Source organism: Siphateles boraxobius, unplaced genomic scaffold (genome assembly GCF_051911475.1).
Source record: "Siphateles boraxobius isolate OS27281-9 unplaced genomic scaffold, OSU_SipBor_1 29, whole genome shotgun sequence".
NCBI lineage: Eukaryota > Metazoa > Chordata > Actinopteri > Cypriniformes > Leuciscidae > Siphateles > Siphateles boraxobius.
This window is the reverse complement of record NW_027508908.1, coordinates 3,903,023-4,190,777: the sequence shown is the minus strand read 5'-3', so window position 1 is coordinate 4,190,777 and position 287,755 is coordinate 3,903,023. Positions and strand designations below refer to the sequence as shown.

At 37.3% G+C, this 287,755-nt stretch overlaps 18 protein-coding genes and 1 long non-coding RNA gene across 25 annotated transcripts; 10 read left to right on the top strand and 9 right to left on the bottom strand.

Annotated features, from left to right (window-relative positions):
- Window positions 1-8,257: 8,257 nt before the first annotated feature.
- Window positions 8,258-18,056, top strand: caly (calcyon neuron-specific vesicular protein). Its single transcript, XM_077246187.1, has 5 exons — window positions 8,258-8,382; window positions 11,942-12,072; window positions 14,441-14,557; window positions 14,681-14,794; window positions 16,623-18,056. Exons 2-5 carry the CDS (start codon window positions 11,944-11,946, stop codon window positions 16,791-16,793), a joined length of 531 nt encoding a protein of 176 aa, XP_077102302.1. The 5' UTR covers window positions 8,258-8,382; window positions 11,942-11,943; the 3' UTR covers window positions 16,794-18,056.
- A 34,427-nt stretch (window positions 18,057-52,483) lies between these two features.
- msx1b (muscle segment homeobox 1b) lies at window positions 52,484-54,766 on the top strand. The gene is made up of 2 exons (XM_077246185.1): window positions 52,484-52,899; window positions 53,864-54,766. The coding sequence occupies exons 1-2, from the start codon at window positions 52,548-52,550 to the stop codon at window positions 54,265-54,267; spliced, it is 756 nt and encodes a 251-aa protein (XP_077102300.1). The 5' UTR covers window positions 52,484-52,547; the 3' UTR covers window positions 54,268-54,766.
- A 1,642-nt stretch (window positions 54,767-56,408) lies between these two features.
- On the bottom strand, window positions 56,409-57,711 carry LOC143753982 (uncharacterized). The gene is made up of 4 exons (XM_077246922.1): window positions 57,665-57,711; window positions 57,497-57,563; window positions 56,776-56,925; window positions 56,409-56,677 (listed from the first exon to the last, which is right to left on the bottom strand). Exons 2-4 carry the CDS (start codon window positions 57,540-57,542, stop codon window positions 56,574-56,576), a joined length of 300 nt encoding a protein of 99 aa, XP_077103037.1. The 5' UTR covers window positions 57,543-57,563; window positions 57,665-57,711; the 3' UTR covers window positions 56,409-56,573.
- Window positions 57,712-62,780: 5,069 nt separating this feature from the next.
- On the bottom strand, window positions 62,781-85,478 carry gsk3bb (glycogen synthase kinase 3 beta, genome duplicate b). The gene is made up of 12 exons (XM_077246193.1): window positions 85,249-85,478; window positions 84,771-85,044; window positions 77,668-77,861; window positions 77,374-77,457; window positions 69,864-69,974; window positions 68,722-68,852; window positions 67,473-67,579; window positions 66,509-66,606; window positions 65,536-65,631; window positions 65,071-65,257; window positions 63,055-63,150; window positions 62,781-62,972 (listed from the first exon to the last, which is right to left on the bottom strand). The coding sequence occupies exons 2-12, from the start codon at window positions 84,856-84,858 to the stop codon at window positions 62,914-62,916; spliced, it is 1,251 nt and encodes a 416-aa protein (XP_077102308.1). The 5' UTR covers window positions 84,859-85,044; window positions 85,249-85,478; the 3' UTR covers window positions 62,781-62,913.
- Window positions 85,479-87,978: 2,500 nt separating this feature from the next.
- taf5 (TAF5 RNA polymerase II, TATA box binding protein (TBP)-associated factor) lies at window positions 87,979-97,231 on the top strand. Of its 2 annotated transcripts, XM_077246191.1 has the most exons (11): window positions 87,980-88,413; window positions 90,738-90,963; window positions 91,097-91,412; window positions 92,056-92,219; window positions 93,195-93,330; window positions 93,405-93,525; window positions 94,181-94,310; window positions 94,510-94,674; window positions 95,081-95,258; window positions 95,786-95,963; window positions 96,576-97,231. In XM_077246191.1, exons 1-11 carry the CDS (start codon window positions 88,008-88,010, stop codon window positions 96,791-96,793), a joined length of 2,238 nt encoding a protein of 745 aa, XP_077102306.1. In that variant the 5' UTR covers window positions 87,980-88,007; the 3' UTR covers window positions 96,794-97,231. The 2 variants fall into 2 exon arrangements, with proteins under 2 accessions (XP_077102307.1, XP_077102306.1); XM_077246192.1 differs by lacking the exon at window positions 96,576-97,231 and having other exon boundaries at window positions 87,979-88,413; window positions 95,081-95,277; window positions 95,786-95,957.
- An 18-nt stretch (window positions 97,232-97,249) lies between these two features.
- On the bottom strand, window positions 97,250-98,340 carry atp5md (ATP synthase membrane subunit k). The gene is made up of 4 exons (XM_077246196.1): window positions 98,259-98,340; window positions 97,773-97,875; window positions 97,425-97,520; window positions 97,250-97,340 (listed from the first exon to the last, which is right to left on the bottom strand). Exons 2-3 carry the CDS (start codon window positions 97,857-97,859, stop codon window positions 97,431-97,433), a joined length of 177 nt encoding a protein of 58 aa, XP_077102311.1. The 5' UTR covers window positions 97,860-97,875; window positions 98,259-98,340; the 3' UTR covers window positions 97,250-97,340; window positions 97,425-97,430.
- Window positions 98,341-98,477: 137 nt separating this feature from the next.
- pdcd11 (programmed cell death 11) lies at window positions 98,478-127,170 on the top strand. 3 transcript variants are annotated; one of them, XM_077246188.1, is made up of 36 exons: window positions 98,478-98,585; window positions 98,878-98,990; window positions 99,111-99,254; window positions 99,830-99,997; window positions 100,102-100,263; window positions 100,386-100,494; window positions 100,959-101,134; window positions 102,095-102,202; window positions 105,065-105,274; window positions 106,193-106,317; window positions 106,397-106,457; window positions 106,549-106,695; window positions 107,741-107,992; window positions 108,306-108,431; window positions 108,534-108,731; window positions 109,698-109,868; window positions 112,749-112,962; window positions 113,080-113,232; window positions 115,189-115,301; window positions 115,390-115,877; window positions 117,479-117,541; window positions 117,679-117,757; window positions 117,840-117,929; window positions 118,548-118,656; window positions 118,846-119,023; window positions 119,142-119,201; window positions 120,636-120,755; window positions 120,841-120,963; window positions 121,051-121,219; window positions 121,389-121,598; window positions 121,694-121,837; window positions 123,422-123,672; window positions 124,539-124,707; window positions 125,441-125,594; window positions 125,725-125,890; window positions 126,723-127,170. In XM_077246188.1, exons 2-36 carry the CDS (start codon window positions 98,892-98,894, stop codon window positions 126,892-126,894), a joined length of 5,481 nt encoding a protein of 1,826 aa, XP_077102303.1. In that variant the 5' UTR covers window positions 98,478-98,585; window positions 98,878-98,891; the 3' UTR covers window positions 126,895-127,170. The 3 variants fall into 3 exon arrangements, with proteins under 3 accessions (XP_077102303.1, XP_077102305.1, XP_077102304.1); XM_077246190.1 differs by having other exon boundaries at window positions 98,498-98,585; window positions 98,863-98,990; XM_077246189.1 differs by lacking the exon at window positions 98,478-98,585 and adding an exon at window positions 98,631-98,649.
- A 23-nt stretch (window positions 127,171-127,193) lies between these two features.
- Window positions 127,194-134,614, bottom strand: LOC143753641 (RING finger protein 122). Its single transcript, XM_077246195.1, has 6 exons — window positions 133,196-134,614; window positions 131,466-131,616; window positions 130,586-130,628; window positions 129,653-129,694; window positions 128,650-128,732; window positions 127,194-127,931 (listed from the first exon to the last, which is right to left on the bottom strand). Exons 1-6 carry the CDS (start codon window positions 133,218-133,220, stop codon window positions 127,808-127,810), a joined length of 468 nt encoding a protein of 155 aa, XP_077102310.1. The 5' UTR covers window positions 133,221-134,614; the 3' UTR covers window positions 127,194-127,807.
- Window positions 134,615-135,686: 1,072 nt separating this feature from the next.
- Window positions 135,687-139,665, bottom strand: calhm1b (calcium homeostasis modulator 1b). The gene is made up of 3 exons (XM_077246194.1): window positions 139,524-139,665; window positions 137,956-138,539; window positions 135,687-136,953 (listed from the first exon to the last, which is right to left on the bottom strand). The coding sequence occupies exons 2-3, from the start codon at window positions 138,505-138,507 to the stop codon at window positions 136,258-136,260; spliced, it is 1,248 nt and encodes a 415-aa protein (XP_077102309.1). The 5' UTR covers window positions 138,508-138,539; window positions 139,524-139,665; the 3' UTR covers window positions 135,687-136,257.
- A 5,117-nt stretch (window positions 139,666-144,782) lies between these two features.
- On the top strand, window positions 144,783-148,282 carry LOC143753632 (inositol 1,4,5-trisphosphate receptor-interacting protein). The gene is made up of 2 exons (XM_077246183.1): window positions 144,783-144,915; window positions 145,176-148,282. Exon 2 carries the CDS (start codon window positions 145,177-145,179, stop codon window positions 147,136-147,138), a length of 1,962 nt encoding a protein of 653 aa, XP_077102298.1. The 5' UTR covers window positions 144,783-144,915; window position 145,176; the 3' UTR covers window positions 147,139-148,282.
- Window positions 147,228-151,562, bottom strand: zp3c (zona pellucida glycoprotein 3c). The gene is made up of 8 exons (XM_077246184.1): window positions 150,703-151,562; window positions 149,893-150,005; window positions 149,702-149,805; window positions 148,893-149,067; window positions 148,123-148,249; window positions 147,954-148,042; window positions 147,543-147,619; window positions 147,228-147,472 (listed from the first exon to the last, which is right to left on the bottom strand). Exons 1-8 carry the CDS (start codon window positions 151,495-151,497, stop codon window positions 147,339-147,341), a joined length of 1,614 nt encoding a protein of 537 aa, XP_077102299.1. The 5' UTR covers window positions 151,498-151,562; the 3' UTR covers window positions 147,228-147,338.
- Window positions 151,563-153,769: 2,207 nt separating this feature from the next.
- herc56.4 (HECT and RLD domain containing E3 ubiquitin protein ligase 56.4) lies at window positions 153,770-162,724 on the bottom strand. 2 transcript variants are annotated; one of them, XM_077246179.1, is made up of 24 exons: window positions 161,536-162,724; window positions 161,247-161,364; window positions 161,079-161,155; window positions 160,745-160,966; window positions 160,160-160,251; window positions 159,933-160,063; window positions 159,669-159,796; window positions 159,501-159,580; window positions 159,306-159,412; window positions 158,923-158,982; window positions 158,732-158,837; window positions 158,451-158,640; window positions 158,206-158,369; window positions 158,045-158,119; window positions 157,866-157,955; window positions 157,668-157,736; window positions 156,085-156,234; window positions 155,858-155,998; window positions 155,598-155,764; window positions 155,444-155,507; window positions 155,304-155,362; window positions 154,872-155,055; window positions 154,696-154,795; window positions 153,770-154,602 (listed from the first exon to the last, which is right to left on the bottom strand). In XM_077246179.1, the coding sequence occupies exons 1-24, from the start codon at window positions 161,780-161,782 to the stop codon at window positions 154,394-154,396; spliced, it is 3,030 nt and encodes a 1,009-aa protein (XP_077102294.1). In that variant the 5' UTR covers window positions 161,783-162,724; the 3' UTR covers window positions 153,770-154,393. The 2 variants fall into 2 exon arrangements, with proteins under 2 accessions (XP_077102294.1, XP_077102295.1); XM_077246180.1 differs by having other exon boundaries at window positions 159,510-159,580; window positions 161,536-162,491.
- Window positions 162,725-169,628: 6,904 nt separating this feature from the next.
- LOC143753630 (putative E3 ubiquitin-protein ligase HERC4) lies at window positions 169,629-185,525 on the bottom strand. Of its 2 annotated transcripts, XM_077246181.1 has the most exons (23): window positions 185,438-185,525; window positions 185,281-185,357; window positions 184,952-185,173; window positions 184,724-184,815; window positions 184,492-184,622; window positions 184,197-184,324; window positions 184,024-184,094; window positions 183,834-183,940; window positions 179,586-179,645; window positions 179,395-179,500; window positions 179,119-179,305; window positions 178,874-179,037; window positions 178,713-178,787; window positions 178,524-178,619; window positions 178,332-178,400; window positions 174,908-175,057; window positions 174,681-174,821; window positions 174,421-174,587; window positions 174,267-174,330; window positions 174,127-174,185; window positions 170,785-170,968; window positions 170,608-170,707; window positions 169,629-170,500 (listed from the first exon to the last, which is right to left on the bottom strand). In XM_077246181.1, exons 1-23 carry the CDS (start codon window positions 185,515-185,517, stop codon window positions 170,286-170,288), a joined length of 2,745 nt encoding a protein of 914 aa, XP_077102296.1. In that variant the 5' UTR covers window positions 185,518-185,525; the 3' UTR covers window positions 169,629-170,285. The 2 variants fall into 2 exon arrangements, with proteins under 2 accessions (XP_077102296.1, XP_077102297.1); XM_077246182.1 differs by lacking the exon at window positions 185,438-185,525 and having other exon boundaries at window positions 185,281-185,365.
- A 622-nt stretch (window positions 185,526-186,147) lies between these two features.
- On the top strand, window positions 186,148-193,023 carry ppm1kb (protein phosphatase, Mg2+/Mn2+ dependent 1Kb). The gene is made up of 7 exons (XM_077246178.1): window positions 186,148-186,327; window positions 187,023-187,593; window positions 187,840-187,940; window positions 189,986-190,151; window positions 190,240-190,384; window positions 190,559-190,693; window positions 191,293-193,023. Exons 2-7 carry the CDS (start codon window positions 187,154-187,156, stop codon window positions 191,422-191,424), a joined length of 1,119 nt encoding a protein of 372 aa, XP_077102293.1. The 5' UTR covers window positions 186,148-186,327; window positions 187,023-187,153; the 3' UTR covers window positions 191,425-193,023.
- Window positions 193,024-195,263: 2,240 nt separating this feature from the next.
- Window positions 195,264-205,778, top strand: abcg2d (ATP binding cassette subfamily G member 2 (JR blood group)). The gene is made up of 14 exons (XM_077246177.1): window positions 195,264-195,323; window positions 195,522-195,636; window positions 195,805-195,957; window positions 196,976-197,133; window positions 198,183-198,334; window positions 198,516-198,617; window positions 198,845-199,095; window positions 201,281-201,363; window positions 202,708-202,797; window positions 203,218-203,342; window positions 203,508-203,662; window positions 203,741-203,830; window positions 203,921-204,006; window positions 204,576-205,778. Exons 1-14 carry the CDS (start codon window positions 195,271-195,273, stop codon window positions 204,721-204,723), a joined length of 1,761 nt encoding a protein of 586 aa, XP_077102292.1. The 5' UTR covers window positions 195,264-195,270; the 3' UTR covers window positions 204,724-205,778.
- pkd2 (polycystic kidney disease 2) lies at window positions 205,648-217,886 on the bottom strand. Of its 2 annotated transcripts, none has more exons than XM_077246163.1 (14): window positions 217,006-217,886; window positions 214,807-214,920; window positions 213,978-214,111; window positions 213,631-213,881; window positions 213,320-213,544; window positions 212,281-212,509; window positions 212,004-212,174; window positions 211,733-211,914; window positions 211,012-211,132; window positions 210,382-210,602; window positions 210,176-210,293; window positions 208,994-209,157; window positions 208,753-208,900; window positions 205,648-207,638 (listed from the first exon to the last, which is right to left on the bottom strand). In XM_077246163.1, the coding sequence occupies exons 1-14, from the start codon at window positions 217,397-217,399 to the stop codon at window positions 207,411-207,413; spliced, it is 2,700 nt and encodes an 899-aa protein (XP_077102278.1). In that variant the 5' UTR covers window positions 217,400-217,886; the 3' UTR covers window positions 205,648-207,410. The 2 variants fall into 2 exon arrangements, with proteins under 2 accessions (XP_077102278.1, XP_077102279.1); XM_077246164.1 differs by having other exon boundaries at window positions 208,994-209,154; window positions 217,006-217,862.
- Window positions 217,887-223,957: 6,071 nt separating this feature from the next.
- On the top strand, window positions 223,958-243,819 carry papss1 (3'-phosphoadenosine 5'-phosphosulfate synthase 1). The gene is made up of 12 exons (XM_077246161.1): window positions 223,958-224,192; window positions 224,686-224,800; window positions 224,892-225,127; window positions 225,932-226,070; window positions 227,144-227,262; window positions 228,755-228,868; window positions 229,058-229,169; window positions 231,740-231,945; window positions 235,928-236,063; window positions 236,312-236,580; window positions 238,975-239,204; window positions 242,438-243,819. The coding sequence occupies exons 1-12, from the start codon at window positions 224,133-224,135 to the stop codon at window positions 242,574-242,576; spliced, it is 1,875 nt and encodes a 624-aa protein (XP_077102276.1). The 5' UTR covers window positions 223,958-224,132; the 3' UTR covers window positions 242,577-243,819.
- A 9,686-nt stretch (window positions 243,820-253,505) lies between these two features.
- Window positions 253,506-265,752, top strand: LOC143753627 (uncharacterized). Its single transcript, XR_013207784.1, has 3 exons — window positions 253,506-253,712; window positions 255,290-255,453; window positions 265,645-265,752. It is a non-coding gene; the product is annotated as an uncharacterized LOC143753627 (long non-coding RNA).
- A 6,812-nt stretch (window positions 265,753-272,564) lies between these two features.
- dkk2 (dickkopf WNT signaling pathway inhibitor 2) lies at window positions 272,565-286,887 on the top strand. The gene is made up of 4 exons (XM_077246176.1): window positions 272,565-273,075; window positions 282,628-282,778; window positions 282,859-282,981; window positions 285,404-286,887. Exons 1-4 carry the CDS (start codon window positions 272,878-272,880, stop codon window positions 285,652-285,654), a joined length of 723 nt encoding a protein of 240 aa, XP_077102291.1. The 5' UTR covers window positions 272,565-272,877; the 3' UTR covers window positions 285,655-286,887.
- Window positions 286,888-287,755: the final 868 nt, after the last annotated feature.

Here is a 287,755-nt window from a genome sequence, read left to right as displayed (position 1 = left end):
GATCTCTGTATTTCGCCTGTCTGACTACTCTTCAATAAATACTGCAAATGGATTCGAACGTCTCTGACTATGCATCACAACTATAGGGTTGTCATTTGATTAAAAAATTTTTTTGAATTAATTAAATTATTATTTTTGTTTTTAAAAACATTTCACCACTCTTGAAACACATCTATATTGTTTTTCATTTTTAAATGCCAGAATGCATTTTGGTTGGATGTATTTATTTATTTTTATATGATTAATTGTACTAAATTAACACTTTGTACCATGAGTGTTAATTTAATATAATTATATTCATATTTATTGTTTCTATTATATTTATTTATTATTTGAATAATTATTACTTATTTGCAAGCTTTTTTAATGCATTCTATTGAGCTAGAAGTTATTCAACTGGATAATTCAATACTGACTACATGTGTTGTCAAATTACAGATCTATGTACAGGAATAAACTCAATAGTCCTGAGTCATTACAAACATATTATGACAGGCACTTCTGTCCTTATCTTTGAGTCAGATATGAGGCCGGAAAAGGAAACAAGTTCTTGATTAGAACATTCATGAAGAAAACTCTCAAAGTACTTTGGTGATCATATGGAGAAATATTACGCAACAGGAAAGGAAGCAGCCCAATGAATAATATGACATATCATTAATATGACTCAAGACATGACGTCACTAGACATGCTTAGACCATATTAAGACCTTTTACTATCACTGTGTCTTGACTCTGGTAGAGGATCACGAGACATGAGGAATTATTATTCCTGATTTTCTGTGGAAATGCACTGACCTCAAGTCTCTGGACACTATACTTATGAAGATGCAGTCAGCGGGATTCGCAGACATTCCCGGACTGAATACTTCTGGTGATTTACAGCTGACCATGGAGCTCATATTGCTTCTCTTTATTATAATTACGCACAAAGGAAGTGTAAAAATGTTTTGAAGTAAGCATACACACAAGGAAAGTTTTACTCAGGCTTTACTTTTCACAGTTATAGTATGCTCAGATTTGGTTTCGTTTTCTGTAAGTCTGCTTAGTCACCTGTTTTCTTGTTTTCCTTAGTTCTCATTTTCCCACCGCTAATCAGTTTCCATAGATATTCATTTGTTAATCTTAGCTGTTCATAATTGAGTTAAATCACCATGTGTGTAAATCACCTTGTTATTTGTACACACTGACTATACAAACCACACCATATAAATAGGAAAATGTTGGCGTTATTTTGTCACTTATTGGGAGCAGTATGCTAGCTGGAGCCATTTACTTCCAGTCTTAGTGCTAAGCTAGGCTAGCGGTGGGTCCGTCAGACAGAGTTACAGCACGCACGGAGATGAAAAGGGTATGTATGGACTTATATAACTCTGGGGGATACGGTGAATAAGCTAAAGTCCCAAAAAGGCTGACATGTTCTTTTAAACATGTTCTGAATCACTAAAACGTCACTCTCAGGCCGCTATTCAACTATTAAATCCAGACGATTCAAGGCTAAGAGTTGAAATTAAACATCCTGATATATTTTTTTTTCATACTGACACCTATAGAATATAAAATAACATAATATGACCAATTTTTGAACTAATTGCTTGAATGAATGATTGCCTATGACAGTCCCTCACTGCTACTTACTGGCTTAAAGTCGGCATGAAACAGAAGTTGTGATAGTGTTTTCTTCGCTATTGTGACGTATATCCAAATGAAACGGCTTCTCAAGCAAAAAAAAAATGTGATAAGGAAATTGATTTTGCACTTTGGGAATTGATTGGATGGTTGTTGTTTGCTATTGCTGTGATGTCATGTGAGTGACAGGTTGATCCCGCCCTCGTGCCAGCAAACACATCATCAGAGAAGAGAAGAGATCTCGTTGCAAAAGGGGAAGCTACGGGGAGGAGAACAAAATGGAGGAATTGGAGGGAAAGCCTTTTATCTCCACCATGTGGAATTGTATAAACCTGGAACATTCAAATGGACAAATCAGTAGAGCAGAGAATACATATACCAATGTAGAATATAAATATTACATGAAGCAGCCAGCAACATACGAACACGTCAATCCACAGGCTTTGATCTCCATCTGCAGCTTTGTAGAAACAGAGATACAGAACGCTTTTGCTTAGACAGATTAATCTGTAACCAAAGGAAGGAAGACTTCTGATTTTATTCCAATCACCACGGTCCAGACTCCAACTGCGCAGAAAGAGATTTGGTTTCTGAGACACCATTAGACATGAAACAACTGCTGCTGTAATTGCGTGTTTATGTGTTTCCTCCACAGGCGTTTGATGCGCAGATGAGATGAACTTGTTCTTTACCTAAACAACATTAATCACAGACAGACAACATAAACTGGCTGCTACTGCAATGGACACTTTCACGTCTACAGCTGGATTTATTTGGGCAGGGTTGTTTAGCCTAATGAGCAAGAGTAAAAAGTTCAACCTAACTTAATAACAATGATACTGTACTTAAAGATAAAAACGTTAGGGAGTTATCAAACACTGGTGTAAAATCCATGCTGAGATGTAGACCGGATATACAGTATACACCTCATTTTTCAACGCAGAAACTGTTTTCTGTAAATGTGCGACACTAGCTCATTTGCAATAGAAACGAGTGTGTTATTAAGACAATAGCCTACATTACAATAATTTGGTAAGAAATACCAGTTTGCAATATCAAGAAGCATATCGACCTGTTATGTACAGCAAAAAGAACTGAAAGCGGTATGGTTGGTTGGTGTGATTTTTTGACGATTTTTTCTTATGCTCACCCAGGCTGCATTTATTTGATCCAAAATACATTAAAAACAGAAATATTGTGAAATATGTTCGCTGTTTCAAATAACTGTTTTCTATTTCAATACATTTTAAAATGAAATTTATTCCTGTGATGCAAAGCTGGATTTTCAGCATCATTACTCCAGCCTTCAGTGTCACATGATCCTTCAGAAATCAATTTAATATTCTGTTTTTCTGCTCGAGAAACATTTTTGATTATTAATGTTAAAAACTGTTGTTCTGATTAATATTTTTATGGAAACCTTGTTTTTATCAGGATTCTTAAACACAATGTTCAAAAGAATAGCATTCATCTGAAATATAAATATTTTGTAACAGGTAGGCCTAAGACTTTACAATAAAGTTTCTATTTGTTAAATCAGTAAACTACTTTATTAACATGAACTAGCAATTAAATACTTCTACAGCATTTATTAAGCTTAATTAATAGTTCAAACATTTGCTAATACATTATTAAACCAGTCTGTTATTATACTAGTTCATGGAACTGAGCTAACATGAGCAGTAAGATAAATAAATACAGTAACAAATGTATTGCTTATTATTTGGTAAAGTTAGTTGATGCATTAACTAATGATACCTATTAGGACCTTATTGTAGAGTGTCACCTTGTCTCATAACTATACACTTTTTATAATTAGTAATATTTATACTATTATATAAATTATTCATTTTTTATTCTCTTTGACTTGAGAAAGATGACTATCATAAAGACATTACGAACAAATAAAGTGATAATGATTTGGTGTGGTGAAGAGCATATATCCCCCCTCATCCAGATGTTCACGGTCTCTTCCATGGAAGTGTGCTTGGACTGGACAGCTTTGGAGGAGGCGGATTCTAATATGATTCATAAAACTCATCTCCCCAAGAGAAACATTATTTGGTCAGCTGTCAGGCGTGTCGGAAATAAGCAAATTTAGGCTGTCACATGATTTCTTGGATCAAGTTCAGGGTACATCTTTCCATTACATCCACTAGGGTTTTGTTTAATCCTAAAACTTTGAATAGACAGTTTTATAACAGTCAAAATCCTTTACTAACTCAGTTATGAACGTTTAGCAACTGTATACGTTTCAGGCCTGTGTGAAGATATGTAAAAATTTAGTTTAGCCTAAGCCTATAAAATATCTCGTGACTGGCATTTCCCGTCGTTCCCAGATTAGGTTATTTGTGGAAATAAAGCAGTCACCAGAAAAACTATCTGGGTTATGTCTAATTTAGGAGTCCTAGTTACTGTAAATAAGGCCTGGAAGGTTATCCAGGGCTGACCTGGGATTATCCTCAGCTTCTGTGATAAATCTGGAAAGTGCAGTTCAAAAGATTGGCATGTGACCTTTCACTTTGCTTGCAATCGGATGTTGTGTAAATGATTACAAAGGGTTTTTACTCTTCACACCTCAGTCAAGTTGGAAAGTCCCATTTAAAAGACAAATAATTATTTTAAATGCCACACTGCCATCTAGTGACAACAGGGAAGTCCTGAACACATCAAATGCCTTTTTGTTCAGACTATTAAACACCTTGTTCAACTATCTTAAAATCAAGACAAATATGGTCAGTTGACCTTTGACATCTATTGGAATTTAGAACTGATGTAGAACGTTAGAACTCAGAATGTATTACAGGTCTAGTTCACTGTAAGGGCTTTATTAACACCCTGGAGTCGTATGCAGGGCCGGATTAACCATCAGGGCAACTGGGCACTTGCTGAGGGGCCCACGACATCTAAGGGAAAGTCGGGAGTTTCCCCGGTGGGCCGGTAGTGTTTCGAGGCCGCGAGGGCCGGTCTGATAAAATGTATTCATTGCAAGTTCGCCATGCGCACTTGTGGCCCAAGCGAGGGGAAGAAAACGAATATTTTAGATAACGGAGCGTATATTTGCACTAAGTGCCTGTCTTTTTGGCAAAAAGACGCAGTTAACGGAATAGCTACAGTGGCGCAGGTCGTAACGCGTGAAGTGCTAGAAAGCAGCTTTTGATGCGCTCGACCCGAGTTCGAATCCGCCTTTTGCCGAACTCTCTCTTCTCCCTTTTCCCAACACATATGAGATGTAAAATGTATAACCTTACTGTGATAAAGACGAGCCCACCAGCTCGCCTTCGGGGAGAAATGTGAGTCGGTGAACGGATGTAAAGGATGGCGCACTCGCAGCAACACTTCGTGCAAGGTGGAATTTATTTACAGGGCCAAAGAAGACCGTCCACAGTGAAGTATATTTACAGGTGCCCACAAAAGAAAATAAACAAAAAAAAACCTAAAAAGTATAACAACAGAAAAACAAAGACGACAAACTCTTTGTTAAAAAAAAAAACGTATCTACAGCACACAAAGGTTTTTCTTGCTTGAGGCACCACAGTTGCACTCTCGCTTCCGACTTGGTTAACAAGTCCTGACTTTAGGTTTGGCCTTGGCTTAAATAGGCCAAACCCCGCCCCTTTTTGGGCCACACCAATTCCCGGAACATATAACAGTTAATACATATACAAATACTTCATCTATTTGATTATCCATAATAATTAATCCCAATATATATATATATATATATATATATATATATATATATATATATATATATATATATATATATATATATATATTATAATAAACACATAAACCATTCACACATAATCCACTTAACACATAATTTTTCCATTCAAATACCCACAGGAACACCTATTCACACTAGACAATGGTTTCGTCAGCTTCCGGTTTCGATTCGCCGGCGCGACCCGGCCATGACGTCATAAATGGCCGCCACTCGATCGTTCGGTTCGGCCGGCTAAACTTTCCCGCCGGAGGACTGACTACGCCCACACAGACAAACAACACGAGGCGAAACAACAAGACAGTGCAGAAGAGTTTGAACTCTTCTCCACTTTATTATACCACACATCAAATCACTAACTCCAAAAACCTGCGACACTCCAGTACCAAGTGCGCACGACCCATTCCTATCTACGGCAAGCCCCGAGGGGAAAATTAGATTGCATACACACATACAACGAGTGCCAGTACATCATTACCGGTATTATTATAACAGACTTTGTTGGATTCTGTCATCTACAATCCAACAAAGTCTGTTACAATAATAATAATAATAAAGATTTTGAGGAGAGTTACACTGTATTGAGACAGTTGAGAAATAATAATATTTTTACAGTTTTCAACAATAATTGTCATTGTTGAACCCTTGCTCTTATTATGTTTCTGATTTATCAGTTTTGTCATTATTTTTTGCAAATAATTTATTTTACATGTTTTGATACAGTTTGTTTTAAGAAGTTTCAAAGAGTTAGTAAAAGAGTAAAGTAAAAGTTAAAACCTTTTTATTTAAGTAGGCATCTATTTTAGTTTGTGTTGCTTTTAAATTTCAACTTTTAGATATTTTTTCCAAACATGTTCTAATGTCAAATTTAAATGAAAAAAAATTGGGCATTTGTTCCTATTTATTTTGTATTAATACATATCCTCACTGTATTAATGTATAATGTATCATTATTGCGTGATATTTGTGTCAATAATCGTCAAGCACAGGTGACTCCGCGTAGTGGGAGGGGGCCCCCAAATCAAATTCTGCTTAGGGCCCCCAAAAGGCTCGGGCCGGCTCTATCCACCCAACATAGTTTTACAAATTCCTATGGGAAAGAACAACCATTTATGAACTTTACTCCAGCATAGTACAACAAGGTTCCTTTTAAGTCAGTAAAACTGTAAATGCCATATTAAAATGTCCTTGGACAAAATATACATTTGGCCTGCATAAGGGGGGCCTACAAGACATTGTGCCCAGGGGCCTCTGAACTCTTAATCCGGCCCTGGTCGTATGGATTACTTTTAGGATGGATGGATCCGCTTTTTGGGGCTTCAAAATCCAGGGTATATCATTCACTAACGTTATAAAGCTTGGAAAAGGATATTTTACATATAACTCCAATTGTGTTCATTTGAAAGAAGAAAGTCATATACACCTAGGATGGCTTGAGAGTGAGTAAATTATGGGATTTTTGGGTGGACTAACCCTTTAAATAGAGCAGTGGTTCTTCTCAACTTTTTTGACTAAGATCAGAGGGAGAGAACGAGAGAGAGAGATAGAGTTCATGTATTACGATTATTAAATTTCGGTATAGGTACATTAATTAACCACAATTTATTTTATGATTCCAGAAGTTACCAGAAATGTAATTATCATTAAAAAATAAAATAAAAAGCTTAAAGTAAAGTTTAAAATGCTGTTTGAGCCATTTTTAAGATTTTAAAAATACTGACACTAGGTGGCAATGTTGCTTATTACTGCAAATGATTTTGGTCTCGAATCTGAGTCTATGTTTTTGATGCATAAAGTACAGAAAAAATATAGTCTTCGTTGGGAACGATTTAATAAAGTATGCCCACTGCAATATAATTGACTCAAAATTATGACTAAGCAACAAAACAAAAAAAAAGACTAACTCAATTTCGAAGATTCCAGTTAACTGAAGGTGAGAAAAAGAAATGTAAACTGACACGATGGACTAGATGAGAGAGCTGGCATGATAAATTCATAACGTTTGGTAAATCCACAGCATACTCGAGATAATGAAATGTCCATAACCTGAGACAGGGTGATACTATTCAGTCTTTCTGTTCAGTGTGTTAGGCTACTTGGGCTCACTACGCAATCACAATTGCCAAATTTCCAATAATGAAAAATGTCTCCGGATAAAAATCAATTCTCAGCTAAATTCTATGCAGGACAAGGATTGAAAGTTGCCTATAGGCTATTCTTGTCACGATTTTATTCTTCTTATTATGTCTAGATCTTCACATTCATATGATCACGTAGCCTACAGTATTACTTTGGCCAACACATATTGTAATGTAAAATACAAAATAAAACTTTTGTCCTGAGAATACAGTAGCCTACGTCATTTTGTTTAAAGCTTGATTATTTAGTGAATTTATGTAAATGTTTATGTCTCTGTAAAACTTTTGACTCAAAAAGAACACATTTGAAAACTTTCCGAACTAGCCTTCATATGTATGGTTAACTAATTTGCCTAGTTTAACAAAGAACAAATAAGAGATTAGCCTTCATTTAAAATATTGAATATAATGAAAAAAAAATTATGACGTTCTAGATGAGACTAATAATAATACAATTGTAAATGATACTTGACAAATAATTGTAGTCTACGAAACGATTCCATATTTCGAGTCAAACGTATTATTACAATACATATTGGTATATTTAATAATTTAATTAACATGTCACTTGCTTTAAAACCACCTTTTTTATCCGCGTAAAGCGCAATGACTCTTTTTTCAACACATCTAAAAATATCAGGCTACTGCCATTTTCATTAACATAGATCACCCCCACAGATGCTCAACGTAATTGTGAATATCATGTGTAATAGGAATTTTTCACATTGATCAGCCAGTTATCTGCTGCGATGGAGCTGACATCATACAGCGGCGACGGCCGCGGGCGCGCTTCAGTGATTCACACGCGCGCGCGCACCCACACACACTAATAACAGCAGCTAAAGCTCCGTCAGCATCAGCACCATCAAGACAACCGCAGGGAAACCAGTGAGTAACTGTATTTCATTTCATTTCATTTCATAATTCATTTCCGACGAAAGACAAATGGTAGGCTGTACTATTCGATGTCCATTTCGCCATTGTCGTTTCTAAACGGCTGATATTAGAAAACATAGAATTGATTCCGTTAATTAAAATTTCACAGTGCATCGTAAGAATCCAAAACATGCATCATTATCCTGAGGAATAATATCTTAATGAACGCCCAGCTGTTGCGTATGGTTGTGAGCGCATAATGCGTGTGATGAATTAGGCCTACAAATCGCGTTTTAAGCTTCCGTTTGTCCTGAATGTATATGAGATCGTCGATTATAACGTTGTTTATGATTTTACGAGCTTTATGTGTTGTTGGTCTGTGCCCCCAAACACACACACACACGTATGCTGAGATGTGTGTTACATTTGGGCATCTCGGATAACCTTGATAGAGCGTAAGGTGCTCGTGTGGGAGAGCCAATCAAATCGGCCTATTCCGTGGCCTGCTTCACGTGCAGTGTTTGTCAGAACAGCAAACATCAGTTTACTTTTTTGAATACAGTTCAGTGGCGGTTCTAGAGGGGGGGCCGGGGGGGCCCGTGCCCCTGTGACAACAAGCTTGGCCCCCCTTGTGGCCCCCCTAAATGTGGAGTGTGAAATAATTTTTACAAAACTGTTTTTTTGCTATCGTTGTTATCGTTGTATGCGTATTATTATTTTTTTATTATTCTATCTTTGTGGATTTGCTTGTTCACGTGACAATTTGCATCACATTCGCGGGAATCGCGGCAGAATAACGTCTGTCTCCTGCACGCGAGAGAGGAGAGAAGGAGAAAGCTGGTAAATGTCAGTTCAGTTGCAAGTTCATTCTTTATGTGCATATCGGGTGTGCGATGTGTATTGTCTATTATGATATTGTAATCAATGTTTTAACTGTATACGAGGCACTGTGAGCTGACATCGCATTTGTCTCTCGTTCTTTCACTGCTGTGTGCGGTTCATAGATAGGCTATGTCCCCAAATTAGTTTATGTCTTATATTTATATCATATTATGTTCTTATATTAGAATATCACATCAGCAAGAGTGCCGTTTTCCCGTGCACAATTGCAACTGTGATATTGATGTTATACAACAGCTAAATTAACAATAAGTGAACATTGGGAGTTACCTTTTAGACACAATATTGTCAATATTGTTTGTTTTCCCTTTATTTCGCCGACTAGAATTTCAAAATGAAACCGTAGCAGAGTCTCAATGCAACAGACAGCGATGATTTATTGACTGAAATCCGCGTTTTGAAGGAATCACTTGCTCCTTTCCCGAATGAATCAGCCGTTTGAACAAATCCGTTGAATGAATGAATCCCTCAACTCACTTATTAAGACCGTGACCTTTTAAGATTAAGACCTTTTAGTTTCATATTTAAAGTAGCCTTTAATTAGAACATTACAATTAGAAATCATTTCATATTTAAATATTGATTTTTAAAAAAATCTCATAGCTTTATTTATGCAATTATAAATGGAATGTAAATATATTAATGCCACTTCTGTGCCACCTCTGCACTGCAAAGATGGATTTTGATTAAATTATTTCATTTGACAGGTAACAGTGGTACTGTATAATTATTGTATAATTAAGTATTATTGTATAAATACGTATAATTACTGTATAATTTGTATGTTAGTATTTGACATAAAAGGTGATTCATAACTCTAAATAAGTTTAGAAAGAATGTCCATATATAGGTGAAAATGCCCCTGGAAATCGATTTAAGCTGGCAAATTAAATTAATAAAAAATTAATGAAAAAATTAATTTCGGTCCCTGCTGTTAACTGACCACTGCATAGAATATTAAAAAATATGAATATCTTTGTGAGTCTGCTGTCAACAACAGGCCTAAACCAGCCATGGCACCAGCACAAAAACACAATCAGTAAAATATCATCTAATTATCAACAAAACATTGAAAATATTGTGATATATTTTGTCAATATTGCACACCCCTAATGTACGGTATGAATTTTGATTTCTTCAGGTCTTAAAAAGGCTTAAATTTGACTTTAAAAAGTGTGCAGGAACCCTGTAAACGGTTAGACATAGTTACCTAGCATGTCAGTTATTTTCAGTAAATGAATTAATACGCTTCTTGGTCCCCATTGCTTTTGCTCTATAGTTCTCACCAAAATGAAGAGAAAGAAGGACATCATGTCAATTACAGTTACTCTGACTAATACTGAATATGTAATGCAAATGTAAAAATATAATGGAAATGCAAATACATTGTTGAATGATTATAAACATGGTATTTTGCCTGTTAATGCCTGCAGTGCAGTGCAGAAAATTATATGACAACAATAAGGTCTAAATGTAACTGGCCCCTCTAACAGTACAACTGGCCCCAGCTTGGCCCCCCCAGTTGAAATGGTCTAGAACCGCCACTGATACAGTTTCAAATGTAGTGCGTTGTCTAAAGGACATTATTGGGTGTTAACAATGATGAAAACCCACGGATGTTTTTTCAGCAATCCATACTTATATTTTATATAAATTATACCTTTAAAATGCATTATAACATAATGTAGGCTACTACGGGAAAACACGTTAATTGATTGATCTATGGAATATGTTTGGTCCCCATTTGCAAAGTATGGTTTACATAAACAGGGTAGCCTATATTTGATGCACTGTCTATTCTTCCCCGCTAAATGTCACATAAAAAAAGTGAATCGTGATTGGGTTTTTTAACATGTCAGTCATATGGCCGTTTCATATCAACATTTTGGCTTAATTAATCTTTAATATGAACCACATTAAAGTGCTAAATCTGAGATAATATACAATCTTTACTTAATTCACTCCAAAATATTTTTAAATGAATAATTTAAATTATGTGAATGGCATATAGGGGCTACCATGCCTGATCACAGCTATCTCTTTATTGGGCAATGCGGAAAATCGCAAAATGGCTTAATATGGACTGACATTTCCATCTATCACTAGTGGTTATTGTGTTTATGTGTTTTGTATTCTGCAGAGAGCTCTATAATAGCCTATTAGAATGGAAGAAGATAATGAGAGAGAGGTAGTTTTCCTCAGTCAGCTAATGAGTAGTGTGTGTGAGTGGGTGAATTAGCACAGTCGTAAGTGTGTGTGCATGCGCACTGAGTCATAATGAGATGAAGAGAGATTCACAGTAACTGAGTAACAGCATCACAGAGCTCCAACAGCAGAGCCCTCAGACACAGACTTAATGGAGAGATATCATTTACTCACTAACTAGTGCTAAATGGAGAACGTCAACCAACAACAGAAGAAAAAATGGTGCAGTAGCATCAATTAGTTATTGCATCCTAACTCTTAATATATATTAATATACACTACTGAGTGTCCAAAACCAGATGCAAAGTAATGTAATGGGAAAAAATGACACTAATGTCAACAAACTAGTGTGCTTTAACCGAAAGGAAATTGTGTAAGTATTCGGTGGGATATTTTACTGTAAATACTGGGTTCTTTTGCATTTTTTTTCTCAAATATAATATCGAATTGTGTGTGTTTGTCTCAGATATGGTAAAACTAGGCAGTAACCTGGCGGAAAAGGTGACGAGACAGCCGTCGGTTGAGGACGGTTTCGACAACATCCCCCTCATCACTCCACTGGAGGTCGGACAGTTACAGCAGCCGTTCCCTGATAAGGTAATTTCCATTCATGCATTAGAGAGCAGAACCCACACATAGAGCCATATGAAAGACAGCAACACACCTCTGTTATTCATTACTCCGCGTAGAACTTCATTAAGAGGAAGAATGTCATAGGAAGCCGGGGGTGGACCGGCAGACATCCACTATCGCTGATACCATCAAAGACAAGCTAGAAACCACCCTGTTAGATCCTAGCCGGCATGAAAGAAAGAATTCATGTGGCACCATCAAGATTCATTGTCACCGAGTATGATACACTTTGTCACTGAAAGGCTTTGCAAACCATCTGATCTTGCAAACGCACACACGCTCATGTCAGGACTCTCATAGATGGCCTGTATCTATTCTTAGCTCTCTAGGAGGCTAGTGCAACGGGTGGAAACGCACAGCAGAGTTTGGAATTAACTTTGCAGTGACTCATCTAAAAGATGACAAATGATATAGTAGCAGGAGCTCTCTGCATTTGTAATGTGCTGAAGTAACATCCTGTGCATCCTACAACACAGGCTCACTGGGAAAATGTGCCTCTGCCTAGATTTTTGATAGAAACATAGATACTATGTTAAGACCTCAAAACACTTAATTCCGTAGTGCATGATTTGAAAATGAATGCATTATGATGCTTGAATCACATAACCATCTCCATATTAATGGCCTTTCTAATGTAGTAAATTTGCTCGGTAGCTCATCTGGTACAGCATGGCACTTGTGACGGTGGAGAACGAACCACTTGTAGAATCAAGCTATAATGGCAAGGTAGCTTCAGCAAATGCGCTTTATCTCACATTTGTTTTTGTTAAAGTCCCCATGTATTCAATACTTTTATCCCCTAAAACTCATCTTTGATCACCAAAATGACATTTAAATGTTTTTTCCTTGAAAAAAAAAAAAATTCTTCATGCCTTAAAATAGCTTGAATGTAACTCTACACTTGTGCCTCATTTAGGCCCTGTCCGCACGGAGACGCGTTTAGCTGTATACGTACAAATCTTGTATCTTATTGGCATTTCGTCCAGACGGATCCGGCGTTTTGGGACACTTGAACCGCTATTTTTTGAAACCGGGTCCCAGATTGGCTAAATCTGAAACAGACACCCATGCGTTTTCGTGTGTACGGCCAATCCGTACATTTTGTGAAACGATGATGTCATCACGCCACGTGTCAGCATTAGTCACACACCGCTACGTCACACGTGACCGCAACAACAATGGCGAACTATATGCTTGTGATCGTGCTGCAGAAGCTACTGAGCCTATTAGCTTTACTAAAGCAAAATCTTCTGCTCCTATGCTACTACGTGAGCAATCTTCACATTGCTGTCGTGTTGGGTTCGTATAGAGCGCGCAAGGTTATGCGCATGCTCCAAATCTTCTTCTCCTTGTTTATTGTATCTCTGTGGCAGAATTACAGCGCCACATACTGGTCTGGCATGTATATCACATTGTTTTCAGTCAGTTTCAGTAGTTTTGTGTGTACGCATGTATTTCTTGAGACAACGCCGTGTTTACAAAATAAAATTTAGAACGAGGAAAAAAAAAGATCGGATAGAGAAAGCTCAGGCTTCGTGTGGATGTGGCCTTAGTATACGCGGTTCTATGAATATGCAAATGAGCCCCGCCTCCACTCACTCACATCAGCTCAGAGATCCACTCGTTGACGATCACACGTTGTCGTGATTGGTTACAAGGTAGCTTGTGACGTCAGAAACACCAGCGATTTCAAACCGTGTTTTTGAGTGTCTTTGGTTCATTGCAGCTTTAAGGAGAAAATACTGTAAAATAATGTAGGATAACCTGAATCTCTAATCCTCGTGGTTTACACTGATGTTAAAATAACACTTCTTATGCTACAGTAAAACACTCCTGTGGGATGTTTTCTTGTCACAAAAAGAATGTGAAACGCGTATGTAGGTTCTATAATTTTAAAAATATTTTAAAGATAATTTAAGTTTATTTTACACACTTGAAGCATTATCGTATCGAATATCGCATTATTTAATGAGTTACCGCATATCGTATTTTTCTTCAATATCATGCAGCCCTAATTTGGAGCACATAAGGCTTGGTTGGGATGTAATGTTGACTCAATTTTGGCTTTTCAATATTTTTTTTTTCGACTCCTTGTGTGCCGGTCACAAGCTCAATCCAACTTAACACAGTCAAGAACATGACAAGTTGACAAGCTAGAAACCAGCGATGACATTCGAAAACACTGCTACTCGCTTCAGCTGGTTTTCCATTAGGGTTTCTAAGGCTTACTATGAAAGCAGCGAACCCATTCTTGTGGTTTCTGCCCAGCCCCCTCTCGTTTTGTTCATTACGTGGACTTTTAATAGTTCATTCTTTCTCTATGACTCTATAGGTGATTGTGAAAACCACAACAGAGTATCAGCTGAAGGAGAAGAAGAGGAAGATGTATGTGCCCAGCATCAAGAAGCTAAACATAAACCTTTATGATGAGATGTCAGAGAAGCTCAAGGTAAAGCAGTTTCAAACCTTCATTCTACACATCTCTCTCTCTTTGTTTGTGAGGGTAATACAAAAATGTGAATATAAATAAAAATAGAAGGCATGATTTCATGTGCGAGTGTCTGTTTTCCAGCTGACTGGGTTGATCATTATCACCTTGGCGTTCCTAGCGTGTCTTCTGCTGTTGGTCATGTATAAAGCGCTGTGGTACGATCAGCTCGGCTGCCCCGAGGGCTTCGTTCTCCAGGTAAACGCACTAGCTCTGTCCCTGCTGATAGAGATCATCTGCGCTCTACTTTAGAAACCATTTTTGGCCTGAAATCACACACTAACGTCTGCACTTGTGGCTTTAGTGAAAACTAGCCTGCGGTCATCTCAACATGATTTTTTTTTAACCTTAGATACTGAACGCATCCTACTTTTTCACTCTCAGGGAAGCGTCTCAGAATGGTAGTATCCTATAGCTGGAGCAGAGCGATTAAGTATTAACTTCGTTCGTGTGATATTCGTTTAACATATTATTTTGTTCACAGCTCAGCAAAGCTTAGTCTTCTTCAGACAGCATCTAAAGCTTTGTCGGAGTGTGAGAATGTCTTTAATTAGTCTGAAGCATGACTAAACTGTGATTAAGGCCTGCAGGGGTTTCCACCTCTCCGCCTTTGATGCAGATACCACTGCTGTAATTAGCGTGCCACACTAATGTAGCGTTGCTAACTTGAAGAGCGGGAAAATTGCCTCTTGTTAAGATGGAATGAGGTTTATGGAAGCTTTGGCATGTTGACGTCTCTTGATTGACGCCTTTCAGTCACAAAACGCCTTATTTTCTATTATTTTGCTGTGGGATGGATGAGTAACTGTGAGCACTCGTTGCTCAATTGTCACTTTATGCTTTTAAGCATCTGTTTTACAAATTGGAAATGTAATTAACCTTTCATAGTTCGCATTCCATAGAAATAGTCAGTCAGAGCCACATTTAGAGTTTTTTAATAATTTAAGATTAGAACAATTCTGTCTATGTTCTGTAAGCTCTTTAGTTTTGGTATTAGTATTTACTTTAAGAATGTTTCTTTCTTTTTCTTTAAATTTAAATAGTTGTTTTTTTAACATTGGCAAAAAAATAAGGTAGGTTAAAGACATACTCTGTTCAAAATATTATGCAGCCAAACTTCTCTTTAATTTTATACAATGTACATTTTGCACTTGCCTGCACATTTTTGGTATTACTGAAAGCCCAGATGATCTACTAGTTTCTCAAATGCGTATTTTACACCAGACAGTATCCCATAATGCAATGTACATTTTTGAGGTAATAGATGAAAATAGTTTGTAATTTTAACTGCAGTTCTTAAAATATTTTTACTCAAGATACTACAAGAAACCAAAAATTAGATAATAAATTGGATTAAAAATGCACAGTATGCACAAATGCTAACGTTTTTATTCCTGAGATGATAATTGGCCACTCATTGAATTAAACATGCGCTATAATGAGATTGCATACTACTATTTGAAATGCTTGTATAATAATGTTTTACTTGCTATTTTTACATGCAATATAATATATAAATTATGAGTGTACACATACACACACACGTATAATTTATTTATATATATATATATACATATATAATATTAACAAACTTTCGTGTTAGATGCGAGGTTAGACACGCACACACAATACGGTATATACTATGCAGTATTCAGTATGCTGAAAGCTAGTATTCCATTAAGAACAATATTTTTGTAGCATTAGAGATAGCACATTATCCAACAACAAAAAAACTACATTTCTGTACATTAACTAAGTTGTATGTTCAGGGCTTCTCGTCAATTCGGCGCTCTTGGAAAAGATGGAGATAGAAAGACTTTGTCCTCTTATACAACATCGATTTCCCTAAATGTATTCATGCGTGTAAATGGAAATGTTTCAGCGTTTAGTCCGCTTCCCCGATGCTACATCAAACAGGAATGCAGAGCTCCGTGACATTCACATTTATGTTTGATTTATTAGAGAACCTGCCTGACCTTCTCCATACTAGTTAACGTTTTCTAACATTTTATTTGCAAACATCCAGCACAGACACTGCACCCCGGCGGCTCTGGAGATGTACTACCCTGAGCAGAGCTCCAGGGGCAGCTTGTACACCGCCATCACCCACCTCAACCAGGCCAAGAAGAACATCCCAGAGCTGTCCCCTCCCTGGCTCCCGGTCATGAAGGACGACGTCAGCCACCCCGAGAAGTAACTGTCTTTCATTCGTCTGAAAGGGTTTGTGAGGACACAATCCAGAAAGGTTAATGGTGAAGTCAATCGGAAAGGGGTTCATGTGTGTGTTTTGTGTTTAATATGGGGAATGTGATGCGAATAACTATTTAGATTAACTGTGACGCACACAAATGTCTGAAGTGAAGCCTGTGGGGGGAGGGGGTTCCCAGGTTTCTACTTTCTCAGTCTTCTGCAATACAAATGCTTTCAGCCACTCAGAACTCTACTCCCGATGCTCCATACCTGTTTAGAAGAAATCTAGGACGATCCGTTTTAAATGTCACTACGCCACTTTTTTTGATGGCACGTCTCATTGTAGGTTTAGTCGTGCTGCTTGTAATTCTGCGTCGTTTGTTAGGCGTTAGTTCTCGCTTATGGTTTCATTTGGAGTCATTTAGCTTAGTGTAATGAACTGTGCATTGGCTGTGAATCGTGCTCTAATGAACTGCAGTGCAACTGAGAAACAAGTGCATTGGCAAGAAAAACATTCCAAAAACTCTGATCTTTTTCCCTAAAATCAACTCGTACTACTGATTGTTGTCTTCAAGCAATGTGTCTTTGATTTAAAAGAGAAAAGTGACTTACACTGGAGCTTTGGTTTCTTTTTTGTACATTTTACTAAATGCGATCTGACTTTTGATCGTAAGGACGAAATGATTGGTGCAAACGGTAGATTTTATACACATTTGCATGCTTGCCTTGTTCCATCCTAGAATTTGAAAAAGAATGTAAACTGGAATAACGGTAAACAACCATTTTTAGGTCTTTTCAAAAATGTAACATTTTTCTGTTTTGTTTGTTTGTGTGCTGAAACACTTACACACTAAGCACCAGCAGCTATTTAAATGTTTAATTACTGTTATACATTTTCAAGAGAAAGTTTAAGAATGTGATGACGCCTCATGAAGATGAGTGACCTTTGAATTGTTTTTGTGTACTAAAAGCAAATGAATCCCAGCTGAATGTATAAACTTACGATATGTTTCCCCCTCCTTTGTTCATTTATTATGCTTTATATTCATCTATGGTGATCTGTATTATTTTTTCAATTGCTATATACGTGTAAGGTTCTAATGTGTATTTATTTATGTATTTATCTTAGTCATTTGCAGGAGAGATGAAAGGTTTTGTAAGGGTTCGCAGGTGAAATCATAAACCCTGCAGTATTACTCGTTTCTGTGTGCGACACAAATTCCTCCATCCTCAATGGATAATAACAGAATAAAGGTTTCAGTATTCACCAGCGCTGTGTTCTGTCATTGCATACGAGTTTCTGTGCAGTTGTACTTCTAATGCTGTATAGGTTGCTATTAAGAAAATCCAGACCCTTGATTCTAAAACAATGGTGCTGTAAATTAACAGGAAGGCATAACGCATAATTTATTAGTAGTGGTCAGAGGTGGACAAAGTACACAACTTCCTTACTTCAGTTAAAGTACAGGTACTACTGGTCAAATATTACTCCGTTACAAGTAAAAGTTGTAAAGACTGATTTTTACTTAAGTACTTTTAAAAACGAGTACTTTTACTTAAGTATCAAAAGTAAATGTCAATGCAATGTTTTATTATTGTTGTATGTTATACTTACAGGGGCTCATGCCTCTGAAGCAACCTAGTGAATACACCTACTACCAGTTAGTTGTACCTGTGGAATTATGAGCTTTTCGAATGTTATAAAACCTATAGAAATTGAATAACTGCATTGACAAAAAAGAAAAGACAGCCGTAATCATCTTCTTTATTTATTTAACCCTCCTACCACCCCAACAAATGAAGTACACATCTATGTGAAGTAAAAAGTCCAATATTTGCCTTTCAAATGTAGTGAAGTTAAAGTAAATAGTTTCCAGAAAAAAATAATACTCAGGTAAAGCACAGATACTCAAAAAGTGTAGGGGTTTTATTTTTCACTTTTTTATTATTTTTTTACTATCCAACGAACTTTAGTAGTATAAAATATAGCATATAGAATGTATGTCTTAAATCCATCCAAAAACATGCCAGAGTGTACTAATTGATTAATTAATCAAAAAAATTTACATTCATTCATTATGACAAGGCTTTCTTGTTGACAATGTTCTCCAGACTGGTGAAATAATCCTTGGTCTCCTGAATAAAATGCATAAAATTTGGCTTTGATCTTCACCATTTCTACTTCTATTTCTACCCAAAATAATAAAAAGTTGAATTATTATTAATATTATTACTTTCATTGGAATAATGCATACATACTATATCAAAATTATTTAATTTAATTAAAACATTTGTTTTCTTTCTAATGAAATTTTCCACATTCAACCAAAAAAACCTTGTATATACAATCACAAAACAGATGGATAATAGATTATTTTTCTATTGAACAAAATCACATGAATAATCAATATCTAAATTAAGTCGCTCTAATACCCTTTTATATGTCATGTAAAATTGTAAATGTAACATCTTTTACTTTATTATTTAAAAAGTATGCTCCACAAATACACCAGGTTTTATTCCAGTTTATATTTCTAAATTCACTTGTCCACAATGAGCTTTTATGAGTAGCTTTTTCGCCTGTTAAAATATTCCTAATATGTTTATTAGTACAACTATTATAAAAAAAAGTGTACTTAAGTAAATGTACTTTGTTACTATCCACCTATGGTAGTAGTATATTTACATTAAGATTTAATTTGTTAACATTAGCTAAAAGCATTCATTAATTCTCATTCTCAGTCCATTTCTTAATCTCAATTAATAATTTCAACATTTACTAATACATTTTACTAATACATGTTATCTGTTAACATTAGTTAATGCAATGTCAAGTCACCTTCATTTATATAGCGCTTTTAACAATATAGATTGTTTCAAAGCTGCTTTACATGATAATAGGAAATTACAGTAACAGAGATTGCACAAAACAGTGCCTGGTGGCTCGACAACGCAAACCCTGAAATAGATTTCAAGGTGCGACGGTTCACGCGTAGCCACGTGAACCGTCGGAGTGTGACGTTTTCCCGACAACGTTTAATCTGTACAGAGATATTAGGCTTGTTCGACTTGAACCAGCGTTGCACAGACCGATCGGTTGATGACATCAAAGTACCGCGAGAGCGATTAGAGAGCAGACGGCTCCTTATGCTTTTGAATCGCTCTCGCGGTACTTTGATGTCATCAACCGATCGGTCTGTGCAGCGCCAGTTCAAGTCGAACAAGCCTAAAGAGAAGGGTAGGAGGCCTTCACAGGGGAGAGAGTTGACACTTCAGGACTGCGTTGTCGTCGTGTCGCAGGTCCTTCATCAGACCCGGATACAGCCTGGATCCGGCGGACTGTGGTAAACCTCGGGAGGGATTAATATTAGCGTAGACGCCATCCTTCTTATAATGTAACAAGTACATCAGGATTTATGGGAAGTGTTCCCGGTTCCGGCTGACCTAATCTATGCAGCCTAACATTGAATTATAGACGTCTATAATGTGTTGTGTATACTAGGTCAAAGAAATGTGTTTTTAGTCTAGATTTGAACTGCAGGGTGTGTCTGCTTCCAGGACAATGTTTGGAAGACTGTTCCAAAGTTTTGTTGCTAAATAGGAAAAGGATCTACCGCCAGCAGTCGATTTTGATATTCTAGGTATTATCAACTGGCCAGAATTTTGAGATCGCAATAGACGTGAAGGACTATAATGCGTTAAGAGCTCATGCTCAAGTACTCAGCTATGAATTCTGTTAATTTTGTGAATTGGTAAGTTTTGTCAGGGCGTAAAGAAATATAGAGCTGAGTATCATCAGCATAACAGTGAAAACTAATGACATGCTTCCTAATATATCTTCCAATGGTAGCATGTACAGAGTGAACAGCAATGGTCCTAGTACTGAGCCTTGTGGTACACCATACTGAACTTGTGAGCGATAAGACATCTCTTCATTTACTGCTACAAAATGATTGCGATCAGATAAGTATAATTTAAACCATTCTATTCAACTAATGCCAAAATAATTTTGGCAAAGTGAATTGACATGAACAGAACATTTTTATTAACTAAAGTAACACCAGGTAACTTTTGCTCTCGGGGTCCCCCTACAGTTGGGAAACAGTATTGTCCTCTACTACTGTCGTAAACTCTGTCATCGTGCATTTGTTGACAACCATGATAGCCCTGAACACTGTATGAGGAGGTCACATGCAGGTGTTCTGCTTGCGTCGCGTGTGAAATGTCTTCATCCCAGGTACAGTGGCATATATTTCAGCATGTCATATGAATATAATTTCTTGGGTTTTATTTTTTTTCTAACGACAAATGATCACGATGATCATCTTTACAAGCCAGTGTCATTATAGTAGCCTAGTCTATTGGTTACCGTTTTACTGAATCTATATGATACTTCAATGCAATGTTTGAGTGGTAGATAATAACCATATATCGTCAGTATTATAATATCAAGCTACCATAAATAAATCTGCAAATTTTACAAATCGATTTGCATTATAGCTTGAGGCAAGACAAATAATCATTACCTGATTCATGAAGATAAACGGAGGATAAGATAGCTTCCGTAACATAGTCAGGCAGACAAAAAAACACCCCAGACTACGGGGTGTCATTGGTTGTTGCGTTAAATGTTACCCAGATACAATAGTATGGAGACGCGCTTGAATTCATGCCTGTTCCACAGTGAGTGCGGCGCGGCCAGAGTTTTGGGCGCTGCGGCATTTTAGATATACTACAAATAGTTTTCCAGCGTGAGAAATACAATGTGTGGCGGGAGAGCGTGACAAGACCGAAATGAGTGACTGTCACGCTCAATGCGTGACACTTGACAGCCCTGCGATTTTAAGGAAGTGGGGGTGGTGGTGGAAGTGACGTATATGCCGTAAAGCAGTCGAGTTTTGTAGTTCTCTTTGTTCGCCGGTTACTACCCGAAACCCGAAGTTTAAAAGTAAGATTAAAAACGCTACAGACCCCGTCAGGCTATGGCAGACGTGTCATTCAACCTATTGTAAGTCGATGTACCATCACAAGAGACTTGGAAATATATTATGAAGGTTGAAAAGTTACCTGGTGTTACTTTAACTAACATTAACAATTAAATGTTAATAAATGCTGTAAGAATGTTTTGCTCATTGTTAGTTCATGAATTTACTAATATTAACAAGTTAGATCTTATTGTAAAGTGCCAGTAGTATTTTGCAATGGTGATGGTAAAAATAATAAACTAAATAAAGTTAAATAGTTAACTAAAAAGGATTGAAGTTAAAGAAAATTTAATTAAATTGATTTAACAAATTATATCAAAGGGAAAAACAAAAGTCAAACCTTAAATTATGCTTACTACATTTGTCAAAATATAAAAGAGTGACTTATTCATGTTTTCATTTTAAAAAGTTTTTACATTTTTATATTTGATGTAACTTATATATAAACATTTTAAAGTCACCATGAAATTTCAACATTTACTAATACATTTAAAATCAAAAGTTATATTTGTTAACATTAGTTAATCATGCAATGTGAACTAACATGAACAAACAATGACCAGCTGTATTTTTTATTAACTAATGTTAACAAAAATGAATAAATACTGTAAAATTATTGTAACAATGTATTGCTCATTGTTAGTTCATGTTAATTAATGTTAATAAATTAATTTAATTATAAATTCATGTGACCTCATAATCTATAATTAAAATACCTTCCCCTCCCTCTTGCAGCTCATCTCTTCTGTGATGATGTGTGTACTGGCGAGAGGGCGGGATCAACCTGTCACTCACATGAGATCAACCAATAGCAAACCACAACCATCCAATCTATTCCCTATGGACAGAATCAAGACCTGCTCTACATTTTTTTCTTTCCGTTACACTCTAAAGACTATCACAACTTCCGTTTCAAGCCGGCTTTTAAATGTGAAAATAATGCATTTAAAAAGGTTCCCATGCACACACAACTTTCCATATATAAGACTCAAATATCATAAAACCAAAAGAACACAGGATTTCAAACCATGTTCCTTACAGTCCCCAGTGTAATTTACATTTTCTTTTCTTTTGCTGTACTGTTGTGCAGCCGCTGAACCCAATAAATTGTTAAAAAGTAATTATATGAGAATTGCATAGTCAGCACACAGCTGGTGTTGCCAGGGGAAAGGGCGTTCATTTGAGTGAGGGTGTAAAGTGGTTGTGGGTCAAGCCCTGTTTGAGGAGTGTGTGTGTGTGTTTCTCAGTAGGATCTCCCGAACACTGGCGCCAGGAGAGAATGTATTTCTTTCTCTCTCTCTCTCTCTCTCTCTCTCTCTCTCTCTCTCTCTCTCTCTCTCTCTCTCTCTCTCTCTCTCTCTCTCTCTCTCTCCCTCTCTCCCTCTCTCTCTCTCTCTCTCTCTCTCTTTCTTTCTTTCTTTAACTCCTCTCTCACGCACACACTTGCAGATTAAATGAAGTGTCAAAATACTCAACTCAGAATGACAGCCGATCCAGTGAACTGTCCATACTCATTTTCTGCTGGATCCTCCACAAATACCTCACGATGAGAATAAGACAAATACACTACCAGTAAAACATTTTTCTTTTCCTATTTCCTTATGTTGCATTGTGGAGTAATTATTCAGAACTATATTTATTTGACAACGAAAAGAATGACTTGTATTTGATTTGACTATCTTCTATGTTACACAGCTCAGAAAGATTCTCACTGTGAAAACTCAGTGCCACCTACAGGACTTTTTTTTACAGTCACTTAATGTAGCACTGTAGCCTATTAGCAAACTTGTTTTTTGTTTTTGCTTGCTTGTTTTGCTTTGTTATTTATTTTATTTTTTTTTGCTTTATTTTTTATTTATTTATGCTTTGTTTTGTTGTTTTGTTTTGCTTTGTTTTTTGCTATGTTTTTTGCTTTGTTTTGCTTTGTTTTGTTGTTTTGTTTTGCTTTGTTTTGTTGTTTTGTTTTTCTTTGTTTTGTTTTTCTTTGTTTTGCTTTGTTGTTTTTGGGGTTTTGTTTTATTTTTTTTTACTTTGTTCTATTTTGACCACGACAGTTTTTTCAAGTAAATTTTTCTTACCTCAATAGTTCTTTTTCATTTAGTTAGATGTATGCTTAAAACAAGAAACTAAATGCAGGTACACTGATATAATATATACTTATAATATATAATTATGTACTTATATAATACATACTAAGTATAATAAATATACTTAATTCTAAATATCATCTTAAGTCACCATGGAATCAAAGTTGGCACTTCTTATTTTAATATAAAGCTATAAAATTCTTAGTTTTATGAAATATTGAAATATTATATTATATTCATGTTCTGGAAAAGAAGACAAAAAAAATGTCTGCACTGCACATAAATTCTTCAGAAGCGGTATAGTCCATTGATGTATGATAATCATGTGGAAGAGTTATTCAAATGAACCATTTACATTACTTTTAGTTTCTAAGTAGTGTATAAATGTGCCCGTACTGTGTGTACCATCTGTGATTTACTCAGATTTACTGAGGCTGTAAAACTACCTTAAATTGAGAAGTGTTGACAGCCTCTGGTTTTTCCGTTGACTTTCTGTTTCTATAAATGTTCAAACTGCGTAAAAAGTGTGTTCTTGTTTTAGCACTATGACAGGGAGTTTATTGCCGTAACAAGAGAACCTCTTGACCCTTACAGGCCGAGCAAAAAAGCCCTTTCATACGTCATTCACAAACCGAGTCTCTCCGTTTGATCGTTTGCCCTTCAAGTAAAGGCCATATTGCAGTCATAAAGGGATCAATGAGAAATCAAGTGACTTACAACTGTCAAAGCATAATAACAGCTGGCAGGCCTGGCGTGACACTGGGCAACTGCCAGTGTACAGTGTGTGCGCTCTGTGTTTTTATTGAATGTGGGATCTGTTTTGAATGACTGTCTGAATTAATGTCTTTAAGCTGCTTAAGGGCAGCATTTAGTCCTTGATTTATTCGTTTAGGAACGGCTTGGCGTGGAATCCTTTCCCAAACTCTGCAGTTTGCAGCAATTTATGCTTCAATGAGGGAGAAACCCACAGAAACAAATATTTGGGTGTGCTCCATAATGAAATGGCCATATATTTGTTCTGATTCAATTGAGTCATAAGCCTGTTTAAACAAAGCCTGGCAACACAGGCAACCATTTAAGATCCTTATATTAAAAAGCAGACTAGGACTGTCCTAAGGCCATGAAGAGTAGGGGAAGTATGCAGTAATTGTGCCGGCCGTCCAACCTGCGTTCAATGATCTTTGTTTGATCTTTACTTTGTGATGCTTATATTCAATGTAATAAATGTATGATTTATAATTTAGTATAAAGAGGCAGAGACGCTTTGGGCACTGTGGCTTTTTGCTATATTTTCATATTCAAGCTTATTATTTATTTATTTTATATTATTTTGTAGTATTTAATTTATTTAATTGAATTTCATTCAGTTCCTAAACCAGTTAAAGGCACAATTATAGTGTCGCCCAGAATCGCTGGAGCCATAACGTAATTTTCCTGTTGAAAAAATGCAGAATTCGATGGCAAAATTAGAGGGTAAAATTGTTAATGACTTACAAATGGGTATGCATCAGGACTTCACATCCACTTACAACCTGTCCCCGATCTCTAATCCAAATTTATGGCAATTACACACGGGGAGCAAATTCTTAGACAAGTAAATTAGAGGCAGTCTGAGGTCCGGGAATCGTGTGTAGTTACCGCATTCACTCTTTTTACGTTGTGAGTAATAGATGCCAATTTACAGTCTCACAGACAGAGGAAGTTGTTTTTATTTTATCAACGTCTTAATTGTATGAACATGGACCATGTGCCTCAGCATGGACAGAATCATTATTTGAACAAAACTGTGTATGCGATATGAGTCAGAAGACTTTTAAGGTACTTTTATGGTACCATTATGACCTTTTTCATCTCGCAAAATTAATGTTGCCCTTTTTAAAAACAAAGGCAGTCAGAGTGAAAGCAGTACACTGCAACTTAGACATTATGAAATTATGGTATAACTCTGAGAAAGATATGGTATACTCAAGGTATTTGCTTGTTAAATGATCACTGCTCAAACAGAAAAGACACTGCGGCTAGTTGTCAAATGTGATCAGTTGACTTAACTTAAAGTCGCCCTGTGGTGAAACTCCAGCATTCAGTGTTGTTTATATGGTTATGTGGTGTTTTTTAATATGCTTTAAGACAAACCATGTGCAAATTCATCAGTCAGCACCTTTGCTGAGCATTTTCTCCGTAAAACTGCAGTGAGCCAAAGACACGGTTTGAAATCGCTGGTGTTTCTGACGTCACAAACTACCTTGTAACCAATCAGGTCAACGTGTGATCGTCAACGAGTGGATCTCTGAGCTGGTGTTAGTCCGTGGAGGCAGGGCTAATTTGCGTATTCATAGAATCACGTATACTAAATGAGGCACATTCAAGCTATTTTAGAAAAAGCTATTAAGAAAAAACGTTTAAATATGTCATTTTGGTGATCAAAGATGAGTTTTAAGGGATAAAATGATTGACTACAGGGGGATTTTTTTTTTTTAAGTGAGGAAACCCATTGCCTTAAAATGATAAAGTAAATAAACTTCATGCATAATTGAACAAATTGTTGAATTGTCAGCTTCACATAACTTAATTTTTTTCAATTACATGGTTTATTTACATAATCATTTTAAGACAAGGAGTTTCCTCACTTTAGGTTAAGTCCACTGATCACTTTTTACTGCATGGTGGTTTTTTTTTAATCATTTTATGCCTAAAATGGGTCATTTTCAGTTTGTTTAACATACATTTCTGGTCAAAAGATTTTTTAATGCTTTTAAAAGAAGTCTCATGCACATTAAAGCTGCATTTATTTGATTAACATGTAAAAAGTAAAAAGAGCAAACATTGTAAAAAGTGATCAGTTGATTTAACTTAGAAAAGTAGGGAAACCTGTTGCTTTAAAATGATAAAGTAAATAAATGTAATGTGTAATTGAAAAAAAATGTATGTGAACTTGACAATTCCACATAACTTAATTTTTTCAATTATACACGGTTTATTTACTTAATCATTTTAAGGCAACAGTCAACTGATCAATTGTGAAATATATTAGAAATTAAAATAACTGTTTTCTAATGTAACACATTTTCAAATGTAATTTATTACTGTAATGCAAAGCTAAATTCTCATCACATGCATCATTACTCCAGTCTTTAGTGTCACGTGCTCATACCGAAATCGTTCATATATGATGATTTGCTGCACGAGAAACATTTCTGATTATTATCAATGTTGAAAACAGTAGTGCTGCTAATATTTGTGGAAACCGTGATACAAAGTAGCATCAAACTTTTACATGTTGTCCAATAGGTAGCTCATATTTAGACCTGCAATTTCATAACTAGCCCAGAGATTAAGGTTACAAAGGCTCATATAACTCTCTCGATACCTTGCTTGGCCTCCGTCATATCACTTCCCAGACTCTTGCTCTTTCTCCTCCTCATATCATCACACACACGGTCCTTCTCTCTCACTCTCTCTATTATGTCAGTGTCGCCGCGGTCATTGTGGAAGCTGAAGAAAGCTTGGGTGAGTGTTTCTGATGTTGGCACCAGCTCTTGCCTACTCTGCGAGTTTGTGTGTATGTGTGATCTGCCTCTCCCGCTAAGAAACGCTGAGTACTCACTGACAGCTCTATCACTCGTCTTCAATGGGGTGTAATTTGTGAGTGCCTGGTGTGCAGGGGATGATGGGTAATTAAGAAGGTGAGTCAGGCCACTGAGTCCGAGCGTTGAAAGCATTTAGCCCACTGCTGTATAGTCCACTGTGTTCAGAGGGTCTCCAAGGGTCTGGCATACACAGATCGCTCTAACTGTCCCAAAACAAGACGCAAAAGAGATCAGGAGGTCAGAAGAGAGTAACATGAATAACAATCTCAGCATTATTTGGCTTATGCAGCCTGGGAAGTAACTATACGACTATTCAGATATTGCAATGATGATATGATGTGCACTCAAGCGATTTTGATTGTATGTGTGTGTGAGATATATATATATAAGCTTGGCACAGATTCAACAAGGTGCTGGAAACAGTCCTCTTTGATTTTGGTCCATATTGACATTATATCATCATGATAATGTCTACATGTGTGAACGCACTGAGTAGCTGTCATGTTATTGGCTGATTACTAAGCTTTTAATATTCTTAACCACAAATTATTGGTCAGGATAATGCACTGCTTAAAAAGCCATTGCTGTCTCATTGCTGCTGCGGTCAGTGTCCAGATTTGAAGCTTATAGTTAATATTTGGTCTTGCTCAAACAAACTGGGAGACATTTTTCAACTACTCATGAACTCTTTGAAGCCTTTAACATTGAGTGGAACAACACTGACTCTTCTTCCTGTAAAAAGCTGTCTGCAAATTTGGAAAGATTATTTCATGCTGAGCAACTGAGTTGCTAATTTCCTGACCAGTGATTTGTGATTAAAATGGTTAAGACAGTTGGTGATGGTTAAAAGATGGTTAAATATTTTGCCATTTTAGCTTGGCCCAAATATATGCCATATATGCCTGTTTTACACAGCTAATATCTCAATGAAGAAGAATTTGGTTCTAGCGGTGTGGTTACAATATCTACCAGCAAAAGATAAGGAGACATGTTAACTTGCATTACCAGTTTAAATTGAGTACTAATTTCTATGAAGTTTTGTCATAATCAACAGTAAAGTCAATAATCAATAGTTTTTTTGCTATGACTTTCATTGACACTTCAAACTCAGAACATCTGGATTTAAAGAAAACCTTGAGTTTCTCTACTAATTATTCTCTACTAATGTTTCTCTCTGAGTCTTTTAACTTTCTCTTCAATGGGCTCACAATTTCATTTCATCTTTTGATTATGACATCTGGTTGTCACTTTGAAAGTGTCAGATTTGTTTGTTAAACAAACCAGTGTCAAGTTATATTTTGAATGCTTGAGATGTCTTGTAAATGAAGTGCACATATGATTCCAATAAAATACAACTTATTTTCAAAAGTCATTTATAAGCAACTTTCGCGTTCGTCCTCCTGCCAACAGACATTAAATTTAGTAAATGTATGCAAGGTTTACCACCTCTTATCTCATAAGTCAGATGCAAGAACATCTTCATGCAAAACATCTGTTTTATATTCACTCATTTACAAGACAATTTTGATTAAATCGGGGAGATTCTGGTAGATTAAGGACTTCTTTGGATGTAAGCCTTTATTTTTTTCTTAGCATGACCTCATGTTTTATTGTTGGCTAGTAGGCTATCCTACTGAAGCGACTGTCACTCTGCCATCTAACCAAGTGAACCAACAATAGACTGGGCCTACTGTATATTGTGTATTAGAAAAAAAATTAATTTAGGCTACTCTTTGATTCAGAGACTTGTCACGGTGTCATTGTCAGGTTTTCTCATAGTTGACGTCGATTCATGAATCTAAGCGAGTTAATCCGTGGAAGTGATTTTAAAAAGCCCACCAAAGGTAACGGTTGCGCGATATAAACACTGCTTTAAATGCAAACGCGTCGGTCACATTCTCAATGCCAAGTTCACTTATTTGAATCATTTCCCTTGGAGGGTTTTTTTTTGGGGGGGGGGGGGGGGGGGGTATATGGATAGTTTTAAAGGAGCAGTAAGTTTTGAGTAGTTTGCGAGTTAATTCGTTAAATTTGAAATAACAGTCAGCGACTTAAACTGGAAACCGCGCAGAACAGAGAATTGGCGGGAGCAGCTCCGAAGACGCTGACTGGATCTAAAACCTTCAGATGACACGAGACGTGCGATCCTGAATTATATAACGTGGCAAACAACTTGCTCAGTACAGTCTCGTTCACATAGCAGAGGTAAGAGTTTCGTCAAAAAGGATGTGATATAGCCCAGCAATTCCCAAACTGTGGTCCGTGGAAAGGCAAATTAAAATATAAAATAATATTTTTTCCAGGAAATTCCCATAAAAATTTAAAAAGAAAATGTTGGCCTATATTCATATACAATTTAAATTAAATTGTCAAGTTATTGTGTGATTGCTAAAATAAGCTAGTGGCGCTCGGCCGTGACTTTCAAAGATGCAGAGGTTACCAATAACGAAGAGATTGACTGTGAGTCGGAGGCATCTACGAGCCAGATTCCTCATAAAAAAAACAAAGAAAAGGAGGGTGAAGAGAAAATACTACGAAAGCTACTTAGCATTAAGTTTCAGCTACACCGGGCCCGAAGACGTTTGAGTAAATAAATAAATGAAATATGTGGCAGCCTGGTGAGCAGTAAACTTTCTTTTACAAGCCTTTTGTAGCCTACTGATGTCATGACCAGTTATAGTTTTAGAGCTAGTAAGCCTATTTAGAGGTGAGGATTAATTCAGGTAGGACTGTGTGTGTAGACATATTTTATTATGTGTATTATGATGAGGTGGTCTGCGAAAATTCTTGATTACAAATAGTGGTCCACACACAAAAAAAGTTTGAAAACCCCTGATATAGGCCTACCCTAAGTTAAAATATAGGCTATTTTTCACTCTCGTTCATATAGGCTGTGTGTGAATGTAAAAAACTAGGCCTATTAATCCCCCAAAACATGACCAACAACCTTATTCTGATGCTGTGTGAACATGGCTTTATTTTATTTTAGAGCTGCAGTGAAATAGAATTTTTTACATTTATATAAACATGACTAAGTTTGTTCCTCACACAAAGTTATTGTATGGCTTGACAGACAGGGTCATTCATGTTGTTGTAAGATAAAGAGCTGAATGAAATGTGTCTTTTTGAGTTCCAAAAAAAAAAAAACTGAACAGCTATGGGTTGAAATGTGAGTAAATAATGATAGAAATTTAATTTTTGGCTGAACTCTCCCCACATAAGATAATCTTTTATTGCATGTGCCATTGACATCTGTAGATTGAAAAGCACCAGGAAAAAAATAAGAAAACGTAGCCTACCTCGTTCATGGTGAACTAATTTATTTGCAATCTGAAGCAGCAGTTCTCTTCTAATATGCCTTTCCTTCTCTCAGTTCATCTATCTATGCCACGCTCATGGGCCGACAGCAAGAGAAAGAGAGCGAGAGAGAGATATGAATGTCTCTCTCTAATTGATAAAGCCATAATAGGAGCCATTTCTCCACCATCTGCTAATTAGAACCATGAAGGGGACGAGATTGGATGTCTGGAGAAGGGGTCTGCCGTCTGAGGGGGTCTTTGATCTTCTGACTTGTCTGCCATGCTGTTTTCCTTCAAGCTTTCCTGCGCGGCTTGAGCAGACCACGGCCTCCACTCTTGGGGATAGGAACACTAATGGATCGCTTGAAGAGACCTTTTGCTTTATGACTGGGGCTAAGCAGTATCAGCTGGTCTGAGGCCAGTGGCTGCACAGTTCATGAAGTGCTTTGTCAGATAACCCCATCGGGAATAACAATTGGCCTTCTCCAGGACCAGGCATGCCAGGGTAGATGTCTGAAAAAAAATAGACCATCAAGCTTTGAGGTCTGAAATTCCAGAGCACACCATGGAATTCCAGAAGTCAGGGAGAATGTATCCAGAAATCACAATTTTGAAGCAAATCAAATGACTGAAATGCTAATTAATTCCCGTTACCGGGTCTCTTTGCATTACATTCTCATGATCAAGTGTGATTGTTGATGACGTGTGACCGAAGCAGCGTTCCGTCGGATCATTCTGATGAGGATAATGAAAGATTAACAGCCCAGCTGTTTTTAATAGAAAGCCTAATCCTCTCGTCCTCAACGATCTAATGCAATCATGTTGCGTCGAATGAGCCTAATAATAAAAATTGATTTGAAAGTTGTTTAGACACAAGTCATGTAAATTATGAAGCATTATCTTTAAGTGGCATTTCGAGAAGGAAATACAATGAGCCATTTGTCTTCAAAGAAGAAACGGTGGAGGTCATCAGCGCACTCTTTTGACTGAGTTGTAAATATATCCAATAGCATGTGTTTCAAATTGCCCATTGGTTATGGATTGCTTTACGAGCTGCTTGTTAGTGGCCCAATGGCTTTAGCCTCTGTTGATTTACCCCCAGGGAACCAGGGGTCAATTAGTCGGACACACAGAGGATCCTGTTCTTCAGATGCTTGCTTTTACACTCTGATCTGAGAGCAGTTTTGTAGGAGGACAGCAGGGTTTGTGCTGGAGATACTGGTTGCAGAGCAGCTCTTAGAGATGGCATTGCTGATAAGAATCCATTAACTTTCTTGAATTGTGCTGCTGTTTTAAGTGAGAGTGAGTTTGTCATGATTTTCTTTATGGAAGCCATTAAAGTTGGATTTTTGGACAACATCGCAGAAACAGTTCTAGAAGAGAGACTGGGGTTATAGTTGTCTGCGGACTATCAAACTCAATAATTGTAGGGTTAAAAAGTCCAGTTAGTTCTATGGAAAAATCTCACATGAGTAAATGATGACTGAATCTTTATTTTTGAGCAAACTATCCCTTGCTGGAGAAGCCTGTTTCTGCCCCTGTAGAAAATAAATAAATACATATATATATATATATATATATATATATATATATATATATATATATATATATATATATATAAGAAAAAAGAGATACAAAATGAAATTTCCCAATTGCGAATTATAAAGTCACAAATTCACAACAGGGAGAAAGAAAAAAAGGTAATTGCAAGATAAAGTTAAAAATAAAGTCACTTTGTGATAAAATCCCAATAATGAAAAAACTAAGGGGCCATTTAGACAACACCGTTTTCAACTAAAAACGGAAAAATGTTCATGTGTTTTGGCAGTTCATTTACACGACAACGGCATTTTGGGGGTCTGAAAATGCAAACTTTTGAAAGCGTGTTTCAAAGTACATGTTATTGAAAACGATAATGTCATTGCCTTTGTGTAAACTACAAAAACACGAAGTTGTGAAACCGGTGATGTCATGTGTATTATGTGTTCAGTTTATAGGCGCTTAGTGTTTATTTACAAAGTGACATCGCCAACTACTGGCCCGGCATGAATAATACAGCGTTTCTAGCCGTTTACACAGATCCGAGTGAATGTGGATTGTTTTGTCTATGTTGTCGTCTGTAAGCAAAAAAAGCAAAGGAAAAACTTTTTCCATCGTACAAAAGTCACACTGTGAGATATAAAGGTAAGAGTTTAAAATAAGAACACTGACAAAATAAATCATATTGTGAGATATAAAGTCACAATTAAAACAGCAAGTGCAATTATGAGAAATAGTCACAATTGTAATTACCTTTTGTTTTGTTTAACTCTGGGACAGAAACGGCACCCATAACAAGCTGATTTAAAACGCTTTGTACTTTTTTGACGTTCGAGCACTCCAAAGTTCCCTCGATGGCTCCTCTGCAGACCCAGCTAGAGCCTCAGAGGGAAATCTTGTTTTGATTTGGCTCACAAAAAGTGTGTTTATCTGGCTGTGCATTGTGTTATTTATGCCTTTACAACCTCATCAGTGCTCATTGCACTCACATCTGGCAGTTCATTTTACTTTTACACCTCTGTTTACACGTCATTACTGTCTAACGCAGCCATGGGGGACATTAAAAACTTGTGATGAACGGGAAAAAAATGTACCCCTACTGTCTAAGCTGCTTCTATACTTGTCTGAATGGGTATTCACATATCAAGTACGGATCTGTGGTCTTGTTTAATGCTATTATTATTTTCTGCTCTTGTAATTGCATGCTCTGTCTACTGCAAAAAAACTGTTTAACCAGGAAATGAATGCTGTAATATGATAGAATTAATTTAACTTAATTAAATTACAGTTGTACTCGCATATATAATCACATTAGAAACAAAAACCTATAGCTCAAATTGTTTCTTTGTTGTTGAATCCATGTTTGATTTCCACAGAGCGTTTTTGCAGCAAATACCATTGGCAAAAGTTATTGTGTTAAACTACTGTGGCAATCTACAGAGAAATTCCATAATAGCATGTTTATACTGAAAATAATTGATGTTTTTCAGTTTGCTAACCACACTGAAAACGTAATTTCCTATATTGATCAGGAATATCTGGCAGAAAATTTAAGATTTGCCGATTTATACATGCAATGCAATTCTATGAAGAATAATTGATATTTCAAAACAAACAAAAATAGCAGAACTGACTGCATATGCAGTATTATTGAACTATATTTCCGAGCCATATCACTGTGTTTGAGACACATTTCGAGAGAATGAAAGTAGGATGAGCTCCGTAAAACCTCAAACATGATTATGGGCCTTCAGAAGCCACAGACAATAGAATAGACCAAACATCCCAACTCCTATTGTTCTGTGTGTTTATATTGTTTTCAGGCCCAAGAGAAGCAATTACTTCAACTAAAGAGAAACTGTGTTCTTTGGAGAAACAGGGAATGAGAGAAAGTATTTTAAACGTCTCAGGAAATCCCCAACTGGAGAGAATAACGAACATTTCAAGCGTTTCTCAAGTAGTTTACATGAATATGACAATTCTGTAATTTTTTTTACAGAAATAAAAATATAACTTTCTTTCATGGAACGGGTCATGTTTAAACTTGGTGCATTATTATAATGGCATCACTAGCTGCGTTTACATGGACACTTATAATCGGATTGACGGCTCAATCGGACTAAAAAACCTTCATGTAAACACCTTAATTGATCCGATTGAGCTCGATCCGATTGAAATTTCGATCGGATTGAAAGGGGTGGTTTACTCCTTTTGTAATCCGATCGGGAGAACATGTAAACATTGAGAACATTGATCGGATTGAAAACCGAAACTTAAAGGACTGCGCATGTGCAATGACGTTGAAATAGCGTAATGACGTATGACGCGTGGAACAAGCTGTTCTTCCTGTTGAATAAAGTGAATATAAATGAGTGTTCCGTCATTAAAAAATTCTCATTTCACTCAGCGTCTGTGAAGTGGAGCAGGACAACGTCCCACCAGTGCTTGTTTCAGATTATCATCCATGGACGACAGGTTTTGGGCGCGTGGTTTTACTGCGTGATCAATAGCAGCACGGCAAAACGGTTCATGCTCATCGTCTCCAAATCATGACCAGAGACGGATAAATATTAAGTCTGCTGTTTAAAAAAAATAAAGAACCAATAAAGGAGAATAGTTATGCGCGAACAGCGGCATATTCGTGCAGTGTGCGCATGCCAAAAAATCAATTCCGATTTGAATCTTGTGACATATAAACGCGCACATCAACCCGATTACTTTATTTATAGTTCATGTAACCACCGTGTTCGGATTCATCAATCGTATTGATTTCATTCCGATTGTGTCCATGTAAACGTAGCTACTGATGTAAAATCTGAAGTCAGAATAAGATCAAATGATATTTTCATAGCCTTGGCGTACTGAATTTCATTTAATCCCCTGAATTGTAAGAAAAGCTTTACGTATATATTCAGCTTAGCATCTCTTTTGTTTTCCTGGGAAAAAAGAAAGTCATACATGTCTGGAACTACATGAGGATAACCACATGATAACAGAATTTTTTTTTTTTTTTGGTGAACTGTCCCTTTAAGACCTTTGATGTCCTCTGACATCAAGAATTGAATTTACTTGCCTCATTATTGCAAAGCTTTTCGGGCTCTTATTTCAGTCATAAATCATTATCAGGCTTTCCCAAATATCATCATGTCCACTTCATTGTTCTTCTCCCAGGGATTTTTTCAGTTTTCTTCAGGGTAAATCCTATGGACTTAAAAGCCTCTCCAGTGAATTACAAAGACATACCACCAAAAAAAGCACTGAGAGGGTCAAAGGAGGAGGCATGTTCCTGTATTTTGCCCTACTGCATCCAGGATTTTGAGGGATGAGGAGTGTTTGGTTAACTTAAGTCTAATGCACACAGTCAGAAAAAAGAAGAAAGATTGGCTTCATAAACCCCATGAAAACAGAACCAGACACGACTCTGAGTTTGTGTGTGCTGAAATGCTTTCTATTTCCTGTTGTACCATCATGTTATAGTTTGTTTGTCATCTGTGAAACGTCTGTAATAAGAATCAGCATGATGAAGAAGAGCAATGGATGCACATCTAAATTACTTTTATTACAACATCCTGTAGTCCTTTGAGAGATGTACCATAATCAGACTTAAAACATTGTTTGTTTACTATATAGTACTTGCAGTATCTGTGAACTGAAAGTCAGATCAATTGCATACGAACTAAATACGTTTGTTGACATATATACACACACACACACACAAATTGTAGTCTTGATCTTGTGGTCTTAGGTTGTTCTGTGTTGAATAATGTTTTCAAGCTTCAAAAAAAGACACAAAGGGACTATGAAAGTATCATATTCCACATCTTCTGAAGTCACACAATATTGTGTGAGAAATTCATTCATGGAGCAGATGCTTTTCTTCAAAGCAACTTACAAATGAGGATCATCATATTGTTAGCATTTCTCATAAAATGTACGCAATTATTCACTTTTGAATGTCCAAGTTAACCACTGCAAACGAACCACTGGGTCAGTGAGTCGTTTGAAAATCAGATCTGAATGAACTGATTCATTAAAAAGATCCGAATGAAAATACGACTTTTATTTTGAGATTATCAATCATGAGGTTAAACATTTTATGGTGCATTTAAAAAGAGTGAACGGTGTTCTCTTCAACAAATTTTTTTTTTTCCAACAGATCAATTTCGATGTATGTTTCTTGATTTCTGTTCACTTGAACCTACAAGTCTTGGTCTGATGCACATTTAAACAGATTGCATGCACAAATTACTCCTATCAAATGGCTTGTTTAGCAGCACACCTTACACATAAAAATAGTCCTCCTCAGCACTGCAACAGTTTCATTAGGGTCGCTAGGCTCTTTCATTTACAATAATTGGGGCTCTGAGGGTATTTTGAGTTTATATTTGTAGGGATAATAGCAACGAGTCAACTGCTCGAGGGGAGTCTGTTGTTTTATTGAACGAGGACTAGTTTCCAAATCCCATTCCTAATCATCAAAACTCAAACAGCAACAGTGGTGAGCTTTAAACAGCAACTTCTTCAACAAGTTTACCCATTTCCATTTAATTGTGCAATTACTTTTCAGTACAATCATTTGGCTCATATCAGGAGTATTTGTTTCCAAGTTCTGCGGTTGCTCTTGTTAATGTTTGCGACTGGGAGTCGAGCGGGAGAATCCGGTTCCAAATCAGCGTGGAAGAGCAACTTCTCCTGGAGCTAATTACGCAGGGGGAGGAGGCCGTTTTCTCATTTATTTGACCCAACATCATGATGCAATTTGGTTTTATCACCGACGGAATACTTATAGAGCGGCTGTGCGATTTCCTGTAACAAACACGTCTGTTGTGCCATTAGAGTGAGTGATTTCACACAGCAGGTTGCCAGTCGTGCACAAGTTCCCTCATCACTTGGGAAAACAACGACCGCTAATGGAAATGTTGAGCTGAAAATGCTCAGTCATTCAGCCTTGTTGTGGGTTTATTACTTTTCCATCGCGTACTTAAATTACAAATAGGAAGGATGACACGTAACGCAGATGATTTGTAGAAAGTAAAAGAAAGCTTTGTTTACTTAACCCAGGCATATATACATGAAGCAGCCTGAACTGATGACTGATAACAGGCTGTTTACATTCATAGACATTCACATGGACAGATAACGATTGCTCAAGTCAAAACTGAGCCACCACAACATATCCAAAAGGAGCCAAATTAGTCATATACACTCTTAAAAAATATTGGTATTTATGGTCCTATGAAGAATCTTTAAGGGGGTGTTTGCACGTATTGGCGTTTTGGCCATTAATTTACACGACAACAGCATTTTGGGGGCCTGAAAACGCAAACTTTTTAAAAAACGATACCGCTATCGTCTCGGTGTAACGTACAAAACATGAAATCGGTGACGTCATGCACATGTGTATTACGTGCTCAGTCTATAGGCGCATAGTGTTTCTTTACACAATGACATCGCCAACTACTGGCCTGGCAGCAGAATACAGCATCTTAAGTCGTTTTCACGGATCCGTGTGAACGGAGATCGTTTTGACAACATTGTCGTCTGTACTCAAATAACACAAAGGAAAAACTTTTCCATTTTTAGTACATTGTTGTCGTGTAAACGTACAATAACGGTTCTTTATTGACATCGACGGTTCCAAGAAGAACCATTAACATCCATAGAACCTTTTCATTCCACAAAAGTTCTTTATAGTGGAAAAAGGTTGTCTGGATTATTAAAATGTTCTTCACACTAAGAAGAAAAATGGTTGTTTTAAGTACTGTTCACTGAAAGGTTCTTTGGGGAATCAAATGTGGTTCTTTGATGTATCGCTATGAAACCGACTTTTGGAACGTTCTTTTTTAAGAGTGTGGAATCTTTTGATTGCACAAAAGGTGGAAAAAGCCTCATCAGATCATTAAAATGTTATTTAATGAACTGTTCACTGAAAATTCTTTGGGGAACCAAAAATTGTTCTTCGATGGGCGAAGGCATCACTACAAAAACTCACTTTTGGAACCTTTATTTTTAAGAGTGCAGAATCTTTCATTGCTCAAAATGTTCTTTATATTGGAATACGGTTCATTAGAAATTAAAGTTTTTCACTCTAGGAAAACCATGGGTCTTTTATTCACTGTTCACTGAGAGGTTCTTTGGGGAACCAAAAATGCCTCTTTTGTGGCATCGCGGCGAAATTCCCCATTTGGAACCTTTATTTTTAAGAGTGTAGTCTTTCTTGTAACGTTCAAGTAAGTCCACCGAGTTCTTCGGGCTTCACTACTAGGCACGCAAGCATAGAAGTCTACCTCTGTGGAGAAGCATATTATTGTAAAATCCCAAGTGCCCAGGGACATCCATTAAGTAAATTCAAAGCTAACCCACCACGACTCCAGCCAGCTTGACCCTCTTTGGATCCTCCGAGTTAAATAATACAAGCTATTTCAACACAGGAGATCAAGAAGATATGTGCCCAGCGAGAAGCCGAGTTGCACGTAAAGTACCCTGTGCTGGAGTGATATTAGATAAATGAGATCAAAATTACATTACTGAGCTCTTTATGGAGCTGTGAAAAAAACATCGCCCACAGGTATGTTGCCTGGCCTCGTAATTCGCTCCAGAATCGTTACCATCTGGACTGACATTGGGGAATGCTTCTCTCTTAAAAACCTCAAAGCAAATGATACAAGGAAAATGCCATGTTCATAACCTAGGTTTGGTGTTGCTGGACGCTTACGCACACACACACAAACGCTCACAGGCTCTCAGGAATAGCGAGGCTGAGATAATGCCGCTTTCTGGCATCTGGGTCGTAGGGATCTTTGTGGAGCCAGGACTCTTTTCTGCATTAGATGTTGCTACTCATAATTAGGTAAAAACATAAGCAGAGGCTGCTCTACTGTCAGCCTGTATGAGTGAGCTTGTAATTACAGTAAATCCTCTTGAAATCTTCAAGATACCCACAGACCCAAAGTATGGCTATAAAGTGAATAAAGGTTAATAATAAAAGAGTTAATGAATGAATCCTAAAATGAATCAATCAACGAGCAAAACACCTAAAAATGCAAAAATAAATAATTAAATAATACATATTTTTTTAAATCTCCCGTAATGCATTGCAATGAGCACCAAGATGGTGACCAAAGTGAGAAAAACATTGTTTATAATTGTATTTCATTTAATAAAGAAAATTATAGATAAAAAAACAATATGTATATATTTATGTAAATATATATATGTATACATTGTCTTAACTGATACCGCCAAAAATGATATAAATACATGACCTTGCGGATCAAACTTATTATTAATTGTTATTCAATTATCACTTTTTACAATACAAATTGTTCAAAGTATATTTATAGAAATATTAAAATAGTTCCTTATAACCGCCTAGTGAAACATTTTCACGTTTTTGATTAAAAGTTAACATTTAATATCATTTAGAAAATGTATTAATAATTAAATTAATGGTTTGGCAAAACGTTCTTGATAGCAGTTGTTGTTGTAGTCATATCTCAAAAATAATGGCTGAATTACGCGCATTCCTGAACACGGGGTTTTCACTAAAGAGCATCGCTGACCTGTCAGCACACATGAGGAGCCATTGAGGGACCAGAGAGAGCACCTGAGGGTTCGGCAGGAGCCGCCCGCCGTCCCGTCGCCCCCGCTCCCCGCCACCGTACGAGAAAAAGCTGTTGTTAATAAAACTTTAAAAGAAGAGGATGAAAAGGAGGAGAAATTGAGCAGCCCGGGCTGTATTATTTCTTCTCAGTGAGGGAGCTGCCCTCTCGCTGGGCAGGCCGGCAATGTCAACCCTTCGGGGAGGGAGGCGTGAGGACGGGACAGGGATGGGATGGGTATTTGACCATGGACGCCCCCGGGGCAAAGCAAATCATTTGCTTCTCAGAGGCTTCAAAGAGAGGCAATTACACTTAAGTAACCGTATGAATAGATTGTCTTGCCGGGGAGCATTCTGGGAGGAAAAACAGAATTGCTTTGAGGGAGATATACCACACCTCATCCAAACATCTTCCACCAAACCAGCCCAGCAACTGTCTGTAATTTCCCAGCCAATGGAATAATGATTACGCCATTTATTCTATTCTTAAATATTATGCCTTTATTAAGCCAGGCACTTTTAAATATTAACTGTTTTAAGAAAAAAGGTTTCAGTGGGGTTCTAGACTTAATTTTAAAGACCGCTTTATGCCACACAGGTTCTAGATAAGGAGAAATGTCTTGCAAAATATTTTCAAGTTTAACTGGTTATTTAAATTTTTCTAGTGATAAGGTATATTAACGAGCTACTTCATTCATAAAATTCAATTAAAATTAAAATATTTACTCAAACAAAATTAATTGCCGTAAATTTTTAAGTACAATCAACTTGGATGTTTAAGTCATTTTAACTTAAATTAGATTAAACTTACGTTAAACAATGAGTTGAATCTTGTATAACTTGAAGTAAAAAGTTGAAAATTGCTTAACTTATTTTGATAAGTTAAAGGCAAAGTAAAAACATATGTTGTCATAACTTTTTGATTATATCATTTTTTTACACATCGCATTAAACACTCTCAAATGTTTGACTCTCAAGAGTTTAAAAAACGTGTCCAAACAGTAATTCAGTAATAAAATCACAGATTCTGAAGGTGACGGAATAGCTTAGTAGGCCTATATACAATTTTGATTTGTATTTATTTGTTTGTTTATTTGATTTAAAAATATCATCCAAGTTCATGCAAATATATAGGTTCGCTGATAATTTGAGCTTTATGTTAAAAAAGAAAAAACACATTTGCTTGAAATAGCATTTTCAGAAATTTGATTTCTTTAAACTCAATTTTTTTAAGATGAGCAAAAGTAATCCGATTACTTGTAACAAGTCGAAGTGATTTTTTACTTTGATCCAACGACACATTTTTTCGGCTATTGAGAGAGAACGGTACCCACAAAGTCAGCAACCGTTGAGTTTGAGAGAGAGAGAGATTATTAGAGAGTCCTTTGAGTCCAACCTCACCTGTGGAGTGAGGACTATAGGGCTCAGTGGGCAAATAGAGATCACAGCAGCTGCCAGAGCTGTTAGCCAAAGCGCCCTACGGAGAAGAAGAAAAGAGGATGCGAGGCCTTTCAGTTCACCGCCACTTAGTAACAGCAGCCTTGTGGAAAAGCTTGCGGAATGGGAAAGACAAATCCCCGTGCAACTAAATATTAGAGGTCTCTTTCTTACTGCGTTATATATGGGTCTAATAGCAAACGTCAAACGGGACAAAACAAGCGCACCGACTAAAATATAGCCGTAGAGAGACGTGCAGACGGACGTGTGGACAGACAGGACACAGGCATGAATGTCTCAGCAGGGTGAAATCTATTAGAATGCAGATATCAGCATAAAGGGTCATACATGGCAGATGCTGAGTGGAAAAACTTTAGAAATGCTTGCGGACAAAGGAAATTTGTAGTGTGAGAACAGTCCGACAAACCACTCCGGCATAATGAGCTAATTATGTTTGTTTGGAATCTGAAGGTGAATGGTAGGTTTGTTATGAATAATAATAACCTAATAAAATAGAAAAACAACATAAGAACATGGCAGAACAAATCACTGTGTGTCATTGGATGTACTCGTTGGCTCTGGTTCAAAACTTTTTTCTGTTCCTTTTTTTGTTAAAGAAATTAAAAACTCAGCAAAGACACATGATCAAAAGTGACGGTAAAGACATGTTACAAAAGATTCCATTTTTGTTTCAAATAAATGCTGTTCTTTTGAACATTCTATTCATCAAAGAATTCAGAAAAATATACATTAAGCAGCACAACTGTTTTCAACATTGATAATAATAATCAGAAATGTTTCTCGAGCAGCAAAGCAACATATTAGAATGATTTCTGAAGGATCGTGTGAGATTGGAGCAATGATGCTGAAAATTCAGCTGTGATCACAGGGGACTAAATGACATTCTAAAATATATTCACATAAAACAAAACAAAAAAAATCAATATTATTGTTTTTACTGCCTTAAAATGTAGCCAAAAAGTATCTTTTGTGTCATATATGTAGAAACGGCAGAATCATGATTAATCGCATCCAAAATAAAAGTTTGTGTTGTTTACATAATATGTGTATGTATATTTATATACATGCATAATACATGCATGTATATATTTAAGAAAAGTGTGTTATTTATATATAAATATTATATTTACATGCAAATATTTCTTAAATATGTACATGCATGTGTGTGTATTTATATATACAAAATCATTATACTCAGTACACACACATGTATTATGTAAACACAAACTTTTATTTTGGATCTTCACTCCCCTACTATGATGCCTCGCATAACTATACAGCTCAGTATTGGAACACAGCCTTTATCCTGCAAGGGAGCGCTCTTGTTTTATAAGAAAATATCATCCTCTTTGTTTTGTTTCGTTTTTTTTTCCTCACACAGTAGCACAACTTCAGCCACTGTGCCGCTTCTTGGTGGTGTGAAAGCAGTCATAATCTCTTCATCAATTCCTCATAGCCACTGCTAATTACCCAACTCTTGATAACAGGCCTCAGAAGAGCCTTTGAAATGCAACAAGTCAATTACCTGTAAGGTGGATTAATGTAAGCTTACTGGGTCTGTGATCTTCCTCTCGACCCTCCCCTCCCTCTCCGCCTCATTCTCCTCACACAGCAAGACTCACATCCCTTTAAGGCATTACCCACGCATCTCATTTGCATCGCCCTGCAGACAATTATCACACTCAGAAAAGTGCAATTGTGTTTTCTACCTCATTAAGCAATAGAACAACAAAGCCCTAGTTCCCTCTCCCCTTCGTTCGGCTTTTCCTTCCCTTTTTCCCGCACACCTTCTGTCCAAGAGAGGTGGAATGGAAAAGCAGAACTGGGAAAGTAAGGGTGTTTTGAAGCTCTAAAGGTCTTTTGAAAACAAGTGCATATACTTACGCTATCGCTTAAACGTTTGTGGTCTGGTAAGATTTTTTTAATGTTTTCTTCTTACCACGGCTGCATTTATTTGATTAAAATTACAGTAAAAACGGTAATATTGTGAAATATTATTACTATTTAAAATAACTGTTTTCTATTTCTGTATATTTTAAAACGTAATTTATTCCTGTTATGGCAAAGCTGAATTTTCAGCATCATTACTCCAGTATCACGTGATCCTTCAGAAATCATTCTAATATGATGATTTGCTGCTCAAGAAACATTTCTGATTATTATTATCAATGTTGAAAACAGTTGTGCTGCAGCTACATTTAAAAACAAAAAAATCCTACTGACCTCAACCTTTATGATGATAGAAAAATTGCACCAGAATTTTTTTATGTATGTATGTATGTATGATCTATGCATTCATGTATTTATTTATTCCCCAAGAGCTTTTTAATTATTAAATTAAAATAAATTAAATTTTAATTTGTATTTACTATTTTTTTTTAAAATTTAAAAATGAAATTATTCATTATTTTTATTTCTAAATTATAATTCACAGAGTTTTCTTTAGATAGGCCTACTAAATATTAAATGTAAACGTTATTTAAAATATGAACATTTATTCTATTTAGTTTTAATTATTAATTAGTTGTATTATTTATAACTGATTTATCTCATCTTAAATGAGAAAATAAATTCTTTTTCTAAAATATATTTCATTTCGTTTTTATGATTCTATTTACTTATCGTTACATACTACTTATATATATATATATATATATATATATATATATATATATATATCGTTTGTTTACCTGTAATTGAGAAAACCCGAATATAAACATTGTTTAAAAATGAGTGGATTGGATACAGTTCCCTCGCTCAAGCTAAATCCCAGAGAAACTTTGTCTTCTCTGTCCGAATCCAAAAAAACAACAAAAAAAAGACAGAGAACGTTTCCCTGGGCCTTTGGTTTCAGTAACTAATGAAATAAGCTTGGCTCTGGAAGGAGGCTGATCTTTTATACTCCTCCAGAAGCGACTTCTGTCTCACCTGATCCAGAAATCAAACTGTAGACCGGACAGAAACCGCAGAACTGGTCTGGGATCAGCGTGGCCACTGTGAAACAGACATCTGCCCAGAGACAGCGGCTCCGACCTCCTGCCTCGTGTCCTGTGAACATTGTTAAAAGCTCAGCGCTCCCTCTCTATTCTCATTGAGAGAGACCAAAGAGTGTTTATTCAAAGAGTCATTTCAACCCACCGGCCCCCTGGTGCCTGGCTTTTTCATGGTAAAACTTTCAAATTGTAATCTCAGGAGAACCAAGCACACATATTTGTTCATGCCTGATCTCCCACATAATCGAATGACACCAGATGGCAAGCCCGAAGGACGTGCCATTGGACCTATAAAAGAGGAAAATAAAATGCCATCATAAGAATACCCAAGAATATAAAAGTAATTTTATGAGCCTCTAAAAATACTTAACCCTCAGAAGGTTTCAGATTTTCAGGCCCAAAGCAATTCATCCAGCCTCTACCGAAACGTTTAAATCAGTAACAAAGCTTTTCTTTGTTGGTGTAAAACATTTAAAAACGTAACGCCTCTTCTCATATTGCACCAAAGAGGTTATTGTCAAATCAGGGCCAGAAAAAAACTCAAATTACCTTTTCTACGACACCTTCAGATCCCCAAATACTCACTTGTGACAACTTGAAATGAAAATCCAAAATGACATTATTTGACTGGAAGGACAAAAACGAAGGAGCAGATATGATTTTTGATATAAGTTTTGAGGCCGCATAGGCTAATAAGGTCAATTTGTATACATAACTGCATGTGCCACAAATAAGCATGGTTTCATATCGCAATATCTTTCTCAAATCCAAAGCCGAAGGAAAAATCCCCACTCTGAGTCCTTCCAAGTGCTGGAATTCATGCACTAGCTGGCGGTTGAGACGTGACCCCAGCAGTTAAAGCGTAATTCAGGCACCCGTGGGAGTCTTCATAAGAAATAACACTGCGTCTTTGGCCACTAACTACCTATGAAAGTGTGGAGACATTCCTGGTTAGAATGAGTGACCATGGAGTCGCCACAGTGGCGTGTATGCACGCACACACACACACACACACACACACACACACAGTTCCATTCATGATTGATTGCTGTAAATATAGAATGGCCATAGTATAGCACTGACAAACAGACACATACAGGCTCTGTTCCAAACCCCCGTTGAGCTGCCTTTGCTGGCCACTGCCTACATAGACGGCATCCTAACTGAAATGGAACCTCATAAGTGATTGATTCGGAATGCTCTACTTAGGCAACGTAAAACAACGTGGATGAGAGACGGGATTACAATTTGAAATGTTGATGTGCTGACACCACAACTCTGCATACACAAATATTGAGAATAAATGTAGAATTGTTTATTATAAGATTTTTGCAATGCATTATGGGATTGTCTTCTGTGTGAAGACATTTATTTTAACTGTTAAAATATATAAGAGACATGTGGTACATCTGTGATGACTTAAAATACTCCCTCTGCTTACAGTTTTTATTTAACTAAAATTATGAAATATTGAAGCTATTGTTTATTTGTATTAAATTAGCTGGTATTACATTTATTTGTATTAAAACTATTAAATGTAAAATACAGTTTTATATAATAAATTTTTAGAATATTAAATAGTCTCAATGAAACTAAAATACTTGATAAATTAATAAATAGGCCTTTTTAATGAATTAAATTTAAGAATATAGAAATATCTGTTGCATACCTTTGATGACTTAAAATACTCCCTCTGTAGACAGCTTACAAAGTTTATTAAATTAAAATTAGAGCTGATAAGTTATTATTACGTTTATTTGTGTTAAATGTATTAAATTATAAATTATTTTCTAATTAATTCAGTTCAAGAATATAAAAAAGACCATAGCAAATGATGACATAAAATATTCCCTCTGTAGGCAGCTTACAAAATTGATTAAATTACAATGACATTTATTAAATGTATTAAATTGTTATTATTACATTTATTTGAATTAAATGTATTAAACACAACAATAATCAACAATTATTTTAATTAACTAAATTTAAGAAATATGAAAAGACCTGTAACACATCTATGATGACTTAAAATACTCCCTCTGCAGCCTACTAAAATTATATAATAGCCTAATTTGAATTATTACATTTATTTGTATCAAATGAGTTATTATTGCATTTATTTGTATTAAATTAAAGAAAGGAAAAATATATTTTATGTGAATTAAATTTAAGAATATTAAACAGCTTGTCTAGTGTAGTCAATGGACAAACCCGCCTGTATTTACACCAGGGCACTTTTATCACTCACTGCACACAATGAGTTTTGTTGCAAAAATATAATAGATCTGTCTATTAGTGGGTTTAAGCCTTTGTTGCTGAGACATTACTGTAATGAGAAGAATACGCCCAGTGTATTCATGCTGGACAAATATAAACCCCCTCATCTGTCATGTGTTTCAGAACCATGTCAGCTCTATTTTCAAGCATTCGTCACTGTCTCGGTCTCAACCTGTAGTGTAGCAGTCTGTCTCTATGTGTCTATGTGTGTGTTACTCGATGGATGAGAATCTAAAATGTCACTTTGCTAAGATTGCATCATTGAGGAACATAAACGCATGCATTAGTGACAACGAAGAGAAGGACATTCTGTTGAATAGATTTATATATATTTGGTTTATACTATATGAACCAAATATGATTAAATAATTTCATTATTATTATTATTTACATTTTTAATAAATAGGATATATTTTTTATAAATAGGCCTATCATATATTTTATATTTAAATAAATGTAATGAAAGAAAAAAAAACGTATAAAATACTTTTTTCTTATTTATCAACTAAGGCTCGCACATTATAAGATGCCCTGAAGAAGGTCATGCAAGAACAAAATGTTTTTTTTGTTGTTGTTTTTTTTGTTGCATTTTTCTTTATTTTGAATTACACGCCTCCTATAGGCTATTTTAATACTATTAAAAGCTTTAAATTTAAAGATCAAACAAAAAGGGAAGCACAGAAAAAGAAAAAAAAGAACAGTCTAATTAGCTGAAATCTAGTAAGATGAATGCATGCATGAACGCATACATACTCAAATAGACAGAGAATTCCTGGAATGTCAAGCACACAATGACCAACATTTAAAGTGTGTGTAGTGTGTAGTGTGTATGTGCTGCTCTGCTGAATTTGACTTGGCCTCTGGTTTTATGAACTGACTGAGTGGTTTCAACCAAGCTTTAAAATGATTGGAAGTGACTCCATGTGAAAAGAGCTGTTATTGGCTATATAAATGATGTCGCCTGTAAAAGCCCAACCCTGAGAGGGCAGATCTGAGGAGACTCTGAAACAAACCACATCCTTCTGTCATAATCACCCTGATCATGTATTTCTATGTTGATGTGAGTGTAGGATGGAACTGGAATATATAAACAGTCATTACTGAATCTATCTATCTATCTATCTATCTATCTATCTATCTATCTATCTATCTATCTATCTATCTATCTATCTACCCATCCATCCATCCATCTATCTCTATCTATTTATCTATCATCTATCTACCCATCTATCTATCTATCTATCTATCTATCTATCTATCTATCTATCTATCTATCTATCTATCTATATATCCATCTATCTATCTATATATCTATCTATCTATCTATCTATCTATATATCTATCTATCTATCTATCTATCTATCTATCTATCTATTTATCTACCCATCCATCCATCCATCCATCTATCTCTATCTATTTAATTATCATCTATCTACCCATCTATCTATCTATCTATCTATCTATCTATCTATCTATCTATCTATCTATCTATCTATCTATCTATCTATCTATCTATCTATCTATCAATAAATACATGTCTATCCATCCATCCATCCATCCATATATATCTACCTATCTATCCATAAATCTACTATCCAACCATCTATCCATCCATCTATCCATCTATCCATCCATCATCTATTTATCCATCCATCATCTATTTATCTATCTATCTATATCTACCTATCTCTATCTATCTATCTATCTAAATATCTATCTAAATATCTATTTATCCATCCATCCATCCATATCTATCTATCTTTCTATCTATCAATAAATACACATCTATCTATCATCCATCCATTAATCTATCTATCTCTATTTATCTATCTATCTATCTATCTATCATATATCTATCTATCTATCTATCCATCCACCTATCTATCTATTTATCAATAAATACACATCTATCATCCATCCATCCATCATCTATCTATCTATCCATTTATCTATCTATCCATCCATCCATCTATATCTATCTATCTATATATCCATCTATCTATCTATATATCTATCTATCTATCTATCTATCTATATATCTATCTATCTATCTATCTATCTATTTATCTACCCATCCATCCATCCATCCATCTATCTCTATCTATTTAATTATCATCTATCTACCCATCTATCTATCTATCTATCTATCTATCTATCTATCTATCTATCTATCTATCTATCTATCTATCTATCTATCTATCTATCAATAAATACATGTCTATCCATCCATCCATCCATCCATATATATCTACCTATCTATCCATAAATCTACTATCCAACCATCTATCCATCCATCTATCCATCTATCCATCCATCATCTATTTATCCATCCATCATCTATTTATCTATCTATCTATATCTACCTATCTCTATCTATCTATCTATCTATCTATCTATCTATCTAAATATCTATTTATCCATCCATCCATCCATATCTATCTATCTTTCTATCTATCAATAAATACACATCTATCTATCATCCATCCATTAATCTATCTATCTCTATTTATTTATCTATCTATCTATCTATCTATCATATATCTATCTATCTATCTATCCATCCACCTATCTATCTATTTATCAATAAATACACATCTATCATCCATCCATCCATCATCTATCTATCTATCCATTTATCTATCTATCCATCCATCCATCTATATCTACCTATCCATAAATCCATCCATCCATCCATCATCTATCTATATATCTATATATCCATCCATTCATACATACATATCTATCTATCTATCAATACACCTGTCTATCCATCCATTCACCTGTCTATCCATCCATCCATCATCTATCTATCCATCCATCCATCCATCCCATTCATCATCTATCTATCAATACACCTGTCTATCCATCCATCCACCTGTCTATCCATCCATCCATCATCTATCTATCTATCTATCTATCTATCTATCCATCTATCCATCTATCCATCTATCTATCTATCTATCTATCTATCCATCTATCCATCTATCCATCTATCTATCTATCTATCTATCTATCTATCTATCTATCTATCTATCTATCTCCTGCCAGCATCTCTCCTGTAGCCTATCCAATTAGATTAAGTTTAAGGTTTCAGTTTTGTCCAAATATCTCAGTTGTCTTCATCTGATCGTTCCAAACGAGCTTTAAATTACAAAAGAGAGTCGACTCAATCAGGTACACATAAACTATCGTCATTACAGCTATTAAAACGTGCTAGTCAGTGCTTGAAGTGGGGGGGGGGATTTGGAGATATTGCTGGTAGAACAACTATTTATTGTTATTTATTAACAACATAAATGTATTTAAACAAGTCGTGTGTGTGTGTGTGTGTGTGTGTGTGTGTGTGTGTGTGTGTGTGTGTGTGTGTGTGTGTGTGTGTGTGTGTGTGTGTGTGTGTGAGAGAGAGAGAAAACGGAACTCCTCCAAGTCTGCAAGTCCAAAAATACATTTATGGTGAGATACTATACATTTTATTTAATTAAATGCATTTATGGTAAAATTATTATATTTTCATGTCAATCTGTGTTCATTTTGACCACGAACCATGCGCTGTAACTTTAATTCAGCACGTGCAGCCCAGCAGAAATAGACTCGGTGTGTAAACGATCTCTGCACTGCTGTATAGGCTACACACCGCTCCTGGAACGGATCGGCGGCGCGCATCCGCGTGCAGTGTGAACGCTCTAACCTGTTAATACGGTTGCGGGAAAAATATGCACCACATACGCACTGCAAACGGAGTATATGTGAAACGGACTTGACATTGACGCTTTTTCTGTCAGTGGTAGAGTACCGGGTACATGCGAGAAGTAGCGGTACGCAAGAAAAAGTGCAGGTACGCTTAAGAGTAAAGTGTAGAAGTGCCGGTACTGCGTACCGGTGAGTACCGCCCCACTTCGAGCACTGGTGCTAGTAATGGATCTCCCGTGATCATTTAAATTATTTAGCGTTTAGATTGGTGGAGTTTAATGCAGGGGGACTTTCTAAGAGAGAACAGCGCGTTTGATTTGATACCCACCCTGACAGATATATCACTCGTAAGAGGAACAGCCTTTCGCTTTTAGGGAATATTAGAGCAAATCTGAGACCGTATGCCAAATCGGTGCAAGGTGCCGGGAAGAATGCCCAATATAAACTGTTGGCTGGAATAAGCGAAATGAAATTACCTAGTCTATATTACGCAATAATACAACTACTAATAATACTAATAATAACAATAATGCATTATTGTTATACTGGTGTGTTTACACATGGTGTCCGTGTATATGTTTTGGAAAGAGGAGTGAGTCTCTAACTTATTATATGAACACTAAAGAGAGTTTGTTCACCCTGCCAATGTTTTTTTTTCGGTTTGGGAAAGTACTGGTTCATTTTCTTGACGTCACCGTTTGGCCTTGCAGCTATGCTCAGGACTACATATTTTGAAGACAATTGGTTAAGTGGAGTTAAACTGTTGCCTTTTCCTCCTCGAGGTACCTTCTCTTTTGATCCCACCGTCTCTGGCGCCTTCCAAAACGCAGCTCGTCTGGCTCTCTAAATGAGAGAGAAGAAAACTCTGCTCGCTTCTCAGCTGAGTCTTTTGTAACCTTAAAAGCCCGTGACATGCCTTAAATTGCCTAAGTATTGTGTAACTTACAGCCCTTTCGAATCAATTTCTGCCTTGACAAAAGCTTTTCTCAATAAAGCAACCATGAAAAGTTTCCATATAGGCCTACTTTATATGCTTTTTCAAGAATAAAACTTTACAGCCTTTTTTTTATATATAAAACAAACTACTAGCCTATTGCTTTTCTGATTTTAGCCAAGTAGCCTTTAAAAAAAAAAAAAAAAAAAAAAAAGGCCTAACTCTAAAAATGATGGGTTGTTTCAACCAATGTTTGGGTCACATATTGCCAAACCCCCAAAAAATTATTTAAAAAAATAAATAAATAATTAAACTAACCGTTGGGTTAAAATCAACGGTTGGGTTTGTGACCCAAACATGGGTTGAAAAAACATTAAAAGATTAGCTTGCCAAATTGGTAAATGTTCCACTTTGCCTTTAAATGATCCTCATAATTAAATGTTATAGCCTAGATGCTTTTGAATTTAGGCTATCACACACACACACAAACAAGTCTAAATGAAAACGGTAAAACAATAAAATAAAATAAAAATTGAATAAATGTGTGTGTGTGTGTGTGTCCTGGGTTTTTTTTTAAAACTATGTTTGGGTAAAAAATTGACAAAACATATATAAATACATATTTAATTTGTTTTATTACATTTTAAACCCAACGGTTGGGTTTGTCCATATGACCAAACATGGGTTAAAACAACCCAGTATTTTTAAGAGTTCCACATGTCATTTAATTATTTAGCCAGGTTTTTTTTTTTACCTGTCAATACTCTATTAAAAACAACATTTAGGCAGCTATTTTTCCGAGTGACTTTACAAACAGGACAGTCCGGTTTTCTTGTTTACCGTGTATTCCTTTTGACCACAGTTTTGGTGTGGAGTAATTCCATTGTCCCTTTTCAATGACTTCTCAACAGTCGGATACAGATACTTTGAGAGCTTCCCCACTGTTTAATTGGGCTAAAATTGGTCTACTTTGTGCTCCAAAGAGTCAAGAGCCTCGAGGCCATCTATACATCATCTCAGCAAGACATCCGCGATTAAGTACTCATTTTTCTCAATATCCCCTTGATGTCTTGGTGTCAACTTGACCACATGACTTCTAAGGGTTTTATTTTGATTGGTCCGAGCGAGCCCCAGGGGACCGTTCTGACCAATCAAATCGAGGCGTTTGTAAGTCAGCTGGTCGAGCGCACACGCTGATTGGCTGCCCGCAGTTTGCGAGCTATTATAAGTATACAGAAGCAGCGCGAGACAGACTGTTGGAAGTTGTTGAGACGAGACTGTATATGAAACAACTTGCGGTGGATGGTTTACGATGAGTTCTCCTAAGGGGCCCGTTGAAGCGACAGCTCAGGAAAAATCGGACTCGGACAGCGAGGAAAGTCAAAAACCGAAAGATATGACCACTGACACGGGACATAAAGTGAAGAAGACTTACCTCCCGTTCAGTGTTGAATCCCTGATGGCCAAATCAAGCTGCCCAGTCGCGTGTTCTCCGGCTGTCCAGCACCAGAGACTGGGATTGGGACAGGACTTAGTGCGGACTTATTTTGTAGAGAAAACCAAAGTTTCTGTGGACACTTTGTCAAGCGTTTCGGACAGTGAAGATTTAAGCGATAAGGAACAGAGCACTTGGCCAAACTCTTCGTCTTTCACTTCTCCTCCTCGTAAGTATTTCAAGCATACAGTCATTATTGAGTTTGTTCATTCTAATTTGTTTTCGTTCAAAACAATGTAAATAGCTAACATTTTGATGCAAGATTTTAATTCTATATTTAATCAATAATAGGCCTACATAAACGATCATTAGAATGTATGTATTTTTACCTTCACCTTTCTTATTATTGACAGCTACATTTACTTTTAATATAAACTATTTAGGCTATAATAATCGTTTAAAAGTAAAACATTTTATTATAAATAGCCTAATCATTTATTTTGTGAAAATATTAAATAGGCTAATATTATTGTTATAAACGTTGAACAAAATGACTAAAAAGCAGGCTATTTTACAGTAGGCAAAAGACCAGTGCTTGCAACTGCAAGGCAGCGAAAGAAGGATAAAGTTTGGATTATTCAGATGTTTTGTAGTTTTCCAAGAAAGAAAGAAAGAAAGAACAATAAATGTTTAAAAATAAAATTAACCCATAGGCTATTTAGACATTTTAAACATATTTTTCATTATAGGCCTACGATATAGGCCCTATATTGGTAATAATAGCCTATACAAACAACAACCATATTTATCTATTAGATTTTAGAGGTTTGTAATAATAAATAGTAGCCTAATTAATTAGTAAAATTTAATCATTTTAAAAATGATAATTGTTGTTGTGAAATAACAGTTAAGAAATTATAGGCTATTGGCGTTCAATACCATTCTGTTTGTCATCAAAATAAAAAATAATGTTAAAATGTAACAAAAGAAAAAGGGGAAAAAGAATATTAGAAAAGTTCACAAACACACAAAAAGGAGATATCAGTGAATTCTGAAAGAAATTGGTATTCAAAAAAGAAAAAGAAAGAAAGAACGGTAGGCCTATAGTCAAAATTCACGATGAAGGCATTTGGAGATCTGACCTTTTTTCCTAACTTCTAAAGAAGTAACGGTTTGTTCCCGGTGTCCCGCAGGTCTCCCGAGCCCGCCGCCGTGCCCGTTACGCAAGCACAAGACGAACCGGAAGCCGCGCACACCCTTCAGCACCGCACAGCTGCTCTCCCTCGAGCGCAAGTTCAGGCAGAAACAGTACCTCTCCATAGCCGAACGGGCCGAGTTCTCCAACTCCCTCAACCTCACCGAGACTCAGGTCAAGATCTGGTTCCAGAACCGGAGGGCGAAGGCCAAGAGACTCCAGGAGGCCGAGCTGGAAAAGTTCAAATGCGCCTCGAAACCGCTCCTGTCCCCGTTCGCGCTGCCCTTTCCTCTGGGATCTCCATCATCTCTGTACGGACCTCCAGCCTCCTTTCCACGGCCTGTCCCGATGCCAGGACTATTTAACGGACCCGTGTCCTATGGGATGTATTATTTGTCATAAAAAAAACTTTTTACCTGACGGCTTCTTCCACTCTGAGAGACTTTGCGCAAATATTAAAGTTTACACATGCCGAATCACAGGGACAATTACAGTAACAGCTTTGGTCACATTTACATGATTGTTCTTGTTAATTGCACAACTAAGTGCTAAATAATACTCAAGAACAACATGCAATTAGGCTATATTTTCAGAGGAACCGCATCTAATTGCTCATGGTTATTAAGTAGGCCTAATTATAGTACCGGTAATGTCACATTTTAACCCAGTCCCCTAAAGCCAGATGAGATGATGGAAGTATAAGCTGCTGTATATGCTTTATTCTTTGTGTTGTATTCTGACGTGCTCTTGTAGAGCAGCTTTAGATGTGTAACTCTTTTAAGATCATCTGACACGGATGTTATCCGTCAGAAGAAGTACTTATTGGCCTTATGTTGGGAAGTGCCTTGAAAGACCAAATATTTATTAGTCTAAAATAAAAAATATTCTTTCTTAAATTTAACCGTTTCCCTTCTGTTTTGTCGTATTATTTCTGAACGTCATTATTAATAATAGACCTAACTGGCACTGATAACATCATTTTCTTACATTTATTTATCCTATTTCGTGTCCGTTTAAAATAGGCTACTTAATTAAATTGTCGTATTTTTGGCATAGCCTATTTATGATACATAATCAAACGTTGGTGTAAAACAACCATCAACAGGCCCGAACCCAACTTTCTTCTCATTTTCGGGTATATATATATATATATATATATATATATATATATATATATATATATATGCTATTATATATTACAAATTTTACACTTACAGAAATACAAATGAAAGAGACAAATTTGCCTGTCTATCTGTCGGTCTATAAACATTTTTAAAAAACTTTTTTTCTTTTTTTTCTTAAAATTTCACAAAAACAAGTTTGTATCGACAAACTTTGCTTTTGGTATAATAATAATAATAATAATAATAATGAATTTCCATTTCAATTCATCTCTATTCTTCTGCATCCACGTTGCTATATTCCTCAATTCCAATGTAATTTAAATTCAGCAAATTCTCTCCATTTAGTCAGTCAAACGATTTTTCATCTGTTGTTGATATAGAAAACCAGAGTTGATCCACTCAAGTTAATCATTGACCTAAATGTAATCCTTAACTGATTAAATTAAGTTATTTTTCTATTAAAATTAACTTATTTTTATTAAAATTACGTGTCACGTTTGAGTGTTCCTACCACAATTATTTGGTGAATAATAACCTAACGAACTAACAAGTAAATTTGCATTATTCTGTGGAAATTTTGCAGAACCTTTCATTTAATTTTTTATCGAATTAATTTTTATTTTTGAGGACCATTTGCGGAAAATCTCCATCCTCTGACACGTGTGCTTTGGCTAGTGTCCAGTAGATGGCGCCATCGGAAACAGTCATTACAATCTGGTTGAACAATAGCAATATAGACACGTTATTATCAGTTTACAGGTTATTCACATAGACTGTATAAAACTGGTAATCCACTGTTAAAAAAAAAAAGTTGCTACCTTAAATTTTTAAGTACAATCAACTTGGTTGTTTAAGTCATTTCAACTTAAATTACATTCAACTGACTTAAAACCTAAACCATGAGTTAAATCTCTTTGTATAATATAAAAAGTTGAAAATTGCTTAACCTACTGTGATGAGGTAAAGCAATGTAAAAACATGTCATAACATATTGATCATATAATGTTTTACAGTGTAGCAGTCGCTCAGTTCTTAACACAAAACGAAAGAAAAGTAGCTATCCCTTTCTTTTTTATCGAGTAACAAAAACAGAAAAAGTCCTCATGATAACCTAACAAGATTTTTCACTAAGTGGAGTATGTGCATTTGCAGTGCAATATTTCTCAATCACACAAACTTTTGACTCCAGTTAAAAGGAACCCTGTTCAACACCTGCTGCGCCGTCAATGAAAAGCATTAAAGATCAGATTTCAATTTTCTATCCTCAAATGGCCCAGATTTTTCATTATTGCAACAAACTTTATTCTAAGGTGATGTTCTTCAGTTGTTTGTTCATTTTGTGTCCTCTGTATACAGATTGTTCCTCATGGGAAGATACACAGATTACAGCTTGACTGATTTTATCCTTGCTTGCAAAAAAAGTTATTAATCATTGCTTTTTGTTATATATTTTTGTTACGATTATCAATTGTTTGTTACATTTGACTTTTTAGCTTTAGTATTTAGTACAATTTAATACAATCACACACCGCCAATGTTACAGAAAGGCAGAATTCGACTGAATATGATTAGGTGTGTGTTTGCTCAGTTGCAGAGGTCAGTGTCACAGCACTTAGCCTCCACAGCTTCAGAATACATGTAGTTCCAGCAGCTCGCCATGCTGATACAGGAACGGATGAAGGGAGTACCTGCGGAAAGAACGTTTAATGTAACTAACTAAAAAAAAACTGATTTGAATAGGTTATAGTATCGGTTTTCGAGGGTTGCGATGATTGGCTGAACTCACCCATTAAACCAGGCTTGAATTTGATGTGCCCACAGTTGGTGACATGTGGCAGACATGTCTGCACTGATGGAGTGCAGGGATTCTCAAGCCCTTTGGAAATACACAGGTTACAACGCAACGCCGTTGCCCTGAAAGAAATGCGAGCAAGATCTGGGACAGGAAAAAGGGAGGAGAAACATTTTCATTATTTCCTGGCAATGCGAATAGATTTTTTTTTTTACATTGCTTATTGAAACACACTGATATGCAGTAATCGGGAAAGTTACTTTGAAAAGTAATGCTTTAGAATATTACGTTACTCATTAAAAAGTAATTGGATTACTAGTTATTACTCTTTATGGAAAGTATTGTGTTGCGTTACTTTCACCCACCTGCGGGCTGGGCTTGATGGTTTGTATTTTAATAACAAAAAAACAACAAAAAAGTTCAATTTTTCTCAACAAAGAGAGCGGTCAGTCAATGAATTAGAAAAAGTAACTTGTGTTACTTATTTGAAAAAGTAACTCAGATATTTTGTTGTAAAATTAAAAGTAATTGATTACTTTACTAGTTACTTGAAAAAAGTAATCTGATTACGTAACTCACGTTACTTGTAATGCGTTACCACCAAGACTGCCGAGATGTGAACAACCTACATTGTGATTGCCGTATTTTTTTAATGTGTGAAAGACATGTGAACAGTCAGACCAGATATAACAATTTGAAAAACAAACAGGCTTACCATGAGTAAGAATCATTAGGATGCAAACAGCACAAAACTGCTTCATTTCTCACTGCAACCTGGGTATCTGGTTGCGAAATGTAAAAGATAATAACAGAATAAATATGAAACTGGTTAAAATTTGAAAACATACTATAAGGAAAATAAGCTGATAAATATCAGTCTTACCAGTTAGACTTCTGCTGAGAGATGTTTCTCACTCTGTAGATGACACAAGCGGACTGATACACTTTTCAACAAAAGTGGGAGGTTTTTCCTATTCTGAAGAGTGCGTCATTCTAAAATTTGCTACTGCTTGTTAAATTGGTAAAAAAACGCTCTGTAATAACACACACACACACACACACACACACACACACACGGAAATTCTCAAGGAACAACTAGTAACAGTAACAACAACATTAGCAATAGAAAATAAATATTTCTTATTCATGAATTACATTTTATTTAAAGTAATCAAATACATTATCTAATGTTTTTGCCTTAAAATGTGTATTTTCTTTTCAATATATTAGTAAAATCAGGCAGTTTATTGTTTTATGCTCTGGCATGCATGATCTGAACACTGTGGAACATTTTTTTTTACATTGTTACATTTTCTTTTTTAAATTAATAATGATTTGTTACATTTGTGCAGCCGCAGTGTGAGTTTTTTTTTTTCATTATTTGTGAAAAATCACAAAGGCATCATTATTTGATGACTTCAAAGTCTGGTGTGATTCATGTTTATCAGCATAATTTACACCGCCAAGGTCATTCAGAGGCAGTCCTGCAACATTTGTACTGTTTTCATCATTTGGTAAACATAACTGACAAGTTGTTATAAAGTAACAAACAAAAGAATGAGCTGAGAGATGAATACATCATTAGCTATGTTTAGCTGCAATTAAAATTCTGAATACATTAGTTAAAATATGCCATATAACAATATATCAGATACTTTAAGAAAACATGATTCACTAATTAGTACATTATCAAGAATTAGTATTGAAATCACTTTATTTTAAAGGGGTCATTGGATGGTAAATTCACTTATACATGGTGTTTGCATATAAATGTGTCTTTGCAGTGTGTGGACAAAACCACCCTACAATGAAAAAAATCCATTCACTCCTTTTTTTTAATCCTCAAAAAGCCTAAACACTCTCAATCAAGCAATTTACTGAGGAATATGGCATATTATTGGCCATGCTCCGCCCACGACCACTGACGGACTGTCCCGTATTAGCATGTTTCCCCCTCAGCCATTTGTATACTGTCCACCAAGGCAGCACTTTAAGTGTCTTGTTGGACACCCCCGATGGAAGAGAGGGGTGGGGTCAGCAGTTGCTCATTATCATTTAAAGAGACATGCACTGAAACGGGTCGCTGTGAACAGAGCTGTTTTTGAGGAGGTAAAAAGGGTGTTGTTTTACACAACCCTTGAGGAATTTAAACCAAAGTATTTAACAAACTTTGGATGAAGACCCTAAAGAATCATACCAACTTGTGGAAAATGGGCATCCGATGACCCCTTTAAAGGGATAGTTCACCCAAAAGGAAAATTCTGTTTTATACTCACCCCTGTGTTGTTCCGAATCTTAATGATTTTATGTTTGTCTATAAATTAGGAGTCAAGGGTCACCAAAACAGTTTGGTCACCAATATTCTTCAAAATATCTTTTGAGTTCTACAGAAGAAATTAAGACTTTGGAACAACATGAGAGTGCAAGCTTTCACTAATACTGACATGCTGTCATTTGGTGTCCCTATCGTTCAGATATCACCCTATCCTGAGTGGGATAAGGTGTTTAAGTAAAGAAAAAAAGATATTTAGCAATTTAGAGAGAAGAAGCAGTGTGATGAGTGAGGGTAACCTACACTTTATTCAATACGGTACAGTAGCAGGTGACTTCTCTGAACCAGAACACACAAGCGACAGAACGGACATCAGTATGAACAAGAAGAGACGTCAGAATACTGGCACGGGAGAAGAAAAACAAAAACAAAACAGAACAGAAAAAAAACACAGAACAGAACCAAACAAAACAAGACAACAGAATCAAATAAAACCCATAACAAAACAAGACAAAACAGAACCAAAAAACTAAAACAGAAAAAAACAACCAAACAAAACCCATAACATAAGACAGAACAAAAACAAAACCATATAACAAAACAATACAAAACCGAGACAAAAAAGAACAAAAAAAACCCAAATTGAAACAGAAACAAATAAAACCCATAACAAAACAAGACAAAACAACACAAAAACTAAAACAGAAAAAAACAGAACCAAATAAAACATAAGACAGAACAAAAACAAAACAGAACCAAACAAAACCGTAACAAAACAATACAAAACCGAGACAAAACCGAACAAAAATAACCCCAAAACAGAACCAAACAAAACCCATAACAAAACAAGATAAAACTGAACTAAACAAAACCCATAAAAAAGACCAAACAGAACCAAACAAAACCCATAACAAAACGGGAAAAAACAAGACAAAGCAGAACCCCCCAAGAAACAAAACAGAACAAAAAAACAAACAAAAAAACCCTCCCCCAAATAAAACATAACCCAAAACAAAACAAAAGCTATGTTTCATGTGTCCGGTGGCTGTTGATTGACTCTTATGGCTACTAACAGTTCACATTTGTTATTTCTCCTTTTTCCCTTTCATCTCATATTCACTCACGTATGAGTCACTGAGAAAGGTGTTTCTACATGCTGAGGAAATCCTTGAAGCAACATGACTGCTAACAGCAATGGATAAATATGCAAGGATGTACATAAAACATATTCAAATAAAGCTTATGAACATTTGAAAAAAGTTGTAGTACTATATGACATCAATCTCTTTAAGTGCTGCTGAAAGTATGCACAAATCAAAAATATATTATTGCAAATAATTAGTTAATACTAGATACGTGACACTATATTCCCACATATCATTGATAATCATAAAAAAGTGAAATAAAAAAAACTGTAAATGTAAGAGTTTCCCTCACAATTAAAAGAACATACAATAAATTCCTGCATGATTAAGAAAAAGTATTTCAGAAACTAAAATAAAAGTATAAAAAGGGGGAAGAAGAAAATGAAAATTATATTTATTTTCCCTGCTGTGAAAAAGAACTGACCTGAACAAGAGCTCAGCATGAAATTCAATTCAATTTCACTTTGCCAACCATACACTATTCAAACATATGATTGTTTTTAATACATGAGTAATGGAGCACCTTCATACTTTATAATATCATATTTTTCTAATAGCTGGCAATTAACCAGTTCCAAAACTGGCAAAAACCAGTTCAAAAGAACAACAAAAGTTTACAGGAAGTACTGGGTCAGTTTAAGGGATAGTTCACCCAAAAACTAAAATTATGTCATAATTTACTCACCTTCATAAAATAATATTTTTTGTGATATGCTGAATCATGTCCATACAATGAAAGTGGTTGGAGATCAGGATCGTTCAAGCTTCAAAAATTACAAAAACACCTTAAAAGTGAGAAAATAACACATTTGAATATGCGCATATTCAGATTGAAACACAATACTTGTGATATATGGCAGAAAGGAATTATTAGTGGTTAACAACTAAAAAAAACTGTCATCACAAAGCAACTGTACGACTTCAGAAGACTTGAAATATTGCACAAGTCATATGGATTATTGTTATGATACCCTTTTTTGTCATTTTTGTAGCTTGACGACCCTTGGTCGCCATCAAATTTCATTGTATGGAAAAGATCAGCTTGACTGTGAACGTAAAATTTCCTTTTGGGGTCGATGGAAGAAAGCATTTAATTTGGGTTTGAAACAGTTTGGAAGCCCATTTCTGCCACATTAAAAAAAAGAAATCATGCTTTTGTAAATCATAATTATAACAAAGCTATTACAAGCCAAGTCATATTTATTAAGTCAAAATTATAATTTTAAGATTTATGTCAATTATGATTTTGATAAAGTTGAAACTGACTACAGATTATAATAATGATTTTATTTTTATATATCGTGTCAATTTTAACAACAAGTTATCGATTTTCTATCGCAGAATTTCGACTTTTGTGTCATAATTTTGATTTACACAAGCATGCTTGTTTTCTTACGTGGCGGAAATAGGCTTCCATGTGAGAGTGAGTAAACGATGGATGATTTTCATATTTGGGTGAACATCATTTTAAGTGGGCAACAGAACGTATGGATGTTCTTTCAACAGCACTTTTTGGGAGGTACATAAACAGGCTATTCTGTGCAGATTCACAGCGTATTTAGATGAACAAAACACAACAGCCTCAGTTGTACACTTCCACTAACACTAGGGGACACTAAAGAGGACACAAGGAAGAAAAACAACAAGAAATGGAAGCAAAGGTTCAGTAGAGATCCTCATCATTAGTGTCGATTTCCTGATGGAGCAGTCCGGATGGTTTAAGGTTTCATACTGTTTCCAGCCACACGTTCCCGCTAAATTCTAACACAATTGACACAGAAGAGACGATTTCGAGAACCAAACAACGGTATCTTTCTTTCGGCGCAGAAACCTGTTCACATGTTCAGTATTAAGGTCCTGATTATCAGATTCGTGCTAGTTTCTTTTAGCTCACTAGAAGTTCAAGAATGAGCATACAGTATTTATAGACATAAGACACATAACATGCACTCACATACACACTCTCGCTCGCAGAAAATGATCCGATATCATGTGTGTGTCAACATCTGTAGAGTTCAGTAAAGTACTATACAACAGGAAGGAGGAAGACAAGCAGGAAACAAATGGATCGAAAAGAGTGGTCAAAAAGAAAGAGGGACACAGCAGCAAACAGCGTAAGCATACAACATATCCGCCCAATACTGAGGTAAAAGGCAAAAGTCATTAGCATAGATTTCACGTAGTCTACAGAATGTACACAAGCCCTGGAAATCGGTCCATGGCTCGGTCGTATTGGGCCAATCAGAAACCACCTGCACCGTCGGTGTCAGCTGACGATTATAAAAGAAGCCGTGGCTACAGCATACAGATTCCCCTTTAAAAATGTCAAAGTAGACATGTGAAAACACATTTGTAGTGTAACTGTTTATATTAGTGTGTGAATATCTATCTATCTATCTATCTATCTATCTATCTATATATATATATATATATATATATATATATAGAGAGAGAGAGAGAGAGAGAGAGAGAGAAATCATTTTCAAACACGACCGCAGGCAGTCCTGAGGCGTGCTTGTGAGCCCTCGTTGTGTCCTTCAGAGCGAATAAATTAAAACACTGATAATAAAAACAAAGACGATGGCTGGGGGAAGATTTGGTTGGCGCATCCATCATACCATGAGCTTTTCGTTTCGTTTTAGCCACGCCCTTGATTCCCGGGAGTGGGCGTGGCTAATAAGCAGCAGCGTTGGCCCATCGACAGATGGATGGGGTTCAAGTTGAAGGATTGGGGGCGGCAGAGGCAGCATTGGCGTTCGGTCCACTGATGGCACCTAGAACAATTACAGATGATTACTAAACGTGTTTGTGAGAACAGTCTTGGGGTTTCTGAGAGGCTGAAAGCGAAACGTTCACCTGTTGCAGCCGTGGCAGATTGGGCGGAGTTATCCACCTGGTTCTGAGCATGTGCAGGGATGAGTACGGAGGCCAGCGAGGGGTTACTGGACAACTCTGATCATTGGATAAAAAAGATATTACTGTAACACTTATCAATAAGGCTCCAGTTGTTAACATTAGTGAACTGCATTAGTTAATATGAACTAACAGTCAAAAAAATAAAATCCAAAGCATTCGATGATTTATTAAAATCAAAATTTGTACTGGTTAATAATATTTAATGGACCTGACCTAACATGAACTAACAAAGTTGTATTTTAACATTAACAAATACTGTAACAAATGTATTGTTAGCTAATGTTAGTTAATGCCTTAACTAAAGTTAACTAATGGGACCCTGTTGTAAAGTGTTAGCGATATTAGTGTTAAAAAGATAGAATTATGAAAGTACAAGCACATTTAAACTACCGTTTTAAAGTTTGGGGTCTTTTTAAAAAAGAAAAAAAGAATAGTTATTCATCAAGGATGCATTCAATTGATTTGAAAAGTGTCATTAAAGACCGTTATAATGTTATAAAAGACTTCGTTTTTAAATAAATGCTGATCTTTTGATGTTTATATTCATCAAAGAAACGGAACTTTCCACTCCCATCTGCACTTTTTTGGAATTGAGCTCTCATGCCAATTTTGTAGGGCTGGGACGATACACCTATCTCCCGACTCGATCCTATCATGATACTTGGGTGGCGATATCATAGGTATTGCGATTTTTGTTAAGAATTGCGATTCTACAAGTATTGCGATTCGATGTTGCAATTTCTTTTTAACACTAGACCATCGGGAAAAGTTAAATCATAGGCTACACTTATACAGACTGTACATGATGTATAAGAGGAGTCATATTTACAAAAACAAATCATCACATCTTTCTGACTTTTATTTCAGAAGCATCATACAATACTACATTCTTGAATAAATTATTCAATAACAAATACATTTTTTAACAGTCACTTGTCACAATGTAATCGATAAATGCGTTATTTTAAGCACCAAGTTTGTATCAAAAGCTGATTTTGATCGCTATTGTAGACATCCCGGTTCATATTTTAGCTTTAAACTTTTATCCAAGTACTTCTATGATAATTTTAACTATTGCATCACAGAAATTATGATACTATGAGGTTGAAAAGCTGTTTCATGACAACTCTCTCTGGGTCAAGGGGCAGCGCCAACACAGCTTTGAATGTTGCGATATGATTTTGTCAAAGTTTAATAGACAGGACGAATTGAAAGATCACGTGGGTGTTTGAATCGAGATCACAGAATTCAGTTTAAAGATGAATCGTGCAGCTCTATTGTCTTATCTCTCTCTCAGGATATGAGTAGCGCGAGGACTTTCCAGTGCTTTCAGTCTCACTTCTCTTCCACGCGGATATTACGTCACTCAACACTCATAGATAACGACACATTTCATCCTCTGTTGAAACGAAAGTGGCTAACTTCTGTCAACCTCATCTACAAGCAAAGACAAAAAAATAAAGCAATTGAATTTGAATTAATATCGATTCTGGAATAAAAAAAAAACGATTTTAGAATCGTAAAAAATAAATAAATTCGCGATAGCTAGGTGAATTGATTTTTTTCTCCCAGCCCTACTAATTTGCCTTGTTTAGTAAATCTGGCCCTTAATGCGGTGCAGTAATTGCTCATTGCGGCCTCGGGAGACAAGCCAAAAGCCCCCCCACTAACTGAAATTATACCTTTTAAATATATTTATATAGCCAATATATATAATTCGAATATTAGTAAGTATAAAAATAGAATTTTGTTTTTCAGCCATTTTGACAGCCCTAATGCCTATTATTAACAAGTTTTGCTCAATTTATAAATGGATATTGTTAAAGAGAACCGAACCAAGAAGAAAATGCTACATTTTAACAATTTGTAACAAATTCAGTCCCTGTTTCGGAATAAAGCAAACGATCTACAGGACTGAAAAGAAACATGAACCTGCTGTGCATGTGTGCCACATACCCTGTGTGGTGAAATTAAACAACACGGGCCGCTCTCGTCCATTCGGGAGCTTGAGGATGGGCTCACGGAGCTCGTCGAAGAAAGTGTGAGCGCAGGCCTCGAGAGGAGTGAATCGGGCCGTAGGCGTGTACTCCAACAATCGGGAACACAAGGCTATTGCCTCTGGAGGGGTCCGAGGCCGGAAAACCTAACATACGGACAAAAACAGGTTTTTTAGTGCTATATACAAACCTTTGTACAGTAATATAAACTTCTGACTGTCAAAAGTACTATTTTTGATATAAATCTAGGTTTAAATAAGTCACAAGAGAGCAATTAAAAGTGTGTCGGCAATAGTAATTTTATAAGGCATCATAAGAAGGGTGTAAATACAGCTGTATAGAAGATAGAATTAAAGCCTAGAATTAAACCAAAGAGAAAAGAGAAGGATAAAAGCATGAAGCACATGGAAACACTCATGCTAACCTTAGTCCACGGGTGCGCCTTTATCTGTGGAAACTTGAATTCAGTGTAATTTGGGTTCATCTCTCGAATCTGTTCTCGTGTTGGAGTTCCCAGCACCTGGAGGAAACAAGTTTTCTTATTCTGTCCAAATCAACACTGGACTGACTTCAGCTGAAAAATTACACTATTTTCTCTTCCCTATTTCTTCCTGTTATCACTGTGAAGCTGCTTTGAAACAATCTGTATTGTATAAAGCGCTATGAAAATAAAGGTGATGTGACTTGAGGGTTCACACTACAACAACTATTATATAAGATGCAGAGGAACGAAATCATTCGAATCACTTTCAGAGCAATTTATTTCCAGCTGATGAATATGTGTGGATGCTATCATTATCTTTATAGCAATGTTATTTTACTATTAATAAAACAATAATATAGTGACTATTAATATTTAAAAATAAAATTTTATTTTAGTCAAAGTTTAAGCAATTTTGTTGTTTTGCTGTTTTTTTAATAGATTTCTATTTATTCATTTTTATTTCAGTTTATGTTTAGTCATTTTAGTCCTTTAACTTATTTTATTTCAGTTAGTTGCTGAAGAGGCAGCTCTAATTTTCTTTAAGCTTAGGATTTCTCATATACTATTTATTTTATTTAAGTTTTATTTCAATTATTGAAAAAGTTTTAAAAATAGATTTAAATGTAGTTTTTGTTAAGGATAACAACACTTATATAGATAAGCAATCATTCAGGCCTTTACCTGCAGGAAATAAGTCTTTTAAAACAGTACACTGAGGATTCTGCAGTAAATTAGGAGAAAGTTCCCTAAAAAAAGAAACGTAACTTCACTTTGCGTTACTCAAACACTAAGAACCTCTAAGAGAAGTGAATGATGTGATTTAATAGACTCTTCAGTTCAGCAATAACAAAAGTTGAAGCAATCAAAATGTTATTTATGAAAACTCCAGTGCAACACACACACACTTCCACACCTTGATAATTTCAACGAGCTGATCGACACCGCTGTCACCAGGAAAAATCGGCTGTCCAAGAAGCAGCTCGGCCAGTACGCAACCAGCCGACCAAATGTCTGTATAGAAAAATAAAAGGTAAACACTGAATATTACAGCAAAGACTCTCGTTACATAACAGACATTTGATCCCATTTCTTTAGCATGTCTCAAGTGTGTTTTTGAGCTTTTTAAACACTACGCAAAACTATGTTGGAGGTGTGATTTAACCGATACAATATCACTTGTCGACGCATGTAATTTTAATCATGCAAATATCTAAATTAATCTCTGAATTATCACTGTATATATCTGAAGAAATAAATGGTCAAATTTTTGAAAGAAATTACTTTTATTCAGCAATATGCATTAAATTGCCAAAAGGAACAGTAAATACATTTATAATGTAACAAACATTTACATTTTTAAAAACTGCTGTTATTTTAAAATTTCTATTCATCAAATAATCCTGAAAAAAAAACATGTTTTTTTCAAAGTTTCCACAAAAATATTAATCAGCACAACTGTTTTCAACAATAATAAGAAACGTATTGTGAGCATCAAATCATCATATTAGAAAGATTTCTGAAGGATCATGTGACACTGAAGACTAATGATGCTGAAAATTCAGCTTTGACATCACAGGAATAAACAACATTTTAAAATTTAAATAGTTATAATAATATTTCACAATATTACTGTTTTACTGTATTTTTTATCAAATAAAGGTTTTTTTTTTAAATCCGAAATATAATTATTTTTGACATCACAAAGACACTATGATTTACTCAATGTAACACTCGTTGCTGCTTTAATGTGATATATAACAGTGCAGGATTGTGTGTGATACTGAATCTCTTTGTTTTAAAATTTCTTTTCGTACACCTATGCCGATGGTGTAGTTTAAAAAGAGTTTCAGGATACAGAGAGCAGTCGAATACCTTACCTATGCTGGAAGTGTAGTCTGTGGCTCCGAAAATGAGCTCAGGGGCCCTGTAGTACCGCGAGCAGATGTAGGAAACATTAGGCTCACCACGCACCAGCTGCTTTGCACTGCAGGAGACGGACCAAACGCGAGAATCAGACCAGAAATTACACCAACAACGGTGTACATCAAAATCATCATAAGAACAATAATCAGAATCATTATTTATCACCATACACTAATTAACTAGAGCCTAATTTAGTTCACTACAGAGGATCTTTGAGCAGTTTATTCAAATAAAGTCAGACAGATTCAGATCAGGGTGCTCAAATTTAAATGTGTCGGATGGTCGGATTTAATCCGTGAAATAGTCACATTCGCACATGAGACTTGTTCAGTTGCCGTGAAATTGCCAGATGAAGTTTTCATGAAAGGTTCCACATCTGTTATTCACACAAGCAAAGTTTTTCTGTTTTATACGGCTGCCGTTCACACTCCGACACCAAAATGCCCTCATTCCCTCAGCCAACCTCATGAGGTGCATCCTGGGATGCTTTTAAATAGTATTGACAGAGTTGACAGTGTATAAGATGAACACGTGTTGCATGATTTTCCTGCACTAACATCTCCATATAATCAATTTGTAAAGAAATATATATGTACATCATCGTTAAAAACTTTGGGATCAGTAAGATTTTTTTAATGTTTTGGAAAGGCATCTCTTATGTTCACCAGGGCTGCAATTATTTGATCAAAAATACAGTTTAAACAGTAATATTGTGAAATATTATAAAAAAAATTCAATTTGAATATGTTTTAAAATGGGATCAAAGCTGAATTTTCAGCATCATTACTCCAGTCACGTGATCCTTCAGAAATCATTCTATGAATTTGCTGCTCACGAAACATTTCTAATTATTATCAGTGTTGAAAACAGTTAATATTTTTGTTTAATATTATTCAAGATTCTTTGATGAACAGAAAGTTTATAAGTAGACAGTATTTATTTGAAATAGAAACCTCTTGTAACATTATAAATGTCTTTACTGTGACTTTTGATCAATTTAATGCACCCTTGCTGAATAAAAGTATTTTTTTTTTTTATTACTGACCCCAGACTTTTGAACAGTAATGTAAGCACAATTTGCATTTCATTTCAATCACCAAAAGGTTTTTAAGATCATGGGCATCAATACAGAACTTCAGAAACTATCTTTCACTCAAGATCTCGGTATCAATAAGTGCTGTTAACTTTACAGCATCGTCTCACCTTCCAAAGTCACAGAGTTTGAGTACAGCTGTCTCTGGGTCGAGCAGGAGGTTCTGCGGCTTGATGTCTCGATGACAGATCCCATACGAGTGGATGTACGCCAAGCTGCGGAACAGCTGGTACATATATAGCTGAAAACACACATAATCAGTGACTTTAATACGGCAGAATTTATAAGCCGAGTCAAATCTACAAATTAATCCACTGAAAGCTCAGAAATGAACTAATATATGGCACAGAACCCCATGAAAACAGGAGAATCCAGCTCATAAGATCTCTAAAACAGCAAGAGCATCATGGTTGACCAAGCTACATCAGAAAGCCCATAGTTGACTGGATTCACAAACTACGTTTTACACCAAACCAACTTAGAAAATCACACATCTTTAGATTAGTGAATAATGTCACACTCTGTTAACCCTTTGGTGCGTGGCGGTCAAAAATGACGACTTCTTTTTTTATATCAATGAAATGAATGTACTATATTTTAGTTATTTTTATTGGGGTACTTTATAGTACTAAATTATATTTATGCTGTGGTCACTTTAGTAGTCACTTTTAGAGCATAGAGCTGAAAATTAAATTCTTGAAAATAGTAAATTCTAAAAACTTGAATGCTTTAGACTAAGAGCACAGACTTAAGTGTGATTTCTTTTCAAAGAAAAGTTGCTGAAGTGAAAAAAGTTTTAAAAATGTAACTTTTTACGTTTAATATGAAAAATGCACAAAAAAAATATTATTTTTGATTTAATTTATATGAAATATATATTATTTCAAAAACACGTTTTTACTCTAAAACTGCATGAAAATCATAGCCGTAAATCTAAACAAGTTGTGCTCCAAATTTGAGCTTGATCTCAAAAAATGAGCTATCAGTAAGATTTTGTTTGAAAACCAAAAGTTTTCACCAATGAAATTAGTCTCCGTCATTTCCAATGCGCTAATTTTTGACCGCAAGGGGTACAAGCGTGACTATTTTTTTCAGGACTATTTAACCTTTTTGACTCATGTCCATTATTTTTTTTTGTGTTCACATAGCAAGTGCCAAAACCTTTACCAAGTTTTGTACCATTTCGAAGAATTAAAAAATTCTAAACACAGAAAACGTAAAATTTTTCGGTCAAAAATGAGAGAGATGTTACCTTCACGTAGACCATGGGCAGATTCTGCTTGGCTCTGCTGTAGTGTCTGGACACTCGGTACACGTTTTCAGGCACGTAGTCCATCACCAAATTCAGATACACCTCATCCTTCTGTGGATGTGAAGAAAAAGAGTGTTTGCTATCTAGAAAAAAACATCTTTATAGGTTGGTTATGGGTTACAAGCAGGGTTTGAAATTAACACCCGCCAAATGTGGGTAAAAATGAACTGTGGTGGTTAACGCTGTAAAATCACTAGCCAATTTGGCGTGTTACTTAATGTTTACTTTGCTGGGGGAGTTTGTGTAAGCCAAATCTGTGCAAATTTAGCACAAATACTCAAATTTAGCACAAAAACTAATTTAGTCAACTCGTGTATTTTGTGATAAATACAGCCTGTTGCGAAGAATCTGCACATATCTGGCTTATTTGAACATGCAAGTCCTACGCAACAAATAACGGTGCGCTTGTGTTCACTTGCATTAAAGAAATAGAGAAGATTAAAAAGCATTTGGTTAAAAGAAAAGACATTGTTATTTTCCAACATCCTAGATTTTTTGATGTTCTGTGTACTGCATTGATCTGTCCACATAAAATACATTTTTGGCGATGAGGATGAAAGTGGAGGGAAGGAGACCGCTGGATGACAGGATTTTGTTTGAATAAGAAATGAACGTATGAAATCCAAATTGTATTATATATATATATATATATATATATATATATATATATATATATATATATATATATATATATATATATATATATATATATTAATTTTTCAAACATCCTAGATTTTTTGATTTTCTTTGTACTGTATTGATCTGTTTACAGGCCATTCAGAACTTCTGAAGGGGTGAATTCAGAACTTCTACTAGCCAAAAGAAAAGAAAAAAAATTAACCAGATTAACTATGTTACAGCTTATATATATAAACTGTGACGTAGTTAATCTGGTTCATTTTTCTTTTCTTTTCTTTTGGCTAGTAGAAGTTCCGAATGGCCTGTAACTAATTTAGTAGCCAAATTGGCTGGTGAGTGAAAGTTAATTTCAAACCCTGGTTACAACCAATGATCAAAATAGATCTACAGTCTCAGGTTTGTTTACTTGCTTGTGTTTATATATATAACAGCAGCAAAAACGGTTCACTAGATAGTTCCTTTGATATACACTACCGTTCAAAAGATTAGAGTAATGATTTACCATCACAGGAATAAATTACATTTTAAATTGGTTGATGGTCTTGATTGTTCACAGGTGTTTCTTGTTAGTCATTAATCTTGGTGTTTAAATAGTCCTCATGTTTCCATTGTATCTCGTCTAGATTTGTTTGAGTAACAGCTGTTGGTGATTCTCATGTAACCAAGTCAAATTCACCTTTTTTTGTCGTGTCGTGTCCGTGTCGGTATAGTGTTTTATTTTTATATTTGTTCATTTAAATTCTTTATTGAATGCTTCTGTTAAATACACCTACTGTAGCTGAAAAAATAAAGCACTGTTTATTTATTTATTTATTATTTATTTGTATATTATATGTTTTGTATATGTAATGTGTATCTTTGTTCTTATCTTTTTAATAACGAAGAAAACAATGACAAAGATTTTCATCTTCGCTACTTTGGCCTAAATGTCTGCCTTTTTTTTTTTTTTTGATATTTTACCTTGTAAGGCTGTTTTTAAAATAGGGACATTAGTTTGGATGTAATGCTCAGTCACTTGCAAAATAGTAAAACCAAAATCGTGAATCTTGATTTTCCTGAAAAATATCGTGATATGATATTTTTGCCATATCGCCCACCCTCAAATTAAAACCAGTTATTTTGAATTGTAATAATATTTCACAATATTACAGTTTTCCTGTATTTTTGATCAAATAAATGCTGCCTTGGTGAGCAGAAGAGACTTTTTAAAAAATAAAAATATTACAGACCCCAAACTTTTGACCGGTGGTGTAATATTTCTCAACTTGGGGGACTTTCAAGGGAAAAAAGGGGGTCTGAGACTCATCACACATGGGACACATTGACTATTTAAACAGTCATGATTCTCTTTCCCCCCAGAGACAAGAACTCCTTAATTGTTGCTGGAAAATGAACCAGCCAAAGGCACTGAGCCATTTCCTACATCGCAACAGTGAGATCAGCTCTGCAATTGTCCTGTGATTGGCCAAGTGTTTTCTGAGATGTGCTGTGGTTGGTTGTTCATGCACACATACAAATTCTTAGATAAAAGAGGCTGCTAAATCACAAATATTGATATCAAGGCTCCATGCTGGTGCTTTCATACAGGTGATAACTAAAGACAAGCGTTTTACACATTTTAAAATACAGGGATAATTTTAGAATTTATAAAACGAGATATGCTATTGCTGCTGATTTGTCAATAGTAACAAAACCTCTGTAATACTAGCATACGGCATAATGTGTAGTATGTACTATATACTAGTGCATATTATTTTTTAAATGTTTGTGAAACTGCAAAATATGCAATGATAAACTTTTCAAATGTTATTATGCAACTTTGTTGACACAACTTTAAGATGTAGCATGTTTGCACATATACACATGAAAACAATTAGCTAGAATATGCATAAAGAAAATAGTTATAGCCCCATTAAGCCCCATGATAGATTGATTGATTGATTGGATTGATTGACTGAACTATGTTCTAAAAAAAGAAATTACACATTCTACGGAGCCCCTAAAGGGACATGAGAAAAAAATTTATTTCAATGCTTTTGCGTTCTCTCGCAATTATATAGTTGGGTAATTATATTGTATATAATTTGCAGGCATCATGAAGCCGCAATCAATATGCGAGGTATTGAAATCGCTTTTGAATGCCCACTTGCTTTTTACTTTCACTTTCTAATTTGATATCTCGTGTACTCAGTGTATAGCAGCGTTAGTGAACACACATTTCACAAGATAAGACGTCAACGTCATCACTCCTTTCTATCTTCATGTGATAACTGAAATCTGATGTAAATGTAATGTAATGACTACCACAGCAAGCCTGACCATGTCCCTTTAGGGCCTCCATAGAATGTGTTATTCATTTTCCTGCCTTTCTGAATTCGGAATAAGGCTTCGGCCACGTCCCTAGTCCAATCAAATATTAAATCAAGACATAGTTAGCGCTTGGAAATTCAAGACAGGTGAATTGCATTGTGGAATGCAATAGCCGGTTGTAGACTGCACATATTAGTTGCGCACTACTGAGTTTAGGTTGCACTGCTGTTCTTGACTCTAAGCTGGTGTGATAGTCAATATCCATGAACTTTGATTGAACCGCACCATTGCCAATAGAGTAAAGAGGTATTCTGTCTGGACAGGGTTACATAACTGAACTGATCCTGATCCCGCACCAAAACCCACAATTCAGTTCGGCAACACATCACCCATTCAAAGTAAATGAGAAGTGGTAACGCCGACGCCCCATGTGAATTCACTGTTACGGCATCAGCTAATCAGATTGCCTTTATGCAAATACCCTAGCACAGACGCTAGCCAATCGCTAGCCGGCTTTTTTGTGTTGTGTTGTGGTCCTAGCTTGAAGAGATGTGATTGGCTGTTGTCACTATGACGGTCACGTCAGCACCAAGCTTCAGACACGCCCTCCGTCAACCGTCGACACCGAGGTTGTTGACAACCGTCAAACGTTACTTTAGCCGTCTGCGTTCCAAGGCCTGCACACTGTCTGTGCGACGTCATTTTCGTCTTCAGGAGGGTCTGTGGACGTTCCCACACCCTGTACAACGCATGTTTCTATGGTTACGGCCAAAGCTGCTTCCCAATTCAGAGGCTGCATCATTTAAAGGACACGGACTTTAAAGGAAACCCCTACGAAGGTCATGATGTCGGAACGAGCGTTGTTAAATGGGACAGCCTAGCTTACGGAGGACTGTTTCTTGTCGCCTAGGAGCTGTGGCAGCTGCCATTGACGAGTGGCAGAAAGTTATATTAAACAGTCTGAAAACAAAACAGTGTTCACAAACTGTCTAAACATGTTTACCACGGTCCATTTCTGTATATAATAAAGAGTTTACACTACACTAAGATAGAATTCCATCTTATTAAGATATAAGTCTTATTAAGATATAAGATATAAGAGGTGTTAGTGAGGCCAGCAGGGGGTGCTCACCCTGTGGTATGTGTGGGTCCTAACGCCCCAGTATAGTGATGGGGACACTATACCGTCAAAAAAAAGCATGGTCCTTCGCATGAGACGTTAAACCGAGGTCCTGACTCTCTGTGGTCATAAAAAATCCCAGGATGTCCTTCGATAAAGAGTAGGGGAGTAACCCCGGAATCCTGGCCAAATTTGCCCCTGGGCCTCTGTCCATCATGGCCTCCTAATCATCTCCATATACTGATTGGCTTCATCACCGTCTCCTTTCCACCAGTAAGCTGGTGTGTGGTGGGCGTTCTGGCGCAATATGGCTGCCGTCGCATCATCCAGGTCGATGCTGCACATTGGTGGTGGTTGAGGAGATTCCCCCTTCTATGTAAAGCGCTTTGAGGTCCCAGAAAAAGTGCTATATGAATGTAACTATTTATTATTAAGTAAACATTTGTATCATATTTGAGTTAGTTGAAATCTTATACCAATACGTTTAAGTTAAGTTTACGTTTAAAAGGGCAATGTAGTCAATTTCTCTCAAAAAAAAAATCCTATCATCACTGGCGCACAATGAATTCTGGGCTAGGCAAGGCCGTGAAGGATCCATCTGTTGCCTCCTTCATTTCACGGGAAACGAAGGACGCATTTGGAGGAGCCTTTGAATTGGGACAGCCTTCATCGAGCAGCAGTGAGGCAATTGGCCTTCGAACTCAGCCATCGAAGAATGCAGCCTCTGTATTGGAACGGAGCATTCGAAAGGCTCGCGTGCTCAACTGTTTGCGAGACAGACAGGAACGTGGAAAATAAAGTATACCCAGGCCTTCATTTCTGGGACCGTACAGTCACAAAAATTGGGCTGAAGTATACTTTGAGCTTTACAGTATTAGTTTATCAGCTAACGAATATGTTTGCAATGTTTTTATTGCCAGGGCTTTAAATCGGGTAGAATTTGCGGCCCAGTTTGTTTGCAGGCTTCCATTGCTGTTTTCTGCCAATTGGCAACCCTCGTTCTTGAAATACTATTGGTAAATTGGACCAAAATCACACAGACCAAAACAAGCAACAGACATTCCGACACAGAACGCACATTTCAAAGCAGAATAACTGCTGCAGCATTGTTTTTCAGAGAAACAAGTCTTTGCAAACATAAGGTATTTTTATGCTTTAGTACAGTCAAAAAAATTACACAGAACACCTTTAAAAGAGCAAGTGAAAATCTAAACTTCTGGCGAAGGCCAGCAGAGAGAAAAGACATATATTCAGTTAAACACTGCTTTAGTCACGGAAAGGCCCTTGATTGCTTTTCTGACTGATGTGACACTTCAATTGAATTCACTCAATCTAAAATGTGAAGCAAAACAAAAGTGTACGCGGATCAAAAGGACTCTCTTTACTCAGTGAAATCCTCATGTTTCACAACCACAATCATTTCCCAAACCACAAGCAATGCATGAGGCTGCAATCTATATTTATACATGAATGTGGCCCTCCTGACTGAAGTGGACGACCTCTGACATAAACTATGCATATATGAACGTGGTTAGGGTTAGGTTACATTGTGTGGTACCTTGATCTTCTTTCTCAGAAAAGAAAAGAAAAAAGAAGTGGTTGATTTTGGATGTCTGCAGCTTGTATAAATTTACTCTGTAAAAACGTACTCTCAGGTATGTAATGCTATAGTATTCCCGTTATACGATCTCTGATCCTATTTGTGTGATCTGTGTATAGATTATACATTAAAAGGGAAGTCTGAACTCTGTGAACTCTCTTCGACACACACACACACACACACACACACACACACACACACACACACACACACACACACACACACACACACACACACACACACACACACACACACACACACACACACACACACACACACACACACACACACACACAGTTCCTTTGGTTGGCTGCACAGGAGCCAGAACTTGTCATACAGTAAAAATAGGGCTGGTTTAACAGTTTATCTTCCCATCAATCAAAAGTTTCCATCAAAAGTTCCCATCCACAGGTCAACACTGCAGAGCCTGAGCAACAAGTGCTGTAAATCTAAACAAAAATACCACCCTGCTGGCATAGAAGGTGTCCTCTGGTAAATATACTGAAAGATTGTGCATTTTATTTATAGTTCTATTCATAAAATAATTTGAAGATGAATGACAACGTTTTGTATATGTGCACCGTACCATGAGAGGGACATTTCATTCAATTTGTTCATTACATAGTGGAGAATCTCATCAAACAAAAAAAAAGGATTTAAAAATATTTGTTTCTATGTTTAATAAAGAAAAAAAATGGCATATTAGAATGATTTCTGAAGGATCATGTGACACTGAAGACTGGAGTAATGATGCTGAAAATTCACATTTAGCATCACAGGAATAAATTACATTAAGTTATAAAATATATTAAAAAAGGAAACCAGTCATTTTTTAAACTGTAATAAAATTACACAATATGACTGTTTTTACTGTATTTTTGATCAAATAAATACATTATTGGAAAGCATAAGAGACTTCTATAAAAACTCTTTTAAAAAGTCCAAAATTTTGACCAGTAGTGTATATATATATTATTATTATTACTATTATTTATTTGATTGCATTTATTTTCAGGGTTAAGTAATCTTACTGCAATTAAAGATGTATATTTATAAAAATATAAACATAGAAAATATGTGTATAAAATGTGACATTTTATTACAAATAAATTACCACCATGATATTACCATGATATAGAAAATACTTTACCAATGTCATAATATATATAACTATGATATTACATTAATATTGCAATGATATACACATAATGTCATAATATATAATATTTTCTTTACATTACATTAATGAAAATTAGATTTTTTTCTGCATTACACTAATAATTGAGGGAGAAGTCTCGATCTAAAAAATCTTAGTGGAACTAAAATAGGCTTAGTTTTCTTTATGTAAAATATAATTTCATATTTATTTTTTATACTTTTGTGTAGTGGTCCAAGCTGGAAGTAATGTGATTGGCTGTTGTCACTACGACGGTTGCATCAGCACCAATCTTCAGACACGTCCTCGGTCAACCATCGATGTTTACATACTTTTTTTTAAGTCATTATTAGCAACTAAGAGTAAAAACTAAGTAAGAGAGTGTGAGTTTGCTGGTGTCCAGAGTGTATTTTAGTGTGCAAGAGCCAAACCAGTGGGGCTCTGCTGCAGTCCCTCATTATAAAGTCAGGTATCAGACTGCTATTCACTTATGTTTGCACCATAGGCATATATATCCCATGACCCAGAGCATTTGCTGGGAAACTACTGGGCCAGCATGTTTGTGGTATAAAGCACTTGATGGTGCTTAGAAAAATGGAGGGAAGAAAAGAAAAGTGGCACTCACTTTGTCTCCGCTGGAGTAGAAGAAGTACCGCAGACGTACGATGTTACAGTGATCCAACTTCCTCATGATCTGTAACTCGCGATTCTGATCAAAAAAATGTTAAGACAGAAAAAAGAAAAGAGTCATGAGAACTGACATCAATACAAGGCTAAATGGTAAGCAAATGTCAACCATATGACCACAAGGGTAAACGTTAAACTTATTTTGACCTCACAAATCTGATGCACTTGGGCTCATCAGCTTGTCTTTCTTAGAAAATCTGACACACACAACCAACGATACACACATTCATACCTTAAACCTTTTATCCTGCAGCACCTTCTTTATGGCCACCAGCTCACCGGTGTTGCAAAGCTTCGCTTGATATACGACCCCAAACGAGCCGTTCCCGATGACCTTTGTGTCCGTGTAGCTGACCTCCTGAGGTCTGTCGGGACCCTGACCGGGGGTCGCGGCCACCGTTGTGACTTTACTGCCATCTTTATCTCCTAAGGAGAGAGAGAGAAAGTACAATGTACCATGAATATTCCTTTGTAATTCACTGGTCTGTTTAACAGTCACATGAGCTCTAGGTGTTAATATCCTCATTAATGCGTGTTCCTGCATGTGTCAAAATACACATGAGCTCAATTTCGACTTAAACACATCCGCTTCACACCTCACCATGTTTCACACCCCTGAGCAAGTGCTTGAGAACATGAAAATGAGGAATATGAGCTTAAAATGGGGAAGTGCCATCAATTATACAGTAGAAAGATATTTTGAAACTCACCACTGAATTTCCATTTCTATTAAGAGTATTTTTATCTGGATTAAACAAGCTTTTTTAAATGACTCTCCAATGTATCAAAGGTCTGGTTTCTGGGTGTAAGCGTCTGCAGTCCAGTCATGGAAAACTGACTAAATAAAGTTTCATGAGTTTTAATTATGGGTAATTACTTTGCATAGCTAGCAAATGAGATCATTAATCAGCACAATGAGAATTTTAATTGGAAATTAAACCCAGATCATTGTTTAGAAAGTGATCTAGTCCAGGCCAAAGCTGAGGTCATGGAAAGTAAATGTCCACTAGGAAATAACATCAGTGACCTTCCTTCACTTTTTAATCACCATAAACTCAAGATATTTTACATAAACCAGTCACATTCTCATTGGCTACAATACCGTTCAAAAGTTAGGGGTTGGTTTAAAAAAAGTATCTAATGCTCACCAAGACATTTATTTAATCAAAACATTGTAAGAAATATTATTACAATTTAAAATAACTGTTAATAATATTTAGCAACATTATAAACATGCTTACTGTCACTTTTGATCCATTTAATGCATCCTTGATTAATAAAAGTAGCCTACTAATTCTTTTTTTTTTATATACTTAACCCCAAACTTTTGAATGGTACAGTGAACATTTACAAAGCAGCAGAATATGATTACATTTTAATTATGCATGAGAATGATTCATTTTATGACCAAACAAACAAAGTTTATGTTTCTGAAAGGTGAGAATCACATTATGCTGTGTTTGAGTTTAGAGCAGACTAGTTTCTGGAAAAAGTATGGTAAGAGAAGCAATTTTGAATCCGTTCTTCAGTTTTTGATAAACACACTCCCTACAGAAGGAAAGTACAAGGTTTTCCAAACAGGTTTCAAAGTATAGACAGTATCATGATTCACTGCAGATCTTCTAGGTCAGGAATGCACTGATGTTACAAAAATACTCTTTCAAAATAAAAGAAATAATTAACAGTTTGGCTTATGTTTGCTTTCTAAGTGGTAGTACAAAGGTGTTTAGCAGTCGGAGCGAACTTTTCCGGAAAGTTAGCTTTGGCAAGCTGTTTCGAACTCCCAAAACGAACTCCAAATGAAATTGGATTCGGCCTGATTTTGTTTGAAATGACGTCACATGACTTTGTTCTTTAATTTCGCTTGAAGTATATCTGAGCCTTAAAGCATTATTCAATTTAAAGCAAAACATCTAAGTTACTTTCCCAAAATAAATAACACAAGAGTCCCTTGGTTTCCCATGTATTGAGTGACAGCTCTCATGTACCCATGTTGAGAGAAATCTCAAAGTGCAGAGGTGTTGTGTGCGCTGTGTAAACATGATGTTTATTGTAATTTTAGACTACATGTAAGCATTACTCATCTCACCAACACAAAAACAGATTCAGTATTCCTTAAAATGAATAAAAACAGTGAAATGCAAACTTAGAATACTGTATTATGCAATGATGCAAGGATTAAATATGTAAAATAATACAGATATACTTTATGCATTTATTCTCACTTTATTAAACAGTGTCTTTGCTGGTCCAATTCAACCATACCAATAAGCAAAAATGACTTTAGTTAAACATCACATTTGTGGTTTATTTTCATGTGAAAGGGCCTTTAATTTGCCAAAAATAGAACTTTTTGGGTTATTAAAAAAAACACACGAGCAAGCACAGCCCAGGTTAGAAAATGTAACACAAAAGTAACCCACTTTACATAAAGAGTAACTAAGTAACATATTAAGTTACTTTTTAGGGAGTAACGCAGTATTGTAACGCATTACTTTTAAAAGTAACTTTCCCCAACACTGCTGACTAGATCTGAAATGAACCACTGTGAACGAATCATTGAGGCCCTATGTGAGCTAAACAGATTCGTGAACAAATCATTTCGTTCAGACTAGGTACAAAAAAAAAGAGAAGAATTATTTGTTCATGCTCAGGTAATAATGACTTCAATTTCAGTCTGTTCCTCACGCAAAGCAACATACAGCTCCAGGACACTTGAAATGTAGTGCACTAATTACATGGGCTACTTTTATGGTGCTTTTTGGAGCTTGGCAGATGTGCTGTGTGAGAAAATCTGCATTTTTGCAGTAAACAGGAAACAAATATGCTGCATGTTTGCCAGTGATCTGAGCCAATTTAAGCGAAACACTATAACCATATGCGTGTGTTTGGCAGGTCAGGTGAACCGTGGAGTAAAGTGCAGACCGAGCGCGCGTTCAGCACGGGGAAATGTGATGAGTCAGAGGGTGTGAGCGTGAACACACTCGCACGATGAGCTAAAAAAGATCTGGGCTCCAAAACTTACGCAGCATGGAATTTTAATTGAGTCACGGCCCATTACTTACCCAGATCATCTTCCCATCCTGCTCCTCTGACACCATCCAGCTCAGGAACTGACTAGTCATTTAGCGATTCAGATAAACCGAGGCATTTAATATAAGACACAGCTTAGCTTAATCCTCTCCAGTCCAAGAGACTTTTCACCATTAGCATTAACCACATTATCTCACATACAAAATGACTATTCCTCACCATCCGCAATGATAAGAACAAATGAAAATGAATTGATCATGAATAAACATGAACTGATTATGAATATCTAATGATTAGCTCTGCAGAATTGAAACACGGAAGTTTTACACATCAACGCTTGCTTCTTATTTTTGTTAATATTGTAATGAACGTCAGGTTGGCCGTCATAATTAACTTAATAAACATTAAAACAGGCACATTTGTTAAATGCATTCAATGGCTTGTGCTAAGGGATGCGCTGATATATTAAAATCCTGCCTGATACCGATAAGCCTATATTTATTTTATTTATGTTATGTTATGTTTATATGATTTTAAATTAAAAATAATACTAAAAACTAAAACAATTCATTGCACAATTAGTTTTTCAATATCTCATACCAATATGTAAATCTATTCTTTAGATTATTTTTTAAAGTACTTATTTTAATGTTAATAATAGCCTATATTAATGATCAACACCACTACAATTGCCTCATCGAACAGACTTCCGTCCCCCACAGGCTCATTTTCATACACATTAAATAGACATCTATCCTAAGTAGGTCTATAATGGCTCTAAATAGGATTAAAGGCCTAATTTGCTTTGACAGGTTCACAGTATTTTCTTTAATATGAGCTATGAAATGCAATGTCACGGCTATAATGAAAGGCCTGCTGCTGTTCTCTGACATGCATGTCTAGACAGACTGTTTGCCACATGACAGTAATGAGGATGTCACATGGTCAGGTGTAGCCCCTCTTTAGGACACACCCTGTGGAGGAAGGCATGCTGCCTCAGGCCTGGGCGTTGCTAATGGTAGCAGGATGAGTCAGCTGGTAAAACTGACGCTGCGAGTCATTTGCTGTCAGCTGATTAGATCAATGCCAGCACCACCGGTACATACTCTCACGTACATGCACAATATTCAAAATGCAACGCCCCAAATATCAAAAGCAAAAAATAAATTATATTTTGCATACAGAAAATGAAGACTATTTCATTATTTGGCTTTTTTAATATTCACATTTAAATAAAAACTTTTGAAATGAATTATATTAAATTATATTTAAGCCCATTTACCAACCATTTATAAATATATACTTATATTTATATTATATATCTTATGCTAAGCAACTTTAAATTTATTTGATCAAAAATACAATAGCATTTTCATGCATCCAAGGTCAAAAATGCTCATAACTTTCTCATAATGTATTGCAGCATCACCTAATTTCTCAAAGAGTCTGAAAACGATCGTCCAAAGATCCGGTCTCTCTAAACCCCTCCTTTCACCGCCTACTCTGCTCTGATTGGTCAGATGGCCCAGTCTGTTGTGATTGGTCTACTCTGCTGATTGGTCAGACAGACCAGTCTGTTGTGATTGGTCTACTCTGCTCTGATTGGACAGATGGCCCGGTCTGTTGTGATTGGTCTACTCGGCTCTGATTGGTCAGACGGCCCAGTCTGTTGTGATTGGTCTACTCTGCTCTGATTGGTCAGACGGACCAGTCTGTTGTGATTGGTCTACTCTGCTCTGATTGGTCAGACGGCCCAGTCTGTTGTGATTGGTCTACTCTGCTCTGATTGGTCAGACGGACCAGTCTGTTGTGATTGATCTACTCTGCTCTGATTGGTCAGATGGCCCAGTCTTTTGTGATTAGTCTATCGCTTACAGCACGTGTTGGAAATGAAATGCCTATTACCGTATCTGAATTTCAGCTCTGGCAGTGATATGAACACTTCATACACAGTGATATGAACAGTAACGATGGCGTCACTTTTTCAGTATCAATTCTAGCCCGAGTCCTCATGCTTTTGAAGTGCATGCAAAGTGGATTCGCAGCGCTGAAAACAGTGTCTTCTCAACATGTCGACAATATCAACCAAACTCTTACAGGCCTCAGCTGCAACTACAGAGTTTGAGGGCGGGGCAAAATAGACGTCGTTCGCGGGCAGACAATGAAGATGGAATTATGCAAATTTGTTACAATGTTACATAGGTATGTAACAGAAAGAAATGCTGATGACTCATATCAGCAGGTCAGAATCTATAATATCTTTTAGGAGACAATAACTTTATGTTGTACACTTTGATCTTTAAAATTTTGCAGACCTTTTACATTCACAAATAGCTATATTACACACTGCATGAAAGGTAATATTTGAAAAAAGCTTAAAGGACAATTCCAGCCAAAAATGAACCTAGGGCCTAAATAACACATGGGTACCGAGTCAACCGTTCTCTGGGATGCATTTTCATGATAATCGAATGTACCCAGTTTTAACGTTATTTTTAGTTTAACCACAGATTAGCTTATAACGCTAGTGTATGGGGCATTGAATAAGTAAAAATAAAAATCGCTAGTTAATACCACTAACAAGGCTCAAACTAGCCCGACACTAACACGGTAGCATAATTAGGGTCTTTACCTGCAAACCGAAGCATTGTGAACTTTGTAAGTGTACAGACAGTTTAATAAGGAGATATTTTATAAAGACAGTACACTTGGCGGATATAGGCAGGAGCCATCTTTTGGAAAACAGTCTCCGAACACCGTTCACGTTCGTGGTTTGACTGATCGAGACTGTTTTCCAAAGATGGCTCCTGCCTATATCCGCCAAGTGTACTGTCTTTTTTATTTTTACTTATTCGATGCCCCATACACTAGCGTTATGAGCTAATCTGTGGTTAAACTAAAAGTAATGTTAAAACTGGGTACATTCGATTATCATGAACACGCATCCCAGAGAACGGTCGACTCTGTACCCATGTGTTATTTAGCCCTAAGTTCATTTTTGGCTGAAATTGTCCTTTAATAGGAGTACTTTAAAAATAAAGGTTCTAAAAAAATGGTTTTCACAGCAATGCCATAGAGGCATAGTTTTTGGTCCCCCAAAAGAACCAGTGAACAATTCTTAAAAGAATACATTTTTCTTGATGTGAAGAACATTTTAATAATCTAAAGATTTTTTCCAACATAAAGAACCTTTAGTGGAATGGAAATGTTCCATGAATGTTAAATGTTCTTTATTGATCCATTGATGCCAATAAAGTTTTTTTTTTTTTTTTACGAGCGTATAGTGTGTTAAGAAAAATACAAGCTGCACTGAGTTTCCAATGCGCACCATTACACCGACAGGGATGTGTTAAGTGCTGGACAAAGTGTCAATCCACGTGTCCTCCCCTATTGTTAAATTGACTGTGACACTACTGTAGGTAGGCTGTGGAGACATTTGGAAAAGGGATAGAGTCAGAGGTGAGTCACACACATCTCTCTGATCCTCCTTTCCTGAGAAGCACAGTGGTGAGATACACATCATTAGTGCAGGAAATGAGTGATCCAGCAGGGATGAGGCTCAGGAGACAGGCCTGTCAATCAAACCACGGGGGCACGGGTTCAAAGAGTGGAAATGGACATTTTTACAGCTCGTAAGTGAGATTTTAAGCTATATAATAGTAAGCTATGCCTCAAGACATTCATGGTCTTATAAATCAATACCTATTCAAGGATTTTAGGCCACTAAAACAAACCATGAGCTCATCAAGAAACATCTTCCTTGTTAAAACAATGAATAAAACCAGCTAATGACAATCCTCAAATGACAGATCTGGTCACAGGAATGGGAGATTATGTATGCGTCATGTAATTGTGCCAACCAAAACCGCCCAGTATAAAACACAACAGTAGAACAACAACTACTATAAAAACCCTGAATCAGTGCTGGCATATGACAAAATTTTGATTAATATCTAATAATTCTTGTGCATGTAAACAGTCATTGTCTATGCAGAAAAAAGGTCTGGGCACTGCAATCTCCCTGCTATAAAACCACTGAGCTGTGCAATGATGCCCAGGCAGGGTGCTTCCTTAATGCACAATGCAGCAAATGTATTTCCATTGAGTAGATCTGATAATAAGAGACAGGACCTGACCCATCCCTTGAGATCCAGACAGCACTACATTGGGGGATAGATTACATGACATATGCTCACAAACTGTATATCATATACATCCCCAACTGAGCATTTCTTGTGTTTCTAATGGTGTTTGGCTGAGAAAGATTATGATATGAGATACAGAGGAAATGATAATACTTACTGCTGACTTTCATGTTGCCAAAGGCTGAAGGCTGCGGCACTGGCTTGCAGCTCTCCGCAAATGAGGTGGTCCTAGGCCGGCCTGACATCTCCAAGATCCCGTTACTCTTTAACCACGATCCTTATAGAGTAAATGACTGGATCCCCCCCCAAAAAAGCTTCTGTTTGCGCAAATGAAGGAAAACTCCAGTGTAGCTCTTCTAAAGCAATGAATTCAGGGGTGGTCAGCTGATGAGAGATGAAGATATCCGTTCTTTAATACGCCGTTTAAAACACTGCACAAAACAAATGTTACAAATTAGTCCCCGTCTTAGAGTTGACGATGATAAAGTCACAGGAAAATGTCTATGGAAAGCCAAAATCACATTGTCTTGAACACACATTCAGCCTATCTCAGTTCATATATCGGCATATCCAGAGCGCAGAACTGTTATCTCGCATGCGCATAGATTAAATCTACCGTGATCAGATAAACTTACTCGATTATAGTTTATCTTTCACTTTATATCCTGCAGATGTTGCCGGCGTGTATCGGATAAAGCTGACACCGAGACTTGCCATGACCGCATCAGTCCTTGAATAATGATCTAGATCGGATAAAATGCAAATTATTCAGGCGTATTTCTTCTAAATGATCGGACGAGTGTCGCTAGCTTTTTCTTGAGCCCTCAAAGAAAAGAGAAAATCCCTGATGAAGACGTTCCGTTTCGACTAACACAGCCGCGGATGCCTCTTGTTACCGAAGAGATTCGTGAAGGAATCATTCATGTGAGTCGGATCTTTTACAATGAATCGAGTCGGACTGGTCGGAGTCGTTTTCGAGTAAACTTTTCGAAGATTTGACTAAAGTCATTTTAGGTCACTAGCCTCATGTCGACAAATAAAACGTACTGCAAATACGTTTATGATGGGCTGTTTCAGCTAAACTGTAAATAAATGTTCAGGATTTGTAATGTAAAAGCAAATTATATATAGTCTAACCTAAATAATAATGTTTTATGAGTTGGATAATTGCTGCAAACGGACTGAACTGCGATTAAAACTTAAACCTTAATCAAAAAACAAGTGTCTTATGTGCGTTTAAATGTGGCTTACACGAATGTCAAGGACCACGTGGTGGCGTAATTTCGTCATGATGTAAAAGAATCCCTGAATTCGTCTTTGAAAATAAACTGTTCAAAAGAACCGATTCTCTGAAATGAATCGGACTTGACTTCCCACCACTACCTCCTAGCGGAAAGTAAAGGATAGCGCAGTTCTCTCTCTCTTGCCGAATTCGGAACCGCATACTACTAGTAGGCTATACTACTCATACTACTTTTACCACATTTTTCTATGGCAGCAAGAAATAGTAAGAGTAGTATGTTAGTATGCTTTTCTGAATTCAGCCTCTCTCTCTCTCTCTCTCTCTCTCTCTCTCTCTCTCTCTCTCTCTCTCTCTCTCTCTCTCTCTCTCTCTCTCTCTCTCTCTCCCCTCTCTCTCTCTCAAATTCAGAAAGCTTTATTGGCATGACAAAAAAAAAATATTGTATTGCCAAAGCATTAAAACAACATAGAAAAATGATTTAGAACATCTGAACATTAGGTAAAGCATTTGTAGAAAATAATAATAATAATAAAACTAAATAAAAAAGACAATATAATATACACATGGCTAGATAGGAAATAATAATAATAACAACGAATATAATAAAATACAATTAATAATAATAACAATAATAATAAAAGATTATAATACAGAAGTCATGTAGCAACTTAGAATTCAAAATTGGCCTAATGGGGGGTTGGTTTTGGGCTGTGAGAGTGTTTATTGGTCGTTTGTTTCATGGTTGTCCCTCGGGAGAAGGCAAGATGCTACAAATCCTGCGGCTATATTTGTGCATTTGGCTTTTCTTTCTTTCTTTTTTTTTTGCCAAGAATGAAACAAAGTTTTTCGGTTGATAGATGTTAAATTGGGAAAATATTTGATTCATTTTGGGGTTATAGGGGTCTCTGATGTTTGGATATTTTGGGCATTCTGTGAGGAAGTGCAGCTCAGTTTGCGTCTCTCCCAGGATGCAGTGCGAGCAGAGTCTGTCCTCACGGGAGATCCATGTCTGTGTGCGCCGCCCCGTCTCTACGGCCAGACTGTGCTCGCAGAGTCAATATTTTCCTGAGTTTCACTGCTCAGGTAGCTAGCAACACTGTATTCTCAATTTAAGGCCGAATAACATTCCAGTTTGTGTTGGGTTTTAAAAGTGTTTGTCCAATAGGTGATGTACTTGTCTTTTTGTTCATAATTTGTGTAGGCCGAACGTATGTGAGTGTGTGTCTGTCCTGAGGTCAGTCAGTCTCAGCACCAGCTGGCACAGGGGACTCTTCGTTAGGTTCAGCTCTTGGTGTTTTAGAGCTTTGTAATGGTATGTGTTGGGGTCACTTGTTTTAAGAAGTTTCCAGAATTTGATGGCTCTTTTTTTTGTAGGCTGTTTAGAAGGTGAGGGTATTGGCCTAATTCTAACCTGCATCCGTTGTTTGGTGTTTTTCTTTGGACTTTTGAGTATTCTTTTACAGAATTCTAAATGTAGAGTTTCAATCTGACGTTTTTCCTAATTAAAGAAATCAAATTTGAAATCAAAATTATAGTAGGACCCCACACTTCACTGCCATATAAAATTGCTTCAATTATTGTTATGAAGCCAGATTTGGAATTTTAGTGTGTGTTTTTGTGGTTTCAATGGTTCTGTAAGATAGTGTGAGTGTGTGTGTGTGTGTGTGTGTGTGTGTGTGTGTGTGTGTGTGTGTGTGTGTGTGTGTGTGTGTGTGTGTGTGTGTGGGTCCCTAAGATCTGGAGCGTTTCTGGAATATCATTACCCTAGTTTTGGAGGTTGGCTGTAAGGGCCCAGGACTGACAGTAATCCTCCAGCAGATTCAGGCTGTCCTGAAGCCCGTCTTTGGGTGACACCAGTGCCATAACAATTGTTATCTCTAACGTTATATGGTTCTGGCCTGGGTGACAGGGGAACCAGGCCGTCTGTGAAGTTCCAAAAGTAAATATACCTCAGAAATACTGCCCCCTTTAAAAAAAGAAATGCTAATTACTGGTTCCTTCCTAATATCTATCAAATTCATAACAAATTTTCCTCCGTTGACTTTTTTTTTCTCTCCGTCGACTCACTGAACAAAACGCCACGCGCGTACGTCACGGCGTACTTCACGCTGCATGCGTCGTGACGTCATTGCATTCAGCGCCGGGGGAAAAATGGCGGCTTTGCAAGATGGACCGATGGAGCTGGACGCAGAGAAAGAGACAAAGCCTGAAATACTTAGCGATGGGACGTTAAACCTCTCGGGGAACACTGGGAACGGGGCGCTCTCCTCATCGCCCCTCACCGCTGCCCCCGCCGGCGGAGCCCCGAAGCAGGAGGACCAACAAACTTTGATCGCAGTGCTGCAGTTTCTAAAGCGGAATAAACTGTCAGAGTCGGTCGAGATCCTGAGGCGAGAAGCGGGTCTCGCAGAAGACCAGGTGGACTCTCTGGCAGCCGATGGCAGTGGAGGAGGGAAAGGAGACGGAGATGGAGGGGATGAGAACTCTCTGCTCAGCCGGGTGTCCATCACAGCAGCAGCCGCCCCCCAGAGCACGATGACCCCCGTGCCAGTCAAGAGTGAGTGGCACCTACAGCTTCTCACTGATCATATATACACCATGCATCGTTTAAATTATTAAAGCATCAGTACAAAATCTGCTTTATCTCTTGCTTATTATCATGCATTGCTCGACTTAGTTCACGTTAGTTGTTTCAATAACATCATTCTTCAGTCCTCCCTTCATAGTCTTGCTTATTTATGAGTACTTGCACACCATATTTTGTTGGCATTTTACTTTAAATAACTAATCACTACTACTATATATACAATGTTTTTTTGATCCACGTGATCCTTCAGAAATCATTCTAATATGATGATTTGCTGCTCAACAAATTTTTTATTATTATTATCAATGTTGAAAACAGTTGTGTACAAAAAAAATTCCAGGATGTTTTGATAAAAGAAAGTTGAAAAGAACAGCATTTATTTTAGATAGATTATTTTGTAACATTACAAATGTCTTTACTGTCTCTTTTGACCAATTCAATACATCCTTGCTGAATAAAAGTATTAAATAAAAAATCTTACAAGACCCAAACTTTTGAACGGTAGTGTACTGTATAATGTTAGAAAAGCTTTCTATTTCAGATAAATACTGTTCTTTTTAACTTTCTATTATTCAAAGAATCCTGAAAAAAAAATTTAGCCTACATAACTGTTTTCAACATTGATAATAATAAGAAATGTTTCTTAAGCATCAAATCATATTAGAATGATTTCTGAAGGATCATGTGACATTGAAGACTGGAGTAATGATGCTGAAAATTCAGCTTTACCACAGGAATAAATTACATTCTAGAATATATTAAAATAGAAAATGGTTATTTTAAATTGTAATAATATTTAACAATAATAAAAAAGTATTTTTAATCAAATAAATGCAGCCTTGGTGAGCAGAAGAGACTTCTTTTAAAAAATCTTACCGATCCCCAACTTTTGATACATGTATATAAAAATATAAATATATATACATTAGTCAACATTTGAAGTGGATCAAAACCTTTCATCGTCGTTATACATGAATTTTGAACAATACTTAGGACAACTTTGATGAACTTTTTTGATCCACTTCAAATGTTGACTACTGTATATTACATTAATGTGTGACATTGATGTAAACATTAGGGCTGCAACTAACGATTATTTTGATAATCGATTAATCGGACGATTATTTTTTCGATTAATCGATTAATCGGATAGAAATTAAATTAGATTTTTTTTTATTATAACTAAATAAACCCGTAAATCAGGGTATTTATGTGTAAAAGTGTACTTTAAAAAGTGCAAAAGCCACACATTGAGTTTTACTAATATCAATATTTGCATTGTTTTTAATGATAATTGCTGATGGCAAGTTGACAAACATGATTATTGTTAAAAAAATGATATCCAACATATTATGTTTTAACAAAATTTTTGTTAAAACAAATTTACACAGACATGTTGTTCAGATGTGAATATCTGAACTAAAAACAAACTAAAAACATCTAAAATATATAATTCATTTAATTTTTATTTAAAATTAATTATATATAAGGAATATAAGGATAAAGAATATAATATATATTATATTAATATAATATATAAAAGAATAATATAAGGATAAATTGATTAAATAAATATAGAAAGACTGAAAACAATTGTGTGAATGTAGAGCCGCAGTAGATCGCGTTTGAAAAACAATTAAAACTTAGTAGACAAATGCTATAAAAAGAGAACGGAATGGAGGTAACGTTACCCAGCAAGCTAACAGGCTTGAGTAAAGGACAGGAGAAATTATGCATTAGTGCACAAGCATTCGCTGAAAACCACTGAGTACAGTGACTAAAAAACAATATTTTACTGCTGCTGTTATTAACTGCCTTTATATTTAGTGCTTCGCTTTGTAAAGACCGTTTTAATTTAACCTATTTCTGCGGTAGCGCTATTTTAATCCATCACTTACGTTGCGAGCGAACTGATTGCACAACCTGATGCTCGAGACAAAATACAGACATCCCAAGATCCCGGAAGTCCCGGGAGTCTCCCGCATATTGATTGCGGCTCCCTGATGTCCGCGAATTAGTTCAAACTCCCGAAATCTAGAGCGCGCAAGCAAGAGCGCGCATGCGAGACAGAAGAGACTGCTCCAAACCGTGTAGCGCGCGCGCTCGGCAGAGCGCCTGAGGGAGAGAGACCTTGCGTGTGTGTGCGTACCAGTAAACGCTCCCCGTGACGTAAGCAGACCAACTAATCGATAATGACATTCGTTGACAACGATTTTCTTAATCGATTATAATCGATTTTATCGATTAGTTGTTGCAGCCCTAGTTAACATTGATGTTAATGTTGTATGCTGCAGGGGCAGAAGACCATCCAGATGTCCGTGTGGTGCTGTCAGCGTACAGTCAGCAGGGGGATCCATCTCTGTATCAAGTGTACTACAGCGACCTGAAGAACTTCATAGAGTCAGTGCTGGACTGCCACCGAGCCGAACTGTCCCAGCTCTTCTATCCTCTGTTCGTACACATGTACCTGGAGCTGGTCTACAACAACAACGAGGCCAAAGCCAAGGCTTTCTTTGACAAGTAAGCGTCAGAAAATCCGACCTGGTGGAGTTAATCAGGGATGATATCAATATCATCATGTGACTTTTTTATTCCGTTATTCAGTCTTAACGTTGTGGCTTAACCAGTTCACTTTTTTCCTTTTTGCCGATAGGTTTAGCGGTGATCAGGAGTGTTACTATCTGGATGACCTGCGTGTTCTTTGCGGCCTCAGTAAGAAAGAGCACATGAAGGGGAACGAGGCCCTGCTTGATTTCCGCACCAGCCGTTTCGTGTTGCGCATCTCCAGAGACTCGTACCAGCTTCTGAAGAGACACTTGCAGGAAAGACATAATAACCAGATATGGAACATCATTCAAGAGCACTTGTACATCGACATCTTTGACGGCATGCCCCGCAGCAAGGGTCAGATCGACAGCATGTCCGGCAGCCTTGGGGGAGAGGCCAAACGAGAAGTCAATAAAGCCAAGGTTAGATATGTAATAAGAGCATGTATTTCCTTATGGAAACTGTACCAATCAAAAGGTTGAGTTTTGAAAGAATAAGAAAACAGTACCGTAATATTGTGAAATATTTTTACAGTTTAAAATATCTGTTTTCTGTTTGAATATATTTTTAATTGTAATTTATTCCTGCGGAAAAGCTGGATTTTCAGCATCATTACTCCAGAATTCAGTGTCGCATGATCCTTCAGAAATCATTCTGATTTTATGAATATGCTGATTTGCATTTCTTCTTATCATCAATGTTGAAAACATCTTCATATTGTTTGATTGTGATACATTTTTTTAGGATTCTTTGATGAAATTTATAACAATGTACAAGTCTTTACTTTCACTTTAGATCAGTTTAATAAAAGTATTAATTTTCTTTAAAATAAAATCTTACTAACCCCAAACTTTTGAAAGGTGGTATTGTATATAAGGGATGGGAAGGAGGAAACAACAACAGGAAAGTTTCCTCTTTTACATTTTGTTCATGAATTATGATAAAAGACTAAAAGAGACTGTAAATCATCTCATAATTGAATATCACTCTTGAATTGAAATCCTCTTGTATTTGAATATTATTGTATGTTTTAATAATGTGCCGTCTTTCTTCTTATGGTACCAGGTGTTCTACGGGCTGCTGAAGGAGCCAGAGATTGAAGTCCCGCTAGATGATGAAGATGATGAAGCCGAGAATGAGGAAGGGAAGCCCAAGAAGAAGAAAACTAAAAAGGACAGTATAGGCTCTAAGAGTAAGAAACAAGACCCAAACGCCCCTCAACAGAACAGGTTCGACAGAAGCTCATCATTCAGCTTGAGATTACTTGTACACTACTGTTCTAAAGTTTGGGGTTAAGTTTTTTTGTTTGTTTGTTTAAATAAATTATTTCTTTTATTCAGCAAAGATGTCTTAAATTGATCAAAAGTGACAGTATAGACATTTATAATGTCACAAAAACTATTCTGTTTGAAATAAATGTTGTTCTATTTAACTTTCTATTCATCAAAGAAACCTGAAAAAAGTATAATGATTTCCACAAATATATTAAGCAGCACAACTGTTTTCAACATTGATAATGATAATAAATGTTTCTTGAGCAGCAAATCATATTAGAATGATTTCTGAAGGATCATGTGACACTAAAGACTGGAATAATGATGCTGAAAATTCAGCTTTGCATCACAGGAATAAATTACATTGTAAAATATATTCAAATAGAAAACGGTTGTTTTAAATAGTAAAAATATTTAACAATATTAAAACAACTTACCAACCCCAAACTTTTGAATGCTAGTGTATATTGAACTTTTACAGATAAAATAAAATGCGAATTTATGAGAACTTATTGATTATGCTTAAAGTGATAGTTCACCCAAAAATTAAAATTCTGTCATCGTTTACTCACCCTGGAGTTGTTTCAAACCTGTATGAATTTCTCTCTTCTTCTGAACATAAAATAAGATATTTTGAAGAATATCGGTAACCAGACAGTTGATGGCCCCCATTGACTTAAATAGTATTTTTTTCCCGTACTATGGAAGTCAATTGGGTCCATCAACGTTTTGATCACTCATATTCTTCAAAATATCATATTTTGTGTTCAGCAGAAGAAAGAAATTCATACAGATTTTAAACAACTTGAGGGCCAGTAAATGATGACCGAATGAAACATTTTTGGTTGAACTCTCAACTTTAAAATGATTTGAAACGGTATGTATAGTTTCATAATCTGTTATTCTTTTGGGCTGATGTCTGATTGACAGGATCCCTCTGCCAGAGCTGAAGGACTCGGACAAACTGGATAAGATCATGTACATGAAGGAGAGCACCAAAAGAATCCGGCTCAGCCCGGAGAACCTGCCTTCCATTTGCTTCTATACGTTCCTCAACGCCTACCAGGTTGGCGTTGTATATGTTGATGATCGAGTTTGGTGTTTCTTAACTCGGCCCGTGCTGATTGTGTTGTCGCTCAGGGTTTGACGGCGGTAGACTTCACTGACGACTCCAGTCTGTTAGCGGGAGGATTTGCAGACTCCACAGTCCGCGTTTGGACCGTCACACCCAAAAAATTACGCAAAGTCAAATCTGCAGCAGGTACACGTACCTTCTTATTACTCTAGTTTTAACAATCCTATGAGTTTTTTTCCAGTTTTAAACACTAAAAGGGGATAGTTCACCCAAAAAATGAAAATTCTGTCATAATGTACTCAACCTCATGTCGTTCCTTGAGACACCGTGCAAACCCATAAGACTTGGAAACCCAAATAAAGATATTTTTAATGAAATCTGAAATTTCTGTCACCCCATTGAAAGTCTATTCACCCAAAAATCTGACATTAATAAAGAGATCATGGGGTGATTTTTCCCTATTTATACAAATGTCCGTCTTTTTCTACCTGAGACCCACGTGAACTGCGTTAGTCTGACTGTATGGATACTGAAATGCTGTAAGAATTTTCAAAACAAACTGCAAATAGTGCTTTTCTAATACATTTATTTCATGCATGGCTTGCTTCTGACGGCTCTGCGTCTGTATGCTCTTAGTATCTCAACCAGGGTTTAAAATGATCGCTCGTTTCCTTTCCTTTTGGTCTTTACCTTATCACATTCCTGCAATCGTAAAACAAATCCCTAAGAATCAAGCGGTTTAATCTTCTGATCGCTTTATGTGATCAACAGATCTCTTTAAAGATTTTTGATTTATAGACCCCAGTGTAAGCAATTTTAATCATGCTGTCCTATTCTCTAGACCTGAATCTGATTGATAAAGAGTCTGATGACGTTCTGGAGAGGATTATGGATGAGAAGACGGCCAGTGAGTCTAAAATCCTCCACGGTCACAGCGGGCCGGTGTATGGCGTCAGCTTCAGTCCAGACAGGTATCAAACATGTCCTCAAAAGTAACTTCTATCTCCATGAAATGCTCCTTTAAGTAATGCAGGACAACGGGACTAACCAAACTATTATTTTGCTATCGACGAAACATTTTTTGCATGATTTGTTATTGTTCTGCAGTTTTGAAGCGTTCTCAAACAGCTGAGCTGACAGTGTGGTTTAATATCTTCATCTGTCTCTTAGGAACTATTTGTTGTCCAGTTCTGAGGACAGTACAGTCAGACTGTGGAGCCTGCAGACGTTTACATGTCTCGTGGGGTATAAAGGACACAACTATCCAGTGTGGGACACCCAGTTCTCACCCTTCGGCTATTACTTTGTGTCTGGAGGACACGACAGAGTGGCACGGTACGCTAGATTCTCATTACTGTAATGATGTTATTTAAATCAGTGTGTACTAATACTGTACATTTACTATAATGGCATATACTAGCATAATGTATAAATATTGTACTGTGATATATATATATATGTGTGTGTGTGTGTGTATAGAAAGATAGATAGATAAAATACAATACAAAATAAAAAGACCCTTAGATAACACCACAAAGGAAACAGAGAAGAACAAAACAAGACATTAGAATGTATTAAAAGCCAACGAAAGTCAACATTCATTTCCAGCGAGAGGTGCATCAATTTTTGGTCAAAATCTTGTATTGGAAAAAAAAGAGACTTGCCAATGAATGAAAAGATATTGCAAATGTTTTCTAGACCGTAATCAAATATTGATGTTAAATCTTCATTTGCTTCCCAGGCTCTGGGCGACGGATCATTACCAGCCATTGCGTATATTTGCTGGGCATCTGGCTGACGTCACCTGCACGCGATTCCACCCCAACTCCAACTATGTGGCCACAGGCTCGACCGACCGCACTGTACGCCTCTGGGATGTCCTGAACGGAAACTGTGTCCGCATTTTTACAGGTCACAAGGTATTGAAGGCTTCCAAAGGTGACTGAATGAATGATCTCAGCACTGCACAGGAAATTACATTAATCCATTTTGCGTTGAATTGCATGGCATCACCTCTGTGAAGCTCTTTCATATTATAGGCCTACTATTATAGTATATAATAATAATTAGAATTATATTTTTGTTTTAATTTTATCCATTTTGTTATGCGTTTTTGTCATTTTTAATGTTTTATTAGTTCCGTTTCATTTTAGTACTTTAGTTTAGACTTATTTCCGTTTCTAATTTAAGTTTAAATTGATCTATTATTTATATTTTTTCTGCTTATTTTAATTGACGTTAACTAAATCAAACTATAGACATTTTTCAATAAAAGCTATTCCCTCTCATGTCATTTTAAACCCATCACTGAAAAACCTGCTCAACTCTTCTTTCTTATGCCCATTCTTTGCAGTTGATCAACCAATTACCGTTTTATACCCCCATTTTTCTGATGATTTTCTGAGTCATACGTGTAATAATAAAAAGTGATAATGTTTGATTTCAGGGGCCCATCCATTCTCTAGCATTCTCACCTAATGGAAAGTTCCTGGCATCTGGCTCCACAGATGGGAGAGTTTTACTATGGGATCTTGGACATGGACTGATGATCGGAGAACTGAAGGGCCACACAGACACAATATATGCCCTCAAGTTCAGCAGAGATGGAGAAATCCTCGCATCAGGTTAGGATTGCTGGCTCTGTATCGCAAGACCGCGTTTATGACCACAGATTAGGACTAGTTTTGATTGGATTGATCTATAGTGTTTCTACAGTATCACATTTGATACAAGTCTCTAAGGCCCCTGTTTACACCTGGTATTAGGATGCGTTTTGGTCGATCGGATCACAAGTGGGCTCTAAATACAGGTGTAAATGGGGTCCAAAACGTTTCGACCACATCCAGAGGTAGTAAAAACGCATTCGACCGGACTGCTTTAATAGTGAAGATGCTTATGTGGTCGAATGCGTTCGAACAGCCACAAAAGACCCTTCTCTCCTCGGCCGCCTACTGACCAAAGCTATCAGAATATCACCTTATTTCTGGCCATATAAATATCAGAAACTTGAGGTCTTTTTATCCCAGAGTATGAGCTCCATATTCTCTTATCATACTATGAGCCATAAAAGCCTTATGTGTCAAATATGATACTAATTAAACACATTGAAGGTTCACTAAACTTCCATTTCAAATAATCATTTTTTTTCCCCACACTTATATCAGATCTCAGGCTTTACAGGGCTAATAGTAATAAAAGTAATTAAATTCAGCTTGAAATGCTGTGTCTTGTTCCAGGCTCTATGGATAACACAGTTCGGCTGTGGGACGCCATGAAGGCTTTCGATGACGTGGAGACGGACGACTTCACCGCAGCGACGGGCCACATTCACCTGCCTGACAACTCCCAGGAGCTGCTGCTGGGGACGTACCACAGCAAATCCACTCCCGTCACACACCTGCACTTCACCAGACGCAACCTGCTACTGGCTGCAGGAGCCTATAACTCCCAGTGAAGGGACCGCATACTTCAGAGGACAATGACTTCATGTAGCTGTGTGTTTTTCATAAATGGTGCATGTTATTTATAGATTACCACCCACCCTAACATGTGAAATAGATTCAAGCGAAGTGAAAGAACGAGTCAAGCACTGAGCATACCTGGGAACAGCGACCAATACCTCTTTCATCATTCATTTACTGATCCTAGATCTCACACCTTATGCTCTTAAGCTTACCTTGGCTCTTCCATGCTTGTTTAAGGCCATTATGCATCAAATGTCTCAAAATGACATGGCTGGTCTCCTTTTGTCAATTCAAACTTTTCCATTCTAATTCAGAATCTGGTTCTCGATCTTTGCAATGTGATGCATATGAGTGCTGTTGTCAATTTCTGTACAAGCTTTTATACTAGGTGCCTCAAAGTGTAAATAAAACAAGTTTTCTACACAGTGTTTGTTGGGTAGAAGTGATTTTTTTATTCTTTACATAGTTGAACTGAAGTTATGGTCAAAACAAGGATATCCAGCTTCCCCTCCGTTCATTCTGCATTCACAAAACATCCTGAAGAGAAAGAGGAAAATAGTTGGAATGGAAGTGCAACTTTTGGAAATGTATATTAATTTAAATTAAATTGGTGGCACTTACTATAAATTAACTTGATGTCACAGCCTTTTGCTTCTTGGGCTTCAATTTGAAGAAGAGGATAATGGCAGCAATGCTGGCGTATGTGGCCAACACACACTTGAGAGGGGGGGGGAAGAAAGTACTTTCAATTTAGTGGAAAATACAAATGTGATGTATGGAAACTTGTTTCCACCACCAAATAAGAACTAAGAAGGAAATTGTGCTAATTTATCTCACAATTCTGACTTTTAAAACTGAAAAAAAGCATGAATTGTGAGATAAACAACTTTTTTTATTCCCTGGTGGCAACAACCTTAACCATATTTAATTTGATCTGCATAACAATTATGTCAGTGCAATTCAACTTACATTCCTCCTGCCTGTGATTGTGTATGAATTGAAGTACTTGGCGATCCCAGAGAACTGGTGTTGAGTTCCAGCGTCGTGTCCACCCATGATTTCTGTGTGCAATATGCGGATCTCGAATTAAAAAAGGAGTTTAAATAAATACAGGACTTACGCATCGTTTTTCATTATCATGCAAAGGTCACGAAAAATGCGTAAATGACAACACTGCTGTTTATTTGTGACATGTAATTGTAGTTTTACCATGAGATTGTATAGGTAATTTCTATAATGTTAGATCATCAATAAATATTACATATCATAATATGCTTAAACCCAACTCATTCCGTTTAACGTTACTAAAACGAGCATCTTTATTGTAACGTTAATGCGACCTCTGTGCTTTACTAAGCTGAATATATTCGTTTCGCAAGCAATATAAAAACCTCGCTTTCTAAAACATGCTGGGGAAAATAAGATATTTCAGTTAAAATTAGAGACATGACTTACCAAGCAAACTGGTGCCCTTCAATGGAGGAGAGGCAGGAAGGTGAACGATTTAAGGAAATCCCACCTTCGTGGTGTTAGCTTGAATAAACTGTGGTCATTGGCTTACACTCACGTCAATCGCTTTTTACGCCCCAACGACAGGTTTACAGAAACGCCAATCTGATAATCCCGTCACTCTATTGGTTGATTCTTTTTCTTTTTGGTGCAATCGTAAATCCCGCCTTTCAGTGTTTACGTCCGGGTCGGAAAGATGGCACGCTTGTGAGAAACATGTGAGATTTACTTGCATGAGAACATTTTACATTGATCTAGACAAAGCTATATAACGTAAGTAAAATCAATTTGTTGTTTCTGCTGGGGGGGTTAAAGGACCTATGTCGCGTCTCTAAATGTAAGGAATAGGTTGATTAAACGTTGTATTATAGTACTATATGTATATGTTGTGTATCTCATGTGTCGACACATGCAGGCAGATGTAAGGCATGTTATTTGTTCTTGGTCAGTTTAAATAACGGATAAATTAATTGCGGTAAAGATGGTTATTAATGTGTAATAAGACTCGAAAAATGTTTAATGCCTTTGTTTCTTGATTGGACCTCACTAGTGCCCTTCTATTCAGGTAAATAGTAAAGAATGGCATCAATGGAGGAAGATTTCCCCCGTGGCGGTGCAGAGAAGAAGACCTCTGGGCCCAAACATGTTAAGACACATGACGTGGACAATCTGTTTGAAGTAAGATTATGATGATGATGATGATGGTGATGGTGGTGTTGACCAAAGCAGTGATTAAAATTAAGATCAATGAGCAAACAGTTGCTTGAACTGATTGTTATGAGTGTAATGTGTATGAAGGTTTTTCAGGCACGTGAAACGCTGGTTAAGAAGAAGAAGAAGGACGTGGAACATGATGAAGAGAAAACCCTTAAAAAACAGAAAGTGGATGAAGAGAATTTAAAACTTAACACTGCCACTTCTGTGGAAATTCTTCATCTTCGGGTAATTTTGTAGTGAAAAAACATGACAATTCTGTTTGGATTTAAATAGGAGTCAATCACTGGATCATTATTGCGGTGATTATTATGTTTCTCGCATGTTATATGTTTGGCAACACCTCTTGATGGAAATAACATCACAGCATTTATTTTTATCAAGAGGTGCATCAATTTTTGGTCAAGATCTTGTATTGACAATGCAAGAGTCCAGCACTTTGTAAAGTCTCCTCCAGCACATCCCAAAGAGTTTCAGTGTATTTAAGGTCTGCTCCCTCCCAACCATTCTTTCACAATTTGAGCCTGATGAACCTTGACATTGTCATCCTGGAATATGACCATGGCGTGTCTTCTTACGTGGTTGTTTAAGAAATGAAAAGATACACACTCCATCAGTTAGGGTTAGAAGAACTGTTCCCAAGCATATAACATGCTTGAAACGTAATAATCACTGCAATAATGATCCAGTCTTTGACTCTGAAGATTAAATCCAAACAGCGACTTTACTTATTCTTTTGTGTGTATGTGGAAATTGCACTTGTGCCTAATCACCTAGGTTTCTTTCCCATTTCCTCTGTCTAGAATCTGAAGATTGGCACTCTGATGTTGGGTTGTGTGAAGGAAGTGTCAGAGTTTGAGGTGGTAGTTGGTCTCCCAAGCGGTCTCGTTGGTTACCTGCCAATCTACAACATCTGTGACTCCTACACCAAGATTCTCAATAACAGACTGGACTCTGAAGACAGTTCAGAGGTAACACAACTGCGCAAGCAAAGAAACTGTAAAAATATATTTCGACCGTTGTTGTATTTGTAACAGTATAATGCATTTTCTTCACGTTTGTCTACTCTTCATAGGAAGTCGTCCCTCTCTCGCAACTACTTACTCCTGGAATGCTGGTCAGATGTGTTGTGTCGTCTTTAGAATCCGCTAAGGAGGGTCAAGTTAGTCTTAAAGTGTCAATCAACCCAAAAGAGGTTAACAAGGTTTTGAGTTCAGGCACTTTGAAACCTGGAATGGTGAGTTTGCAATCTTTCTTCAATATTCTATATTGTATAGTGTATATGACACTGTTCTTTGCTGAATCTTTTATGTGTAATTGTCACTCGTGAGCTAAGATCAAATTCTCTCAATGTTTCAGACACTGAGTGGTTGTGTGGAGAGTGTTGAAGATCATGGATACCTGGTTGACATCGGAATCATTGGCACTAAAGCTTTCCTGCCCAAAAAGAGCATTGCCTCAAAACAAGGTAGAATTGTTCTTCTTTTTTATATTTTTCTCACAATGAATATAGCAAACAAATATATACAAACAAAACAAGGTAGGGTGTCAGGCGCAAATACAGCAGCATAACATCTGATTCATGTACATAAACTGTTTATCATGGTTTAATGACACTGTGAATCACCCACATCATAAAGAATGTAAGAGGATTACCGGTAGTTCACTTAAAAATTAAAATTACCATAATTTACTCACCTTCATTTAATTTCAAACCTGTATGGCATGAACTAGTCCTAGAATTTAAAAATTAAAATGCAAGAATATTATTGACAATTTTACCTTTTAAATCAAACGTTACGCCATAATACATGTTTGGAATGACAACAACAATAAAAGGATTTCTCATTTTTGGGTGGACTGTCCCTTTAAGGCTATGCCTGCATTGGGATAAAAGCGGCATTATGATTGTAAGTTTCCTGTTTATCTCAGATCTGAATGTGGGTCAGTACGTGTCGGTCCTGATAGAGGAAGTCAAGAACGATGGACGTGTGGTGCGTCTGTGCCAGAATCCCCAGGTTCTCGCAAAGGCCTGTGCTACGGCTCAGCATGGATGGACTCTAGACACACTCCTGCCCGGGCTTCTGATCCGCGCATGCGTGAACAGGGTAAGCAGGGTCCCCACAGATCCTCAAAAAGCCTTACAAAATGTTATATTAAAAGTTTCATATTTTAAATGGCATAAGAAAAGTCTCAACTATTTCAAGGTCAGAAGGCCTTAAGAATCCTGCACATACCCTGGTAAGTCAGCTGGATGAAACGGTTTAAGCGTGAAGTATAATACAGAGTGCAACAGTCGGGACCGGAAGCAAAAACTCCTTTCATTTTTTTAACGATAATTTATTAACCTTTAAAGACAGCCTTCCTGAGAGCTACGAGGTTTGTAATTGATGGCGTTTGTTTCTGCTGAAGCCGTCAGTCCACATCATTTCAACATATTTTTTAAATAATTGTTTAACAGCATGGTTTGTGGTAAAAAACTACATTACCCATGATGGTGTACAAAAATCCACCAATCAGAGAGTCAAAACCAGCAGAACGCACTAAAAGGTCTATTTAGCTCCGCCCACTTCCATGAAGCACTGAGAATGATGTAATCGAGACGATCTCCCGACACTCTCAAAATATATATACTGTATATCTGTTCGCAATGCTTTATGGCATTGTAGTTCTTTCCCTCACTAAAGCTGTTAAGTACACAGTCTTGTACCGTTGTATTTTTGTCTGATTTTCAAAAACAGTTTTGCTTCAAATGTAAGTTTGTAATGTCATGATTCACCTCGTAGCTGGTTGGCTTGGTTCTTGGCTTATAATGCTTTAACTAAGGTTTTTTTAAAAATATTTACGGGAGAAATGAATTGAATAAATACTTCTGGAACCAACGCTGCTGAAGTCGTGGGTGGGCTCTACAGCACTCTATGGTTAATACTAAAATACTTCCTCTTATCCCAGTTTAATGTACGACAAGAAATGTATATATTTTGAATTCCCTTTTTACAAGTGTTTCTAGATCAATGTCTTGTTTTGAGACATTGATATATCTGTCCGCTGATCTTTTGTCATGCTAGGTTACTCCTCACGGGCTTATCGTGACGTATCTTTCATCTTTCACTGGAGTGATTGATTTTCTTCACCTTGATGAGGACAAGGCATCGACCTACAGCCAAGGACAGGAGGTAAGAGTCCAAAGACCATAGTAACAGTGCTTCAAAATTGTTGCTAATCGTTTTTGTTTGATGTGTTTCTGCCTGAAACATTTGGTTCTCAGCAGGGTTGTTATTGTTAACTAAAACTATTAACTCTTTTATTGAAATAAAGCTAAAATTAAATCTAAATATTAGATGAAAAACGTAAACTTATTTCAGTTTAAAAAATTTAAAAATGTCCAATGTTCGTGTAGTTTAAATAGAAGCTTTAAAATTGCCACATGGAAATATCTAAGAATTATCTAAAAATCTAAGTATATTTTGACATGTAAGAGGTAAAATAAAAAAGAGGTACTTTATAAACATCCTGTAAGTTTCAGAACTCAAAACTTCCCTGTTAGCCCAAAAACAGCTTTAACTGAATTAAAGCTCCAAAAAACGTCTTGTTTCGGATTTTGCGATAATGTCGACAAAAGACCACCTCCAGGGCTCGAATTTCGGTGCGGGATTGCGGGTATTGCACATCATTTGAATCATTCCCGCAGGTCTTGCGTTTATAATGCGGGAAATCCCGCAAACATTCATTCAATCTAGCATGTAGCCTATGAGTAAATTTAACCTAACAGATTATAAGATCAAATCAGTCATTTTAAAACATTCCGCGAGACGCAATTTCACAAACAGCGCGAGTGATTCTGCCAATGCCGCGTCTTCTCTGTCTCTCAAAATAGGTTACACAAGGCAAGCCAATCGCGCTGCAGCTGCAGGCGGTGATTCTAGACTCTCGCGTTTCAGGAGTCGGACATTTGATGGAAATGTCACTTGCACAATCGGGCCATTGCATCGTCACTATTGTTTATAATTTGTGCGTCTTTTTAAGTCTCACATATTTAAACATTCAAGCGATTTTAACCCGCATAACAAACAGCTCGTGAGTAACAAAACTGAGTTCTTTTTCACGAATTATAGCGCTTTAACGGTCAAAAGCACACAACATTGTCTAAATTCCAGTCTTGGGGAGTATCCTCTCAAACACAATCGGTTATGTCTTAAAAAAATAATACAAAAAGAAAATGCATGTGACACTATAATGAAAACATTATGGGCCGTTCACGTTACGTCTTTTGTGCGTTCATCCTTTGCCGAAACGTCTTCGTCTTCATGGAGAACGTGGGTCATGATTGCTTAGCAACAGGGAGCCCTTTTTAAAAAAAGAGAAAATGGCGCGGACTGCGCTTTACACGCAACATGTGAACGTGGATCCGTGCACTAGCTCTTAAAGTGAGAGTAGCCTAAAATGTGTCTGTCATTATTGTATATAAAACAACAAAAGATAGCATTAATTGTAAGGAATCAGGATTAAAAGCCTATGTATTCAAATTATACAGGACTAAAAGACTATTCCGTGTTATTTTACATTTGATTACTTTTTCCGTTTCTAGCATTTCTGAATACTAGTGTTAGACCTAAACTTTTCTCTTTATTTCATGTATTTATTTGTGCTACTTTTTTCAATTTAATTCAAAGATTGAAATCAAGCTTCCTTTTGTTGTGTAAAATAAAAAAAATGACCCCATTGTAAAAACACAAATACAATGAGTGAGCAAACATTTAGTTAAACGTATTTTTTAAAAATTGTCCAAAAAAAACCTCCCCCCTCAAATTAAAAAATCCCCCCCATAAGAATGAGCTAAAGGGGGATTTCCCCCCTACTTTCCAAAACGAAATTCAGGCCCTGGCCTCTGCAGAAGAAAATTAACGCTTACATCATTGCATCTTTAGCCCCGCCCACTGGCGTGTTATTGAGAGGACGAGGAGAGAAGAGCCACACAGGATCACTGAACTAAAAATAACATTACCTTCCAAAGTATCCTAATGCTAGGAAAGTGGTTATTTATTTTCAATGTTGAATGTCTCAGTTGAGCATTGTTTGTATTCAGCACATTTCACTGTGGATATTGTGGGAAATCAGTCGCCATTTCGGCACAGGCTTTGCAAATAGACATTTACTGAAAGATATGGACCCGACAGTAATGCCACAACATTCAAGTAACCGTGTTTAGTCTAATGCCTGATCTGTGGTCAGTGATTTTTGATATGTAGTGAGTCATGTACTTTGTCTCAAAGTTGTTTATTGCGGTTTATGCGTCACTAAATCAAGCCAGCAGTGCCTAAACGGTCAACTTCACATTGTTCCTTTTAGTAGCGTGAAAATAATCTGTTATTAAAATTATATACAAAGAATCCCTCCTTTCACAATCACTGGTGGTTTATCAGTGACTCTCGCCAAAACTTCTGTTATAATCAACGAATCTCTTATTTACATCGTGTTTGCGCTGTTAGTTATGATGAAAGAAATCGAGTTGCAATGACGAGATCACTGCATTCATTCGCTCAACAGACTGTCTGTCAACTGCTCAATGCTCATGTGATGGGAATAAATCTAAAAAATAATGCAATAATAAACACTTTTCATGATTAGTTACTCTCGACAGCTGTAATAGTAAGAACGTAGTAAAAGTATTCGAGAGTACAACATGTAATACTTATTTCATATGCAAAGATGTGGGCCAATCACAGCCGTGGGTGATTACACTGAAGTCTCACAGCAGACACGCCCCTTCAAATCAGAGGCTAAAATCTGGCTAGGAAAAATGTCTCATTTCGAAATTGACCATTTTTGATGTAAACATCATAATAACATTATAAGTGCACCCCAGGAAACGTTATAAAATAATAGAAAAAATGCAATTCATGACCCCTTTAAAATAAATGTAACTAAATGTAACTAAAATAAATTCAAACTGATAATAAAAACTGTAATAGTAAATAAATAATACTAAAATAACAGTCAGTAATTAAGTTCTTTCTGCATCTTCCCACTCTTTTCAGGTCCTGGCACGGGTTGTGCATGTGGAGCCGTCCACACGGCATGTGAGCCTGTCCCTGCGCAGTCATCTCCTGCCACCAGGGGGCGCTGTACTGGATGTGTTCTGCAGCGAGCGGATAGGTGAGGTGGTGCAGGGCTGCAAGATGACTGATCTGCACTATCACTCAGGAGCCGTGATGAAGATGCCCGACGGTACCACAGCCTTTGTGCATGTGAGTACAAATATTGTCAATGATGACTATACAGTAGTGATGGGAGAAACAAAGCTATTTAAACTCTGAATCAATTGAAACAGTTGCATCGCAAAACGATTAATTGTTTTGAAGTGTTCAAACACCACAGACTGCTGGTCAACCGGCTGGTCAAAACGTTGTAAATGCAATGAAAAACTCATGTATAATGCAGTGTTATTTTTTAATCATTGAGGTACTGTTTTTATTTATACATTTTTTTATTTTAAAGTTTTAGTAATTTTGTTGTTTTTTACAGATTTATTACTTTTTTATATATAGATTTGTATTTTTGTTTTAGTTATTGCTGTCTTGCTAAAGTTATTTTTTTATTTATTACAGTATTTTATTATATTTCAGTTAACGTTTATTTTATTTCGAGTTTTATGTGGTTTTAGTTTGTTGTAGTTTTAGTTAACTTTAGTAACCCTGGTAGCACCTTTTACAAGCCAATTGCCAATGTTTTCAATGTCATGAAAGTCTATTAAATGTAAATCTAAAAATAATTAAGTACAATTTAAATATTTAAATTAAATTAAGTAAATATTCTTTAAAGTTAGTATTTTTATCCATTCATAGTGATTGATTTGTGTGTTACTAGGCAGGGATTTGGCAGTGTATGTGAATTAGAAGCAATTAAATATAGCTCTCATTTTTGTATGATACCTGTTTAAGTAATACAATTCATCAAATTTATTAAAAATGAACCTGCATTATAAAACCAACCCGAGATCAGTTTAAAGGTTAGTTCACCCAAAAATGAGAACTATCCCATCATTTACTCACCCTCAAGCTATCCTAGGAATATATGACTTTCACACAGAGTTATTAAATATTTATTATATGAAAAAATATCCATTCTGTGAGTCTGATGAAGTTTTATTTGCTTTTTGGATGTAGAAAAACCTCATGAAGGAGCCAAAGGTAGAGTTCAACCCAAACCGCTTGCTGTCCCAGTCTGAACACTCTCTGAGAATCATAGATTTCAGTCCTATGGAGCAAATTCACCTGGTCACACTGCGCAGGTTGGTTGATATGACGTTGCTAGGGTGTTCTGGCTGGTTCGTGTTATGATTTGTTGTTCTGCTTTCTTTTGTTTTACAGGAGCACTATTGAAATGACCTTCTTCAGATATCAAGACATCAAAGTGGGACAAATTGTTGAGGTGAGCAAGACAAAAAAAGTAATGGATCTGCAGCGAATGTCACATAAAAGAATGAATGTAATGGCGGTCACATGCTGCTTCTGGGTTTCAGGGTAAAGTTGCAGATTTGCAGGAACATGGTGTTTTTGTGAGGATAACGGACCACATCAGAGGAATGATACCCAGAATTCACCTTGCTGATGTCATCCTAAAGAACCCAGTGAAGATGTTTCATGAGGGCTTGAAAGTCAAGTGCAGGGTGAGGCTTTTTAAACAGGGATGATGAAATCATAATTTTTTATTATTTTTTTTTATTATTATTTATCTTGCAGTATCTGAAATTTCTATTTTCTATTTCTATAGAATTTCTATTAGGCGTGGGTCGGTATGAGATTTTGACTGTATGATTCCTTAAGCAAAGTTTTTGGCCGTTTTGCTATTACAGCTCTAAAATGTGTTATTTTAAAATGTCGGGGTAAAAAACAACTTTTTTCCCCATTGAACGCAATGTATTTTATTTTAAGCAACGTAAAGAATATTTAGAACGGTCCTGAACATCCATGTCAGGTTAAATAATTCAGTAAATAATTGAATTATCCTTATTTAAATAAAAATAAACACAGTCACTTAAGTGAACCTGCGGAAATAATTGAATTATTTTCTGTAGAAAGAAATACAAAACTTGCGGTCACTTAAGTGAGCTAGGTATGTGATAAGCTAAAGATAAAAAAAGGAAAACTGGAATCTGCCTAACCCCATTTTTATTTATATTATACTGTAATATATAAATGTATGAATTTCTTTTTTATTAATTGTGTGTGTGTGTATATTATGAATTTCTTTTTTATTAATTGTGTGTGTGTATATATATATATATATATATATATATACAGGTGAAACTCAAAAAATTTGAATATTGTGCAAAAGCTCATGTATTTCAGTAATTTAAATTAAAAGGTGAAACTAATATATTTAGTATATATAACTATATACATGTGCATGATTATACTTTTCAGAGGGCCGACATTTCTGTATTTAAAATCCTTTTTTTTTATTGATTTCATGTAATATTCTAATTTTCTGAGATTTTGAATTTGGGGTTTTCATAAGCTGCAAGCCATAATCATCAAAATTATAACTTTTGTACGATATTATAATCTTTCGAGTTTCACCTGTACATACAATATGTATTTTATTTTTTTATTTTTTTGTGCGTTTTCTCCATTTAATGCAATCTCGGGTGTCACTAAACTGTATTTGTAGCCTTTCTTCTAATTATTTTTACCTGGATTTTTTTTTTTTAGGTATTATCAATGGATGTTCAGAAAAAGAGGTTGATCCTGACCAGGAAAAAGGCCCTTGTGGAGTCCAAACTCCCTATCTTCCAGTCCTACTCTGATGCCAAGGTGGGCCGCATCTCTCACGGCGTCATCGTGTTTGTGAAGCAGTTTGGCTGTATTGTTCGGTTCTATGGAGATGTGAAGGGTCTAGTTCCTGTGGGGGAGCTGTCCACAGAGCGTGTGGAAAATCCAGAAGGTCTCTTCTTCATTGGCCAGGTCAGAGCAATATTTAAAAATTGTGAAGTGCATCTAGTTAAAAAATGTTGTTTTGTTAGTAATTATGCAGAAAATTCAGCTTTGAAATATCACAGGAATAAATTACATATTAAATTGTAACATTTCACAATATAGCAGTTTTTACTGTGTTTTTGATCAAATTTGTCCATGTTTAAAATGTACAAATTTAAAATAAATTGCTGTATTTTGTCAGATTTGTTCCAGTCACACTTTTCTGCGTATCTTGAAGTGTTTTCATCTTCCGTCCACACTGATTAACACTTTGGGGGATTCTTTTAATTATTTTCTGCAGGTTGTTCAGGCCAAAGTCTTGAGGTGTGACCCGGAAAATAAGAAGCTATGTTTATCCTTCAAGGCCGTTACTGAGGGAGATATAAAGGTGGAGCAGACTGAGAAATTTGACTTCGTGGTTGGAAAGGTAATTTGACCGAAACAACGTTTAATACTTATCTTTACAAACCACAGGAAAATGAAAAAAATACATCTCTTCATATTTCTCTCCATGTCATTTCCTATTTAGGCAGTCAATGTAAGAGTTTGCCGCAAAGTCCTGGATGGTCTGGAAGTCTCCATTGTTCCTGAAGAGGCTCCAGCTTTCGTACCCATAGTGCATCTCTCTGATCATGTGACCAACTGCTTCCCCCTGTGGATGGCGTTGGAGGAGGGTGACACCATCTCTAATTTAATGTGTCTCAGCAAGAACAAGAAGAAGGGCATTGTATCCTCACACAACCATTCTTATCTGTCAGAAAAAATAAGTCGTTTAGCAACTAAAAAATCTGTTTTTGTGCTGCACGATTAATCGTTAAAAGATTGCGATCTTGATTCAAAAACAAGGTGATCTTTTTTCTAAATACAATGATTTGGCTGTGTCTATTAAAGCATTCAAACATGCTGATTCATCCAGCAATGAAACAAGTGAAGGCTTAATGAGTGAGTCATTGAATACTCCGTTCAAGAGATTTGTTCAAAAACGCTTATTCATACAGTGAAAAAACAAGTGAAGTGTTTTAAATCGCATGCTCTCGAGTAGTAATGGCCGCTAAAAATGTACGTTTTTTATATAGTATGAATGTGTGTTGTATGAATGTAATCCGGTCATTCTACATTCGTCATGTTGTCATTCACTTCCATTCATAAATCCTCTCCCATGGCCTCATGGGATAGTAAAGTGTCCATCATGCACACACTTCAAAATCTCGCCAGAAGAAGTGGGTCATTTGGGTGCTTTTTCTGTGAATTCGGACATACTACTTTTGTCACATACTGTTTTTCGCCTAGTATATAGTAGGGAAGTATGTGATATCGGATGCAGCCTTTATAATTGAATCATTCATTCAAGAAATTCGTTCAAAAATGCTGATTCATCTAGTGAAGAAACTGGATGTCTTAATGAGTGAATTCTTAATGAGAGTCATTGAATCATTCATTCAAAACGTTTTTTTTTTAAACAATTCATTCAAATTAATTACATTTTATATATATATATATATATATATATATATATTGCAGCAATTAACATTGTCACAATCTCTACTAAATGACGTTATTTTGTTTAGTTGTCTATTCAGAATCGTGGGAGAATCTTGATCTTTATATTTTAAAAAGAGAAATCACGTTTATCCAGAATCATGCAGCTTTAATTTGCATACCGTTAAGTTCTTCTTAACCGAGTCCTGTTCAGACTCTCACCAAGAAACCCCTCCTGAAGGCCTGTCTGGAGGACGGCACCATCCCGCAGAAATTCTCTGAGCTCCAGGTGGGGATGCAGATGCTGGGCTGGGTGAAGAACATCATGCCTTATGGAGTCTTTATCGATTTCCCGCACGGACTCTTCGGCCTCGCTCCTAAAGATGTATGTTTGCATTTAGTTTGTATGGATAGTATTTTGTGTGAAAATGACATGGTTTAAATGTTAATGACGTTAGTTGTGGCACACATCAACACCAAAACTGAGATTTTATAACTGACTAGTCGACTAGACCAATGGGATAGTTCACCAGAAAATGCTCTCATCCATTACTCACCCTCATGTTGTTTCCAAACCTGTATGAATTTATTTCTTATGCTGAACACAAAAGATTATATTTTGAAAAATGTCAGTAAACAAACAGTGGATGGCCCCCATTGACTTCAATTGACTCTTTTTGGGTTCAATTGACTCTGAACAACTTTTTTGGGTGAACTATCCCTTTAACAGTCCATTTGAAATAGCCTATGTTGTCTATGAATCTCTGCTTGCCTTACATTATGATCATTGTAAATGAAAACGTCATTATCACCTGAGCTTCTCAGTGATTTTAGTCCCATCCTAATGTGACATCTCAGTAATCATTACGGACAATGTCAGTAAAGATTACGGCGACTTTTACCTTCTGTAAAAAGGTCCGGAAAAATTACCTCAGGTAACATTAATCCCGTGCGGATAGACCCGCTGTAAATATGTACGTAAACATTCTGTCATTTCCTGTTTAAATGTACTTTTCCATAGTTTTTCAAGTATGGAGGCGCTTGAAAAAGCATTGAGTTGCATTCTAGGCGGTGTGACAAGTCTGTGGCAAAACTCGAGTGTTTTCCACTTACCATTCAGATCAGAAAGAAGGTTGAAAGCACTTTTTAGAGGCACAAAACTCCTTTTAGTGTTAGATAAGTGCCTATTACTAACATAATACAATCTGAATTTATTTAATACATCCGACCGGACCTAACTGTTTATATACACAAAAATAGGATATATATATATATGTGTTTGCGCACATATCAGGAAGCAACGTAATAGAGATAGAGATAATTACTGAGATATCTTATCCCCTGAGAATTGGTAATTATTATTACAGACGTCATGTGGTAAAATGACATTACCCCACCTCTCCATGTTAAACTAGTCACGTCCGAATGGGGCTTTAATCAACATTAGCCAATTTAGACACATTTATTCAAACCAATTGAATCCGTAGGCATTGCAGGAACACGAAGTACAAACTCGCTTATTTGAGGAATTTTGTTTATAATATTTAGTTAACAGAAGTCAGTACATGTCAAGGTTATAATGTTCATTACCATGTCCGCATTTGTGTCCGTGTTTTAATGCGCTTATCGTGTATGAAAAGTATCTGTACGCATGACAGGCATCAAAATCTGAGAAAAGTTTGATGTGTATCGGCAACTATACATTATGGGTAGTCTGTTTGTTAGGATATTTCTATAGGATATGTTATTCAGGGCTATTATAGTTAATTAAAACTAAATCCAAAACCAAAAAAAACGTTACTTAAAGTCCCCCTGTAGTCAATAATTTTATCCCTTTAAAATCATCTTTGTTCACCATAATGACATTTAATAGTTTTTTCCTTTAAATAAATTTCTTCGTGCCTTAAAATAGCTTGAATGTAACTCTACACCCTTTGCCTCATTTAGTATAGAGGGAATGCGCGTGACGTCAACGTCAGCTGGAGTGATTGAGGCCACGCGAACTGAGTGGCAAAAAGACTGAGCGACAGCATTGGTTTTCAGCGTGAATGCCGTGAAAAACACAAAAAACACATCTAAAACGGGAACGAGCTTTGCGATTGACTGTACAACTACATTTGACAAGAAATCTGAGGTATATTTTTACAGACTGCCGAAAGCTACAGAACAGAGAAGCAAATAGATCGCTGCAATTCATAGAAACAACTGGGCTCCAGGCAGCGAAAGGTGGATTTGCAGTTATAATTTTTGTGTCAATATGCTGAATTCAGTGGTAAAATCATTCTCTATATATTGTATTGTTATATATTGCAGTGACAACTCATCAATTAAATATTTACCACTGTATATTCTGTATAATTTGACATTTTTAAATAAACACTGACAAAAAACTATACAAGTTTTAAGTCTAGACGATATGATGATATATATAACATTGATATAAGTGATAACCTGGATTTAGACCTGCCTATATTGTATTTATGTAAAGCATTCACAGGCAAATTTGCTGTATGTATTTCCCCGGTGTCAAAATCAGGCACATATAAATGTCAGGAAACATGATTCCTGGCCGCATGTCAATATCCATGGATCACTGGATCTTTAGTAAGTTGTAAGGAACACTATATTGAATCCAATCTTTAGTTTAAACTGATTATCGTTCGTTTTACTTGAGTTTTCGCAGTTTCCCCTATTAAATCCAGTCACGCAGCAGCTCTTCTGCTGAGGGGGCGTGTTCCGGCGGGAAAGTGACGTTAATGCATTCCATCTATACGTGTTTCTATGAATATGCAAATGAGCCCCGCCTCCACTCACTCACACCAGCTCCGAGATCCACTCGTTGACGATCACACGTTGACCTGATTGGTTACAAGATAGTTTGTGACGTCAGAAACACCAGCGATTTCAAACCGTGTTTTTAAGACTGTCTTTAGTTCTCTGCATTTTTAAGGAGAAAATACTCAGCAATGGTGTTGACCTATGAATGTGTACATGGTTCGGCTTAGAGCATATTAAAAACACCACATAGACATATAAACAACATTAAAAGCTTGAGTTTCACCACAGGGTGAATAAAACGATAAAATTTTAATAAAATGAACGTTTAGTGAAATAAAATATACGTCACCTTAAAATAAAATGTTACCAAAAATATTTTTACACGAGTAGTATTTCCTTTGTCGACTAGCAGTAGCAGCATTGCTTACTCAACTAGTCTGACACATCCCTAGTGCAGATGTGATGTTGTGTTTCAATCTCATTGTAGGCTATGGGTGACCAGTTCATCACAAACACATCAGGCGTCTTCGAGATCGGCCAGTCGGTTGTTGCCCTAGTGACCCATCTGGATGAAGAAAAGCAAAGGTTTTTGGTCAGCCTGAAGGTGTCAGAATTGAGTCTCTTTGAGCAAAGGGCCACCACCAGACTGATCCAGGGTCTAAATGAAAGGAAGTCCATCTTTGAGATGCTTATTGGCAGAGGTATGAGTGTAGGCTCTGATGAACAACAAACAATAGGTTGTCTGACTTCTGTTTTCTGCTCTTTGGACTATATTTTAGTGTTTTTATAAAGTTATCCTACTCTCTGTCTGTCTCCAGGGGAGTCTGACGTCCTACAACAGCTCTCTGCTGTGTCGCTCGGAGATAAAATCAAGGTGGTGGTGGGCGATACCAGAGAAGACGGCTCGGTCACACTGAGCTCAGATCGGCTCAGTGAAGCCACTGTGTTTGCCTCAAAGTACCACACAGAAGGTGAGGACCGCCTTTCTTTTAAATAAGGTTATTACTGTACGTTCACACCGCCGCCAACTTGAGCTTCCAAAGCTACTGGAAGTCATTCATTTTTCAATGGAAGCTGGCTTCTCTCAGTTGCAAGGAGCGTCAAATCCATCAGCGTCGCAATTTGGGCGTTTTGAGCATTAATCACAAAGGTTAAAGTAGCTCAACTTTATGGTAATGAGCTATGACGCGGTTCAGCGGCAAGCAGCGGCAAAACGCCAGCAACCAATCGGAATATATTCGTCCTCCGCACTGGCAGATTCCGGAGACACACACGATGTAAACTTTCGTTCCTACCAAAACATTAGTTCCGAGAAAATGGAGAAGCTAATAATCGCCCTTGCTGGGATTCCTTATGATATGACGTTGTTTGCTTATAGGGACCAGTTACAAAAGAATGGGCATGTGATAAAATAGCTGGGATAGTTTACATTTTTGTTCTTAAAGTTGAACTTATTTTAACTTGAATGACGCGTTTTTTAAAATGCGCGAGACGCGGCAAAAGACACGAAGCTTGAGCACACAGTCTAGCGCGTGTTTACATAGATAAATAGAAAAGCAGTGAAGTGGAATGCAAAAACACCAATCTCATGTGACATTTCATGTTGTGACACTTCTCTTCTCCCTGCTACGTCAGAGCAGCCAAAGCGTCAACAAGCTGCCCCGTACTTTTTGACAAGCGTCCTTGACAGGGCGGCCAGAGCTTCTTTGCCGCTCAAGTCGGCGGCGGTGTGAAAGTACAGTTATAACAAAACTGCACTCCAAATGTAACGAGTAAAAGTTAAAATCATTTAAATAACAATCTAAAGTACACAACTCAATAACAGTACTCTCTTTTTCAAGTTGACATGACTTGATTCAGTAAGTCAAGAACTGCTGCCACGAATTCAGTGATTGAGCCCTTCAAACTAGGGGTGTACGATATTACGATTTTCGGTCATGAGTGATTAAAATGTCTCCACTTTCTGCTTTAGAACATGTTAACTTGCAGTTCTTTACAATCACGGAAGTTTATAATTTGTATGCTTTTAAAGTCTTGCCTGTTAAACAATTTATTCGCATGCACACAAAAAATGTCAAACGGCGCGCCAGTACTAAACTATTTTAGGGTCTTGTTTTTAATAGCAAAGAAAAAATAATTAGTTTTCAACTTCTCCCACCCCTACTTTTGGTCTGCAATTCTTTTACTTTTGTATTTTGTTACCTTGTAAGGATACGTTTTTACTGTTCAGTCACTTGCAAAATAGTAAAACCAACATGAAAATATCATGAAAAATACAGGGATGTGATTTTTGTTTTGTTTTTCATATCACCCGCCCCTAATTCAAACTGGTAACTTTTGAGTTCTTGTTTTTGTTTAGATTTTTCATTTGTCATTTTAGTTTTATTTATATAGTATTATAGTCTTTTATTAATATTTTGAATTGGCTTTTCTTTTTATATTTGTTTAATTTTTTTATTTGATTTGTAGTAATTTTGTGCTTTGTTAATATATTTTGATTTAGGTTTCAATTATTTTAGTTATTTTAGTATACTAAATTATTTCAGTTAGTTGCGTAGGGCAACATTTATAATTTTCGTTTAAGTTTTTAATCTAATATTTTTATTGTTATTTCAGCTTTATTTCAATGACTGAAAGCAAATTTTAATAATTTTAGTTTACAAGAACAACACTTTTTCATCATCAGTGGAAGAATAGAAATATTCATGAACTTCCATTAGAACGGAATGTCTTAAATGGTTTGGTTCCAAATGTAACCGATTCCTGTTTAAGTGATGCCCATATAGGATTGTCTACATGTCTGGACTGAAAAAGCATATAAAGTGCCTTTAAAACTTCAAAAAGTGGATGTATGTACATGTGCAGATCTTTACATGGATGGATAACATGCTAGTTCTCGCCTAACTAGATTTGTGCAAATGTTTCAGGTGTGAATGTGACTCCGGGCTGCAAAGTCAGCGCAGTGATTCTCCATGTTGACCCTTTAAAGTCTGAGGTCCATGTGTCGCTACTTCCAAAGTTAATCACGAAAAAAAAAAAGGTAAGCACTACTTACAGCTCTGAAAATCCACAGCATCTGACTTGTTCAGGAAAGTCTGTTAAAGTTGATCCTTTGTGTTTTTAATCAGTTGACAAAGGACTCCAAACTCTCTGCAACAATCCAGTACACCGATAAAGACTTTGCTGCTGTCTCATTGGGTGACACTGGTCACCTGACCATCATTCTCCTTCAGACTCACTTAAATAACATCTTGGATTCAAAGAAGTTTTCAGTTGGTTCCCATCTGAATGTGACCGTGGAGGACCCGAGCAGTGAGGAGTTAGGAGGATTTCCTCTTGTAGCGATCCAGCACCCTGATACCAAACACAAGCAGCCCAAATCCAAGAGCCAAGGTCCATCCCGTGAGCTCATTCTTGGGGAAGTGATGACGGTCACAGTAAAGAAGGTGAAGCCCATGAACGTGCTGGTGACGCTGCCGTCGGGGACCACAGGAAGTATCCATGTGTCTGAGATAGAGGAGTCTCCTGCGGTTGGCAGCTTCCCAACATCATCCCTGAAGGTCGGGACAGAGGTCGAAGCCAGAGTGATTGGAGGGCACACAGTTCGTGGTCACAAGTAAATACAGCAGTGTTACTTCACTGATTTTCAATCACTTTATGTGTTGTTACAATGTGGTAGTAGGGCTGGGCGATATTGCCAAAAAAGCATATCTCTGTATTTTTTGGTTAAATTGCAATTACAATATATAAACTAACTTACTTATCGATATAAGCGGTATTGCCTTATTCCATATCGTTTCTAAAAAATATAACGATATAATGTACAACAAACTCGATATACCGCCCAGCCCTAGTTGGTAGTATATGTAAATGAACAATGTTTAGTCGTTCTCAGTGTTACCTGGACCGAGAAATTCATCTCGATTTTCCAGCCTTAGCCTTTTGACCGCTCCAGGGCTTTCGTGAAAACTACAGATTGTATTTCCATTATTTTAATATCCCTGCTCGACAGACAGTCGAATCGACAGAGGGTTAATATTAAAGGAATAGTTCACTTAAAAATGAAAATTCTGTCATTTACTCGCCCACAAGTTGTTTCAAATCTGTATGAATTACTGTCTTCTGTTGAACACAAAAGATGATATTTTGAAGAATGTCGGTAACCAAACAGTTGATGGGCCCCATTGACATCCATAGTTGGGTAAAAAATACTATGGAAGTCAATGTGGTCCATCAGCTGTTTGATTAATTTTAAGTGAACTATTAACAGAACAATTATTGTAAGGGTAGGCTTATCACTGAAAATAAATCTGTCTACTCCTTAAACAGCATTATGGTCAAAATGGAAAACTGTGGCAGCAGCTTTCTTATCTTACGTTTTGCTTTGGGCAGAACGGACAGTTTCTTTCAGTTTTTACCCTCTGTTTGGCCTAAAACACTGCGTTTGTCATCCAGTTTGAAATGTTGACTACAAGCACAGAAGTTTTTCAGATTGTCCGTCGTGGCGTTCTGCCCTTATTTACGATTCTTTGCAGCCTTTAGACGCTGCCTACAACATGCTGAATCCTTCACTGGAAACCAAAAGTAACTCCCATGCCGCTAAACAATTACTCTTTACGTTCTCTGCATCATTATGACTAAAAGTTTGCTAAGAAGTATGATCTATTAAAGCAAAGCTCTATTTGACTCTGGTAAATGTATCCATAGCAGACTGGGGGATGGCAACATGCCCAGTGCATTATGGGTTTTGAAATTTTCCTGCCTATTTGGCAAAAGGGTAGACGGCAGCATTTTTCTATGCTTGCTTTATTTAGGTAGCACCGATTTCTACATTTATTTTGCCTTTCTACTTTTTTTTTTATATTGTTTTTTGTGGCTCAATGTGAGGAATAGGCCACATGTTGCTGCATAAAGTTTTGGAGGGAAGAAAAATACAATCATTCTTGTAATTTGATTTAATTTACATTTTAATGTTGCAGTTCAGACTTGAGTTCTATTTACTTTTTTTTTTTCTTTATTGTCAAATGTCAAAATGAGAAAAGTGTCAAAAACATCAATGCATAAAACAATACTTTTCATTGTTGCTTTAGTGATAATTTCAGCTTTTATGGACTTTTGACATTGTTTTATTTGATATTTGGGTAGCATGAAAAAAAAATTATTTGGCAAAGCATTCATTTTAGTTGTTTATTCTCATGAAATATTCTCTTTCAACAGTTTCCTGGCAATCTCTCACCCCGACTATGGTGTTTCCATACCTGAACTCAGTCTTCTGCCCAGGTATACGTTGCTACAGCTCTCCATACATTAATATATGTGAGAAAGCAGCACATGGGAACAGTTGCAACAAACATTTGCTGTCTTTGTGCATTTTATAATCGTTGTTGCAGACTTCACTCTTACTCCTTCTATTTCAGAACACTGAAAGCTGGTGACAAGCAGTCAGTTGAGACAAACTTCACACCTGGAGATGAAGTCTTATGCTTCCCTTCAACGGTAACGTTTGGAATCTAAAGAACAGCAAATATAATTTAAAAACAGCATGAACTGTTGAAGTAATTTTTTGCCTTTTTTTCAGTACAACGAAGGAAGAAAAACCTTGGAAGTTGATGTGAAGCCCAACCTCACGGGAACCGTTGAGCTGTTAGCCATGATTAAAAAACCTAGGGTGAGACTCTATCAATTTGTTTTTCTTGCTTGTTAAATTTAGTATTTTAGAATCAACGTGTTGCAAGATTGCGTTGCTCTTACAAAAACAATTTCATTTGTATTTGGCAGTAAATTAAATAAACGGGAACATATGTTAATTTCTTGAGAAATTTAATTTAATGGTAATCTATGATATAAAATATTGCTTTATTAGTTTACTCGTAAAAGTAATTTCGAATGCATTATGCGCTGATTAACTGCATAGAAAGAGATAAATTCCCGGCAAAGGCATATGCAAAAAAAATATGCGAGCCTGGATGAGTTGTGAGTTGAGTTATAGTGTGTTGAAACTCGCTGTTATGGAAAGGGGCGTGACATTTTTCAAACACACTGGAAGTGGTTGACCAATCACAGCACACTGGTCCAGCCGACCAATCAGATCACAGTGTGCTTTTCAGAAGAAGGGGCTTCATAGACTGGAACTAAACAGAGCGTTACTGACAGACTGGGAAAAGAGGTGCTGCAACAATGTCAAATATATGAAAAATAATGTTAATGAACAAAGGGCGTAATGGGTCCTCTTTAAATAAATTTGGTAACAAACAAGCTATAACTTTCACATTTTTTTTTCCCACAGCAAGCTAATCAACCAAAAAAGCTGTTTAAACCAGGACAAACTGTTTCTGCAAAGGTTGTGGGTGTTCGTTTCAACAAGACTCAACTAAAGCTTTCTCTGTCACTCACAGGTAATACTTGTAGTTTTATCTCGAGTCATAACTACACTTGTCAGAGGAGATTTCCTAGCTCATATTTTCTCCTTGTTATAACAAACGCTGAGTCACATAATACTTGATTTTGCACTTCTGCCGTCTTGACGCACGTTGCAGTCGTCCCTCGAGTCTCTTTAGCATTTCCTGTGTGTTCTGTTGCTGTAGGGATGTACAAGCTGGAGCAAGGGTTGGTCACTATGGCGACGGTTCGGAAAGTTGAGCCTCACCAGGGATTGTCGCTTCATCTCCCATTTGAGAATTGGGGTTTTGCTTCGGTAACGGATCTCTCTGATGCATATGGAGAAAACCCACTGGAGCCCTACAAACGTGGCCAACTAGTCCGGTGAGTCATGAGCCATGACGTGGCTGGAATTATTCATGATGAATGTCTTCAGGATTTTTCCTACAAGGAAGTTCTAAAATGTAAAGTTTGTTAATGTGTGTGCATGTCTTTTTTCCAGGTGCTATATTATTGAGGAGGTTAAAGAGAGGAACTTCAGCGTTTCACTACGCCCCTCCAGGTATATTATCAAGTGTCATTTAAAAAAATGAGAACAAACTGGTTGAAGATCTGCAATCACTTCTGTATTTTATTGTTTTATTTTTATTTGACATTTATGTTTTTATTGATAATCAATAGCTAAAAGTTTCCTTTCAAGAGGACGGTATCTCAGACAATAAATACAAATAAAATGACAACCTACTACATTACCTAAAGAAATATTACATTGACAATAATGTTATAATGACAGACAGTAATGATTTTTTAATAAATGGTAGCTGTAACAATAGTAGTCAGATTTGCAATTCAATAATTATTACAGTTGTGTACTTAAAAAGACATTATAAAGCTTGGAAGAGCCAGGATATTATTTAATAGAAATCCAATTGTGTTTGGCTGAAAAAAGAAAGGGTGAGTAAATTATGGGATCATTTTCATATTTGGGGTGAACTATCCCTTTAAAATCTTTTGTCTAGCTTGGTACAAAATTAAAAATTAAGTTTATGCTTCGTATTACACTTTTCTTTCTACTATATCCAAAAAGATCCTCAGTATTATACACTTCACTGCTAAAATAACCTTATTTCTAATCTGGTTATTTTGAATTACCCTTCAAACTCTAACCTCGTTTATTATTTAATTGTGTGTGTGTGTGTGTGTGTGTGTGTGTGTGTGTGTGTGTGTGTATATATATATATATATATATATATATATATATATATATATATATATATATATATATATATATTGAGAGATATATACTTAAAACAAAAAAAATGTGTTTGTATATATATATATATATATATATATATATATATATACTTACAACATTGCATAAAAAATAACTGTGTGTGTATATATATATATATATATCCCTTTTTTATGCAATGTTTTAAGTAAGCATGTGAGCTTTTAGATCCTGTATTTTGTTTTCTAACAGTAGTTACTGCATTGACCGTAATAAGTAAACATTTTAGAAGGACACAGCTGTGATTTGTGCTCCTCCTATCCTGAGAAACGATCAGCTGAGCATTATGTGTAGCCTGAAGTATTAAACGGGTGGTCTGTGTCAGTCTTTGACCCATATCATCTGTTGCTTTCTTCTCAGAATATTGAGAACATCCGGCGTACATCTGCAGAATTGTGCAAATGATGGCAATCCTTTTTTTCTTTTGGCTTGTATTTTTTGGCCACTAATCTTGCAAGTCATTTGAAACTATTAAATAATTCATCAAAACATTCTGTTCTCATGTAGACATCTGACAAACCATTTCCATGTGTTGTCATTACAAAGAAGCATTATAAAGAATTCTTTACCTGACTTCAGCTTTGCTCTGTGCTAGACTTCAGTATGAAAAGGAGTTAAAGTTTAGTTTCATTGTATTGTGCCCAAAATTTTAGACAAATAATTAATTTGTATTATTATTATTTATTTATTCTTCCCTTTCTGCAGATTGCATAAGGACCAGCAAGACATTACTGACCCAGACATTGAGTCAATTTCCGATATCAAAGAGGACCAGATTATCCGAGGATACGTGACGTCTATTAACGATAAAGGCATATTTGTGAGGTATAGCATCTTTTGATGCGCATATTTTTAATGAAGCCATTCTAGTCTCCTGAGTTGAATTAAAATTATTTTTATTTTTTGAAAGGTTATCAAGGGCCATCACAGGAAGAGTTCAGTTCCAACACGCTACAAAATACTTCATGAACGACCCGAAATCTGTTTCCGAATACATTACCCTGAATGCACTGGTAACAGCCAAGGTTCTCAGGTAATGTTTCTCCAACTTCACAACCAATAACCTAATTATTTTGCGATTTACAAAAAAAATGTTCATATAAATTAATTTAAATTTTAGTGTGAACGTAGAGAACAGACATGTGAACCTGTCGCTCCTGTCGGAGGACACTGGGAAACCAGATCTACTTCCAAAATCTCTTGATCTAAAACTACGTCTGAAGGGAGAGAAGAAAGTGAAATATGACGAAAAAGCTGCCAAGAGGAAACGAGCTCTTTCTGAGAGCCAAGTAAGTGTGTGTGTGTGTGTGTGTGTGTGTGTGTGTGTGTGTGTGTGTGTGTGTGTGTGTGTGTGTGTGTGTGTGTGTGTGTGTGTGTGTGTGTGTGTGTGTGTGTGTGTGTGTGTGTGTGTGTTAGTTTTGAAGAGGATGGATTTGATTCTGTGTTTTATCCCTGTAGCAACAAGACGATGAGACAGTTGGACAGAAGATCAAAAGGAAAAAAGATGAAGAATGCCCAGTGAAGGGAGAACGCACAAAAGAGAAGAAAACCTTACAAGATAAGAAGAAGAAAAAGAAAACAAAAACTGAGGACAGTGACAGTGGTGTAGATGTGTTTTTCAGAGAGAAGGAAGAAATTACATTGGATAAAAAGTGTGGCCAAGTAAAGGTGACGCATCTCTTTTCAGAACAATAAAATATTTTGAGATATAGGTGTACAACTTCCTCTCTGATATGTAACACAACTGTTGTCTGAATATTTAGGGTAAACATGAGGAAACAGAACCAAAACGGCTGCAGGTGACATTTGGCTTTCCATGGGAATCAACGCTTGGCTCTTTAACACCTTTTGCCGCAGTAGACGACACCCATGAATCCAGTGAGGATGAGCAGGAAGTCACGAGCAAGGTGAACTCACACATGCATCAAAACTAAATTGCTCCCTTGAAGACTATTGTACTGAGCCCCCAAAGGGACATGGTGATGTACAAAAATAGGAAATGGAAGGAAAGAATCACATAGAAAGCTATTGCGTTCACCGAGAAACTTATTTTCCAAACTGAAATATAGTTTTTACTTCCCTTTATTGTTTCCATCACAAAAGTTTCTTGGGAGAATGGGAAAATTTTTCTACTGAACACCGCGTTTCGCAGGGGAACACAAAAGTCTTGAAAATAAACACAAAGCTTCTTAGGGGGACGCAAAAATGTATGAACGAACGCAAATTTTCATGGTGGAACGCAGTATTTTTGTAAACAAATGCAAAGCTTCTCAGTGAGATGCAAAAGTTGTGCAAACGAATGCAACGTTTTCCAGGGAAAAGCAAAAGTTGTGCAAACGAATGCGAAGTTTCTCAGGGAGAGGCAGAAGTTGTGCAAACGAATGCAAAGTTTCTCAGGGAGAGGCAGAAGTTGTGCAAACGAATGCAACGTTTTCCAGGGAAAAGCAAAAGTTGTGCAAACGAATGCGAAGTTTCTCAGGGAGAGGCAGAAGTTGTGCAAACGAATGCAAAGTTTCTCAGGGAGAGGCAGAAGTTGTGCAAACGAATGCAACGTTTTCCAGGGAAAAGCAAAAGTTGTGCAAACGAATGCAAAGTTTCTCAGGGAGGCGCAGAAGTTGTGCAAACGAATGCAAAGTTTCTCAGGGAGGCGCAGAAGTTGTGCAAACGAATGCGAAGTTTCTCAGGGTGACGCAAAAGTTGTGCAAACGAATGCAAAGTTTCTCAGGGAGAGGCAGAAGTTGTGCAAACGAATGCAAAGTTTCTCAGGGTGACGCAAAAGTTGTGCAAACGAATGCAAAGTTTCTCAGGGAGAGGCAGAAGTTGTGCAAACGAATGCAAAGTTTCTCAGGGTGACGCAAAAGTTGTGCAAACGAATGCAAAGTTTCTCAGGGAGAGGCAGAAGTTGTGCAAACGAATGCGAAGTTTCTCAGGGTGACGCAAAAGTTGTGCAAACGAATGCAAAGTTTCTCAGGGAGAGGCAGAAGTTGTGCAAACGAATGCAAAGTTTTTCAGAGGAACGAAAAAATTCTCAGGGGGACGCTTTTTTTTTTTTTTTTTTTTTACAAACGAACAACGTTTCTTGGGGGATGCAAAAGTTTTTTGTTTTGTTTTTTTGCGATCACCATGTTCCGCTAGGGGACAGATCAATATTGCTTGCAATTGTAATGAAAGGTGCATTCATTCCAACTCTTGAGCCATGGATTGGATCAAAATTATGTTGCTCCCATGTAGACTATTAAATATCACAACAGAGAAAAAAAATAAGGTTAAAGGTGCACACACTGAAAAGAAATTTTGAAACAATTTTCACTCAAAAATTACTAATAAATTTCACAAAAAATAACAAAGAAACAGCAAGAAACACTTCGAATTAAACATGATATTTTGAAGTAGAAAAACTGAAAAAGTATTTTCTTTTAAAACTTGCTCCAATAATCTGTTTTATTTACGACTTAGAAAAAAAATTGTAAACGGCTCCTCTTTCTTTCCAGCCTGTGAAACAGTCCCGTAAGGAGCTAAAGCAGGAGCAGCAGAATGCGGAGCTGAAGCTATGCAAGCTGGAGGCAGAGCTCATGGACATATCTGTACAACCCGACAGCACAACAGCGTTTGAGCGTCTTCTGCTGTCGTCTCCGGACAGCTCCCTCCTCTGGCTGCAGTACATGGCTTTCCATCTGCAGGCCACGGAGATCGAGCAGGCGCGCACTGTCGCAGAGAGAGCCCTCAAAACCATCTCCTTCAGGTGAAACACTTTAGTTTGTATGGTTGCCATTCAGGGCTTGACATTAACTTTTTTGCTAACCAGCCACTGTGGCTAGTGGTTTTCCAAAGTTACTAGCCACTCAGCATTTTCACTGGCCACACTGACATCGAGACCATAGGGAAAAACTGCCATATAGATATTTTTAATATTATTTCATAATTTGGCAGCCGGTATATTAGGCTGCTGTCAGTTTGAGACCAGACGCACGGATCCATTATACTGTTTTATATAGCCAATATACTTCTCTTTATGTGCTGCACTTTATCTGTGGAAATTAGTAAAATTATGCTCAATATGCACAATCCCTTTACTGAAAATCAAGCCCTGTAACAAAAAACAATATTCATCCAGAGCAAATGAATCGAGTGAGTAAAGCGAGGCGGGTTTGTGTGTAACTCTCTGTTGGAGAGATGAGAGAGAGAGAGAACGTGCAGCTGGTATTGTGTATCCTGCGGAAGAGTTTCAGATATATTTTAGTATCTATAGTATCTACCTTTTTAAAAAACTACAGTTAAAAAATGTATATTATAAAATTTAACCTGCCAAAGTGGCTAGTAGGAGTGATTGCCTTACACATCACTGCTGAAATCCACCCGCATTTGGCGGGTGTTAATGTCAAGCCCTGTTGCCATTAAATAAATACAACCAACTTATTAACTGCTTCAGGAAACCTGTTTGAAAGCAGACATTATTAAGATACCACTGAGTGTAAAGAACTCTTTACTTGCAAAGAAATTACACTTTTAATAAAAGGGTTATATGCGCTTTTAGCATAAATGTTCTAAAAAACATCCAAAAAGGAAATCAAATTTTACAACTATTAACCAGTTTGTTTGTGTGTTTAGAGAGGAACAGGAAAAGCTGAACGTGTGGGTGGCCATGCTGAATCTGGAGAACATGTACGGGACACCAGACAGTTTGCAGAAAATCTTTGAACGGGCCATCCAATACTGTGAACCTCTTCCTGTGTACCAGCAGCTTGCCGACATTTATGCCAAGTCGGACAAGATTAAAGTGAGCATGATGTCTAGTGACGTGATCTGATTGGTTGTTAGTTGGGACGCACTGATGTGATATGGGTAGGGGTTGGGTGGTATGACCCAAATTTTATACCACAGCCACTTACACTCCCATTCAAAAGGAACGGGTCTGTATTTATAAAATTACATTTTAATATGCATTCAAATAGAAAACGGTAATGTCACAATATTATTGTTTTACAGCCTTGTTTCAATCGTTTAAAAATAAAATCACCAACCCTGAATGGTAGTGTAAGTATGTTGTCTGTGGTATAAATGGTAACAAAAGATCTCTTTTTTTTTAACTATTTATACATCAATTTATTAAAAAAGCTAAAACATAAACGCATGCTACAAGCCATCAGAAAAACAATAATGTAGTACATGAAATGCTAATATGGCTAAATATTTATTTCTTTGGAAATCAAAAACAAGTCCTTATATTGGCCACATCAGTTACTAATATGCCATACTAATATGGCCACCAATATATTGTGTATACCAAGTTATTTTGTTTGTCGGTTAGTTACATCAAAGTTGAAACTCTGTATCACAGTATTAAACTTTTTGTATCCTGTGTGTGTGTGTGTGTGTGTGTGTGTGTGTGTGTGTGTGTGTGTGTGTGTGTGTGTGTGTGTGTGTGTGTGTGTGTGTGTGTGTGTGTGTGTGTGTGTGTGTGTGTGTGTGTGTGTGTGTGTGTGTGTGTGTGTGTGTGTGTGTGTGTGTAGGAGGCTGAGAGTCTTTATAAAAACATGATGAAACGCTTCAGACAGGAGAAATCTGTATATCTGAGTTACGGCACCTTCCTGCTACGACAGCGTCAGAGCGACGCTACAAATGCCCTCCTTCAGAGGGCGCTGCAGAGCCTGTCCAATAAAGATCGTGAGTCCCAGTTACATGTCATCTCTGTGGGAACTGGGTGTCATGAATCTGAAAAAGCTTTTTAAATGACATCCAGACCCTCCAGGTTGCCTGTTAGTTCTCATGCATTGTTTCCTCACTACCTTTCCAGACGTGGACCTGATTGCCAAATTTGCCCGGTTGGAGTTTCAGTACGGGAATACTGAGAGGGGCAAGTCCATGTTTGACAAGGTCCTGAGTACCTACCCCAAACGCACAGACCTGTGGTCCATCTTCATAGATCTGATGGTGAAGCACGGCTCTCAGAGGGAAGTGAGGTAAGCATGCCTGGGGTAGGAATTGTACTTCATGAAGTCCATATTATGAATTTTTAAACCCTTTTAATCATCCAAATCAACCAATCACATTTTGATTTTGTTTTAAATATTAGTTTAAAACAAGTACTTATTTGGTAGTTAAAAATAAGCCCTCATATTGGCCATATCGGTTCTCAATATCAATTTCTTTCTATTTAAAAAAAAGCTGATAGTTGGTCACTTAGGCTAAAGTTAAAACTTGTATTCATTTTGATTTTGTTTTAAATATTATTCTGTATTACTTTTTATTAAATTTTTTTATTTACTTTTTATTTTACATTTTGAAACTATTGCTATGTTAATTTTAATTTATTCTATGTCCCTTATTTATTTTTTATTGTAAATTTTTTTAAATGATTTTTTTATATATATTTTTTATAAAATTTTGGCCGATACCGATAACCGATACGTTTATTTGAAAGTCGATAGATGATATATTGGCCGATAAATCTAAAATCCAAATTTTTACATATTTTTTTTCTGATTACAAAAACAAGTGTCTCGCCATTACATCCCTGTCCCAAGCACACACTTATAATGTTCTCATAATACTTTTCTGTAGCCTATATGACAGACTTTTAATATTTAAATTTAATACATCGGCCCAATTTTCTTATCAGCCAGATAACTTAAAAAACGAACATATTTCGGCTTATAGCGATATGATGGCTGATAGATCATGCATCCATAATTATATGTAGAGTGGAACAGAATCTTAAAATCTTGTAAATTCTGTTCTCAAATCTTGTGTTTGGCACAACATTATTTGAAAATATTTTCCTGTTCCCTCCAGGGATCTTTTTGACCGTGTGATTCACCTAAGCGTGTCGGTGAAGAAGATCAAGTTCTTCTTCAAGCGCTACCTGGAGTACGAGAAGACAAACGGCACACCTGAGACCATCCAGGCGGTCAAACAGAAAGCCGTGGAATACGTGGAGTCGAAAGGAGCCGAAGCCGCCAGCTAGAACCATCTATTTTACATCAGGATTAAGAGGAATAGAATATCTGAGGACAAAGAATCTTTTCTCCCACCCATTGTTTCCTTGTACACCTATGAACATATTTCTGGAGGTGCATTTGTGTGCGTTTCCCAAACTTGCATCTCCTGTCACATGAATGACTATAAATAGCCAGTTTTTCCCTCTTTGATGAAATGACGATTATGGATTTTTTTTATATATAAAAAATTGTGCTGTAATAGAGGAATTCAGGTTTTGCAATAAAAAATTCTGCTATCTAAAGCTCCAGAAATCTTTATCCACCATTTTCTTTTAAAGGAAGGTTAACCACAAAAACATTTTATTCAAAAACAAACAATACAAAATGACAAGAGAAAGGAACAATTCAAGCAGTGGACACGATAAATGGAGAGGAAAAACTGCTGGTTACTGATTATATATTGAATATTTCTGTAAGGACTACGCAGGATCTTTATGAAGACCTGTAGTACCAGTCAAACAGACAGTGCACTACACCTACACCCTACTGTCACATACATACGCCCGTTCATCGGCGGTAAAAAGTTAATTGTTTTCTTTTGTTTCCTAGTTAGATCCCCTGAGGCAAACTGAGATATTTACCTCTCATTTTGATGCCTGTTACCCAGCATGCACGGTGTGTCTCTCACTTTAGAACCTCGGCACATTACTAATTTAAAGAATATTGTGGCACGATATATATAGGAGATTATTCTTATGTTTGGCTACTGAATCACTAGTGGAGGCTGAACGTTGTCGTCCTGGTTTCTCACGTTCTCCAGGTCCGCTGTGGCGGTGCATATAGATGGCTTTGTAGAGCCTTAGCGGGTCACGTGATTTGTTCCAACGACCGCAGAACTGGAGGGTGTTAATCTGGCCGTGGGCCGCACAGTTTCTGGGGTCACACCTCCTCTGGGTCTTGCAGCACCTCGGCTCCTCGTGGGGCGTCGGCGTTCTGGATACGCATGATGGGTTTATTGCACATAGGGCAGACGCTGCGGATCTCTAGCCATTTCAGCAGGCACCTGCAAGTTACAATGAAAGATTTCTTTAGAAATACGGTTGCAACTACCAAACTAGATTTTTGCTCAAACTAGGTTTATATATATATATATATATATATAAAATAGGCTATTTTATTTCATATGCCACCGTTAAAAAGTTTGGGTCGATACATTTTAAAAAAATGTTTTTCAAATTAGCCTTTTATGCTTTTATTTAATCAACAAATATAGTACAAACCGTTATATTGTGAAATATTTTCATTTAACTGTTTTCTATTTTTAAAATGTAATTTATTCCTGTGATGCAAAGCTTAATTTTCAGCATCATTACTCCAGTTTTCAGTCACATGATCCTTCAGAAATCATTCTAATATGCTGATTTGCTGCTCAAGAAACTAATCTTATCAATGTTGAAAACAGTTTCATATTTTTGTGTAAACCGTGGGGGGGTTATTTCTGGATATATCAGGCGTCATCAATATTTTGTCCGTTTTCCCATAAAAAAAGACTTGTGTTTTATTAGAAGTAGCCTACTATAACATTGTGGCTTCAGATCGATCAATTGAAGCCACAAAACTTTTTTATTATTATTAAATAGACGTGCAAAGGCGTGTGATGTGTAAAACTGACTGATGAGTTTTCTGGGGAATTCTGCTGGCTCTATATATTCAAAGCAGTTCTTGGAACAAGTACTTGTGGCTTCTTCTGTAAAGTAAACACTTGTTACAGTGGAACTCACTTCTTGTGGAAGGTGTGTGAGCACGGGCACACGCCCAGCTCGTCTCTGGTCTTGAATTCCTCTAGACAAACGGCACAGGGCTGCTGTGACACAAAACACAAAACTATTTTAGAGTCATTTTCATTTATTAATAAAGGCATAATTCAAACACTTTATCTGTTTAGCAAAATGCTTCATGAATGCTGGCTGTAGCCTTTCCAACATTTTCCCTTTGTTTTGGTTTCAGTCACACTTTTTCCTACACCATGTGATTTTGCAAAAGGGGGCTGGATTTCTATTCTACTGAAAATAACATCAGTGCTCCCATAATGCAGTTCACCAGGTGGTTGGTATGACCAGAAAATCCCGCAGAGGTCTATTTGCATTATCAAGAATTTCCCCTTGAGGTTTTTACATAACAAGTGAACACATCATAACCTTATTTTAAGAATTTTGAATGCACTAAAAATATGGAAATTTGAAATGCAGAACTATCTTTGATTTTGACGCTTGTGTTCATAGATACTTATTCTCAAGAAACGGTGACATACTACTGATTTAATCAACAGGATTCTGAACTTTGTCCAATACTTTGTATATACTACACTTTACATGATGTAGTTACTATAGTAATAACTACAAATTGTCCATAGTTACATGTACGTTAACTAACCCTAAACCACACCTAATCGTAACCCTAAGTAGTTAATTATTATTATTATTCAGTACGAACACCTTAAAATATAGTGTAACCAATATATTTAACCCTGTTAATTGTGAAATTCAAATCCATTACATTTTAGGCTACTACTAATGATTTGGTGTAAAAAAGTAGTTTTTAAAACTTTATGCAGAATTTATGATTGTCCCTGCATTTAAATGCTGTCTGTGACGTTTTCCCTTTAAAAATAATGGTTTGATCTTTCTGACGTCATACAAATTTTAAAGCACAGTTTCAAGTTTAAACAGTCAGGCATGGTCTTAAAATGCAAATGTTCTTTTACAAAGAGCTTATGAAACTTACTCCCAGCAGGCTCAGCTTCTTTCCTGCGCCTTTCAACACCACCTTTAAGAGAAAATAAAGAAGAAAATGACACTGTGCTGTTTAATGTTAAATCCTTTTTTTGTTTTTGGTTTATGGTTATATGATAAATCACTCGAGCTAAAGTGCGAACGGCGTAATGCGTAACTTCTGCGCCACACTTTCGGAAACGGCTTTGCGAACACGCCCCTTCACTCATTGGTCGAACAAACATAGCCACGCCCACAGCTTTCGCCATTGGTCGAGTCAGCATCGTTGTGTAGGATTATGAGAATTACAAATCTGAGAGAGATCGCTGTTGCGATTTTCCATAACGACAATCGACAAGAGAGAGACAAATAGTTTTCGAGAAAATTAACGTACCGCTATGCAAGTATTTTAAAAAGCAAGAAGTTACATATTTCATCTAGGAAAAAGCCACTGTAACAGACTAATGTAGGCTAAGTAACTGAGAATTGAGAAGTGTCGGTGTGCTTGCAACGTTATCGATTACTGTGTTTTCAATTACAGTTTAGTCTGCTAGTGTTTCTCTTTACATGTTATTACATAGCACTTTCTGTGAATACAGTACACTTTGGAGTCTTATTCCTTCTTTTTTTAAAGCAAGTTACATGTTTTTATTGTGAGACCCATCAGATATTTCAGATACATTATTATCTGAAATAAATTCAGAGGACCTTGACCAAAATTATATAAAGGTAAGCACCTTTTTTCACCATTTTTTAAAAAAAGACAGAAATGCAGGTGCTTTTGTAACATATTCATGGGAAAAAAGCACATATGTGTCTTGTGTTGTGTCATGCTTGCATGCTAACTATTTAACGTTATATAAGTAAAGTATATCATAAAGGTCATCTGTTAGATTGGATTTCATCAAGACTATATTTATATCTAACTGTATTGTTTTAGGCCCACCTCATTGTAGCTGTACTGCTCCCTTGTGCTTTGCTGTTTCAACCTGTAAACAAAGAGAGAGAGAAAAATTAAACAACACTTCTACACTTTCTGAGTTCAACTGCAGAAACTGCTGTGGGCGGTGCAAAAGAGAGATGATGTGATTGTGTAAAATCATTTTGCTGTAGCATTTCCTGTCAAACTTTCAAATGCATAAAAATACTTATACATCATATAGCCTACTAATTTATACTGTCATCTTAAATTCTGACAAAGTCTTGGATCCAAAATGTAATTTAAACTAATAATTAAATGAAAATGTATTATTTATTATTTATGAATTAAATATATGTGTGTGATTAGCTGACAGGAAACGTTCCGACAAACGTAAGTTCAAAGGTATCACGTCTTTATTCACGGAAAAAAAATTCTGGAACGTTTTAGTTGGAGGTTCGTCTAATGTTTTTTAAACGTTATTACTTATTCAGAGAACATTCAAAATTAACCTACCCATAATGTTCCCATAACGTCCAACTAAAACGTTTCAGAAAAAAACTGTCCATGAATGATGTATAGATAATGTTTTTGTGCTAACAAAGACCGAAGAACGTTTGTTCATAACTTAGTGAGAACTTTTTCAGAACGTTCTTGCCTGAATATATATATGTGTGTGTGTGTGTGTGTGTGTGTGTGTGTGTGTGTGTGTGTGTGTGTGTGTGTGTGTGTGTGTGTGTGTGTGTGTGTGTGCGCGTGTGTGTATGTACGCAAACTATAGAAAGTTCCAGACATGTCCTTACTGTGTCTTTCTACATGTCTTTACAGAAGCGGAACGCAACAGAGGACACATCTGATTTGTGGTACAGCAGTTGTGCGGGTGTGGTGCATGTGTTTGGGCTCTTGCCTGAACAGATAGCAGCAGAAGATTACACTGAGCATGAAGATGAACATGCCTATGCCCAGTACGATGACGTACACGTTGAGCGGCAGACGGTAGATGTCTTCCTCTGACATATCACAGTCTGAATGCTGCAACCCTAAACCACAGAGGCAGCCTACACACAAACACACACTCAAATCAGCAGTTTACATCACACGCAAACAGGAAGAACACAGTTCTTCAGTACGCCCACTTTCAAGGGAATTTTTGGAAATTAGCTATGAATCCACCACAAAAAAACAAATATGAACAACTGTGGGATTGACTCCCAACAAAGCACCATCTGGCCTTTCGTGAACCCATATCTGTTATACCATTCGTAGTTTACTGTTTTCTAACCATGAAAGTTCTTCTCCATTCATATTCCCCAGTCAGTCAATGTACTTTAAGAGTTAAAGATTAACGCAGAGTCAGCAAGAATCCCCCTTAGTCTGAATCTGTGGAACGATTCATATAAGGTGCTTATGTGGAGGGGCTTCCACAGAGATTATTGTAAGCTTGTGTCATTCTGATGGGGAAGGTACAATGAGATTTAATGTGTGCCACACGGCAACAGATCTCAAATATTATCATTATTATTATGCTTTGTCATACACAATGGCAGAATATTTCATTTTTTTTTTTACAGTAATACAACTGAATACATTTTTGTTGAATTCTTATTTTTATTATCATTCGTATGAATGATTATGACTGAAATGATTATGATATTTTTTATTGTATATATGGAACTCAAAGAATGATACATTTTTGTAGATGCACAAAATATTCTGATAATGGTCCACAATCTTGTTTGCATGCTCAGCAGCTTCCTGCACACGTATTTTCCATATATATTAAGCAGCACAACTATGATTTCAACATTGATAGAAAATTATTTTTATCATCAATGTTAAAATAATAGTTTCTTCACCAGCAAATCATTAGAATTTGAATGATTTCTGAAGGATCATGTGCCACTGAAGACTGGAGTAATGATGCTGAAAATTCAGCTTTAATCACAGGAATAAATTACATTCTAAAATATATTCAAATAGAAAACAGTTTAAATGTAATAATATTTCCCACTATTACTGTTTTACTGTATTTTTGAACAAATAAATGCAACCTTGGTGAGCATAAGAGACTTCCTTCAAAAACATAAAAAAATCGTACTGACCCCAAACTTTTGAACATATATTTGGGGTCATTATATATATATATATATATATATATATATATATATATATATATATATATATATATATATGAGACCCAAAAATATTATTAATACATAAATATGGCAGCTGTCTTATTTGCTGGTTTAGGCAGTCGAGTTGACGCGTTTACATGACATACGTAATCAGAATCTGAGCAATTTCCGATAATCAGAATGCATTTCGTGTTTACTTACTGGGCATTACTGTCACTGAAACATTTGACTTGTTACAAGTCGATCCATGTTTTCATCTAAAAATAAATCTCTAGACATATCAGTTTTCAGAAGAGCAAAAAGCTGACAGCATGCCGGATGTGAAAAAGCTGTCTACGTACGCATAGCATGAATACTTCCACAATCTTTGACAAGCTACCCTTGACCTTTCTGAATAGTTCCCTTTGACTTCTTCAAACTGGTTTCAACATCCTCAGCAGCGATAACGCTTCAGTGACTAATGCTGGGGGACTAATGCTGACTTTTCGTAAAGGCCACTCACCGTTACACCATTGGAATGGTTGCATGTAATCTGACTCCAAGCAGAGCTGCTGCAAAACTCACTGCTTGTCTGGAACAGGCAATGCGGGGGCTGGAGGACGCAACCGAAAACCAGATTCCAGCTTAACTTATTCCCGACAATTTGCCACTGTGCAACCAACGTTGTCCGAGAACCAGCTCTTAAAATGATAGGGTGTGCTGTCTTGATTATAGTCAAATTATTCCACCATTCATCTCACTTCTATGATGCCAGCATCGAAGGACAAAAGATTTCAATCACTCTTTGCCTCTGCTGATGTGAATATGCACAAGGTGCTTTGTTACAGAGACAAAGGGAGAATAATGTGCCCTTGATATTCTTCTGGGGTTTTGAGATCGAGTCTATACGTGGCCGAATGGCACTTCGGATGTGATCTTCTCTGTGTTGTCGCACACAGAAGTGAACAAATTCCTAGATAAATCCTGCGTCTGGCGGTTTAGCGAGCACTAAACATCCATACGTGCAGAACTTTGAACAACATACAATCTAATACAATACTCCATCTACAGTCTTTGTCTTCCCTCAAACCCTCTTGCAAAAGACTTTGGCATGCCTTTGGGTCTCTTGTCGATTCTTCCAGCAGTTCTTCCTTGTTGTCGCCTCTCGGTCTGCTTTGTTTTTTTTTTAGGTATATTCCTTTATCGAAGAGCAGGCCCTTTAAGAGAATGAAGAGAGCAGTATTTTCAAGCGTTTATGTGTGTGGGGGAGTATTTTTTCTCTCCACCTAAATCCATCTGCTCTCTCAATCCTTCCATCAAAAAAGTAGACCGAAAAAACGAATCGTCCCTCGGCTCATTCAACAAATATCCCAGCCAAGACGCAAGCATCTGGGGGTTAAAGATGTGTGCTAGTGAGGCTGACCAGTAATATTCTCCAGGAAGGCTCCTGCGTCTTTCCTGGCCGCACACATTCAGTTTGTAAACAGATCTGTGCTCATGTGATCCTGGTTTGCCTCGCAACTCTGTCCTCCAATCCCTCCCTCCCTTCCTGAGCGATTCCCCTCCTCCAATCCCTCACGCTCTCACTGCGCGACTGCAGTCACAGGATGGCTTCCTCTTCTTCTAGAAGTGAGGGCTGCAACATTTTAGAGGAAGTAAGGCCACATGCACGCGCTGTGCTGCAGAAAACAAGCCGAAGGTGACAGACAAAACAAGTGAGAGTGAAAAAAAAATGGGGCAGACTGCACGAGTGAGCGCAATGACACATATATGCAGCACATTAAATCAGATGCAGATCATGTTGCAGTCTGACCTGCTAAATCACTGGCATGATGAAAGCTTGTTATGTTCAAGCACAGAATATAACTGTAGCTTTTAATCAGAGAAAGGGCGGAAAAAGAAACAACAGACTCAGGCGACCAACCCCCAACTCTTCTGCTCTAGAGACAACAGCTGCTGCTTGCCTAACAACCATGTGCTCTCGGTGTCTCTGTTTGTCGCACTCAGCAATCTTGATGACTTATCTGTGTGGTGCACAGTTCAGTTTCATGCTAACCAGATGATTAGCTGGTTATCTAAAAGGCTGGGATATACTTTGAAAATAGTTGATATCCTCCGAATGGATGGAATCAGACTTTGACCTTCATACACTACATAGACCATTGGCAACCGCAATGCGTGCTCCACAGATGAGGCATACAGCTTTATCTTTAACATTAGTGAAGAGGAATTCTGTCTCCCACTCCTCGTTAAAATAATAAGTCTTCTTTTTTGCATGACCTGCATCGTCAGCCATAATTAATCTTTTTTTTATTTTTTATAGTTCAGTTTATCTTATGTATAAATTTATCGGTCTGCCCGCGACCGCCTCAACTCAATGAAGTTACGTTAGGTTTTTTTTTTAAACGTGCTCGACGTGCAGATTCTAAATATTTTTAATTATTTAATTATTTAATTATGTTTTAATGGTATATGAAATGTTACCATTAGTTATTTTCTCATTTTATGCCATCATCATAAATAATAATAAAAAAAAAACTAAATAAAAGACAATTCAGGCTATTTTTAGAACGTGCTCGGCGGGCGACTCAGAGACTCCATGCGGGCTACCAGGTGCCCGCGGGCACCATGTTGGAGACCACTGCACTACACGATTTTCTGTGAAATCTGTCGACTCAAATCTGCAGACTGGCTCTGACTTTCAGCAACTAACTTGTCCTGACTGTGCAAAAGTCGTGTCGTGTATTCTAGCCTTATCAAATCACGGTTACATTCTATCAACTGTCTTACAGGCGTTTCTTCCAGTGTTGTTATTGTTAACTGAAACTATTAAAAATAGTTTGCGGTAATTGAACTAAGGTAAAATATAAATATCAGGTGAAAAACGTACACTTAAAAAAACGGAAATGAAAATTAAAAATGATTCCTTGGCAAATAAATGGAATGTCAAAACTAAAAAACAAATAAAATTAAATGAAATATTTAGAAAAACGAATAAAAAATGACAAAAAACATAAAAATAACTATTAAACCTTTATTGAAACTTTAAAATAAATAAATAATAGCTCAAGTATTCAAAATATTCATATTAAAAGTCCCCATAGTCAATCATTTTATCCCTTAAAACTCACCTTTGATCACCAAAATTACATATTTAAAATTTTCCCTTGAAAAAAACCTCTTTATGCCTTAAAATAGATTAATAGGAACTCTACACCCTTTGCCTCATTTAGTATACACAGTTCTATTAATATGCAAATTAGCCCCGCCTCCACTCACTCACATCAGCTCAGAGATTGACGATCACACGTTGACGTGATTGGTTACAAGGTAGTTTGTGACGTCAGAAACACCAGCGATTTCAAACCGAGTTTTGAGTCTGTCTTTGGTTCACTGCAGTTTTAAGGAGAAAATACTCAGCAATGGTGTTAACTTATGAATTTACACATGGTTTGTCTTAAAGCATATTAAAAACACAAGATTTTCACCACAGGGGGACTTTAAGACAACATATAAAGCATTTATATTAGGATTTTCTAGTCCTATATTAGGACTTCTTGTCCCTGTCAAAGATATATCTCAGACTCAGACCTTACTATAATATACTGCACATGCTTTCTTTTGAGCACTGCATGAAGAAGGAACGCCACCATTCATTAATCCATTTTGGCTCATGCTATTGCTATGTCTTTTTGTATAGACATTTTGGTCCACACTATAGCTAGCATTATCATATCCCCTGCCCAAATCGCTTTGGCCAACATCAAGGCCATCATTCACATAACCACTTTTGCAGCCTTTTTGCCCCGCACTACGGTCAGTGTTATCACAGTCATGTCCATCTTGATTATTGTTAGCATTCATGCTACAATCTCCATTTTGTCCAGTGCTAGCATCTCCACACTTTCTTAGACTCAGTGCAGGTTTGCACTTGTGCCAGTCCCACAGCAGCTTGTTCATGGTGTCCTGGCGACGAATCCCCAACAGTTTGTCTTCTTCGGTTTCGGGTTTATCGTCGTCGTCATCACTATCATCTCCACGTGAATGATCATGGAAGCTCTGCATCTCACCGCTAACATCTTCAAAGTATTGCTTGATGGAAACCTTGGCGAAACTTTTGCCGTGTTCTGTGCAAGTCTCATCAAACATCTTGCGCTCTGTGTCTACGTAGTGAGACCAGTATTTGGTTTTGAGGAAGGCGGCCTGGTTGAAGCAGGGCCGAATGGCTCTGATCAAAAACGCAACGATTGTGATGATCAACAAGAACAACCATCCACAAGCCTGGAACATTTAGAATATAGACAAACATATATGAATTAGTAACATTGGTATTTCCATCTTTACTAATGATATTTTGGCCTGGTTTCACAGACAGGGCTCAGATTAAGCCAGGATTAGACCTTAGTTCAATTAGGAAATTTAAGTAGATTTTATAAACGTGCCTTAGAAAAAAAATATTACTGCTGTGCATCCTGAGACAAAACCATGTCTGTGAAACCAGCTGTATCTTCAATGCCATTAATCACTCCAATTTTAGTTAATTAGACTAAGACTAGTTTTAAACTGGTACAGAGTGATCTGTTTGCCCACAATGACAGAAAAAAAAAATATATATATATATAATGTTTTTTTTTAAATCATTGTGGACAAAATGAGTAATTAAATTAATTTAAATATAATAATTGTTTATATTGTTACTTTAGAGTATTATTGCAATTTATATTATAAGACATTTTACGTCTGTCTATATATTTTCTGTGTGGGTTTTCAGGTTGGTACAGTGATAAATGTATCTACATATTCCATGGTATATTCCATCTTTTCTACAGTAACAACATCTGATCACTGCTTTTGATTTTCTGAAGTGTTATCTCATATCATTGAGATACTATTACAGTTTTTATTATTTATTTTCAATATTTTTATTTCATTTTATTTTACTTTGTGTGTTTTTGTCATGTTTATTATTCTTTTTTCTATATCTATAGTCTATATAGGTTTTAATTTCTATTTTATTGCAATTGGCCAAAATAAAATAAGTGAGATCTCTCTTTTGGATTATGAGTAATATGATTTAGATTTGTTTTTAGGAGTATGACTTTTTTTTACACTTATACTGTAGACTTCTAGAACTTTTGTGCTCTAAAGGCTACTTCTGAGTACCATTCTCAGCTCAGACAGCATTGAAACATGGAAACAAAATTTTTTTGTAGTCTTACTACTTTGAATTAATATCAAGCATACAGTGGCAAAATCAGCAATAAGTAGATCAACATACAGTACCTGTGAAATACAGCGTATGTATATGACCGCGGCATCTCTCGATAGAATGTGTTGACCATCGTATATATGCTTGCATGGAATTTTGGCCAGCGTTCGTATAAGTTCCTCTTGAGACAGTCCATATCCACTTACATTTTTGCCAAACTCGGACATTTCCAGGTCCATACTGTAGGCACACAGAAAGCTTTTACCATCCATTAGAGTCACCGAGATCCAAACCGCTGGAGCGATGAGCGATCGCTGGGATATGGACACACACATGTAGCGCAGGACCGTAGGGTCCTTCCTCCGCTGTCCAATCGGCCGCTTCAACTCCTCCGCCAGCATTGAGACATTGTTGTTCAGTACAAAACCCAAAAGGAAGAACCATATAGGTGGAATAACCAGCATACTGATCCCATAGGAGTAGTTATATTCAGGGATACAGGGACAGTTGAACTCAAAAGACGTGTAGAGCTGAGCACTAGCCAGGGCCATGACGCCACAGATGCCGTTCATAAAAGACTCTTGGTTGGTCTGGAGGATCTGGGCCATCATACGGAACTTATCCATATTGATGTTGGTGGGTTTATCCTGATATTAAGCTGTGAGAGAAGAAAATTTGTTACTTAAAGATCACCACTGATATTTCACATGGAGAATGTTTTTCATAAAAGCTTTTTTTATATATAAAATTGGACCCTTAAAGTCAACATGAAACCAATTTTACTTCCATAAATGAATTTTTTAATTGGGAAAAATATCCATTGGGAATGAATAGAATATAAAGGACGACTACTAACACATTTAAGACGTATGTATTTGAATTGCATGATAAATTTGCATATATTTGGATTACACCGTTTTAACATACACAAACGAATACACTTTATGTGATAAGTCAGTAAATGAAACGGACAAGATTTGAGCACTTTCATATTTTAGCATAGTTTATTACTAGTAACAATTTGCATCTATCTGATTATATTTAAATAATCATATTTTCAAAATGCATGTATTCAAATAACTTAGAATCGACATAAATCTGTGCTTTGTGAAAACAATTAAATGTATTTGGTTAAAAAGTATGAACATGGTTAAAATATAGCTGTGGAACAAGCATAATATTCGATTAATTCAAATGCATGAGATTGTAAGGTATTGGATTTATAGATGATATATAACCTGTAAGGTATTGGATTTATAGATGATATATAACCTGATTATTGTGTATTTAAAAACTATGTAATCCAAATGGATGGACTTTTTGCAATTCAATTACATAAATCTTAAATTTAGGCGTAAATATTTTTTTGAGTGTACTGATGTGCACTGATGAACTGTACATACTAAGACCAAGTATATAGGGTTACAACATGATAACTAAATTATTAAAAACATTCTTAAAAATAACATTGTAAAGCAAAACGTCAGTCAGAGTGAGATATAACAGTCTCCTAACAGAATTCAGCCAAATATTAATCAATTTCTGTAAACTCAACTGAAAACAATTATCAGAGAAGAGGGTTAGTGTGATCAGTTTCAGCCCTCACTGTCTCTCTCTCTGCCACGCGAAACAACATACACACCTGATTCAATCGATTCTCAGTTCATAAAGGTGATTGGCCTGTTGATCTTCCGTCTGGTTATATTTTTGTCTCTCCAAACATTGTGATTTCAGTTTCAATGCACAAATGTCTTTGTGTTATTTGAAGTACACAGACTGCATGTATTTACATACCTGGTAAAACCATGGTAACAGGCAGTGTGGTTGAAAGCACATGCAAAGATATTGCCTCACCCTATTCAAATTGAGTTTTCTGTGGGATTTTGGGTTCCAGTGCAGTTGCTGGAAGAGTTTTGAAGCTTGATGGAACACTTCTGTGAATGAATTAAATCAACAATATTTGCTAAAAAAAATTATTGATGTATGTAGGGTTGAGCTTTCAGTCAAAAAATTCCACTTGTTATCAGCTCCATTGAAGTTCCTGGCATAACAAAGGCCATCCATTACTAAACTACGACACATCCCAGAAAGTGCTATTGGTGGGATTTTGATTCACCTCAGTGATTCGAATCTGTTCACCAAAAAGACTTGTTCATATTCGTTTGCTACTTTATACTGTTATTCTTTCTCTTGGAGATTTCTCTTGGTGTTCAAGCACGCAGTGCTGAAACCCTATAGTTATTGCAAATTTTTCCAAGGATCAGCCTTCTCCCCTAAAAGTGATCGGGCAAACCAAACCGTAAGTCATAGAGACTTGAAACTTTGAGGGCTGGTAGTCTTCACACCGCCTACAACGTCACATCGCCCCGATCGGCCTGAAGGGGGCGCTACAGCGGTCAAAAGTATGTAATGTCTCATAACTCCTAAACCGTTTGGCATAGACTCAAGTGTCTAATATCGTTGGAATCCTTGGCTCAGATTTGGCCATCCTTCCGATGACAATTTTGAGTAATTTTGGATTTTGTGAAAAACCTACTTTTGCACACTAGTCCTCGGCTTTTGGCCCGATCGGAACCAACCCAGTGCAGCAAGATTCTCTGGAGTCTAATTGTCAATAATTATCAAGAAAATTCGAAATTTTGTTGCACGGTCGCTAGGGGGTGCCAAAATGTTCTATATGTCAGCGGTCACTTTTACAAAAATGTCTATAACTCATGAACAGAACAAGAATTGTTTTTTGCTAAACTCGGGGCACATGTGTATGAGCTCAATCTAAGGTCACATGAAAAAAAATGCGACACTTGGCCACTTGGTGGCGCCAAACAAATATAAAAATGTCTATAACCAACCAACCATTAGCCCAAATAACTTGAAAATTGGAATGCAGTTTAGATGTGTTCAAAAACATCTTTTCTGACCATAATATAGGATCGCAAAGCCAGGAGAAACATTTGCAGAAACACGATGTAGTCCACCATTTTAATTGTTATGCTTGAAGTTGGCGCAAGCGTTTCTAGTTTTTTTTTTATTGAAAACATTATGTAAGCAAAGAAGAAAACAGTCACAATATAGAACAAATAAAAGGAAAGAAGAAAAAAGACACAAGACAGGGGTACATAACTAATCAGAAAAGATTACATATCAAAGGAAAAGATTAAAAGACTTACATATTTCAATTGTTTTTAAACCCTTCTTGGTACACGAGTTAAAGATAATACCAAAGTAATGTTGTACTGGCAAGCGTTCCTAGCTAAGATGTATGTCGACGTACACAGTGACTTAACGACGTCGTTCGCTGGGCGCTCTAGTCAGTGGAAAAACAAACAGGTTCTGAGAAGGTTCGCAAGTTGAACCAACTCCGAACCAACTTTGAACCAGCACCAGTTCCGAACCAGTTCTTTTTTGGTGGAAAAGGGGCATGCGAGGACATTGGCGTATCTCAAAAAACATGGCCGCCAAAGAAATTTGAGTAGCTTTCAGACAAGGTTACCAGAGGCTGATCAGAACGAAACTCAGTGAGCATGTTCAACTCATGGCTCTAGAGTTCTATAAGAATTTTGAAAGAAATCGGCCTCTAGTTGACCTTAATTAGTTGTATGCCTCTGTAATCACGTTGTTTTTCACACATACACACAATATTCATATCATTTGCTCCATAGACAAAATAACAGCTGAAAAGTAATGTCAAACTAATAGCTTTATTTTGTGAAGCAGGTGATGTATTATTAGTTTTATTCATTATAGTAAAACTGTAATTCTACAACATAAGACCCAGTTTTGTGGCAAACAGATAAAGTGAAGGATTTAACAGTTTGTGCACAAAAAGTTATCATCTATGGCATCACTTAGACTCACACAGACATCAAGAATCAGCAAATAAATCTCAGCAATGGTGATAAAAGTATTCGTGCTACAATTCATGCTGGAAGTACCTGTGCTGGTACCCAGCATGCATTGCGACATGAAAGTTTAAGGTCACCATCGTTGAGATTCATATGCTAATGCTTGATGTGTGAGTCAGCATAATATCACAGAGGTTTTTAAAATCTGCTTGGCACAACAATGGATCTGTATCACATTTCTACAATAATTAATAATACAAAACTAAAGATAGATCACCATTTTAATAAGAGATTAGGCTCTGGATAACTTCAGTGAATCAAGTCACTAAAGTATGAGTTTTATCATTAAAACACATCCATCAACACCTTATTATATTTTCTTTTGACTTTTTTGCCACAACAAATGTGTTTTATAAACACAGTTACAGCAGCCAGAGATAAACTGATGTTATAAAGTCAAGGGTCAAGAGCCCAAATAAAGCAAACACTGATCTCCAACATGGTAACTTTAATGAAACAATAAATCATCAACATCTAAACCTCTATTAATTTTCAATAACCACTCCTGTAGACGCGTGACGGAAATAAAATCAATCTGTTTAGTAAAAAGTGAAGCTGGTAATGCTGTTTGTGGAGTTGTTTAATCCTCCTCTGCTGAGATCTTGAGAGATTTAACATCTTCTTTTAATCTTCAGTTGATTTAATCTAAGGCTGAAGTCAGTTGAAGTTTCTGTTTCTCTTTCGTTTTTTCTCGTTCCTTTAATGAGTCTGCTTGTTACCAGCAGGTGTTTGTCACTAATGCTCAATCATCACTTTAATCACTTAATTTCTTGACTCCAATGTGTATCTTCTTTTAGTGACCTCAACTGAAATAATTTCAGAGTATTCATAAATTGGTTTCTAAAAATTGAATGAATTAAGGTAATCTGTGTCCTCAAATGTTATGAGTTAGCTTAAGTTATTGGATTTGACTTTGTGTGTGATATTGTGAGCTAGCAGTAACTGCAAGCACTCTGAGTTCATTTAAAGTTTGTAATTTCAGTGGTTTTACTCAATATAGTGAAGTTTCAGTTATATAAAGTATTTGAAAGCAATGTAAAGTTTAATTGTGTATTAGGAAATATCCTTGTTTTAGTGGACTCAATTAAAATAAGTTCAGAGTACTCATAACTATTGTTTTTATCAGATTAATTGAATTGAGGTAATCGGTGTCCTCAAATGTTTTGAGTTAGCTGAACTTGTTGGGTTTTACAGTGTGCGGCTAATCGCTACACCTGTTTAGAATGTATAATGTAAACATTCTTTATTCATATGAAAATACTGAAATATGAAAATCACACACAAACCATCAACCAGGCTCAGTCAGGGGCCAGTTCTCCTCTGGTCAACGAACGAACAGTGTATGATTATGATTCAGCACTGCAACCTAGTTTTATCATAGACAGAGGTCAAAAAAGCTGGAGTCTTTAATCTTTCTAATGATACTCAAGTTTGTCCAGATCAAGTAGGAGTGTGATGTTTTAAAATGCAGTGAATGTTTAACAACAATAATCTGAGGCCATCTGCGATCTTTGCCTAAAAAGGAGTTAAAATACACAAAACCACCACACAATAGCATGCAGAGGATAGCACTCATTGGCTCATCCTGCTCTGTAAAATAATTATTTTCAAGGGTTTTGCATTTGACATATATAAACTTTATAAAATCATTAAAATAACATTGCAAATGACTTTGTCAAGATATACCTCTTCAATTGTTCTTATTATGCATCATATTTTGCAATGACACCTGAAAATAATGTTTTAAATGCCATCCATCCATCTTCTTCTTCTTCCATCTCTAAGGGAGCGCCCGACCACCCTGCGGAGAAAGCTCATTTCGGCCGCCTGTATTCGGGATCTTGTCCTTTCGGTCATAACCCACAGCTCATGACCATAGGTGAGAGTAGGAATGTAGATGGACCGGTTAATCGATAGCTTTGACTTACAGCTCAGTTCCTTCTTCACCACGACAGACCGGTACATTGACCACGTTACCGGAAGCAGGCAAGCCACCCTTTTCCGGACATTATAAAATCACTATTATAACATTTACAATCATATTTGATCAAAACTCAACACTTCATATCTATTGAAACATTAGTTTTGACAATTGTGCTACATTATGAGTAATGTGAAACCTGAAAATAGTGTTTTACTGAGGACACTTGCAGTAAACATTTTGTTACCCATCATACATTTCAAATATCTGTATCTAAAACAAAATATGTGCATGTGTGTGTGTAAGCATGCTTACTCTATATTAATTATTGTTGTTTAAGCCTTTCATTCTTTTGTGAATGTGTTTTAGCTTATCCATCATGGATATTTTATGGTGTTGGGTTGTCAGCCTTACATTTCGGTTGGCCTAGACCTTAACAGCATAGTTGGCATGAAAGTCTTAAAACACTTGAACCCCATTAATTGCTGCTTGCAGCTATATTTATATGATATCATTATACCTGTGCTTGTTGGTGAATGTTTTCCAAAATATTTGTTCAAAAACAGTGCAACACCATAACATCACTCATTTAAACCACGCTTTTAAAAGGATGATAGCATTAAAGACAATATCAAAGAGGTGACTAAGTTTTTTATTGCAAACAGTTCGCAAATGCTTGATTACAGAAATGTCAACCTCCTCTATCTGTTAATATAACATGTCAATATATCTTGTCATTCTTTCTACCATTCACAATGGTGAAAAATATGCATTGCACTCTATATTATAAGATCTTACTTCACCCGCCCTTTTTATTTCAAGAAAATCAATCGCTTATAAAAGTTCGGTAATTTAACAGCCCTATTTATAAATAGTTTAATAAGCATCACTGATTATGCATGCAGTAACAGTCAATGACTGAGTGATTCATACTACATTTTTTGGTTCAAACAGAGCAATCGTACAAACTTGCATATATCTTTGCATGTAGAGGTATGTCACCGCTCACCAGTGTATACATTTAAAAAATAGGAAGGGGTTGTACTCAGTTTTCAGGAAGTGTGTTGTCAAACTCAAACTCTGACAGTGTACATCCTGTGTGAGAAGCAAAAAACCCGAACAGAGCCTTGCAAAAACATTTTCAGCCAATTTCTCTTTTCAGCTTTACACTGAGACTCCGTTTTCTGTGCTTAAAGGGGTGATATTGAGAGGTAAGTTATTTAATGATATTAAAGATGTGCATTAAGCAATAAGGATAATGTAAATGTAATAATTTTTGAGAATGACATACACATGTGCTACCCGACTACAGAGTAGTAATATATTAAACTAGATTATTTCAAAAGCATCCCGTTACTCAGTTGTTACTTTATTCTTTATTGTTCAATTATGATGTAGCTTATGGTTTTTCAAATACTTCAATAGGGAAAATACAGCTTTGTGAAGAGGAAGTAACTTTCTTCATTCACAGGATGGAGGACACGTTTCTGCATGCATTAGTCTTTGTCGTCAGTCTGCTACTCTCAAAGGATCACATTGTCTTTCACGACCAAGATGACAGCATCACGGTGAGCATGCGAGACCATGAGCTTGTTCTTCTGGAGGAGGGAGCAAAACTGGAACAAGGGGAGCATGCCGTTTCCAATGAACAGCCAGACTCAGATCAGGAAGTGCCACAAAATCATCACAGGATGCCAAGAAGAGAGGGGGACACGTCAGATGTCCAACAAATTACGCCAAATGTCAAAACCACAGTGCTGCACGAGGAGCAAATGTCCCCAGTGGGAGAGCAAAACGACTTCCGCCAAAAGGCATTTGCACCAGATGACCAGGAAATATTGGATATTGACAAAGACAAATGGACATTGCATATGTCAAAGGAAGGCCTAACACAAGAAAAAGTCAATGTGGATCAGTCAGGGTCTACTGTGGACCAGAATGGCTCTCAGGGGGATGCGACACAGCCGGAAAAGCCACAAAGCGACCAGATTGACACCCATCGTTATCAGGGTTTATTCATCGACCAAAAAACACCAACTTCAAGCCAAAGGTTGACAATGATAACTCAAGAGAAACAATCTAGTGATCAAGAGGACATCTTAAGCTGGTACCTTTGGAAGATACTCTCCTTGATTCCATTATTTCGTGTTTTTAAAAAGTTCCTGGAAAGGGGCTCCAAACCGCAAAGGAAGACGCAACGATGCCTGAGCATCTCCTCCGTAGCTTCTAATATTGATAACAAGACTTTAACTATTTTTCATCACCAGTGTGTCCTGGTTACACCCAGTTACAGCTGGAAAACTTGTGAGTTTGTAGAGGGTTTTGTGAACGACCTTCTGGAAACTGTGAGAAACATGAGCACTGCAGGTTCAGACATGGAGATTGCGGACTTTGTTGGCGTTGGCAGCTTATATGAGCAATGGGCTTCAAAGAAGAGCATCATGTGCGACATACACATACCCATCATCCCACCACAGCTGTATAGCTTCGAGTTTGAGCTTTTGAAAGAAAGTAGAGGTTCTTCAACCAACCAGTACTGTTGCAAAGTCAAGATGGTAAAAAGCAGTGCCAGTTCAATCTGCCCTTGCAACAATTCCAACTTAGATGACGATATGTTGTGCCTTTTACATCCAGATAACAAAAAAGGGGATCGTGTGGCTGAAAGTTACATTACTGACCTTCTATGCCAAGAGAACAGCTCATATCTTGCAAAAACACATGTTGTGAAGTGGTTTAAAACAGCCATTAAGAAAGCATGGAAAGAGATCAGCCACAAATATGAGTTTGAGCTAATATTCCAGAATTGGGAATACGATGGAAGTCTCAAAGTTCGGTTCAGGTCAGGACCGGCCCCGCCCATCTTGTTCAGAGTCACTCCCGTGGTCAGGTTTAAAGACTCAGAGGTACATCTGATCTCCTTTCTTCCCTCTGCTACATTTTCTGATACCCATTGGCCCATGTGTTTTGCACGCTACGAAAACACGCTTCTTCAGCATGTGACCAAAACTCTTCCAGACAATGCGTGCCATATTCATTGTCTACAGATCCTTTCCTTCCTACATAAACACCAAACTAACCTGACTGGACCATGTGGGCTAACAAGCTACCACTTAAAGAATGCACTGCTGCATCTTCTTGTCAACAAACCCTCATCTTGGGACCCTGAGCAGATGGTTTTGAGGCTAAATGATCTGCTGACTTTCCTCCAACAGAAAATCAAAGCTAAAGTGTTTTACCACGCTCTGGTTGGGAACCCTCTAATTCCTACTGAAATTGGATTTCCCAAAGAGTTTAGAGCAGGAAAGCCTATTAACTTGTTTCTACCTTTATTAAACAATGAGTTGTACTTAAAAACCAACACACACTTACTGGAGATGGTTAGAAACCTCCCAGTGCTGATACATGAATATGGATCAGTAAGAAATGTTCTGTAAAAGCACAATTTAATTTGAGATTGTATGTGCCAAAAAAACCTTATGCATTCAAATGTTTACTCTTAGGGTGAAAAAAATGGAACAAAGTATTAGTAAATTCAGTTTATCACATTATTTTTACAAGGCATAACCACATGGACTATAACAGTGTCATTCTATGATCCAACTTAAAACATCTGCCATCTGTAAAAGTGATCCTTCTAGTAATCATCTGATTCCCAGGAAAACTCAAAGTCATCGCCAGCCAAAGGGAACTCAGGCATGGGCTCCTCTGGTGATGAGGTTTCCCTTCCCATCTTCAATTCCCAGGACTCACTGGTGATCATTGACTTACCTGTTAGAGACAGAAAAACTTGTGTCAGCAAATCAAACTTAATTTGGGAAACAAATCTATTAGCACTGACCAGACATCCTTGGAGAAGCAGGACATGTAGATGCACAGCAGTTACAGACAGAGGCATCACCATACAGCTCAGTCCACCTAAAGCAAACAAACATCCACAAATTACTCAGTTGTGGATACATTGAAAGTCTTAAGGTGCAGTAAGCAATTTCTGAGAAACGCTGATGAAAGTGGAATGGACCGAGTGCTAAAACATTTGTAGCCAATCAGCAGTAATGGCCGTGTCCACTCATGAGGGAGGAGGGACCCGTGCTGCATGGCATGTCCATGAATTTGGGGGGCGGCACTATCAGGATAGGGGTGTAATCCTTTTGGGTAGGGGCATGTTTGTTTTTGTGATTTCAAATATCAACAGCATTTCTCAGGAATCGCTTACTGCACCTTTAACTTTTTTTTGTGCTTGTAAACTCACTTCTTGGTGCGCGTGTTATACATGCATGACTTGGCACTAGGTGTAGGAGTCTCTGGTCCAAAGTCCAACTCGCAATGCAAAAACATGGTCTATCAAGAAAAGAGGGGATTTTAAAAGAGGTCAACAAGCCAACCATGTATTAAACATGAAACAAAAAAATATTTCATACCTTACTGGACTGTGGGTGGGAAACCATGCGTTTAAACAGAAAAGCTCCCACACAAAGTCTCACAGTCATCTTGTCATCACTGGTGTAGAACTTTGTCATGGCGCTCTTCTTACTGTCCACCAGGCATCTGTACAGAAATAAAGTTGGAACAAAAAGGAAACTCCAATCATTTTCCTCCTTTACAACAACATAAAGCCAAGTAAAACAATTGAGAAGCACGATTAATCATTAAAAGACTGATCTCAATTCAAACACCCACATTCTTATTCCGAAAATGACAAAGATTTACCGATTACAAACATTTAAATGATCCTAATACTTTTGTGATAAGTTTATAGTTTGAATATTAACCCATCTATTGTAACGGGGGAAAAAAGAAAGAAAGTATAAATAACCTTGAGTAACTTGACTCTTAAAATAACGATTGTATCAATAACATCATTACGCCAGCATGTGATTGTTAACTTTATTTGTCATTGAATAATTCAAGACATTTGTTCCAAAAATGGTAATGCATCCAGTAATGAAACAAGAAGTCAAACATTTTTTTTTTAAATTGCACATTCAAATTAAACATTTTTAAATAGACTGCAACAATTATCTTGTCAGAACCTCTAGTAAATTTGATATTTAGTTTATCCAGAATCATGAAGCTCTATGAAATGAGCAAAGTAAATCTAAACTACAGTCAACAATGGCATTTAATTAACGTAGAAGGCGCAACAATGTACTTGCTTCGTTTAATAAAATAAGGATGTAGATATATTTACCCATAATTCTCAACAACAGAATATTTCTCATTTGACCAAGGACTTGATTTGGAAGTGACAAAACAACGGTTCAGGTACAGCCGTTTCCTGGCTCCCCTGCTGGGACTTTTAGCTTCAAAGCATACGGGTTTGCCAAGGTCAAAGCTCTGGCCAACCGGAAGCAAGTTCCAATACGCTGAAGTCAAACAAAAATCAGTTGTTTTCACGTAATATTACCAGTTCAGTACAAACTAACCTCAAATCAACAGAATTTGTGGCATAATGGTTAGTCACAAAATAGTTGACCAGTCTCAAACAAACACACTGTAAGGCACTTGGAAGTAAACATGGCCAAATTTTGGGAGAATTTAAAAACAAATGTGAAGCGCATTATAAAAGCACTATTAATTAACAAAATTAATCACCAATTAATATACAAAAGCATTTGTATTATAGGCTGTACATCGATTCTTGTTTTTTAGGGTTTATGGAGCTTTGTCACGATGATAAAGTTTTTAAAATTACCTCACAAAGAAAAGGTAAGAGTGATTTTTACCATCTCTTCCAAGTGCCTAACTGTGACCCAAACTTTTGCACACGTGTGTGTGTGTGTGTGTATATATATATATATATATATATATATCTTGACTCTTAAAATAACAATTGTATCAATTACATCATTACGCCAGCATGTGATTAAGGTCACAGGTTTTTATATATATATATAAACTTAAATTCAGCTAGAAAATAAATGTACAGGTACATTACAACATAAGTTTCAAATACACAGAAATACTTGTAAGAAATAAAACAGATTACTTATAACGTACCATCCATTGCAGCAAGTGTGGGCCCTGTTCGAGTTTGTATGGCCTTGTACAAGATTCCACCAGCTATGTGGGGTAAGAATCCTATCTTATAAGAACGATGAAACCTTAAATATAGAAACAAAATAAGCCACTCAATTACATTTAACACACTTAATGCTTTAAAATGTACCAGAAATTAAAAAAAAAATTACTTCGTGTAGCTACATCGAATAGGCACTCTAAACGGCTGTTCCCTCACAATCAGATCGGTGGCATCTGGCATATAGTGGAGCGTGTTCGAGTAAATCACACGATCTGCATCCTCCTGAAATAAAACACATCATCACCAAAAATGCACTTGACCCTTTTCACATTAGCCTACATGGGTAAACTTCTATAGCAGTGAATGAGAGACTATATAGGCTACACATTAAATAGATTTGTGTTCCCATTTCCTAAAATAGCAAAAGAACTCCAACAGTGTTTTAACAAATTTCCAAAAGAGGTGGGGGGTTGATAATGGCAGTCAGAAGAGAGAAAGATGTCAACTTTACAGTCACTCCCACAGCCACGGTGTTAGAAACACCCTCAGCAGCGTTAACTTTTTTTGTATTTTTATTAAAAAGGTACTATATAATACGGAGTATAGTGTTATAAATGTACTTTAAAAAAAAAGTGAAAATATAAAACCTTTGCATGATTTACGATGCCGATGACAGTTGAAAAGTCTGTGAAAAGGGTCCATTCACAGCAGCGCCATCTTTGATTTTTAAAAAGAATGAAAGCGAGGCTGTGAGGGATAGAAACGCATCTCTTCAGTGGGTTGTATTGTGTTTTTGGATTGTTTCTTCTTTCAGAGAAATTTGTCAGACAAAATGAGCTGTGGAAATTTTAGTTATTTTTTTACAGCGGATGCAATTGAAAACACAGCCTCGCTTTCATACCTACCATGGCGCTGCTCTTATGGTCTATTGACGGGGGTGGAGGGATAAAAGTGATAAAAAGAAGATACCGTCACCCACCCCTCGTTGTATGCCACATCCTTTCAGATAGTACAAAAATTGATAATGAGTATCTGAGGCTTTATTGACAACACACGTTCCTAGCTTTAGGTTTTTCCATGCATTGGGGTCGGCAAACAAACTTCTCCGCACTTTCACGTGAAGCCGGTCCATGTAACACATCACCTCCATATTCGGATCAGAGACAGGTTTCTTAGGTGTCACATCGGCCGTTTCGGCCAGAAGTATTGATTTGAGCAGCGGTGGCACCGGCCTACTGTCACTTTCTGGGGCGAAAAGTTCTTTATATAGCATAGACGCCTGTATTCGCACCGTCCCCGGTAGTATTAGCGGACGAAATGGTTTTGAGGCCAATAAACCGTTTTGAACTTGAAATGTTTTTGGGTGCAATAAACCGTCTTTGTCTTGAACTGGTTTTGAGTCCGATAATTCGTTTTTGACTTTAAATGGTTTTGAATCCGATAAACCGTCTTTGTCTTGAACTGGTTTTGAGTCCAATAAATCGGTTTTGACTTTAAATGGTTTTGAGTCCGATAACCCGGCTTTGACTTGAACTGTGTTTGAGTCCGGTAAACCAGCTTTGAATTGTGTCATAAATCCATCACCGTCACCACTGTTGTCATCATCATCATCATCATCATCATCATCATGATGATCTGGGCTTAGTGTGAAACTTTCCATCCATTCCTCCTCTGGGTCAAAGTCAACATCAATATCAGTGTCAGCATCTTCAAAACGGAGCGAGTATACATTATTAGAGCTGAGAAAAACAACCAGAAGACAGTTCAGCCACATCTCTGCAGTTTCTTGCTACCGCTCCTCTTCTTAATTTTCCGAGGCTGTCCCTCCATCTCAATACATTTGTAGTATTTGCATATCAGTGTGACAAAAAACACCTGCTGTTAATTAACTAAACCTGAAGGAGCTCCACCAAAAATAGGTCAAGTTTGACCTCTGCTGGATAAAGCCGGTATTGCATCTAGGCCGGTCCCTGGAGCGTATGATCACACCGGTGACCGGTGTTTATGTATAAATTTTTATATTGCCTATTCCGCATCTCAAAGCTTGCCACAAAGAACCGGCCAAAGTAGCCAAATGATTATTTACATTTAAATAGTTTATTAATAAACTAGTGTTTTCTGTCAGTTTTCGGTTAATTTATGAGACGAGCTCCAGTTCACGTCTCCGTGTCCTAATTATATTGTCTACTATATTTGCTTTTTTTATTAATCCAGCCAATTTGTGAAACATTGATTTAAATGAAGATACAATTTACAAAACGAAATTCACTTGAAACAAAACTTAATAAGTGGTCAAAATTATTTATGACCCATTCCAAATGTTTAGCCTACTACGGAGCCCCTAAAAGGGCCGTGGTGGTGGAAAAAAATTAGGATGGGAGAATTTTTTTTTTTTTAAATCTTTTGCGTTCCCTCGCAAAACTTTTGCGTTCCCCCGAAAACTTTGCGTTCCCTCGCAAAGTTATTTGCTTCCCCTCGCAAAGTTATTTGCTTCCCCTCGCAAAGATTGCGTTCTCACGCAAAACCTGTTGTGAGCTCGGACAGACACTTCCTGTTTAATGTCCCGCTGGCAGTGCTTCAGGGCGCCGTACGTTAATGGAACGTTTCATTTGTGACTCAAATATAAAGAAATGCGGTCAGTGCTTAACTAATGAACTTCCCGAATCAATATTCTTGAGCTAAACGTTGTTAAAAAACAAACGACACCAATTTAAAATCACAGTAACCTAGACAACGAACTACAGCCCAATTTTCCTCAAAACGAGCTGCAGGCTAAATGGATCTTTATGTGCAGGCGGCTGAGAGACAAGTCAAGGGACCATCTGCAAAGTGCAATATAACCCAAAAAACGACTACATCATCAACTCATATTCAAAAATACAAAAATAGTCATTAACTTCAATGTTACAAACTGTAGTGCCACCCAATTCAGCTTACACATCAATGGTGACCCACTGGTCATACTACACTGCTTTTACACATTTTATATTATGAAAAATATTCAATAACTTCACTGTAACACACCAAATTTAGTTCACACATAACTGCTCTAATATTGGTTATACAACACTTTGTCTTCCAAATGCATAGCTGTAAATGTAACTCTTTTATCCAAAGGTAGCTACACATTTACATTCTTATGAGTTCCGTAGTGTCATAGTTAAGCTATAGAATATGTTTAATAATATAAAATGTGCAGAAGGGTTTGGGGGTTTGCACTTTGCAGACGGCCCCTTATTTGGACTTGTCTCTCAATCGGCTTTGAGGAGAATTAGCTCGTTGTCTAGGTTACTGTTATTGTAAATAGGTGTCGTTTGTGTTTTAACAACGTTTAGCTCGAGAATATTGATCCGGGAAGTTCGAATAGCCTATTTGAATATATTGCAAGCTTCACTGAACTCCTTGAGTTAAGCACTGACTCATTTCTTTATATTTGAGTCCAAGTTCAAACACTATGAAACGTTCCACGTACGGAGCTCTGACTGAAGCACTGCCAGCGGGACATTAAACAGGAAGTGTCTGTCCGAGCTCACAACAGGGTTTGCTTGGGAACGCAAATATCTTTGCGAGGGAACGCAAATAACTTTGCAAGAGAACGCAAAAATTTTGCGTGGGAACGCAAAGTTTCTCGGGGGAACGCAAAAGTTTTGCGGTGAAACGCAAACGATTTTTTTTTTAAAAAAAATTCTCCCATCCTACATTTTTTTCCACCACCACGACCCTCTAGGGGCTCCGTAGTTTTCCGATAGGCTATATAGGGCATATCTTATATGAGCATACTCATCTCATGCGGTTCCCTTTTCATATAATCAACATAGATGAAATAAATAAAATAACATTATATTATTTAAACATAGGCTATATATGAAATGTATGTTTAAGTTTTTTAACTTATATTTAGGCGTCACATGTACAGACTTCATGTAGGCCCATGATTCGCTCTTTTGTTGTTTCTTTCAGGATCAAAAATACAACAATGAAAGCGTTTATCTGTATTTCCGACTGATGAGAGCTATGCATATAGGCTACATTCATAAATCAGTCAATTTTGAATTTTATTATGAGATATTTTATTCTAATGTGATCAGTGACTCAAGCACTGATGGACCAAAGAGCAATCCCCCCCTCACAATATAGTTCCCACATCCCTGCTTAGTACATAAACTTATTTTTTCTTGTTCTGCTGCCTCCTTTCTTTGTTCCATGTGTTAGTTTTTGTATACAGTTGTAACATAAAAGAAAAAGAAAGTGGGTGGGTAAAAGAACCACCAAATAACAGTATACAGTAAGGTTATGAGGTGACATAGCAGTACATGCATCAATGTTATATATGATAAAACATTTTTTTACAAAATGCCTTTGTCCAGTTATTCTACCATCTGTAAAGCATAAACAATGAAAGTTCATTCAATATATATAAAACAATATCTACTGTATACTGTTGCTCTGACATCTATACAGTTTATTTACAATTATTTACAGTTTTAAGACACATATTTAAATTGACTGAGTTTTGTTGCATCTATATTTCAAACTAGTAACTGAAAGAAGTTCAGGGAAAGAACATAGTTCATAGTTCACATAGTTCATGTAACATTTTAAAAACATAACCTACAAGTTTGTATATTTTGAGGTTTGGAACCTTAGTGGTTTGGAACATCGGTGGATATTCATCCTCGTCCAAAAACCTTACAAAAGTTGATTGCATGTACTAGCTTGTTGCGAAGTGTGTTGATACTGCTGTATTTGGGAAGAATTAATCTGCCAAAACAGGTCTGAGCCTCTGGCAAACGGTGATCTGCATCAGGACCGCCTGACTGACAAATCTTCAGAAAACCCTTTGAGAAACCTCCCACACGGTCCGTTCCATACAAGAACACTGAAGAAAAATAGGTAGAGTGAGGATGTGAGGCAATACAAATAACGATCCTTAAATGTCCATATGATGTTGTAGATTCATGTTTAAGCTTACTCAGAAATTTCTTCTTGTTCTCTTCAGAGAACTCAAAGAAAACAGTCCAGAAGTTCTTGATAAGCTCATCAGAGGCAGAACATCTTTCATAGGAAGCAGACTGAAGACAGAGCAGAAAAAGTCTTAAATACTTGTTGAATTCTTGTTACAAATTTGCAAGTTTGCAATACACTTACCTGGTGAAGCTCCTGCCAGTCATGTTTAGGGGAGCCGTGGAGAAGCTCCTGCAGTTCTTCAGGGTGGAACATGCGCCAGATATCGAGCGGGCAGCCCTTAGAGAAACCTCTTGAAAAATGCTCGAACTGATTCTTCACAGACTTGTTGAAAACAAAGTCGACATACAAATCCACATACTTCTGTCTGAAAAAAAAGAAATCAAGACAAGCTTGAATAAGTCTAAAATGCTTTTGAAGAAGAGATAGATAGATAGATAGACAGACAGACAGACAGACAGACAGACAGACAGACAGATAGATAGATAGATAGATAGATAGATAGATAGATAGATAGATAGATAGATAGATAGATAGATAGATAGATAGATAGATAGATAGATAGATGTTAGAAAGTGCGAGGGAAGAATGAGGTTAGTTAAACAAGTACACTACCTATTAAATTTGGTCACTGGAATTTGACCTCCGTTTGGAATGAGCTCTTGTCCTTTGACCTGAAAGAGGAAAATGGCTCCTGTAAGTATTTAAACAACAGCTGTGTACACCTTTATACAAGTGAATATAGACTGTATTACTGTGAAATCCAAAAAGAGTATATCCACGACGTCCTCATCTTCCTCGAGAAGGCTTTTCAAACTTCTAATGTGGGATTTATAAAATATAATTAAACCATGATCAGCTCTGTAAAAGCACTGTGAAACTTACAATGTGTGAAATCTAATGGTTTACCTGGCCTCCACAGGACACAGTTCCTCCAGATCATCCAGAGTGACACTCAGCTGGAGGAGTTTCTTGAACAACGCCAGTGGGAAGTCAATGTTTACGTAATGATGGTTGTACAGCGCCATTCCACAGATAACGCCAAGATAGTAAAAATCCTTCTTGCACTGCGTGCGCTGAAAAGACACAAGCATCGTAACGCATATGAGACACATGCGGAAGACCACATAAGAAGTCTATGAATAAGGAGTGTTTTGTGTAGAGCTTACATTAGGATTGAACCAAACCAATAAATTCTCATGGATATCCAACACCCTTTTCTCCCATTTGAGAAGAGACTTGGAAAGGAGGGAGAAGAATTCTGCTGATAAGCCCCTCGCATCTATTCCATTCTCCCCGATGAACACGACCTGCACAGCAGACGTTTTCATAATTGTAAAGGTAAAATGCAATATCAGACATTTCAACTCTGATTCCAACTATGTAATTCTTTCACCTTTAATAGATTAAAAAATGAGTGGGTGTTTTGTTTGAGATACTTTAGCGTGTCTGTCAACAGTGAGTCCCTGTTTACACGCAACAGGTTGCCATTTAACATGAGCATCTCTTGGTCAGGAAAGCTCCCTGTGGACTCCTTCTGCAAGTACTAAGAAGAGTAAAATTATGTTAGCTTTAAAGGGGTAATCCACCGAAAAATTTAAATTCTGTCATGATTTAGTCACATTTGTGTCATTCCAAACCTGTATGACTGACTTTCTTCAGCAGAACACAAGCCTATTCTGAATAATGCTGGTAACCAAACAGTTTTGATGCACATTGACCTCCATTGTATGGTCCATACAGGCATTTCTCAAAATCTCCTACACTCTTAAGCCGGGGACACACTTAACGACTGTAACGCCGATTATGAATGTAATTTAATACTGACGACTGATCATGCCCAAATGTGCCAAGTAGCGTTCAGTTGATGTTTTTTAAATCTGCTGCAGTCGTTGGAAGTGTGTTCAGTCAGTCTAAAAATGTTTCAGCTAGTCGTTAAGTGTGTCCCCGGCATTAGAAGAAAAGGTTCTATATGGAACCTTTAAGGGTTCCGTCCGGCGCCTCATATATAGAACCTTTTAAAGGCTTCCATTATGAGATCATTTTATGGATTTAGTTTCAATTAATCATTTTTGTAATACATTTTTTATTTTAAATTAATGTTATGAATCAAACAGCATGTAAACATACTTTATCTCCTGAAAAAAATGAAATAACATGAGAGTATTATGCAATCATTCAAGACATTTCTCCTTATAGAGCCTTCTTGGCGTGAAGTGTTCTTTGAACCTTTTTTTCTAAGGCCCTTTTTACACCTGGTATTACATGTTTTGGGTGATTGGATCACAAGTGGACAACGCTAAATACAAGTGTAAACGGGGTCTAAAACGTTTTGAGCTTGTCTACATTCAACCACTTCCAGAAGTAGTCGAAAACAAATTTGACCGCATTGCTTAAGATGCTCACATGGTTGAAAGCGTTCGAACAGAAACAAGGCCGTGTTTACTCCTGGTGTTACATTTACATTTTTACATTTATTCATTTAGCTGACGCTTTTATCCAAAGCGACTTACAATTGCTAGACATGTCAGAGGTCGCACCCCTCTGGAGCAATTAGGGGTTAAGTGTCTTGCCCAGGGACACATTGGTGTCTCACAGTGGATTCAAACCCGGGTCTCTCACACCAAAGGCATGTGTCTTATCCATTGCACATTGTTAAGATGTGTTTTGGTCGATCGAATCACAAGGCGAGGAAGACACATTCCCGTTTACACCTGGTGTTTTAATCCGTCTCTTTTGTCCACTGTCAACCACTTCTGTCCTGATTTCTTTGAGGGGAGGGTCTATGAGTGGGTAAATGTATGGGTTTTTCCAGATCTTTTGATCTTAATACCAGGTGTAAACAGCACCTAAGAGTGTATGTTGTGTCCCACATAAGAAAGAACATCATACAGGTTTGAGGGTAACCGTTGCTTAAGAATTCAGTTATTTTGCATATTTACTGTATTTATTGGATATGTACATCCATCTCTGACTTACATGAAACATTCTCTGTTTAGATACCATGTCAGCTGCAAAAGGGAACTTGACCAATATTTTAATAATTCCCTGGGGGAAAAAATCCATGTAAATACTTTAAAGATTTTTTTAAAGTTATTGAACACAGAACACTAAAAAGGTCATGCAAATCTGATTGAAATATTCATATGTATCATGACAGAAGCCTTCAAAACTCACAAAGAAGTAGTCTTTCAATTCCTCCATATCGTAGAAATCTTCTTCTGTGAGCCAAAAGCTTGCATACATGTCTTCAATGGTGGCTTCCAGCTATTGATGTAAAGAAAAAGAGAAATTTCTGGTATTTTGGCTCAAAAATATCTTTGTGAAACAGAATGCACTATTGCTTTGATTCTCACCATATCTAAAAGATTGTTGATCTCATGAATGATAAAATCACTGTTTGTGATGTCATTGTGGCTAGTGCAACAGACCTTCACAACAGAGACAGTTAAGTATAAACAATTATTATACAATAAGGTTCAATTAAATCTTGAGATCAAATGTTTAAAAAAGACACCTTATTGAGCATCTTAAGGATCTCCAAAAAATTCTTCAGGCGTCCAGTAAAGTCATGGTCGGTTTCACTGCAAGAAATCTGGCCAATCAGCTCACCACATTCTTTCTGAAACAACTTCACTAAGTCTTTGAGCCAATCGTTGGGGAGTTTGGACCAGTACATCACTGAGAATATATCATACAAATACTTAGACAAACACAACAAGGCCAAAGAACACAAAGGTTGAAATGGTCCTCCAGCTTTACCTAACACCGTACGAGCATCTAGATTCAACTGAAGGATTTTGGAGGCCAGTGCTCCAGTGAGTTCAGTTCTTTGTTGTTTCTGGAGTCCTCTGATGAGCTCAGGGAGGAGAAGGTAAAGTCTCAGAGCTTCCACACCAGCTGGATTTGGGTGCAGAGACTTCAGCAGTTTATTGTGAACCACTTTCACCACCTGAGGGCCAAAAATGATGAACTGCATCTCACTCATGCAGTTTAAAATGTAATGTAATTAATTTTTTATAAAAAAATTGTTTCATCATTACCTCTGTTATTGACTGTTTATCCTCTAATAACTTTTTAAAGGATGTTTTAACCAGATCAAAATCCAATCCACAATGCTCATCAAAAGTCTGATAATGTTCATCACAACTATAAGGACAGAACATTACATAATCTGTGATGGAAGGAGTGATTTTAGCCACAGAAATGACTAGATCAGACTACCTAATTTTACCTTGTTTTGAGGAAACTTCCATTCAGAGAAGCAGCAGAGGAGAACACTGTGTTTATTTCCCTGTAAACAACAAAACAATACTTTATAGTCCATTTATATGCCCTAATATATTAAATTGCTCAACAACAAAACCTCTAATTAAATTAAAAAGTAAGAATCCTACGATTCACATACTAAATTGTGTAAACATTATATAAAATCAATACTATCTGATTTTTCTGCTATTTAATATCAAGTTTTAAAAGAAGGACAAATGCATTAAGGTCACAAAACACACCACATGTTTTTTTCACAATATTCTAAGAGCATACACAAATGCTGTACACTGAATTTATAACAATATCTTGAAAATCAAGTGAACAGAAGCTAAGCCAAACACTCACTTCTTTATTGTTGGCCATGTATCACTTCTAGACACCCATCGTTCAATCATTCTGTCATTTAATGTCAAAACCCCTCTGTGATTGGATTTTGGCTTACTTTCAAGCTTCTACAAAACGCAGAAAAGTAAATATAAGTAATCACGGTGCAGCAATAATTTGTATGTAAAAACTATTTATGAATAAAAATAGACCCGCCTGTGTTACTTTGAAAAACAAGGCAAAGGAATGATTCTCCCCAGCGATGAGCTTTTCAAATGTGTATTTATGATCACATTCTGTGTGCAACAAACATTTAGTTCAGAGAAACATTATGAATGTAAAATATTCATAACAAAATAACCTGCTAAAAGATTATTTAATCACCAGTTGAGAGATCCACGGGGAAAGGCACAGACTGCTTGATCATTTCTCCATTTCCCAGCTTCCCTTGCATCCCACATCCAAATGAATAGATCATCTTTGACGATTCGACTGATACGAGTGTGTGACGTCTTAATTCAAGAAAGAATCAAAAACCTAATCATTGAGCTGATCTCAAACATTAGACATGTTAACCATGTGAGGAAATATAAATAAATCTGCATTACTGCATTAAAACACTGATTGCTTATGAAAAGTCTAGTTTACCTCCCACATGTGACCTGTGACACTTTAGATCCCCAAAGTTCAGCAACGACCCGCGGATGATGTTCGTCTTTAAATGAGTTGTGCCCAAGCTGGCCAAAACCTCCTGACCCAAATGTGAACACGGTGCCGCCCTGAAACATGAACAATTCATTACATTTTCGGTCGAGCTTATTGTTTGCTAAATATGGTATTATTTATAATATGGATATTTAAAATATTACAAATACCTTTGATAAAGTGGCAGTGTGTTCCCCTCCACATGAGATGGACACAGTTTTCTTTCGGTTCAGACTATTTACAACCGTTGGGACGTGTCTGTCTGTGGTGGAAAAACAGTAAATTCATCACTTCCAATGCTTTGATATTTTACACAGTATTTCACAAAATAATGTAGTATATTTATACAGTATGTGCTTTTACTGATTGATGAATCAGAAAAAGAAATAATTATATTTCTAGCCTGTTTTATCATTTGCTAGATGAGGGCAAAAGTCTATACTTTTCCGATACAGACCACAAATGCTCGAATGTCTCAGAAGGAAGTGGTACACGAATATTATCTTAGCTAAACATCTTGCAGTGTCTGGGCTAACACCTCAGAGTGTGAAAACATGATAGCTAGATTGGTTTGTGTCTCGTGTGTCTGCTTCGATGCAATATACTAGGAAAAGAGAACTTAGCTCTGATTAATTAATTTTACTCTTCATTTATTATTTGATTTTCTGCTGTTAAGAAATAAAAATTGACTTAATTAATCTGACTGGATCTCCTCCTTAAATCACTGATTTAGTTAGATGATGAAATATTCAGACCTGTAGTGTCTCCGAGGCCCAGCTGTCCAGCCGAGTTCTTTCCCCATCCGAACACGACTCCAGAGAGAGACAACACAAAGCTGTGGTCTCCTCCAGCGCTGATCTGAGCCAGTGGGATCCCACGCAGACTCTCCACACGTTGAGCTGACAGAGACTTGGGCTGTTCTTTCTCCAAACCCAGCTGACCGTGAGAGTTATCACCCCATACGAACAGCTGACCATCTGAAAGACCAACAACAGCTCTGCATATCTACACTCAAATGCCAATCAATTCATGTCAATCATAAGATGCCAAAAGACTAAAACAGATGTTAGATGAAATGGTTGTGAATACCCTTGGTTAGTGCCATTGAATGCTGGTCTCCACACGTGATCTGAATCACCTGCTTGTTTTCCAGACCTTTAAGAGGACTGCAGAGAAAAGACAATCTGTCAGATATACTGTATATTTGTTATTATCATGTATTGTAATTTATACGGTAATGCCTATATAAAGACATACCGGCACACAGTAGATTTGTCCATAATGAGAACTCTTCCTCCATAAGCAAGAAGAACCGCACCATCTCTTCCACAGACAATCGATCTGATTCTGTCATTCTTCTTCAGCTGTGCATGCTCTGGAATAAATAACATAATGTTATCAGTTCAACTTCTATTCAGACTGTAAAAATACAAACAAACCAACATGTTTACATAATACATGGAATTTATCTTACATTTAATAAGTATTGTAATGATCATTTTAACAATAAAAATAAAATAGTTTCATTTATTTCAGGCTTTCATACCTAGTTTCCCATCATGATCACAGTTTTCACCGCGCAATCTCAGGAACGAGACCTTTCCATTCCTGATAAATCCAACAAAACTCTTTCCTGCTGACATGTCCTGAACTGGTGATTTCGGACACACGGATCGTATTCCACATTTGCCATGTTTGACTTTGTCAGGCTGTGAGAGACCGAAGCCCTCTCGGACCTGCGCTCCCCAGTAGCACAACATGTTCACAGCTGATGGACAAAACAAAGCCTCCATCTGACTGAAGAACACACCCTCACAGATGAAAGCAAACACGCTGGTTTCAACCAAAACGAAACCGGTTTCATTTCCTCTTAAGTGAAACTGTTTGGGAATAAATTATGCTTTCAATAGAGTGAATAGCTAAAACGAACAACAAAGAAAAGAAATGAGGAATTTAGTTGCGGTAGGCAGTTAATTGGAAAACGAAACAAAAATGTATAGGGACATATTTCAACCAAAAATGCATATTCAGTGTATTTTTCTCTCGTGTTGTCCGAAACCAGTATAACTTCATTTCATTTCAAAAGGCAACATTCAATCCATGTATTTCATGCAACGGAAATGATTGGTGACGAATCGATTCTGTACGACATGACATCTCTCCCACATCGAGATCTAGGCCTACATGTCGATACATACATAACACACATACACGCTAGTACGATCCAGTTGAGATAAACATATTGACGTATGAATAATTTTATAACAAAACAGTTTGCTCAAAACACGATTCCAAGTTACAGAGTGCGACGCCAATGTTTCGCCTAAATCATTGGTTTAGATCCACGTCTGCTTTTTTCACTCCATTGTGAAAAAAGTCCAGCAGAGACTGTAGTAGCCTACTTCCTTCGCCAGCTGAGGAAGTTCAACTTGCCACAGGAGCTAATGATTCAGTTCTACTCAGCCGTCATTGAGTCTGTCGTATGCACATCCATCACTGTCTGGTTTGGTTCAGCTACCAAATCAGACATCAGGAGACTACAACGGACAGTCCGGACTGCGGTGAGGATTATTGGTGCCCCCCTGCCAACCCTCCAGGACCTGTTACCATCAAGACGCCGACTCAGATCACTGGCCACAAGAACATCTCGGCACACGAGTTTCTTCCCACAGGTCATTTCCCTCCTGAACAGTTAACATATCTCCCAAGGCATATGCCTGTAAGTGCAATACTCCCACTGTTTAGTGCAATATCCTACAACTCAGGTGATAGGCCTACTTATATGTAGATTTATTTATTTATAATATTCAAAACACTGTGTTCATAATCTGTAAATCTGAAAATGTCTATTCTGACTAAAGCCAACTGTGATGCTTTTATTCTCTTATTTATATTTTTTTATTCTTATAATTTGTAGTATTATGTTTCTTGTTGTATTTGTATATGTCAACTGGAAGCCTCAGTACCAAAACAAATTCCTTGTGTGTGCATGCACACTTGGCAATAAAGCTCTTTCTGATTTCTGATGTCTGATTTCTGATTTTATGATGTCAATAAAAGAAATCTGGCCAATCAACTGATTGAACCCCACCGACGAAACGGAGGGATCTGATTGGTTCACTGGTATTTTCTTTCAGGGGCGGTCGTCGGTGCAAGCAAAGAGTATAGATTCGAAGAACAAGAGAGATGGTTCTCACTGCAGAACATGAAAGAGATCTAAATCCTCCCACCTTACATATACCTAAACCTACCCATCTCCGTCCCCTGATCCCTAAACCCACCCCTAATCCCTAAACCCACCCCTAATCCTACCCATCTCCACCCCCTTGGATCTTGATCCGACTCCTCCCCGTGGCTCTTATGTACTGCATTGAGGTGCTACTGGAACAAGAGGCGAAACTCTGACGCTTTATTTGGAAACAGCCACTAGGTGTCGCTTCGGTAGCGCGGCCGCCATTTTGGGGTGAAAATTCCAGTTACATGGACAACAGCACAGAAAACAGTTAATCCAATCATTAAATACACATTTGAGGTAGTTTTTTCTTGCTTTATTGTGTATTTCCATTTTATGCAACTTTACACATTTATTACTATTATTAGTTACCAACTCCACTAGGCCTGAAATATATTTTGTACTTTTTACCCATACAAAAATGTAACCATATGTTATATTTTAAATAGCATGACATATATCTATACATATATTTGACTTATCTGAGAACACAATATAGCCTATGCCTGCAACATATATGAACATTTATGTGTCCAAACATGTGAAGAAAATATTTGAGTTAATCTATACTGTATATATGATAAATCTGCATATATTACAGAGTATAGTATTTCTCGCATATATGGACAACATTAAGTATAAATATGTGACATAGGCCTACATATGTTTCCCAAATATTTAATAAATGTATGTATACATGCATGTGATACTGATGCATTGAAATAAGTACATATAAATGCGTCTTAGGCTACATATATTTAACATGTGCATATGCGGGAAAATATATGGCACTTACATGAAAATGGCCATTTTTGCTATATTGTTACATATATGTCTGTGTTTTATATGAATTTTGTATATATTCTCATATAGGCAGCAGAAATACATGGGCACTGATTAGGCTATATATGTAATTTACTTATATTACATTTCTGTATGGGTAATCCCCTGAATATGCTACAAACATGAAGATCTTATAGAACATGATGGACAGTGGCTGTGTTTTTTTGTTTACACATAGTCTTGCTTTAAGGGTCATAAGATAGTAGCTACTGCAACAACAAAAAAACAGTTGACTGTAAAGCTATTCTATATATATTATCCAACATTCCCAATTATCTGATATAGCATGTCCTTTACTTACTGTTATATGTTGGTATTAATTCAGTGTTTGTAATGCTAAGGTTTTGTGTGGGAAAAAAGTAGAAAACTTGTCTAAGTCTGTGAAATAATCTGTTAAAAGGGATTTGATGATCACTAGTCTAGTGATTGTACGTTATTCTGTGTTGTCATCATTCAGTTTGGATTTGATCTTTAATGTAGGCTACTTTAAAAAAAAATTTACAAAGCAGCTGATATTGCCATCGCGACAGCAAAAAGTTAGTGGATAGTGATGGGAAGTCCGGCTCTTTTCAAAGAATCGGCTTTAGAGCGGCTCGTTCGCGAACGACACATCTACAGTGGACTGCCGAGGCGCTTTCACCCCAAAATGGCGGAAGCGTAGTGCTGCTGCTGGGCGCGTTTGTTGCAATGGAACGTTCTATTGAGTTTCGCCTCTTGTTCTTTGGTGCACGTGCAAAGCTAAACCGAAATGACTCAAGAAATGACCGCTGTATATTACCATGATATTTACATATAGGCCTACTAACGCGTTAGGATAAACAACAACAAATGGAAATTCATTGTTACCACACAATTTGAAGTTAGGTAGCGAATAAAAATGTAGAAATTATACAATATTCTCGTTTTGTTTCACATTTGCGTTACTGAATGACTCCATTGGTACAGGCAGTAAACCCGCTGTTTAGTGTTTAAACAAAGGCTGTCGTATAAGCTAACGAGCTGACTACCTATAGGCAGCATTTTTGGGCATGTATTATATAGTTTTTTATTGAATGACTTAAGTGAGAGGGGCTGTAAACATGCTATTTAGTTTTAAAACAAAGGCTATGTTTCAAAACCCATTGAGCTGCCTAAATATTTTTTTTGGAAATCATAGGTGCCTAAAAAGTGCTGTCTGTGTTGGCATCTTGCTAAGTTTTGACATAGCTGAAAGGTAGCCTACGTGCTGCATTTCGAATATATAGGGATAAACAAGCCCTGAGGCAAGTCAATAATTTGTTCATTTCCTCCTTGTTTTTCAGAGAACTCCTGGTCAAGACTGTAAATTCTTCAAGACACGAAGCGTATTTTGGGTCCCATTTTGTTTCAGACTCTTCCCACCTGATCCATAATTGTGGGGTCCAGCCACCACGGAGTATGTCAGTGGCTCTTCTCATGCTATATGCCACGCTAAACGGGTCTTGTGTCTGCGGCAAGACAGTTAAAGGGCAGCAACCAGTAGCAGTATTAACATTAAGTGACATGGCATGATCTGACGCACAGAGGCCAATGGCAGTTGGCACATCCGGTGGCACATCTGGTCTTCATTGACATGTGCCAGTGGATAGTGGCATGTGTCACTGACATTATATCGACAAACTGACTGACACCGAGTCTCGGAACATGATTAATCGATTAATCTGTCAGTCACAACTAGTGTCACAAATTACGGTGAGTATGTTGTGACACTAGAGACTGACAGATTAATCGAGCACCTATACTGACGTAATTGTGACACAAAACCCGAAATAAATAGCCTAATTTAGTGATATTTTAATTATCAATTAAAAGTATCATTAAAGTCAGTAATATTTTTCAAACGTGTTATTTGTGTCACGTCTGTATTTGATCGGTATGTGGCACTGTATGTTTTGTAATACCAGTGCTACTTTATGTCGTTTATCTCGCAAAGTCACAAACTGGCCATTCTAGGATGGGTCACTACGAATAACGTATTAACAGTCGCGTCCGTTACTGTAAAACTTTATTTTTGCGTGATGCTTCACGGACGCTGCCAGTAGGTGTCAGTATAAGTGAGTGTAAAACTGGCCAGCACAAGATTCTCATCTGTGGCTTTAATATGTCACAAATAATTGTATTGAATTATGTATAATAAAGTTGTAGCTACACATTAACTCGGTTATGTAATAAATCATATGTTTGACAGCATAAAGCAAATTGTTATGCAAGTGGCACATGACGCAATCCATTGGCACATCACACGTTTTAGTGACACATGCCAATATCCACTGGCACATAAAACTGGTCAGTAAAACTGATATGTCTCTTTATGTTGTGGCACCTCCAGTAGTGACACCTGCAGCTGTCTGCCTGAGTATAATGTCGATTATGTAACATATGCACATAGTTAATTTTTCAACAAAAATGTATTTTATTTATTGAATAATTCCATAAAATTATTTTTGAAATATTAAAGGTACCGTGGAAGGTCCTGTGTGCCAGAAACGTTTGTTGAATTTTTAAAATGCACTTAGCACTTTTTTTTTTGCTCTTGTACAAATAAAGTTGATTGCTAGTAGCTCAGTATGTAATCCTTTTCAGATACATAGCCTAACAAATTATTTGTAATAATAGATTTTTTTTACACTTTTTGGAAGGACTTGAAATATTAAAGCCAAAGATGAGAATCTTAAGCTGGCCAGTTTTACACTCACTTATACTGACACCTACTGGCAGCATCCGTGCAGCATCACGCAAAAATAAAGGTTTACAGTAACGGATGTGACTGTTAATATGTATTCGTAGTGACCAATGATAGATTTATTTCGTGTCTTTCCTAGAATGGGCAGTTTGTGACACTAAGGGAAGATAAACAACATAAAGTAGCACTGGTATTACAAAACATTTAGTGGCACATACCAATCAAATACAGACGTGACACAAATAACACGTTTGAAAAAATATTGCTGACTTTTATGCGTTTAATTGATATTTAAAATATCACAAAATTAGGGTATTTATTTAGGTTTTTGTTTCACAATTACGTCAGTGTGGGACAGGTGCTCGATTATCTGTTTTAATCATAGACTGTAAAAAACAGTTCTCTTCCATTGGCGAGAAGTGAAGCCGCCAGTGTCCCGGTATGGCGCTGACATCTTGGGACTTGAGTCTGCGCAGTTGCGATTTCGGGACCAGACATGCGCAGTAGTGAGCAAGAAGTAAAGCCGCGAAATCAACGTCCCGCTCTGGTCCGCCCTCACTCTCGCTGAATCAATCGTAAGCACGCGCCTCTCCTGCAGAACAAACCATTATGTCAGTGTGAAATAATTAATTATAGAAATTTAGATATTACATTTGAAGCTCCAATCTCCTCAGTCCTCCAAAGATCCCGAAAAAAGTCTGTTGTTGCTTCAGTGACTACTTTGCTCAGAGAAGCTGTCAATCACAGCTGTCAATCATGTACGCCACAGCGCCGTTTTTATAGCATCAAATAACTAACTATAAACTAACTTATTTTAAAAACAAACACTTGAAATTACATCAGTGTGATAAAAACTACAGTAAATGACAGAAACTATCTTTGGAAAAAATATATGTGAAGTGTAATTTAATTGTTTAGTTGATCTCACGTCCCGTTGAATAACATGGGGAGGCGGGGTTTATGAGCTATACTAGGACCGGCCACCGGGGGGCGATCGAGACGCTTCAGCTTCACTTTTCAGGGCTTGTGCGGCACGCTTGGTTTTAATCTGCAGTCCGTAGTTTTCCCTCTTTGTCGCCATCTCTGTTCGAAATTTGAAATTGCAGTTATTCGCTGGCATTCAGAATCACAGATTCTACTTTTTGGTAGAATGTATGTATGAAAGTATGATCAACATAAGAATTTTCACTGGAAAATGTCTTCTGAACAAGTAAGTAAAATCCACTTTTGTTCTGACCAACTAAGGGGGAAAAGCATTGCAGTAAATCGCGCTGATTAAATAACGATCGCTTATCATATCACGTCAAACCGTCCAAATTATACTTAATTCTCAAATTGTTAATGTTCACAATATCAGCATTGCGTGACTACATTTAATGTGTATTAGGGCTAACGTTACCTGTAGTTCAGTTTCCATTTCTGTGCAGTCTAATTTCTAATTGTCATACCAACAAATTAATGTTCCTTAGAACTGGTTCTCTTTGAAATACGAACACACGTATCTGTAATCAGATGCATATTTAAAACTGGAATATAATCAAATTATTAACTTTCAAATGCCCTTCTGATATTTGTCCTTGTTTTCGCATGGGTCCGGTTGCAGTCTCTTTTTTTCTGTAGCCACTCCGAAGTCTTTTGCATTTTACAACGGGTGAATCTCCAGTTGTCACTGGTGATTGTCATTTGAACCTTTCTGGATCCACCATCAAATTGATAAGTTTAATTATATCAAGTGCTGTTAGAAAAGACTATAGATCTCCACCTCCAACTTCCTCACACGCAATATAGCCTACTAGCTGAGACACCATCTTTATGTGTACAGATGTGACGTAATGACGCAAATACATGCTCAAATTTACCGTGGAAATCCACCAGTACCAATGGAGATAAAAACATTATTACAAGCTTGCCATTTTGAATCGAGCTAAGGCAAGCAGATAGTGTTGAACACTGGCTGGTTATGTACTTGCTCAAAAATTTAATTTGGATAATTTTTAACCCAAAAAAGTTACGGACTGCAGCTTTAAGTTTTTATACTCATTCATAGGGCTGTCACAATTCCTCGATTAAATTAGTAATCAGATTTGTAAGGTGAATAATAATGTAATGAATTTAAACCTACGCTAATAAACAGTTCATTACGATTTCGAAATAAAAGTTTAAACCCTCGTTCTGAGTTTGAATGTTTTGATGTCCACATGTTCTTGTACAAGAAATTACAGTGGCTGTAGCATTTCTATCTTAAACAGGTGGACAGATAGTAAAGATTAAGTAAACATTTGAGTTAAATGTAATTTTGCAAGTATTTAGGATGGATTTGATCTGTTGTAAAGTGTGACAACACCAGGCCGTTAGCGCTCTCTGCAGGCATTTGACATATGACATATTACAAACCATATGATTACTTGCTTCTGTTACTTTATTTGTACCAAATATTATTGCCTCATTGTTAATATGCCTATTATACAGTATATGCCTCCTTTCTCTGTTCCATGTGTTTAGTGTTTCTGCTGCAACAATTGTCTGCAAAATGTTACATCCAAAATGTTTATTTCATGCTAGTTATGTTGTCAGTAAATTGGCCAATGCCACCAAAATAAAAAGTGCTTTTGTCATCGTGTTTGCGCCGCACTTGTTAAAATGTTTAGATGTTTTTTTCACCATGGAAATATTTGTTATATACAAATGTCATGTTTTTTCCTCTTTTTTTGTGGACACTTTTGCATATAATGCGAAATCAATGAGAAATTGAAATCTTACGTGAACAACAAAAAAATTGTTGTTCAGAAATCTAAGCTTATTGTTTTGAGGGGGGAAAAATCTAATTTGAGAATTGAGTCAAAGCAATTAAGAAAAAATGTAATGAAATAGTATTTACAACATGTCTTTTTATTTATTTAAGCATTTAAATATGTTTGAAGAACAACCAAATAATAGGAATTACCATAAGGTTATGAGGTTTCCTCTGTCTGTAAAAACTTGTCCTTCATTGGGTGCTTTTCAGAGTGCGCTTAAAACTTACTTGTTCTCTTTAGCATTTGACAATGCTTTGTAAGTTTTTATGTCATATGTTTGCATTGTTTTTATGTCTTTGTTTTTACTTTTTTCTTTTATACCTTCTGTACAGCACCTTGGTTCCACTTGTGGTTTTGAAAGTGCTCTATAAATAAAGTTGAGTTGAGTTGAGTTGAGGTGACATACCAGAATACATGCATCAATGCATCATATTATATATGATAATAAAAATCAAAAACAATATATTATACTGTAGCTCTGACATCTATACTGATTATTTACAATTACTGTATTTACAGTTTTTAGATAAATATTTAAATTGTCTGAGCTGTGTTGCATCTCTATTTCAAACTTGTGACTGAAAGTAGTTCAGGGTGAGAATCACATAGTTCATGTAACATTTTAAAAACAGATTTTACTTTTACAGGTTTTACTTTACACGTTTTACTTGGTTTCGTATATTTTGAGGTTGGGAACCTTAGTGGTTAGGAACATCGGTGGATGTTCATTCTCGTCCAAAAACCTCACAAAAGTTGATTGCTTGTACTAGCTTGTTGCGAAGTGTGTTGATACTGCTGTATTTGGGAAGAATTAATCTGTCAAAACAGGTCTGAGCCTCTGGCAAACGGTGATCTGCATCAGGACCGTCTGACTGACAAATCTTAAGAAGACGCTTTGAGAAACCTCCCACAGGTACACGGTCCGTTCCATACAAGAACACTGAAGAAAAATAGAGTGAGGATGTGAGGCAATAAAAATAACAATCCTTAAATGATGTTGTAAATGCGTCAAAATAAATAAATAAATAAAATCATGTTTAAGCTTACTCAGAAATTTCTTCTTGTTCTCTTCAGAGAACTCAAAGAAAACAGTCCAGAAGTTCTTGATAAGCTCATCAGAGGCAGAACATCTTTCATAGGAAGCAGACTGAAGACAGAGCAGAAAAAGTCTTAAATACTTGTTAAATTCTTGTTACAAATTTGCAAGTTTGCTAATACACTTACCTGGTGAAGCTCCTGCCAGTCATGTTTAGGGGAGCCGTGGAGAAGCTCCTGCAGTTCTTCAGGGTGGAACATGCGCCAGATATCGAGCGGGCAGCCCTTAGAGAAACCTCTTGAAAAATGCTCGAACTGATTCTTCACAGACTTGTTGAAAACAAAGTCGACATACAAATCCACAAACTTCTGTCTGCAAAAAAAAATCAAGACAATCTTGACTAGATAGATAGATAGATAGATAGATAGATAGATAGATAGATAGATAGATAGATAGATAGATAGAATCAGAAAGAGCTTTATTGCCAAGTGTGCACACACAAGGAATTTTCCTTGGTACTGAAGCTTCCATCGCACATATAAAAATACAGATACAACAAGTAATAGTAATACAAATTCTACAAATAAAATTATAAATAATATGAAAATACTATAAAAAATATATGGTCACAGTTGGGTTTTGTCAGAATAAACATTTACAGATTATGAACATATTTACAGTATTTTGTATAGTATGAATAAATATAAATATCACCTGAATTTTTAAGATATTGCACTAAACAGTGGGAGTATTGCACTTACAGGCATATGCCTTGGGAGATATGTTAACTGTTCAGGAGGGAAATGGCCTGTGGGAAGAAACTGTTCTTGTGGCGAGATGTTCTTGTGGCCAGTGATCTGAGTCTCCATCTTGACGGTAACAGTTCAAACAGGTGGTGTCCAGGGTGAGTGGAGTCTGTGATGATTTTACCTGCTCTCTCCCTCACTCTGGAAGAGTACAGGTCCTGGAGCGTTGGCAGGGGGGCACCAATGATCCTCTCCGCAGTCCGGACTGTCCGTTGAAGTCTCCTGATGTCTGATTTGGTAGCTGAACCAAACCAGACAGTGATGGATGTGCATAAGACAGACTCAATGACGGCTGAGTAGAACTGAATCAGCAGCTCCTGTGGCAGGTTGAACTTCCTCAGCTGGCGAAGGAAGTACAGTCTCTGCTGGGCCTTTTTCACAGTGGAGTCAATGTGAGATTATCCCACTTCAGGTCCTGAGAGATGATAGTGCCCAGGAACCTGAATGACTCCACTGCTTCCACAGTGCTGTTCATGATGGTGAGTGGGGGGAGTGCTGGGCTGTTCCTCCTGAAGTCCACGATCATCTCCACTGTTTTGAGCGTGTTCAGCTCAAGGTTGTTATAACTGCACCAGACAGCCAGCTGTTCAACCTCCAGTCTGTAAGCAGACTCGTCACCGTTTTGGATGAGACCGATGACAGTGGTGTCGTCTGCAAATTTCAGGAGCTTGACATTGGGGTCTTTAGAAGTGCAGTCATTAGTGTACAGGGAGAAGAGCAGTGGGGAGAGAACGCACCCTTGGGGGGCGCCAGTGCTGATTGTGAGAGTCTTGGATGTGTGTTTCCCCAGTCTCACTCGCTGCTGCCGGTCCGTCAGGAAGCTGGTGATCCACTGACAGATCGAGGATGGTATGGAAAGCTGGGTCAGTTTGGCTGTGAGAAGATCAGGCATGATGGTATTGAAAGACGAACTGAAGTCCACAAATAAGATCCTTGCATAAGTCCCAGGTCTGTCGAGATGTTGCAGGATATAATGCAGTCCCATGTTGACTGCATCATCCACAGACCTGTTTGCTCTGTAAGCAAACTGAAAGGGATCCAGCAGGGGTCCAGTGATGTCCTTCAGGTGGGCCAACACTAGTCTTTCAAACGACTTCATGACCACAGACGTGAGAGTGACAGGTCTGTAGTCATTAAGTCCAGTGATTTTGGGTTTTTTGGGGACAGGAATGATAGTGGAGCGTTTGAAGCAGCAGGGAACTTCACACTGCTCCAATGATCTGTTGAAGATCTGCGTGAAGACCGGGGCCAGTTGGTCAGCGCAGGCTTTTAGACAAGCAGATGAGATGCCGTCTGGGCCTGAGGCTTTCCTAGTCTTCTGTTTTTTTGAAGACTCTGCTCACGTCCTCCACACAGACCTTGAGCTCAGGTTGGATGGCAGGAGGGGGGAGGAATGGGAGTGCAGGAGATGATGGTGAATGTGTGAAGTGCAGGTCTGAGCCGGTGTGTGGTGTGAATGAGGGCTTTTCAAACCTGCAATAAAATGAGTTTAAATCGTCAGCCAGGTGTTGATTGTCCACAGATCTGAGGGATGGTGACTTGTAGTTGGTGATGTTCCTCAGGCCATTCCAGGTTGATGATTGGTCGTTGGCTGAAAACTGTTTTTTCAGTTTTTCAGAGTAGCTTCTTTTAGCAACTCTGATCTCCTTTGTCAGTCTGTTTCTGGCCTGGTTATACAAGATTTTATCCCCACTTCTGTAGGCATCCTCTTTGGCATGACGAAGGTGTTTGAGTTTCCCAGTAAACCATGGTTTATCATTAGTAAATGATAAGAATCTCCTGGTAGGAATGCATGTATCCTCACAGAAACTTATATATGATGTTACAGTATCTGTGAGCTCATCCAGATCGTTGGTAGCAGCTTCAAAAACAGTCCAATCAGTGCAATCAAAGCAGGCCTGTAGATTCTGCTCTGCTTCATTAGTCCATCTTTTTACAGTCCTTATTACAGGTTTAGCTGATTTCAGTTTCTGCCTGTAGGTCGGTATGAGATGAACCAAACAGTGATCAGAGAGCCCCAAAGCTGCCCGTGGGACCGAGTGATACGCATTCTTTATTGTGGTGTAACAGTGGTCCAGTATATTACTGTCTCTTGTGGGACATGTAACGTGCTGTCTGTATTTTGGTAGTTCGCGGGAAAGATTTGCTTTGTTAAAATCCCCAAGAATGATTAAAAGAGAGTCTGGGTACCTTTGTTCCGTTTCAGCTATTTGTTCAGCCAGCTGTTGTAGCGCCGCGCTCACACACGTGTCTGGAGGGATGTATACATTCACGAGAATGAAAGAGGAAAATTCCCAGGGTGAGTAGAAGGGTTTACAGTTTATGAAATGTGCCTCTAAATTAGGAGAGCACATCTTCTTCAGTGTTGTTACATCTGAACACCAACTTTCGTTAATGTAGAAACACAATCCACCACCTCTCGTTTTCCCCGTTAGCTCCGCGATGCGATCCGCTCGGAACAGCTGGAAGCCCGGCAGATGTATTGCATTGTCCGGTATGGCTTTACTCAGCCAGGTTTCAGTGAAGCACAGAGCAGCAGAGTTTAAAAAATCCTTTTTAGTGCGGGTGAGGAGAAGGAAGTTCATCCGTTTTGCTAGGAAGGGATCGGAGATTCGCAAGATAGATTGATAAATAGATGATAAACCGACAGAGAGAGAGATGGATGGATGGATGAATGTTAGAAAGTGCGAGGGAAGAATGAGGTTAGTTAAACAAGTACATTACCTATTAACTTTGGTCACTGGAATTTGACCTCCGTTTGGAATGAGCTCTTGTCCTTTGACCTGAAAGAGGAAAATGGCTCCTGTAAGTATTTAAACAACAGCTGTATACACATTTATACAAGTGAATATAGACTGTATTACTGTGAAATCCCAAAAGATTATATCCACGATGTCCTCATCTTCCTCGAGAAGGCTTTTCAAACTGCTAATGTGGGATTTGTAAAATACAATTAAACCACGATCAGCTCTGTAAAAGCACTGTGAAACTTACAATGTGTAAAATCTATTGGTTTACCTGGCCTCCACAGGACACAGTTCCTCCAGATCATCCAGAGTGACACTCAGCTGGAGGAGTTTCTTGAACAACGCCAGTGGGAAGTCAATGTTTACGTAATGATGGTTGTACAGCGCCATTCCACAGATAACGCCAAGATAGTAAAAATCCTTATTACATTTTGAGCGCTGAAAAGACACAAGCATCGTAACGCATGTGAGATATATGGGGAAGACCACATAAGAAGCCTAGGAATAAGGAGTGTTTGGTGTAGAGCTTACATTAGGATTGAACCAAACCAATAAATTCTCATGGACATCCAACACCCTTTTCTCCCATTTGAGAAGAGACTTGGAAAGGAGGGAGAAGAATTCTGCTGATAAGCCCCTCGCATCTATTCCATTCTCCCCGATGAACACGACCTGCACAGCAGACGTTTTCATAATTGTAAAGGTAAAATGCAATATCAGACATTTCAACTCTGATACCAACTATGTAATTCTTTTACCTTTAATAGATTAAAAAATGAGTGGTTGTTTTGTTTGAGATACTTAAGTGTGTCTGTCAACAGTGAGTCCCTGTTTACACGCAACAGGTTGCCATTTAACATGAGCATCTCTTGGTCAGGAAAGCTCCCTATGCACTTCTTCTGCAAGTACTAAGAGGAGTAAAATGATGTTAGCTTTAAAGGGGTAGTCCACCAAAAAATGTCAACTCTGTCCCCATTTATTCACACTTATGTCATTCCAAACCTGTATGACTTTCTTTCTTCTGCAGAACACAAGTATTCTGAATAATACTGGTAACCAAACAGTTTTGATGCAATTGACCTCCATTGTATGGTCCAAAAAAAGGAATTCCTCAAAATCTCCTACACTCTAAAGCCGGTACACACTTAACGACTGTAAGGCTGATTATGAATGTAATTTGATACTGACGACTGATCATGCCAAGTCGCGTTCAGTTGGTGTATAAAAACTTCTGCAGTCGTTGGAAACAGTCTGTAAGTGTGTTCAGTCAGTCTTAGAATGTTTCAGCTAGTCGTTAAGTGTGTCCCCTGCATTAGAAGAAAAGGTTCTATATGGAACCTTTAAGGGAACCTTTTACAGGCTCCCATATGTTATGAATCAAACTGCTTGTAAAAATACTTTATCTCCTGAATAAATTAAATAACATGAGAGTATTATGCAATCGTTTAAGACATTTCTTCTTGGCGTGAAGGGTTCTTTAGAATTGAACCCCATTGAACATTTTTTCTAAGGCCCTGTTTATATCTGGTATTAAGATGCGTTTTGGGCGATTGGATCACAAGTAGACGATGCTAAATAAAGGTGTGAACTGAAAGAAATAAGAAAGAAATAAGAACACAAACTACAACTTTCTTCAGTCACAGCCTTAGATGAAATCAACTGAAGATAAGATATTAAATCTCTGAAGATCTCAGCAGCGGTGGATTAAACAACTCCACAAACAGCATTACCAGCTTCACTTATTACTAACCAGATTGATTTTATTTCTGTCAGACGTCTACAGAAGTTCTTATTGAGAACAGAGGTTTAGATGTTGATGAATGATTGTTTCATTTGACGTTACCATCATGGTGATCAGCGTTTACTTTAGTTGGGCTCTTGACGCTTGTTAAAGGGGTCATCGGATGCAAAATTCACTTTTATATGGTGTTTGCATATAATTGTGTCTTTGCAGTGTGTGGACACATCACCATACAATGAAAAAAATCCATTCACTCCTCAAAGACTCAAAAAGTCTAAACACTCTCAATCATCAAGCTGTTTGGATTTTTTGAGCAATGTCATGTTGCTCATGCTCCGCCTACGACCACTGACGGACTGTCCAGCAAGGCAGCACTTTACTTGTCTTGTGTTCACACAAAACTGTGAAAGCTAAGATGTTGACACACTTAGACATCAACACTCATCATACAAACCTCAACAATGGTGACAAATAATTCAGCTGCATAATTTATTCATGCCGCAATGCATGCTGGGGGCCATGAATGTGAACAAAATTAAACATGTTCTAAATAAGAACTTCTGTAGACGTCAGAAATAAAGTCAGTCTGGTTAGTAATAAGTAAAGCTGGTAATCCTGTTTGTGGAGTTGTTTAACCCTCCTCTGCTGAGATCTTGAGAGATTTAATGTTTTATCTTCAGTTGATTTTATCTAAGGCTGTGGCTGAAAAAAGTTGTAGTTTGTGTTCTTATTTCTCTTTCTTTCAGTGCTTGTTCACAGCAGGTGTTTGAATGATTGAAAGAATGTTTCAGCAAAATCATACTAACATTCAAATAACATTCTATTAACATTCAGGAAACTGGACATTTTTATGTCCTTGGAATGTTACAAATCAACGTTCCTAGAATGTGGAATTTATAATCAAAATTAAGTTGAAAGAACGTTTGAGGAACATCTTACCTTCTAAAACACGTTCCTCTAACGCCAAGAAAACAATTTTTTTTATGCTCCAAGAACCAACACTAAATATTTGGAGAACGTTTACAGTAGAGTTCTCAACGGGCCGGGTCGGCCCGACAAACCCGACGAGACCCGCGGGTTCGGGCCGGGTTCGGGTCGAAAATATAAGCAAATGACTCGGGTCGGACCTCGGGCTTAATCTTTTCCGCTCAGTGATTTATTTTTATTTTTTATTAATCATCGCTGCTGTTCACCGTAAAGAAAGTCTGGCTGCTGCGATGCCACGTGCATCGCAGGGGCAGACCTGACGCCGCTGCGTGCACGTCTTTAGCCTGGAGAAGAAGATGGAGTTGGTGAAAAGTAAACTTGCCACAGGTGAATTCACCGTCGCTACTACAGGATTGGGAAAATCAGAGGTCTGGAAAGTGTTTGGAGTGGTGCTGGATTCTGATGGAAATTCTACAGGTTATGTGCAATGCTCAAAATGCAAGGTGCTGATGAAATATGACAGCAAAAAAACAGGGTCGTCCAGAAGATTTTTATTTGAGGCATTTTTAGTAGCCTATAGCCTAAATATATTTAAAGTTTGTTTCAGTTGTTTGTATTGTTTGTAGGCTATTGTTAAAAGACGTGAACATTAAAGGTTGATTTGAATTCCCGTCTACTGGTCATGATAATACGTGTATGAGAAAAAATATATATATAAGAAAATCGGTGTCGGGCCGCGGGCCGGGTTCGGGCCGATAATTCATGTTGATGTGTCGGGTTACATCGGGTCCGGGCTTTAAAAGCCACGGGTCGGGTCGGGTCGGGTTGTAATTTTCAGGCGGGTTGAGAACTCTAGTGTACAGGTCTAAACGGGGCCTAAAACGTTTTGTGCTTGTCCATTCATTTACATTTACATTTATTCACTTAGCTGACGCTTTTATCCAAAGCGACTTACAATTGCTAGACATGTCAGAGGTCGCACGCCTCTGGAGCAACTAGGGGTTAAGTGTCTTGCTCAGGGACACATTGGTGTCTCACAGTGGATTCGAACCCAGGTCTCTCACACCAAAGGGATGTGTCTTATCCACTGCGCCATCACCACCCGATGCGCCATTCTCGACCACTTCCAGAGTTGACAAAGTATTGACCGTATTGCTTTCATAGTGAAGATGCTCACGTGGTTGAAAGCGTTCGAACAGCAACAAGGCCCTGTTTACACCTGGTGTTAAGATGTGTTTTGGTCGATCGAATCACAAGACGAGTGAGACACATTCCCGTTTACACCTGGTGTTTTAATACGTCTCTTTTGTCCACTTTCAACCACTTCTGTCCTGATTTCTTCGAGGGGAGGGTCTATGGGTACGTAAAAAATGTTTTATCATAATACCAGGTGTAAACAGTGCCTAAGAGTGTATTTTGTGTCCCACATAAAAAAAAGAATATCATACAGGTCTGAGGGTAACTGTTGCTTAAAAATTAATTATTTTGTATATGTACATCCATCTCTGACTTACACTAAACATTCTCTGTTTGGATACGGTGTCAGCTGCAAAAGGGAACTTGACCAATATATCAATAATTCCCTGAAAGAAAAATCCATGGAAGTAATTTAAGATTTGTTAGTTATTGAACACAGAACATTAAAAATGTCATGCAAATCTCATTGAAATATTCGAATGTATCATGACAGAAGTTTCAATACTCACAAAGTAGTAATCTTTCAATTTCACCCTGTCATGGAAATCTTCTGTGAAACAAAAGCTTAAAATCATCTCACACAGTGGTGCCACGGTGGCTTCCAGCTATTGATGTAAAGAAAAAGAAAACTTTCTGGTATTTTGGTTTGTTGTCCAAAAATATATATATATTTTTTAATCTATTGCTTTGATTCTCACCGTATCTAGGAGATCATTGATCTCATGAATGATGAAATCACTGTTTGGGATGTCATTGTGGCTAGTGCAACAGACCTTCACAACAGAGACAAAGTATAAACAATTATTATACAATGATCAGGTTAAATTTAATCTTGAGATTAAATGTTTAAAAAAGACACCTTATTGAGCATCTGAAGGACCTGCAAAAGATTCTGCAGGCGTCTAGTAAAGTCATGCTCGGTTTCACCGCAAGAAATCTGGCCAATCAGCTCAGCACATTCTTTCTGAAACAACTTTACCAAGTCTTTGAGCCAATCGTTGGGGAGTTTGGACCAGTACATCACTGAGAATATATCATACAAATACTTAGGCAAATACAACAAGGCCAAAGAACACAAAGGTTGAAATGGTCCTCCAGCTTTACCTAACACCGTACGAGCATCTAGATTCAACTGAAGGATTTTGGAGGCCAGTGCTCCAGTGAGTTCAGTTATTTGTTTCTGGAGTCCTCTGATGAGCTCAGGGAGGAGAAGGTAAAGTCTCAGAGCTTCCACACCAGCTGGATTTGGGTGCAGAGACTTCAGCAGTTTATTGTGAACCACTTTCACCACCTGAGGGCCAAAAATGATGAACTGCATCTCACTCATGCAGTTTAAAATGTAATGAAATTTTTTTTTATAAACATTGGATTAATCATTACCTCTGTTATTGACCGTTTATCCTCTAATAACTTTGCAAAGCATGTTTTAACCAGATCAAAATCCAATCCACAATGCTCATCGGAAGTCTGATAATGTTCATCACAACTATAAGGACAGAACATTACATAATATGTGATGGAAGGAGTGATTTTAGCCACAGAAATGACTAGATCAGACTACCTAATTTGACCTTGTTTTTAGGAAACTTCCATTCAGAGAAGAAGCAGAGGAGAACACTGTGTTTATTTCCCTGTAAACAACAAAACAATATTTATAGTCCACTTATATGCTCTAATATATTAAATTGCTCAACAATACAACCTCCAATTAAATTAAAAAGTAAGAACCCTAAGATTCACATACTAAATTGTGTAAACATTATATAAAATCAATACTATCTGCAATTTAATATTAAGTTGTAAAAGAAGGACAAATGCATATATTTTAAGAGCATACACAAATGCATACTAGGGCTGGGCGATAAAACGATAACAATAATTATCCCAATATATTTTTTTGTCGATAAAACGATATCAAGAGTTCGATAAATATTCACTAATGTTTATGCGCCAAAAGCGGAACAAAAGTCATTTGAACCGAGCACCACACAGACCATTTATCTGCTCGACTCAAAGCCCAAACAGCAGCGCAGCGAGAGCTCACTAGAGTAGATGTGTTTACTCTGATCGGTCTTGGGTCATGAGATCCAGTGAGAAGCGTTTGGATTCAGCGAAGAACACAAATGCCTCAGTAATTTAAACGCTAGTTACCCATGTAACTGTGGTTCTGTTTCATTCTTACTGACCGCCAGAGGCAGTGTAAACACTATGGATTATCGCAGCGCCAGCTAGATAGGTCGAGAGAATATACCAACAAAGTCACATGGCATGACGTATGCTGAGCCCTGGAGGGTAAAAGCTACAGTCGCTCAGCACTCTACCTTAGTACGCCTTTCTCGCGCATTGCGAGCATGGAAAAGCCCAGGGAGCAGCACTGCAGATATCCACCAGGGAAACTCCTCTAAAATCAGCCCATGAAGATGAGATGGCCCTAGTGAAATGGCAAGTTAGTCTCCAGGGCAGTGGTTTCCCTGCTGCCTTGTAAGCCAATGTAATGGTCTCTACTATCCAGTTCGACAACCTCTGCAACGACACAGGAGCACCTTTCTTCACACCACCATGGCAGACAAATAACTGGTCTGACTGTCTAAATTGAACAGTAGAGTTCACATAACACCTCAATGCCCGAACAGGACACAAAAGTTGGGCACTTGAATCGGACCCTGAAGAAGTCTGAAAAGAGGCCAGTTCAATGTGCTGATTTATGAACTGAGGAAGAAGAAGCTTCGGAAGAAAGGAAGGATTGGGTCGTAGAAAACCCCCGGAGTCATCCGGTAACCAACGCAAGCACAGTTCACTAATAGACAACGCGTGCAACTCACTGACTCGTTTCGCAGTCGCAATATTCTAAAAGGACAAGCATTTAATGTCAATGCTTTGCAAGGGCTCGAACTGGGGTGAGCACAGGAATGCAAGCACGATCGACAAATCCCACACAGGAAAATGAGGATTCCGAGCAGGGTTCAGACGGCGCGCATCCTTCAGAAAACTGCAGACAAGACTGTGAGAGCCAAGAGAAGAGCTACCAAATGGAACATGATATGCAGAAATTGCAGCAACGTACACTTACAACGTGGAAGCTGCTTTTCCTTCCTCCAGTAAACGTTGAAGGAAGCTTAAGATGCTCGGAATGTCGCATGTTGCAGGATCGAGCCCCCGTTCATCACACCATGCAGAAAAAAGCTTCCAACGGGAAGCATAAATCTGTCGTGTGGAAAAAGCCCTAGCATTAGAGATGGTGTGAATAACAGCAGGGTCACAATACTCCAGGGAAGGATTAAACCCAATGGCCAGACCCAAAGCTGCAGACGAGCTGGGTCCGGGTGCCAGACACTGGCCTCCAGCTGGGAGAGGAGGTCCTTCCTGGTGGGAAGCTTCCATGGATTGCCTGTCAGAAGTCTCAGTAACAAAGGAAACCACGGTCTGGCTGGCCATCGGGGTGCCACGAGTAACACTCTGTGCTTACACAGGGAGATCCTGTGCAACATCTCCCATAGCAGAGGGATAGGTGGAAACGCATATAGCAGGCAGTTCGGCCATTCGTGAGACAGCGCTTCCTGGCCCAGTGGGCTGGACACTTCTGTCCTTGCGAACCATAAGCGACAGTGGGTGGTCCTCTCTGAAGCAAAAAGATCCACTTCTGCTCTTCCAAATCGTAGCCAGATCCCCTGCACTACATCTGGATGAAGCCTCCATGTACTTGGTCCCTGGAAGAGCATCTACTGTCCGGTTGCACACTCCAGCTGCCCTCAGTGAAGTGAGTCGTGGCTGACACCATGTCAGGATCTCTTGAGTCAGCCGTAGAGACCTGCGGGATCTCGTGCCGCCCTGGTGGTTCAGATGGAACACTGTTGAGGTATTGTCTGACCGAACGAGAACATGGCAGCCTGCCAGACCGCCATGAAGTACTTTATAGCCAAGAACACTGCCTTTAATTCTAGCAGGTTGATTTGTTCTGTGGCCTGGATTGGTGTCCAGCGCCCCCAAATACCCCTTCGATTCCACGTCGCCCCCCATCCTGTGAGGGAAGCGTCTGGAACATTTCCCAGGGGCACTCCTGCCTTCAGGAACTCTACCTGTCTCCACCGCCTCAACGCACATATGCAACGGTGAGAAATTATAACCAGTCGATGGCGATGTCTGGTGGGATCTAACCACAAACTGGAGTGGTCTGAGGTGGAGTAAACCCACCAGGAGGTGGTCCTACGACTGATAGGGATGTTAACAGCAGCTACAGTGGTGATCCCCCTGATCACCGATGTAGCCGCTGTTAACATCCCTATCAGTCGTAGGACCACCTCGTACTGCAAAGACACGCCTGTGCGAAAGCGAGCCAATAGTTGCAGAATGTTCGACACAAGTTCCTGAGACAGGGAGGCAGACATTAGGCACGAATTCAGGGTCATTCCTATGAACGTAGTGGTCTGTGATGGAATCAGACAGCACAGAAAACCCCAGCTTCTGCACATGTCTCAAAAGCAGTCTGGAGTCTTGTACAGCCTGCCGCTCTGTGGGGGCACAGAGAAGCCAGTCGTCCAGATAAAGAAGAATACGCATACCTCTCATGCAAAGAGGAGTCAGAGCTGCGCTCACACACCTCGTGAAGACGTGAGGAGCAAGAGAAAGGCTGAAGGGTAGCACTTTGAACTGGTAAGCTTGATTCAGGAAACTGAAACAGAAACTTTCTGTGATGTACAGCAATTAGGATGTGAAAGTATGAATCTTTCAGGTCGACACTTACAAACCAATCGTCTGCTGTCACAGACCAGACAACATTGTCTGTGCATCGCAGCATTCGAAAATGTTTATCACAGGAGAAACACTCTGCCCAACGATACAGTCAGAAGGCTTTTTCGTCTACAAATTCCCATCATTTACCATGGATTTACTGTAACGTTAGCCTAGTAATATTAACTGCACCATGAAATGTGGGATATACATATTGAATTGTTTTATTAATAATGTAGACAATGCATTAAAGGACTAATGGAATATCATTATAGTATTTAATTAATAATGTATTTAGGCTGTTTTTCATACAAATACCATAGAAATCATAAAGTTACACTTTGCCATGATAGTGAGGTGCTATAGGCTATGCCTGGTTTTATCTGTGGTTATCATGATCTAAATGCATGATACTGGATGACCAATGGTTAATTTTAATACAATTTAAACAGTCAGAATATTACATTTTACCAAATAAAATTGAGGTCATTAAATGTTTTTAACATATGTTACTTTTTCTGCTAATGAACATAAATTGAACATAGTAAATCTGCATCCTAACTCAAGCTAATACTCTCAACTCTGTCAAATATGCGTTTCGAGACAAATGTAATATTAATACAGCAGCCTGCACTGCAAACTGTGCTGAAGATACGTGCCATCAAAGTCAGGCAACACAAACCTTACAAAGACTTGAAACAATATCCCCCATTAGCACATGCAGAAACTAAGAAATTACATTTTCTATTAAGATATTTATTTTAAGGAAAAATGACAAATGTTTGAATGTTCTACCTCAGATTTGTGAAATGTTCACCTGTTTGGCAAGTGTTTGTCATGATATGTTCTGACAATAAAGAGTAGTTTAAAACCACAATTAACTCTGGTTTATACAACTTTCACTTAGGAGCAAAAATCTGTCTTTAAACTTGAAAGAAATAAAAATTTGACATTTATCGTGATAATTATCTATTGACTGATAAAAAACAATTATTGTGATGTTAACTGGCCATATCGCCCAGCCCTATACACTGGATTTTTAGCAATATCATGAGAAATCATGTGAACAGAAAGCTAAGCCAAACACTCACTTCTTTATTGTTGGCCATGTATCGCTTCCAGACACCCATCGGTCAATCATTCTGTCATTTAATGTCAAAACCCCTTGGTGACTGGATTCTGACCTACTTTCAAGCTCCTAAAAAATACAGAAAAGTAAAATATAAGTAATCACAGTGCAGCTATAATTTTATATTTATGAATTAAAACTGCCTGTCTTACTTTGAAAAACAAGGAAAAGGAATGATTCTCCCCAGCGATTAGTTTTTCAAATGTATATTCATGATCACATTCTGTGTGCAACAAACATTTCGTTTACAGTTCTGTGCAACATAATGAGTAAAACAATATTTATAACAAAATACTGTTAAAAGATCATTTTTTAGGCTATTTACCATTTGACAGATCCACGGGGAAAGGCACAGACTGCTTGATCATTGCTCCATTTCCCAGCTTGCCTTGCATCCCACATCCAAATGAATAAATCAGCTTTGACGATTCGACTGATACGAGTGTGTGACGTCTTTATACAAGAAAAGAATGATTTAGGCTACTCAACTAAACTTGAACCATACAAATACTTTAAAAGGAATATCATTATGTGCTGCATAAGAGATAAGGTTCAGTGTGCATAAATAATTCTGCACTACTGCATTGAAACACTGATTGCTTATGAAAAGTCTAGTTTACCTCCCACATGTGACCTGTGACACTTTAGATCCCCAAAGTTCAGCAACGACCCGCGGATGATGTTCGTCTTTAAATGAGTTGTGCCCAAGCTGGCCAAAACCTCCTGATCCAAATGTGAACACTGTGCCGCCCTGAAACATGAACATTTAATTACATTTTCTGTCAATTTTGTTGAATCCTCTCATCTAATATCAAAAACATGAATAAGCTATAATATATTACAAAATAATACCTTTGATAAAGTGGCAGTGTGTTCCCCTCCACATGAGATGGACACAATTTTCTTTCGGTTCAGACTATTTACAACCGTTGGAACGCGTCTGTCTGTGGTGGAAAAAAAAAAAGTAAATTCATCACTTCTGCTTTAATGTATACATTTGACACAGTATTGCACAAATGGAGTACAATTATATGGGTTTTATAACATCACTGATTTAGTTAGATGATGAAATATTTAGACCTGTAGTGTCTCCGAGGCCCAGCTGTCCAGCCGAGTTCTTTCCCCATCCGAACACGACTCCAGAGAGAGACAACACAAAGCTGTGGTCTCCTCCAGCGCTGATCTGAGCCAGTGGGATCCCACGCAGACTCTCCACACGTTGAGCTGACAGAGACTTGGGCTGTTCTTTCTCCAAACCCAGCTGTCCGTGAGAGTTATCACCCCATACGAACAGCTGACCATCTGAAAGACCAACAACAGCTCTGTATATCTACACTCAAATGCCAATCAATTAATGTCAATCATAAGATGTCAAAAGACTCAAACAGATGTTAGATGGTTGTGAATACCCTTGGTTAGTGCCATTGAATGCTGGTCTCCACACGCGATTTGAATCACCTGCTTGTCTTCCAGACCTTTAAGAGGACTGCAGAGAAAAGACAATCTGTTATTATTATTATTAGGCTATTCATGGTAATTTATACTGTCATGCCAACATAAACATACCGGCTCAAAGTCGCCCCAGCAGCAGATTTGTCCATAATGTGAACTGGATGAAAGCTTAGCTGAATGTAGCCTACACTCATATTAAACTGAAAGCAAACCCGCTGGTTTCATTATAACCGAAACCACTAAGTGAAACTGTTTGGGAATCATATCTACAATGTTTTCTTTTAAACGATTAGCTCAATGTACAACAAGGAAAACAATAAATGATGAATGAGGAAAGTTCATTGGAAAACGAAACAAAAACTTTTAGGGATTCAACCCAAAAACTATATTCTGTGTATTTTTCTCTCGTGTTGTCCGAAACCAGTATAACTTAATTTCTTCGACGGGGGCACAAAAGAAGGTGGTTGACAAAATATAATGGGATGAAAACTAACAAAAGTCAACATTCAATCTATTTTCATGCAACGAAAATGAATGGTAACCGATGGTGACGAATCGATTCTGTACGACATCATATATCTCTCCAACATCAAGATCTACATGTCGATACATGTATATTTTAACACATATACACGCTAGGTCTGTCTGTGTGCGATCAAGTTAAGACAAACAACCTATTGGCGGTGGTGTGCGAATAATTTTAAAATAGTTCGCTCTTTTACATGATTTACTGAGTGCCAAACTACTGTTTCTCCTAAATCATTGGTTTAGATCCATGTCAATCACAGAAATCTGGCCAATCCACTGATTGAACCCCACCGACGAAACGGAGGGATCTGATTGGTTCACTGGTATTTTCCTTCAGAGGCGGTCGCTGCACAGCTAAGCTGGAACGACTCAGAGAAGAAATGACCGAGTATATATTACCATAGTATATTACATATACTAACTCGTTAGAATAAACAAAAATAAATCGAAATTCATTGTTATCATACAATTTTAAGGTAGGTAGTCGATAAAAATCTTGAAATTATGTAATATTCTCGTTTTGTTGTCGCGGAATCCGTTTTTGCTAGCAGCTCGAGCGCCAAAAAGGTCGAGGATTCATCTCAATTTTGCTTGTTGTGATTAATGTTATCAATAACAAGCTTCTTCTGGTATAATTTATATACTTTTATAATATTTTTTTCGTTACTAGTTATGTTTAAAACGTCAGTTACGAGCTGTTTGAAAGCATTGCTAACATGCTGTTAACTTATATAAGCGGAGTGTTGCGTCATGTTTATTTACACACTTTTTTCATTTTTAACTTGATGATTATTTGCCCATGTGTCTTAATTGTGGGTTATTTTCCTTTTAGAGGAATGTATTGATGTTGTATTCGCAGGTTATGTGTGTATAATCGATTAACGTTACATCTTGTGTGAATTAACGTTAAATAGGGGGTGGGGCACATTTGCGTATAACCTTGTTACTGAATGACTCCACTGGTACAGGCAGTAAACCAGCTGTTTTAATGTTTAAACAAAGGCTGTCTTATAACCTAACGAGCTGACTACCTAGGTAGTATTTTTGGGCCTGTATTATAAGTTACAATGTGTTTTATTGAATGACTTAAGTGGGAGGGGCTGTAAACATGTTATTTATTTGTAAAACAAAGACAAGTCATTAATTTGGTCATTTCCTCCTTGTTTTTCAGAGAACACCTGGTCAAGACTGTAAATTCTTCAAGACACACTTTCTGCACTGAATTACGAAGCGTATTTTGGGTCCCATTTTGTTTCGGACTCTTCACATCTGTTCCATAAGTGTGGGGTCCAGCCACGGAGTATGTCAGTGGCTCTTCTCATGCGATATGCCATGCTCAGCGGGTCACGTGTCTGCTGCAGGGCCACCCTCGGCCTGACAAGCGCACATCAGGAAGACCCGAGACGGTCTCTACACACTCCGTCATCTCCGCGGTGCAGTAACTCCCGCTTTGATCCAGACAGCAGTGGCTGTCCGACTACCTGGGACTCCTTCGGCATCTGGGACAACCGCATCGATGAGCCCATCATGCTTCCGTCAAGCATCCGCTACGGTAAACTCATTCCCAAAGTTAGCCTGAACAAGGTCGGCTGTGCCTCGCTGATTGGTCAGCGTAAGGAGAACGAAGACCGCTTTCAACTATCCCAGATGACGGAAAACATAATGTACTTTGCGGTTTTTGATGGGCACGGGGGTGCAGCGGCTGCTGAATTCTGCCACAAGAACATGGAGAAGCATATTAAGTAAGGATCAGTCGTTTAATGACTGTTATGGGGGCTTTTTATTTTAATATCCCTTTTCACCAGTTTTGTTGTCACAAAAATGCATACAAAAAGGCTACAAAAAACCTCATGATTGTGCTCACTTAGAGGCTCAAACTGTGTGTTTAGAAACATAAATTTCAGAGATTGCCTTCAGGAGATGGGCTTTGGAATCTGTGTTTTAGAATAACTAACTGTTTATGTTGCATTTGGTGATTTTTGTTTCAGAGACATTGCAGAGGAGGAGAACAACTTGGAGTTAGTTTTAACCAGGGCATTTCTTGAGCTGGACAAATCGTTAGCCAGGCATCTTCACTTCAGTGCAGATGGTAGGTCCTATTTCACTGATTTATTATTTTTTTGAAAGCATGCATGTTACATGAATGCATAATAATCTGTAGTCCCTCAGCTCAGTTTTAGAGTCCTAATTCATAAGTATTCCTTTGATTCATCAGGTATACATGTAACAGAGCCAAATTGACGTTTGTGAGCAGAACATGACGATGTAGACTAAAAGAAATATTTTTGTTTAATAAAATAAACTGATCCTTAATGCAGAGCAGTGAAGGCCTGTATAATCTTCTCGTGATAGTTCACAGGCTTCTCTTTGGCTCTGTAAAATGCGTCCATCCTAACATAAAGATAGCACTTGTATATACTAGGGGTGGGTAAAAAAATTGATTCCTAAATGCATTGACATTTTCTCTCCAAATTGTTATTAATAATTGTATTTACTAAAAAGACTATGCAAGAAAAACACTGTGGTTCGGAGGACATGTTTGCAGTGGCATATATACCACAAAATGGTGTTGACGCTGTGCAGCTTGTGCAAACAAACATACACAGGAGCTTTCAGATAAATTTGACAGACAAAAACGGCAAGGCAAAAGTCTCAAGCTTTAGTTTACAACGTCTTAAAGAAAACACCCCAACTGTCATATAAAGTAAATGCGTGTACGTGCATCTCAGAGTGGCTCCGTCACAATGCTGCTTATCATTTACATGCGTCGAGCGCGTCTCAAACTGCATCTCTGCATATCCTGTGAGTTTGTTTGGCTTATAACGTTCATCCGGGAATGCAATGTGCGCCGTTACATCAGATTTGTAAGGTGAATCATTTATAAACCTACGCCAACGAACTGTTCATCACGATTTCAAAATAAAAGTTTAAACCCTCCACATGTTCTTGTTCAAGAAATACAGTGGCTGTAGCATTTCTATCATAAAGAAGTTCTATCATACTGTTCATCTTTACAGAAAATTTGCCTACACGGTACCTTAACTTGATAAAGATTTGCATCCAGTGAAAAATCAAAATGCATCAGGGAATTATTTCAAACAACATCATGACTCCTTGAACTGAAATAGTACCAAATATTACATCCGATTCCCACCCCCAGTATATAATATTAATGCATATTTAAAAATAGGGTTTTGCCATTTTTCTTTAAAATAGTCTTTGTTAGATTCATGTGTGTTAATAAGGATATTAAATGCTGTTAGAATAAGTACGATTATGCCAGGCCCATCTTATTCATGTAGTGTGCGGCCCACTAGTGTGGCCTGCTGCGTGACATGTCCAATCTTGCCCTTTGTGTGTGCGTGTTATATCTACAACAGCCGCGGACCCAGCTTACCCCCTATAAGAGCTGCAGCTCTGCACTACCTTTATGGACGCCGGAGGGCTAGATTGCTCCAGCGGGTCCTTGCGTGGACTTCTGGAAGGTTCCTGACCTTTCTCTCTATCTTTTCCTTACTGTCTTTCTCTCTTATCTCTCCTTTACTGTGCTCTGTCTTCTTCACATGTGTTGGTTGCTGGAAAATGATTGGTTAGTTGTTGTGTTCAGAGCTTGTTTTTTGTGTATGGATAACTAGTTTTATTTGATGTTGTAGAAAAATAAAAGCACAAGATATTTACTGTGGGAGAACAAAGTCATTTTCAGTGAGGAAAAGCTGTTTGCTTTTATGCTATTAATTAATTTTTGTAAACCAAGCAAGATATTTTGCTTAAACAATGGTTTTTACTGTCATATGTGCCATAGCTAGTCAAAAAGACACAATGCTACCTGGTTGCCTTGACCAATCCAGTGCATCATCTCTTTTGGAATCTCCCTCTTCTTTGTTTCGGTTTACGTTTTTATCAAAAGCTTGTTTACTAAAGCATCGCATACATATTTATTAAATATGCACAGTTGTGTAGTACAGTACACTAGAATTATGTGCAATTTTCAGAACAGGACTAAGAATTAATGCTTTTTAGTTTCTGTGTGTGTAATTAAAAACTGTACAAAAACTCATTGCGTATTATTCTGTATCAGTGACTTCAAACGCATCACAACTAACCAATCCTGCCTCACTCTCTGGTGTGTTACAGCCTCTCTGTTGAGTGCAGGGACCACAGCCACAGTGGCTCTGCTGAGAGATGGGATCGAGCTGGTGGTAGCCAGTGTGGGGGACAGCCGTGCCATGCTGTGTCGCAAAGGCAAGGCCCTCAAACTCACTGTGGATCACACACCTGAGAGAAAGGATGAAAAAGAGAGGTACAGTTTGCCTGGGAGCACTGGTTTCTCCAAGCAGATTGAGGCTCTGTGAGAGCACTTCTTTTGATCGACATGTTTGTTTCTGAAGGATACGTAGGACTGGAGGTTTTATTACGTGGAATAGTTTGGGTCAGCCTAATGTCAACGGCAGACTGGCCATGACACGCAGCATTGGAGATTTCGACCTCAAAACGTCAGGTGTCATCGCAGAACCCGAGACTAAGAGAGTTTCAGTGAGAGCTTTTTTTAAATTCACTTTAAATATACTGAAAATGTCTTCTTTCTCTCTCAAATTTTTTATATATATATATACATAAACATTTTTTTTTTTAATTATATAAATTATTTTAAAATTATATAAATACTTGTTAAAAGTTGTATTGATTTAAGTGTACCTGTGTTTTCAGTTGCATCACGTCCATGATGCTTTCCTGGCACTCACTACTGATGGCATCAACTTCATCATGAACAGTCAGGAGATCTGCGACGTCATTAACCAATGTAACGACCCTAAAGAGGCTGCACAGCGCATATCTGAACAAGTGAGTCAAATGATCCACCATTAAAGGTTTAGTTCATCCAAAATTTTTATTTCATGTCATTCTAAACCTGTAAGGCCGTTGTACTTCTTTGAAACACAAAATATATTTTTGATGAAAACCATGAGCTGTCTGACCCCCCCATAGACTGCAACGTTATTATCACTTTCGAGGCCCAGAAAGGTAGTAAAGATATGGTTGAAATAATCCATCTGGTTCAACCTTAAAGTTATGAAGCGACGAGAATACTTTTTATGCGTCAGAGACTGACACGGAAGAGAAAAAATTGTTGAATAAATTTATTTTAGTTTTTTTACAAAAAGTATTCTTGACGCTTCATAACACAACTATGTTTTTTTTTAAAGTCACGCCGATCATCGTTTTCATGATCGATTGTCCCAGTAACGTCCCAGTATTTGTGCACATCCCTAACCTAAACCTTTTTTTTTCGGAATGTCCGGCAAAAACAAGAAGATTGTGATGCTTCCTGTTACCATGATATAAACCTAATCATTTATTCTTGTCTCTATTTTGAATGCAGCAGGTTTAAACATGCATACGATTCTTAGTAAGTTAATTGTTTTTTTTTCCGTCTCCCTCAGGCTCTTCAGTATGGATCTGAAGACAACAGCACAATCATTGTGGTGCCGTTCGGTGCCTGGGGCAAGCACAAAAGCTCTGACGTGAGCTTCTCCTTCAGTCGCAGTTTCGTTTCCAGTGGCCGCTGGGCCTGAGCAAAAATAACTCAAGACACTGATGGTATAAGTGATACACAAGATCGACTCACTAATCTGAGCTGAACAATGTGCAATATTCTCCTTGTCCATCCTGTGAGGATCACCTCAAAAAAGACAGTTAAAGACAGAACACACATTTAATGTGGTTTTGGAGTTGATTTCTCTCATCAGAATGATTCTAAGCTATTTAGCCTAGAGAAGCAAAATAAGCACTGAATTAATGTCTAAGACGGTGTTATGTTTTCCTGAGCTTTGAGGTTTTCCTTGTCTTGAAAATGATTCTAACAGTTATTTAGTTACCTCAGTTCTGATTGTCTCTTTCGTAGAAACAATACTTTAGAATAGTTTGCCTTGCCGTAGTGGAATCAACACCCGTCACATTTTAATGTCACAACAGGAATGTCAAGCACTTTCAGATTTTGGGAGGTTCCATTGTTTTGTATTTTAACCCTTATGACTCTTTGTAGTGTTGAGGGACGCGCAGAAGCACATTCCTGTGGTCTACAGTCTTTGTCTGATGGCTGTGCGTATTCATAAGCCCATATTCACAGTTAGATTACTGTGTGTACTGAAATATGAACTCCTATCCTTGTGCAAGCACACGTTTCTATAACTCTGTCTCCTATTATTAGTGTGAATATACTTCTTCCAGTTTAACAACCAGCAATTTTAAAGCTACACTAAGAAATATTACTACCAAATGGAATCCGCAACCCAACTTGAGGACCACTGTGTGAACAAATCAATGATTTTTCTGTGCCTTGTCTGTTCTTATTTCAAATGCTTGAGTTATTCTGGTGAGGAACTCAACTTTAGGTTCATTACTGAAGTTTAAACTGTGACTTGTGCTTATTTAGTGTTACCAGACAAACTATTTTTATTCAGATTGTACACTTCAGCGGTTTCCCTACAATGCATTGATCAAAGTGCAGATGGTTGTTTTATTTTATTTATATAATGTATATGATGGACAGTTAACTTTATGGTATATGTGAATGTATAGATGTTATATCTAAATACATATTTTCTTCTAAAGTCTTCTAGTTACAGGAGAGAAGTGAACATTCATTCATTACTTCATTCATCCTCTGACATGATTGCTGTAATTGCAGACATTCTGCTGAAAAATCTTCTGTCATGATCTCTGATATTTAGTGAATTTTGTTTGTAGAGCCATACACACGTGACCTCAGCAAGTCGGCATCTCGGTTTAGGCTTCGTATTCTAGTGCCGTTTCCTCATGTATTGATTTCGGCATTAACACTCCTTTCATTCTCATTCAGGATTTCCTCTTTTAGACATTTAACAGCCCTTTTTTTCTTTCTTCATGTCTTCCTCTTTAAGGTCCAAAAGCGCTTCCAGTACGATAGGCGTCTCGTTTCTTTTCATATCTGCTGTTCTTCAGTTATTATGTTTCTGTCAGAGTGTATAACATTCAGTGTTAACACAACTGTGCATGGATTTTGCCTAGAACAATCTGTAAAACAACTACAAGTGTTTCCTGCTCTATACATATGGACCTAACTTTGCTATTATTGATATGCAGTTTATTGTAAAATACAATGCACCTGTGAATAAAGTTATACCAGAAACATCTCCTTTGGTTAAACATTTATTTATTTGACCTGTGTTTAAATACTGATTCATGTGCTGTCAAATCTAATTGGATAATTTAAGTCTGAATAAATGTCCTGCTGCAATGTGAATGATTTAACATGTTATATTATTGTGTCCCAGTAAATATAATACAGGAAAATGTTCAGGTTTAAACACTGATGATGCCTGTGACTGAATCCCACCCTCTGCTCCATCTGTATAAGATCTCTGCTTCACCGCCTCAAGTCAGATTTGAATTTTTCCCATCTGATACTCGAACAGCTTAAACCCTTGCAGACATCCAGCGGGCACTGCATCAGCAAGAGGAGGGTAAGTCTAATGTTTCACGGATGTTATATTAATACTGTAGATTGAAGGTTGTGGATGTTTATGCTACTGTAACCTGTTTGTGCTTATAAACTGGCAAGTGAAAATATGCTGATAAAGTGTTGTATTAATCAAATATGCATGTTTTTAAATAATGGCTAATTTAATAAAAAGACAAGATATTATATAAAACCGCATATTCATATAAATGATATAACCATAATACATAAAAAATGAAAGCTACATATGGAGAGACCGGGACTGATTGTCACACGTTCTAAAAGAACAGTTTTATTTCTGAAAGTTTCTCTATAGACGTGCCTTAAAATCTATGCAACAAAAAACGTATTGAACATTTATGCATTATTATTCTGAAAATAGCATAACAGTAACTCTTAAACTCACTAAATTCTGTTACGAATTTCTGAGGTATAATTTATAGTCCTGATACCAGCTAAGTACACTCCTTCTCTTATTCATATTGTGTTTGTCTTTTTAGGGAGAAAACCTGGCTGAAGATGACTGACAATGTTGTCTTTGAGCATGATCAAATCACTGAAGAGACGGGCAGCAATGGGATGCCTTTGTCAAAGATCATTGCCATGGGGCCCGTGAAAAAGCAACATGGAGCCACTGTCAGCTTCCATAGCATCTGTTATAGAGTCGATCAGAAGAGCGGACCCATCTGCAAGAGGACAAAGGTCCAGAAAGAGATTCTGGTAGACCTCAAGTGAGTCGATCGCATGCAGAGAGAGAGAGAGGTCATAATAATTCAGATCAGGGCTCCTTTAGTCTCTTTAATCTGTTAAAACATCGTCCTCCATTGAGTTTTGGCAACATCTTTTTCTGGTTAAGCATTTATTGTGGTTAATGCATCATAGGAATTTAAAAAGATTCTACGGGGTGAGAACTCAAACAACTTCAATGATAATATAGGAATTTTAAAAGGTTCTCCTATGATATCATAAGAACTCAAACATCTGTGATAATACAGGAATTTTAAAAGGTTCTCCTATGGCAGGAGTTTTCAAACTGGAGTGCCTGGGCATCTGAAAAAAATCTGGGGAATAAAAGATAACTAGTAGTAGTTGTATTATTTCCATTGTTCTGCTTTTGAAAGACGTGTTAGAAATCATTAGATGCATTGTGACTTTTTTATGACTGCCTTTTTTATAGCCGTAAGAAATAAAATCTTTCCTTGCCATGTACAGGCATTCAAGAACAGGTTGTATTTAATTCATAGCTTATATATAAATGAATGCATACATATAAATAAATGCATGTATATTTGCTTCACAAGGTGATCATCATATGGATCTTAACAATAGTTCTCTCACGACATCACAGGAGCAAAAATGGTTTTCTCTCTGGCTTCATAAGAACTTCAGGAGATTCTCCAATGGCATGAGGCTTTACAAAACCTTTTTAACTTTACATGTGCTGCATTACATGTGTGTTCACCAGAACAATGGATATCCGAAAACCAGAATGCTTTTCCTTAAAGCATTAAATGAGCTTGACATTTCCCAGAACCAAGTGCATAGTTTCTTTGGACATTCTCTCTAGTGTTAGTGTCAATTATATGATATTATGAATGGGTTTGTGAGTCTAATCTCTTGATCTCTTGGCTTGCAAACCCACCAGGGTTAAGTGCAGTCAAGTGTGATCTTGACCTAATGAAAAACCTAGTTTAACTGAGTCTTGGCATCACCTAGATGACCTCGTTTTCACCATGTTATAGTTTGATAACCATTTAAGATCTCTTAAATGTCAGGAATTTAATGACAATTCGATTGATTGCTTAGATGAGCAGCATTTAGCCATGGCACTCTACTTCTTTTTAGACTAGCACAACCCGATGAATTCAATAGCAAGTGACATGAACATAATCTCATTTTTATCTCCCTTTTCAGTGGGATCATGAGACCTGGTTTAAATGCTATTTTGGGTCCTACGGGAAGTGGCAAATCTTCGTGAGTACATGTTTGACGAATTCACATCTTAATAAGATATCAGTGCCAAATGGATTCCAGATTGAAGGGGAGATTATTTTTTGCTTAACAAGCTTTTGGAGTATCTTTCCTGACAGTTTCCTCCGGGAATATGGAATCAGATGAATGTTAATGCAACGTTATCATCCTCAAATGGGAGTTTTTCTCTCTATCTCTCAGGTTTTTGGATGTACTTGCAGCCAGGAAGGATCCTGCAGGTCTTTCTGGAGAAGTGCTCATCAATGGAGCCCTACAGCCGCCTAATTTCAAATGTCTTTCTGGTTATGTTGTCCAGGTACAATGCATGCATGATATGAGCTCTATATACGAGTCTAAAAAGAGTCTCTTAAAAGCCTTTTTATGCTTAAATGCTAAATGATAAGGTGTAGGAATGGGATATTGGGATTCAGCATTGAGTTTCCTAGCAATACATTATACGCAATGTTTGTGTGTATATGTTAAGGATGACATTGTGATGGGCACTCTAACGGTGAGAGAGAACCTCCGTTTCTCGGCTGCACTGCGTTTGTCTTCCCGAGTCAGTCCGAGGGAGAAGGAGGCGAGAGTTAACCACCTCATCTCAGAGCTGGGCCTCAACAAAGTCGCAGATGCAAAGGTGAAATAGCATTTGTCCAGGCTAAATTAGGTATGTCAAGTTTACTTGCTTACTCGCGTGCTTTAACAAATCCTTCCCTCGCGGGTCAAAATTACCCGAAGCCCTAAAATTATACTTTATTTTTGTTTTTTGTCCAGAAAGCTTATTTAATTTAATTTTGATAATATTATTTCATAAATTTTTTTTTAATTTCAAATTTTATTTACCTCTAAATTTCTAGATTTGATCAATACATAATAAATAAATAGTAATTTAAGCACATTGCTCACATTCTTTCAACTTAAATTCAAAATAACTCACTATTTCATGCATAAACCTTTTCATTCAGCTCAAAATATCTTACATTGGCTGTCTTTGCCGACCTCTTGTGGGAAATAAATAATAAAACATGATATTTCATGACTCTAGATGGCCTTATAGTTCTATATGGAGCAAATGAGCTGTTCCGCTGGTTCCTAAAGTCAATTCAATTCAGTATGCATTCAGATACACATGAAGACATTGTAAAATAATTTTTTTGGGAAAGGTTTAGCCTTTTTAGTTCGTATTTTGAGCATTTTTAGGTTTTTAAATGTGTACTGAAGCGTTCTTCCCATTCCATTAATTCCTATGGGGGTCAAATTGACCCGCGAGGGAAGGATTTGTTACTTTTTTAAATTTCAAACACAAAACTCCTCGAATTCATCATTTTTTTGTGTATTCGTGGTTCAAGTGTGACAAAAGTCATGTTTATCCAACATAAATATTTTTGTTTTAAATTGATATACAGTTGTAATTGAAATTATTCGACCCCCATTGCAAATCAGGTTTATTGGCAAAATTTAAAGACTTTCAGCTGTTTGCATTGACCAAATCAAACAAAAGTTATTGAAATAGCTCAACACAACAAATGTTTCAAGCGGTTTCCCCAAATTCAACTGAAAGAGCAACTTTTATTGACCTCTGCAGTCTAACTAATATTCCATGTAGTCTCTACATGAGATCTAGAGACCATAAGTGTGCACGTATGCCTGTATAGGTGGGTACGCAGCTTATCCGAGGGATCTCAGGTGGGGAGAGGAAGAGGACCAGCATTGGGATGGAGCTGATCATAGACCCCTCTGTGCTGTTTCTGGACGAGCCCACCACCGGGTTGGATGCTAGTACAGCTCATTCTGTGCTTCTGCTGCTGAAGAGGCATGTATATTCAAAACATCCATTCACTGTCATCTCTGGGGATGTAAAATAAAGAGTATTCAGTGATAAGAATCCTTTGGCTGAGCTTCTGTGCTTTCAGTGCCCATTTTTAAGATATGCAAGTTATCACAATCACTACCATTCAAAAGTTTGGGGTCAGTAAGATTTTGTTATGTTTTTGAAAGAGTCTCTTATGCTCGCTAAAGCTGTATTTATTTGATCAAAAATACAGAAACAGCAGGGTTGCCAACTCTCACGCATCTGGTGTGACACTCACGCATTCAGCCTCAATCTAACGGTCTCACGCTATACAAAGCAATCTCACGCTAAATTAGTACATTCTTCACTCATGTGCACTAATTTCCGAATTACTATAAACAAGTTCAGGCTCTTAACTACTGATTGGACCACTGCTATGTCTAATGCCTTTCTCTGATTGTTGATTCGCTGGAAACATTTGTCGTCGTACGTTAGTGACGTCCGTCTGCTGTCTATTTATTGGCCTCTTCCATAGCATCTTCACCTCCGCTGTAGCGCATCAGTTCAAACGGCACATGATACAGTAGCCTACAGTTTACCCCCCCCCCCCCCCCCCCCGTCAACAAATCTCACTCCTCTCAAACCCACGCCCCAAACCGCTCCCTCCGTCAACAAATCTCATTCCAAGCAAAACTCAAAAGTTGGTAGCTCTGAAACAGTAATATTGTGAAATATTTTTCTATAAATATTCAAACCTTTTTCTATTTGAATATATTTCTTTCGAAATGTTATTCAATATTTTTTGTGGAAACCGTGAAACATTTTATTCAGTGATTCTTTGATGCATTTGAAGTTCAAAAGAACATGCATTTGAAAATAGAAATCTTTTTTTAAAATTATGAATGTCTTTACTGTCACTTTTGATTAATTTAATGTGTCTTTGCTGAATAAAAGTATCAATTTCTTGATAAAAAAAAATCTTACTGACCTCAAACTTTTGAGCAGTAGTGTAGATATGATCTTAGTGTTGTTTTACTGTCTCAACACTGTGTCTGTTTGTTTGTTTTCAGAATGGCCGGTCAGGGACGCACCATCATCCTGTCCATTCATCAGCCGAGGTACACCATCTACCGGCTTTTCGACAGCCTCACCCTGCTGGCCAACGGCAAACAAGTCTATCACGGACCCGCTCAAGACGGTCTAGACTACTTCGCCAACATTGGTACGCATTATTTACCGATATGAAAACCTAAAAAGCTGTTAATATACTTAAAAAACTAGGGTTGAAAGAGCTGAACTGTGAGGTGACACTTTCTTCTAAGCTGTGAATAAAAGGAGCACAATACTAACATCTCTACTTGAATGAAACTTAACAATGTTTTGTTTTTTCACTGATATCTTAGGATATGCATGTGAAGCTCATAATAACCCAGCTGATTTCTTCTTGGACGTCATTAATGGGAGCTCCGCAGCTGTCAACGTGACAAAGATTCATAATAATGGAGGTAAACCTCGGTTATACCTCTATTTAAATGGAGTCAGATTTGCTTGTTGAGTGATATATAATATAAAACATGCAAAAAATGCCAATACAAGGTTTTCCTTGCTTTTCTTTCAAGTTAATAGCCATTTACACACAACTTGGCTATAAATAGGGATGTTTTGTATTAGTGGTGCTTTGTGATCACTTACATGAACTTGCATTATACACCATGTGTAATATCATTGACAGATTTTGAGTTTGAAGTGGCTGCCGTCAGCCAGCAGTGTATTGAGGATCAGCTGGTGGACAAGTACAGAAACTGCGGTTACGCACGGGTCATCAAAGCCGAGCTGGAACGCATCATCCGGGCCAAAGACAGCAATATCAGAGCCAATTGTCACACCATCACCTACAACAGCTCTTTCTTCCAGCAGCTCCACTGGGTGTTATGGAGAACCTTCTGGAATCTAATGCTGAACCCACAGACTTCAGTAGCGCAGGTACCACTGGGGTCTTATGGATTTTTAGATCTGTTAATCTATTGCTTTTAAATGTTATATTTATAATCATTATATTAAATGTATCGCCCCAAAACTCAAAAAATAAAATAAGAAATTCTACAAATACAAAATAAAAATGTAAATAAATAATTTGGTAAAATAACTTTATTAAAATATTAAAATATGTATTAATTAGTGTATATATATATATATATATATATATATATATATATATATATATATATATTATTTACATAAATCCAACCAAAATTAAATTACATTTTTTATTTATAAACGTATTAAATGTATCACCCCCAAACCAAAGAATAAGATAAGGAATAATAAAACAAAAAAATTTAATAAAAAAATGTGTGTGTATATGTATATATATAAGTATTACAATTGAAAATTTTCCTCTCTGGAGTCATGAGAATTTAATTATAAAAAATCATGATGCGAAATCTTCTTAAGGGTTCTAAAATAGGCTTTATTTTTTATGCAAAACATAATCTCATTTCTTCTATGTAACCTGCGCATGTTTTCATAAGATCTGAGCATTCAGCTCAGTTTAATAGATTACACTAAACAAAAATGTGTTGCCCCAACAGTTTAGATCCAGATTTTCCTCAAAAGAGAATTTGTGGAGACTTTAGATGCTCATTACCCACCAAATGCCATCAGAGGAGCCCTCGATTTACTCATTATTAACAGCTGATTGCTCCCAGAGGCTTTCGGCTTATTCCTCGAGGGCAGAGCTAAGCGGATTTGGTGACTGTTGTGACCCTGGTCTCGGCCTCCTCGCAGATCTGAAGTGATATAATTTCTGGCCATGCAGTGTGGATAATTTTTCACAAGCATAACAGAATAGTGTCTACCAGAGCATCACCTGACTGGAGTTAACATAAGGGCTGAAGGCTATGCTGTATTTGCTTAGCCTTTTACCCTGGGAACGACCTTCACACTCATGAGCTGTCAAGAGATTATTGTCAAACTCACTCTTTCTGCCCATTACCTTTATCCAGTAAATTATGCTAAGATGTTTTGAGTGGTGCTAATTAGCATGTTGCCTTGCGCTTGCTATATTCTGGGTGGTTGATGCATTGTTGCTAAATGGTGTGGAGGATGTTTTGGGTGGTTCAAGTCAAAAGCCATCAAGCGGAATTTGATTTTCCCCTAGTTATTTCCTATACTACTTTTGTTTACAGATTTCTCCAATTACATTCAAAATAATATCTGGTAACACTTTACAATAAGGTTCATTAGTTAACTAACTTAGTAGTTAACATGAACTAAGAATGAACTATATTTCTACAGCATTAATCTTAGTTAATATTAATTTCAACATTTACTAATATATTATCAAAATCAAAGGTTGTATTTGTTAACATTAGTTAATGCACTGTGAACTAAGATGAACAAATGTAACTAACAAATGTATTGTTCATTGTTAGTTAATACATTAACTAATGTTAACTAATGAACCTTATTGTAAAGTGTTACCTAATATCTTAAAGGGACATTGTGTAGGAATTTCTCCCATCTAGCGGTGAAATTGTATTTTGCTTTTTCAAATGCGTGTTGCATCTACGGTTGCTGTTATGTACCAAAAAGCTATGACAGGATGTCTTCTAATAGCACTTCGTCGAGTTTTCCTTCGGGTGAACAGGTTTGTTAATTCAAACAATCTGCAACTTGACACAACGAACAAACGAATGTTACAGTATAATAACAGTGCAATGAAGCCTTTTAAACTTGCCGGGGCAGTGACAAGCGCCTCTCACTGCTCTGCTCTGCTCCTCCGTTTCTGCTGCTGTCAGTTACGTGACGCTGGCTCTGAACGAAAACACGTTGTGGAAACGCGTTGGCCTAGTACTTTTTGTCCCTCTCTGCTATTATAGTTTTTCAAGATGGCGGAACGACATGGAAGCCTCCGTGGACCTACCCGTCACATGTATATAAAGATAATAAATTCTTCGTTTACGAGAATAAGTCAGATAATTGGCAGAGGTATTTGTACACCATTGAGGACATATTTATGAATAAAAATATTGATTTTAGATAATAAAATACCTAATAAAACTACACAGTCCCTTTAATGAAGGCATGTTCATGTGTCATCAATACTGAAATCATTTATGCCAGTTTTAGAGTGCACTGTTTGAATTATGAAGGTTATTTTCCGCAGTTGGCTGTCACGACCCTCATGGCTGCTATTGTTGGTGCCATCTTCTACGGAGTCAAAGATGACCAGAGTGGCATACAAAACAGGTGAGTTTAACTTCTCTCCCGTGTGCCATTAAAGGTGCACTAGGCGATGTCGGGTGACATGACTTCTTGTTGACGTTTAAAGTATTGACGTTACAACAAACAAAACGGAGGCTAGCTAGACCCTCCCTCCTCCTCATCCGCACACGAACCCCCCAAACCCTTCTTGTCGGTTATTGGCTGGAACAGTTTGTAATGTTTCGCGGTGCGGGTAAGCCCAGTCGGTTGATTGGATTAGTTTTTGTTGCCGTTTGTGGAGCCTGGGGTGTCCGCAGAGACCCCGTTTTTTTACAGTGTGTTCAGGGGACAGGCAGCTAGCGGATAGTGAGGAGATGTTTGCTGTATGTGACAAAAAATGTTTTGGCCTAAAAAACGCGTGACATCGCTTAGAGCACCTTTAAGTACATTTATTTCAATGCCTTTCTAGAAAGCATTATAGTAAAGCAATGTGTGACCACCTAAATTTTTTTGAAAAATGTGAATGTTTACTTTTCACACATCTTTGTGTTTATGAATAGCTATTTTACACATTTCTTCTGATTATATATAGAATGATATCGGTCTTTGCTTGGACTTAAATACTTAAATACTGTAGGTTAATGAAAGCTTTATGAATAACAAAGTTTATCCTGCATTTATTTGTAAGCAGCGCATTCAAGTGGCATTAAGTACCTTTATTTCAATGCCTTTCTAGAAAGCATTGTGCATGTATATAAAGCTTTCATTCTTGTTCAGGGTGGGCAAAAGTAGACAAATCATGAGCTTAGAGTAAAACGTGTGATATTATGCTTTAGAATGTAGTCAAATGATCGATAAAATTCAGCAAAATGAAAATACTCTGTAAAGAACAAATACTTGCGCACAACAAATAGTGGAATTTGCTTATTTTTTTATTTGAAAGGTTTTGCAGTGTTTTCAAAAGTACATTTAACATCTGTTAAACTAAAATTACACTATTTTTAGTATATTAATCAGCAGTTATGAGTGCTGTCAAAACGGTTATTTGCATCTAACATAAAAGTTGTTAAATGCATGTGTGTATATAAATTATATATACAAACTTTTTATGTTAGATGTGATTATTCATATTGATTTGATCGATTTGACAGCACTAGAGTAAATCTAACTTAGTCTTTTAAGTAAATCTAACTTGATTATTTGACATAAAATTAATAAGAATGCACGCACATAAATTCATAAGTAAATGTGAAGTGATCATTTTTGAGAAAATAAATCATTAAAAGCTTTGAATAAATCTACTAATTTAAAGTGGCTATAAAAAGTCTAGCCTTATTAAAATGGCAGGTTTTTTGTAGTTCCATGCAAATGTCACTCTTTTCTTTTCAGGTTTGGCGTTTTGTTCTTCATCACAACGAATCAGTGTTTCAGCACACTCTCCGCAGCCGAGCTCTTCATCGCGGAGCGCAAACTGTTTATGTATGCCCTTTTGTCAATTATTATTTTGAACTATTTCATATTATAATGTATTTATTTTATGATAATTAAAATAATATAAGTAAAAAATGTTAAATATATAATTAAACATTTACATTTCCAGTTATTTTTTGAGATTTCATACATTATTTTCATGTTTCTATATATTATTATTTTATATTATTATTATTGTAATTTATTTATTTTATGATAATTAAATATAATTTAAAAAATGAAAAATGTATATTTAAAAAAGTATCATTAAAAATGATAATTAAGTATATATTTTTAAGATTTCATACATAATTTGATGTTTCTATATTTCTAATTGTATTTTTTATAATGAACATTATTTCTGTACTTAACCTCTGTGCTCCATTCCTCTGCTTGGTAAAGTAGCATGTTATTTTTCTCTTTTTGCAGTCATGAATACACAAGTGGATACTACAGAGTGTCCGTCTACTTCCTGTCTAAGATCCTGTCTGACATCATCACTCAGCGCACGATCCCTACCATACTCTTCACCTGTGTTATTTACTTCATGATCGGTAAACATTGCGCGCGATTAAACCCTAAAAAGGCAGCACACATTTGCATAATCCTTATGTTTTCTGTAAACGTATAACCCAAGTATCTACATTTAGCCTACGAATTAGTGAAAGTCACCTAGCATCAAATTGTTTTAACATGTTGAAAATGTCTTTGTTTCGCAGGGCTAAAACCCACAGCGTCAGCGTTCTTCATCTTCATGCTGACAGTGATTCTGGTGGCTTGTACGGCGGCGGCCATGGCCATGGCCATCTCAGCCGACCAATCAGTGGTGGCGGTGGCCAACATCTTCATGACCATCAGCTTCATCTTCATGATGGTAAGTACATATTGCAGAACAAGAGTTTTAACTGCTGAGAAGGCTTGTTCTTTCTTCTTTAACTGAATGTGTGTCCAGATCTTCTCTGGTCTGCTGGTTAACCTGAAGAGCATCATGGACTGGCTGTCCTGGTTGAAGTATCTCAGCATCCCTCGCTATGGGCTTGAGGTTTGAACATTCATTCTCTACATCTGAGCAACCGAAAGACTTGCTGTTGAGGTGATATTTTTATGATGGTTCGTCTAATCATTTGAACAGGCATTGGAGATAAATGAGTTTTTGGGGCTGAATTTTTGTGGAAATGTCTCTGCTGTGATGACTGGTCCTGCAACAGACATCATCATGTATGTACAAATATATGTGGTAATTATTCTCTACAGGTGTAGAATTGTGTATATTGTGCCAGTTTATCTTATATAAAACGATATTGTTAAATGCTAAACCACAAGTTAACGCAAGTAGGTTCCTGAATTAGACATTTATAATGTTACAATTACTCTTTCAAATAAATGCTGTTTTTTTAACTTAATCTATTCATTGAATCCTGTGAAAAATATATCATGGTTTCCACAAAAATAGTAAGCAGCAGAACTGTTTTCAACATTGATAATAATTAGAAATGTTTCTTGAGCATCAAATCAGTAGATTTCTGAAAGATCATGTGACACAATAAAATTCAGCTTTACATCACAGGAATAAAAAACATTTTAATATATATTACAATAAAAAACAGTTATTTTAAATTGTAATGATGCTCACAATATTACTGTTTTTACAAGTCAAATAATTCTAGCCTTCGTAAATATAAGATACTTTTATCAAAAACATTTAAAACAAATTGAACGGTAGTGTATATGTGTATCTGATTTTTTTGTAATGTTATACTACATATTCGGTGCATTATATTTTACAGCTGCACAGGAGAACAGCACCTGGCGTTCCAGGGAATCGATTACTCATCCTGGGGTTTATGGCAGAACCACGTCGCACTAACAGTCATGACTTTGATCTTTCTCATCATCGCTTACATCAAGCTCAGATTCATTCATAAGTTCTCATAAATGTTCTGATTTGTGTTAAATGTCAGCTTTATCATATAATTTGATCCTTCTTTAGAGTAAGGATGTACGTAGATGTGATTCTTTCAATGCTGATTTCAGTTCAAGACTGGTTTGATAGTCAACATGTGATCAAAACTGGCCCTGTTTACTGTCCAAAATATCATCACTGGTCTAACTATGAACAATTATAATGCACAATATTTTTCCAGTCTGATCAATGTGTCCCCTTCTTTCTTCCTTTTTTTATCAAACATATCACACCAAGAACGATAACTATATTAGCGTCCACACCAATGCTTGATATCGTTCAGTTTATTAAAAGCATGCACTTCAGATTTGTAGCCTGCCACTTTAAATGCTAAAGCTCTCAAAAGCAGGATGGATTCTGATTGGCTGTCAGTGTTTTTATAGTTTATAAGCTGGAAAAAAAACATGATTCCATTTCCAAAATTTCGTTTCTCTGTGCCATTATTATTATAGTTGTGTGAAATCTGCTATTCTTTTATATTTAGAGTGATTTTTAAAACCATATCGTTGCAGTCGGTGTGAACGGGCCTTTGGAGAAGTAAAATGGTCTGTAATAAATCTAAACATTATTATTATAGTACAATTAGTAAGAGATCTTAATGAGAATCGTTTGTAACCCTATTCTAAGTTTAATGATTTGCGCTAATCAACTTAAACTTAAACAGGCCTGGTACGGCTCGCTCCTTCATAATCCATGTAATTGGTCTTAATGAGTTGTAATCCACCGCAAGCAGACATCAGTGAGATTACTGAAGCGCTAAAACCACAGATGAAAGCTAGCAAACTCTTTCATTGATAACTACACAATATACCTTTATTGTACAGGTCTTAAAGTCAGGGGGCATTATGACTGGGATCAAGCTACACATGCTTCGTGAACAAATAATGAGCACATGATGAGTTTCAATGATTTTTTATTTCAAATGACTGTCGTATTGAACTGTAAATAATGTATATGTAAAAATCTGAGAGTACCATAGTTACAGAGGTTATTGCACAAATTGAAAAATGTAAAAAAATAATAAAAATGTCATCAAAGCTACAGTCCGTAACTTTTTTTTTTGTGTTCAAAATTAATAATATAGAGTCGGTACATCATGAATCCATTCTCCAAACTGTATTTGTCTAATCTTGAATCACTACGGCACACCTATAATTAGTGTTATATTCTGATCTGTTCATCCACAAGTTCTGTTTATAAACTGCTAAAGCGGCAAAAGTTACGGACTGCAGCTTTAAGATCTTTGATATTTTTATCAGGCTTAGAGGAGAAGTGTGTCATTTCTGCTTCTCTAGCGGCACCAAACGGTGAATAGTTTGCGCAGCCCAACTGGACCCCAACATAACACATTTGGCTGTATATTCATACAACGTGTTTGAAAACAGCTAGTTGTGCAGAAACTATATACTTTACCTTTAGGAAAAGCTTTGTAAATCCTATCTTAAGACAAATACACATGGGTTTCCCATAAATTCAGATGCACTCCAAATCGAAGTTTGTTTCAAATTGCAAAAAGTATCAAAATGATTTAAGTTTCATAATTATTCAAAACAAATGTATAAATGATTAACAGAACATGCCACACTTGCATTAAATCAAGACGAGAACTATAAAATATACAAAGCAAACACTAAACTTGAGTGAAATTGCACCAAAGTTGATATATACTGTATAAAGCAATGTGTGACCACGTTCATTTTTTGAAAAATGTGAATGTTTACTTTTCACAGATTTTTGTGTTTATGAATAGCTATTTTTACACATTTCTTCTGATTATATATAGAATGATATTGGTCTTTGCTGAACATTATGTCTTTTCATTACATTAATTATTGTAAGCTTTCCAACTGGCTTCTTCATTACAGTTGAAACTGGACTGAAATACTGTAGGTTAGTGAAAGCTTTATGAATAACTTTATGAAGTATATACTGCATTTGTAAGCAGCGCATTCAATCATAGCAGGATACAGTACAAAAAATGTGATTTAAAATATACTCATGCTTTTCTGAGCCATTTCTACAATGACTTCTAGGTGTTCTTAGAGACTGTGTCAAGTTCCCCACACGTGTCTTGAACACGATCCACTAATATTCATTTTGAATAGTGTATCTATTGTATTATGAACGTTTTATCATTTGATACTTACTACTTTCATGGATGTGGTTTCTACTGTTATGAAAACTTTTTGGGATGAATGTTTACTATAAATGAGGAGTTTGATGAAATGATTGCATCAGTCGATAGTATAATCATAGCTAGGATTGCCTGTTCGAAAATACGGGAAAGTAAAATGCACATCAAATTCAAAATACATATTAATACATGTTAATGTGAGTAAACTAAAGCTAAGCTGCCACTGATTGACCTTAAAATCTAAATTTGCTTTATTAGAACATCCACAAAAATCTCTTTTCAATAAGTAATAGTGAAACTGTGTTTTAGAACTTCAAATTTATCTTCATTTTTTTGCATTATAAAGCACTGTAAAGCCCCAATTAACTTTAATATAAAGAAACACAAATAAATAGCTGTGTGCAGGACTATTTAACAGCTGTGGCTTTAATACTTTTTTAAGTAGATTTTGCCCAGTGCACTGCACCAAATTGTGAAACAATGAAATTCATGATCTGTAGGAATGTTTTTTACAACCAAACCCCTTCAAATGTGGGGGGCAGCACTGGCCGCACCATCCGGGCCCTCATTGGACAGCGAGGAGGGTGAGCGGGAACTGCGTGGGCGGAGCTGAGCGGATGGGATGATGGGAGTGGCCTGATGGTGGCTCACCTGTGACATCGTGTCATCAGACTCCCAGCGCTCCAGTTCGTCTCTCACCAGCCGGTCCATTTGCTCTCGGTGCAACTCTGGATCTCGCCCCATTCTTTCGTCCTGAGAGCACAAGGTAATGTGTCTGAATGTACACTAAAATTATTTCCACCGATCCAGTTGACAAAAAAATGACAAAGGGGCCATTCACACAAAACGCGTTTTTACTTTGAAAAAAGCAAGATGCGGGCAGTGGAATGGGAAAGAAAAAGCAAGTTTAGAGCGTTTTCCAAAAAACTGTTGAACAAACTTGTTCTGTGTGGACCAGCCGATAGGCATTTTTGGGAGTCATAAGCACGCTCCAAATAAAAAAAGTTGTCTCCATGTCCTAACAAGTTTTCAGCAACAAATTATTCGTCTAAAAGTGAAAAGTGCTGCCCAACATCACACATATATATTTTATATAATGTATTAGTATTTATATTTATTTTTCTGAATTCCAGTCTTTCTCTGTCTTATTTTTTTTATATTTTAATTCATAATTTTAATTAGCAGGGACATATTAAATGGATCAAAATGGACAGTAAAAACATGCTGTTAATTTTACTTTCAATTCATAAAATAATCTCGAAAAAATTTATCACGATTTCCACAAAAAATAAGCTGTTTTTTACAGTAATTATAAGAAACATTATTAATAACTGAGCAACATTAATAATTGAGCAGAAAATCAACATATTAGAATGATTTCTAAAGGATCATGTGACACTGAATAATAATAATATTTCACACTTTTCTCACTGTTTTACTTCTTTCAAAAACATTACAAAATCATAATTATTCCAAACTTTTGACCGGTAGTGTGTATATATATATATATATATAATTTTTTTTTAAAATAATTTTTATTTATTTATTATAATAAATATTAAAAATGCTCTTTATTTTAATACATATGTTTTATACTTGTGTGTGGTTTTCACTAGGTTTTCAGACACAGCAAAACCATTGGTAGATTTCATCATAATGCTGTCGCAATGTTAAAGGTGCATCTATGTAACGTGCATCCTCAATCTGGCAACCCGCGTGAGCATCGAGTCTGAGGAGGAGGGGGCGGGGGAAACAACGATCTCCGATATTTGGAATTTGTTATTTCCACCTCTAGCTATCCTTCTTACAGACTGCATTTTTAATGTGCAAACATTTTTGACAGGTTTTAAATAGTTTTTATCATCACCTCCATGACTCCATCCAGGATCCGTCCAAGCACATCTCTCCTCTTCATCTTTGCTCTCTCCATAGCCTCCAACTTCACGATAACGGCGTCAATCTTTGACACGATGCTGCCGATCGAATGCTCCATGCGGTCCACTCGACGCACAAGCCTGATGGGCCACATCAAGCACAAAACACTTTTCAATTAGAGGTCAAACATTGGATATTGTGAAAGCGTAATACCAGTGACAGGTGATGTTTACACTTGGAACTCCTCGTATGACACGCCTCCTGAGCTGCTGCCACGGCGACGAGAGCTGTGTCCACTGTCCTCATCATCGTCCTCCTCGGAGTCGTCGTGGCTACGAGAGAAGCTCCGCCCACTCACTGGCCTGGGCAGCGAACTGTGCTCCAGATCCAAGTCCTCCTGGCGAGTGTTCAACAGATACTAAACATCTGCTCCAGTGTCGTTTAGTGTGTTCACACTTGGCATGTTTGTTGGATTAAAACAAACTCAGATGTGATTGCTCTGTTAGTGCGGTTCATTTGAATCATTGAAGTGTGAACGCTGCCACCTGAACCCTGGTGCATCAAACAAGCGGACCGAAAACGCTGAAAAGATGAGTCTCGATCCGCTTACAAACCAACTCTGGTGCGGTTTAACTTAAATATGAATGCAACACGGACCAAATACATGTAAACCAACCAAAAACGGGACATGATGTAAAAAGATGAGACTTTAAAAGCTTTTAACGTTGGCATTTTAACACCGAACCTAAAAGCATTGGGATGCATTCTCAACCTGATTTTAGTTTATTTTTGTCAGCTTTTATTATGTATATTTTGTGAGAGAACTTACCGAACATCCAAAACAATACTGTGTTCTTGGATAAACGCACCTGTTGCATGTGCGTAGCTATTTTGAGCAGCTGAGAACTCGTGAAGAGCTTATAAAATGTGTAAAGGAGTTAAAACAGCGGCAGGAATCCCTCCGTCACACACACACACACAAACGAGACGCGGTTCTGATACCTGTACTGAACTGTGATGGCCAACATCGCGACTATGATGAGAAAAAAAACAGGTGTGCTTGAGCATTCTGTCCTTTTTTAGAGTCACATCTTGTGACATCATGTCCCGGTTTTGGTTTGTTTACATATCTTTGGTCCGTGTTGCGTTCGTATTTCAGTTAAACTGCACCAGAGTTGGTTTGGAAGCGGGCCGAGACTCATCTTTTCAGCGTCTCGCTCCGCTTGTTTGATGCACCAGGGTTCAGATGGCAGCGTTCACACTTATTCAAATGAACCGCACTAACAGAGCAATCGCGCCATGGTTCGTTTTAATTGAACCAAACATGACAAGTGTGAACACACCCTTAAATTAAGTGACATGTTAAAAAACAAAACTAATTGTGCAACATCCTTCAGCATTAGTTTTTCACTCACTCGCTCTTTCTCCAGGTCATCTCTCATCTGCTGGTGCTCGTGTTCGGTCAGTTCCTGATCTCCGTCAAGGTCATACTTGGCAAAAATGGCTTCAATCTCAGCATCTGAATGGCCCTTTCTGTGTACAAACACACATAAAACAATTCGCATTGATCGTTGCGTCCATCTTGCATCTGTATAATTTAGTGTAGATAAATGTTTCTCACCCTCTGAGGTCTTGCCGGAGCTCATCGAAGCTGAGTTTGCCAGTAGCCTGGTGTAAGCTGTCCGGGATGTCATTGATGGAAGTCTTCTTCAGCTTGAGTTTTACCATTGCCCTGTTATAGCCCTTCTTGATAAGGTCTGTGATCTCCATCTCTGACCTCTGCTGGGCCATGTCAGCTTTCACCTCCGAGTACGTGTCATTGATGATGGCCAAGAACATATTCTGAACACAGCAAAATGCCCAGTCAAACAAAAGCATTATTTTTTATATTTGATTTATTTGATTTTTAAGCTATTTCTTTTAGCTCAAACACTAGAGCGCAAAAGAAGATATTTTGAAAAATGTTGGTAACCACACTGTATTTTTTTCTTACTATAGAAGTTAATGGGTACCATCAACTGTTTGATTAACAACATTCTTTAAAATATCTTGTTTTGTGTTGACAAAAGTGATGGCAAAATTTCCATTTTTGGGTGAACTATCCCTTTAAACCTTCAATCATGGGAGAGGAGAGAGGGGAATTGGACCGCCAAAGGACATCAAGACGAGACTTGTTTAAATAATTTGAATCCTATTTTAATTTAAGGTATATTTCATGTCATTTATGTCAAGTTCCTCTTGCTGTGTTTACCAGCAAAATCATGAAGATGAAGAACACGAAGGTGGTGAAGTAAATGGGTCCCAACACGCTGTCAGCCTCCTCGATTTCCGAGAAGTCAAAATCACCCAGAATGATCCGGAACTGCGTGAAACTGTGAGCAACAGAAACCACCAACATTAACAATATTCATAATGTCTCACAATCTATTAAAAAATAAAGTGTAATAAAACTAACTAAATAAAATAAATGCATTAAAGTAATATATATATTTGCATATTTAAAGTCTTGAAATAGAAATAGCAAAATATCTTTTCTTTTGTATTGGGATATGCATCTGTTTGTAATGTATTATTGAAAAAGAAAAAATGTGGGCCGGGAATTTGGTTCTATGCATCACTTGTTGATTGGATGTGAAGAAGATGTGGGCGTGGCACTCAAAAATGTAGGCAGATGAGAATGAGCATACAGATCAGGTGGTTTAAGCAGACTAAATGATTGGAGAAGTCCGGAAGGTGATATTTTGATTCAAAATGATGAGGTCAAAAACATACATGGATGAATTGTTCACAATAAGATCTATACATTGCATTTATAAAATAGATTGAATTTTCATTTCATGCCAACTTTAGCTAAACGTGTATGAAATTTATCTAAAGAGCTGACATGTTTTTGTGAATTATTGCATATTATTGTTTATATAATAATATATTCGGAGTATATACTTGATTATTTAGATGTATCCAAAACTCACATGCAGGCCTGAAAGGTGCTGAAGTCATTGACTTGAGTTCCAAAAACTAAATATGCCAGCTGCGCGTAGGCCAGGAACACGATGAAAAACATGATAGCGAAGCCCATCAGGTCCTTGGCGCAGCGTGACATGGTGGTGGACAGCTGATTCATGGTCTTGTTGAAATTAATGAACTTAAAAAGCTGTGGGAGAATCAAGATGGTTGTATTTTGAGGAAACAGCAACACTAAAAAATCATTTTGGTATGACAAATGTTGAGATGACACCTCACCTTCACCCATGAGAGGAAGACAATGATGGCAGCCAGGTTGTTGAAGTGAACCTGAAGTCGAGCGAGCGGCTCAAAGTTGGGGTATGTGCTGTGGTTCTCCAGCAGGAAGTGAAGTCTGTGACTGACCGCTGATGTTCTACAGATGTTCATAATGATGGCTGGAACACTGAGCTGTGATGGTAATGAAGAAGATGAACCAAAGTGTCATGCTCAAAAGCACAAAATACACTGGCTAGAGTAAGCTATACATATGCAGTGTCTAAAATATGTGGCCTACTGTAACAATGAGAACATCCAAACAGTTCCACAGGCTCTTGAAGTAGCGCAAACGATGCAGGCGGATCTCTAGAACTTCTTCCACCAGGTAATACAGCACAAAGAGGCAGAAGGCCACTTCACACATGCCCACAAAGTAATCCCAGCTGGACACGTAGCGGATAAGACGCACCGTCTGGAACTGCCAGGAGGTCACGGCGCCCCCTGTGGCTGGAAACTCTACTAGCAACCTACAGTAAAGCAGCAGGTGACAGATCTTTTTAGGCAAGGTTGTATGTATATTGAGTCAAGAAAAGTAGAGCGAGGATGCTAAAGTCATCCTGTATTTTATTATTCATCACATAGGCTAGCATGCGAAAAAACTAATTAATAATTTGTTCCTACCGTGTTCATTACCACGATTTATTAATTCCCTCTATTTGGTTAAATCATGGCCAGGATTTAACTGAATCAAAATGAGTGAACAAAGTAGTTTGAGGCCACAATTGACCAAAAACGAGGGAACCAATGAATAAGTCTTATGAACGAATTCTTCAAGTCATTTAAATTATATATGTTTAAAAAAATGCAGGACAGAAGACCAATCACAGTTTAGTATGCAAATTCCACCATTGCGAATGCTAAACTTTTAATCTTTAAAAAGTCAATGGATGAGTTGTATCCTAAATTTCTTTCCTTTTTAAATAGTTTAAATGGAGTCTACATGTTAAACGTAGAGCTAAAGCTATGCTATATTAAGCTAATATATTTCCCATATTTTATTAATATATATGCAATATTTTATTGCATAAAATTACTATTTAAACTGAGTTTTTTTATTGAAATAAATAGTCATTTAAATTGTATATATTTAAGTTAAGTAAATGCATGCAAGAATCACAAGTCGGTATGCAAATTAGTCAATAGATGAAAATTTCTATAGACAAAATTTCTTAAATTTCTTTTAAAAAAGTACAAGATACAAAAAACTTGCAAAAATTGCAAAAATTGGAGTAAGACTGAAAAGGGCATTAAATCCCAACACAGCTTCAGTCCATTACCTGACAATACAAAAAAGGTTAACGTTGCCATTGTAGACAGAGAAGTCCAGGAACACTGCTCTAGTGCCACGGTCCAACCAGAGGTTGTTTTTTAACTCTTGCAGCTGATTGGACGACCTCTCTCGAGTGCGTGAAAGGTCCTGGTAGTAACCTCCACCGTCGTAAGTCGACACCTGACCCCAGTAGCTGCTCTCACCCAGCCTGCTCTCCTCTGAGTACCTCCACCTGACAGATTAACAGCATGAGAAACCTGTTCAAGACCAAAGATCGAAAAAATATTCAAAATAAGCTATCCATGTATTTTTACATACGCTGTGCCATTCTTCGGTCCGAATGGTGCCTTGTCCTCACTGGCAGGAGAATAGACATTGTAGCAGTCGTAAACCTCATCCCGCAGGTCTTCGTGGACAGAACAGGACTCATTGCGCACTTTGAGTTGCCGGAGACGTGGGACGCCCAACAGGAGGTTCTCGTAGTAGATCAGACTCTGGTTTTCCGGGAGGCTCTTGTTGTTGTACCAGACCTCCCAGTACATGCCATTAAGAAAAGGGCCTTCTGTGAACTACAGATAATGTTTTCATTAAGGTCTGTGACGCAGTTGGAACTAATCTGCATTTTCATTTCAATAAAAGAGCATTAGAGTCAGAAGAATAATTACTTTCCAGAAGTCTTCCATGGTAGAAAGAGTCTTGAAGGTCGTTGGTTCTCCACTTGTCAGCGGTGTATCCACGAAAAGTTGGGACATGACTTTGGTGTAGTAGTACATGTTGGTGCTCACCATTCCGTAGGTTACTAAAACAAATATAAAGACATGTTGATAGTGTGTTTATTTGAAGGTTTATTTGTCCTTTTGCTACAGCAAGTTGAGCTGGAAAGAGATTGACAGATCTGGAAAGAGATTGACGGATCTGGAAAGAGATTGGCTTTTTGGGGTGATAATCCAATGAAAGGCATATTCATAAGTAGTCGATGAACAATACACTGGGTTAAGAGAATGTTTATCGACAAAAAAAATCGTACATACTTCACCTTTAAACGTAATCTTTAAAACTATGGAGCCCCTAAAGGGACACCGTGATCCATGTAAAATGTAAATGCATTTGAGCTGACTATAAATAGTCAAAAAGGGATTGTTGCTGTGGTCATTTTGAGGAATTAAAGTGCCTGTTGTTCCAGAAAGAAAGATTGCCAGGGCTGGAGCAGACCAGGGAAACAGAAAATTTTAGAAATATTTTTCGATTATGACAACTGATTATCTATGCTGAATGGTAATTCATTTTTTTTCCGTTCAAAATAAATAAATCTTTATACTTTTTAAGTATCATTAAGTTTTATGGTTGATTTAACTGACTCTTCATCTGAGAAATATTTCCAAGGTCTGTTACTCTAGCATGTAAGAAAAGGCAATGTAAAAACATTAAAAACATTAATGTAACAAGGTGTGTATTAACATATTTAAGCATGAAACTGTCCAGAATTCAACTTACATATGCAGAGTGTGACCAGAAAGAGGATGTAGGTGATCATTTCTCGTAGGACGGTTTTCAGATACATCTCTCTGTTACTGTTGCTCTCGCCCAAAAGACGGGTGTCCCACAGCACTGAAATAGAGAATGAAAAGAAGAAATATCAATTTTCCATCAATGCACAAAAAACATTACTAAGATAATTAGTGAATTCTCACTTATTTTCTTTCTTAATTATTTGTATCTATTTCTTTCTTTTTTTAATGATTTTTACCCTTGACTTATAATTAGGTACTTTTTGAAAATGTAGTATATATGTACTCCTTTGAATTTGAATGTTTTTTCTTGTCTTTTCTTTTTTTTCATTCTCTTCTGCTCACCAACTCTGCTTTTATTCCATAAACAATACTGAAATATTATTACAAGTATTATTTTTTATTAAATATAATTATTATTTCAGAATTATGACTCCAGATTTCAGTCACATGACCCTTCAGAAATCATTCTAATATACTGATTTGATGCTCAAGAAACATTTCTCATTATTATCAATGTTGAAAACAGTTGTGATACCTGCCAACCATGCATGATACTCTGAATAGAAAGTTGAAAGGAACAACATTTTTAGGAATTAAAAAAAGAGAAAAAAGAAAGTACATTATAAATGTATTTACTGTCAATTTTTATCAATTCAATGCAGCCTTGCCAACCCCTTAGCTGTCACCCCCCCCTTTTGATAATTTACATTAAAATACACCATACAAACTTAAATAGTGGTAATTCAAGAATGCTTTGGAATACAGACCTAAGTTTGGTCTTGTTTTAAAGAAAACAATCAGCAGATCATTACTGAAGTGAAAGCACTTCACTAAATTAAAGTATGAAAAAGTTATGGAAGTTATAATTTACAGTAAACCAAATATACTTTATTCATATTTTTTAATATAAAATAAATATTTTACAAAATATTTTTTACTATAAAATTACTAGAAAATGAAAGCTATATATCTAACCAAGTTGTGTTCCAAATTTCAAGTTGATATCACAAAAATTGAAGTTCCCATGAGATTTTGTTTTGGCGTAGTACCAAAAATAGCCACCGGGTGCCATTGCAATCCATTTAATTTAATTGTATGCAATCTGCTGTAACAAATTCATAAATTTCTATCCAAATATCACTTCTGTCACTAAATATGGAACCTTGAGACTCAGACCTTTCTGACAATATGTGTTTTATCAATATTAGAAAAGGTTTTGATGATAAATTATGAAAGGTGATGCCCAAAAGGGGAGGGGCCTAATAAAAAATACCGTTTCTATGGTAACGCAACACTCAATTTCAAAACGGTTTTCACAGGATGAATTCTGAGTTCGTAGGCTTTCAAATGATACCTAATTTATGATACCTACTAAAATATGTGATATAATAATAATAAACAAATTATTTATATATATATAATATATATTATACTTTTTAGAGGACTTCTTACTTTACTTTTTAAAATATAATTTTATCTTTTTTTATTGACAAATAATAGATTATGTTTTATTATGAACTTTTAGCATTAAAAACCAAAGTTTCAATTATTAAAGTGTGTGCGTCGACTTTTTGTGACAAACGTCCGAAACTCCTGTAATGACGTCGATTTTTTGAGGCGCACTCTTGTCATAAATTCCTATATTACGGTTCCATCATAATTTGTAAGAAAAAAACAGCGCTAAAATATATATTTAGGAGTCTTAGACCTTTCCAACGATATATAGTTTGTCATAATTAGATTAGGATTTAATAGTAATATAGCGAAGTAAAGTTAGATATCCCGTATACGGGATCGTGGTAGTTATAAAAGGGATTATATATAAAAGGGAAAATATATATAAAGTTAGCGGATTAAAAATAGTGCACATTAACAAACCCCAGTCCTTACAGGCACGTTGTCATATTTAGATTTTACTTGATACATTATTTTGGCATATTACTAGGATATTTGCTGTTTATAAAGCACATATGAATGCTTTGTCATGACCTTATTCTACATCCCTTAATCTTCCCTTAACTTAACTAATACCTTTCTAGGTATTTAGAGTTTACAGAGGCAAAAGTCGTAGTGAATAGTTAGTGAGAACTGCACCCTAAACTAAAGTGTGACCTAAGTTTTATTATTTTCTCTATCGTGAAACATACATAAATATATAAGTTAGTTCAAGCAAAAGTTTCACCTCTCATTTTCTCGAGTATCCTCTTCCCACAGCTGCTGTGTTCTTGTGCTGGTGGAGTTGGATACAGTCCTCTGTTGATCCGCGCACTGATGCCGGAGAAGCTCCCGGGTCTGCCGCTGCTGGACGCCGTGGAAACGGACCTCCGACTCGGGCTCGCCGGAGGCCAGTCCGCTTCCATCATCCCCTCCTCCAGCTCGAAGCCTGGGTTATCCCGGCTCCACGCCTGTCTGGAGCTGGAGGCGGGTGGAGAGGGGGTCTCATCGGGCACTCCGAGGCCCACTTCAAGTTCTTCATGATGCATTTTTTCCATCTCGATCCCTTCATGTCGCGGAGATGTTGCGGGAGATGCCGTCTGGGTCTGCGGTGCTTGAGGACGGACGCGACTGGAGCTCATTGTATCATTTATTACAGTAACCGAATATAAACAAACGTCCTCATTTCAGTAACTCTGGATGATTGCGACGCTGGCTATGAAAAGCGCAACTGGACGCCACGAACTCGTATTCAGAAAATCTCGTATTTAAATTCCTTTAAGCAAAAGTTATTGAAGAGTTATTGTTTAAGCTTTTTAAAAACTCTAAATTCACTATTACCATAGTATGCAACAGAAAAAAGTTACGTAAGAAAATTCGACTGAAAACTTCATACAACAAAGGTTTTTGACTGAAAGAACCGACGCTTTGTAAAATAAGAATAGTTTACTTGCATGTTTCACTCTGAAATCATTTTGAGTAGCTTCAGTCCAGCTTTTGTGAGAGTGGGGGAAAGCAGTTTTCCAGTCCTCACTCAGCCATCTTTGTTCCCAGTTGTTCCCAAACTAGAGGAATCTAGTTACACACTGACATCAACCTCTGGAAACTTCAACATTTCCCAGCTCCTCCCTTCTGTCCACCTCACTTTCACTGACACTCACAAAATCATTTAACGTTAAACGTTCGTTTAATAAAAAGATAAAATAACTGTAAATGGTTTACAATTCTTAACATTAAATTATAAAGTGGTACAATAGTAACCATACATATTCATTCTAAAAAAAGTGACTTCATTTTGTTTCAACTGGTTTAAAACAACTCGAATTTACAGACAAACATTCCACACTCTGTTGTTGTTATTGTTTGCGAATAAGGCGAATAAGTTGCCAGGCAACAAGATGCCGCCCCCCTCCAGGATTGGATGTGGAAGGACGAGTCACTGTTTGATGAACCAATCAAAATATATATATATATATATATATATATATATATATATATATATATATATATATATATATATATATATATATATATATATATATATTAGTAAATAACCAAAGTAATTCAGTTATGAATTACTGTGATATGGCATTGATGGTTCCATGAAGAACCTTTAAAGGGACAGGTCACCACCTGCATTTTTTTAATTCTAGTTGCGTTCCAAATGATGCACACACTTTTCACTACCCAGTCAGCAACCAGATCCGGCACACATCTTGTACGCACATTGAATCCACATGTAGCAGATGTGGCCCTGATCTGGGCAGACGCCAGTTGCTGTCTGGGTATGTGCTTATGCACTATATCATCCGTGTAGTGTATGTATGAAGTTTATAAGGTTATTTTGTCATTTTAACATCAGAGTCAGCGTTGAGCATTTTATCTGAGCTATGAAATCTGGTCTTTACAGCAGAAATTCTTACTCACAAATAAAGTTAAAGAAATTTGGTCATTAATATTATGCTTAATTATTCCTAATGTTTTTTGGTATTAAATAATTAATTTAGTGAGCTTGTAAAACCATTTAATTGTCAAATACTGTTTTTTTGTATACTTTTGGCAATTAGGCCTTCAACTTTGACTTGGTAACTTTGACTTTGATACAGAAGATGCATGCATAAAGCACAATATTTAAACACTTTTGGGACAAGACTTGATCAGCTGTTCACTGTGCAATTAGGTCTATATTGTTTTTTCTGGTATTTGCATAGCTACAAATTCTGCCATAAGGGATATTCAGTGAGTCATATGAAGCCTCAGACAAGTCCAAATACATCTCACTGATAATGTTTAGAGAGGGTTTGAAGCAAATGTTTTTCATAATCTCAACTTTTGGCCTTTTCACACCTTTCCAAGTATCTCTATTGTCTTTATAGTTTCTGTCAGATTTCAAGCCCACCCTGTCTGTGTGGAAACATTTGGTTACCTAACTTCCCCTTGTCTTTACATAAAAGCATCCTTGCTTCCCCAGAACCAGATCACAAACTTATTTAACTTTTATTTATCTTTGTTTCTCAGTGAGGGAATCAACTCCCAACATCTGTTAGAACAGCGAACACTCCAGCCACATACAAATGAAGCCTCAGAAGGTGTTGTTCAGATTGAATTAAAAAGTTTCTCTGATTCCTAAAGTCATTTAGTCCATATACGATCTTTGATAGGTCTTACACATATGTCAATCATCCCCGCTTGCTATTTGGGGAATGAACCCAGCGCTATGATTGGTCGAACTCTTCTTCTTTTGCTGTTGCTTGATTTGAGGACTGAGCGTGAACAGAGCCGTGTCACCAGGTTTTTGCGTAGTTTAGAGTGACAAATCGAACCAGCGTACTGTACTTTGAGGTCAAAATGTGTATCCGCTACGCAAAATGCGTACAGGTTGGCAGGTCTACGTTAAGTTCTCTGAACGTTCAAAACAATCCAGTTTAACTTATGCATAAGTTAAGGGAACATTCCATTTTAGCTATTTCCCTGCCAGCGTTTAAAAAAAAAAAAAATTGCCAGCCAACGTTTTTGATCATTTTCTCAAAATGTTCCCTCAGAACCTTTTTATTATATGAATTTCGAACATGCAAAATATCAAGAAAAAGAACAGACCCTCGGAGTAAAAAAAATAAAAAAACATTTTATTTCTTTTTTTTAATCAACACTTGAATATGGGTAAGTTTCATTTAAAAAAAGGCATCATTTTGAGCAAAAAGCTAAGAAAATCATGTTTTTGTCAAAGACCTACGTCTTGATCAGATTTAATACAATGGTCAAAACAGATGAGGAGTAGATCTAAAAATATTGTATGGTAGTCAATGGCGAGAGACAACAAATATTTGGATCCCGTTTGAATTGTGCCCTGAATTACACATATGATGTTTGTCAATTTAAAAGATACATTTTAAAGTCAAGAAAGTCGCAGTTTGATGTAAAACCGTTGAGGTATAAGACTGTGAAAATACGTAATTACAAAGACTACAAACCCAAAAGGCGCGCATGTGACGTCATACCTTTTCACTCAATGAATGAAGCTAACTTTACTGAAGCAAACGTCTGTCATTTTTTCTATAGTCTAACGTTATAATTGTAATGTTACGCCGTCATGCCTGTGTGTTTTGTACCAGACTGCACACATACGAGCTTGGTGACGTACTGTGTGCGAGACGAGAGATGTAGTTCATTGAGCGATTTTCAAATAAAACGAAATGTTACTCTTCTGTTTTATGACAAACTGTGACTTTCTTGACTTTCATAATTATCTTTTAAATTGACAAACATCATATGTGTAATTCAGGGCACAGTTCAGACAGAATAAAAAGATAAGTTTTCTCCAGCCATTGACTACCATACATATTTTTTCCGAAATAAGGTCCCATGAGCCGGAAGCGGAGGGGAGGGACTTAGGCTCTCTATAGCTCGTCCTGGGTCAACATTTCATTCAGTAACATTAGGCAGTTTTGGTTTATATGCTGTTGAATGTTTTGTGTTCGTGTTATTTTACATATGCATATGATTAGGCTATCGATTGTTTCTGCTTCTTCTTCACATTTAGTACTCTTTCAGAAGATGTGTCATAGCGCCCTACCGCATAACAGTGAAAGCTGTTAAATTCCGTCAATGGCGGGGAAAGATTATGATAACATTACTTTTGAATATTTTCATGCATTCATAATTAAAGGTTCTCTAAGCGATCCTGGGTGACGTCACTTCTTGTTGATGTTCGAACTATTGTCAAACAAAACGGAGGCTAGCTAGACCCTCCCTCCTCCGCATCTCGTCTCCTCCCCCTCCCTTCCGTGCTATTCCGTCAATTTAGAAAAAAGAAAAAAAAAGAATTTAACGTTACTCACCTGTCCAACAAAAACACAGCAACCTGAATGTCGGACTGGAATCCCTTCTGCCGGCGGAGTTCACGGCATCTTTCAAAAGCTTTACCGATGTAAATTCGGTACTTCGCGCGTTCTGTATCCTTTTCCCTCTTCTTTGTAAGTTGATCATCGGAACGTCGTCTCTTTGGTCGTGTGTCGGCCATTATTCAAACTTCCCTCTTGATGCTTCTCTCGCTTCACACACACCCTTCATGTGCACGCGCACTAACCCCCCAGACCCACCCTCAAATACTTCTTGCCAGTGATTGGCTGGAACACAGTTTGTTATGTTTCGTGGTGCGGGTAAGTCAAGTTTGTTTTTGTTGCCGTTTGTGGAGCCTGTGGTGTCTACAGAGACCCCGTTTTTTTACAGTGATTTCAGGGGACAGGCAGCTAGCGGATAGTGAGGAGATGTTTGCTGTATGTGACAAAAAATATTTTGTCCTGACATCACTTAGAGCACCTTTAAGTAGGCTAATAACATTTTAAAAATGATGAATGTCCAACCTTTCCATAAAATATGTTTCATGAGCGAAATATTAATGTTTTTGTGCTAATATTTTGAGAACATGCGCTAATTAAAGACCATTACTTTGAATGAATGTTCCGTTAACGTTAATGGAAGGTTTGTTCATAACTTCAGCTTAAAAACATCAGCCAAAGTTCTGAGAACGTTCCTTGATAGCTGGGTTATAGTCCCAATCTGAATATTATACTAAATTCTGTTGTTCTAATATGAAAAAAGTGTAATATAGCCTATTAGTAACTCCTCTGGTTTGAACATCCTGTTTTTCCTCTATTGATCAGAGCTTTAGAAGCGTTCAGGTGAGGATTTTGTTCTTCTAGAAGGTTAAGTTACACTGAAGGATGAGGAACGGGACAGTGACTGTGTGGAATATGAAGCAGCCAGTCCTTTTCCCAGCAGCACAAACAACCACAAGGAATAAAGTGCCAGATATGGATACGCCAGTCCCTACCCCCAAAAAACCATCCAAAAACCACTTGTGCTGGGTGTACTATTGTAAGCTTGTGAAGCTGTGAGGAACCTGCCCACACTTCCCAATCCTCAAGGGAATAAGCAGGGCTCTGGACCATATACAGGGGGAATGAATGGTTCTGTTAATACTCAACCAAGGGTAGTGTGTGGGAAACTGCAAATGCTTATGAGAAGTTTACCTACTTCAGGATTACACTAATGGCGGAAAACAAGATATTAAAGGATCAGGATCAGTTAAGCCAATAGTGGTCAGGCCTGCGATGGCCATTCAGGTGTCTAGCAGCTGCAAGCTCCTCTTTTTACAACTTACTCAGATCTTATCAGAGAGTGTCAGTAGTTCAGAGGCCCTACAGGGGAAGTTCAGTTTCCTCTTGCTGGGTTTAGGGTGCAGGGCAAATAACTAGATTGATGTTTATCTCCAAGTACAATCGATTACATTTTCATATATAGGCAACAGCCTCCTTACAGCATGTTCAACATGGGCTCATTTCAATTTATTTGATAAATCCTGTGCTATTGGCATCAATGATTCTTACAGTTTACACAAATTATTATTGTTTTGTTTTCATTTTCTTTATTTTGGTATATAGTTGTATTGTACCAACTTGCAGCATGTCTCTAATAAAAGAAGATCTATAGAATTATCAAAAATTTTCCTCATGTTCACATATATAAACTTCAAGGGACAGTTCACCCAAAGATGAAAATTCTGTCATAATTTACTCACCCTCAACTTGTTGCAAACCTGTATGAATTTCTGCTAATTAAACACAGAAGAAGATATTTTGAAGAATGCCAGTAACCAAACAGTTATAGAGTCCCGAAGTTATGATGTCACTTTGTTGGCCAAAACGCGGAAGTGAGTTAGCATTTTAGCACTTCCGGTTCCCTCGCCCTAAAGCCTATGGGTTTTTTAATGGGTTTTTGCTATATCGCCTGAAATAAGGTCTGTGATTAACAAAGCCTCTAAATATTTTCATGTTCTGATCTATGACATAAAACACACCAGTTATAACCTGCTTGTGGTTTTTTAAACTTTATTGTGTCTGCTTGTGGTTTTTAAAACTTTATATAGGCTTCAAAATGTATACATTTTGGATTAACTTGTAAAGATTATCTTGATAGACAAAACGTGTAAGGGTCACAACTCTTTGTTGAACACAGATCTTAGTTTTTGCGATTTTCCAAAAGTCCATGGGGAAAATGCAAAGGTTTTCGATCGAAGGAAACCCATGCGCCGCTAACTTCCGAGTTGTCCTACAAAGTGACGTCATAACTTCGGCACTCTATTGGGCCCCATTAACTTGGATAGTTTTTTTTTTCCATACATTCAATGGGGCCCAACAACTGTTTGGTTACTGACATTCTTCAAAATATCTTCTTCTGAGTTTAGCAGAAATTCATACAGGGTTGGAACAAGTTGAGGGTGAATGAATTATGACAGAATTTTCATTTTTGGGTGTACTATCCCTTTTACCTAAAATGGTACTTGTTTTGTATTCATATATAGGCCTACTCATATTTATAGTATTAGCATAACACCATGTTCATTCATATATATATATATATATATATATATATATATATATATATATATATATATATATATATATATATATGATATTGGGTCAATGAAACACATAATTCACTTTACACAGGAGAATATAAAACAAAACATAAATGGTATTCTTCTGACCTATGATTCTGACAAGTCCCGCCCTTGACCTGATACTTGTTTGCTTTCGTTGCCACGGCTATATGAACGACTTCTTAACTGTCTAATCACGATCGACTTGGATGCCTTTCCGACCAATCCAATTGGTAAGTGAATGGAGTCTTGACGTGCTAGAGGCGGGACTTGTCAGAGCCTCCATCACTTCCTGTGCTGCATCCTGTAAAGCTCTACGCCTTCTTCTGGAGTTCAATACGCACAGTGGACCCGGCACTTCATTAAAGCAACTGCTGCAAAAATATATATTACACTATTTATTTTTTTGCAAAGTGTGAATCCAGCAGCTCAGAATGGAGACATCTGGGAACTCGAGTAAGAAGCAGAAACTGAGTAACGCGCCTGAGAGTTGGGTGAGCAACGTTAACGGTAGCGGCTGTAAATTGAGGGATATATTGCATTGCTAATATAGAACAGTTACAGTACCACACCTCGTGCTATTAAGAATAATGGTGTTTTTGATTATGATTCATCTGACCCACACTATTTTAATTCATAATATGAACGAAATCTAGAATAATCGTTCTCGTCATGGAGGTCCTCGGCTTTTATAAGTGTATGAAAATGATGTATGCATATAATCCTTATATTTTGGGCATATTGTCTGTCTTAAAACCTATTGTGCTTCTACAGCATTTCTGACATCACAAGTACGGGTATCATCACTGTTTGGACATGTAACGTTACTATAATTCTAACATGACTTCTTGGACATGTACCATGGTAGTCTTTGGATTATAATGTAAATACCATAGTACAAAGATATGGTAATAATTCAGTACCACGTTATATATATATTATATTATTTATGAATTTTGTATTTTTTTAAATCTGCAATTTGTGCAGGGGATGCAAAGAGCCACCAATGTGACATACCAAGCCCATCATGTGAGCAGAAACAAGCGTGGACAAGTAGTCGGCACTAGAGGAGGATTTCGAGGATGCACGGTGTGGCTTACAGGTAGAACATGAATGACGTGATTTTGTCTTCATGGTTGTGTGTGTCCAAAATGTTCAGTAAATATGAGGACCGCTCTGTTGTGCATCCTCAGGTTTGTCTGGTGCTGGTAAAACGACGGTCAGCATGGCTCTGGAGGAGTATCTGGTGTGTCATGGCATCCCCTGCTACACTATGGATGGAGATAACATCAGGCAGGGCCTCAATAAGAACCTGGGCTTCAGCCCTGAGGACCGCGAGGAGAACATTCGCCGTATCGCGGAAGTGGCAAAACTGTTTGCTGACGCGGGGCTTGTGTGTATCGCCAGCTTCATTTCCCCATACAGCAGGGTGAGAAACATAGGGATATTTGTGTATAAGACTTCTTAACCATGTAAAGCCTGACATATCAAATAATAGAAAATCTGTTTATTGAACCCGTTTTGTGTCATATTTGACACATCAGGCTTTTATGAACCATATCATTTGATAAAGTGAGAATATGGAGCTCATGCATGAGGAGGAAAAAATACATCAATTTTGCAAACTGAGCAAAAATAGTCAATTTGGTGCAAATGTTATTTACATGGCTTGTAATGTACAGTAAATCAAAGAGATTTTTTTATAGCAGCATGACAACATAAAATGCATATAAATAGTTGTCACTCGATATCTTCCAGTGTATCTCAGGAGGATTATATTTAAATTCTTAGTTTTAAGATCAAAACTCTGTAGTTTTTATTGCAAGTGGTGAAATGTGTAATGTAATGCAATATAATGATGATTGAGAGACGAATAAATAATTTTGAAATAAACAAACAAGTTCCTCAATAGCCTGTTGTATCATATTTGATACATTTTAACATGCGTTTTCAAAAAAATTATGTATGGATGATCAAGTAAACCTAAGTTGCTTTAGTCCAGTTAATGTGATTTTTTGATAGGAAAGTTATTCTTATGTTTACTCTACAAAATAATTAAAGATAAAAAGTATAAACTATTTTATACTTGTATATCAGACAGAAGGCATGCAGTGGATTGTGTGCAATCTAAAACAACAGGTTTCAGCAAAGTTTGGATCATTTTGGTAATTTAGAGGCATTAGAGAGAAATTTTAGGCTTAAAACATTTTGATTAATATTGTTTTGGCCCCAGGACCGCCTGAATGCCAGGAAGATCCATGAAGCTGCTGGTCTTCCGTTCTTTGAGGTGTTTGTAGATGCTCCTCTGGATGTGTGTGAGCAGAGAGATGTGAAGGGACTCTATAAGAGGGCTAGAGCTGGAGAAATCAGAGGTAAAACAATCATGTTTTTTTTTTGCATATCCAACTCAAATCATTTTAGTTTTTTTGTAGTCTGCTGCAAATGTCCACATGAAATACAATGGTTACTATTCATATTCAAACTACACATATTTCAATTTTGTTTGGACTTCATCTCAGTTGATGTCAGTGTCAATTGAATGTAATTCAAAATTTAATTTAATTTAATTTTATGTAATTTAAAGGGCAATGAGTCCTAAAGTTTTAAATCTAAATTGATTTGTGTGCTGTCAATAAACTCAAAGCATCCTCTTCAATTTTGCAAAGATCTTGCAAACCTGATTGTGCAGAAATATGTTAAATGTTAGACAAGACAAGGGCCCTGGGATGTTCTCAGGCACTGAAGGAGGACGAAATGTTTTGTCTGAAAAGAAAAACACCAGAAAAGCGTTGATGAAAGAGTGGAGCTTGTGGCCTTTTTTGTGCGGATAACACTTCATCTTGTGAAAGACAAATGTGATATCAGCAGTGTGTACTTTTGAGAGTAAGTTAAAGGTTTTTGATGTTACACAAAAACTTTGAGGAAACGAGAGGTGATTCATCACAACCCTCTCGGTTTCATGAAGAATCTGGAAATCAGCTTCCTATGATTCTTGGAAAACAGGGACACACTTGATTCGCTCTTGACTGTAACTCTGACTCAGTGTTTCCTGTTGTTTTTGTTCAATTTCTTTTTTATTGCCGTGGCCCTGCAAATTCAATAATGGCCAATCAGATGAAGAGTGACACAGGAAACACTGCTCTGAAAGTTACTCTCATTCTCATCATGACATGTTAGCAACTTTCAGATTAATGTGTGATTTTTATAGCAGTGAGTGTCTTATTCACATGCGTATATTAATTGATACATGCACAGCACATTTGAGCTGATTTATACGGTGAAGGAAAAATGATAAATCCTTCCAGCATTACTGTGGAAAACTTCACTGTTTTCAGTCCCATTGAATGAAGAACTGTTTGCAAGAAGTGCATCCCAAAAGCATGTCTGTTTCTGCTGATGAATGGATTGGCGTTTTAATATAACCGGCTACTCCTGTTGTCCTCAGGTTTCACAGGAATAGACTCTGAGTATGAGAAGCCAGAGGCCCCTGAACTGGTACTAAAGACCGATTCTTGCAGTGTGAACGAGTGCATCCAGCAGCTCCTGGACCTCCTGCAGGAGAGGGTACGTTCACTCCGTTCATTCATAAAAATGAAACTGAATTCCGTTTGAAACTCTATTTGAGAGTTTGTAATCTAAATGTCTGATTGTTGCAGCGGTAAAACATCTCTTGCTACAGAAGTTTTTCTCATTTACATGCACATGTATATACTGATATCAATTGGAATATGGCAATATTACGATTATTATCAAGTCATGTAACTGCCACAGTCTGATTGCTTGATTCAGTTTTTGCTACCCCTGGAATATGCCTGTTTTATTTGGAAATCTGTTGCATGTAAACACTTACATAATCAACTGAAAGAAGATATTAACTGTTTTGTATTTTAAAAATGTATTTTATTCATGTGACGCAAATCTGCCTTTCAGCATCATTACTCCAGTCTTCAGTGTCGCGCGATCCTTCAGAAATCATTCTAATATGATGATTTGGTGCTCAAGAAACATTTCTGATTATTGTTAGTCTTGAAAAAATTTGTTGGGCTTAATATATATATATTTTTTTTTTGCTTTGTCCTTGCTGAATAAATGTATTACTTTTTGGAATGAAAACGAGACCGATAAAACAAAAGTGTTGTTGTATTATAAATACTTGCTCGACACTTTCAATTCCATGGCGTTGTTTGTGAAAAACTAGTACTAAAACTGAGCATACTGTATAACCAATGGCAGCATCTTGAAACACCCAGGAAATAAAAAACAAGCATGTGTAGATCATCATATTTACAACATCCATGTAAACTTTGTATTCCAAATATAGCTACAATCCCAAATAGAGTTGGATGTCACAATAGAGTCATTGTCAGATTAGATTCTAATGTGACAATTACTCTATTGTGATATCAAACTCTAAGATGATGGGGTTATTCATTTGCACCCTTATTAACAAACTTTTGCATCCTTATTTCATGATTTAAGGCCAGTTTTTTTAACACAGAAAATATTGCAACTTTGCTCAAGTTGGTATGAATCTTTAGGGTCTTTGTGTAAAGTTTGTAACACACTTTGCTTAAAATTCCTCAATGGTTGTGTAAAAAAACAAGCTTTTTACCTCCTCAAAAACAGCTCTGTTCACAGATACCCGTTTCGGTGCATGTCTCTTTAAATGATATACGATATACATTCTCTTTAAATGATAATGAACTGCTCACCCCAATGGGGCGATATATGATATGGGGAAATATGCTAATACGGGACAGTCCGTCAGTGGTCGTGGGCGGAGCATGAGCAATATGATGTCATATTGCTCAGAAAATTCAAACGGCTTAATTATTGACAGTGTTTAGGCTTTTTGATTATATAAAAAAAGGAGCGAATAGTTTTTTTATTGTATGGTGGTGTGTCTGCACACTGCAAAGACACATTTACATGCAAACACCATATAAAAGTGAATTTTGCATCCGATGACCCCTTTAACACCTTATCTAGATGCTTTCATCATACTTTGATATAAATTACATTGATGTCTCTGTGATAATGTCTTCACCTTCTGTAGGATATCGTGCCTGTGGACGCGTCCTATGAGGTCAAGGAGCTCTACGTGCCGGAGAACAAGCTGGACTTGGCCAAGGCTGATGCAGAGTCTCTTCCAGCAGTGGAGATCACCAAGGTATCGCTCTTCGACTGTCACTCAAATTCAGCCGCCTTCAGATGATGGCCTGCAAATCCATTGTGACTATTGGCTGTAATGAACTTGAAACATCTTCTGATCTATATTGGTTTTAAACAATCTAAAAGATGTTTTTTTCAGTGCTTATTCAGTTTAAAAGCTAAAATCTGTTGTCTGTTGGTGGGTTAGGTGGACATGCAGTGGGTTCAGGTGCTGGCTGAGGGCTGGGCTACTCCTTTGAACGGCTTCATGAGGGAGAGAGAGTTCCTACAGTGTCTTCACTTCAACTGTCTGCTCGATGGTAAACGCATAATTTAACACTAACACCGTCTTCTCGTGGCATACTTTTAGGCTTGGATTTCTTTTTTATGTGCTGTGTTTTCTGAGTGCAACACCAGATGGCGACATTAGACAGTGCAATTCACTTTTTTCCTACTGGCTTATTACATTCAAAAGTGATTTTAGAAATAATTTCCTTCATTTTTCTACTATTTTTTTGTAATACAGATTTAATTGACAACTAGTAAATCATGATGACAGAGTGGAAACACATTTTTAGAAATATTTTGTACATCTTATAGGTACAGTACTTCAAAACATGGCTCCCCTCACAGCGCTCCCAACCAATAAGACTTAAGTAAATAAGACTTAACCTTTGAAACACACAAAAAAAAATATTTTCAGTGAAACCACGATTATTATGGATTTGTTTTACAACACTTTTTTGGATCTTTAAAGTTTTGGTTACCTGGACAGAAAGTCCAGTTGCACTTTATTTTACAGTATGTGTACTTTAGTGTGCTTACCTAAGAAAGTACTGGTTAATATAAGGTAACTACATCAGTTAGGTTTAGGGGTAGGTTCAGGGTTAATACTTGGTTATTACCCAGTTATTGTAATAACTATAATAAGTACATAGTATGTACATGGAGAACAGGACTGTAAAATAAAAATAAAGTGTTACTGAAACTCCTCAGGAAACTTATGGATTTGGTACAACATGAAGGTGAGTAAATAATGACAGGATTTTCTTTTGTGGGTGAACTATGATGGACCACTGAACAAGCTATTATTAATAATCTAATATATCAGTGTTTTAAGCGTCCGCCTTCACACGCCTTCACACTGGCAGTTGAAATCAGCTCCGATACGGATCCGAAACGACCGGAAGTCATTCATTTCCTATGGAGATTCGCCGACCGCATGCGAATGGGTCCGAAACGTGTCCGAACTAGTGCGGTGCAAAGAAAATCGTGTCGATGCGTTCAAAAAATGTAACTCTTGCGAAAGGCTACGGACGGTTCCTATCTGACAATTCCAGCGGCAGTTAGCCCATTTAGTTGTCTTTTTCGCATTGACCTCATCTTTGTCGTCTTCGATCTTATCTAGCTCTGTCGGTGTTAATTCTTTGTGCCGCTTTTTGTCATTCAACATCTTCTCCAAGTCTTCTATTTCGTCTTGTGCCTGGGCCCATTTCTCAAAATTGCCATATTCACCATACAAATTAAACGATATGCAAAAATCATCCATTTAGCCTATCTAAATAAACGTTTTCATATGTATCTCTCACTCTGTTTGCAAGTGTAACTGTGTTACTATGGTTACCAATGTTTATAGTAGTGGATTAATTTCGAACTGTAATCAAACTGACTGGAACTACCTGTGCATTAAACGCTTTTACTGCACACCTTCCAGCCAATCAGAATGGAGTATTTAAAAAGCCCGTGGTATAAAATTGTATAATTCTCGTATGTATAATTATTTTTATGTCTCTATAACCTTCATCAGAGAGATCATACAGAACTGTACATTCTGACACTGACAGAATCAACCTTTCTAATCTCTCAACATTTTTGTTCTACTCGCTTCCGACGCTTTTCACCGGTGTAGTACGACGTCCGCTTGGGGCGTATTGCGTATTACAGAGCTGATTTCAACTGCCAGTGTGAAGGCGGCGTAGGGCTCTGTGAGTGGATTTGAAATGACAATTAGTGGTAGAAATAAAAGAGTTATTGTAATTTTAATGGAGGGCTTTTGGTTTAGGTTGATCACATGCTTTCAAGGATGTTTGGGCTTTTTAGAAACAGGATCGTCTGAAAAAAAGAAGGCGACTTCCTTTTGATTACGAGAACAACAAATGTGTGAATGGCTTTTTAAACCACAGCGTGTTCCTCGCATTTATAAAACTGGGTAATTACAGCAATTTCCCACATCATGCTTGAGTTTCCAAAAAGTGTCAATTTAGTTTTACGACCTAGTAATGCTCTGCCGTGTGTTGTCTTGCCTAGTATTCAAATTTGTGTTCATGGTATGGATTGACACTCAAGCACCTATTAAGATAAAAAGTGGGCCTAGTAGACCTTTGACTTTGGATATGACAGAAATACAGCCAGAGAAAGTCGTTAGTTGTTCATGCATTACATCAGCATCATTAGACTTGATTACTGTACATCACACCTTGTGTTATTATTTTGATCCTTACAATACGTCAATTGGACTCTTGTTGGACCAGACTGGCGTCTTTATGAATATAACAGACAGATTTGTGCATCTTACTGCCTGATACTAGTTTAATTTGGATTGAGCTGAAATGGGACACTCACAGGGCTCTTTCTTATGGAAAACAGCTGTTTCTGCTATGATGTCTGTGTGTTATATTCTGAAAATGGATTTTAAAAGCTTCCCGCTCATATTGCTTTAATCAAGGTGTAGGACCTCTTGCTTTCTTCGCCACTTTGACATTCAGAGTTCTTTCCCTTATCTCGCCCCATAGATCCTTAACTGTTCCCCTTTAGTCCTTTCAAAGCTGTCAATTTCTCAAAGTCTCGGCTTGTTTGATGTATGTGCCGTGCATCTGACCTCTGTTCGTAGGCGGTGTTATTAACCTGTCGGTGCCGGTGGTCCTCCCCGTCTCAAGCTCCGACAAAGGGCGTCTGGACGGCAGCACCGCGTTTGCGCTGGCCTACGGTGGACGGAGAGTCGCCATCCTACGAAACCCAGAGTTCTACGAGCACCGCAAGGAAGAGCGTTGTTCCCGGCAGTGGGGCACCACCTGCAAGGATCATCCATACATCAAGGTCAGAGGTCAAATATGGACAAAAACCTGCATGTTTAGTAGATTATGAATACTGTGTTCTAACTAGGCAACAAGAAAGCGTTAGATCTGCGTGACCCAACACAGTAACACCCAATTAGAGCATATTTGATTGATTTTAATTTATTCTTTGTCCACACTATGTCATAATTACTGTAGTTACTGGATCTGTTGGAGCTGTACTGGAGCTGTTCACATCCTCGGAATTATGCTTTTATATGGCAACACTGTTAACGCTAAAATGAATCTGTGTAACTTGATTAATCAGACAAAACCACAATACAACACATTATGCAAATGCCTAATTAATTAATTTATAGTTTATTTAGTGGGACATGAGATGGTTATTCCAACTCTGCTAGCAACTTTAAAATTCATTGTATGTCTGTCGTTTTGTTTTCAAATTGATCTTTTATTATTAATAGATTAATAAAAGTTAAGTATAGGAATTTTAAAAAAAGAATTATGACAATATATAACTCCATTACTACATTTTCCTGCTGGAGCCACTGCCATTTTGAGTTGGAGCTCTCAGAAATATCAGTTTACAAGTAATTGTTACAAATTACAAAAGCAGTTATGTAATTTCAAGTTCTACGAGGACGTGAGTGCATTTTTATAATAATTTTATATTATTATGCTAATTCCGACATGGTGTTTGAATGCATTTATACAAACTATCTGGAGCTTGATTTTGGACCAATGAGATTTCTTATCTTATGTAAGCAGTTGAAAAGGATTAACATTGCCCTGTATCTAATTTTTGTTGTCAGCTCCCTCCCTTTCTTTCTTTTCTGACTCACGAACCACCTGGAAAGTCCCGATTATAAGCCTGCTGTGAATGAGAGCACTGTTTAGCACACATACATGTAAATATGAAAGCAGAATCACAGTGATTCAACAGCATGATCCATTATCGCATCACTTTTCACCTGTCTGGCACCGGGCACCCTTTATGGGAACACATTGTCCGATGGTACAAGCGCAGAATTGTGCAAGACTGCCTGTTGCTTCATTGCTATTTATGAATGTTCATGAGCAAATATAATTGCTTTTTTTTGGGTTCAGAACCCCAAACTGTTGCTCTACAGAATTTATAGCTCAAGACTAAAGTATCCTCCATATTAGGGATAAAATGATTGAAAAAAGGCATTTCAGAAGGGACTTGATATTTGGGGACCACAACGATGTAGTTTTTTGCTGTACATTTTTTTCTTTCTGCAATTGTATTTAAAAGAGGAGATTTTCCGCTTAAGTCCCATTTTTGAAGGTAAAGTCATGGATATCTAGTGGGAAACAGCTGACCTGATGCTTTAATAGAGCCCTGTGCGCTCTCATTGCCAAGCTTTCCTTGGACTGCACTTTGACAGAAGACAGAGCCACGATGCCCTCACTGGGTCTGTGGAAACAGGGTCTCTCTTTCTCTCTCTCTCTCTCTCTCTCTCTCTCTCTCTCTCTCTCTCTCTCTCTCTCTCTCTCTCTCTCTCTCTCTCTCTCTCTCTCTCTCTCTCTCTCTCTCTCTCTCTCTCTCTCTCTCTCTCTCTCTCTCTCTCATCTTTGTTCAGTCCTCGCTTTAGTAATCTCTTTATTCCTTGACCTCCTTCATTTCACACATGTGTTTTAGTTGGATTTCTCGCCTTGCGTTCTATCCAAACAGTGTTTAGGCAAGTGGCGCTCAACTCCCCTCCTTTCCCCTCACCTTCCTCTTACAAATCTCGCAGAGTAAATACTGAACAATTGTTTCCATCTGTAAGTAGGGATTGTGGGCTTAGGTGGACTTTAATGGCTCCGCTTTGCTCCAGCTCGCACTAATGGGCGCCAATGGAGAGCTTTCGGACTCTGGAATGGCCCCGTCTGTCTGCTCGCCTACGGTCACAAATAAACCCATCTCCAGACCCAAGAAAGAAACTGCACATAATGAAGTTTCTAGCAATCAGCTTTCGTTTTATTTACAGTGTTCTGTTGCTCAATGGCATTCTCGTAATGAAGTTTAGATTTATCACAGTCCATAAACAAGCCAAACAAAAAAGATTGATTATTAAATTATACAAAAATATACATCTATCCTATTGAATATGCGTTTTTTTAAAGTTACATTTACAGATGAACTTTTAAAATGGTTGTAATAAAATTATTGTAATATTGACTAATATATATTTAATTATGCATGCTCATTTACATCTATTTTTACATCTAATCTTTTAAAATGCTAATCATTAAATAACTCTTGATGTGAGAATAACTCTCTCATTTTATTTCTAGTGTGCTTTATTTGACCTTTTTGATAGCATATAATTTAAATATATCATCCAGAATTTTATTATTGTTGCATCCATAGAAAACAGCTTGCGAATTCCATATCTTATTGAAGTGATTGTACTTCAGTTTCTTCCATAAGTTCTGTGAAGGCTCGAGCTGGAACTACCGTCATGTCTGTTTTCATTTTACATGATCATTAATATCACTTACACTGAAACCCCCCAAAAGTCTGAACATCTGTTTGATTAATATTTTTACAGAGTGCCCAAAATGGGAAAATTTGGTCTTATGAATGTGGAATATGTGATTAAAAATGTGATTATAAGTTCACAGAATAGTTCATCTCATTACTTCACAATGTCTGGTTTGTATGTTAAACTCCGTCTGCTGAAGCACGTCAATCAGAGGGGCTGTAAAACCGGCCTCCATTACGTGTGGTAAATACTCTTTTCCTGTTTATTTCATCTGTCAGTCTGACAGCTGAGTCCACATTTTGAGATTTGGTATGGGGGAGGGGGGGGGGGATGTTAACCAGACTTGAGAGCATTAACTTAATTGCATTATCTATGTTTTTTCCCCTCATTGAAAGGGGTGCAGTGCTCAATTATTTTCTATGACAGCTAATAGAGTTGATTTAGTGATGTAGTGCCAACAGATCGCTCACTGAGTTTTTCCATCGCCAGCCTCTGCAACATAAATTAAATAAACGGCTGCTACTGTTGCTATACTGTGGCCAGAAAATGACAGCCACACATGCATTCAGTCTTCAAATGCAAACGCAATGCAACTTATGAAGCATTTTATTAACATTCACTGCTTTCAGGCCTCTCCAAGATTGCTTAATATGATCACATACTTGCACATAAAGTTCTCGAGCCACCAGTGCTGCTGTCAAGTCAAATCAATAGATGCAAGTCTTGTGAAACGGTATTCTCCATCCTAGCGGCCCCGAATCTGCTGCAAGCTGTGATCTCCTTAGCATACTTTACTGCTTCTTAACCCTGGCCAAGTTAGCGGCTCAGCCAATGCCAGCGAAGACCTCCTGAAGGTAAAATATAGGTAAAAGCAGCCAAGAGTTCTAGCCTGATTTGATATGGTAGTTTTGTTTTTAAAGATTAATGTTTAGAAATTCAAGCTAATAAACCAGAGTCTGTTGAGTCCCAAATTTGGGAATGACATCTTGCTTTTAGAGCTTTCTAAGATTGTCAAACTTGTGCCTGGAATCAAAGTTGTATTTACTTCTTAAGTTTTCAGGCTGTTACAATTAGCATTTTTGAGGAAGACCTATTTGGGTTTCTCAATGTTTGCAAGGTTCATGACATAAAATCTTTGAAATGAATACAAGAGTTTTGTGTTTTTTTTGTATATTTTCCTGTTTCAGAACTAACTGTCCCCAACTGTGTTTGCCAATTTTAAAGAGTTTCTTCAGTGTTAGTGGACATTTTGTGGCCAGAATATGCTACAATGTGAACATTCAGTCAGGGTTAGCTATATTAGACCACTTTCTTACCCCAAACCACCATGCTGAAATTTTAAGTTTAAATGTTCGTGCATGTATCATTTGGCTCTCAGAATCTGGAGGGATTGTTATGTTCCTCAAGCTTTACATAGAAAGAAAGAGAGTGCAATTGTGACAGTTTGTCCAACAACATTGTACAGATGAGGTTGGAAGTTCATTGCTGTTGTTTCTGATGATCTTTCCACAGATGGTGATGGAGAGCGGAGACTGGCTGGTCGGAGGTGATGTCCAAGTGCTGGATCGGATCTACTGGAACGACGGGCTGGATAGTTACAGGCTCACACCAACCGAACTCAAACAGAAGTTTAAAGAGATGAACGCAGGTATGGAACAACACTCAGTAATTGCTCCTTTTGAGACAGTTTTGACTAGTGTGTTGGGTGTTGCAAGTTGCCTTGCCCTCAAACTGTGAACACATACATTTCCTATTACATTAGTTTTAATGCAAACTAATGTATGGATTTTAATTGTATTACCATAGACTTGCATTGCTATGTATATTAACTTTGCTGCAATAAAATTATATTTATGGCTAGTTAAGAGATATTAAACACTCTTCTCTCATTTTTAGATGCTGTCTTTGCCTTCCAACTGCGGAACCCAGTGCATAATGGCCACGCGCTGCTCATGCAGGACACACAGCGACGTCTAATTGAACGTGGCTACCGCCGCCCCGTGCTTCTGCTGCACCCGCTGGGAGGCTGGACCAAAGATGATGACGTACCACTGGCCTGGCGCATGAAACAGCATGCAGCTGTGCTGGAGGAAGGGCTGCTTGATCCCAACTCCACCATAGTGGCCATTTTTCCCTCACCGATGATGTATGCCGGCCCCACAGAGGTTAGTGTGGAATGAAAAGGGACCAAGAACATGTAACAATCTTGGCTTGCAACCTAAGTAAACCAGAAGTCACTTTAAAGTCCAGGGCACTCACAAGGCAAGAATGAATAATGATGAAAAAACTGTATTAATATTTGCGATCAAACAAAGACAGTCCTAAGCAGGATAACCAACAATGTATATTGATAACAGTCAAATCAGAAAAATTGTCACTTATCCGAGAGTCCTTGATCAAATAGTCCATGCGTGAGAAACATTGTCCTTATACATGAATCCTCAGTCCTTGAGCCCAAAAGAAAATTAATCCAAATGTCCAGGGAAAAAACATGATACTAATCCTCCAAACGTGATGAAATGGCAAAAATACCAAAAAAACCCAAGTCTTCTCTTGAACTTCAATGGGTAATTAATCCATGATCGACTTCAAATGAGAAGGCTAAAAAACACCAAACTGTCTGTATCATACCGAATCACCTCACCTCCTGGCTCAAAACTACTTTTCTACTCAACAAGGCCTTCCTCCTCTAAGGTGCTCTCCTGTCAAAATAAAAGTCCATTTTGCCAACCACAGGATGTTTCTACACCAAACATAAAAGTCCCACATACAAAAGATAGAGAACTTTAACTAGGGCCTGAAACCAATTGAATCATACATCAAAGTATTTTATCCTCCACATTTGATTTATCTTAGCCCTAATATACAGGAGTGTCACAAACAGACCCCTGAGGCTTACCACCATATATATTACTATATACTAAAATCCCCCAAGACCATTTTTTCTGCAGTTGGTAGCTGGTCGTTTTGAGACGCCGGATTCAATTTAGCCTTGTAACCTTAGCGATCTTCCTCAATATGTAAATCCTTAAGTATCCCATACTTGGATACTTTAGGAATTGCTTGACATATGCAGTGTTTTAGAGAAAGAAGCTCTATCAAATGTGCTTTTTGCTAAGAACGATAATTAAAATAGCGTTTGCGGTCAATGAACTGTAGTATGGAAAGTGAGTGGTGTGGAAACTTGCGCAGGGCACATTCCTTCTTAAATCATCGAGGGTACACGTGATTGGTGATCCGTTCCACCTAACCTGTGCTGGAGGCTGAAGACAACAGGGACAGTCTCTTCTTGCGGGCATCATGCATCTCTGGACTTTGCAGTAGGAATTGATTTGTGTCTCCTGAAGTGGCTCTAAACAGAACCAAAGTGTTTAGAGGACAGTGGTGTCCCTCTATGATCCATTTGCACACACACACACACACACACACACACACACACACACACACACACACACACACACACACACACACACACACACACACACACACACACACACACACACACACACACACACACACACACACACATAACAAGGACAAACAGGGCTTTCTTCTGACAAAAATTGTTTCTGGTGTAGTGTTCCTTGGCTATTTTGAAGTCTGTTGTTCTTTAATCATGTGGCCAGGGACATTAAACATTTTATTGGGAGCAGACAGAGTCTGTAAGACTAAAGCAGCCCACAGGATGCAGTCGGTCACCTCATTGAGTTATGAAAAGGAAGTAAGGGACAAGCTGACTCCACAGAAAAGAATTAGCTTAGGTAGTGCAGGCCAATTCTAATCATGTGTCCATCCAAATATGTTTTCACTTATTTCAAAATATGTTCTGACATATTGTCCGTAGACATTTGCTTCATGACACAGACATATCCGTGTCATTAAACAAAATTTCCATTTAAACAAAATTTCCATTTGTTTTACATCATTATTGTACCCCCAAATTTAAGTGTAGGATTGTTCATCAAAAAAATGAAATCTGTCATCATTTACTCATGTTGTTTCAAACCTTTTTTCTTTCATTAACAACACAAAAGAAGTTAAGCACAGATTTATTTTTCTGTTGCTATCTGTTTGACTTTTCAAAATTTTCTAAAAACACGCAGCAGTTTTGTCTGAGTAAAAGATCAAAATTGAAATTAGATGCTGAAAATCTTCCTGTCGTGGGCACTCTCAAATGACATGCGAGAACCAATTGACGTCAAACCTGTTTTATTCATATTCAAATGGACACAAATGTGAATGACATTTGAGAATGACATTGAGGGGAAGATTTCAAGTGAATTATAATATTCCACAAAAATATTTTATGGTTTCAGAAGACTTAGAATATGGTGTACAAATTTTATCGAGTTCTTTTATGATATTTTATGGTGCTTGTTTTGTCTTTTTTGGTATCAGCAACCCTAGTCATCATTCACTTTCATTTTCACACTCCTCTTTTCCAAACATTCTCACTTAATTTGTGTTCCACAGAATAAAGAACATGGACTGTTTGAACTAACACTCTAGTTGATTAGGTTTAAAGTAAAAATGTAATACACTTGAACTGTTTCCAACAGGTCCAGTGGCACTGCAGGGCCCGAATGGTGGCCGGGGCCAACTTTTACATAGTGGGCCGTGACCCCGCAGGAATGCCTCATCCAGACACAGGTAAAGACCTCTACGAGCCCTCCCACGGAGCCAAAGTTCTCACCATGGCCCCTGGACTAATATCGTTGGAAATTGTGCCTTTCAAAGTGGCAGCCTACAATAAAGTCAAGAAGGCCATGGATTTTTATGACCCCAAAAAGTAAGTTTATTTATTTTTCCCCATTTAATTTGTCTTCCTTTTTGTAAACAGAAAGTAATTACACAAAATAAGTCGAGTGTCTTTAAGGATCAAATCTAATCAAGTTTGAGACTTGATGACTTGGGACATATTGACGTGGCGTTAAACTGAAAACATGAATTTACTTCATATACATATTCAAACAGACTATCATCTTGAGTTGAACTTCCCTCCATGTCAGGCTTCCTCGATTCCGAACCGTGTTGCCAAGAATAACAGGAAATGTTTTGTTGTTGTGTGCTTTTACCAAATTCTATGGCTTTGCTCCATTCTTTGAAGTCATTTAGAAGTGGAGATCTGCCATCATTCCTCTGGCGCTGTGCAAATGCTGCGGAAGATGACTAACGAAAATCATGCATTTTTCGTCTTGTCTTGCAATTAATAGCGCCCACCGCTATCAAGTTAACAGGCATTTCAGTCGTCCCTGATGAAGACCATGCAGCATGTCAACATGCAGCAAAACTGACTGGAAGATCTGGGGACTTTTAATGTTGAATGATCTTTATGCAAATGCACATCCCACACAGAGTTTAAAGGAGTAGTTTACCAAAGAAAAATGAAAATTGTATCAATTACTCACCCTCAGGTCATTCCAAAACCATATGTGGCTATTTTTTCCATGGAAAAACAACAGCAACAAAACAAGATGGAGCTTTAAATAATCTTTCATCTGTCAAGCTTCAGAAAGGGCAATACAAAATTGAAGATATTCCATACAAATGTTACTGAATATTCGATTGGAATACTAAAAAATAAAATAATTTTAAAAATTATTCATTATATGGAAAAGAGCAGCTTGGATATTCTGTGAAACATCATCTTTTGTGTTTCACGCGTGTTTGGAATAACACGTTTTTTGGACTGTTCCAGTGTCTATGTCACGTTCCATAATTATAACTACATTCATTATGATTAAGTATTGAGATTGTTGCTCACCTTGATATGTAAAGTCATGTGTCATGGTGACAGTGGGGCTGGAGGTTGCTGGCATCAGTTCCCTCCTCCATCCCAGCAATCGTTTGGAGGGGGTTGGGGTGGCAGACTCGCACTCCGTCTGAGTTTCAAAGAGCCCCGCTTGGCGCCTTAGTAAATTTATGGCGTTCCGTCTGCTCCTTGAGCAGGGTGTTGGGCCTGGCCAAATTTGAGAAGAATATGGATGCTTAGCCTAATTGCCAGCCATCCCCCTTAAAGTCCTCCTCTAAAACGGCTGAAATCAGTCCAAGCTGTTTCTCATTTAAATGCATATTAACGGTTCTCTATGCAGTCAGGGTTTATGTGTTCCACCCCTTCACCCCATTGAAGTGACTACCAGGTGGAATGGTGATAATATTCCATAAACCATCAGTTGTGGGTCCATCCAGTAGTAGGATGCATCATATTTGCATCTTACTATTGGGTGATTGCTAAGGTGTTCTGGCTGCTTGCTAGGGCATTGCTTGGCAGGAATTTTGGGTGGTTACTAGGGTGTTGCTAGCCAGTCACTAGGGTGTTCTGGATGCTTGTTAGTTCATTGCTAGTGCGTTTGGTATGTGGTTTTGTATTCTGATTATTATAAGTTATTGCTAGCCAGTTTCTAGGGTGTTTTTGGGTGGTAACTAGGATGTTCCTAAGAGGTTGCCAGGGTGTTCTGGATGTTTGCTAGGATGTTGGTTACTGGTGTTCTGGGATGTTGCTATGAGAACATTACCTTTACCAAAAAATACAGTAAAAATTTAAATATTGTGAAATATCATTACATATTACATGACTCTGTGAAATACTTCTTTTTAATAATTCTGATTGGTCAATCGTACCATCCACAATAACAACCGTTAAAAACGGATAACACAGGCTCATCCGAGTAACTGAAGTCGGTGCTTTACGCTTGGTAGGAACGGGTCTTCCTCATGGAAGTTTTGCGTTCGATGAGCTAATAAAATAATAAAACTCAGTCAAATCAATATTTAGTGCACAGTTATTTAACGATGTCATCCGGTATCACAGACTGGCTCTCTCTTCAATACAAAAGCAGCTGCTGCCTTGTACACTGTAATGGATAATAAGATAACAAACAGGTACGATTTTTAAACAGTTTAATCTCAAATCAATATCTCTAATCCCCATAATTATTTATGAGGTGAAATGCCGTGTAATACGTGGTATGACTGTACCGTATCCCTTAAATGTCCGTCTAGTTTGAACTTTCCACTTTTAAGAGCTAATAAAATATTTCAAGTCAATATTTTGTCTAATTATTTACTTATGTGGCAAATAGCCATGTAATAAGTGGGATAATGTACATTATCCCTTACTTAACTTAACTAAACTAACTTTTCTATTTGAATATATTTTAAAATGTAAGTTATTCGTGTGAGGGCAAAGCTGATCACATTTAAAAACGATCATGCTGCTTAATATTTTTTTATGCTTTTTTTCAGGACTCATTGATGAATAGAAAGCTAGACCTTATATTAGGGTCAGGGGTTTGTTCAAATGCACTATTCAGTGTTATAAGCCCATATAAAAATGCTTCACTTGTCTAGATTGAAAAGCCTTTCTGAAGGACAGCGTTTGTTTAATGAACGTGATTACGGCAGGGAAAGGGCAGTGCAACAGTGTACGTTTATAAATTCAGTGTGCTGTGCAAATTTGTTTTCATAAGATCTGCGTCTTAATTGAAGAACAACTAATCCGTAACAAATAAACCCTATCTGTAGGAGCCATTTGGGATTGTATTTAGACTAGCGTTCGAGTTGTATTCGTGCTGTTGGAGACTAATTAGCTCTATTTATCAGACATTTTGCACACTGTTTATTTTCGAAGCTTTTGTTTAAATGAAAACGTGTAGCAGAGAGTTTGGATTTAATGACATCGGTCTGAAGTTTAGATTTCTGTTTCTTGCTAATTTATTTTTGTCTAGAAGTAAAGCCAACCTGTTAAGCTCGTCGTCTTTGCACCGTTGAAAGGAATTATGTGGCTTAAAGAGCCAATTGAGAGAACATATTTTATCATAGAGCTCTTTTCAGAGTACATTACATCGCTCTCTCCAGAGCGAAACGTCCCGAACAAAGGAGCAGTGTAGAACACCTAGTTATTATCTCTGACGCAAACCCTGAGATTATGTTTCTTTTTCATTTTCTTTATCACATTGGGTACCACACTGTCCCTTTTCTGTGCACATCTTAAAATTCCCTCCGCCATCTCGTTTTACCCAGACACCAGGACTATGACTTCATCTCAGGAACCCGCATGAGGAGGATGGCTCGCGAGGGCCAGAACCCTCCGGAAGGCTTCATGGCATCCAAAGCCTGGAATGTTCTCAAGGAATACTACCAGTCTTTGGAGAAGGCCTAAGGTGGAAGTAATTCTGTTACATGAAAAGGAGGAAGAGATCATGGTTTGTAAAAAAAACACAAAAAAAACCACACAAACACAAACGTTGGGACCACCCAAAGGACTTCTTGAACTGTTTTGGATATTTTTCCTCATTAAATCACTGTCGGTTTCATGGTTCTGAGTCTTATGGCTGCATTTTTATATGTTCAGTTTGAAAAAGAAAGAAAGAAAATGCGAATCAGCTTGTGAAAGGTACATTTTAAGTATACAATACTGTAAACATAGAAACAAAATGTTTTATTAGTAAATTATTCCATCTATATTCTTGTACTCTCCCTAGAATTTATAATCGCTGTTACAATTGGATGAAAGACGTGCAATTTGAAAATTGCCATACTTGCCTGAAAGATCATAAGCTTTTATTGAAACGGTTACATTTACAGCATTTTTCTGCCTTTAATGCACATTAAACTCTATCAACAGCATTTATGGCATACTGTCAAGTACAGTAGAGAATAATTTCCTCATGGTTTTTTTTAAACGGCAAAAATAGAGGTTGCAAAGTCAGTAAGGCTAATAAGTTTTGCACTTATGTTCTCGGATAAAAAAAGAGAAATATCGAAACAAATTGAAATTATTTTGTGGTAATCAGCATTATGTTACAAATTCTGTCAAAAGAGCTTAAAGTATTGAACAGTGAACAATCCTTTAAGCCAGAATGTGTGCCTGGATGTGACGTATACAGTTGTTTGTGCCCGGCCCTCTTTTAGGCGCTGTTTTTTGTTGATATAATTTGGGGGGGAAACTGTCGTTTAATTAATTGTCTGCAAATATTTGTGGTGACAACAGTATGTTCTTCGTGTACATTTAGGCAACATTTTGTTCTGAAATCTGGACAATTGTTTCTTGCTTACAAAGCAGCCAAACATAAATTTCACATATTTAAATCTGTGAGGTTTGTCCTTTGAAAGTTACTGGCATAACTAAAATAGAATTTGTTTAGTCAGCAACATTTCTAACCATGGTGTTTCGATATTTCTTTGTTTGAATGTAGTTTTTTGTTAAACAAAATGATTTATCTTTGTTTTTGGTATAGGTGCATTTTCTTTGTAGTATTTATTTTGTGTTTATTGTATTAGAATAGAAAGGATCATATTCTTCAGTTTGTAACTCATAGTTGTCCTGTTTATTTTTTAACAGTATTGTCCTTCTTTACTCAGTGTTTTTAATAAAGCATTCCACCAAAAAAACAAAAACAAAACATCAACTTAATGGCGATTAAAAGACTTCACTCAGACAAAATGCACATCAAGGGTTACAATAATCCGAATACATTTGAAAATGTTGTTTTCGTTTAAAAACGCTCTCCGTCCACACCAGCATTTCAAGTGTTTTCCAAAAGTTTCTCATCCATACTGAAATGTCGGAAGATGCTTAAATCAACTTTACTGCGCATGCGGAAAACGTAATAAAAGCTCACGAGTTGATGCAGACATCGAGAGACCAGACATTATAAAGTTCTCACGCTGTTCTCTATATTGGTCACTATATTGGCAAATTATCCCACCACTTACTGATGCGTTCGGATCGAACTCAATTAGTATGAAACCAAAAGCGTCTTCAAAAAGCTCATTTTTCTCTGGACAAAAATGCCATCTCAGTGTGGATGGAAGGCCAAATCTTCGAGAAAAAGATGCTCTTTCAAATGTATCTGGATTCATAGACAAAGACATAAAACATCTCTGATCATAATGTACTTTTCCCCCAGTTCCCGCAGTTAAACAGTGCCGTGTGCGGCTGCTGTACAAGGTCAATGAAATGTATCAGAAAATACACACAAGCCCAGCTGGCCTCCAGATGCAGTCGTGCCCCTGTGAAAGTGGGACACCTAGGGTTAATCCAGACTCTTTCAGGAATATCCTGCATCTCCTTTGATTCCAGTTCAGAGATGAAATGTCCAAATGTGCCAGCCGTCATGTTTCCCTCTGCCAGATCTTGATCAATCATCGAGTGGGGGCTTTCAACATGACTTCAATATGAACATGAAGTGAATGTGTCCTAGTTACTTTTTCCCTCTTTATCAGTTTACCTATTATTCTCATAAGTTCACTTGATTGAATTATTTCAGTCGAGATCCAAGATGAGCCTTATATCTTGCAAATCTTGAATAAATGTGCCAGAAATAATTCAATATTATATGCACCCAATTTTTCTATCCCGTTCATTCAGTCTCATAACATAAATGTTGTTTGTAAATGCCAACTGCTTTTTCCCTTCAGCTGTGTCTCTTAACTCAGGCTTTATTGATACTGACAGACAGGGAAGCAGGTTTCGGTAGCACCTGGTTCTTGTCTTTGGCGCTCTCGGCCCGTTTGACCTCCCCTCCAGTGCTGAAAATGCAAACCACCATAAAGGTAAATGCATCAAGTCATGTGGAAATCATTACAATATCCTTAACTCTTAGAGACAGATGTGGTTTTTGAAAGGTGATGGGGAAAGAGTTATTGTGGTACAAATGTTTGTTGTTGTTGTTCTTGACAGATGTCTTTGTCTGGACATCCATGTGTTCTCCTGACAAATAAAATACATTATAGTTTATTTCCAAGTATACAGACTCCAGACTCTTGGACCGTTTTGCTGAGACAGTTCATGTCTTTGAATAGGTATGGCTAGCTTAAATACCGGATACCTTTCCACAAATAGGGTACTTTACTTTAGTGTTGATTTTTGACCTTTTTTCAGCACATATGTCTTGACCTTCTTTACTGTATCTGACAATTTAAAACGTCATGAATTTTACATTACCTATTGAATTGATATCAAGTTTATTAGAGAACAAAAATTATAATTAGGACTAATTAATATTATTAAAAAAAATGGCATGCAACCACACTTTCCCCCTTAAAAAAAGACAATCATTAAATCTCAATTTTTACACAAATTGTCGTGTTGACTGCAGTTGTCAAGCTCAACCATACAACACTGTCATTTATTTTATTCTGTTATTTAATTTTATTTCATACAATATAGTTTTGTTTGGTGCTTTAGCAATGCAATGGTCATTGGTTCGATTCCCAGGGAATGCATGAACTGACTTTTAAAAAAAAGATACTTTCAGTGTAGTGCAAGTTGCTTCCAAAGTATTTTATTTTATTTTTACACCTGCATTTTTATATGTAAACGATTTTAGAAACAAGATTTAAATTTTGGGTGACTGCTCATAAAACTCATATCTACTTTGACCTCTTGATGTGGTTGAACATTTTATGAAAGATGATGCCCCCCTTTTCTCTGAATCTTTGTTCCAAGTCCTATTTTGTACCCATTTGTGGAAAGTGCCCGATAACTTGCATTCATTACTTCAATCCTCCATGACTAATTAGTGTCACCACTTCATCATGTGACATCATCGGCTGGGCTGTACCGGTAGATTAAACGGTTACATGAAGCCCAGCCACATTTTCCCTGCCATTTCCCCTGCATCTGCTTTTACTTGCATTCAAAGCCGCCCATGACAAAATCTGACTCCTATAGAAGGACAATGAAATGGTGAGGAGACCCAAAATCTGTTCCCGGAGCTTTACAGGTTCTATAACAACTAGCTGTTTAAGTCTTTAAATTTGTGATTAAATGAGAATGCTGATGTTCCCGTGTGATTTTCATGGCTTATATAAATATTTGCCTCCTTCCACATGTCTGTTCCTCCGATGTCTGATACTTGAGAAGTCAGTCACAAACATTCATGATTTTCAGTGACTACATTCTTTTACTTTTTTTAATCTGCTTTCATCCGGTTTGGAATATCTACAGATATTAAAATCTGACATATAGGGCATTACCTCAGATGTGAGGGGTTTGATATAAAGAGATCACATGGATATAGGGGTATCATACATCAAATACTACAGCCTGGCATGTTCACATCAAAGAGACGCATCTGTTTCATGACATGATGAGGATTCGAGTCCCGTGAGACTTGACAGTCAACCCTCTCGCACTCCTCATCTTGTCCTCGTTCACCGTCTTGAGTGTCTTCAAACTATGGCAACACTCCAGCCTACCTGCCACCTTTCTTTCTTTTCACCCATCTTTGCCATTTTCCAAAAGATTCAAACTCTGTCGTCTCAGTATCAGACGGCACGCCCAAAGGCTGTTCACAAACCATATGATGTTGTGTTTAAATGACAGGAGCCTCTGGAATCTGCTGTTTCCGGGAGTCAGGAGTGAGCTGAGAAATGGTCAAATATATTACTGAAGCTTTTTTTTATGTTCAGTTAAATAAACATTACAGCTACATCCTGACTTTTAAATTTCTCTCTCTTTTTTGAAGGTTTCACATTTGTGTCCCTACCTCAATACAGTCATATATTTAAAAAGCTGGCAAACTGAAGTCTTGAAGGTCCTTTTTTTCATATTTCACCTGCTACAAATTCAACAAGGTCACACAGACTCTGGTGAGTTGTATAGTTGTGTATAGTGATTTTTTATTATTATTATTTTTAAGAGTAATCCCTTACTTTACTTTTTCAAGGGAAAAGTAATTACATTACATTATTTATTTATGCATTATACACCCAATACTGATTGTGATGAATAAAAAGTTCAAAAGAACAGCATTTATATAAGTCTTAAATGAAATATAAATATTTTGTAACATTTTAAATGTCTTTACTGTTAATATGTCCTTGCTGAAGAAAAGTTTTAATTTCTTGTTGCCTAATTTTCCAGTGAGTTATTAATTTGCTTCACATTATCTTATAATACAGCACCCCCCCCCCCCCCCCCCCCACGCAACAGTTTCAAACTCTGTCAGGAGGCCTTCATGCATGTTGAGAGTTACCTATTTATTTGCATAAACTGTCAGTCACATCATTTAAAATTGCCAAATCTCATTGAAATTGACTTCCCAGATGATTTTCTGCTTCAAATCATTGTGTGAATGCATATTTTATAGCACTGACTTTAGCTTTACCCATGCCAGGTCATATAACAAATCACACAAATGGCCTTTCTAAGTGGTTTCATGACCAGAAATAGCAACGATATGCCACCAGACTTGTGTTCTGTGTGTGTGTGTCTGCGTGTGTATTTCTCAGGTAATGCACTGCACCCAGTCACGTTATATTCGACAGGGAAATTGCAGTGAATCTCTCCAGCAGATTAAAAGCTCTTTCGGCGCTTCTTAATGCCTTTTGGCCACAATGTGTTAATGACGAAGGTAATGTTGATGCTATCATCTGCTGTATGTTTTGCAGGTCATAACAGTGCATTAATAAGCCATTGCCGTTCACTGACACGCCACTGTATTCAAATGTAATGGCTTGTATGGAGGTGCCTCTTACGTCAGCGCCATCTGAATGAGTCCTGATGCTACACTGTGCTCTATTTATCTTTTCTTCCTCAATCAAGAGAATGAGATATTATCTGCGAGAAGAGAAACAAGCGTTGATCCTTCAGTTTATTTGTTCGTCACTAGTTACAGACCACCCTTGAGGGGCTACCTTTCAAAGTAAGCGCATATGGCGTCAGAAATGCAGGCAATCTTTCTAGTGATTGTTGCTAGCTAAAATGGCAACAGTTTAATAGTTTAGTGGTATAAATTGAGTAGATTTAAGTCACTCTTATGATTTAGCATGTTTTGCCTTCATGAATGTATTTAATCTTAGCTAAAGGGCCATTAGGTTGCTTTGGTCATTTATATCGAGGAATGTTCTACTCCTCAAAATGTTTAATTTAGTTCTTAGGAATAAAATTAAAGACCTTGGATAATTAACTGTAAGAATTTTAAACTGTACGTGTATTAAAACCATTTTGCTTATTTCAAGCACATGCCCTTTTAGAGCTTTCAAGTCATGTCAAATCAAGATTGTAGTAAAGATTTGAACCCACGTGAACCACACCACAAAGTGTGGTGAAACTCTCTTTTAGCCCCAAGTTTACAAGATGTGTCACTGAGAAAACAGGGGAGCAATAGAAGCAGTTAAACTAACAATAGAGAAACAAACATGCAAGTGAAATTACTAGTCACAGTAAGTCTAGCACAGTACATGTAGAGTTACGCAGGTCATTTCACCAGCATGGAACAGTCAATGTCTATGAAAGAGATTTTATCTTTGGGATGGCACCACAAGGCGCTGTTCACTTGCAGAACGCAAGCTTCTGGAGGTCACATAGGTCTGGAGTAATGAGTTTAGGTATAGGGGTGCAGAGCCAGTGATTGTTCTGTAGGCAAACATCAGTGACTTGAATTTGATGCAATTGGCAACCAGTGCGAGTTTATGAAGAGAGGTGTGTCGTGCGCTTGCGTTAAAGACTCTTGCTGCAGCATCTGGATCAGTTGCAGAGGTTTGACAGTGCAAGCTGGAAGGCCTGCCAAGAGATTTACAATACTCCAGTCTGGATAGAACAAGCGTTTGGCCAAGGAGTTGTGTAGCATGCTCCAAGAGGAAGGGCCTGATCCTCCTAATGTTGTATACATTCTCAGAAAAAAAAGGTATAAAAGTATACTTTGGCGGTACCTTTTCAAAAGGTATACCTTTGTACCTAAAGAGTGCATATTAGTCCCTCAAAGTGCACATATTAGTAGCTAAATGGTACATATTAGAACCCTTTTGAAGGGTACTGTCCCAGTGACAGCTTTTGTACATTTTTTCTGAGAGTGTAAGGCAAATCTGCAGGACCATGCAGTTCTAGCAATGTGCTCTGCGAAGTTTAACTAAATATTAATCACAACTCCAAGGTTCCTGGATGGAGTTATGTTTGATGAACCTAGCTGAATGGAGAAGTTGTGATGAAGTGTTGGGTTGGCTGAGACCACAAGCAGCTCTGTCTTCGCAAGGTTGAGTTAAAGCTGGTGGTCCTTCATCCAGCAAGAAATGTCTGTCAGGCAGGCTGAGATGTGAGCAGCTACCGTTGGATCATCAGGCTGGAATAAGAGGAGTTGTGTGTCATCAGCGTAGCAGTGATAGTAAAAAACATGTTTCTGAATGACAGATCCTAGTGATGTCATGTAGATGGAGAAGAGAAGTGGTCCTAGCACTGAGCCCTGAGGCACCCCAATAGCTAGATGTTGCGACTTCTCACTCCTCCACATAAACGGTCGAGTTTGTGGAGCATAAAAATGACAAATAAAGGAATCTGAAAATCTGACACCCTGAAGGACCTACCTGAGAGGTAAGACTTGAATCATTGGAGTTCGGTTCCTGAGATGCCCTTCGTCTTTGGGTTGACAGAAGGATCTGGTGGCTGTGTCAAAAGTATATCACATCTGTCATCTTCATACTGTATACTTACAATGTATATTATTTATGTGCATGCATATGTGTTGTGAATAAGGATAAAAATTATTGTGGAAAGTTTTTCTGTGCCTATAAAAAGGAATAATCAGTGCAGTTATAAGGGAATGAGACCCCTTGTTGGAGAAACAAACGTCCTAGTCCTGCCCAAAATGTGCGCCATTTGTTGAACCAAAGTTGCAAGTGGTGAGAGGATAGCGATTGCAATGTTTTGATAGCGTCACAGAGTCACAATGTGTTCTTTTTTAGAGAAATCAATCTTGAATGACTGACTTGTAGTCGTTTCTGCAACTGAGGTAGGTATGTTGAAAAAACATAAAAAATAATTTGGCATTGAAAAATCGCTTATAAGAAATCAATAAGCATCAGCTATATGGCTTACTGTAAATAAACACCTAAATTTACATGCTACTGTGTAATACAGTTCTATGTATTGTCAGTTTCATGCCCTGTGAGGTTTAGCCTTTCTAAAATAGAGGTTGTGAGGTCATTTTTGCTGGTTTATGTGCGCTCTCTCACGGTATTGGGCCATAAATAAACACAATCTGATGATATAAGACCAAACTGGCATTTGCATTCAAATTGAAGATACTATCCTGACAGCATGCAAATAGAGTGGGAGATTTATGAGGTCATAAACGCATCCGTCAGCAATGTGCTCATCTTGACAACACATTGTGTTTGTTTTGTATGATGTCCTAAAGCCCTGTGTGAACAAACTCTAAAATCTAGGGCATCGCAGATTATTTGAGCTTTGTTCGCATAATTAATAACTAATAAAAGTGTGTAGTTACATCTGCTTGGCGTTTAGCAATGTATTTTTATTAGTAATACATAGTGGCTCTGTTTCAGCCAGGGCTTGTTGGTTGAGCACCTGGTTGGCAATCTTTATTTCCCATATATCATCTGCTGTGATGCTATTCGATGCCGCGATTGTATTTTTCTTGGACATTGTTCTAGCTTTGATCATGAGCAGCTGTAATTATTTGGCCCCGCACTTTCCGCAGGAGACAGCCGGTGCAACAGGAGAAGGCCGTGCGTATGAGTGTGTGTGTATGTGTGAACAATCCCAAACAGACTGGGTACAGTGCAGGATTTAAGTAGAGGATAAATAGCCCAATTAAATACCTCCTTTATGGTTTTCATCAACAATACAGTTGGCTGGTATTGTGCAACACTCTTTAAGTCCGTGAATGAAGCCGGATACGTAAATGAATCAGTGGAAATTGAAGCAGGCCCACCCTCCCCCAGCCAGGCTTTCATCCTCAGGTCCCGAAACAAAAATAAACACATGAATTAAACCTGAGAGGTGAATGAGAGGGAATTGTTCATTTATGGATTCCGGAAAAACAGGAGCAATCGGGACGGAAAACAAGGGTGATTTCATTAAACTCCAAAACCGCACATTTGACTCCTCCCCTAACTATTGTACGGAGCAGACAATGGAGCTTTTGTGTGCATTTTTTTTAAATAGGCATTTTAAATAAATATACAGGTTAAAACTGACCAACATTGTTCTTTGTTGCCAAAAATATTTAAGAAAAAAACTTTCATACTATACATACTATACTAAAAACTATCACATGCACCTTTTTATTAATGTCTTTAATTCATATATGTAGTGTACATGTAGTTAATTATTAATACTTAATGTATAATGACACTGTAACACATTAAAATAAAGTGAAACCGAAAAAAGCTTTCTAAAGACATAGCAATAAATGGTTAAATGACTCACTGAGTGATAAATCCAATAATAATCAATGTGTTGAGTTCATTTGAAAGTTGAGAAAACACTCCTCAAAGGTGATATTATTAATGTCAATTCAGGTGGTCTAATGCTTTGTGGCCTCTCAATTTTCCATGTATAGCCACCTGACTAGTGGCTGGTTTCTGTGTGCAATTTCACAAAACTAGAAGACTTTCTGAATGTAAATAAGCGATATGTTGAAAAATTTTAAACATGAAAAAGAAGAATTAGGGAGAATCAATGAATTATTTACTGCCATTGTGTGAATAATATGTAATCATTAATAAAAGTAACTGTATGATCATAATGGATGATTATGTATTTTAAAATCGCATTTAGAATCTGATTACATAATCCCGATTTTATGTAATCAGTTACTACCCAGCACTGTTTTTATATATATATATATATATATATATATATATATATATATATATATATATATATATATATATACACAGACATACACACACACATATATATGTATATACGTATATGTGTTTTTATATTTTAGTTTTAATTTATTTATTTTTTATATTATTATTATTATTTTACTAATTCTGGCTGTAATATTTAATTCTTTCATTATTTTCTTTATACATTTTACAGTTTTGTTTTGTTTGTTTCTTAATGCAATTAGCATTTTCTGTCCTTTTCCTGCTATTTTAATATTTTCTTTATGGCTGATTACAGGTTTCTATTCCGAATAACGCTAAAATATGTACTCCCTATACAGAGTTTGAGACTGCATTAAAAATCTGTGATTTATTGAGATTTAAGCCTGAAAAAAAGCCTAAAATATTATACTGATATTAACATTTAAAATATGTATTAAATCACTAATGAAAGCAAAACTGGTCTCAGATTTTTTTAACTCTACTGTGCATCCCAACAATGGTGCAGTAGCGTTTGTATGCAGTTGATTTCTTGTATTTTAGTGCTTTTAATCTGTGTTTGGTACACAGCGGCCCACCCTGAAGTTCAGATAATCCATGAGATCCCCACGGATCTCCAGCGGGAGTTAGACTGGCCTATAGCTCCACTCCTGATATTCTGATTTTTATAGTTCACTGCGATTCCTCTATCCTCAGAGCCAAAGCCAAATGGGCTTTTTTTTTTTTTTTTATATAACCTTTTATGAGTTATAAGTAGTATCGCATGTTTCCATTTCCATTGTCCAGAAATTCTAACAAAACACACATCTCTATAAATCAGGCACAACGGATCCCCGAGCAGTTTTGTTGCTGCCCTACTAGTTTAATCCTGAGCCAGTTTTCAGAGTTTAGTGGAATGCAAACTCGCTTTATATTGCACAGATTTAATTAGCAATGACTGCGGAAAAGACAAAGACATATTTAGCTTTGGAATCTCACTTCGTGATAATCATGCTCTTGGAGGACAGTCAGAAACCATTACTTCCCACTCCTTGTGTCCGTGACATTTTAATATCCCTCAGCCACATCCTGACCAGCCATGGGAAGAGATATATTCACTCTTCAGTCCTCAATAATATGGCCTGGATGACTCGGGTTTATTGTGTATAGATGATATTTGGCATAGCATCCATAAATGTTTATGCATTTGGATAAATATACCACATTAGTTGTCTCAGCAGTTTTCTAAGCTTGTAGTTTTATTCTTTGTTATTATAAACTCAACTGTTCTCTTTCCAGATTTATAACTCGTTTCTTCAGTGAACGTCATACTCTAAAGAAAGTTTTACTTGTATGACTTTCTCAGAAGAAAAAAGTTTTTTATCCGTACAATGTAAGTCAATGGGGTCCAATGTTGTTTTGGACCCCATCGACTTTCATTCTATGATAAAAACTGTTAATTCAAAATGTATTTTGTGTTCCACAGAAGAAAAAAAGCCATACAGGTTTCAAACGGCATGAAGGTGGGTAAATTATGACAGAATTTTCATTTTTGGGGTGAATTCCCCTTTTTTTTTTTTAAGTTATCCCTTTAAATATCACTTTTATCTAAGATGTTTCTCTCCAAATACTTTACTAAGAAAAATGGGATAAAAATCTCAGATCTTGGGTGGATATGAATAGAAATTGGTGAAAACCCTCATGTTTCTCTGTCTTTTGAGCATGTGCTGTTGTAGTAAGTCTAATATGTATTTGTTCCAATGCTTTATTTCTTATATTCTTAAAGGCTGATTTATACTTCTGCGTTGGACCTACGCCGGACCCTCTACGCCGTAGCCTACGATTTGGTTTTAATTTATACTTCTGCGTCGTTGTCCGCGTTGACGCACGCAGAGGGAGCATGTGAAACCCGAGGAAGCGGTTTGAGCAGACCAATCACAGCGCTTGCGTCCGCGTAGAATAGACACGTTGTTACATTTTTGGAGAGGTGCACGTCAGGGTACGCCGGAGGGTACGGGTGAGGGTACGGGTGTGGGTCATGACGTCACCCGCCCATGGCGTTCATTCATTCCATACGTGCTTCAGTATGGAACGCAATCGGGGCCAATCTTTAAACGAAACGCATGAAATTTGACCGCGTCAACACGCACTGTTTGTCCGCGTGCCCAATTTATACTTCTGCGTCGAACGTAAACCCAATTTATACTTCTGCGTCGAACTTACGCCGTAGCTACGCCGTAGGCTGTGCGTAGCGCGCGTACCCTCCGGCGTACCCTGACGTGCACCTCTCCAAAAATGTAACAACGTGTCTATTCTACGCGGACGTAAGCGCTGTGATTGGTCTGCTCAAACCGCTTCCTCAGGTTTCACATGCTCCCTCTGCGTGCGTCAACGCCGACAACGACGCAGAAGTATAAATTAAAACCAAAGCGTAGGCTACGGCGTAGAGGCTCCGGCGTAGGTCCGACGCAGAAGTATAAATCAGCCTTTACGCCGTAGCTACGCCGTAGGCTGTGCGTAGCGCGCGTACCCTCCGGCGTACCCTGACGTGCACCTCTCCAAAAATGTAACAACGCGTCTATTCTACGCGGACGCAAGTGCTGTGATTGGTCTGCTCAAACCGCTTCCTCAGGTTTCACATGCTCCCTCTGCGTGCGTCAACGCGGACAACGACGCAGAAGTATAAATTAAAACCAAAGCGTAGGCAACGGCGTAGAGGGTCCGGCGTAGGTCCGACGCAGAAGTATAAATCAGCCACGGCGTAGCTACGGCGTAAGTTCGACGCAGAAGTATAAATCAGCCACGGCGTAGCTACGGCGTAAGTTCGACGCAGAAGTATAAATTGGGCTTTACTAGTATGCATCAACTAGTTTCTGGAACGATGCCGCCTGTCAAGAAACTTGTTGAAATTCTGCAACGGACTCTCAGTTGAATTCAGTTGTCATATTATACTATTTTGTACAACAATTTGACTTTAAATAACTCATAACAGCACCAATTCTGAGTATTATGCTTACAAAAAACGTTCTGCTTATTCTTTATAATAAACAGAAGTTTAAGACACATTTATGTAATGTTTTTGCACTACTGTTGTCATGTTTGTGCATAATTGTTTGTGAAGTGCAGCATGATTATGTTTAATAATAAAGAATAACGCACAAGCGTATTCGCCGTCAGGTGTCGGTTTATCAACATGCATTTAGATAAAATGTTTCTTGTGAGTTTCATTTGGCCCTCAGAGACATGCCTGAAGAAGGGAGTTTTACTGGGAAGTGTGTTCAACTAACAGATGTTTTATTTCTATAACTGTAGATCGGAATGTCCATTTATTCACTTTCTGAAGACAAAAATCCAGCTAAGTGGCCAAGACCTCTCGGCAATATGAATATGAACAGAAACACTTCCAGCATGCGTGATGAATCAGACCTCAACGGCTCCCCAGAGACATTTCCAAAGCATCTACATCCCGAATCAAGGTAACAAATGTGGTTCTGTATCACGACTATGGTTCTCTGCCAAATGCATCCAAAGCAACTTTTTATTTGCGTCATGTTTTTTGGTAAAGTGGGACAACACAGTTAAATGGTCTTTCAGACCTCCATGAAGTAGAACATCTGTGATGTAAACACTCTGTCCCACTGAATCACACTTATTATAAGGGGACATTGCCGTCCTGCCTCAGTTACTGTTGGAGTGTGTTATTAATGTGAGAAATTGCTGTGGTATTACTGACACTATCCCCTGGTGTAAATTTGGGGGGGGGGGGTCTGGATTCCACCTCTGCTCATTTACACCTAATCATTCTTTAGTGTGAAAATCAGGCAAGATGGAAAGGCAGATGGAACATATTAAAAGTATATATATTTATACACGCGCACACAAACACACATTGCTAATGCTTGTCAGAATGACAGTGGGCATTCTCCGTGCACATGGATTTCATTTGTGAAGCTTAGAGGCAACAGATTTCTACATGATTTTTTTGACTCCTTTAAACTTCCATTTTGTTGTCATGCCAGTGAATTAGGGCGTCAAGTGGGGTCTAATCTTTCCTGATACACTTTCAAGGAACGTCCCAACAAATTTTCAAGTAGTTAAGGTACAGTATGTGAAAAAAGGATACAATACATGATATAGCAATGTTGTGAAACACTGTTCACCTATATAATGTGTACACTCTCAGAAAAAAAGGTACAAAAGCTGTCACTGGGACAGTATCCTTCAAAAAGGTTCTAATATGTACCATTTAGGTACTAATATGTGCACTTTTGGTACCAATATGTACCTTTGAGGGACTAATATGCACTCTTTAGGTACAAATGTGTACCTTTTGAAAAGGTACCGCCACAGTGACAGCTTTTGTATACCTTTTTTTTCTGAGAGCGCAATACTATGATATATATATATCATAGTAATTGCGCTCATATGGGTGGGTAAATAAATAAGAAATGTTTATTGTGATAAAAATTTGCGCACTCAGTATTTAGTAACATCCATGCATAACTAGCACAGATAATTGAGGTAATGCATGGCTCATGAAGAATTAAACCATTCATTAACCACATCAGCAACTAATAAACAGTCGATTTGATTAATAGATTAATTCATGCTGTTTATTAAATGCGTCATCATGCATTAAATCCTTATTAACTAATAGTCTAAATTAATGTGTTAATTACCACAGTGGGTCAAAGCCATGTATTTCAACTTCCAGTTGTCTGCTTTAATGTATCATTAGCTAATGATTTGCAAAGATATCATCACGTAATAACTTTTCTTTTTGAGGGACATGACTATTAATTCATTATTAAGTAATATGTCATTTTGGTTTTGGCATCCACGCTAAGCCATGGATTTCAGTTTCCACAACCGGGATTCTACTGTACCAGATGAACTGGTGCATGGAGTGCCTTGTTGTTCATGGCACAGGAGTATATATCTGGTTGAAGCTTATATTTGTGTGAAACCCAACTTATCCATCCTACAAACACATTCTCTGACATTACATTGCTGTGCAACTCTCACAGACCTTAAAATTGAGTGGAGGATGTCAATACCCATAACAAGCATAATGACATACAGTGTTGGGTAATTTACTCTAAAAAAGTAATTAAATACTAGCTTAAATATTTTAAAAGTGTTATTAGATTACTGTACTAATTACTCTCTCTAAAAAGTGTTGGATTACTTATTACCAATTACTTAAAAAGTATTGGATTACTTATTACTAATTACTTTATAAATCCCATATCAACCTCAACCATTAAACAATAGGATGGAAAAGAAACTGCACTTTTAATTCTTTCAAATAAACAATATACAATTGCATAACTTATTCTTGAACAAGTGTGTAAAAAGAGAAGGTTACATAAAAAACATACATTTTAACACTATTGTATTATATAGACTTATTGTACAGTCTATATAGTATTTCATGCAATTACATCAGAAGTAACCAATTAAATGAGAGAAAACCCTTACTTTACTTTTCAAAGGGAAGGATTGATAAATTAAAGTAATTAGATTACTTAGTAATTAATTACCCCAACACCGATAACATAGTACTTAATAATGATTTAATAGTGCCTCAACTAGTAAAGTCATCATAACATAAATATTTCTTTGCAAATCATTAGCTAATGATTAATTAAAGCAGACAACTGGAAGTTGTGGTAACACATTAATTTACACTATTAATACAATAATGAATTATGATGACACATTTAATTAATAGCAATTCGTATATGACTTAATCTATATTAAGTGCTAATGTGGTTAATGAATTAATGAATTGTTTAGTTCTTCATGAGTCAAACAGTAACTCGTGATTATCTGTGCACTAGTTAAGCACGAATTACTGCATATTAGTGCACCCGTATTGTAGTGTTACCCAATATTTTTTTATGGAGCAATCAGTATTATATTACAAGCAATCTGAAAATAGTTGTTTCTGATTGGTCAATCGCTGCATCCAGCGGTGTGATATCTTGCATTATCGATTGTAGGGATGATTACCTCAGATGACTTCAGTATTAATAATACTGTCATTTTGTTGCAGTGCTCATCCTGTTGCCATTACCAGACAAATGGTTTAATACTGTAATTGACTCCTTTTTTTAGCGGAAGCTTTAAGATGATACACGGGTAAGTTTATAAGAAGATTTGAACTCAAATCTATATTTGGATAAATGTGCAATTAGTCTGTGAAATATCGTTTTACTCAATTTAAAACTCATAATAGAATGGGCTCTGGACTCATGCCAGTATAGGTTTTCTTTTAATGCCTTGAGGAAGTGGCTGTTGAATAGACTATTAATGTACTTTGGGTTTGCTTAAGGTATTACAGAGTTCTATGAGGCCTTTTGAACTGAAAATAAAGAAGTGTTTTCTCACTATTCAGACAAATTACATTTGATCTTGTCTGTTTGCTTTCTTTTCAAATCCCTTTTTAAGTTCCCTGTTGAGTGAGAGAAGGCAAAAGTGACTTTCTTAGTTGAGCTGAAAGGCCTGAACCATATAGAGCTAGTAAACACACAAAAGCCCAGCTGGTGGGTTGGACTCTCACTTTCTTAACATACCTATATGAGGACTGAGTAGACCGTTTTAAAGGGATAGTTCACCCCAAAGTAGAAATTCTGTAATTTACAGTACTTACCCTTATGTTGTGACTGTTTAGCAAATTGTGCTCTTTCTGTCCAAAGAAAAATAAAAAACACCACAATCACAGAAAAATAATGACATCGCTATTCATGTTGCGTTAGTTTAATGGCATTGATGCCCTCATTCCTTGTCTTGTGAGTGATTGCAATGCACACAGACTATAAGTGGATAGCATGATTTTTTAGGGAATTACAATTTAGATTTTGGTCTGTTATAATGCAGTTTAGATTAGTGGTTCAAACTTGGTTCCTCTTTGTCCAAGACAATACTCAAAGGCCCTCATATCTATGGCTACGTTCAGACGGCAGGTAAATGTGGCAGGTCAATTTTTTGCTTCTATGTGACTCATGACTGGGCCACTTCCATATGTGGTCCTAAATCCGATACAGGTCAGATGTTTTGCAATGCGACCTTGGTCAGAACTGTCATATCAGAATTCATGCAACTTTTATGTCACTGTTGATCGGCATTCCTCACAATTCTGAACTCAATGAACACTCTGAACACAATGGGAGTCACTTCAAAGATTTTACATACACAACGTTATAAAGAAGGCTATGCGAAATTTAGTCAGTGAAGGACAGAGCTGTGTCAGAGCTCATAAGTATTACAGTGACAGCTTTATATACAAGCAAAACATCATAAATGTTTAAAAACTCTGCTCTCTTTTTTTTATCCTACTTATCCTACCTTGGTCTTTATCAATCCCTCCTCTCTTCCTTCTCAGCTAATATCTCTACTGCTAAAATGACTTACTATCACAACAAAATTAATAATTCTTCTCGCACTCTTTTCAAAACCTTCTCCTCTCTTCTCAACCCTCCTCCTCCTCCTCCATCAACCCTAACTGTGCGTTCACACTGCAGCCGGCGAGAGCGTCACAGTGGCCAGAAGTCATACATTTTCAATGAGAGCCGGTGGCGAGCTCCGGCGAGGGCGGCGCGGTGCCTCTTGGACGGTGAGAGCGGCGAAGAGAGTTGAAATCTGGTCAACTTTGTGATAATGAACTATGACGCGGTTCAGCGGCAACCGGCGGCAACGAATCGGAATGTAGAAATGCTCCATTTGAGAGGATTCCAGAGAACGCAGTCCTGTAAACGTTGGTTCCGACCACATTAGTTTCCAAGAAAAAATAAAGGAAAGCTTGATTATTTGAATTTGATAAGAAGGCGTGCAACACTATTTATAGGCAAGATTTTCGCGCTAATACACTTTTTTTTCTGTGGGAATGTATATTAGAATATAACTTAACCATGAAAACAAAAGCAACACCACAACCATGGCTTTTAATTGGTTTATATTTTTTAGCAAACATGTCACTATAATTAAGTTCTTTCCATCGATCAATTTTCTGCAAAAATAACGATCGACATGCTTGTTTGCTTTGCAGCCCCTTTAAATGAAGTTTTAAAAAAGACCAAGCATTCGATTTATGTCAGAGCATCAGAGCGTCCACGAATCTTTCCACGGCGTCGCTGGCAGGGCGGCGAGAGCGAATTTTGCCGCTCTCGCCGGCAGCGGTGTGAACGCACAGTACAGCTGACGATTTTGCCACATTCTTCATAAATAAAACAACCACCATCAGCTGCCAATTTACCAATCCACAAACGGACACACACATTCTACCAGCTAACGCACACATACCCTCATCTCTGCTTTCAGAGGCAGAAGTCTCTATCCGCTTGATCCTATTCTCACTAATCTACTTCAAGCCATTTCTTCCTCAGTTGTACCCGCACTCACACACATCATAAACGCCTCTCTTCACGCGGGTACTTTTCCAACAGCATTAAGCAGACTCGGGTAACCCCAGTGCTTAAGAAACCCACTCTAAATCCAGCACATATGGAAAATTTCAGACCGGTATCCCTTCCATTCGTCGCGAAAACACTTGAACAAGTTGTTTTCAACCAGATCGCTTTCTTTCTTACACAGAACAACATCCTGGACAACAATCAGTCTGGTTTCAAAAGCGGACACTCAACTGAGACTGCCCTGCTCTCAGTAATTGAAGCTCTGAGACTGTCAAAAGCAGCTTCCAAATCCTCAGTTCTCTTCCTGCTGGATCGGTCTGCTGCCTTTGATACAGTTAACCACCAGATCCTCCTGTCAATCCTAAAGATGAAGGGCATCTCGGGAACTGCACTCCAATGGTTCAAATCTTACCTCTCAGGTAGGTCCTTTAGGGTGTTGTGGAGGGGTGAGGTGTCTAAGACCCAACATCTTGCCACTGGGGTGCTTCAGGGCTCAGTGCTTGGACCACTTCTCTTCTCCATCTACATGACATCACTAGGATCTGTAATTCAGAAACATGGCTTTTCCTATCACTGCTACACTGATGACACACAACTCCTCTCATTCCAGCCTGATGATCCAACGGTAGCTGCTCGCATCTCAGCCTGCCTGACAGACATTTCTTGCTGGATGAAGGACCAGCACCTTCAACTGAACCTTACGAAGACAGAGCTGCTTGTGGTCCCAGCCAACCCAACACTTCATCACAACTTCAACATTCAGCTAGGCTCATCATCCATAACTCCATCAAGGTCAGCCAGGAACCTTGAAGTTGTAATTGATGATCAATTGAACTTCACAAAGCACATTGCTAGAACTGCCCGGTCCTGCAGATTTGCCTCGTACAACATTAGGAGAATCAGGCCCTTCCTATTAGAGCATGCTACACAACTCCTTGTCCAAGCGCTTGTTCTATCCAGACTGGACTATTGTAATGCTCTCCTGGCTGGTCTTCCACCCTGCACTGTCAAACCTCTGCAACTGATCCAGAATGCTTCAGCCAGAGTGGTCTTTAAAGAGCTGAAGAGGGCACACGTCACTCCTCTCCTCACAAAATTGCACTGGTTGCCAGTTGCTGCTAGCATCAAATTCAAGTCACTGATGTTTGCCTACAGAACAAACACTGGCTCTGCTCCCTTTTACCTAAACTCATTACTTCAGACTTTACGTGTCATCCAGAAACTTGCACTCTGCAAGCTAACGTCGTCTTGTGGTGCCATCTCAAAAAGGCACAAAATCTCTTTCTCGGACCTTTACCATGACTGTTCCCTGTTGGTGGAATGATCTGCCTAACTCAACCAGAGCTGCTGAGTCCGTAGCCATTTTTAAGAAACGGCTGAAGACGCATCTTTTTCGGCAGCACTTGATCAAGTAATACTAACACTTTCTCTTCTCTTCTATTCTATTTATAAAAAATAAAAAAATTACATGTACTGCATTAGATTAAACTGAGAAGGGCCATAGCACTTGCATATTGTTGTCTACTGTTAGTTTAACTGCTTCTATTGTTCTCATTTGTAAGTCCCTTTGGATAAAAGCATCTACTAAATGAATAAATGTAAATATAAATGTAACAATGTGAACAGCTATTATTAATAAAAACAATTCACCTAAAAGAAATGTCAGTTTGATGTTACATCTTTATTGTTTGTATTTAGGACGTTAATTAAATTTGTTAATATGAGTGAATTTAAATAATTTTTAGACTTATTGGGACCCCCTGGTTGAGAATCAGCTTATATGGTGTTGTTTTGCCCCTTTTTTGAAGATTGACAGCCTCCAGGTAATATATACTTATCTTTTAACATCCTTTTTGAGTTGCACACATAAAATTAAGTCAAACAGGTTTGGAACTTTATGTTGGAACTACTTACAATTCTTAGTAAATGTCCCCTTTTTTCTTTTGAAATGTACTTTTTTTTAGGGTTGTGTTCTCCAGCCTAATCACAACCAGATAATCAAAAAGTTTAAAAGAAAGGAAATTAAAAAAACATCAATTCCTCTTATCTCCCCTGTTTCCCCCAGAGTGTTAAAAGCTATTGCTTCATTTAGTCCAGCACATGGTTACAATCATACGCTGTTTAAAATGTCTCAGTAGGCTATATGGTTTTTCTGTTTTGTCAAGGGCATTTAAATCTGGATGTATGAATAGTTTAGAGTGTTGTTAATGCGAATGTGTTCAAATTTAATTTGAGTACGAGCTAAAATTTACTTTTTAGCTCATACTCAAACCCAGCCTGGGGGTCAGAGTGAAGACTGCAGTCTTCCCCGTTGAGAAGCCAAACTTCGTTAGACACTGTGTATTTATGTTCCAGTGTTTATTAAATGGTGGTTTGAGTATTTTAGTGATGGTACGCTTGCTCATCATTCTTGCTGCCCAGAACTGGGTAGTTAGTGTCCAATAACAAGAATGATGGATTTCAATAAGACATTCTTAATTCCGCTTGGAACATCTCCATGCTTGTTTAAACCCAAACTATTCACTGCAAACACTCGGGGATGACCAGTGGTGAAAAGCGGGTCAGAACAGAAGTAGCTGTTATGGCAGTTGAGCAACCGTTCATTTTAGATGCTTGTGGTATGGCAAAGTATGGAATATTTTCTTTTAAATGTTACCCACAATTCTTCCTTTTACACCCAGAAGCTCTTCTGGAGTCAATTGTCGCCTCAACAGTGTGTCAGCACCTCTGAAAGTTGTGATCTGACCAAAATCAGCGCTTCTCTGCAGCAGTTAGTATTCAGTAGAAAATGTCACCCAATGCGAAATTGCAGCCAACATAGTAGCTCTGTGAGCCGCCTCACAGTCCACTGCCTGGATATCATAGACAGCTGTCTTTTAAGGGCAACATTCTAACCAACATTGTATGTAATTTTTTTTAATCGATTCCAATTTAATTAATTCCTTGCCAGATTCTGAATCAAAATCATGAAAAATCTATTTAAAATAAATGCTGTTCTTTTGAACTTTCTATTCATCAAAGAATCCTGAAAAAAAGTATCACGGTTTCCACAAAAATATGGCAAAAAAGTAGCACTGTTTTCAGCAATGACAAAAATAACAATAAATTACACTGAAGACTGGAGTAATGGTGCTGAAAATTCAGCTTTGCATCACAGGAATGAATTGCATTTTATAATGTATAAACATAGAAGTTATTTCAAATCAAGTGCTACAGAGAGTTTCAGTGGTGTTTTTTAAAATGTATAAACATAGAAAACAATTATTTTAAATCAAGTGCTACAGAGAGTTTCAGTGGCGTTGTTGGGAAGAATTTTTTCCATTCATTTCTCCCATGGGGATTTTTAAAAAAAAATGCGATAAGCATAATAAGCCTTGAACAAAGCCAACCAGCTACGAGGTTTGCTTTGTAAAATTACAACGTTTGATTTAAAGCACAAAAGTTTTTGAAAATTGGACAAAAGACTGTGGTACAACAAGACTGTGTACTTAGCTTTAGTAAGGGAAAGAACTACAATCCTATGAAGCATTGCGAACAGTATAATCAAATAAAAAATTATGGATTAATATAAAACTATGTATTTAATATATATATATATATATATAGAGAGAGAGAGAGAGAGAGAGAAAGAAAAAACCCAAGTTCTAGCTAGGACCAAGGAACAGGACCAGAGCACAGAACGTTTAAATACTTTTTAAACGGTCCTGCTCCTTGGTCCTAGCTAGACCTTGGGTCTTTTTTCTTACATTTTTGTGTCCTGTTCCGTAAGCACCATCTAGGCTGAAGTGCAAGTGACCCCTTTTTACTGATATATATATATATATATATATATATATATGTATATGTGTAGATATATATATACACACACTGAACACAATTATTAACGCAACACTTTTGTTTTTGCACCATTTTTCATGAGCTGAACTCAAAGATCTAAGACTTTTTCTATGCCCACAAAAGGCCTATTTTTCTCAAATATTGTTCACAAATCTGTCCAGGAGGTCCAAAAACCAGTCAGTATCTTGTGTGACCGCCATTTGCCTCACGCAGTGCAACACATCTCCTTCACATAGAGTTGATCAGGTTGTTGTTTGTGGCCTGTAGAGTGTTGGTCCGCTCCTCTTCAATGGCTGTGCGAAGTTGCTGTTTTCAGCTTCCAGGAATTGTGTACAGATCCTTGCAACATGGGGCCGTGCATTATCATGCTGCTACATGAGGTGATGGTCGTGGATGAATGGTACAACAATGGGCCTCAGGATCTCGTCACGGTATCTCTGTGCATTCAAAATGCTATCAATAAAATGCACATGTGTTCGTTGTCCATAACATACACCTGCCCATACCATAATCCCACCGCCACCATGGGCCACTCGATCCACAACATTGACATCAGCAAACCGCTCACCCACACGACGCCATACACGCTGTCTGCCATCTGCCCTGTACAGTGAAAACCGGGATTCATCCATGAAGAGAACACCTCTACAAAGTGGCAGACGCCATCGAATGTGAGCATTTGCCCACTCAAGTCAGTTACGATGACGAACTGCAGTCAGGTCGAGACCCCGATGAGGACGACGAGCATGCAGATGAGCTTCCATGAGATGGTTTCTGACAGTTTGAGCAAAAATTCTTTGGTTATGCAAACCGATTGTTGCAGCAGCTGTCCGGGAGGCTTCAAATTCTCTGAAATGCCTTTGGAGACAGTTTATGGCAGAAAAATAAACATTCAATTCACGGGCAGCAGCTCTGGTGGACATTCCTGCAGTTAGCATGCCAATTGCACGCTCCCTCAAAACTTGTGACATCTGTTGCATTGTGCTGTGTGATAAAACTGCACATTTTAGAGTGGCCTTTTATTGTGGCCAGCCTAAGGCACACCTGTGCAATAATCATGCTGTCTAATCAGCATCTTGATATGCCACACCTGTGAGGTGGATGGATTATCTCAGCAAATGAGAAGTGCTCACTAACACAGAGTTAGACATATTTGTGAACAATATTTGAGAGAAATAGACCTTTTGTGTACATATGGATATATGGAATTTTCTGTACAAACATATCATGTTAAACATGATAATTTAAAAAAATAAGTTATAAGAAATAATGCGGACTTACAGCTTCAACAGAAGCAAATACCATTAACAACCTTGTAGCTCAAGGTCTGTCTTTAAAGATTTATCATTAAAAATCAAGAAAATAAAGTAGTGTATAAGGTAGTATCTATTTACAGTAAACATTTCTGTCTTTCAGTTAACACCATTTGCCATCTTGGATGATGATTCCAGTGCATATTGGGATTTCTTTAATCCCTTAGTGATGGATACCTGCAATGCTGCCTCAGAATCAGGCCAAAACAAGTTATCTTTTAAGGTATCTATTTATGACTACCTTTTGAAACAGTCTTGACTTCAGGAGCATGCTATAATGGCTTGATATATTTTAAAAACACAGCTCAAATTCTCAAGAAATCTCACACGTTATCTTTAAAATGATTTAACCATGCATTACTTCATGCCATCTTATAATACCAGTTGGGCAAGAAACAATCATTGGCAAAAATGGACACTTGTAGTCAGTACACAGGGTGCCCACTCACTGCCTGCTGCTTCTGCAATTTCTACATCTCATGTTTAGGGACAATGAGCCATTGTGTGGCAGTTATTCAATCCTCTGAAGCTTGCGAGCTTTGACAGTGAGTGATCACATAAAATGATGTCACTGCAAATGCTTGGAAGCCAAGTACAAAGGAGCACCTTAGATACTGATCTGTGGTCAGATTAATGTGAAGGAACACTGATGAATTCAGAGGAAGTCTGTAACAAAAGTCACAGACGCAAAGATTTTACAGAATAAGGCAATTCTGTCCCTTAAAAAGAAAAGCGGACTGCTGGTTTTGTATTGTCAGTAAAAAAAACTCTACTGAACTATTTTTTTAAGTAATTAACATGCGATAACCAAGCTCACGGAATGTGTGCCTGCAGAACTCGGTATGCCTGATTTTCACAATGTTATACAAATCCCATGTCTCTTGCTTGTTCATTTATTGAATGTTTGACTATGCTTTCAGTTACAAATAAGAGTAATTCAGATGTACTAAACAAGGCAAATTACCATGAGAGCACAATTCCAAAAAGTGCCGACGGGGTGGAAAGTTCTGCGTATGATCTACTGATGACGCGCAAATTAAAGAACGGACACAGCCGGATAATTTCTATAATGACCAACGCAGTCTACCAAGAGCAGTGCAAATTTCCGCTTTTTTTTTTATTTAATAATGTTTTGTTTGTGAACCCAACTACTTTCATTGAACAAAAACAGTTCAGAATATCATTTTTTTAATGTCCGCAGAAAAAATAAAGTCGTACAGGTTTGGATGATATGATGGTGAGCAAATGATGACAAAATCTTTATTTTAGAGGAACTAACCCTTTTCCATGTTTAAATACATTCCACAGAATTGATTTCCCCCTCAAAATCAGTGCGGAAAATGCAAAAGATTTGCTGATTCTATCTGAACCCGATGATGACATCGTGTCATTTGCACTAAAATTGAGTTTTGAAGGCCGTTGACCATGTACTCAATATAAGGCAAAACTCACAAAAACATATGCAGAGCTTTACAGAACAAAACACACACACAACAGTGACTTTGTGTCTGATTTACATTTAATGATCTGTCCGTCTATAAACAAAACCCTATTCCTGACAAACCCAATCAGGAGTCTACACTGCTATAATTATACAACAATAATTGCACTCAAGTACATTGTGTTCTGTTGCATTTCAGCATGCTATTAACATACCGAAGCGATAGCATTATGTTGTTTTATGGTTGACTGATTGATTTAGTGGAATATTTGTAAAATCGCATTTTACCATGAGAGTGGTTTGGGGCCTCCAGTTTTTAGTCATGGTACATCGTAAATCTAAGCAGATGAACTGGCTCCAAGCTGCAGCTTTCTGTGTAGAATGTTTATTTAAATCTAAAACCATATAGATGGGGTACTTCTAACATTTTGAAATAAACCTTATGTTAAAGGTAGGGTAGGCAATTTTTTTCGTAAACACTTGTTATACCGTTTCTCTCTCCACATCCTGATAATAGAAGCAGTCTAAATATTAAAAAAATTACATGTATCTTCTGTGGAAGTCTCAGGACAACATTTTTTTTTATTCAATCATTGCATTCGGTCCGAATGCAATGATATGACGTCCTACCTCCCTTTCAAAATATTTATTTCCATAACTCTGCACACCTGCTCCCCGTAGACATCACACGTCATCAGTGCGTTTCATGCTATGCACAATTAGACAGACGTCAGTAACCGAGCGCTTCAACCGAAACATCAGCCGCCTTTTGCAGTTCCTCCTGAGCCAAAACAACCAGCTTATGCTGCGTTTACGCTATGTCGTAACCGTGATTAAAAGATGGCAACCTGTGACGTTTTACCCGGAGCTGTTCACGTCCTCAGACTCGGATTTATGCTTTTATATATCAATGCTATCAGCGTCTAAATTAATCTGCAGTAGTCAGATGATACAAATCAGCGCTCTTTAAGTTGTTTACGTTCATTATTATTGTAATGTTATGTGCTTTAATTTGTGAGATAATTTAACGACATCTCTCATGACGCTTTGCAGACTTTACTCTGGCTGTGTGTTTTCGTGTGTTTTGGACTGCCTTTTCAAAGTGCTCTGAAGCAAGTGAGATCTTATTATTCAAAAGCTATATTGGTATTGCTAGCCACTCTGAAATTGCCTACCCTACCTTTAAAAAAATTTATTCAGCAAGGATGCATTAAATTGATCAAAAGAGGCATTTATAATGTTACAAAGATTTCTATTTCAAGTAAATGCTTTTCTTTTGAACTTTCTGTTTCATCAAACATTTTCTGAGAAAGAAATGAATCACAGCTTCCAAAAAATATAAACAGCCCAACTGTTTCAACATTGATAAGAAGAAACGCTGCTGTGTGAGACTTCTTTTAAAAACATTAAACATTTTACCAAACCCAAAGCTTTGAATGGTAGTATGCATGGAAAAAATAGTAGCTTCTTCAGGGGATGTAAATATGTAGATAGAACACATTTATGCCTGAGAACACTTTTAAAATATGCAGCCCTGAAATCAAACTGTGTGTAACTCTAGGAAAAACCCCACTTTATGGTTTCAAGTTTTTTTGGGATAACTCATCGAATATTTCTTAATATCTGGCTCTTAAAGGTGACTTGCGTCTCATTGAATCTTCAAAGCCTGAGGCATTGTTGAATTAACCCAGATCAGGCTGCTTGGGTTTGAGTCAGAGACTATGCCTTTAAGGCTGTAATTTAACAGCAGCTTCCCTTCATGTGGTTAACGCTTCACTAAAGAGCCGTCACTGTTATCAATTAGAAAAAATCTGAGTCATTAAGAAGTCAAGAAGCTGCATTCATGTTTCGACCGTTCTGTGACTTCTAGGAAGATGGCCCAATCCATCTTCCGGAAAAAAGGGGACACTGTAGGAGCGGTTATCTGATGAGCTGCACCCTTCATTCCAATGAGAAATTCCACCACCAAAACTTCCTGGAATTTAGGGATTTTGAGGAACAAGCTCTCCGAACCAGCTGACCAAGTCCGATGAAGGTTTGAGAGGTTTGTCTCTGATTTGAATTTTATTCAGAACTTTCTAAAACATGCAAAATAATGCAACAACAACAAAATAACAATATTGCAAATCAGTGATACTGACAAAATCAATTATCAGTAGTAAAACATTACCTAAATTAAATCAAATAACAGAAAACTAAGAGAGTAATTAATTTTCTTTGTGTGTTTCTTTTTAGATTTTTTCATTATATGATGTTTGGTTAATCTCATCTGTAAAACTCTATATAATCGATAGCTAGATAGTATTTTTTATTATTTAGTATTTTTTAATTATTTTCTCAACTGTAAATCTCAGCCCAAAATAATTATGAAAATAAGAAAAACTTTGACTGTTTGAGATGTGAATTATACATTGCTGCTTAGTTAGTCATTTAAGCGTTTGTTTACGGAATGCAAATCATGGCCTCAGTTTTCCTTGTTGTTTTACTCTTGGCAACAGATAAAGCACTTCTTTTGCGTATTCACTTATCTAGAAAGCCATGACTACTATCAGAATTTTATGGGTAATTGATTTACAGAAATAAAACAAGAAAACGCGCACACCTGTTTTTCATCATTTGTCGAAAAATTAATTCGGGAAACAACATGGATTGGGACAAAGGTTTCCAAATGGTTCGAAACCCTAGAAAAAAATTTCAGTTGAAGTGGGTAAATGCGATAGCAAATTGTTTTGTTTTTCCAATTTTAATTGCATTTAAACAAGCTGCACTTTTTATGTGCCAGAGTTTTATTAATATAAAGGCATACAGTTTGGCAGCCCTGTGGTGAGTCTGAATTTCAGGTTTTATTTGTCATCTTGTGTGGTTGTGCTCAAAATGTACATGAATACACTCACTGAGAAGGGCCGCACGGAAAATCTTAGAAAAAAATAAGTATCCCAGATAGCACACGTACGTCTCCAATATTTAAAGAGCCCTTCATCTGAAAAAAAATCTGATAAACATCAGTTTTACAAGAGCAGTTTTACACACTTTCTCATTTTAAAGACATTTTCTAAGTGTCTTTTTATAACTTCTGACAGGAAACGTCTTAGAGACGTATTGCAGATTATCAAATGCTCTAAAAAAAACATCTTCCAGATGAAGGCACGCATAATAGATGTCTCCGCGATGTAAGTGTGCTATCAGAGATACTGCCTAATACTACATGCAACTGTTTGTGGTAAAATCACCTCTTGATGGAATTAACATCACAACATTCATTTCCATCAAGATGTGCATCAATTTTTGGTCGAGATCTTTTATTGATAATGCAAGAGTTCAGCACTCTGTAAAGTTTCCTCCAGCACATCCCAAAGACTTTCAGTGAATTTAAGGTCTGGACTCAGAGGTGCCAATTCATGTGTGAAAATATTCTTCATGCCCCCCCCAAACCATTTTTTCACAATTTAAGTCTGATGAATCTTGACATTGTCATCCTGGAATATGACCATAATGTGTCTACTTACGTGGTTGTATAAGAAATAAAAAGATACACACTCCATCAGTTAGGGTTAGAAGAACTGAACACATAACATGCTAGAAACACAGTAATCGCTGCAATAATTATCCAGTCATTGACTCTTCAGCATTTGCCTAAATCCAAACAGGAAATTATTATTATTATTATTTTTTTTGGCTGGGCAGTATAGTAAGAGTAGTATGTTATTCCGCCCATAGCTGTATTTGTGCCTATTTTGGACACTGCAAAGAACATCAACAAATTGAAAATTTCAATGGAGTCTTTGTTAAAGTCTGTTAAGTTTCTTAGTGCTATGCAAATGTTGACCTACAGTGTGTTTATGTTAAGCAAAATAAGGAATAAAATAAGCAGATGTGACCTCAGTTTTGACGCAGAGGACATAGTAGATTTGGGCATATGATTAGAGTGATAAGACACACTTCATTGACAGAACAGATGAGTAATGTTTTTCTAATATACCTCTCGCGGCATTATTTCTACTGGAATCAATCCAATTTATACGGGATATAGCCTGACCAAGCTGAAGAAGTTGGCACCCGTATACGGTGCCTGACATTTGAACTTCTGAGCTGCCAAATTTGAATAAAATTGAATGAAAACAACAACAGCTGATCTCTGCTGTGAGTTTGTCTCTGTTTGTTTTACACGAGATGGCTTGATAAAGCCTGGACCGTAATGTCAGAACATTACATCGATCAAAGCTCGGTTGGCTTATTAACACTGCGGCGATGACAGAATTTCAGAACGCCACCCAGAGTTCTCCGTTAACCTCATTGGAATGATTATTTATTTTTCCACTGCTTATTCTCCCTTGAACCTGTTCCTCACTTTCATGTCCCATATTTTCCACTCCAGCTACATTTTTACCAGTGAAGTTTTGTTTTTGGTGCTATATGTTAGCTGCCAAAAACACAATCCCTATGATTTCATCTTAAAGCATGACTGCATTACAATATTACTATATTACAGTTCACTTACTTTCGTGCTCCTCCTTCATATTTGATTTATTAATGCGTCCGTCTCATATAATTTATAGCCTACGTCCAAGATCAGCTGATTCATATTTCATACAAGGTTAAAGCATACACGTCTAAAGAGCAATTTGCATGTCAGTTGTTTTAAATCATCATCTTGAATCTTGTTTTATCCAAAACTTTAAGAAATATGTTTCTCGTCCTTTGTAGACAAGTGTTCTTAAAAATCCTGGCTTTAAGCTGAGAAACTCCCAGATTCCATCTGGTCACTGGCAACGAATTCAAGCAAGGACTCACACTGACATTACATAGTTATGTTTGCAGTTTATCAATATTATTTTTTGCTAAACTGCTTTTTGTTTTTTTTATTAAATATGTCAAAAAACTGATACATTATTTTTTTACTACACTGTAAAAAAAAGATCAATAAGTAGCCTAGTCCAACATATGTTTTTACATTGCTTTAACTAATCAAAATAAGATAAACAATCTTCAACTTTTTTATGTTATAAAAGATTCAACTCATTTCTAAGTCATTTTAAAATAATTTAAGTTGAAATGATTTAAACATCCAAGTTGATTGTACTTAATTTAAAGCAGCAACATTTTTACAGTGTAGATTGTAAATCCCCCCCCAAAAATGCGCTCACCTAGACTTAAAATACACTAATTACTTAGTATACAGTAGTATTTATAGTCTATAGCCTACTTTAAATAAGGCATCAGATGTAATCGGAAGACTGACTGATTGGAAATCCCATGAAATAGCCTTAGTCAAACTATAGGCTACATCTCTAATGCTTCACAGGTTAAACATAATGTCTTTAAACATCCATAACCGAACTCAGCGCAAATGTGCTCCGATAGTTCCCTGAGATCTCAGTGAGTCAGTAGTGTGTGTGTGTGTGTGTGTGTGTGTGTGTGTGTGTGTGTGTGTGTGTGTGTGTGTGTGTGTGTGTGTGTGTGTGTGTGTGTGTGTGTGTGTGTGTGTGAGAACAGGGGCGCACCACAGATCAGTCATCTTTTGTCAATACAGAATGGGGGCGGAGGAAACACATTCTATAAAAAGAAGGTATCCCATCATGAAACGGCGGGCTGCTTCACAAACACTCCAGCAGGAATCCTCCTCTCTGCTGCCACTTTCTTTTATTTTTTTGGTACAGCATCCAGATGCTTTAAGCTTATCCACATCTTTGTGATTTTATAATAGGCCTATAGCCTTTTAAGTATCTTATAACGGTTTTTTCCCCCCCACTGACAGATTATTTGATGGACACTGTAGAATGGAGTTTATGCTTTTTTAAGACAAAGTTTGGTGGTCAACGCACCTAGTGCTGTAGGAAACATCTTATCTTCGAGAAACCAACACATTCTCATTCAGAGTAATAAAAGGCTAAAAGGATGCTGAGCGTTACGCGGAGTCGGAGCTGTTGGATGTTGACGCTGATCATCGCGATAGTGCGGATGGGAGAAACTCAAGGGACCGAGGGCAAAGCCCAGGTGAACTCCATCAAATCACTGGAGCCCCAGATCGCCGCCAATAACCGCTCCAGCGCTTCATATAGCGACATCCCGAAGAAAAGCAACATCCCCGCTCAGGTAAACCCGACACCTCTATCCATTTATTAGAAAAAAGCTAAAACCTTTCAGTCATTATTACTTACTAAATGCATAAGGAAATCACACGTGTCACTTAATTGTGAGCAAATTGTTCGCTGATCTTTTTAAAAGAATTTCTGTCAGTTAGCCTACTGTCTACAGTTTGTCTGGGGGACAAACCTTTTGTCCCATATTCCTGCAGTCACAACCAGATTGTCCGAATTTTATCCAATAGCTATGTTTTAAACAAGTTTTTGTCATTTCCTTGTGGTGTAAAGAAATAATAATATAGCCTATAGCCTACTAAATACACGTGACAATGTTTTGATCGCAGTCACAGAAATTTGAATATCACCACATGCGAGTGTGTAACGCTGTAATCTTTTGTGGTTAATGAAACCTAAGATAATTTTGTTATATTTGTACATTGCACTGTAGGATTGATTTTTCTGATCTTTTATTTTGCATTTTTGTTCATTAAAGGAATGGTTTGACGAATTGTAAATTACATTTTAGATTATGATCTTCAGAAGTTTAGACTTTTTCACTTTTACTTTCCATCAAGTGCCAAAGAGAATGGCTTGTGGTAGCCTATATTATGTAGGCTATAGCAAATCTATATAGGCTAATCAATGTATCAAGGCTAAAACATTTGTGTTATTTTAGATAGTGATTAAGGTAGCTACACTGTAAAACATGATTTTTTTAAAGGAAAAGACTGTAAAAATGAGACCGTAAAATCCTGTTAATTTGTTAACAGGAATTTTTCCTTATACGGTGAATAACTGTAATAGATCTAACCTTACATTTAATGTATTTTTACAGTAAAATACTGTTATATTTACAGTTTTACAAAATTCCCTACATGCCACTTCAGATTATGTATTTTCGTTGAAATAACCTAAATTGTAGCTACCTTATTTTTTATGGTAAATTTCTTGCAACCATAGCTGCCATTTTTTTACTGTAAATTTTCACTGAATTTGTTTCTGGAGTGTAGCCTACAGTATTACTTGTGTATTATACAAGTACAGTTATCAGAAAGGATTTATTGTAGGTCAGTTGAATGGTCAGTATCCTTTTTTGAAAGCTTTATATTTCTAGCTGGTAAATCCTGGATTCATACCAAGCTCATGATTTATTTATTTGTTTTAAGTAAATAAATTCTCAGCATGGGTAAGTCACCTATACTATTACTGCAGATGAAAATCCTCTTTGCTATTTGTTTTTGGTCTTGGTTATGTCTCTCAGATCCGCAGTATATATGCAGATGTTGTTTTAATTGAGAGCAGACACAATTTATTGGAAGAAAAAGAGGAGGTGATGGGATTTTTCTCCCTCTCATATCCTCTTTGGAGTGGGAAGATCTCCAGTATGCAAGTTCCCTGCCAGACCCTCATCTAAACAATTGCTTTCAAATATACCATCTGCATAAACGCAGGTGGTCTGGATGATCAGACCACTGCCATACATGTGGAAACCACTACAGTCCAATATTAGTTAAATGTCATGCTACATTTAGCTTCTTATCCAAATGTAGATTGCTAACAACTTTGTAGATTGCAAACAGAGCGACTGTTGTCTCATTTGGAAGTTTCCAGTTTCAGATGGTGCAAGAAAGATCTAGAACGTTTTATACTCTGGGGCGACTCTATAAATCTAAAAGAATGTAGTAGGAGATTTAATTAAAATAATGAAAGATAACTTTGAAAAAATGTATACCCTGCTGAAAAATAACTGCTTAAGTCAGCTTAACTTGTTCTGCTAGTCTAAGGTGGTTTAAGGTGCCTGAACAACTAACAAAACTCCCCTGAAACCAACCAAACAAGCTTCACCAGCAAAGACTTTGGATGTATACAAAACCAATTTAGACTGGTTTAAGCTGTTTATTTTCTGCAACAAAACCAATTTAGACTGGTTCTAGGCTGTTTGTTTTTAGCATGTAGTGTATTTTTAGGAGTGTATGGTGATTAGCTTCGTTTTTATGGAACAAAGGCCCTGTTTACTCCTGGTATTAAGATGCGTTTTGGTCGATCGGATCACAAGTAGACGAGGGAGACACGTTCCCATTTACACCTGGTGTTTTAATCCGTCTCTTTTGTCCACTTTCAACCACTTCTGTCCTGATTTCTTCAGGGGGAGATTCAATGGGCGGGTAAATCTTTGGGTTTTTCAGATCTTTTGATCTAATGGACAAAATAAACATATTTACATATGAACGCAAGCAGCAGCTTTCGTTTCTGCCGCAAGACCAGCTGAACGCTGTGAATGTGTGTTATAAATCAGGAATGGTGACAGATCATTGTACTTGGTACATTTTTCGTCTTCAAAACCAAACTTGGGACTCCAGGAGACAAAGTTTAAATCCCATCTGGCGAGTGCGCTTCCCATACTGTTTACGCATTAGGTCAGTTGGCGGAGAGTAGGAGGTCTTTTTGGCTGTTTGAATGCATTCAATCACATGAGCGATTACACTACGAAAGCAATTCGGTCTAATGCGTTTTTGACGTTTTCTACTGTGTTTTTGTGCAGTTACAACATTTCATGATGATCAGCCATTGACATTGTTTGTCTGCATTTTTGTTGATTTTTCTTATAACATATGATGCATGTTATGATATGATGCATAACCTCAATCAAAGTTATTGTATTTTAATTCCCCCTTTGGACGAAATTGAACAAAACTATTCATGCATCCTCACAACAAGCTGTTGTCAAAGTTTCATTAACTTTGGACTTTGCTGCACCCAAAGTTTTTATTTAATTTTATTTGGAAAAAGCACTGACAAATTAAAAACATTTTGTCAGCTGTTTGATACATGTGAATTAACAGTCTGGGAAGAGTTAGTTCATTATGACAGAATTTTTCCAGACATCGCATGTCATCAGCCCATTTTATGCAATGCAGAGTTAGACAGACGTCAGTCACCGAGCACCACAACCGAAACACCAGCGGCCTTTTACACTTTTCTCCTGAACCAAAACAACCAGCTTATGCTGTGTTTACACCATACCTGCTGTAATTTGGAAGAGATGGAAACCCGTGACATTATACTCAGAGCGTTTCGTGACTCAAATGTATGCGATGTTTCAATGGCAACACTATCAACGCGGAAATGAATCTGCAGCAGTTAAGTGTTACAGGTCAGAGCTCTTTAAGTTGTTTGTTCATTATTATTATAATGCTATTTGCTTTGAGACATGAGGTAGTTTAATGCCGTCTCTTGTGACGTGGGAGGCTATATGAGGGTGGGATCTTATGCTTTCAAAGCTAACTTGCTATTGTTAGCCGCTCCAAAAAATTGCCTACCCTACCTTTTAAGGTAAGAACTACAATACAAATGACATGAAGACAAATAGGGAATTAGCCATATATAATTAGCCAAGTTCTTCAGGTGACTAATATAGTGACTGAATATCTCTAAAAGATTTAATGATGGCACTCAGAAGTGTGCCTGAATTTAATTTGCCATGATGTCCTAGTAGTCACTTTTTCTACATTTTTTTCTCCCATCTGGGCAAGCAGTCTAAAGAATGCTTTACATTTTTATATGTCATTACACAGCTGCTGAAATGTTTCCTCTCAAGTCCTCTAACTCTCTAACGCTCAAGGATATGGCGAAGATTATAACACAAGCTCCCTATAAATCTCCCACACTGGCATACTCCCAAGTGCTGCAAATTAGGCAGGCAAGAGAAACGGCCACCCAGTTTCATACATCCGTCCTAACGGAGACAAGCCGAAATCGGTTCGCTGTTTCGTGCTATAAGTAAAGCTGGCCTGTAGCCATGATGGAAGAGTTTTATTAGTAGCAACAACTTAATCAAAATGTGTCTAATGAAACTCATGTCAGATGTTGGCTTGATGTTGTCCACAAATCATCAACAAACCGAAGTCACTCACTTTAGACGGTTAAGAGTAAATGTTCAAGTGGGGTTTAATGGTGGTTTACAGTTTTGGTCAACCCAAAAAGAGGGATATTGGGATTGTCAGAACTTGTTCACCACATTAACCTCTCGACTAGAGGGGAAGAGGCTAGTATTCTGCATGAACACGAGAGCTGTTTCACATCAGTGCCGCAGCTTTGGGACTTTTAGCTTTTCCTCTTATTTAATTTGACGCTGAGGTTCCGTTAACGAGTAGGAGCGGGGCGGGGGATTGTTTGGGTCTGGCTTGTAAAGAGGCGAAGTGGGTCGCCCTCTTCTGCTCCCTATGAGGTTAAGTGACTGTTTAGTGATGCTAACGAGCTGAGAGAGTGAAATAAAACAGGCAAAGGTGTGGCGGCTTTTTAGCGCTAACCAGGCTAATCATCTGGATTTTACTTTCTTTGAGGAACTAGACAGCCTAGAGGGTATAATGACCATGAGTTTCTGAACCACGATTTCATTTGCCAAGCCATCATGGCGCATTTCTGCAGCATTCCCAGAAATCCATGGATGTAACGGTTAGCATCCAGTTAGCCATGCTAATTGAAAAATTACAAAAACAGAAATATATTACTAAAACTAAAGCTGCCCCACTAAACACCAGCTTCACCTGGTTGTGAGTCAAGCTAGACCAGCTAAAGACCAGCTTGGCCAGGCTGGGAGACAGACTTGAACCAGCTAAGATCAGCAAACCAGCTTAGGATGGTTTAAGTGAGTTTTCTCAAAGATTTAGCTGGTTTATGAGGTGACATTGTATTGTCATTGTATTCTGTGGCTGCACAACAATAATAACATACATAGATAAATGACACAGCATTTGTCAGGGTTTTTGTTGCACTTGCACTAGTCTTTATTTGGAAGCAGAGAAAAATAAAATTACAAAACATGTATATTTTATTGTGACAAAAAAATTAAAAAGTTAAAATAAAAAAAATTAATCACATAATTAAGTAGGAACTCGAATTCCCACAGCCTCCATATTTGTCAATAATGCCTTCAAGGGTTTGCTACAGATATGTTTTGAGTGCTGGTGAGATTAGCCTTCAACTTGCTTTCCTGTGCAATCTGATACACATAGGGCCATGCCCTTTGAGGGTGGATAAGGTTTGTTTGTTCAGTGACATAGTTTATTTTACTCTTGAAAACCCTCTCAATTCACTAACACCATTCATGGTGTCAGATGTCAGCTTTGCTTTTGCAAGGTCAAGTTAAGCCGGCCCCGCGGCCCTAGAGGAACATGTGTGTGATACATGGGTTTTATATGTGGAAACTCTATTCATGATCTCATAGTCTGTTGTGTATATGAACTTAGATGCGGGTTCAAAGGAAGTCTTGCATTCCTATAGTATAGATGAAGATGATTCTTTTGTAAACTGTCATGTACAATATTTACTTAAGACTCAAAGCTAGCTGATAATGGATTTGTATTTGTTGCAGTATTGTTTTTTATTTATTATTATTTTTTTAAATTATATACGTTATACAATATATATATATATATATATATATATATATATAACAGTATTTCCATCTATATATCTGATTATTTATATTGTGTAATTAATCGATTTGACAGCACTGTTTTTTAAAATAAAAAATAGACTGCAATATTTTTCAGCCAGTTTATAAATCTGCCTGCTATAGTACTGCATGCTCATCGGTTGGTACTAGCTAGATAAGACGTGACATAGTTTGGGTATTACCTGATATATGAGTGAGGGAGAATACAGATAGGGAGATGATTTTCAAAGGCATGGCACGTTTAGTCTTCAAAGTCCGCTTTTTTTTGCTAGCATGCGAGCGGTGACACAGGGGCCAGTGGGCATCCCTCATCGCTGTCTGTCTCTGAGCTTATCATCTCGACACTTATCTCACACATGAACGTATGGGAGGAATAAAAACAGACTGTGGAATCAATGAGGGATGAGGATCAACGAGTCGTATCCAAGCGCTGGCCGGGTCATTAAAATCCTGATGTGATGACGTTGCCAGATTATGTGCAGACACGTCTATGTGTCTACATTGGCTCTGGTGGTTTATGGGATGCTATGGAGAGAAGAAGGGTATGAGATGCGGGTGAGTCTTGCTGCTTTGGAATCAAAATTTGTCTCATCCACTTCGTATCTTCAAGTTGTCATGATTTAGCCGGAAAACTGAGAATGTTTTACATCTAAGCACATAATGCAACTGAACTGAATAAGGGGGTGTTTACTACATTCATTCATCCACTAATGCACTGCACTCAATAACTTTCTAATGATGCAGCGAATAAATACTGAATTTTGAGGTCAGTAACTTTTTAGTATTTAAACATTTAATGGCCTTCGTTCCTTATTCATCTCGTGAATGTATCGTTGGTGGTTTGGCTAGGTTTCATCATGTGTTCTCAATGTTACCAATTCTGTTACTTGCATAAGAAAGGAAGGTTGCCCTGAGGTCTGTCGATCTGCAAAAAATAATAATTCCTTTTGTTATTAGATATTGAGATATTCTCCCCCCCTTTTAAGACCACATGTTTTGCATTTGATGCTAAACTGAAGATTGTTACGGGTGATGTAAAGCGTTTCTTCACTGGCTGGTTTCTTTTCATGAGTTTGTGATTTGTATAATGTTTTGTCAAGGTCTCAGTCTCATCCGTTTTATCTTATGTTAAGGTCATTTAGCCTTATAATAAGGAGCCAGGTCTGGTTTGCTGATTTTGGAGGGGTTTGGGGCACCTAGACCAGTTCAAACCAGTTTAGCCTGGCCTAACTCGATTTTAACTCAAAGGTATGCTAATATAAAACACATATTAGACAATTTATGAATGTACTGTTATGTACTATTAATGAAATGATTAAAATTGCATTACAACTTTAACCACATAAAAATCATCATGGTTTATTTGCTGCATTCTGGTTGTTTGGTTTATGATATCCTCTTGAGCATTCATATACACATGCGTATGGTATATACTATTTAGATTATCCTAATCATGTCTCTGTTTTTCAGAGAAATTAATCCAAAATTTATAATGTCTACAGATTTGTGTAAACTCATATACAGCCAATGTATAAATGTATAGTATAAAAATTCATACAAACAACAGGTGTCATATTGCAAATCAATTATGGATATTAGTGGAAATGAACTCTGAGGATTCCGGTATTAGGGTTAGTTCACCCAAAAATGAAAATTAAGTCATTAATTACTCACCCCCATGCTGTACCAACCCCGTAAGACCTTCGTTCATCTTCGGAACACAAATGAAGATATTTTTGATTAAATCTGAGAGGTGGATCACTGCTACATAGGCTGCCAGAGGGAATGAAACTTGACGGCCCAGAAAGTCATTAAAGAACATGTTTAAATATTCCATGTGCCTACAGTGGCTCAACTATAAGTTTATCAAGCGACGAGAATACTTTTTTCCCGAAAAAACCCCCATAAATAACGACTTTATTCGACTATTCCTTTTCTTCCTTGTGGGCCTGAGACGAGAGTTCAAGAGATTTCCACGACGCATGCGCGAGAACTGAGAAGAGGACGTTCTTCTTCTAATACTTCTTGTTCAGTTCTCGCGCATGCGTCGTGGAAATCTCTTGAACTCTCGTCTCAGGCCCACAAGGAAGTAAAGGAGTAGTCGAATAAAGTCGTTATTTATGTTTTTTTTTTCGGAAAAAAAGTATTCTCGTCGCTTGATAAACTTATAGTTGAGCCACTGTAGGCACATGGAATATTTAAACATGTTCTTTAATGACTTTCTGGGCCGTCAAGTTTCATTCCCTCTGGCAGCCTATGTAGCAGTGATCCACCTCTCAGATTTAATCAAAAATATCTTCATTTGTGTTTCGAAGATGAACGAAGGTCTTACGGGGTTGGTACAGCATGGGGGTGAGTAATTAATGACTTAATTTTCATTTTTGGGTGAACTAACCCTTTAAGATTACTGTCATTTTGTTACAGTGTTTGTCTTGTTTTAGTTAAGTGTCCATCAAATGCACTTTACAGAATCTCGGCAGAATTATTCGGTCATCATAATACTTTTCGCTAACTGTTTCATGAACTGTGAATTCAGACATGCTACTCATCTTACTACTGTTTTTCGCCTACAATATAGCATGGAAGTATGAATATTCAGATGCGGGTTTTGTTCGATTTTATTTGTTGTTTTGAATGTAGTTTCATCCATAATTTCCAGCTGTCACATAAAAATAAAATATAGCGGGTGACAGCGATGAGGGATAGTTGATACTGGGGATCCAGAGTTGGAATAATCAAATCTAATACATTTTAATTTTTTCTGTTCCTGACTATTTGTGGCATCATTATCCCTTTTATTTACAATTTATTTTGAAGTGTTTATTACATAGAATTTATTACATTAACTTTTTTTGCTCACCGGCAGCCACTGTGGCTAGTGGTTTTCCAAAGCTATTAACCACTCAGCATTTTCACTGGCCACAATTTTGACATCGATACCATAGGGAAAAATTGCCATATATATATTTTTTATATTATCTCATAATTTGGCAGTAGGTATATTAGGGTGCTGTCACTTTAAGACCTGACACACAGATCCATAATACTGTTATACTTCTATTTTCTCTCTCAACTGTTTACGGTCACTTAAAACATAACTGACTGTGTTTATGTAAATACTCTCCAAGACTGGCATTTTGACATTATTTTGTGTGTATTTGACTGTTTAAGTGCAATAAGTAGCGAAAAATAACTCACTTTACTACTGAGAGACGGCTTTATGTGCTGCACTTTGGGTGTGAGCACAAAATCTGTGGAAATTAGTAAAATTATGCGCAATACGTGCAATTTCCATGCCGAAATTCAAGCCCTGAAACAAATGAGTGAGGGGAGGCGGGTTTGTGTGAAACTTGCTGTCGGAGAGATGAGAGAGTGAGAAAGCGTGACTGGTATCATGTTAGCCTGGTTAAAACCAGACCCTTCTCAGTCGTAACTGAGTTAGGGTCTGGGGAGGGTTCATTGACAGCTCATTTCCAAAGGGGCGTCACCAATGGAAGTCACTAAAATGCCTCTGGGCACAATTGGATAGACCTAAAACCAATCAGAGCGATCGTCATCTTGTAAAGCCCGCCTCAACGTTTGTGATTGGTGCCTCGATTTGGAAAGATTGGAAATGAATGGGCTCTTCGCCAGACTAACTTGCAGAGCAAATCTAAATTTGCAGGAAGTTCGTCTGGGTTTTCCCAGGCTAGTATCATGTATCTATTCTGTGGAAAATGAGTATTGGAAGCATATCGAAAAATCTATATTTTTGACAACACTACATTGCACTGACTGTTTATTAATCCAAATGCCTGTTTGAAAGACTACAATTGAAAAAATTTAAATATTATGTATAAAATTCAACCTGACAAAGTAGCTAGGAGTGACTGCATTACACTGGTTGGCGGGTGTTAATGTCAAGCACTGTTCGTCACCTGTTATTGAGAGACATAAATTTGACAGACTATATACACAATCATCACCCTTAATTCCTACTAAGGAATGTATAAAGGCTCTCTCTGTTATACTTCAAAAGTTTTTGTTAAATACCGAAACTAATAAATGTTGAAAACAGGGTTTGTTGGAGAAGGACTGGACCTGATCTGTCTTTCTCATTCTCAGGGCTATCCATGCAGCAGTGATAAAGAGTGCATGCTGGGAACTTACTGCCACAGTCCCCAACACGCCCCGTCCCGCTGCCTCACCTGCCGCAGGAGAAAGAAGCGTTGCCATAGAGACAACATGTGTTGCCCTGGAAACCGCTGCAGCAACTGTACGTTCTTCTGTTGATTTCCCAGTGTCTTTATACTAACTTGGGGGAATTTACAATGAATTTCTTCTGTCATTCCTTAGATATCTGCATCCCCATCTCAGAGAGCTTGCACAAATCACCTATGGAGGAGCACAACACGCTTCCTATCAAAGACAAAGGCTGGAGGAAGAACGGCAAAGCTCAGGCCAAGATCTCTCTCAAAGGTGAGGAACTGACAATGTCACAAATGGACAACCATGTTTTTTTTTCTGACAAACTTTCCAGTGATGCGTTTTCCCTGAAAAACACTCACTGTGTATCCTGAGTTCAGGAAGTTACATATGATTTCAAGCAATGTGATTTCAAGCATGTGCTTTTCTGTCTGGTGTATCAGACTGTGGGCGGTCTGTGGCCATCTGAGACTGAGAGTGTTTCATATTCATACTCACTTATGAACAATGTCTGCAATGAGTTGATTCACTGGATGTGGTTACATGCATGTGTTGAGGGGTACGGCGGCCCACAACTACATGCAGCTCGTATATCTTGAAGATTTAACCACAGCGGGAGGCCTGTGTGGGAAGGATCCCGATGCTGTTTCCTCACCTCTGTATTCTCGCCTCAGTAACATGGCGGCTCAGTCACACTCTCAAACAGAAATTAAACCACACCAGATTTAGACTTAGCCATTTAGAATACTTTATGGACTAAATATGGACTAAACAAAAGACGATGGCAACTTTCATTTCATGCCAACTTTAACCAGGTCTGTTTCTAATTTTGGACATGTGAACAACCACTGGAAAATTGCTTTGCATTTGTTTGTAAGTAGATCTATAACAGTTGCAGTGACGTATTTGGTTGCACTTTGTTTTCTGATTTCTCTTGAACGTTGTGGAGAATATTTGCATCAGCGACAGAAAGGTCGAGTGTGTGTAAGATTGGCCTTGGACTGGGTCTGACATAGAGTGATGCAGGTATGACATCACTTTGTAGGCCAAAAGTGGGAGCGAGTTAGCATGTTAGCACTTCCGGTTCCATCGTCCCGAAGTCAATGTTTTTTTTTAAATTAGATTTTGGTTGAATAAGGACTGTGGTGAACACAAGCTCAAGACACTTTCACGTTTTATTCTACGACATAAAATACATCAGTATTACCCCACTCGGGATTTTTGAAGCTGTTACGTGTCTTGAATAATGCGGTTGCTAACAAGTGGTTAAAAGGGACTGCAGAGGCTGTCGTGGAGATAAAACATCATCATGCCGAACAGGGGAACTCAGTCCGCTTTTACAGCCTTGTTATGCTTATAGTTGTGCTCATAAACTATTCTAACTCAAACGCTGTGGGAAAATGTTTTAGATAAAAACTGAAGGAGTTGTGGGAAGTTTAGTGATGGTGACGTTGAAGTCGTGGGACCGTGGTGTAGTTCGTTTATAGCCAACCTTTAGCTTTTTACTTCTGTCAGCTGCATTTCAGCTTCAAAATCAAGTTGTGTTCATCTGTGGACAAAAATTTAAGTATCATAAACTTTTGTTGATCACAGAGCTTGTTTTTCGCGATAATCCAAAATACTATGGGAAAATCCTATTGGGTTTTTGTGGAGGGAACCAGTGTCATGCTAACTGCCGATTTGCCTACAAAGTGACGTGATACCTGTGCTACTCTATTGACTGAGGGAGGGATAACACTTAGTCGTGATGTTACGGAAATAGAAACAGATCTTTTCTACTGTATTGTGACATGCATCCGAGTGAAACGGTTTATCGAACAGAAAAAAAAATAGTGGTTGTTGATTGGATGGAGACAGATCTGAATGCAAACTTGTAAGATTGTAAGAAAGGGGCAGGGTTTACGTGGACATTTATTTTCGTTAATATTTCAATAATTTAATTACATATTCACGGTTTTCTGATATCAGTTAATGGTCATGCAGGTACATTTTTTAAATATTTTTAGGTAGTTTTATTTTGATTTACATTTATTTAATATTACATTTTTATGATTGAATTAATTTTTAGCTTTTAATAGACTCATATCATAACCTCCCTGAAGTTTGGGAAACCCTGTATTAAAGGAATATTTCACCCAAAAATAATAACAAAATAACAAAAAAAAATAATAATTTTCAAGCAACTGCATAATTCTTCAAAAATTCTCATTTTGTGTTCCATGGGTAAAAAAAAGAGAGTATAAGAACACCGCGAGGGTGAATCAGTAATATTTTGGGGCTCTTAAAAAGGGAAAAATATAAATTAAATTTCATGTAAATGAGAAAATGGTGAAATTATTTCTAAAATGCAATTTTTTTTCTCCTGCAAAGTCATCTTCATCAACTTAAAAAAATGGAATAAAATAATAGAAAAAAAGAATTCTCTTCTTCCCAGAGCAACTGTTTATTCAATATAGGGAACATTTAACCAGGAAATATGGTTTACCAAGTAACTAGCCTGAAGTTCTGGCCATGGTTGTAATTTGGGCTACTGTTTTTCGAGTACTATGTAATCGAACATACTACTCGTTTTTTGCATATATATAGTAGGGAAGTATTCTATATTTCTAGCACAGCGCATGACCTTATCACACTTAGCATTCTGCACTTCCGTTTGAGCTACAGAAATGGCACTGACGTCTCCCTTCACCTGCAGGTCACGAGGGCGACCCTTGCCTGCGCTCGTCCGACTGCTCGGAGGGCTACTGCTGCGCTCGCCACTTCTGGACCAAAATCTGCAAGCCTGTGCTGCGGCAGGGCGAAGTTTGCACCAAGCAGCGCAAGAAAGGCTCCCACAGCCTGGAGATCTTCCAGCGATGTGACTGCGCTAAAGGACTTGCCTGCAAGGTATGGAAAGACGCCACCTCCTTCTCCAGGTCCAGGCTGCACGTGTGCCAGAGGATCTGAGACGGGAGGCCCCTGGAAAACAAGCCGCACCTTGGGGCCCCTGCGTCCCTCTGGGGGAGGAGAGGGCGAGGGCTCCTTTCTCCAGGACTTACTCAGCTGTGATAAAGGGAGAGATGCAGATGAATGTGTGCCAGAACAGGGTGGGAACGAGGCCATATGGTGGACGCTCAGACGTAGCCGTACTCCGTGCTTCTTTTCAAGATTATTTACTGGAGGTTTATTGATCTACAAGCCATATTTATCGCTGATGCGTTTGATGCACGCGGTGGCGTATTTTGGTACGCCTGTGCTGTCAGTTTAGTATCATTTTTAATGCTCTGATTTGGTTATGGTTTTTTAGTCACAAAATATTTCATGCACATAGTTTTTCCACAGCATAACCACTAAAATAGTAACTAGGTTTTTCGGTTGCATTATTGCAGACTTTGATTCTCGTTTGCTTATGTGGAGAGCAATTTAAACTTTTTGTTGTCTCTTTCTTAATTTCAAACATCTGCCCTTCTGAAAGTGCACTTTGAGTTTGCTTGTATAAAAAATGATCTGAAATGTGTACATAACACCCAAACAGAAGAACAATAGTATGTTCTCAAGGTAGCCACACACTAGTAATGCATTAGCCTGAACAATATGATCATTAGTTCAGTTTACTCAATAGATAGCATTTCAATTCCGTCAGAAATAATAAATCGGTTCTGATTATCAAGGGAAGTTGTTTACAGTTTGAGTGCTGTACAGTGAATGTGCAGATGCCTTTATGATTATGGCATCATGAATCATAGTCCGTACTTTTGGTTTGTAAAATTCCACACCACATTTTAGCTAGAATAAAAAATAATTAAAATCTAATAAGCTCTTATATTGTACATAAAATGCAAAATTGTCGAAATGTATTTAAGAAGCAGTTGTATATCATGTATATATTGGTAAAAAGGAACAGATGGGGAAATAAAGCAGCGTAAAGGGACATTAAAAACTTTTTACTTTCAACTTACTGTTTGAGATAATTTCCTCAAGCTTTGTTTTACACCGCAGATATGAAAATCCTCACGCAGAACTATTTCTATTAAATTATTTTCAAAACACGTTTCTTCACAGAGCTCATGTTGTGTATTTGTTTAATGTCTGATTACCTGGGTTAGTCCTTAACTTTGTTCCTGTTGTAACAGTGATGTTATGTCTCATTGTGTATTTACAGTGATTTTAACAGATTAAAGAATGTATTTTGTATTACAAGCATTTGGCTGCTCTCATATTTTCAGCTCTGAACCGAACAGCTTCTGATGTGAATGATATCTGTTTTCTCTAATACAGCCTGAGGTAAGAAACTTGTCCCGATTGAGGGACAGAGATGTCACAGAGTTTAGCAAAACGATCTTCAGTTGTGTTCCTAAGATGAACGAAAGTCTTACGGGATTGGAACGAGTAATTAATGGCAGAATGACAGAAAATGGCGAGTAAACAGTTTTCAATTTTGGGTGAACCAACCCTCTGAGGTATCATGAGATAAATGTCAGATTGCATTTTGTAATTACTGTATTTTACCTTCTCATTATCCATTTACGAAGCTTTCAGCGTTCTGTGATTAAGTCTCAGTGGTTTTATACATTTTGTATTTCTATGACGTTATTTGTGATGACATTTATTAGCTAATACACTTAAGGCTCTTTATGTTGAAAATAAGCAGCTTACATGGATTTTCCCTTTCGTCTCAATGGCCGTTTCACGATTAGCTTAAAGGCCATAAGTCTAACATGTCAATAAAACGTGAAGACTGCGTCCTGTGTTTCTGGCAGACAGGTTACGAGTAGGCTGTTACTAAAATGGTTACTAAAATGTCTATGGCCATTAACATGACAAACCACAAGCAAAGCTGGAGCGGCCTATATAATGCTCGACTTATAAGACTGGATGTTGTTCATCTACAACTTTTGATATGACAATGTGCTTCGGGAGCAAAGCAAAATGCTAACTAAAACTAAAAACGCCTGTGCAATGTTTGGTTTGTTAATTATTCACACTTCATCAGAGCTGTAAATCACAGGCTTTATAAAGTAAACCTCATTGCATAAATCAAGCTATTGTATGTATGAAGGTTCATTTC

What these genes read in the sequence shown, in the direction of transcription:
- caly (XM_077246187.1), top strand. Translation starts at nt 11,944, where the DNA reads ATGGTAAAACTAGGCAGTAACCTGGCGGAAAAGGTGACGAGACAGCCG. An exon ending in AGATGTCAGAGAAGCTCAAG is followed by an intron (nt 14,558 to 14,680) that starts GTAAAGCAGTTT and finishes TCTGTTTTCCAG; the next exon opens with CTGACTGGGTTGATCATTAT. An exon ending in CCGAGGGCTTCGTTCTCCAG is followed by an intron (nt 14,795 to 16,622) that starts GTAAACGCACTA and finishes GCAAACATCCAG; the next exon opens with CACAGACACTGCACCCCGGC.
- msx1b (XM_077246185.1), top strand. Translation starts at nt 52,548, where the DNA reads ATGAGTTCTCCTAAGGGGCCCGTTGAAGCGACAGCTCAGGAAAAATCG. An exon ending in GTCTTTCACTTCTCCTCCTC is followed by an intron (nt 52,900 to 53,863) that starts GTAAGTATTTCA and finishes GGTGTCCCGCAG; the next exon opens with GTCTCCCGAGCCCGCCGCCG.
- LOC143753982 (XM_077246922.1), bottom strand. Translation starts at nt 57,542, where the DNA reads ATGAAGCAGTTTTGTGCTGTTTGCATCCTAATGATTCTTACTCATG. An exon ending in CCTAATGATTCTTACTCATG is followed by an intron (nt 56,926 to 57,496) that starts GTAAGCCTGTTT and finishes TTCCTGTCCCAG; the next exon opens with ATCTTGCTCGCATTTCTTTC. An exon ending in ATTCAAGCCTGGTTTAATGG is followed by an intron (nt 56,678 to 56,775) that starts GTGAGTTCAGCC and finishes TTCTTTCCGCAG; the next exon opens with GTACTCCCTTCATCCGTTCC.
- gsk3bb (XM_077246193.1), bottom strand. Translation starts at nt 84,858, where the DNA reads ATGTCAGGCCGGCCTAGGACCACCTCATTTGCGGAGAGCTGCAAGCCA. An exon ending in AGACTACACTTCCAGCATAG is followed by an intron (nt 66,607 to 67,472) that starts GTAAGGTATTCG and finishes TTTTCTATACAG; the next exon opens with ACATTTGGTCGGCTGGTTGC. An exon ending in GTTTAATTTCACCACACAGG is followed by an intron (nt 63,151 to 65,070) that starts GTATGTGGCACA and finishes TCCAATGATCAG; the next exon opens with AGTTGTCCAGTAACCCCTCG.
- taf5 (XM_077246191.1), top strand. Translation starts at nt 88,008, where the DNA reads ATGGCGGCTTTGCAAGATGGACCGATGGAGCTGGACGCAGAGAAAGAG. An exon ending in GTCAGCTTCAGTCCAGACAG is followed by an intron (nt 94,311 to 94,509) that starts GTATCAAACATG and finishes TCTGTCTCTTAG; the next exon opens with GAACTATTTGTTGTCCAGTT. An exon ending in GGACACGACAGAGTGGCACG is followed by an intron (nt 94,675 to 95,080) that starts GTACGCTAGATT and finishes TTTGCTTCCCAG; the next exon opens with GCTCTGGGCGACGGATCATT.
- atp5md (XM_077246196.1), bottom strand. Translation starts at nt 97,859, where the DNA reads ATGGGTGGACACGACGCTGGAACTCAACACCAGTTCTCTGGGATCGCC. An exon ending in CAATCACAGGCAGGAGGAAT is followed by an intron (nt 97,521 to 97,772) that starts GTAAGTTGAATT and finishes CCCCCTCTCAAG; the next exon opens with TGTGTGTTGGCCACATACGC.
- pdcd11 (XM_077246188.1), top strand. Translation starts at nt 98,892, where the DNA reads ATGGCATCAATGGAGGAAGATTTCCCCCGTGGCGGTGCAGAGAAGAAG. An exon ending in AAACGTGGCCAACTAGTCCG is followed by an intron (nt 119,024 to 119,141) that starts GTGAGTCATGAG and finishes TCTTTTTTCCAG; the next exon opens with GTGCTATATTATTGAGGAGG. An exon ending in GATAAAGGCATATTTGTGAG is followed by an intron (nt 120,756 to 120,840) that starts GTATAGCATCTT and finishes ATTTTTTGAAAG; the next exon opens with GTTATCAAGGGCCATCACAG.
- LOC143753641 (XM_077246195.1), bottom strand. Translation starts at nt 133,220, where the DNA reads ATGCAACCATTCCAATGGTGTAACG. An exon ending in TTCTGCTGCTATCTGTTCAG is followed by an intron (nt 130,629 to 131,465) that starts GCAAGAGCCCAA and finishes CTTTGTTTACAG; the next exon opens with GTTGAAACAGCAAAGCACAA. An exon ending in AGCAGTACAGCTACAATGAG is followed by an intron (nt 129,695 to 130,585) that starts GTGGGCCTAAAA and finishes TTTCTCTTAAAG; the next exon opens with GTGGTGTTGAAAGGCGCAGG.
- calhm1b (XM_077246194.1), bottom strand. Translation starts at nt 138,507, where the DNA reads ATGGATAAGTTCCGTATGATGGCCCAGATCCTCCAGACCAACCAAGAG. An exon ending in ACATACGCTGTATTTCACAG is followed by an intron (nt 136,954 to 137,955) that starts GTACTGTATGTT and finishes TAAATGTTCCAG; the next exon opens with GCTTGTGGATGGTTGTTCTT.
- LOC143753632 (XM_077246183.1), top strand. Translation starts at nt 145,177, where the DNA reads ATGGAGGACACGTTTCTGCATGCATTAGTCTTTGTCGTCAGTCTGCTA.
- zp3c (XM_077246184.1), bottom strand. Translation starts at nt 151,497, where the DNA reads ATGTGGCTGAACTGTCTTCTGGTTGTTTTTCTCAGCTCTAATAATGTA. An exon ending in GATGTGGCATACAACGAGGG is followed by an intron (nt 150,006 to 150,702) that starts GTGGGTGACGGT and finishes GTTTTATTTCAG; the next exon opens with GAGGATGCAGATCGTGTGAT. An exon ending in TGCTTCTCCAAGGATGTCTG is followed by an intron (nt 147,473 to 147,542) that starts GTCAGTGCTAAT and finishes TGTCTCTAACAG; the next exon opens with GTAAGTCAATGATCACCAGT.
- herc56.4 (XM_077246179.1), bottom strand. Translation starts at nt 161,782, where the DNA reads ATGGAGGCTTTGTTTTGTCCATCAGCTGTGAACATGTTGTGCTACTGG. An exon ending in TTCAATGGCACTAACCAAGG is followed by an intron (nt 160,967 to 161,078) that starts GTATTCACAACC and finishes TTGGTCTTTCAG; the next exon opens with ATGGTCAGCTGTTCGTATGG. An exon ending in TGTTTTTCAAAGTAACACAG is followed by an intron (nt 159,413 to 159,500) that starts GCGGGTCTATTT and finishes TGCGTTTTGTAG; the next exon opens with AAGCTTGAAAGTAAGCCAAA.
- LOC143753630 (XM_077246181.1), bottom strand. Translation starts at nt 185,517, where the DNA reads ATGAGTGTAGGCTACATTCAGCTAAGCTTTCATCCAGTTCACATTATG. An exon ending in GCTGGGGCGACTTTGAGCCG is followed by an intron (nt 185,358 to 185,437) that starts GTATGTTTATGT and finishes TTTTCTCTGCAG; the next exon opens with TCCTCTTAAAGGTCTGGAAG. An exon ending in ACACTGCCACTTTATCAAAG is followed by an intron (nt 184,623 to 184,723) that starts GTATTATTTTGT and finishes TTCATGTTTCAG; the next exon opens with GGCGGCACAGTGTTCACATT.
- ppm1kb (XM_077246178.1), top strand. Translation starts at nt 187,154, where the DNA reads ATGTCAGTGGCTCTTCTCATGCGATATGCCATGCTCAGCGGGTCACGT. An exon ending in AGAAAGGATGAAAAAGAGAG is followed by an intron (nt 190,152 to 190,239) that starts GTACAGTTTGCC and finishes TTGTTTCTGAAG; the next exon opens with GATACGTAGGACTGGAGGTT. An exon ending in CACAGCGCATATCTGAACAA is followed by an intron (nt 190,694 to 191,292) that starts GTGAGTCAAATG and finishes CGTCTCCCTCAG; the next exon opens with GCTCTTCAGTATGGATCTGA.
- abcg2d (XM_077246177.1), top strand. Translation starts at nt 195,271, where the DNA reads ATGAGACCTGGTTTAAATGCTATTTTGGGTCCTACGGGAAGTGGCAAA. An exon ending in ACAAAGTCGCAGATGCAAAG is followed by an intron (nt 195,958 to 196,975) that starts GTGAAATAGCAT and finishes ATGCCTGTATAG; the next exon opens with GTGGGTACGCAGCTTATCCG. An exon ending in TCCCTCGCTATGGGCTTGAG is followed by an intron (nt 203,831 to 203,920) that starts GTTTGAACATTC and finishes TCATTTGAACAG; the next exon opens with GCATTGGAGATAAATGAGTT.
- pkd2 (XM_077246163.1), bottom strand. Translation starts at nt 217,399, where the DNA reads ATGAGCTCCAGTCGCGTCCGTCCTCAAGCACCGCAGACCCAGACGGCA. An exon ending in CCATGGAAGACTTCTGGAAA is followed by an intron (nt 213,882 to 213,977) that starts GTAATTATTCTT and finishes CATTATCTGTAG; the next exon opens with TTCACAGAAGGCCCTTTTCT. An exon ending in ATGACCTGGAGAAAGAGCGA is followed by an intron (nt 209,158 to 210,175) that starts GTGAGTGAAAAA and finishes AACACTCGCCAG; the next exon opens with GAGGACTTGGATCTGGAGCA.
- papss1 (XM_077246161.1), top strand. Translation starts at nt 224,133, where the DNA reads ATGGAGACATCTGGGAACTCGAGTAAGAAGCAGAAACTGAGTAACGCG. An exon ending in GTAACGCGCCTGAGAGTTGG is followed by an intron (nt 224,193 to 224,685) that starts GTGAGCAACGTT and finishes CAATTTGTGCAG; the next exon opens with GGGATGCAAAGAGCCACCAA. An exon ending in AGGATCATCCATACATCAAG is followed by an intron (nt 231,946 to 235,927) that starts GTCAGAGGTCAA and finishes ATCTTTCCACAG; the next exon opens with ATGGTGATGGAGAGCGGAGA.
- dkk2 (XM_077246176.1), top strand. Translation starts at nt 272,878, where the DNA reads ATGCTGAGCGTTACGCGGAGTCGGAGCTGTTGGATGTTGACGCTGATC. An exon ending in AAAGCAACATCCCCGCTCAG is followed by an intron (nt 273,076 to 282,627) that starts GTAAACCCGACA and finishes TCTCATTCTCAG; the next exon opens with GGCTATCCATGCAGCAGTGA. An exon ending in TGGAAACCGCTGCAGCAACT is followed by an intron (nt 282,779 to 282,858) that starts GTACGTTCTTCT and finishes GTCATTCCTTAG; the next exon opens with ATATCTGCATCCCCATCTCA.